At 51.4% G+C, this 286981-nt stretch overlaps 2 protein-coding genes and 1 non-coding gene across 5 annotated transcripts; 1 reads left to right on the top strand and 2 right to left on the bottom strand.

The window, feature by feature from the left end:
* Nucleotides 1-44366: 44366 nt before the first annotated feature.
* LACTBL1 (lactamase beta like 1) lies at nt 44367-62090 on the bottom strand. The gene is given in 7 exon segments (XM_054294501.1): nt 44367-45345; nt 47766-47871; nt 50966-51213; nt 52970-53127; nt 56724-56833; nt 58676-58820; nt 62046-62090. Coding segments are annotated over 7 exon segments (1791 nt in total).
* On the top strand, nt 51657-51730 carry TRNAN-GUU (transfer RNA asparagine (anticodon GUU)). The gene has a single exon. It is a non-coding gene; the product is annotated as a tRNA-Asn (tRNA).
* A 79309-nt stretch (nt 62091-141399) lies between the features above and the next one.
* EPHB2 (EPH receptor B2) lies at nt 141400-275039 on the bottom strand. Of its 3 annotated transcripts, none has more exons than XM_054294496.1 (16): nt 274894-275039; nt 235067-235131; nt 230219-230903; nt 185971-186126; nt 184525-184860; nt 164795-164919; nt 157863-158025; nt 157180-157288; nt 156932-157047; nt 154833-154955; nt 153869-154116; nt 153013-153228; nt 150252-150401; nt 145694-145887; nt 144755-144910; nt 141400-141703 (listed from the first exon to the last, which is right to left on the bottom strand). In XM_054294496.1, the coding sequence occupies exons 1-16, from the start codon at nt 274976-274978 to the stop codon at nt 141595-141597; spliced, it is 3036 nt and encodes a 1011-aa protein (XP_054150471.1). In that variant the 5' UTR covers nt 274979-275039; the 3' UTR covers nt 141400-141594. The 3 variants fall into 3 exon arrangements, with proteins under 3 accessions (XP_054150471.1, XP_054150472.1, XP_054150473.1); XM_054294497.1 differs by having other exon boundaries at nt 156980-157047; XM_054294498.1 differs by having other exon boundaries at nt 156980-157044.
* Between the last annotated feature and the right edge of the window lie 11942 nt (nt 275040-286981).

Raw genomic sequence — 286981 nt, 5'->3', positions numbered from 1 at the left:
CTAGAATATCTGGCTCTAGTCACACACCAACAAGGCCCTGAGATCTGAAAGCTCAGTGTTAAGCTATTGTTTTCACAGGAGTGTTTGCTGTATGCTAACAAGGGGGCACCGTGCCCCTTTTGCAACAATAGCAGCTCTGGAAGCTGTCCCACCTCGGCCTGGCTGGACTTCTCCTGAGTTTCAGGTGGTTTCCCACAGAGACCCTCACCTGTTTTACAACCACCATGACAGACAGACTGGGATGTAAGAAGCCTCTACATCAAGGACTGAGACATGAAACTCCTAAAAGGCCCCTCTGCTCCTTCCAAGGAGTGGGACTGAAACCCCCAGCCCAGGGGAGGTGTGTGGAGAGGCAAGCTGACCAAAGCGAGATGTTTGCCTGCAGATTGTGACCACTGGAGCAAGAAAACAATGGCTCTCATTTACTGCTGAGAACATGGACTACCTGTTACATCTGTTCTCTGTTGTATCTGTTTCCCCCCACCCTCACAATTTTCAGTAATAAAAACCTCTGAGTTAGCTAGAGCCTCTGGGATCTCCCCAGCGCAACAGGCGGACCCTCGACTGGACTGGACCAGTCTCTACCGTCTCTACATTGGTAGCTATATCCCCACCCTCTCTCTCCCTTTCTCTCTCTTTTTCTTTCCCTTAATCCCTCTATCGCATTTCTGCTGTGGTTATTTCAATAAAACTGCATTTGTTTTGATTATCACTGCAAACCCCCTTGTACCGTGTTGGTTTTTGCATTCTGAGATCACTCCTACAAACCATCAGGTCATCTGTTCACTAGGACGGATCCTGACAGTGACACTGGAATGGAAATGCCTTGGGTTTCATTTCCCACTATTTTGCCTGGGTTTGAACACACTGGGTGAAACTCAGTACCTCCTGCAGCCTTTTAGTAGGCAATATTAATACCTAATATTTAATATCTAATAATTAATAGCTAATATTTAATGTCTAACAATTAAGATTTAATATTTAATACCTGTCTGTGACTTGGCCTCCTGTACACACAAAAGCAGCACTGGGTTATCCCCTTTTCCAGCCCTCATTCCCAGTGGGTTGGATCCCTTTCCCCTCCACCTGTCTGCAGGTGGCACCTCTGGTTTGCAGCAGAACTGCAGCAAGTAACTCAAGATGAATTCCTGGTGTTCAGGGACACTTTGACAGCCAGAAACCAGCCTGTTCCTTGTACTGATTAGGGAATGGATGAAGAGGAGCAAAGGAAATCTTCCCTCATTGTGCATTGAGATTCTTTAAACTCCCTTTAGGAGGAAGGAATTCCAAACTGCAGTGCTGGGATCACGTTGAAATGAAAGCATTGCCTGTTTTTTTATTTATTGGTGGCAAGAATGTGAAGAAAGGATCTGCATATGTTTATATACTGTATAGGAAATAAAAGCTAGGAATAATTTGGATTTTTTTTAATGTTATTGCTGGGTTTTGTGGTAGATTTGGTTTTAGGATACTCTTCTTGCTTACTTGCTTTTTGCTCATATAAGGTGTTTCATGTCTGGGGCTTCCCTGAATAAAAGATATCATTTAATAGTGTCCTGAACTAAAACCAGTTTTTGGTCACAGAATCCCAGAATTACTAAGGCTGGAAAAGCCCCCCCAGGAACATTGAGTCCACCCTGTGTCTGATTTCCCACCTTGTCCCCAGCCCAGAGCACTGAGTGCCATGTCCAAGTGTTCCTTGGTCACCTCCAGGGATGGGCACCCCAACCCTCCCTGGGCAGTTCCAAGGCCTGAGCCCCCTTTCCATGCAGAAATTCCTGCTGATGTTCACCCTGAGCTGCCCTGGCCCAGCCTGAGGCCGTTCCCTCTCTCCTGTCCCTGTTCCCTGGGAGCAGACCCTGACTCCTGGCTGTCCCCTCCTGGCAGGAGCTGTGCAGAGCCACAAGGTCCCCCTGAGCCTCCTTTGCTCCAGGCTGAGCCCCTTTCCCAGACCCCTGTAAAGAACTCAAGTCTGTATCAGAGATTTTAAGTTTTTTCCCTCCTACTTGTAACTCTTGAATTATTGTCTCCATCTGAGGCCCTCAACTCAGCAACCAAGTTCTACAAGGCTGCCAATGCTCCAAAGCTGCACCCTTATCCCAGGAATCTGGTGCCTAAATTCAGAACTGATGTTTGAAAAGTAACATTAAATGTGTAAACCCCTATTTCACTTGACAGGACAGCTGTGAGGGTATAGAAGGGGATTCCTTACATCAGTCTGTTGACCGCTCCAGCTGCCCTGACCTTGGTTCTGAATTCTCTTCCAATGTCCTGGAATGCCCAGGTGTGCAGTTCCATAATCAGGTTTTAAGCACATACAGGCTGTGCTGACTCAGGACAGTTTTAGTGTAATTTTGGAGTTTAGGACTTGCCCATGTTCATGCCCATACCTGTTATTCTGTAAATTTCTGCTCCTTTAAGGGACCAACATGGTTTTAATAGGGAAAAACCACAAAGAACACTAACGTATAATTTTCTGTGATGTCTTTTTTGGGAGAATTTGCTGAAATTTATAGGGTACTTCTGGTAGAACAACAGTGCCCCTACTGAGCAGCACAAATTTATCTGTACCCTTTGCTCATGAGAACATGTGCAAACCAGTTCTGTTGATATGAGGTGATAACTCAGGGCTACATGAGAGAGATTGTACAGCTGGCAAGGGAGAAAAAGGAACTTTCTGCTCTCCTGCTGCTGTATACTGAAACTGCCCCATTCCTGGGTACAGCAGTGAGGTATGGAGGGGAATTAAAAGGAGATTTAGGGCTGATTTCTATCAGTTTCTCTGGGTCTGGATTGAAGGCACTTGAGACAGTAGTTCCTGTTCACACTCAGGTGTTTATTATTTCTTACCAGTAAAACAGTCTCACAACCATGAGTTCAGCAGCAAGGCACAAATGGCTAACTATCTATTGTTGCAAGGTCTTTTAAGACTAAGCTGCCAATTAAGAACTGACACCTGGATTATTTTCCCTTTTAACCCAATAACTGATCCCAAAGAGCTGCAATGCAGACTTTTCTGCCCAATTACAAAATGCCACCCAAACCCATGAAGAAGAAGAAGGAAGAAGAAGCGTGAAAAAGAAACCCAGGACAACACCCTGTGCCCTCCCTCTTGCTGCCATCCACAACATACTAAAAATCCCAAAACCTAAATGTCTCACCAAGTGATCCACCTACACTGCTCTCTAGAATCTATTTCACACTTTTGTAGATTCCAGTCTGTCTTGAAGTCTGGGAAACTTTCTCCATGAATGAGGGTCAGAGTCAGTGCTGCCCTGGGGGTCAGGGCACCCCAGAGCAGACACAGAAATATTCTCAGTGCCCTGGGTTTCCACAGACTTCCAAAGAAAACAATGGTTTAGAGATATCAAAGGATTTTTGTGATCATGGTGGCAAATATTCATTTTTGGAACAAAGCCCTTTGCTCTTCTGATGAAGAGCTTGAACTTTTTACAAGAGCAGGTGGTGACAGGGTGAGGGGGGATGACCTTCAGCAATTTAGATTGGATCTTTGGAGGAAATTCTGGACGGGAAGCACTGAGCAGAGGTAGGAGCAAGAGGCTGTCCATGAGGACAGCAGCCACAGCTGGCAGCTCTGCCCAAAGCTGCTCTTCCTTGGGTGATTCTGCCCATGGAATGTGTGTGGGAATTACACAAGTTACTTCAGCCAGGACAAGAGAACTCCCTGACACAGGGGGAAGTATGCCCAGAGGGAAAGCTGATTGATAGGAAGGGGGATTTTATGTCAGGGGTGTAACAAAATGGTGGGTGGGTAGATTCAGAGTTTTAGACACCATTTCCTTTCAGAGTGTGTGATTAAATAATGAGCAGCTTGGAAGGGAGATTGAACATCTGCTAATTAAAGTATTGCCTGAATTATCTTTCTTAACCACAGACTTGACATCCACATCCTTTAACCACACACGAATTCCTCCTTAACACATGCACAGCTTTCTCTAGCACATGGCAAATCCCAGTTCACACTGGGCACATGCAGAGGGTGTTTTTAGGCTTTATAATCTATGGATTCTTTCTGAATCATTCCCTCTTTCCTTCTGACCCATAGGAAGGGCAGTGTGGTCTGTACTGCCCTGACACCCCAGGCCTGAACCTCAGCAGAAATAACACTCCTTTATTGCCAACTCCCAACACTGGAGTTTTTCCTCAGCTGTTGAGCACTGAGATGACAAATTCCATCAGTTCTGTAATTCCAAGACCTTCTTGAAGTGCTGGATAATGCAGAGACTGGCAGCTCTTCCCTCTGTCCAGCACTGGACACTCCCAGCCCCTGATTCCCCTTGTCTCTTTGTGTCATTCTTTGTTTTGATGTCCACAGTCATCAGGAAGGTGGGATTTCCCCTTTTCTCACTTATTTTGGATGCACAGACTTTTGTGCCTGTTCTCCCTTAAATTTGCCTCATCTTTCCCCCCAGATTTCTCTTCCCTGTCTCCTCACTCTGCTAAACTCTTCCTAATTTCTGCCTCATGCAGGCCTTGCCTGATGCATCCTTGTATTCAGTTATTGGCTGCCAGTTCTGGTCCTTCCTACTGCCACCACCCCCAGACTCTTTCCTTTAATTTTTGGAGTTTGGGTTGCTTTTTCTTCCCCTCCTTGATTCTATAATGTGGCTCTTTCCCCAGCTTTCATTATTCTTTCATTCCTGCCCTATGACTCTCTTGGTCCTTTTGGGATTTCCATGCCCATTTCTCCCTCTATTCTGCTGAAGCTCAAAATTCCCTGGACTGATAATTCTTTCTTAGTTTAAAAGTTATAATTTCTACATATTTCTCATATTTTGACTCCCTCCTCTAGTCACCAGTGTTGTCAACCAACCAGCTTTAGATCCTTTTAAAATCCTAATCCCATAATCCCATAGTTTCTTTCCAATTCCCACCCACATTACCCTCTAGTCCCATTCCTGTATCCCTTCTATCCAGAAATTTTGTGTCTATCTGCTTCTATTCCCATTAACCTCTGTGTTCCCACCACCCCTCTGGCCATTATCACTTCATGGTTTGCCCATATCCTTCCTGTATTTCAGAATGTTTGTTTATCTTTTCTTTTTTCTTTTTTCTTTTTTCTTTTTTCTTTTTTTCTTTTTCTTTTTTTCTTTTTTCTTTTTTCTTTTCTTTTTTGTTTTGTTTTTTTTTTTTTTGGTCTTAGTCTTAATTTCCCCCCCCCCCCCCCTTTTTTTTTGTCTTTTTTGTTTTCCCTAAATGGAAAAATCCAGAATTTGAGGCAAGCAGGAGAAGAACTTGTTTTACCATCAAAAACATTTCCCTCCTTTAAAATTCTCAAAAATATGGAGCTCAAACCCATTTCTTCACAGAGTCCTGGAGTGGTTGAGGTTGGAAGGGACACTGGGGGTGATATAGTCCCACCTCTCTGTGACCTGAGTGCCCAGGGCTGTTTCCAGATGACTTTTGGATGTCTCCAGGGATGGAGACTCCACCACCTCTCTGAGCAGCCCATTTCAGTACTCACTCACTCACTCACTCTAATTTTTGTCTTTTTGTTCAATATCAGTAAATTTCTGACTTGCCCCCACCTAGGAGATAGAAGAACAGAAGCTTTTGCTATTTCAAATGAAGCTTTTTTTTTTTTTTAAGGAAATTTCAGTGCTTTTCATGGAAAAAATGCAGCAGGATTAGAGGCATTGTTAATGGGGTTGGTGTCACCCCTGGGTGGGGCTCTGCTCCCACCCCATGCAAATCCAGGGATCCTGGAGTGCTCAGCAAGCACTGAGCACACAAAGATGAGATTGTCCTTGGGGTAACATTTTAACTACAGGGTCAGAGAAGGTGCCAGCGATGACGTGATTTGGTTTAAAAGCAATAAAAAGGCCGTAAAAGCAATGGCAGAGCCAAGGAATATCTGCATTAAATAATTTGCATCTCTGCCATGTTCTGATAAAAACTATCATCACAGGATCGGGATATCTATTATGGGATAGGAATACTCTTAGATCTTTCCAGGATCTTAATTTTTTTGATTTTCCCAGGAGTCTGAGAGACTAATCCCATGTTCTCCTCTGCCTGGGATATTTCATTGTCAGGGATATTCCACTATATTTCACTAATCAGAATTAATGATAAAGGTATTTTATTGCTGTTTTCAGTCCTGTCATGATAAGACACTTTTTGACCAGATCAGTAAATATTCTGCTTTGCTGTCCCGGTGGATGAGGTGACACAGTGAATCCCAATATTCCTGTTAGCATTCATCTGCTTGAAATAGCAAATACCCTACAGCTTGGTGTGTCCCAGCAGGGGCCTGAAGTGTCGCTCAGGTGATTTAGCCCAGGCAGCTTTGAGTTTTGGTAACTCATGATAGAAGTCCAACCCCTCTCCTGGGAGATACCTGGGGAAAAAGCCTGGAAAATCCAGTGCAGAGTGACCGAGGTGGTGAGGGGACTGTGGCACATCAGTGGAGGGAGATTAACTTCTTTAATCTGGGAAAGGGGAGAAGAAAAGGGTGAAGGGGACAACTGTGAGGGACAGGTTAATCATGGGAGGGTCTGTTATTTCCAGATCCTTCAGAAAGGCACATCCAGTGACAATTCTCTGACACCTTCAAGGATCCACGTCTCCGTTTGCTTATGAACTGCTTGGTTATTAATACCTCTGGAAGATTTAAGAAAAAAATAAATTTAAGCTTGTACCAAGTGTGGTGCATATTTGTAGGTGAAAAAGAAATATTTATGATTATTCTGAACCTGCTGCGCAATCATTTTGCTAATTTCCCCCTGTCTGGTGTAATTTGCCTTTGTGTGCTCTAAATCTGCTCCTTCTCTTTGATCTCTTGTTGACTCAGACCTTCACAGAGCTCTTGTGCTGGCTCTGAATGAGGTCAGCAGGAGCAGATGTGGCTGAGTGAGCACACAAAGGCACAGAGAACAACAGGAACTTGCAGAAACAACAAAGGTGCCACTCCAGCAATCCAACAGATTGATTTTGGGGAGGGTGGAAGGTCTGAACCCTCATAAGTCAACAGCAGAGATAACATCACAGAGAGCGGTGAATTCACAGAACATCACACAGAGAATTCTCTTCTTTGTTCCAGGAAGAAAATAGATTGTGCCAAGAGACTGTCCCATGGTAACTCTGGGCATCTTAGGTGTGTTGTGTGGATGATGTGACCAAAACCTGGTTTTGTCACTGCCAGTCAACAAAGGCCTCTGAGGGACATGGGGATGTTCCATGGGCTGGAGCCCCTCATCTCTGGAGCCAGGCTGGGAGAGCTGGGGGTGCTCACCTGGAGAGGAGAAGGCTCCAGGGACAGCTCAGAGCCCCTGGCAGGGCCTGAAGGGGCTCCAGGAGAGCTGGAGAGGGACTGGGGACAGGGGATGGAAGGACGGGACACAGGGAATGGCTCCCACTGCCAGAGGGCAGGGCTGGATGGGATATTGGGCAGGAATTGTTCCCTCTGAGGGTGGGCAGGGCCTGGCACAGGGTGCCCAGAGCAGCTGTGGCTGCCCCTGGATCCCTGGCAGTGCCCAAGGCCGGGTTGGATGTGGCTTGGAGCAGCCTGGGACAGAGGAAGGTGTCCCTGCCGTGGCAGGAGTGGAATGGGATGAGCTTTAAGATCCTTTGGACAACACTCTCAGGCACAGGATGGGATTGCTGGGGGGTCTGTGCAGGACCAGGAGCTGCCCTGGATGGTCCCTGTGGGTCCCTTCCAGCTCAGGATATTCCACTATTCTGTAGTCCAGGTGTGAAATCCATCGCCATGAGTCCAACAGAATTTTCTCTCGTCTCTCTCTCCCTGTGTAGGGATTTAGGAAACATTCTGAAGTTCATGGGAAGGCAAGTTCAGGATCCCATTTGATTTACTGAAGGATGTTCAGGGGAGGAAGCAAAGGTGGGGAAATGGAGGGGTTGATGGAATTTGGAGAGAAACAAACACAGGGAAGAAAAATAAGGCCAAGGGGACAAGAGTGGCCAGTGCTGTGTAAAGAGCTTACTGGGTAGTGTGATCCTGATCAGCCACTGTGACGTGGCTTCTCATTAACCTCCATTCCTAAATCCTTCCCTGGGTCAGGGGCTGTTTATTCCCTCTGCAGGGAGGTGTGAGAGCCCCCTGGAGTGGGGCTGTGGCTGCAGGGTGGCCGTGCCAGGGGCTGGAGCTGTGTGGGTGTGTGGGGATGTGATCCCAGGGAGTGACCAGCTGGGTAAGAGCCCTGGGGGCCAGGAGTCTGCAGGTGTGTGAGGGTGTGAAAACCAGGGGATTTGGCTACCAGAGGCTCAGAGGGCCCTGGCCAAATGCTGGAGAGGTCTTGGAGTCTGGAGGGGTCAGTGGGGAAGATCCAGGAGCAGCTGCTGGGTTCATGTGCAGCTACTGGAGACACACACTCAGTGTTGCTGAGCCTGGTGGGCCTGTGGCAGCCTTGCCTCTGTTGGGGTCCCAGATTTGAAGCTCCCCATGAGAAGCAGCATCAGAAAAGAGCCCTCAGTTAAATTAGTCAGGGACTGTCTCTGAGAGTCACTTGTGGGGTTTGTGAGTACAGGATGGCAGGAGCTGGCTTGGAAAAGAGCCTGGGCAAATGAATGCAAATGAAACAGAAGCCCTATCTCAAGGAGTTTATGGCAGGAATGATGTTTGTTCTCTGTGAAATAGGGGCAATTGCAGATCCTGGTTACTGAGACTGTGTCATTCAAAACCAACATAGGGCCAGGTACAAAACACTCTCCTTTGTGGTGGAGTTTTATGGGTGTACAGTCAGGTGGCATCCAGGTTATTGGGGCCTTCTCTCCCACCAGCCTTTCATCTTCTCCTTTATAAAAATAACACATCCATTCCAGCAACACTCTGGCAGTTGGGCTGGGGATTGTTAATGTTTATTGCCTGATAAAGCTCTGCACAGGACTGTGACATACTCTCTGGGTGTTCCAGAAGCTGTGCTGCTGTCCCCAGGTGGGTCACAGCAGTCCATGGACACCATCCCTCCCTGCTGTGGGAGGGCATGTCCCACACCTGGGTCACAGGGGTCTCTCCAGGACACAAGTCAGGGGAGGATCAGAAGAGCCTCTAGCTAGAAGGAGTCTTGGGAGAGAGAAAATCCCTGGGCTGGTGACAGAGGCACCTAAGGCAGAAGAAAGCCAAGGAAGAGATTTGTACAGTGAGATTAAAGATTGGAGTGTGGAGAGGGGCAGCTCCAATCTCCGCTCTGTGACCAGGGACAGGACCCAGGGAAGGCTGGAACTCTGTCAGGGGGGTTTGGGTTGGATATCAGGGAAAGGCTCTTCCCCCAGGGGGTGCAGGCACTGCCCAGGCTCCCCAGGGAATGGGCACAGCCCCAAGGCTGCCAGAGCTCCAGGAGCATTTGGACAGCACTGTCAGGCACAGGATGGGATTGTTGGGGTGTCTGTGCAGGGCCAGGAGTGGGACTGGATGATCCTGGTGGGTCCCTTCCAGCTCAGGGTGTTCTGTGATTCTTTGTACACTGGACACAGAGACAGAATCGTGGAATAGTTTGGGTTGGAAGAGGCCTTAAAGACCATCTCATTCCTGCCCCTGCTGTGGACTGGGATCCTCTGCTCTGACTCCAGAGCTCACATTTGGAATGTGCAGCGGGTGGGTGGGTTTTGCTTTCTTGGTTCAGTGCGTTAGGAGTGGAAGGGCAGAAACAGAGGGTGCAGGTGCCACCAGGAGCCACAGGAGATGTGTCCCTGTGAAACCAGAGCAGCTCACACTGCTGCTGGGCCAACAGATCTGATCCAGACAGATCCATAGTGAGCTGCAAATCTATTGATCCAAGCAGATTTATAGTGAGATAAAGACCTAATGATTCACATTTGGTGAGCTGCAGATCTATTGATCCAGATTTGTGGTGATCTACAGATCTATCCATGGAGAGGTAGGTCCATCCATTGGTAGGTTTGTGTGCTCTTCTGATCCACACAGATTTACACTGAACTACAGATTTACATTTTCTATAAAAGCAGAAGCAATTCTTTCCAGGTCATTCCTGGGAGGTGCTTGTCTGACTCATTCTTAAGCCTGACAGACCTGGGAAATTCTGCAATTTCCTCATAAATGTCCAAAGCTTCACCTTGTCTGTTATTGAAACCTTTTCTCTTTGAATCAACCCTTTACTGCAGTTCATAGAATCCCAGAATGGGTGGGTAGAAAGGAACACCTTAAAGCCCATCTTGTTCTACCCCATCAATGGGCAGGGACACCGTCCACTGTCCCAGGCTGCTCCAAGCCCCGTCCTAACCTGGCCCTGGACACCCTCAGGGATGGGGCAGCTGTGTTATCTTTTATCAACTCCCTAAAACCCAAGGACTGCTTTCATCCTTACCTCAATCATATCTACTCTCTGCTTATTTTTTTTTTGGTCCTCTCTTATTTGTCTGTCACTCCAGGGACACTTGTCCTCTCTGCAATCACAGCAGCTGTTGCATGTCATCCCTGAGGTGCAGCTCTCTTGATGAATACAAAAGGATAAGATGACGGAAGGGGTAGTGTCTGTGAGAAGGACAGCAGGAACCAGAGTTTGCCAAACTATTTAATTTAATAAATATTTATTTTATTTTATTTTATTTTATTTTATTTTATTTTATTTTATTCCTGCCTTTATTTTTCTTGTAAGCCACACGAGGGCAATCTTATCCTGTCATTTGTGGGAAATGAGCTGAAATTCCCTGACAAAGGTTAAAGATGCTCTCAAGAGCTATTTCCTACCAAAGAGTGCAATCAGAAACATCCCTCTTGGACTTAAGATGCATTTAAGGGCAGAACAGAACTCAAAATTGAAAGGAAAATAATAAAAAACCCCCTTTTTTTACACTTTCCCTTGCATGTTTCCTTAACAAAGCCCTGCTGGCTGCCCCAGTCACCTTCTTTTCCTGTATATGGCTATAAAATCCTTCCATGGGGATCCTTTTCCAGGACTTTCCCAGGGATTGAGGTGAGGCTGACTTGTTCATAGTCCCCAAACTTCTTCTTGAGTTTCTTCTGGAAGATGGGTAAGATGCTGAGGTTCATTTTTCAGGAACTTCCTTTTTCACCGTGGCCTTTCAGAAATGACAGAAAAGATTCTTGCAATGATTCCAGCTGGTTCTCCCTCTGCCTTGGGATGTGTCTGTCCCATCCCACAGAGCTGTGTGTCCATCCCACGGAACTGTGTGTCCATACCATTTCATCCCATGGAGCTGTGTGTCCATACCATTTCATCCCATCCCATCCCATCCCATCCCATCCCATCCCATCCCATCCCACGGAGCTGTGTGTCCAACCCATCTCACCTCATAGAGCTGTGTGTCCATCCAATCTCATCCCACAGAGCTGTGTCCATCCCATTCCATCTCATGGAGCTGTGTGTCCATCCTGCAGAGCTGTGTGTCCATCTCATCTCAACCCATGGAGCTGTGTGTCCATCCTGTCCCATCCCATTGAGCTGTGTGTCCATCCCACTCCATCCCATCCCATCCCATCCCATCCCATCCCATCCCATCCCATCCCACGGAGCTGTGTGTCTATCCTGTCCCACCCCACAGAGCTGTGTGTCCACCCCACAGAGCTGTGTGTCCATCCCATCCCATCCCATCCCATCCCATCCCATCCCATCCCACGGAGCTGTGTGTCCATCCCACAGAGCTGTGTGTCCATCCCATGGAACTGTGTGTCTATCCTGTCCCATCCCATGGAGCTATGTGTCCATCCCATCCCATCCCATCCCATCCCATCCCATTCCATCCCATCCCATCCCATCCCATCCCATCCCATCCCATCCCATCCCATTCCATCCCACAGAGCTGTGTGTCCATCCCACGGAGCTGTGTGTCCATCCTGTCCCATCCCATGGAGCTGTGTGTCCATCCCATGGAGCTGTGTGTGTCCCACAGGCACCAGAGATCCCCAGCTGTGCCTTCCCCCACTGTGGGATGCACTCCCACAGGTCCTGCCAGGAGTGTTCAGGGCAGGCTCAGCAGCAAAGCTGGGCCCAGCACATGGAGCACCTCACCCTTCCCCATGTCCTCTGACACTATGGAATAAGTGGTTTCACACACAGGCTCATTTTATTTCCAGAGGCCGCTGGATGATGCAGCACAATGATTCCATGCTCAGAGGAAGGTGCCAATGGAGCCTAAATCTGCTGGGATCTGAGTATGAAGGAGCCTCACTTATGGTCTGGATTTAGAAAGGAATTTTTCAGTGCCTCCTCCTCTGTCAATTAAGTTCTCTTTTATTAGAGCAGCCTTAGAATCCATTTTTCCTGGAAGTGTCCAAGGCCAGGGTGGAGCATCTTGGTTTAGTGGAAGGTGTCCCCAGGGTGGAACTGGATGAGCTTTAAGGTCCCTCCCAGCCCAAACCATTCCATGATTCCACGGTTTTTCCATGATTCCATGAAGTGCTGCACTTGTGTTGCTCTTCAGCACATCCTTTCCTGGGATCAGATTTGTTCACAGGTGTGAAAGGGGTGAACAATCCTTTAACAAATGAAACTTTCCAGCCTCTGTGACAGCAAATGCAGCCCATAATAGTCCACTGCCAGCAAGAAAATCAGTCAGTGGCTTCCAGCATTCCACAAACCTCACTGAGGAGCAGCTGGACAAACTTTTTCAGGTGTAAGCACCGAATTGGGCAGTGCATCCTTCTCCCCACGTGCAGGGAATGTGGGAAAGCAGCAGAATTCCCCTCATGGAAAAGAATCAGAATCATGGAATATCCTGAGCTGGAAGGGACCCACAAGGATCAGAGCCCAGCTGCTGGCCCTGCACAGACACCCCAACATTCCCACCCTGGGCATCCCTGGGAGCATTGTCTGAGCGCTGCTGGAGCTCTGGCAGCCTTGGGGCTGTGCCCATTCCCTGGGGAGCCTGGGCAGTGCCTGCCCAGCATCCAGTGCCCACAGGAGGAGTTTTCTGGCCAGTTCCAGCCCAGATTGAACATCGCCATATTGAGCTGTGTGACTGAAGTGAGGTCTGCTTGCACTGGTGATTCACAGTCAAGTGCCAGTCCCAGCAACTGCTGAGAAAGCAGCTCAGACAGGCAGAACTGCTGGGATAAAGAAGGAAACTGGGGTATGATAGCAGGGATCTAAAGCAGAAGCTCAGCACAGGCTCCCGAGGCCATCAAAGTGCTCAAGAAACAGCTCAGGGGCTGATGTTGAGCACCTGCAGATGTAAAACCTCCAGGAGCACTTGAGCACCTGGTTCTGAGCGCCCACAGCTCAAACTGCTGTTCAGCAAGCCCTGGGCACTGATATAATTTGAGGGGCTCTAATTAATATCACTGCAAAAATATTGGCACCTTGCTGAATCGTTAGAGCAGCAAGGAGAGCTCAGCTCCCACATGCAGGGGAGGCAGGGCTGGGGTGTTGTTCTTTCTGTAGGAGAAATCCCACAGGCAAAGAAGGAGCTGTGTCCTCAGAATGTAGCTCAAGGCTTTTAAAAAGATGTTCTGCCAGATCTGTGGTCCCAGAGGGAAAATCAGTTCAGTGAGGAACCACCCCTCCTGATACAGAACGTGTGGGAAATTAGTTAAGACCTGGTTTTGGTGGGATAAGAAAAAGAAACACCACTAGAAGAGGGGGAAAAAAGCTACAACTGGTTAGAAAGGATTTTGCTGCTTAGATGCCTGAGCACAAGGTAACTGTGCTGTGCAGGAATAATGGAATCTCTGAGGCTGGAAAGACCTCTCAGATCATCGGGTCCAGCCGTTAACCCAGAAGCACTGAGAGAACAGAGGAACCAGGGATCACAAAACAAGCAGGAGATGAAACACTGACAGCTGAAATGGCATTTTTGTGTGGGGCTTTGGGCAGGCACAAACTCACTGGAACAGAGAAGGCAAGAGGGTCTGGGAAAGAGGCAGAAAAATCAGTTTAGGGAAAGTTGATGGGATGTGATGTCTCAATTCTAACACAAGAATGGGAGAGCACCACACAAACCTGTATGTTCAGAACACACCAAAGAATTTGTCTCTTCCCACAAATGATCTGTCATGTGCAGGGTCAGATGGCAGATATTTATAAGGTTTTAAAAAAGGAATGAAAAAGCTCATGGAAGACCAGTCCTTGAAAGGCCACTGAGAAAAATGCACATTCCATGGTCAGAATGATCTCAGGATCAACTCCATACATTTGTACTGTTCTTTATCTTTTCTTGATGTATCAGATGATTTCCAAATGTCCTGACTAAACCCAGCCTCACCTCAATAATGTTTCCCAACATGCTGAACCTTCACAAACCGTATTTCTACCAGCTGAGACATCAGCCAAACCATTCCAATGGCACTGAATGGGGATTGATACCAGGGAATATGGAAGAGAAAAGCAGTATCAGAAAAACAGCTCATCCTGCAGAGTGCAGGGCCCAAGGATGAGAGTTTCTGCCCATTAGTGCAGTGGTTGAGAGGAAGTTACAAGAGAATAAGTTATTCTATAACTTTATATATATATAAGAACTCTATATATGTGTGTGTGTGGGTATACTCACATGCACACGCACATTTTTTACATATATATGAGTACACAAAAGCAAAAGCTTTAGATCCATAAGTGATTCAGGCACAAAAAAAACTTTTCCACAAAACAAAACCCAGACCCCAAAACAAAAAGAAAAAGCTCCAACCCCCCAAAAAATCCAAAAGGCAAAAAGGACAGAAGCCTCAAACTAAAAGCCCACCCACACAAGCAAAAAACCCCAGGGACTAAACTGGTAACCAAAAATCACCATCTAATGACCTAGAACAGGAGACTTTCCCACTAAATGAAGTTTTGCACAGAATAAACTAAACACACAAGGGCCAAGGATGAACCAACTTCTAAAAAGTGTCTTTTAAAACAGTTCTGCTAAGAGTCCTTGATACTGAAAATTTTAGACTTTATATACTGAAAGGTACAGACTCTCAAAAAACCACTACATTTAACTTGTGGAGAAAACATTTAAAATTAAATAATAAAACTAAATTATAAATATAAATATGTAATTTAATTTAAAATGTGTAATATTACATAATTTAAAAAAACCATAGAATTTAAATTTTTAAAATATAGTAATATATGTAGGACACTTTGAAAATGTTTTAGTCTTAACTGGGCAAAGACTGAAGAACAGAACACCCCCCCATAAATACCTGACAGTTTTCCTGACAAGCCAGGGAAGAAGCCTCAGGAGCAAAGGTACGTGGTGGGTGTGGGGCCTCACAGTGCTCTGTCCATGCTGGAGAACACTTTGTGTCCAAAATGTCTCTTTATATGTCTGAATATCTTAGGAAAAGTTCCTGTTCCAGTTCCAGCCTGGGGGTGGCTGAGTCAGTACAAGCCCAAGGATGCTGCACAATGATGTGGGAACAGGAGCAGAAGCTGCCGTGGGTGGTGGGAAACACGAACCTTATGCTTAAGGTTGTTTTAACTCCACCAGAATTTTCCCTTGTAAGAGCAGGGAATGTTGTAGCTGTAAGCTCAGCTGCTCTGACAGGTATTTGTTTAACGCATTGTCTTTCTCTCATTTGGAGGGAACCTGAATTGATAGGAAAAACCCTTCAGTTGTGTTCTGAAGTTATCAATAGTTCCCAATCCCTTCAGAGGACGCTCCTGGAGTGCCAGGCTGCCTTCCCTGCAGGCAGAGGACAGGTTTCAGCAGGGCAGGGCTGCCCCTGTGCCGTGTCAGGGCCACCTGGGCTGCACCAGCTCCACTGGGATCCGCTCCAGTCGCTGCCTTTCCACCAGGAGCCCCTCAAGAGCTGCCTGAGATCCTTCAGCTGGGACATTTTGCTGTCACAGCAAGGGAGCAGGATGGTCACTACAGCTGAGTTCCAGCTTCTCCTCACACGCAGCCCTGATTTCAGCTGGGGTAGAGTTTAAATCCTCTCCTGAGCAGCTGGTGCAGGGCTCTGGGACTGGGAGCAGTGTCCCTGCGTTTGGCAGCAGCTTGGACCAGGGGATCTCTAAGGTTCCTTCAAGCTCAGTCTGGGACTCTCTAATAGTGTTGGTCACACACAGATGTGTCAGTGAGTACTGGGCTGTGCTCCCTAAATTCAAGGATTTTTCAGGGTTCCATGGTCTGCACAAGAAGCTGGGATGGGGCATGGCCAGGGACAGCTGGCCTGAGCTGCCAAAGGATATTCCAGAGCATAGAATGTCATGTCCAGTACATAAACTGGGAAGAGTGGGCTGGAATCCACTGATCCATTGAGTTCATTGTTGCTTGAGGATTAGCTGGGCAACAGTTAATGAGTGGTGAGCGACTTTATTGGGCTGAAATTACATCTAATTTGGGGCTTATTTATCTGTCTCATTGCTGTTATTGTTGTTATTATTATTTCTGTCAGACATTAAACTGCTCTCATCTCAGCCCGTGAGATTTACCCTTTTTTCCTGATTGTCTCCCCCATCTCCCCAGGGAGAGGAGTGAGTGAATGTGTGTGTTGTGCTTGGTTGTCACCTGAGCTTTTCCATGCCCCTTCAGCTGTCACTCTGCAGCCATCTGTGTGTGAGGGGGTGTTGGGATGGCCTGGCTGGGTTTGGGTACCAGCGGGGTGGCAGAGGTGGCTCCTGTGAGCAGCTGCCAGAAGCCCCCCCTGTGCCTGGCAGAGCCAATTCCAGCTGTGTCCAGGACAGAGCCACCACTGGCCAAGGCTGGGGCCAGCACAAATGGTGGGGACACCCTGGGGATAACTGAGCAGAGAAGAAAAAGCCCCCAGGTTATTGCACAGCTGGAATTGTGGCCAGAGAAGAGCAGGGTGAGACCACGGGAGGGGAACAGCTCTGCAGCCACCAGAGCAGGGCAGGAGCTGCTCCAGGCAGAGATCGCTCGGGGATTCCCTGGGGAAGCCCATGGGGAGCCAGCTGTGCCCCTGCAGCCCATGGAGTGTTGAGAGTTTTTTGCAGATTGAGGAGTGTTTGTGAGACAATGGCCATATTCAGCCGATGCACAATCCAGCCTGCTTGTACTAATGGACAGTGGACACGTACACAGGCAATGGATAATGGACATATTCAGAAATGGGGTCGGTATATCCTTGACAAAGATACAAGAAGAAGAATCATCAGGACTCAGCAAGTTTGTCAGCAAGTTTGGGAAAGTCAGGAAAAAAAAAGTAAATCATGGGTGGGCCTGACGAGCACAGCCAGACGGGTGAAAAATTAGGTGATCCAATCAGCATTATAACTTAGACGTGTGAACAGCCAGGATTAACCAATCGTGTATTAGCTAGAGACGCGTGGACAGTAGAGATTTATTATAAATGTAGTCTTTTTAAGGATAATAAATTTGGCTTCACTGGATCATGTTGGTCATGGCGTGTTGCCCCTGAACCTCCGCGTCCTGCAGTGGAGGGCTTGTGGGGAGCAGAGATACACCTGCAGCCACTGGAGGAGCCCAGGCCCGAGCAGGGGGTGCCTGAGAGGGGCTGTGAGCCCGTGGGAAACCCGTGCTGAGCTGGGTCCTGGCACATGGAGAAGGCAGCCCACGCTGGGGCAGGCTCCTGGTAGTACCTGTGGCCCTGGTACCTGGTACCTGGGTTTCTGTGACCCCACAGGGCACCCAGAGTGGAGCAGCTCCTGAAGGACTGACCCCGTGCCAGAGTGACCCACGTTGCAGCAGTTTGTGGAGAGCTGTTGCCCATGGGGTGGACTCAAGTTGGAGAAGTCCATGGAGAACTGTCTCCCCTGGGAGGGCCCTTGTGATAGAACAGCAGTGGAATAACATGCAATGAACTGAATATAACCTCCATTCCCTGTGCTGATGGAAGGAGGAGGCAGAACTGGGAAGGAGGGAGGGGTGGGAGAAAGGTGTTTTTAAGGTCAGCTTATTCTTGTCATTATCCTGCTCTGATTTTGCTAGCAATACATTCAGTTAATGTCCCTAAATCCAGCCTGTTCTGCCCATGAGGGTGTTGGTTGAGGGATCTCTCCTGGCCCTTATCTCAACCCAGGAATCCTCCATCCTATTTTCTCTGCCCTGTCCAGCTGTGGAGGGCAGTGATGGAGAGGCTTTGGTGGGTGTCTGGAATGCAGCCCCATTACAGCTGGGCACAGAGAGATAATGGATTAATTAAACTCTTTTTGTCCTCCCTGAGGAAGAGGTTCCCATTGCACCCAGCCACTGCTGCCATGGGACCCTGGGGGTGTTGGGGAGCTGGGCAGTGGTGCCTGCTCTGCTTACCCAGTCCACAACTGCCAGTTCTGGAGGCAGGGCTTGTTGTTATTCACATGATAAAATAATTTTCAACATCTCTTGTCAGCTCACTGTTTTTTGACTTCCGTGACATCATTACCATCCCCAGTAGACTCTTCTTATTAAAGAAGAAAAAAAAAAAAGACATCTGTGTACATTTTCAGAAATGCTGAGAACTCAGAATCTGTTCTCACCTTCGGAGACCTTGACAAATGGTTTGTCATAAAATCAGTGGGTTGAATATGCACAACCTGGCGATGGGCTGTTTATGAACCCATTACCAGGGCTTGGAGTAACTCTTAATTTGGGGGGAGCTGCCACTCCAAACTGTCAGGTTACACTTACGTGAAGCAGATGTGCTGCACATTGATTTATTCATGTGCCCAGAGTGGAACATCTTTCTAAATAAAAGTGAAATGTAATTTTAGCCCAAGGTCATTATTAGTATTCCTTATTTTGTGCTTGTTATAAAAAACCCATCAACTGCATCTCAGTGATCCCAAAACCTGCTTTGGGACTGTCTAACCTAGTCCACACCTTAAATTTCTTTGCCTTATTACAATTGTTTAATTTCTAATTTTTTTCCCCTTATGTTTCATGAGATGAAGCATTTTTTTAGGGTTCATAGCACAGTGATCCATGCCATTACAGGAGATTTTAATATTCTGACTGGATAATCCTTTTTTCCCCTGGCTTTTTAGGTTAATGGGCAGCTCGGTGGATTTTTGCTGACGTGTCCCTCAAAGGATTTCTGTGAACATTCAGTGTAACCTGAGGTTTGGACTGAGCAAACTTAAACCCAGGCATCTCCCTCATCCTCTGGGATGACAGGTGAGGGTTAGGAGTAGAGTTAAGGTTATGGTTAGGGGTAGAGCTAGGGTTGGTATTAGGGTTGTGCTTCTGCCAAGGTCTGGGCCAATGTTTGGGTTAGGATTTGTTTCATGGGTTACATTATGTGGTATTTTGTTCTGGTGAGGATCAACATCAGGTTTAAGGTTAATGCTTCTTTTGTGTTAATGTTAGGGTTACAGAAGTATCAGAATGTTCTGATCAGAATGTTGAATGCAGGTGCATTCAAGGTGATCTCCCTGCACCTAGCAAATTTGGCTGAAATCTGTTCAAAGCTCTTCTATTCATCATTGGGGTCAGTTTTCACATTTAGCCAGGATTCCTTAATTTATGGGGGGTTTTTTTAACCTTCAGGTGAGTCTTGCCTCGGTCTTCTCCAGCCTGATCACCCTCAGAAGCTGCTGCATCACGTTCACAGCTTTTTATGTTCCCTTTCAAAATTTGGGATCAACCCCTTTGCATTCCAACAACCACTTGACAGGGGGTTTGAACCTTCTATTTACCCTGTAGAGTTCTGGCAGCCTTGGAATAAGGGGGAGACACTTTCCCTCCCCCTCAGCAGTGGTGGGACCTTTGCTGCAGCCCACCAGGGCACAATTACAGTCACTGCCTCAGCAGGTTTGGGGTCCCTGCTGTGGCACTTCCCTGTCTTCTCTCAGTTTCTGCAGTGGCCAAACATTTCCCCTCCAGCCGTGTCCTGCACGCCCTGGGCAGCTTCTCCAGTGGAGCAGCAGTGGGAAGGGACAGGGTGGCATCCTTCCTACCTGGGGATGGAGGATGGTGGGAAAGGGCAAAGCCATGGCTGAGGCCGGGAGAGAGGAGCGGTGGCACTTTGGGGTGCAGGAGCTGTGCCTGGAGAGGCACTCCCCGGGCTGCTGGGAATGTCCCCAGGCTGCTGGGAATGTGGCAAACCACAGCTGCAGGCTGGGCTGGCACTGCAGGGATGATCCATGTGGCTGCCCTGGGCATGGGGAAGGGGCAGCAGCAGCTCCAGAGCCAGGCAGGGTTTCCATCTCTGGCAGGGAAGGGTGAGGAATTCCCCTGGCATTGTTTGTACCCTCACACCAGGCAGGTTAGTCCACAGAAGTGTGTTTCTCACAGAATCATGGGATCATTTAGGCTGGAAAACCTCTCAGATAATCAAGTCCAGCCACCACCCAGCACCTCTGTCCTGTTCACCCTGACCCCTGTCCCCAGGTGCCACATCCACATGATTTATGAACACTTCTAGGGATGGTGACTCCACCCCTGCCCGGGGCAGCCTCTGCCAGTGCCTGACCAGCTGTTCTGTGATGCAATTTTCCCAATACCCAACCTAAACCTCCCCTGGCACAGCTTGAGGGTGTTTCCTCTCATCCCCCTTGTTCCCTGGAAGCGGAGCCTGTCAGGAAGTTGTGGAGTTATTAGTTAATAAACCATTAAACATCTTCTTATCTGGGCCCAGGGTAAAGATTTCCTATCACAAAGCAAATGAACGCCAAACAACCCCTGAAATGTTATTTTAGCCCATTTTTAACAACATTCCCCAGACAGCCCTGTGGATGTGCCAGAAAAGGGTCCTGGGACATGTTCAGAGCTTCCCAGATGCTGCCTTGAGCTCTGGATTAATCATTTCCCTTTTACCCCCTAATTTGACTCGATTTTCCTGCTCCTGTTCAATGCAACTGCAGCATCCAGGAGTGGAACTCGATCCATGGGGGCCCCTTCAGCTCAGGATATTCCATGAATCCGTGATTCCATAAATGAGTGCTCACACCTGACTCTTCTCCTGCAAGCTCAGTGCCCCAGAATTCCTTCAGAGACCCTCTGGCATTCAATAATATTTAGCAATGGATCATATAGAAGGTGTTTAATGATTAATGGTATTTGGAAAAATATCATATACCCTGAGAAGTTTTACACTTTCTCTATTCCCATGCCAGCAAGTGAAGATTTGCACAGTGAGGTAATTTTATTAAACCGACTGATAAAACTGGAAAAAAGAAGAGAAATGCTTTGAAAATTCACCATCTTCTTTGAGTCTTAACCAGAAACTGCAAATTTCTTGCCAAGTTCTGGCTGAAAATAGCTGTGCTGAGTTTCACTTAATTTTTAAAATCAGTTTGGAATTAAAGGATGGTTGGTGGAAATGTGGAATGTGATAATTATTGTGGAGTAAAAGATATTGCTGGAGCCAGGAGCAAAGAGGGGGAATCCAGAGTTGGTCTCTGAATTAGCAGCAGGTTGACCTTGGGGATCCATTGCCCATCAGCAGCTCAAGCCCACACCTCCTTTCACTTCCATCCCAAGGGAATTGTCCGTGCTCTGAAAGGAGCATCTCTGCTGCATCTGTCTGGGACTCCAGAAGATTTTCTGGAGCTTGGAGAGGCTCTGGGAGTGCTACAGGATGTTCCACTGCCTGTGAACCCATGAACAAACTCCCTTTCCACACATTAATTACAGGCTTTGCTGAAGAAAGTCTATGGAAAGGCAGAAGCAGATGGGAAGAGATATTTAGACATTTTAACGATCTCTTCCTGTGCCTAATGGAAGGGGGTTAAATGTTGAATTCCATAACTCTTCAAACCCTTTGGCTAAGCACTGACCCAGGCAGTTACAAGTTGCTGCATTAGCTGTGAAATTGTCCAGTCCCTGCTGGAAAGCCCTGACTTTGCCAGGGCTGGAAATTCCCAGGGCGATGCTCCTTTGGCTGAAACACCTCTGGACAATGGCACCCCATGACCAGGCAGGTTTCTATCTGCGGGTTCCACCCAGAGCTCAGTCACCCAGATGGATGTGAGGGTACAGACGGGCAGTTAGTCAGATTAATAAAGCAAATACAACTTAAAGCTGTTAAAAAATAACAGTGCTGTGCTCAGGATGTCCCAGACATTCCCTGTGTGTGTCCCTGCTATCTAAGGAATATTTGCACCCCTGTTTGCTTATGGGACTGCCTGAAGTTTGGGGACTGGGTATGATGGAGTTTTCTTTACTGCAGCAGCCCCTGAGCTCATAAACTCCTGGACTGGGATATCTCTGATCAAAGCCCTTTGGCTTAAATAAACTCCACTCCCATCAGCCTTTTTGTTTCCCTTCTGCACTTCATAAACATGGAAACACATCCCAAAATCCTTGGTTTGCAAGTGCTCTGCTGTGATCACCACATTTTTATCCTATGGACCATAGATGCAAGGCCTGTGAGGAACAACTGAGGGAGCTGGGGGTGTTCAGCCTGGAGAAAAGGAGACTCAGGAGTGGCCTTATCACTCTCTATAACTCCCTGAAAGATGCCTGTGCTCAGGTGGGGTTGGGCTCTTTCTCCAGGCAGCACTGACAGAACCAGAGGACACAGTCTCAAGCATCAAGGGAAATGTAGGTTGGATACTAGGAAAAAGTTTCTAATGGAAAGGGTGATAAAGTTCTGGAATGGTCTGCCTGGGAAGGTGGTGGAGTCACCATCCCTGGGTGTGTTTAACAAAGCCTGGATGTAGCACTGGGTGCCAGGGTTTAGTTGAGGTGTTGGAGCTGGGTTGGACTCAATGATCTTGTAGGTCTCTTCCAACCAGGGGATTCTGTGAATTCTGTGATTCTGTGAATGGATATGTATTCCCTGTTCAGAAAAAAATTAAATGGACACTAAGCCAAGGATGTCCTGGGAATGCAGAGTCATCATAGCCTGGCTAAGCAGGACCTGCCTTTAACTTGCTGGATTGGGCACCTTTTCACCTTCAGCCTGAATCAGGAGATGGAAGTGAGGCATCAGATCCTACAGGAAGGTGCTTTTGGGCATCACAGAGCTAAGGAAGGACCAGGAAAAGAGGTGTCAATCAATGACCTTTGCATGGAATCATCAAATTGTTTGGGTTGGAAGGGATCTCAAAGATCAGCAGGTGGGGTTTGCTCACTGCTGCATTGGCCAGAAAGGCAGAGGCAAGAAAGGGTTTGTGCCTGGCAGTGTCCAAAGCCAGGCTGGACAGGGCTTGGAGCACCCTGGGACAGTGGAAGGTGTCCCTGCCATGACAGGGGTGGCACTGGGTGAGCTTTAAGGTCTCTCCCAACCCAAACCACTTTATAATTCTCTGACATGATTCTACAGCACAAGTGTGAAATTTCATCTCAGCCACAAATTTCTCACAGTGCCTGAGCAAGAGCTGGAGGAACTGCCTGGGGACAAACACTTATTTCTGTTTAATAGCTTTGCAAACCTTCCTCCTCATCGGGGCAGGCTGGGAGATGCCAGGCTGGGAACCTGGAGGTGAGAGCCCAAAATCCGCTGTGCTCTCAGTGCAGATTGATTCAAATGTAAGAAATCCACTCATTTGTAAGAAATTCACTCGTTTTCTTAAAGACATCCTGGCAGTCATTATGCCAGTGATGGGCATGCTGTTACCATGGGTTTGGGGTAAAGGAAAAACCACAAAATTCCCAGCATATTTTGCTTTCTTTGTCCTGCTGAGTGGCTCACACGTTTGGACTGGACTTGGTGCACAGCTGAGCATTAGTTTGTGTTCAAAAGTAACAAAACCTAACAAACTCCTTGAGCCCAAGAAGCACAAATAAATTACTTAAGTGTTAGGACCCCTTTGAAGAGAGACTGAGGAGCACTTTGCCTGTTTTTTTGGTGGGGTGGTGGTTTTGTGGGTCTATTTATTTATTTTAAGAAAAGGGCAGAAATGAACATTCAAATTCCCTTCTGTGACTCTGGGTTTACTGATGTAAAAATCCTCCTCTCCCAGGAGATGGCAGAAGAGCCCCAATGATGGCCAGGGACAGGCACTGCTGCATGATGGATGTTTAAACACTGGGAAAAATCTGGGAGCTGTTGAGCTCTGATCCAAATGATCAAAATCTTACAGATTTACAGCCAAGGCCTTTCCTGCTGTCTGTAAATTCTCCTGCTCTGCGCGCAGTGATGTGTCAGGGCTGGGTTTCGTGTCACACGTCCCTTTGGCTGAAGCAAAGGGAAAAATCATCTGGGAGCAGAGGAGGGTGGAAAGGGCTGCAGTAACTGCTGGGGAGATGCTGGGCAGGAGTGATGGGATGGCAGTGTCAGGTTTGAGGTTGGGACTGGGACTGGAGGACGGAATTCCTCAAAATGAGATCACCATAATCACATTTTATAAGTCTGTGGGTGGGAGAGGGTGGAAACTGGGATGGAGGGAGCCACAGAGCTCCTGCACCTGGCTGTGTGTGGGGTGGGGCTGTGGAGCAGAGCAGGGATTTCAGGCAGCAGCACTGGCAGAGTGCTGGACTGGCTGAGAGAGAGCTGGAGCTGCTCCAGCTCGGGTCTGACACCTGGAATGTGCCGTGGAGGGACCTGCAGCCATCAGGCTGCCTGCTCATGGAGTGCCAGAATGGTTTGGGTTGGAAGGAACCTTAAAGCTCATTCAGTGCCCTCCCTGCCATGGCAGGGACACCTTCCATAGCCCAGGCTGCTCCCAGCCCCATCCAGCCTGGCCTTGGGCACTGCCAGGGATCCAGGGGCAGCCACAGCTGCTCTGGGCACCCTGTGCCAGGGCCTGCCCACCCTCACAGGGAGGAATCCATTCTCAAAATCCCATCTAACCCTGCCCTCCCTCATCCACCAAGGAACTGTTGGCAGAGCATCGTGCCCAGCCCTGGAGCTGTGACATGGCCAATAACCCAAAGGTGTTTTATATGGCCAGCACCAAGGGCAGGGACATCCCCCTTTTCTGGGGTGTTTTTCTGCAGCTTTTCTGCTGCAAGAGACTCATCCAACCCCCCCTGTGTCCTCAGCCAGCTGTCCCCCCTCCTGCTCACACACACTCTGCAGCTAAAGGCTGTTTCCCAGCAAGTTGCTCCTGATCTACCAGCCTGAGCAGTCTTTAGCTCCATGAATATTTAACTTCTTCATAGGAAGCTGAATAACTTTAAGAGGCAGGAGAGGAAAAGGCTCATGGTAAGAGGCCTTAGATCTGCTGCTCAAGGGGTTTGTGCAGGGGAGCAAAGACTGAATCTGAGCAACTTAATTGTCTTGTGCAGTTTCCAAAGTGAGCTCAGACCGATATTACAGATCTTACAGATATTTCACACACTCCCAACAAAAATTAGGAGCCCAAACACCAAGGGCATGTTTTAGACCAGTGCAGAGTTCAGCAGGCACCAGTGACCTGAACCCTGCCCTGCCCTGGGGCTGTGATGGAGGAAGAGCCAACCCAACCTCCTTTATCCCGCACTATAAAATCTGCACTCCCAGAAGTTGCTCTGTGGTTTCTTTGTTTAAAAAAGTCAAGGTTTAACCAGGTTACCTTATCTGCTGCATTATTGTTTAAAAAAATGTTTCTTTTGTTTTATCCCTGAGGTCTTTGCATACCTTCCTCTGCTTGGAGCCTGAATTTAACAAATTCAAGGGTTTTCCAGAACATCAGAGGCAAAAGGCACATACTGAATGATACAAAAATATTTCTTTTCTTTCAAGGTATATAAACAGCTGCCCTTTCATTTTAACAAAGACCTTCCATCTCATTTGTCATAGAGAAGTATAACACCACTGCAAATAAAGATCATGTGTGGAAAAAAATCTCACTTGCCAGATCAAGAATCTAAACTATGTAACTGTTTCCAAGATTACCGTGGAAACCAAATTACTACTAAAAGGACATTAATCTGTCTCTGACCCTGAAATGCTGTAGTGAAGGATTTTTGTTGTTACCCATTAGCTCTGCCTAGGAATTTCTTCAAGCATTTAGGAATTCAACATTAATTGCCTGTGAGGGTGAATAAGCCATGAAGTTACCTCCACAAACCCTTTCCCAGATCAAAGCAACACCCAAAACTAAGAGAAGAAAGAGATTTCTGGTATTTTCAAGCTGCAATTTGCGTGATTCAGGTGCAATTGAGTGTGGCTTTTGCATCGGAATATTTCTTCCAGAACATGATTAGCATCCACAGGCACCATGAATTTAACAGAATTTACCAACAACTGGATCAATCTCTGCTAAAAATGTTCTTAAGTGTAAAGAAATTTAAAATACAATTGTGTTCATCTGGCTCAGCATCCCTACTGAGAAACAATCAACCAAAGACCGCAGTGAAGAGAATCTTTGAGTGGGGGAACAAAGACAACTGAAATATAAACTGCTTAATATATAAAAAATAATAGTTTTCTCTTAGAAGTGAAAACCCTCTTTCTGTATGTGCTTATAGACCCTTTTAAAACATGTTTTGATTAATTTTTGCTATTTTTTTCCTGGCTGCTGTCCCTGTTAGGGGAGACTTTCACTGGAAACAGTTCAGCAGGGAGCAGAAAGTGGTGTTCAGAAACCAGAATCGAAGTATTTTGTCAAATCTTTCCCCTGTGAGCCCATCTCTGTCTCTTGCTGTCACCAGTCACTTGGATTCTCTGCTTAGAAAAACAAGTTTCTAGGTTTAATTTGGAGATTTTTTTTTTTTTTAGCTTAAAATTCTTTCAGTTTTCTTGGAGTAAGAGGTCAAAGCTGCGTGCAGGGGGGGATGTGCCACGGGATTCTCTGAGGCTTCATGTAATTGCTGTGGAGTGGAAGAGCATCCTCCCTTCAGAGGAGATAAAATGCACACGGGGAGGAGCCTGAGCTCAGCTGATGGGGTTGTGGAAGGGGAAAATGTGGAACAAAGGGCAGGAAAAAGGTCTGGCAGGACAATTGGCAGGAACTGGTTCTCCCTTCAGCAGGAATCAGCCTCTGCTGGAGCTGGGGTTAATGTCCTTCTCCCCAGCAGGAGCCTGGGGTACAGCGGGTTTGGGATCCGAGGGAAACACCTGGACAGGCAGCTCGTTCATCTCAGTGTGCTAAACCCCCTCCCTCTGTCATAGTGCAGAATCCTTAATTCCAATGTCACTTTTATTATTTTTGTTTGTTTCTGGGAATGACCAAAGATCTGTGTGCTAATTCACTTGGAATCAGTTATTGTGATAAACCCATGGAGTGAAAATGGTTCCAGCGTCTGTGTGCACACCAGGTTAGCCATAGTGGTCCCACTCTGGATATAAACTCTTCTTCAAGTGATCAAAATCTCAGGAAATTTATACTTTTCATCATCACTAACACGAAAGTGATTTCCAGGAATTTCATACTTGATTTGATGGAGTAAATAAATTTATATTTGGGGATTCAAAACATAAATGCACCTGTATAAACACATGCCTTTTGTTTCACTGGATGGTTTTGGTTACCCATTTGGTTACCCATAATATTCATTAGTTATTGAAAGAATTATTATTTTTATTGGGCAACTCTCAAATAAATGAAAAAATGTCATGAAGATTGTGAGCCTGTTTTGTACCATACACAGGAGTACAATTATAGGTGATTGTCACAGGTGGAATGGTTGTGGGTGGATCAGCAGGAAGAAATTGATGTGAAAACTCTCAAACTGTCCAGGACAAAATGAGATCCAACCCCCTGTGCAATGCAGTGCAACTGAAAATGGGGTAAGAAAAAATAATTTCAGCTTCCTGAAACAGCAGAGAGGAGCTCCAGACTCACATCGTGGGCAGACATGTGAAAGCAGAATTATTTGTTCTACCTGTCCCACTAATGTTGACAATTACTTTGTTAAAGGGAAAAATTAATCTATATTTAATTTTCAGTGGGACCACTTAAAATGAAATGGTGTTGAAAACATGACATTTTGTTCTTGCTCTGTCTTTGGGAAAATGAGATTTTTAGCTCCACTGTGGATTTTTCAAAAATCAAAATCGTGCAAAACACAAGCAGTGCCTCTTTATGCCATTATGGAATTATGTGTCTGCTTTTTAGCTGACCTTTGCCAAAAGCACCCTGGCACCTGCTGGAAGCAAAACAAACGAACAGAAACCTCTCTGCACTTTGTGGTCACTCCTCATCAAGGAAGGGAACATCACAAAACCATCTCCAGGCGTGTCCTGCAGGAGCTCGGGAATAATGACCCACCCAACTCAAATCTGGAATAATGACCCACCCAACTCAAATGGCAGATGGGTTGATGGCAATGGCAGATCCCATGATCTGGGTTCTGGAATCCTTTCCTCATGGATCTCACTCATCCTCTTCATCAGCCATGTGCTGCCAAAAAAGACCTTGCCCTTACATGTCCAGCCTAAATAGAATCAAGGAATCTCTGAGGTTGGAAAAGACCTCCAAGATCATCAGGTCCAGTCATTGACTCAGCAGTACCAGGTCCACCCTTAACCCCTGTCCCCAGGTGCACACCCAGATGTTTTTGTGCCCTCTCAGGAATGGTGACACCACCACTGCCCTGGGCAGCCTGTGCCAGCGCCTGCCCAACCCTTTCTGTGGAGAAGCTTTCCCTGGTGCCCACCCTGAGCTGCCCTGGCCCAGCCTGAGGCCGTTCCTCTCCTCCTGTCCCTGTTCCCTGGAGCACAGCCCGACGCCCCCGGCTGTCCCCTCCTGGCAGGAGCTGTACAGAGCCACAAGGGCCCCCTGAGCCTCCTTTGCTCCAGCTGAGCCCCTGCCCAGCTCCCTCAGCCTCTCCTGGGGCTCCAGCCCCTTCCCCAGCTCCATTCCCTTCCCTGGACATTCCCCATGTCTTTCTTGTCCTGAGGATCCTAAAACTGCTCCAGGATTTGGGGTGCAGCTGCATCCCAGCTCTCTGGTGGAAAGCTGCCCAATCCCAGCTGCTGATCCCTCCCAGACCCTGGACAGCACAAACATGGAGTTGCTGCTCCTTTTTAGACCCCTGAGTGCTCTGGGAGCCTCCAGCCAGCCATTCCAGGAGCAGGAGGAGATGGAGAGGTGAGATGCTGGCCCTGCATCCCTGCCCAGAACACCCTGACTCCAGATCTGTGTCTTTGTGGGCAGCAGAAGATCCTCACTTGGGAAATCCAGAGGACACAGCCTTAAAGCTGCAGCAGGGGAGGTTTAGGCTGGGCATTAGGGAGAAATTCTTCACAGAAAGAGTGACTGGGCCCTGGAAGGGGCTGCCCAGGAAGGTGGTGGAGTCACTGTCCCCAGAGGGATGCCTGGATGTGGCACTTGGTGCCATTGTCTGGTTGATATGATGGTGTTGGGTCATTAGTTGGACTGAATGACCTCAGAGGTCTTTTCCATCCCAATTGATCCTGGGATTCTGGGATTGTGGGGTTCTGGGATTGTGGGGTTCTGGGGTGCTCTGCTCACTGGCCCAGCCCTCACACAGAGCAGCTCCCCCTTGGCCTTGCTGTTGGGGGCAGGGGGTGAGCTGAGGAATTCTGGGTCACCTTTTTTTACCTTTTTTGCAAAGGTAACCAGAATATTGGATCCAACTGAGCGCCTTCCAGAAGGCAGAACCTGGCACTCCCTTTGTCCCACGTGTCTGTGGGTCACTCACAACGGGATCAGCAAAACAAATATGTGGAAAATCAACCAGCACTGTCAGCCCCTTTTAGCATGTGTGACTCTTCACTGCAGATGAAGATGATATCTGGTTTGGGGGTTTGTCTTCTCCACCCTCTTCTTTCCCCCTCCTCCAGGTGATGGACGCTGCCAATTCTATTACTCCCAATGGAGATTTATTCCAAAACAGCTCATCAGTGCTCACTGCTGGCCACGCCTTCCATGTGTTTGTCTTGGCAAGACCATCCAGGCTGGGAGGGACAAACCCAGGACCTGCTCGTCAGCAAGGCTGGGGCTTTATTTTTCTGTTAGAATTCCTAACTGAGATTTCACCTGTGCTTCTGTCTACTGAGATAATGAATATCATTATATCTCCTCACCAGGTCCCTGAGATGACCTCCTGAAAGACAAAGACTTTGTATAAAAAAAAATAATTTAACAGGTCAACAAATATTGGAGATGTAGCTGTTTTCATTCTTTTTATTTCACTAAAGGTAGAAAATCGAAGGGAAATTGGGAAGAGCATCCCAGGGAGCCTTGGCTCAGGCCTGTGGTGGGGCTTGTGGAAAATTGTTCCAGGTGAGAATCTTTTTATTTACATCTCTGTGGTGGGGTCATTTAAACTTGGGGCTATGAAAGAGTAGAAAGAGGAGACGAAAAGTGCATTTTTGTTTTGAAGAGGAGTGACATAAAATGGAGATAGGAAAAGGAAGGTGAATTTTTTGTGAAGAAAGGTGACAAAAGATGGAGATGGGAAGGGAAAACAGCCATTCCAGGCTCAGGCTTCAAGCACCTGCTTCCTCAGCTTCTCCCAGGGCCATGAGCCTTTCTGAAAGGGGAATCTTCAATAATTAAAATCTGAAATCTTCTCACTGAGAGAAAGAATGAGCAGCTCTTACAAAAGATTGTATTAAAGCAGAGTTCAGACTGAAGGAAAAGACCAATTGGGCAGGGTTAAAAACCACCACAGGGATATTGTTGTGTGTGATAAAGTCAAGAAATTCCAAGGGAATACTACACATCAAAATAATCCACTCATAGTTAGGGAAGAAAAGATGTTCAAGCTCTTCAGATTGCCCTAAATCCTACCAAAAGTGATGAGAAGTGTTTTTGTGGCTCTGCTGCCAACTCGTGCTATCTTTAAAAACAAACCCACATGTTCTGCAATATTTTGAGCCTAAAAAAGTAACTCAGCTGTGAAAAAAGACAGATCTGGCTGTGTGGATTGCGTACTTCCCACTTATCCATATTTGAATGTCTTTCAAGTGTAACCTTAACTGAATAATTTGAGTTTATTGTGCTTGTTTTGAGAAAATTATCTCATCACAGAGCAATCACAACATCCTTGTAAAGCTGATTGGAGAAAGCCATGCTCAGAGAGGAGTTAGGAATTGTTCCCTGTCAAACCAGGGTGTTGCATCAAGTGTGATTCTTCAGGAATCTGTGTGAGCCAGCAGGATCCAATATTTCCATTTAACACCTTGTATTGAACAGACTTTGCTGACATTTGCAGATGAAACCAGGCTGTGGGAGAGGATTTGTACAGGGGGAGGTTTCAGAGGAAGAGTCCTGGAGCCTGGAGGTGAAGTCCTGTGTTTTTTAAGGAATAAACACCAGCAGGTACATGCCAGGTAATCCAGCAGGAGTTCAGCAGAAGTGGAGCAGCTTTGCAAAAACCTGGGGATTATAATGGATTACATTTTGATGAGGGGTGTAAAATTGAAAAGAGAAATGGGCAGGGACACCTCTCACTGTCCCAGGCTGCTCCCAGCCCCATCCAGCCTGGCCTTGGGCACTGCCAGGGATCCAGGGGCAGCCACAGCTGCTCTGGGCACCCTGTGCCAGGGCCTGCCCACCCTCACAGGAAGGATTTCCTCCCAAAATCCCATCTAACCCCACCCTCTGGCAGATTTATAGCACAAAAGTGATACAGCTCCCCAGACTTCATGGCAACTGCCTGCAGGAATATTTGGAGAATGTACTCAAATAGCTCATAATGAACAGAAAGATTCAGACCTTCATTCAAAGCACAAAAAAGCACCTTGTATTCTGGGGACCACTTCTTGTGTCCTCAAAATTATAAATAATATTGACCTAGCAGCAGATGACATTTGCCACAAACCTGAAAGGAAAGGAGGAAGATTCCTGGATTCTCTTCTCTGTGCTCTTTGCTGTTCCCCACAGATCCACCTGAGTGCCCAGCCCTGCTCCAGGGTGAGCACAGGGCTTGTGCTGGGGTTGTCTGTGAAAATCCCTGGGATTAACGGGGACACAGCTCCAAATCCAGCTCCACCCAGTGATCGGTGTCACCTTCTGTCACCCTGGGCGAAGCTGCTGCTGCTCTGCTAATTCCCAGAGAAATCTGGACCCACGAATGCTCTGATGTAAATACAGTCCTCAGAGAGAGACACTGGGGATAACATCCCCTCCCACAAATCCTAATCCCAGCATCTGAAATTCCTTAACATCGTCTTCAATGCTCCCCTGAGTGACCCTCCAATGTGGAATAGCACTCAGCAGTTTTGGGCTTTGAACTTTGATTTTGTGATTGGTTTTTTCCCCCAAATCCCTGTAAGAGATGGTCACCATGATCTGCTTCAGGTACGGAGTCTGCAAAGCTCTTCCTCTGTGAGGGCTGGGTTGAAATTCTAATATAATCCTTTGTGAGGCTACATAAGTGAGAGGAATAGTGGATTTGTCTTTACAAATGTGTTTTGCTGCTTTGGAATGGGGTTTGGAGAGTGTTCATCCAACAGGTGGTTGTTTCATTGGTTTCATGTGAATTGTTTTGACTTAATGACCAATCCCAGCCAGCTGTGTCGAGGCTCTGGAAAGAGTCACGAGTTTTTCAATATTATCTTTTAGCCTTCTGTCTGTATCCTTTCTCTATTCTTTAGTATAGTTTTAGGATAGCATAATATAATATAATATAATATAATATAATATAATATAATATAATATAATAGCCTTCTAAGAACATGGAGTCAGATTCATCATTTTCTCCCTTCGATGAGGCACCCTGAAAATACCACACAGCCAGAGGAGTATTTGCCATAGTTAGTTCATAAAGATTTCTGAAGTTGTGATTGTGAGACCAGAAATTAAATCACAAGTGGGAAATTGTGAGAATTCTGTCACAACCTGCTGTTGTTTTATCTCTGTGGTGAACCACATAAACAACAGCAAAGAGATGCTTATGCCATATTCATCCAAACCACCCAAACACCTGAAACAGCATTTTCTTTGTCTTCAAGATACTATATTTGCATACATTTACATGAATTTACAGTTTTTATACACATTTATCTCAACAAACAAAAGATTTAAAAAATATATTTACTACAGTATCTCATGGTGTAGGTAAAAAATTGAGTTTGTTCTCAGCTTCCAAATGAAAAATAAGGATCAGAAAATGCTTTCCAGTTGTTCAAATAAAATAAGCATTAGCAAAATACAGCCTAAACAAAGCAAGAGAAATACATCCTTATGCAACACAATTGAAATTTCCTATCTTAGTAAGCATGGCTCTGTTGCCTCAGTACCTTTTCTTTTCTGATATTACAAAAAAAAAAAAAAAGCACAGATGGCTCCTGAATTTCCATTGTAATAAATCAGGAGAAAAGACATCACTGTAAACACATCTGTGGTAGATTTTTCCACGTGCAAAACAGGAAAATCCAGCCTTGCAGGACACACAATCAAAGGACTCCTCACAATTAAGTGATCTCCTGTAATTTGTTTGGGGTTCCACCATCCAAATTGTCCCTCTGAGAATCAGGGGAGCTGTGACTGCCCCATCCCTGGAAGTGTCCTGGACCTTGGAGCAACCTGGGATAGTGGAATGTCTCCCTGCCCATGGACACCTCTGGAACAGATGCAAAAGTGAATTTGTTAAGGTTTGTCAGGTTATAAAAAAATAAAAAGCCAATTGGGAATCCCTTTCCAGGTGCTGAGCTGTTATAAATCTTCTGAAAGATGTGAGTCAAAACTGCAAAACCAAATATCATTATGGAAGACAATGGCAGTGGGAGGTGCTGGGGCTCTGTGACCATGGACACAGCTCCCAAACCACCATGTCCCAAAGTGGGCTGAGAAACCCCAGAGTTGCTTTGCCCATGGGGACAGCACAGTCCCTTGGACAGAAATTGGAGCTGCAGGAATTGCTTTGCCAGTGTTTTGGGTACAGGGAGTGATAACGAATCTCTTTTGTCACTCAAGAATCCTATATTTTTCCTGCTCAGTTTTTAAATTAAGAACTTATGTCCGGTTTGGCTGTTTGCTCAGACACACGTAGGATGGCCTTGGGACAGCCCGCGCTTCAAAGGACGAGTCTGGACTCTTCAGATTTTCAGCCTTCGAATTGTTTATTATTTCTTATCTACAAAATTCTCTTCCAGCCCGACAGAGGTCTGACCAGCAAGGCAGCCAAGGGCACTCTGGCCTCCCACTGGGCGGTCGTCTCTTTTTATACTAAAAACTACGTACATCATATTTACCTTTATTTCCCAATACCTTTCACCCATATTAGCAAGTGCACCTTCACCAAGGACCAATCCCAAAGTGCCAACATCACCACAGGAAATGGATGACAAGAAGAAGAAAGAAGAAGGACAAGACACGCCCTGATCCCTCCCTCTTGTCTCCATAACCCGCCTGTACCAAAATCCCAAAATCTATATTTCACCCTGTAAATACATCATTCTTACACCATTCATTCCCAAGTGACTCTCATGTCCTCAAACAGGTGGCACATCCCTCGAAGGGTCAAATTCACCAGGTGCTTCTGGCAACATTCCAGGATTTCTGAGATCCCCAAGGGTTGTCTTGGTAACTCTGGACATCAGGAGTGATGTGCTGAGTTCCCACAAACTTTTAGGGAAATGCATGCCTTTGCCAGAAATGTCAAAGTTTGTCCTGAATCCATGATGAATAATAGGGGAAATAAATAGAATTGTACAGAATGCCAGAATGATTTTGGTTGGAAGGGACCTTTAAGCCCATCCAGTTCCACCCCTGGAGCACTTGGCCCCTGTGCCTCTCAGTCCTGAGCAGGAGGATGAATCCAGCTCAGATCTTGGGACCTTGATCTCCTCTCCACAAGGGCTCAGCTGCTCTGCACTGGGCACACTCTGGGCGCTGGGTTCCTGACAGAAAGGGATTTGCATTTCTCTGGAACAAAATTTATGGGAGGTTTATGGTCCCTTTCAGAAAATATCTGATATTTTTCAATCAAGGCAAAGCAGCAATTAAAGGGGGTGGACACTTTTATACTGCACTCCTGGATGTTTTGATGCTTTGCAGAGGTCACACTGCTCCCACTAATCTTCCTTTGTGGATGGGAACGGGGCCAGTTCTGGTTCATTTATTGTGCTGTGTATTTTTTAAAGCTGAATTGTTTATTGTGCATCGGATTTTAATTTGCTTAGTGGTTTCCTGGGATTCTGAGTTACATTATTTGTCGGGAAAAGGACTTTGTAAAATTATAACTGCTGGGCCCAGTGGAGTCCCTGATGTAGCACTTCAGTGCTGATATGCAGAGATTACAAAATAATCAATCAATGCTCAAACAGAGCATTGTGAGGTGTGAGGATTTCCTAAAAAGACTGGAATAGGAAGGAATTTCTTAGAGAGAAACTGCAGAGAGCTGTGAAGGTCTGAAATCCCCAGCCCAGCCTTCAACTGCTGCATTGTGTCTGTCTACATGACTCCAATGTCTGCACCAAAGCTGGGCAGAAAAATCCTCTCCACAAGCAGCAGGTCAGGAGTTCCTGTGGTCTCTTACCTCAAAAATACATTCTACAGAGGTAATGTAGTGCTGAAGAATTTTCTAGGACAAGATAGAGATGAGAAAGAGTCTGAGAACAATTCAGTCTTCACTATCTTGTTGGGTGAAGGGAGTCTGTGGGGCTGAGTGGAGATTTGGCCCAGGGACTGTGTTGCACAGGAATTGAGGAACTTCAATGCTTGCTCTTGACTCCTGAGGTCACCACTCCAATTCTGAGTGTGCTGAGGGACCAACAGAAACACTGGCATCTCAAAAGAGCATCTCCTGTGAGCTTCCCCCACGTCTAACCATACTGCTAATTTTGTATTTTTTGGTAACAAAAGCCCCTTGAGCAGAGCACCAGCAGTGTCACAGGTGAGCCCTGGTGTGGCTGTGAGCTCTTTGCACACACTGAGTCTTCCTGTGAGGGTCTCCAGGGTGGTTGCTGCCCTTTGTCAGAACTCAGCACATCCCTCTGGGTGTCCAGAGTTGCCAGGACCCCACTGGGGGGCTCAGAGACCCTGGCACACAGCCCAGAACACCTGGGGTTTTGATTGTGACCCCTGGAGCAGCTTTGTATGAGGACCTGAAAGTTATAGAAGTTTAAATAGTATAATAATAAAATTATCACAGGGTGAAAATGTAGATTTTAGGATCTTTGGTATGGGGGTTATGGGGACAAGATGGAGGAATCTGGGTGTGTCCAGCCTTTCTTCCTCTTCTTCTTGGTCTCCATTTTCTGCAGTGATGTTGGCACTTTGGGATTGGTTTAGAGTAGAAGTGCACTGTCTAACACAGGTGATAGGTATTGGGAATTAAGTGTAAATATGTTCTACGTAGTTTGTAGTATAAAGAGACAACACAGAGTGCCTGTGGCTGCCCTGCTGAGCAGATCTCGGCTGGGCAGAAAGGAAATTTTATAGATAAGAATTAATAAGCAACTTCAAGACCGAAAACTGAAGAGCTCAGACTCGTTCTTCAGCTGCGCGGGCCGAAACAGAGACAGAAACACAGACACCCTGCACATCTGGGGCAGCAATTAACAACCAAATCCCGAGAGCCCTTACAGGCAGCTCTGTGCTCACCACTCAGCCCCTGCTCCTCTCAGGCACTGCCAGCCCCTCTCCCACACCTTGTGCTCAAACATTCCTCTCTTTTTCTATTTCCTCCTCTCTTTCACCTTCCATTGATGGAACCCCCAGTCTTCATTGGGTTAGTGTGTTGTTCCAAGCATTCCTTTATTCTGAGAGGGCTCCAGGGCCATCCTTGCAGATGGTCACGGTGTCACAGGAGCACCTCAGCACACAGTGGCTCAATCCCATCGCAGGAATTGTCTGATGTGCCCTGCCCTTGCGTGAGGGGGAACTGCTGATTGCACCCATGACTGTTTTGAGCATTTGTTTTCTGCACCAGGGAGCCCTGGGTGGCTTCCAGGACATGCAGCGTGGCCTGGCTTGCTTCCATCCTGCTCGTGTTCCAGACTATTGGAGCAGCAGATTAAATCCCAGCTGCACTTGGGCAGGAGCACTCCGTGGTGCCTGTGAATCTCCACTGTGGGCTCGGCTCAGATTCCTTCTCCTCCCAGCTCCTCAGGGGCTTCTGCACTCCCTGAAGCTGCTCCTGCTCTGGGAGCCCTGAGCTCGCCCCCCACACGAGCTCCTGGCCTGTGCCAGCAGCAGCACAGCTCCCAGGGCAGGGCATGAGGACACCCAACCACCTCACAGGAACCTCCCTCACTCTGTTTCAGACATGAGTGGGGTGTCAGGACAGATGGGTGTTGTGTTACCTGAGCTTCCTTCAAGCCCATGCAAGAAAAGGATAAAGACAATAATCCTGATGCTGAAATCACTGACTCCTGGATTAATTAAATCCTCCTCCATGTGTAGGACAAGGGGGAATGGCATCCCACTGCCAGAGGGCAGGGTTAGGTGGGACATTGGGGAGGAATTCCTGGCTGCAAGGGTGGGCAGGCCCCGGCACAGGGTGCCCAGAGCAGCTGTGGGTGCCCCATCTCTGGAAATGTCCAAGGCCAGGCTGGATGAGGCTGGGAGCAACCTGGGACAGTGGGAGCTGTCCCTGCCATGGCAGGGGGTGGCACTGGGTGAGCTCCAAGGTCCTTTCCTGTGGGAACCCAGAACATCCCTCTGGCCGTCCTGAGAAGCCAAGACCCCTGCCAGGGGGCTCAGAGACCCTGGCACAGAGCCCAAGATGCCCCTGTGGGTTTGAATATGACCCATGGAGCAAATTACCAACCTTAGATGAAGACCAGCAAGCCACAACAGTTTAGGTAGAATAATAGTGAAGTTATCACGGGGTGGAAAAGTAGATTTTGGGGTTTTGATATGAGGGTTCAGGGAGCAAGATGGAGGGAACTGGGCATGTCCAGCCTTTCTCCTTCTTCTTCTTCTTGGCCTCCATCTTCTGCTGTGATGTTGGCACTTACAGATTGGTTTAGAGTAGAAGCTCACTGTCTAACATAGGTGATAGGTATTGGAAAGTAATTGTAAACATTGTACAGGTAATTTTTAGTATAAAGACAAAACACCACCCTGGGGGCAGGCAGAGTGCCTGGAACTGCCCTGCTGGATGGACCTCGGCAGGGAGGAGAAAGAATTTTATAGATAAGATATAATAAACAACCTTGAAACCAGAAATGAAGAGCCCTGACTGCTTCTTCAAGCGCCAGGCTGGGAAAAGAGACTTTTTAACACATCTCAGGGTCACTCTGAGCAGCTGGAGATCCCAACACTTTCCCACCAAAACTATTCCATGTGCTGAGATTCTCTAGATCAGCCAGTGTTGGCTGTGAACATCCAGGAAGGTTCCATCCTGGGAGCCATCCCAAAATCTAAATCTGTGCACATCCTTTTTAGGGACATCTCCCATTTTTGAACTTACTGTCATGGCAAACAGTGGCCATTAACACAATGAAGCCCAGCCCCTCCTGACTCCCACAAGTCAGTCGGGACATCTCAGCAGATACAGGACTTCATGTAGCATCACCTGGCACAAGGAAGGCTCAGACTGAGATCTGACATCTTCCAGCTTGGACAAGCAAAAGGGAAGCTGGAGGCTCCTTTTATTTTCTTATCTCTTTAGTTTTTCATCTTTGTTGCTCTCCAAAGCCCCTTGATTGGTGTTTTTCCCATCTCCCCCAGATAAATATTTGTAGACTTGACTTGCGTAATCCTCAAATGCTCTTCCCCTGTGTCCCACAGCGTGTCCCACCCTCCAGCCAGTGACTCCCATCAGTGTGTGAGGTGTTCCAGAGACATTTTGTGTCCCACTTTGTCCCAGATTTCCTGGCAGGCACCAGGGAACCTGCATGGTGTTAAGTGATCAGAGGCTTTTCTGCATCCTCACAGGGAAGGGGCACTGAGGTGCAATGGCAGGAGGGGACCCAGAGGGACACCCCTGAGGGGGTTCGTCTCTTACAATAAACACAGTGTCAGCAGATTTCTGGGCGTGATGGGGCTGAATCCAAACCAACAGCAACTAAACACTCTGGCCAAGAGAATTGACACTGGAATGGTGAATATTTCCCCAGTTTTATCAGCTCCCCAGGAGGAGCTGTGGCAGCTTTCTTCCACAAGTTGTGGGAAACAGCCCATTTGTCACCCTGGAACTGACCTGCTCTTCCCAGCAGAACTTGTTTCCTCCAGTTTGGGGGCTGCAGGGCAAAATGTTTTCCAATTGCTTGTTTGGGAGCATTTTGCTCCCATCTTTCAGATTTTTGATTTAACCAACTGCTTTTCTTACATCTTCATCAGTATATCTGATAATTAGCTGAAAGTGATTGGAAATTGTGGCTGGACATTTTTATATTCGGCTCCCTCTTGTGCTCATTCCATCCTCCTGCTGACTCCTCTCTTCCCATGTTTTTCCACAACCTTTTGCCAGCAGGACGCTCTCACATCTCACCCACGGTGCTCAGGTGGAGCTGAAATTAAACAAAATGTGCCTGCCCATCCCTAGCAGAAATATCACTCCTTGGAGGAATAAATTGGGAACTAAACAGGAGCTCTGCCAGGCAGAGCTGGCACCAACCCACAGTCCTGATAATTGGGTTTGCATGGGGAATGGCTGCCAGGGGAGGCTCAGCACCTGCCCAGAGCAGTTACAGACAGAGCACGAGTGGGAAGGAGGGGGAGAAGATTCCTACCCTGTGTTGTGGCACTGGGCAGCCCCTGGGCTGAAGAGAACAGAGTGGGAATGATGGAGGAGTGTGAGAGACAGACACTCCAAGGATGCCAGAATCCCAGAATCAATTAGGTTGGAAAAGACTTTTGAGGTCATTGAGTCCAACCCATGACCTGACACCACCTTGTCACCCAGAGCATGGCACAAGAAGGACTGTGTGACATCCCTGTGAGAGGGTGGCTCAGATCACTTCAGACTTGCAAACTCCACCCAAATTCCTCCCAAAAAGTTTGGAGGAGAATCAGGACTGTCCTGATGTGTATTTGTGATAATCTTTGTGTCTTGGCGTGGAGGGAATGCCTAGAGCCCTCAAAATGCCGTGAAACCAGGAATCTATGTGTGTCCAATGGGAGACTCCCAAGTGTCCATGGTAAATAATTAGACCCCCCCAAGTGTCCATGGTAAATAATTAGACCCTTAATTACAGGTTGCCCACACCATCTCAGTGATAGCTTGTGACTATACTTCAACTATGCTGTATTCCCTCAATTCCTGTTTGTATCTGCAAAAGGGCCTGGAATCCTGCCCAGGGGAAAAAGATTTTTTTCCTTTCTGTTTTTATGTCTTTGAGTGTTTCTGGGCATGAAACATCAATTTACTTTTATTGTTTTTTCATAATTTTTTGTCAGCTTGGCTAGTGCTGGTGACTGTAATATAACTGCATTTCAGCTCTGCCTGTGCAATAATTCTACCTGGACCATTAAAACCAAGTTTGCTCATTAGCCATGAGGGGCAGGGGTGGGTGTGCCAGAGCACTGCATGTTGAGGAAAAAGCACTTTTCAGGACAATACGTGGATAATGTGGATGATGTGAATTTGGGAGATATAATGTGAATTTCTACTTCAGGCTCTGAGAGGAAATGAATGAAAGGTGAGGGCTCCATGGGCTGGAGGGACAGGGAGCTTGGAGCAGTGAGGGCTGGGGATAAGTGGGACACAACTGCAAAAGAGAATGGGAGCAAAGTCCTTATAAATGAGGTGTAGCTGCAAGACAGAATGGGAGCACAGCCATCCCTTAATGCATATCAGATATCAGAGTGACCCTCACCTGAGCTGAAACTCCTGAAGGCAGAGTCCTTGCAAAGGGGAAGAAGTCATCATAAGGAATGTCAGGTTAGAATGGGAGCACAAGCACCACCTTGTTTTGTTTTGAGCTGTTAATCTGTGACCCTCATGTCTTCAGGGCAAAGGTGGTGAGCAAGTTGAGAACTTGTCCTTACCTGAGAGAGGTTCTGGAAGAGTTTCCCTTCCAAATGAAGAGATGCTCATGACAGATGGGCCTGGGTCCATCCCAGCCAGTTGGGGGCTGGGGATTTGCAGAGTGTGATCGTCAATTTATCCCAATTTTACCCTTTGACATGGAGGAATCCACTCTGCTGACTGGAGCCATTAAAACTCACCGAGAAAGGAGTTTGAAGTTCTGAGATGTAGGTGTTTATATTTTGCCAGAATATTCTCATTCTTAGTGGTCCAGAGTCTTTTAACTTGTAGAGTAACTACAGTTTAAGGGACACTGTTACAATATTATATGGTTTCATTACTGCTCCTTAGGGCAGAATTTGGTCTCTTAAACCAATAAAGTGAATTTTGTTTTTGTCTGGTTTTGATGCTGGGAATGCTAATGAAGCATTTTCTATTTGTTTGGTTCCCTGATGAGTAATTCTGAAAACATTTTTAAGCCCTGTGTTTCTATAGGCTGTTGCAGACACATTGAGTCACTTTTTAAAGCACAGATTCAGTGAAATGTGAGCAGATGGGCAGAGTTTGCATGTTTGTTGTACGGATTGTGGAGCCAGTCTCTGACATGGGTGAAATAACAGTGGGATATTTTTAAATTCAGCAGCAAGCATACACAAAACCTTAAACATTATTCATAATGGTAGCTTGGATTCTGTAAAAGTTCAAGTAAAATAAAGGGCAAATTCACACAGAGCTGTTAGAGCTGGTGTAAAACACCTGCTAATTGAGTCAGGTCACCCCTGTCATCCCCCTCCCTCCTGGTGACAGAGCAGGTTCTGCTCTTCTCAGGATGCTCCTTTGGCACCAAGTTACAAAAAGGAGTTTGGACTGAAGGTTGTGACTCTGGTTGCTCTCCATGACTGAGTGGACTACCCCAGAACTCCACCTTTTCCTGTCTGCCATGCACGGCCTCTCCCAAATCCTCTGTACAGACCTTTCAAGGTCCCTTTTCCCCCTCTGTGCCAGGGAAGGGTTCTCCTGCCCACACTGAGCTCCTGTTCACCTTCCCAGGGTGAGCCAGGCTTTGGTGAGATAAGCTTTACTGCAGCTCAGGAAATGGATTTGACTCAGGAGTGGTAAAGAATATGATTTGCTGTAAATGTGAATGAATTAGAGCCCCCAAAAGTTGGTGAACAGGTGTGAGGGTGACTCACTAGAAAAGATTTCTTGGTGTCTGCAGTTCTGATGGAAAACTAAAACATCTCCAGCTTTCCATCACACAGAGGTTGTCCAGTGTGGTACTTCCTCCTGGCCAGTGAGTGACATGGGATATAAATCCTAATTTTTCTTGGAAGCTTTTGAGGGTAAACAATCACTTCTTTTGTTTCAAAGCAAGAAGGACAGCCCCGCACTGGCTCATAGCCCTCACTCAAAAGAACCAGAATTAGACCACTCCAGGATCTTGCAATCAGACATCCCATCCCACGGGCTTGGCTGTGTCAGAAGTGTCATGGCAGTGATATTGTCCTTAGGAAATCAGCACCAAATGTGCCTGCACTCATCCCTGAGTGACCACACAGGGCAGTGGCATTTCCACAGGATTTATTGCTGTTGCTATAGCCCAGACTAAATATTGGACACACGGCGTTGTACAAGGTATGGGATGTGATCTTCTACAAAGTCCAGAGGAAACCAACACAGCAGCAGCTCTGTAAGGCAAGGTTTGCATGGTTCCAGGTGCTGATCAGGGAACTGAAATTATCTGAGAAAAGGCAGGGAATTTCTGAGCCTTCAGTGATGGTCTCTGTTCAAAACTGAAGCTGAAGAACAGCCTGCAGAGTGAAAGCACTGAGAGAACCAGAGAAAAGGGATTAGAGGGGTTTTTGTCTCATCCTCTCTGGGACATGTCCACGTCCAAGAGTCTGTGTGGACCAGCAGCAGCAGGATATTGCTCTGCAAGAGGATACACCTCATACCAGAACACGCACTTGGAAGGGTCTTTGATTGTGCACATTTCTATAAGACCTTGTGCAGTGCGTGTCACACTTCCCTCTGGATTTCCATACTGTGCAGCCTCTGCCTGCAGAAAATATCCTGTTTGGATATTCACTTTAAGGTCAGAACTATCCTGTCCTGCCCCTCTGCTTGCTTTTATTTCAGCTCCACCCAGGGCTGAAACCACAATATTCCCTAATTTTGGAGAGGCATTGAGGAGCCAGGACTGTGAAGTTGTGATGGTCCTGTCTGCCCGCATGTCTGACATTGTCCTCATCACAGTGAGGTGGTGTTGGCCATTGACAGCACAGAATCATTGATTTACTGAGGTTGGAACAGACCTTCAAGGTCATCGAGTCCAACTGTTCCTCCAGCACTGCCAGGGCCACCACTAAACATGACCCCAGGTGCCACATTCACACATCTTTTGAACACCTCCAGAGGTGGTGGCTCTACCACTGCCCCCTTCCAATTCCAACACTCTTTCTGAGAAAAGCATTTCCAAATATCCAACCTACACTTCTGTTGGTGCAACTTGAGGGTGCTTCCTCTTGTTCTGTCCCTGTTCCCTGGAGCACAGCCCGACCCCCCTGGCTGTTGTGCAGAGACACAAGGCTCCCCTTGAGCCTCTTTTCTCCAGGCTGAGCCCCTTCCCAGCTCCCTCAGCTGCTTCTGGTGTCCCAGACCCTTCCCCAGCTCCATTCCCTTCTCTGGACACGCTCCAGCCCCTCAGGGTCTTTCCTGTCATGAAGAGCCCAGAACTGACCCAGGATTCGAGGTGGGGCCTCACCAGTGCCCAGCACAGGGGACAATCACTGCCCTGGTCCTGTGGTCACACCATGGCTGGGACAGGCCAGGTGCTGTTGGTTTTCTTGGCCACCTGGGCACACCTGTGCTCATGTTCAGCCACTGTCACCATCTCCAGGGCCTTTTCCTCCTGGACAGGGGTCCAGGCACTCTGCCCACACCTGGAGCATGGCCTGGGGTTGGTGTGTCCCATTTCCCTGTCCTACATGCCTTGGCATGGCGTGGGTACAGGAAGGGATAAGGAAATGCACCAGTGACTCTGCAGATGCAGGGGCACCATTGCCAAGGTGGTGCTCCCCAGGCTGCTGCACTTTCCCTCAGACCTTCACTCCCAGCTGCAGAAAACCAGTGGGGACCTTTGCAGCCAGACATCCTGCCCAAAACATAGAGAAAGCTTCCCATGATTCCTGAATTTCCACACCATGCTCACACACTTTCCTGGATACTGAGACCACTACAGAGCTGAGTCCAGCTGTAACATCCCACCTTATGTTCCTGTGCCCCTTCACCCAGCAGTGAGCTTCAGCTTCAACACTGCTCCCACATCCTTTGAAGGACCAGCCAAGGAGCCAAGACAGAACCACATTGCTCTGCACTTTTCAAAGTTTATGATCCAGGAAAGAAACAGACCCTCACTCCCCAGGGTTCCCAAGCAGGGCCTGGTGTCAGTCTGGTGCCATTTTTTAGCACATAATGCTTTTGGCAAACCCACGTAAGGGATCTTGTTTGTGATAGACAGGCTCTTGAAAAGCCCTGGAAAAATCCTTGGACTGATAAAGAGACATTTACTGAGAGAGCCAGGGAATTCTCAGCCCTTTGATGATAGTACTTGATTACCACAGTAGTCATCAAACAGACAATATTAGAGTGGACACTTTAGTGCCTGGCTTTTTTTTATAGCATCCAAACACATCCATCCAGGACATTCCCACTTCTTTTTCCTGCAGGTGTGTCCAGGTGCCAGCTGCCCTGTTGTGCACTGCTGGGGCCAACAACAAGTCATTAAAGTAGTCTTAAAAGTGGGAAGGATTTGTTTGGCAAAAGAGTCATTTGCCTCCATCCTTCCCTTTTGAATGGCATCCACAATGCCACAGAGGCAGGAGAGTCTGGTAAGACACAGATTTGGAGCCAGCTCCCAGGAGTGGAGGGAGTGTTTAGCTGTAGAACACGGGCTTGCGCAGCACACGCACCACGTTGTAGGTGTTCAGCCCCGGGGCGTCAAAGCCAGGGGACAAACCCTTGCGGTCGAAGGGGTAGAAGTTAAAGAGCTGCCCATTCTGTGTCTCCAGTGAGATGGAGGCAGAGCCCAGGTGCAGAACACATGGGAACTCCTTGTCAAAAACGACTTGGAAAACGCGCTCTTCCAGGTGGTGGAGCTTGATTGTCCGATACTTTTCCGGGATCAGCTCTTCTACGTGAGGCCCAAACTGCTGCATGAGGAGCACCCCACCAATTCCAACCTTGATCTCATAGAAAGTCAGGTTGGAATAGGTATAGTAGCCAACATAAGGGATTGGGTTTGGAGGAGGAACCAAGCTTTTGTCCGCCTCTCTGAACGCTGTCTCCATGGCAGGGATGAGATACTCATATGTCTGAGTCACAATGTCCCCACCCTGCGGTCTGGGCCCTGCCATCAGCACAATGAAGCTCAGGCGGAGCTTGGGGATGAGAGAGAAGGTTGCTGAGTAACCATCGAGGTCCCCATCCTTCCTGATGACATCATATCCCAGCTGCTCGTTAATCTCCCAGGGCGTGCCTGTCTTGTTAGCAAAGTATTCCACGGAGCACTTGAGCAGGGGTGTCAGCATCGTCTTCACCGTGTCGGGCTCGAGCAGCCGGCGGTGGTAGGTGCCCAGGAAGACCATGGCCAGCTTGGCCAGGTCGGCAGCCGTGGAGTACATCTGGCCAGAGGGCCGGTACCAGCCCAGGTCGTAGAGCGGGGCTGGCTGCTGGCTGCCGTAGAAGCCCACGGCCATCTGGGAGCGGACGGGCGCCGTGATGTCAAACCCTGTGTCCTCCATGCCCAGGCGCTCCAGGATGTTCTCCGAGATCCAGCGCTGGTACTGCCCTTCGGCCGCGTGCTCAGCCAGCACGTGGGCCATCAGGGAGAAGGCCAGGTTGCTGTAGTGGCATCTGGAAGGAAGGGGAATATATTGGGATCAGCTGTTCATCAGTGATATGCAAAATCAGTGGCTGGGTCTCACTTCTTTAGGGAAAAATTCACATTTTATTGAATGGCAGATGAAGGGGAGACAGAGATATATCGCTGGCCGAGGGCTATGTATAAATCATGAATGGGACAGGACTGCTGGGAATGTGCCTTGAGCTGTTTTATTTTCCAGCATCAGTCTCAATACATCGTTATGACAATGGGAAGATGCCATCAGCTCACATCCCAAGCGACAGACCAAGAACTTAATGTTACAACTTACTTTATAAGTTTTTTGACCAATCACACAAAGCAAAAGCACAATGACAGTAGTTCTATCCAACCACTATAAGCACATGTACCTGTGGTTAAAACAATGCTTGCTTATTTTGAATACGATACCTGCTTGTAAACCTTAAAACACAATGCACAGAGCTCCATTATTGAGCTTAAAACTTCCAAATATCTTGCTAGATATATTTTTCTGCAGTTTAGGCAGTTATTCTAGACAAGTGTTAATACACAGACCATTGTTCTATTTGTCCTTAGTTTTCTACTTTGTACATAATTTTTCTGCTGACCTATCTCATGGCTCTGCTTAGCTCTAATCACAGCTCTGCTGTCTCTGAAGCCTGCCTTTTGCAGCTTTCCCAAAACCCTCTGATTTTATGGATTCCCACAAGAAAAGCTGCATGTTGTTGCCATGATTTGTTGTTAAATCAAGAAAGAGAAATATTTTACAGGAACATCAGCAGGGCTGTTTAACCCTGATGTACAGAGAGAGCTGGAGATGGAAAAGAAACAACTCTATATTTGCATAACCTGACTTGCTGTTTATAATTGTTCACCATCCATTATTTTTAAGAGCAGCGTGGGGAGTTCCAGGTGCTCACCTTAAAGGTCTCAAAATCCTGGGTAAACCTCTTTGGGGATTTGCCATGGGATAATCACTTAGATACCTAAGCTACCTTAAGATGGTAAAAGCACTTAAAGAGCACTTAAAAGCCCACAAAGCAGCATCCAGCAATGTGGAATCATTAAAGAAACTTGAGTACGCCAGTCTTTAATAACCATCAAGTGATTTATGTCTTCAGAATTGAATGAAGTTTAATGGCATGAAAACATGAATGGGCATTATTTTAAAAATACATTTTCAAAAGTCATTAAATTTTCAACCCTGTTGGTTTTTTTAATTGTGTGAAGCCACACATCTCATTGAGACCTATTTAGATCATAAATTTGGTACCACTTCAACCTTTTCCAGCTCATTTAGTTGAATAAAAGCATGGTGAGCATATATATTTTTACCCTAAGAACAATCACATTCTGTATGTAAAACCTTGTATCTGAAATGGAGCTGAATTTCAACATAGAAAAATATGTTAAAAATCTGTATCAATGAATGTGAACTTCCTTTGGGAAGAATGATCTGTTAGCTGGGAAGCATAACCAGGAAAAAGGAGAGAAAGTGAAAACCACCAACATATCAATTAAATATAAGGTATTGAGAGACTGTGAGGGGATGTCCTTATTTATCTTCATGGGGATCATAAAATAAAGATACCAATGGAGATAAGTTACAATAAAGATAAAAATACCAAAGAAGATGATGGTACTAAAATCCTGAAATCCTTTAAGGAATATCTGTTGTAGCCTCCTACATGACGTGGGACAGAACTAGCATAAGTGAGTGGCAGATCCTCAGCCATCCTGGGTAAATTATTTCAGGCTGTAATTAATTACCAAACAATTTTGCAGTCTTAGAAAATTTCTTCCCAGTTAGTTTGAATCTTTTCCCTCATCTGCTGTCTATTGGATCCTATTGAAGGCTGTGGGGAAGTTTCCAAGGCCAGGTTGGACAGGGCTTGAAGCAACCTGGGATAGTGGAAGGTGTACCTGCCCATGGCAGAGGGCTGGAAAAAAATGATCTTTAAGGTCTCTTCCAACCCAAATCAGTCTGGAATTATATGAATCCACGATATTTTTGAGTGTTTGCAACCCATGTAACAGACTTTTAACAAGACACAGGAATTGAAATAAGCATTCAGAGACCTTTTTGATAATTTAGAGACACACAACTCACCACAGATGATTTTAACTGAAACCTGTGATGATTTACACTGTTTAAATTAAAGTACTTTTCCACTTTTGAAAACCTGCATAATTTAAGGCTCATAAAGTGAACTATGGCAGTTTAATTTGGCTCATCTGGGTTTAAAACACCAAACCTAACCCTGACACCTCCAGCAGTATTTTTTCCCAGCCTCTGCCAGGCGTGTGGGGAGATGGCTGAAGCTCCCTTTGGGAACAGCTGCCTTTATCCACCAGCCACGGAGTCTGGGAATGGGGCTGAGGGTGGAGAGCCCTGATCCGGACCAAAAGCTCCCAAAGGAATGTGTCTGACCTGGTTCCTGGGTCGGCCACCAGGACGTCGTCTTTGAGCAGCGCGAGGGCATCCTGAGTGCTGCCCTTCCAGAGCAGGCTGGTGGATCGCAGCCTCCGGGGCAGACCTGGGCCACACAAAGAGAGAAATCATGGAAATGATGCCTCTGGAGAGCACAGAACAAAGGCAAGGTTCAAAGGCAAAATGGAAGCACCAGTGGTGGACACGAGAGCTCTGGAAACACGGCAAGGAGCTGCTCCTGCTGGGCTGCAGGACATGGCATCAAGGACATGGCATCAAGAACATGGCATCAAGGACATGGACTCCTGACTCTGCCTTGCATAGGTCCAGCCCCAACATCAACTCTGGGCTGCTGCATCTCAGTGAAAATGCCTTGAGGAATGATGGAAATTGTCCTGGATCCCCAAGTGTGGTTTGAAAAAGAGGCACAAATGGGGTGTTGGGAAATCCCTGTATTTCCACGTGACTGCATTCCCTGGACTACAAATGTGTGTAACAGCTCCTTTTAACAGGATTTCATTCTTTACACTTCACCACAGAGGGCCTAACATCTCTGCACAACTCCAGACTTGGTCTAAAGTATTTTTATCTTTCTCCTCATCTTTAGCAACATTTATTCAGGGTTTCTGAATATAGAAAAAACCAAGGTAACCACTTTTAATTATTCAGGGTTTCTAAATGCATAAAATATCAAGTTCTTTTTGCTTTTCTCACTGAACATGGCTTCCCTAAAATTTTTGGTCTGTACTTTTTTAATCACCCCTGCTTCTCTGCACAGGATCTATGGCTTGCCTAGGCCAGAACTTGGATCACTTTTGGAATGGAATCCTTGCTGCCATTTGCAACGGGCTTCAATGTGGATGTTTGGGAGGAAATTGGGAAATGTATGTTTTTGACAGAAAAATGACTCACAATTGTGTGCTCAGTGACCATGTCTTAATCATGGATTCACTAAGGTTGGAAAAACCCTCCAGGATCATGGAATCCAACCATTAAGCCAGCACTGTCCTCTCCACCACTAACCCATGTCCCCAAGTGCCACTTCTCACATTTTTTTAATGCCATCCAGAATGGTGACTCCACTACTTCCCTGAGCAATCTTTGCCAATGCTTTACAATCCTTCCTCTGACACTTTGTTTCCTAATATGTGATCTAAGCATCCCTTGGTGCAACTTGAGGCCTTTTCCTCTTGTCCTGCATCCTGGCAAGGCTGAATGAAGCCCCATTCTTTTTTGGCAGCAACACTTATTTTTCTCAGCTGGCCTGAACTTGGCATTTGAGCTGGAGTGAGAGCACTGTTCTTCCCCCTGCTCTGGGGTCATTTGTGCAGCTGCACGACCAGATAAGAGATGCACTGACATCTTCCAGTGGACAATGGGCTCCTTCATTATGTACTTGCCCCAGTGGCAGCAAAGAAAATGTTGGAGCAGTGGGAGAGTTCACCAGCTCTGTGACAGCAGTGCAGTGTCTCCTTGAGGTTCATTGGAAATGATAAACCAGAGCATAATATAATCCAGAGTCATTGATTTCTACCTCATGGGCTGCTAATTGAAGTGACAAGCACGTTGTTAATAATTTACAATCACATCCCATCCTGTCATTCGTGTGGACTGGAAAATCACAGTCTTAACAAGCTGGAGCTTCCCTCCAGCACTGGGCCCATTGAGTGCTGAGGAGAAAAACCTTTGGAGTTACTTCTGTAATATGCAATGGAGAGACCAGATAATGAGGATCTATTACAGATCAGTTTCACTAGAAGAATTTAGATGAAACCCACTTTACAATGTGTCATGCAGTGGCTTTGATCCCAGTGCTAAGCAGAACTTATTCCTTTTTGGGGTTTGACACACAGCAAACGGAAAGTGGAACCGGAACATTCCTTTGATTTGCAGTTGGGATTTTGAAACTGTACACCTCTTTCTGCTGAATTGTCAGGGTCCAAGGGTTGGTGTGTCCTCTGGGGGTGCTCTGGGAAATTTGGGCCACATTCTAAAATCCAAAAATACACAGCAGCATAAAAGGAGCTGAGCAGGGGCACAAATATAACACAGTGATGGAAGCAATGGAAGGGCTGCACAGTACAAGCAATTATGCCACGACCAGGTACTCTCTTGACTAATGCTCCTTACAACATTTCTGGGGTGCACATCACACCTCCCTGGGTAACAGGAGCAGTCAGAGCAGCTTCAGGTGCTCAGGATAGTCAGAGGGGACCAGGCAGAATTGGTGCCCCTGAAGACAACATCAGGCTGGATGGAGCCACACCTTGTCTGCAGGGAGAGGGGCTGGGCAGGGATGTGGCCACTGGCCACTTTGGGTTGTTTATCTGCTTCTTTCCAGGTTTCAGTATCATTCTATTTTGGGGAGCCCTCATTTTCATATTGGCTTTCTTCAGATGATGCTGTACCCCATCCTGAGGTCCTGCAAGTTGCAGCCATGCTATTTTGATTTTGGGTCCTAATTTTAGGGCATTTATTCCAATCAGGAAAAATGCAAGTGTTACAGAGATTGACCAAAATGCCACACGTGATATCAGCAGTCTCTTTGGCCATTACATTTTGTAATCCCTCAGTCAAGCATTAGCAGCTTTGTTTCAGAGAAAGGGTAAAGTTCTTAGTCCTGTAAGCTCCTTCTCCCTTGATGTATGAGTTCCCCAATTCTAAAGGTAGCAGCAGATTAACACTTCTCTGACAGCAAATGCCAAGCTATAAATAGTTCAGGAATCCCAGATCAGGAACCACACTGACAGCTAAATTTAGCTCAGCAATCAAGGTCTTTCTATTCAAAGCAAAGAGATTTGACCCTCAACTCTACATCTCAGAAAAATGGGAGCGCTCAGGTCTGTAGTACAAAATACTGTTGTGCAATTGGAACCTGATTTCAGGTCATGGTAGTGAGGAGAAAGGAATCTGTGTTCACCTGAAAGGAATCCGTGTTCACCTTGCAGAGGAAAAAGCCTGCTCATCTCAACCCTTTCCTGGCAGGTGTCCTGGACAGGAGTTCCCTTGGAGCACTCCATGATGCTGCTGACACCCTGCTTCCCAGAGCCCTGCCTGATCCCTGGGAAATGCACAGTGCAGGGCCCAGACTGAGAAACAGCCTCCCAGCAGCTCCTTTTTATTCCTGGAATATGGTCTGCTCTCTCTGAGGTGTCTTTCCAGGGCAGAGGGTCCCAGGGACACTGAGGGAGCTGCCTCACCTGAGAGCTGGCTGGCCATTCTGCGCAGGGTGACCAGGGATGGCTTCAGGGGCACCGAGCCTTTTTCCAGAAACACCAGGCCATCTGCTGTGTATTTCTGCTCTGAGTCCTTGAGCCTCCCCAGAGGGTTCTTGATAACAAAGTTCTGGGCATAACGCTCCAAGGGGTCATCAAGGGATGTGACTTTTCCTTCCTCCCACATCTTGTACAACATAATGGTGGGGAAGATCTTGGAGACACTGGCAATTCTGTTAGGGAAGAAACATTTGGAGAAATTTAGCATTGAGAAGCCCGTGAATCAAGAGGAAAGAAGAGATCACGGTGATTTTATGTGTTACACCTTTGTTCATTCTAGAGGGAATGGCTAAAACACAGGTAGGAAGTTTGAATTAATATCCTTAAATGTGAATCTTTATAGACTGCAACATAACCTCTGAATGTCTCTAGCAGTGCAGTGGGCTGCTGATCTCTTTCTATTCACTTGGCATTCATAAAATGACATAAATTGTAAATTACTGGTTAGCAAATACCATAAACACTCTCACATAGTTTACTGGAATTTTAAGGTTAAAATCACAGAATCATTTAGGTTGGAAAAGACCTTTCAGATCATTGAATTAGATCACTTACCCACCACTACCAAACTGTCCCTAAATGCCAGATTCCCACAGTTTTTGGGGCCATCCGGGCTGTCCCTGTGGCGCAATCGGTCAGCGCGTTCGGCTGTTAACCGAAAGGTTGGTGGTTCGAGCCCACCCAGGGACGTGGCCCTGGCTCCTGCCCTGAGGCAGGGGGTTGGAACTCAGACCGTGAGTGTCCCTTCCAACCCAAATCATTCATTGGGTCTGGAGGAAAAATAGTGCAAGGTCATTTTTCCATTATAGAGTTGGGGAAGAAACAGATAGTCACAGCTGCTGAAACGGTCCAAAATTGTTCATTCTGAGGACAAAATTTTCTAGTCAGAGTGCAGCCCATGTTTCTTAGATAACACAGTAACAATTCACTGGAAATGGATCTTTAGAGGAAGGAAGCATTTTCTTCAGCTTGGTTTTTGGTTTTTAGCACATATTAAGAGCTTTATTCTGTCTTAACCTCAAAAATAATGGCCAATATGAATTTGACTTCACTGGAACAATAAATAAACTTATGGGTCTACTTTATGTGTTCTGCAGATATTCATCCCAAACATCAGTTTTTCCTTAACCAACATGTATTCTTATTGTTTTGAATCCTGTGGCACTGTCTCCTCTCTGCTCTCCAAATCTGTGCCAGCTCTTGGTCTTCAGGTTTGTGCCCTGGCCATGAAGCCATTCCCATGTAAGGAACCATACATTTTCAGGCTCTTTAGGGTCTTTGCTATTCTATTTTAAAATATTGTCAGAATTACATGGAAAAAATATATAAATAAATCCAAAGTAACTCAGTAAGCCACCAGCATATAACAATCTGGGAATTCACTTTGTCCCACAAAGTTCCAGCATAAGCCAGCAGAGTTTCCTGCATGGACCTGCAGTTTGTGATGGCATCTCTATTGCAGGTACCTGTCACCATCATATTTTCTGGAAAAATCCCCTTGCCCAGGATTCTTCTCCTGGGAAGCTGAAAAGCCTCAGAGAAAAAGGAAAACAATGTTATCTCATTTGCTTCTCCTGTGTTTTGCTGCTATGGAATGTGGTTGGAGATTTTTTATCCAACAGGTGTTTTGTTGGTTTCTGCTGTGAATTATTTTGACTCTTTGGCCAATTACGGTTAAGCTGTGTCAGACTCTGGAGAGAGAGTCACGAGTTTCATAATTATCTTTTAGCCTTCTGTAAGTATCCTTTCTGTATTCTTTAGTATAGTTTAGTTTAGTATTCTTTTATATAATATAATATCATAAAAAAAATAATAAATTAGCCTTCTGAGAACATGGAGTCAGGTGCATCATTCCTCCCTGCCCAGAGGTAGCAGCTCTCCGTGGGTGTGTTCCCTTTCCTGGCTCTCACTCTGTGCCAGGAGCCTCACCTGTAGATGGTGTACTCATTGGGTGCCCCCGAGGCAGGGTCGGAGGCGTTCCTCTTGCCAAAGTTGCCCGTCCAGAGCACGGTGTCATTGTAGATGGCGATGGCCGACATGGCCGGCAGCCCCGAGCTGTGCATCTTCTGCCGCAGCATCTGGTCCACCTGGGGAGAGAGGGAAACCATGAGCTCCCAGAACAAGTCTTACAATGCATCCAGTCAGCACCAAGCAATAGAAGGCTCAGATCACCCACCCTCATCACTCCCAAGCACTCGAGAGTGATCCTATGAATGGTGTTCTGGAAAAAAAAAAGTATTTTAACTGTTTATCTGTTTCTTCTAGAATTGATTCTGTTGAATTATGCTGTGTCCTTTTTCAGTCTGCATATCCACTGTGTAGATGAATGTGGTGCTTATGCTTGTAATATTTATGATAAAAACCAAATATCAACATGTAATAATTGCAATTTCTTCTTTTTATATTTGTATTCTACACATCTGTTTTTTGCACTGGTATTTTAGGGTCAAAGATGTATGAGAAAAAGGTTTTTCAAATATCCCATGACACTTCCCGTGCCATGGAACACTCTGGAGCTTGGGCTCTTATTTTTTCTCTTTCATTCATGAATGGGACAGAACTGCTGGGATACATTCCTTGAGCTTTATTTGCAGCATCAGGCTCATTACATGGCTGAGACAATACAAAGATGGCAACACTCACATACAGCCAGCAAAAACCAAAGATTTCTTTGTTATAGAACATTTCAAAAACTTTCTAGCCAATAGCATATTGCTAAAGCTTACAGACAATTGTTTTAGCCAATTACTAAAAGTACACATACACCTACTTCACAAAAATGCTTGCTTGTCTTCCTTCTATTAACAATACACAATACCCCATTACTAAGCTGAAAACCTTCTTCTGTCTTGCTAAACATATTTTCCTGGAGTCTTGAGGTCTATCTTAACCAAACCTAAGATTTAAGCTATTGTTTAATGTCCTTGCTTGCTATACAATTTTAACTTTTTCTACTTTCAGACTTTATTGCTACAACTTAACTTTAAGTTTTCTGTTCTTTCTATTTCTAAAGCCTACTTTTCCCAATTTTCTAAAAACCTTTTTTCCTTTACTGTTTCCCACAGGCCTCTGTTTAAACCACAACCTGAGAAACAGCTCTGAGCAGCTGAAGGGCTGTGATTGCTTCTGGCTCCCTGTTGTGCCAGGGCTGTGCAGAACTCTTCATTGAGCTGTACAGAACTCCTTATCAGCTCTGCACCCACCTCCTGCAAGCAGAATGCATCAGTCTTGTCCTTTTGGGACTTTTTCAAAGCTATGTCATCATCTTGCACATATCATTTGCATTTTCAGGCACACGTTTTGTTTTGCACACCATGGTTAAGACATAAGAAATGCACTTACAGACCCAAAATTTGAGGTAAGAAAAGCCAAACTGAGTCATGTCCTTGGGATCTCTTCACTGAATGGCCAGGGGAAGTGCACTGAGAGCAGCAAGTGGAAACATCCAGCTTGTGTCCAGCCCTTCTGTCAGGGTCCTTTGCCCTCCCTTCACGTGGACCAGTGGCCTATCTGGTACATCTGTAGATGTGTTCATCTGATGCCTCAGCAACTCCTGAGAAGGTTCTGCTCTCATGGAGACCATGAAAAAGGACTTTGCACAAGGGATGGAGTGCCAGGACAAGGGGGAATGGCTTCCCACAGCCAAAGGGCAGGGTTAGATGGGATACTGGGGAAAAAATTCCTCCCTGTGAGGGTGGGCAGGCCCTGGCACAGGGTGCCCCTGGATCCCTGGAAGTGTCCAAGGCCAGGCTGAATGGGGTTTGGAGCAACCTGGGACAGTGGGAGATGTCCCTGCCCGTGGCAGGGGTGGCAATGGGTGAGCTTTGAGGTCTCTTCCAGCCCATGTCAGTCTAAGATTCATGTCAGCAATCATGGTCCTCTTTTTCTCAGAGTCTGACCTTTAGACCTGCCTGGACCTGCAGACAGGCAGAGACTTCATAAAAGTGGATATGAAGTGATGGGAATTGAAATTCAGTGTGGATAAAGCCATGTGTGTGCAGGGAAACTGCCCAAACCTGGTCCTGAGCTCTCAGCAGCAGGACCTCAGGGCTGTGGTGGATGTTCCTATGGAAACATTTGCTCAGTGCCTTAAGGCAAACAAAAAGGCAAATAAAATAGGAGGGATTATTAGAGAAATAACATAAAATACAACAGAAAACATATTTTTTTCACTCTATAAATCCCTGATTCACTTGCACATTGAATATTGTTTACAGTGCTGATTGCCCTCTGCTTGTGAGAAGGAAACAAGTGAGAGAGCACGTGAGAGGGGCTAAAAATAGGGAATGTCCTGTCAGAGCATGATTATTCTTATGGTCGAGACAATCAGAGCAATGCTGCAGTATTTCCTCAGAGCTCACAGAGCCTGCCAGAAGTTCAGGCAGTGCTAAAAGGTCAGATCCATCTCCTACTGAGAATATCATGACAGTGTATCACACCCTCTTCCAGACAGATGCATGAAGGTCGTGTGTTCGATCCTCACACGGGGCACCATTTGTCGGGGGATGGGTAGATATAAGTCCAATTGTGTCAGGAACCCACGTCTTAAAAAAGGAACCCACTAGGCCGCGGCAAAATATCCAAATATGGATAACATTGTAAACAGACCAGTGAAGAGATTTTTGATTTTATTTCCAGCACATCAGTCTCATAATACAAAAAGGAGACATGACAGCTCACTGATCCACCCCAAAAAATCTTCTCCAGGAGGGCTCATACAGCAATACAAAGAATCATCTAAGTCTACTTTTTCAGCCAATCACACACAGAAAACACATATTGACAAGCATTCTATCCAATCTTATAAAGCATACGTAATGGTAGCTAAAACAAAGACTAGTTCATAAAAGACAAAGAACAGAGTTCCAGTCATGCTAATCTTCTAAAGATATACATTAAATAACCTTGTTGCCATCCTAAAGCCAATTCTACAGAGGCCTATTGTTATTTGTCAGGTCTACAGCTTAGGAAACTTTTCTGCTTGCATGGGAAACTTTTCTGCTTGCATGAGAAACTTTTCTGCAATGCTAACAAAACTCCAACAACTCTAAGGCCTACATATTTTTTTTTTAACCATTTCTTAAAAATCCTCTAACCTTATGGATTCCAACAATGCAGACCTTCTTTCCTTTCCCTTTCCCTTTCCCTTTCCCTTTCCCTTTCCCTTTCCCTTTCCCATTCCCTTTCCCTTTCCCTTCCCCTTCCCCTTCCCCTTCCCCTTCCCCTTCCCCTTCCTCCTTCCCCTTCCCCTTCCCCTCCACTCCCTTCCCTGGAATTATGTATAAGCATCTTTTTAATTTTTAAACAGGGCTGTGGGGAAAGCCAGAAAAGAAAGAAAATGTGGCCCTGGCTGATGAACTGGAAACAGAGAGCACCTGAGCCAGGTACTCTCCAAGACATGAGGGCTGCCTAATAGTGGACCAGATGCAAAGAGACATTATTTTTTGCAGGTTGAAGCTCACCATACCTTCTGATGGACAAGTGATGATCTTTGTCCATCCCAGGTCACCCTCTGGGCAAGAGAACTGCTCCCTGAAGGAGGTCACAGACTCATCTCTAGGTTTGCATGCTCTCCCTTCCTCAATTCCCCCACCTCCTTCTCCAGGATGGCAAAATCCCCCATCTCCCCTGGAGAAGAGCAGCCCAGAGCTGTGTGTCCCTCTGCTCCCTCCTCCCCACAGACCTTCTCCAGTGCTTCCTTCAGGATGGGGAGGGGGTGGTCCAGTGGCACTGGCTCAGGATAGCGGGGACACATCTGCACAGCTTCTGACCTCACCTCCATCACGGATGGATCTGGAAAACAGTTCAGGGTGACACAGGTGACCTCAGCACACACATGGGCAAGCTTGAACCTCACCCAGCAGCCCCCATGAGCTTTCTTGCTTGCATTGTTTAAGGGATATTTCTGCATAGGGAAAGGACATTGCTGAATTATTTCTGTCTGATGTAAACATGGCTGGCAGGGGCACTGTGCCCTGTTATTGCTTATTCCAGCGTGGGATGGACACAGGATGTGCTTCAACCAACTCTGCAACCTGGGACAGTAAAGAACTGGGGCTACAGGAGTGCCTGGCAGTGGGTTTAGCCCCCTGGAAGGGCCTGCCCATGTCTAAAGGGAAGTGTGAGCTGGGGTTTAGGACAGCAGTGACAAAGAGTCATCCCTGTATGATAACCTCAGAAATGGGGCCAGGAGTGACCTGTGAGAGCAACCTGAAATCCAGCACTACAATACTTGGTAGGCCCCACATCCACTTCATGGTCTCCTGAATCAGCTGCATCCTCCATATCCCACAGACAGCTTAAATTGTTGTGGCCAGCAAAGATCTTTAAACTTTGAGAGAGATGGGAACTCCCTTACTTGGAGGCACTATTTCCCCAGCTGATCCCAAGGTGTTCATAAATACAGATACCCTGCTCTGACAGCTGGGACAAAATGCTATCTTCTTGCTTACCAGGTGAACATGAAGCATCAGAAATTGGGATGAGGAGAGAAATGGAAATCTTGGAGATGGACAGGCATGGATACACACAGCCTACAGGCAGTCTGGTACTCTGAGATAATGTGTGGTTTGAAACCTTCTCAACCCTTGGTCTCTGAAATACTTCTAGCACCTTCATCGTGGATTTTATGACACCTTTCACCTACTTAAAACTCTGATCCACTGACACTGTGTATATTTAATCCTTGTGCATGCAGTGCCTTGAGTGGATCAGTTGAGTTTCCTATAATCAACAGAGGAGGCCACAGAGATGCTCCATGGGCTGGAGCCCCTTGGAGCCAGGCTGGGAGAGTTGGGGGTGTTCTCCTGGAGAGAGAAGGCTCCAGGGAGATTTTAGAGTCCCTCCCAGGCCCTAAAGGTGCTCCAGGAGAGGGACCTGGGACAAGGGATGGAGTGACAGGACAAGGGGGAATGGCTTCCCACTGCCAGAGGGCAGGGATGGATGGGATATGGGAAGGGATTCCTGGCTGTGAGGGGGGATGCTGAGGCCCTGGCACAGGGTGCCCAGAGCAGCTGTGGCTGCCCCTGGATCCCTGGATGTGTCCAAGGCCAGGCTGGATGGGGTTTGGAGCAGCCTGGGGCAGTGGAAGGTGTCCCTGCCATGGCAGGGGTGGAACAGAATGGGCTTTAAGGTCCATCCAGAACAAACCTTTCTATGATTCTGTGATTCCATGAATTCTAGTGTGAACCAGGAGGCTTAAGCCAGGGCAAAGATATGGGGAATAGGAAGACAGCAAACCCTGAAGCTGAAGCAGATAGTAAGGTATTAAAAAAACCTGTTTATAAACTGGAGTAACTAACTGGAGTAACAACAGGAAAAATAAAAGATAAAGAATCTAAAATCTAAAATTCTTTATCTAAAAGATAAAGAATCTAAAAAAGAGGCATAAAATGCCTCTTTAGCACTTCAACAGCCCATCTTATCCAAACCTAGGCCAGGAGGGATGGAGCTTCTTTGAACAGCAGCAGAGTGATGTGGTGCCTCCATCGACCCAGCCTTCACCTCCTCTGTGGCCTTGCCTTATTGCCCTCTGGGGAAATCTCTGTTTGGGGAAGTGCTCTTTGGGAAGAAAGCTTTTATTAGTCTTCCACATCTCTGTGGCACACCATGACCAAGGCTAAACCCCCTACTCACTGGGCTCCACCTTGGGGAGGCTGTACTGCCACAGGAAGCAGCCAGTCATGGCCACGGACAGCAGGAGGAGGAACACGACCAAGACATGGATCCACTTCAGCTCCATGGCAGTGAGCTTGAGGAAGCTCCGGCTGCAGGGTGCCTGCTGGAATGGAAAAGGAATGGGCTAGGAGAGAGAAAACACCTGCTGTGTCAGCTGGGAGAGAGGCCCCTGTGCTGGAGAACAAAGCTTCTGCAGGGACAGGACTCACCTGGTCTGGTGGAACCGTCCCTGCCCATGGCAGGTGGTGGAATGGGATGAGCTTTAAGGTGTCTTCAACCCAAACCATTCTGGGATAATTTTGGTAACATTGCTGAGCTAGGGCAGGGCAGACCAGCTCCTGTTGGGGTAACTGGAACCAGAAATTACTTCCTGGTTTTCAGTGAGCTGTGAGCCATTAACTCTCTTCCCCTTGGTGGTTCTTGTGGAATACCAACTACTCCTTCTGCCTTCTCCCCTCCCTGCAGGTGAAGCTCATCATCCCAGCCTGGCAGGAGTCTCAGTTACAGCTCTCACTTCCTCCCTTCTCAATCACCATGACTTATTCCTGGATCCCTTTCCAGCCCCTTTTTTCCAGAGTCCAGCATCTGTTCATGGCAGTCACCAGCCAGACCATCTGAGCAAATCCAGCTTTTCTAGATGAATGATGGAATTTTTCACTCTGTGCTGCCCTTACCCTTCTCTGTTGTGCCTGTAAATCCCATTCTATCACGTACCATCTGTAAGCTTGGCATTTACAGATGCCATGTTTTGGAAAACTGCCTGATATTTGAGTGTGTGCAGCTCTCACAACACTGGAGACCATCCAGGTTGGTGAGAGAACCAGATCAATGTTGAAGAAAAACAAGGAACAGATGACAAATGAGGAGGTGCCTGAGCCTGAGCTGTGCTCCTTCACTGCCTGCAGGAGGTCAGGAGGGTGCTTTTGAAAGTTTGGCAATTAATGTTATAAAACATATGGCCTGCCATTTGCATCCAATATGCTCCACATTCCTATGCTGTTTCAGGTTGTCTGGACTCACTTGTAGGATAGACAGATTGAAATATTCCCTTTAGATTCCCACACAGCCTTTCCCCCCCCTGTTTTGGAGATACAGGATAGCTCATGCAAAAGCTTCTGCAAACCAACTGAGCCTTGTCACTCACAGCCAGGGAATCTGCAGAGCCTCTCCCAGGCTCGCACATGGTTCTGTGGATCCAGCTGGGCTTCCCAGCCTTCACTGGAACTCTGAGTTGCAGTTCCACTTTCTGCATAATAACAGAAATATATCATATTTTTTTCCTGAAAACCTTCAGCCTGGTCAGGCATTCCTATGGGATTTTCTGAAAGCAGCATATGTTAGGTTCTTCCATAACATAATTAAAATTCAAGGATGGCTTAAGACTGTGCAGATGCCTGCAGATCCAGTCGCACCTGAGCCTGCCTGAGCGCTCCACGTCCCTATTCCAGCCTGTGACTTGTTTCTAAATAGGGGAATTCCATCCTGACACCAATCCCATTCTTGTTTGGATGTAACAACCTCCTTCAGAGCCTTAGCAGGCAGGAGATTCCATCACCCAAGGAAAAGCCTGTGCTGAGATCTCTTTAATCCCCTCACACTGTGGCTCAGTGTGTGTTCCAGGATGTCACCCAGAGCTGTTTTCCTGCAGCAAGGAGTGGGACAGAGCCCTCTGCTCATGGGTGACTTCCCTGGATTTAGTTCCATCTTAATAACATTGATTCCTCCACAAATTTTCAGTTCCTCTGACCGTTTTCCTGCCTCTTTCCTTGCTTCACTGAGAAGCCCTGCTTCCTGAGCGCCAAAGAACAAGGTGAGAAGACTATTTTCCGTCTATATTCCTCATCTCATGGACTCCAGACTCCCTGGGCCACTAACTGAGGACACAAATATATCAACTTTGAGCTCATCTTTTAGTCAAACTTATCCTTCTGTCCAAACTCCCCTTTACTTCATGTGGATCATGAGTGCCCTGAAAGGATTTTTTCCTTCTCTGCCCTGTGATCTGGTAGGAATGCAAAAAAACCCAGGCAAAACCATGGATTAGAGATATGGATCTCCCTTATTGATGGGACATCAGATACCCAAACGTGTAAGAAATATTCCTCCACCCGGGGAGATGCTCTACCCTCCAAATTCCTTTCCAGGGAAAATACCACTTATTCCCAGCACCTGGGAGACTGTCAGGCAAGCAGATGGATAGATCCCCATAAACCCTCCTCACAATTCCCACTCCAGGACCTGTCTGGTCTTACCTTCCTCTGGTTTCCCCCTGACTCTGTGTCTCTGTGACTGTCACAGCTCCCAGCACAGACACAGCAAGGCAGGGGGAGGGGGACACCGAGCACTTAAACACATGCAAATGAATGCAAACACTTGCAGGAATGAGCGCACGCAGCTTCCCATGGGGACAGCCTAGCAGCAGGATACATTTTTCTCCCCGGAGCTTTTCAAAATTAGGATGGGGAGAAAAACTGGGGATTCCCATTGGAGCACCCAGGTCACAGTCCTGCCCCACCAGGGTTGCTCGGCCAAGGCGCAGCTCAGCTGGGATTAGGGAGAGCCAGAAACACCCCCAGCCCCTCACGTACCACCTCCAAGAGCTGCCTCAGTCCCAAAGGCTGCTGTCCTTCCTCCAGGCGTGTGGGCACTTGAGCAGCCCCATCCTGGGCAGCCTCAGCCCGGGCAGGGGGCAGCAGGACCCCTGGGCATCTCCCAAAGGCAGCTCTGCCTCAGGGGCAGGCGCTGCTCTGGCACCGGCTGGAGCAGCCCCCTTTCTCTCCCCACGGGTCCCGCTCCGGGTTTATCTTCCCAGGAGTCCTGCTCTGGCTTTCCCCATCCATTTGGCCCATCCAGGCCCTCCAGAGAGTGCTGCTGATCTCCCCCGGGAAAGGAGCTTAAGTGACAGGGACAGCATGGCATTTGCACAGGAAAGTGCCTGAGAGATTGGATGTTAATTCTTCTTAATGCTTCTGTGCCATGTGTGTGAATCACAGCTGAAACCAGGAGGGCTTCACCGTCTATTTATAGCAGCTTCATCTCCTCCTGACATCTGAACAGGAGGCGATTAAGCAGGAGAGGGCCGGTCCCGGAGTGCCTCCAGCCAGCCTGGGGAGCTGCTCACGGGGAGGGGACACGGAGAGCTAAGCCGGGAGCACAGGCACTCTCTGGGCTTAATCCTGAACAGCCTCCTGGAGTACTCCCACAGTGACACACAAGGGAGTCATTCCCAGCTCCCAGGCCCACAGAACAGAGATGGAGCTGAGATTTCTCCCGCCTTCTCTGCCAGGCACTCTGAAGGATAGTGGGAGGTGCATGAGGGCATCCTTACCCGCAGCTGTAACCCCTCCATGGCGGCTCAGGAGGCTCTTCTCATCCCCTGTGCTGCTGGGGCTGCTGGTCCCCACAAATAAAGGGCTTATAAACCCCTGTGATGGAGAGAACACAGTTGGTGCAGGAAAAAAAGCAGTCAGAGCAAAGAGGTAACAAAGCCCAGCTCATGTAAGAAGAGCTGCAGGGACAAGACTGGCTTTGGGGTCATGGGGGACATGGGGGTTGGAATGAGGTGGTCCTAGGTGGTCCTAAGGGTTCCTTCCAACCCAAACCATTCTATGAGATAAAACACAGCAGCCATAAAAGTCCTCAGCAGGATCTTCCCTCTCTCTGCCTCTGGTCTGGCAGCATCTTGTGTTTAGCCCTAAGCTCTGGGAGCTCCCATTTCTCTCAACCATCCTCACCTCCAAACATAAGAAACTGAAGCTTTGAGACCTTCAGGTCTGACACATTTTCACTGTGGCTCCTCCACAGTGCAACCCCCGCTGCAAGGCTCCTTTGCCCTGTTCCCTCTACACAGCCAACAACACCCCCTTACCCTTGGGAATCCCACCCACAGCATGACACGATTGGAAGAGCCAGGAAAATAGCACCACCACCATCTTTCCCAAAAAATCTGCCATAAAATCTCCCTCATCCATCTACCTGGCAGCAGCAATTCAATCCCCAACCCCCCCAAAAGAGCTCTTACCAGCCTTGCTGCTACCTCCGGCTTCCAGCTGAGGAATTGGGGGCTGTCCTGCAGCTGCAGATGTTAAGAGCATCTGAAGCACTAATCCAGCTGCCAGCCTCTCTGAGTACAGATTAATGGGCCAGGCCTCACCCCTCCACAAGCAGCACAGCATCTGTCCAGCCATGCAGCCAGAGGGAGGACTGCTGGTGATTTTCTGGCTCCAGTGGTACTGCAGAGTGGAAAATGGGGAGCTGTGGTATGTGGGTGTGAACTGGAAATGTTGATAATAGACTGCTATTATATTAATATAATATTATATTATTATCATCATAATATATATTAATAATATAATATAATATAATATAATATAATATATCTAACATCTTAAAATATTATATATCATATTACATAATATATATTATATCATGTTGTGTCATATATCATATCATCATATATTATATTATATTATATTATATTATATTATATTATATTATATTATATTAAAGTACATCATAAATGCTCTCTAAGGAGGAGGGCATGGTTGTGCACTCAGTCACATTCCAGATCCAGGGGACTGTGCACCTCAGGAGATACTGCCATCCTGTTCCTTCTTCAGATCTTCACATGTAGGGGCATTCTCCCCAGTACCATCCTTTCCTTCCAGTATCTCCAAGAGCAGCCCAGAATCTGACAGTGCCCAAAATATCCCGTGGAACCTGTGCCTGTTCCCCAGAGCTGTGCCCAGATTTTGGTGATTAGAGTAAATCAGGCTCCTCATGGTTCTGTCATTCCCCATTTCTGGGAACTCTGGTTTTCTTCTGTCCCTGCTACCAACGTTCTTTATGGTGGCCTCATGGCCAGTTATCCCACACCTACCAACAATCCCTTTGTCCTGGGAACCCAGGCAATGCCTCAGAAATGTGAGTCTGGGCTGTCAAAGGTCCCTTGTGGTGGCCACTGCTCTGTGGGGCTCCATCTCTGGTTATAAATGGCCTGTCTCCTCCATATGAAATATCTGTGTGCTTTTCTGATAGAGCTGCTGTGCCAAAGATTCTCTTCACAGTTTTGTAGTACCTCTGTTAAAGGCATTCCTTTCTCAGTGCTGGGTCTACTTTCCCATCATTTTCAGGAATTAAGAGGGATTTAAATTCTTGTATGCTTTGTGCTGATCAGGCTGTGCCTGGGGAAGCAGCAGGAGAGGGGTTCAATCCCCCAGCCCCCAGTATAAAGAAACTCCAGTATTTGCACCAAACCTACTGATGGAACTTTAACACTCATCCTTTGGAGCCTGGGTCCGGGTTCTGACCAGGACAGTGTTAGTTTTTGCAGTAGCTTGGAAGGGGCATGACCAGGACCTGAAGGTTGCTCTGTACCACCTCGTAGAATCACTGGGAGCAGGGAAAGGGACTCTTCTGGGAGCAGGGGGAAAGGGATCCCTTGCAGTTGAGGAAGTGGTTGGGTATTGTCTATTATTGGGTGTTTTTTTCTCCCAGTGAATAGTTTCTTACACCCTTTGTCTTCAGTATTGTTGCTGTTACTGTTCATTTTCTCATCTCATGGCTGTTTCCAGTAAATTGTTCTTATCTCAACCCACCATCTTTATCTTTCATGCCTCCAATTGTCCTCTTCAGCCACAGGTGGAGGGTGAGAGGGAAGCAAGGGGTAGCATGGGAGCACTAAACTGGAGAATTCCATTCCTAAACAGCCTCCCATGCCAAAGGTCCCAGGGGAGCTCACACATTGCTGGTAATGGATCTTTGGAGATGAAAGGATCCCAGATTGTGGTCTTGGGTCCCACCTGAGATGTCAAATGGTTAAAAAAATTTCTTTGCCCTTGGCTCCATGCAGCACAGTCTCAGACATCCTATTCCAGGAAAGAAAAAAAAAAAGAAAATTAAATATTTGAGTACTGCAACAATGGGAGCAGCTTGAGCTGGGTGTCTCTGCAGAGGGACCCTGGAAAAAAGAGATCCCTGGGCTTTTCTACCCTCACAATTTGTGCACATGCTCTTCATGCCTCCAGTGGTGATTTTTGGTCTGGGGTCTTCTAACACCTTACTGGACTCTTGCTGTCCCCCCACACACAGGCCATTGACTTCTCTTATCTCGTGCAGTTGCAGCTTCCACTGGTGGCTGGGGCCTCCTTATCTCCTGCTCTGTGCTTCCTGAGACTTGCTGAGCCAGCAGAGCTCGGGAGCCCAAACCCTTCCTGATTTAGGGAAAGGATTGCCCAGCAACAGCTCAAACAGCAGTGAGTTATCAGCATTATCCTCCTACTGCATTCAAGACGCAGCTCTGTACCAGCTACAAGGAAAATTACTGGGAAAATGAACTCCATTCCACCCAAAAGCACATCTGGGTGAGAGTTCAGAGCTTGTGACTTGAGGCTTCTGCAAATCCAGCTACTCAGACCAAGAAAGGAAAGCTAAGCAAGCAGCTAAACCACACAATGTTATATCTCTAAGTGACCTATTCTGATTTAAAACTTACTTATTAAGCCAAACAACAGATATTTCTCAACCCATCCCTGGGGGACCTGAGAGTGGCCTCCACTAAATGGTTTTCCACTGGGTCCCAGCTCAGAGAAACCTCAGAAAGGGCATAAGATGATGTTGTGGTTTCCAGGGCAGCCTCTCCCTCCTGCTCCCAGGGCATCCCTGTGACCCAGGGAGCCACAGCCAGAAGGGAACATCAGGCAGGCACTGCAGCCAAAGGATTTTGTGTTTCATAACACCAAAGGGCTGCAGAGGTCAATCTGTGGTATAGCTCTGAGCAGGAGTCAGCGGGATGGGGAATGACCAAAACAAGCAGCTGGCTGGGGGCTGTTCAGGCCTCTCCCCCCACTCAGCTGCAGATCAGCACAAAGATCTGCCCAGCTCCTGAGCTCCCCAGTCTGGCTGCATCTGCCTCCACTGCCAGCCAAGGAAAGCTGCATTTTCAGGTGATTTACACAGCTTGTCCTGCAGCAGAGAGCCACAATGCCCATCAGGCTCCCTCCAGCTGAATTATTTTTCCATCCCTGCCCAGAAACAACCTTTGGCACTAAGGTGACTGATGCAGAGACTTTGGAAATCAGCAGTCCCCCACACAGAGCCCCTTCCCTCCTGCAGCACCTGCTGGGCCCCCCACACCTCTCCTGCTTCCAGAAACTCCTCCTTCTCCTTGAGTTCCTCTCCCATCCCATTTCCCTGGCTGAATTTGGGGGTGCAGCCATCCCACACAGGCTTTCACAGGAAGGATCTGGGGGGGGTCCCAGCCAGCAGAGCCCACTCAGGGGGCTGGTCCCAATCAGCTCTGTGGCCAAGGCTGAGCCACCAGTGAAGCTGGTGGTGCCTCTGTGGAAACATTTCAGAAAGGGGAGGAGATGCCAGATGGGAGGAAGGAAAGAGCACAGTGAGAAGTGAAAGAGGAGCAGCAAGGTGGAGCAGGAGGGGCTCCATGGGGCTGTAGATTGTCCCTGCAGCCCAAGGAGGACTCAGAGCAGGGCAGATGTTCCCTGCAGCTGCGGATGGGACCATGCCATGGCAGACACTCACACAGCATCCCCTGGGGAACCACTCCAGGGAAAATGGATATTCCTGATGAAAGCACAGCCCATGAGGCACCACACTGCAGGAGGTTTTTCTGAAGGGCTGCAGCCTGGGGGTTCCTGTGCTGGAGCACAGGAAAGGTGAGGAGGAAGGAGCAAGAGGAAGAAACCACTCTGTGCTGATCTTGACCTGCTGCCCTCAATGTCCCTTGCATGACTTTTTTTGGAGGGGGCTGATTAGGGGAGTTTGGAGTAAAGAAGCAAAACTGAATCTGAGAAAGGACTGGGGAGTGAGGAGGAAACATGATGGTTTGATGTTTCCCACCACCCAAATTTTAAGGCAATAAATTAAATTACATTTCCCCAAATTGTGTCTGTTTAAACCTGTGACAGTAATTGGTGAATTCCCCATCTTATCCCAGCCTGTGAGTTTTCTTGCCCCTCTTTTCCCCCAATTTTTGGGGATGTGAGCAGCTGGGTGGTAGTTCTGCTCACCCAAGGTTGAGTGAGCACCCAACCATGGCAGGGGTTGAAATGAGATGATCTCTAAGGTCCTTTCTACCCCAAACTATCCTGGGATTCTATGATTCCATGATCACATAAGGAAAAGCTCTCCCTTTTGGCTTTCCCCCAGTCCTGTTCTCCAATCTCTCTGCCTTGAAGGGTATTCCTGCCATTTTCTTGCCAGAAGAGGCACCTACAGCTCTTCAGGAAGGCCCCAGCTGCTGCCCAGCCCTGGCTCAGAGCAGGTCCCCACACAGGGAACATGGCAAGGTCTGGTTTTGATGGCTAGAGGGGACTGAGGGGGATATTTTGTGATCAGATTTTTTTATTGGCAGAAAGAAAAAGCACCTCAAATGAAACAGACTGGGCAGAAGAATCAGGTCCAGGTGCTTGAGCAGTTAAAGAAGGAATTGGGAAATGAACAAGGGAGGCTCTCAGGGGTGCAGGCACTGATGGATGCCAGGAGAGCAGTGACATGTCCCAGGGACAGGGCTGGCTGCACTGTCCCCTCCTCCCTGGGCTGTCAGTCTCTCTCAGTGACACGGGGGGTGCTGGGGGAAGGCAATTGCCAGCTCTAATTGCCCTTCTCTCCTCGCTGCCCTTTGAACCAGGAGGGGGGTGAGGGGGGCTCTCCCCCTCCCACGACCCCACATTGCAGAGCCCAGCCAGGACTTTGTTGTCCCACTGGGTGTCCTTTGTGTCCTAGCAGGCACCATTGTCAGCCTTTGTGTCCCGGTACCAGCTGGTTCATTTTATTGATGGTTTTGTGTAGTTGAAGTGAGCTTTCAAAGTCAAAAGATGGAGCTGAGCTGCAGAGGGGCTCCAGCTGCACGTTCCTGTGTCCAGGATTAGTGGCAGTGGGGTGGCTCAGATGGCAGTGGAGGGGTGGCCAGCAGTGCCATGTGCTGTCATTGCCCAGCTCAGAGAGTCAGGAAACAAGAGTCAGAAGCCTGAGAGGAAATATTCCATATTGGAGGCAGCCAGGACAAGTTTTCAAAGGTTTCTTCAAAGTAAGTAACACAGACACAATCGTTTTACTCTTTTTTTTCACATGTCATGACCCCAAGACCTAAGGATTTGGGTTTTTTTTTGAAAACAGATTGCTGATAAAATCAAACTAAACAAGGAACACTGTTCCCTGCTAAGGATTGGATATGCCTCATTTCCAGGGGGATTTGCCAAGGCCCTGGGAGTACCAATGGCCTGGGCGAGCCTCACCTGGATCCTCCCCCACCCCTCCCTGGCTGTTGGCCCAAAGGGCTGAGTTTAACCCCCAACCTGAGCCTTTGGTCCTTACCTGGGATTTGCTGTAACTGCTGGCCCCCAGTGCAGCCGTGCCCATCTCTTGGCTGTGGGTTCCACTGATGCTGACACCCTGGTGTGTGAATTGATGCTAGATCTGCCTCACCATCCCCAGTCCCCCTGATGAAGGAGGCTCTGGGTTTCCCCTCCCCATGGGGCTGGGGCTGCTCTGCTCCCCCTGCTCAGGTGCCATGGGGCTGGGGCAATCCCTGACTCTCTGGCCTCAGCATCATTGTGGTCCCTTATGAAGCATGGAGCTCTCTGGCTCCTTGACAAGAGTACATTTCATTATGTACATTTCATTATATGCATTTTCTTTCTATACATTTCATTTATTTAATGCATTTACACAAACCACATATTTTTTTATCTTTCTCAATTTGCCCACATGTTGAGACAAAAATTCTCCCTGCTCCTGGACCTGCACCCAGAGGGCAAACAGACCTGTCCTGGATACCAGAACCTCCCTAATTATCCACAGGTTGTTACACACAGGAGAAAGTTCAGTCTTTGTGCCACTGGAAAACTCCAGGCTGCCTCAGGGCACTGGGAGAGGACTGCTCTGAGGGCTGGGAGAGCTGTGGGTGCTCACCTGGAGAGGGATCCAGGGAGGCCTCAGAGCCCTTCCAGGGCCTAAAGCGTCTCCAAGAAGCTGGAGAAGGATTTGGGACCAAGGCCTGGAATGCCAGGGCAAGGGGGGATGGCTTCCCACTGCCAGAGGGCAGGAATAGATGAGGTATTGGGAAGGAATTTCTGTCTGTGAGGTGCTGAGCCCCTGGCACAGGGTGCCCAGAGCAGCTGTGGCTGACCCTGGATCCCTGGCAGTGCCCAAGGCCAGGCTGGATGGGCCTTGGAGCAGCCTGGGACAGTGGAAGGTGTCTCTGCCATGTCAGAGGGGGCACTGAATGAGCTTTAAGGTCCCTTCCAACCCAAACCATTCTGTAATTCTATGATTCTATGATCAATCTCTGCAGAAAATCCAGTCTGTGCAGCAGCAGCGAGGCCTCCCCAGCCCAGAATGGGGCTCTCACAGCTGGGCCCAGCCTGAGCTCCCTCTCCTCTTTCATTGCTGCTCTGAAGCCTGCAGGGAGCTGGGTTTGCACTGAGCCATTTCAAAGCTCTCTCATTAACTGCTTGCCAGCAGCCAGCTCTCTGATAATGGGGATCGCCTCTAGAAATTGCAGCCCCATAGCAACAAGGAGTTTAATGGCTATTATTCCTAAACGAAGGACACAGGTCTGGTAATCCACCTTGTGCCTCCAGCAAAGGCCCTTGGAAATTATTATTTCCCATTGCAGATAAGGCAGGAAAACACACACAATCACAAAAGTGTTAAAATGACATGGCCTGGCCCAGCAGAACAGTTTTTAATGTTTCAAAATACTGGAGTTTTAAAATGTTTTAAAATATTTAAATATTTGATAATTTAAATATTAACTATATATATATATTTATATATAAAAATATATTAAATGTGTGAATATTTAATATTTAAATATTTTTTAAATTTAATTTTTTAAACAATTTTTTTTCACGGAGTCACCTGAAACCTTTACAAGAAAACTTTATATGTTTTAAAAATTGAAAGTTATTAATTTTTCTCACAAGAAAAAAAGGGAAACCTCTTTTCAAGGACAGGACTCACTTCACATGGTCTGCAGCAGAGATTTTTGGTACCCTGTGCTTGTGCTTGTCCATTTTCAAGCTAAAGAAATTTTCCTATGTGTCCCATTGTACAGTAATACAGAGTCCCTAAATCCCAGACTGGTTTGGGTTGTAAGGGACTTTAAGTTCATTTTATCTTTCCCGGCTGTGGGCAGGGGCACTTTACGCTGTCCTAGGTTGCTCCAAGCCCTGTCCAACCTGGCCTTGGGCACTGCCAGGGATCCAGGCGCAGCCACAGCTTCTCTGGGCAACCTTTTCCCATTGTCACTGTCCCTTCTCTGCACACCCAAGTCTGGCTCCATCCTGTCCCCAGCCCTTCAGGCAGTGGGTGAAGGTGTGGTCAGTTCTCCCCTCATGGGTACAGTTCTCCAGCTCTGTCCATCCCTGGATCCATCAGGGAGCTCTGGTGCAGCTCCACTCAGCCCTGTCCCCATGATCTTTGTGCCACTGGCTCTCACCCTTTCCTTCTCCATCAGTTTAAGAAAATACACAGCTTGCCACTACAAAGGCCCTTTTATGCATTAAGGAGGGAGGAGCCAGCTGGGGGTTGGGCTCTGCTCTCAGGTAACAAGTGACAGGAATAGAGGACACAGCCTCAAGTTGTGCCATGGGAGCTTTAGGTTGGATGGGAGGTAAAATTCCTCATAGAAAGGATGGTGAGGCTGCCCAGGGCAGTGGTGGAGTCACCATCCCTGCAAGGGTTCCAAACCTTGTCAATGTGGCATTTGGGGATGTGGTTTAGGAGCAGACCTGGCAATGTTGGTTGAGCATGGAGATCTTAGAGAGCTTTCCCAACCTTAATGATTGGAAGTATTAATTATTTAATTGTGTCCATGATTTCTACCCACCCAGCAGCTCCATCAGCCCTGTCATGGCCCGCAGTGGGTTTCTTGGAGCTTTCTACACGATCAGGCTGAGTTGGGTAAGACCCTGACTATCTCCAGCCAGGATGAGTTAACACTGGAAGTGGTCCCAGGTGTCCCTGTGACAGGTGGTGGCATCACCCTGCATGTGCCCAGTGTCACCCACCCCATTATTCCTTTTTCCTGCCTCCCCTGTGCTGCCTGCCCCACCTGTCTCCAGTGACACCAGAAGAGTTTGGAGCCATGGAGCGGCCTGGGGAAGGGGAATATCAGTTTGCTTGGGTGGAGAGAAGATGGTGAGAGAGGCTCCAGGGTGGGGGGGAGATGGGAGCCTGAGGGAAGGTGTGCATGGGTAAGAGAAACCCTGGAGAGGGCTGAGGCAACCAGCAGAAAAGGCGCTGGTGGATTCATGCCTGCCCATGACTGGCTTAGGGCCATGAGGGTTTTAGGAGTGTATCCCCCTGTCGTTGCCTTTTGGAGCCCTTGGGATCACATCCACTGCTTTTTTCTGTGCCAGTGGGGCTGCAAGAGCTTTCTGAATTTTTTCAATGAAAGCAGCACTTTCCCATAGTCACCAAGGGACTCCAAGAGCTGAAAAAGACTGAATATTATAAGAGACGTGATAACCTTATAATATCCTCTATAGGGTGGATGAGAGGCTTGTGCTCTGTGTTTCCCTGAAGTCACCCAGCCCAGCCAGGCAATCCTGGCTGGTGACCCCAGGGAGGGGGCTCAGCACAGCTGTGCTTCTTCTCAACAGAGCTCTGTCCTCTGACACATCCAGGGTGCTGGAGCTGCTGTCTGGGGGCCTCCCAGCCTGACCTCCAAACCAGAGGGACACCAGCGTGCAGGTCACTACTGCAGAGATTTGGTTGTGCAACCAAGAAAGAAGAGTTAATTCAAGTCTCAAAAGCCCAGTTTGGAAAGCTGCAGCTCCAGTGGCAGTGAGTACAGGGAAGGTTCCTCTCCCTCAGCCCCCAGGGGCTGGGGGGATTTGGGCAGTGGCAGAGGAGGGAGGCACAGGGAGCCCTGGGTGCACAGGATGGGCTCTGTGACCCCTGGGCTGGGTTCAGCTGTGTTTGTGCAGCCCCTTCCCTGCCCAGGCACAGAGCCTGCCTGGGGCCACGCCAGCAGCACCACCCTGCCCACACTGACAGGGTGCTGTGGGCGCCCTGTGCCCCACAGAGGTGCCCCCAGGATGTGTCACCAGCAGTGTCACCCGGCTGCCAAGGGCTGAGGCAGCAGCGACCTGCTCTGCCCTGCTCTGGCTACTTTAAATAGGTCAGCAGCAGGTGACTGGATGAAATTACCCCTCATTTTATTGTGAGGGAGCTGCAGACGAGGCCCTTCCCGTGGCTAACAGCAGGGATTGCCAGTGACAATGTAATGATTTTAATCCAGCAGTTTTCATTAACTCCTCACGCGCTGTGGGCCTCACCACGAGGCAGCAACGGCCGGGTTGGGAGGATGGTGCCACTGCTCTAAACGTGCACAGGGACACATCCAAGACACCACTGTGGGCCACAGGGGTGCAAACCCAGCTCTGGGGCTTGGTGCAAAGCCCAAAGCCTCTCCCTGTGCTCCGCTGAGTCAGTGAAGAGCCCAGCAGCTGTGGGGGGAGCTCTGTGACAGCAACGTGCCAGTTAAGCCCAGGGATCTAAATCTCTCAATTTCTGGAGGTAAACACAGCTCTTCATGTGTCACTGTGTGCAGTTGGACTTTTGTCAGAGGGTAAAGACATGACTTGAGCATCAGGGTATGGACATGAGACACAACAGGGCAGCAGGGGAGGCAGGGGTGGGGATTGAGCAGTGGAGAAAACGATGGCAGGTCATGGGTGAACATGAGGGCAGGGCTGTCCCACTGGGCAAAAAAACAGGCTGAGGGCTCAGAACAGGCCCAGAGCTGGAGCTGGCTTGTGGTGCCAGGTGCTCAGTGAGCTGCATGGGGCAGAAGGACAGTGAATCCTCTCAGACTGAAAGAGGCCAACTTGCCTTTATCCCCTGAGTTCTGATGTTCCACCCAGCTGCTCTTTCCCCCAGTCTCCAGCAGACCCTGTGGAGAAGCAGGGCTGGCACAGGAGGCTGCTTTTTCAAGTCTGCTGTTAGGAACAAAAAAGGTCCCCAGTGACTGCAGGGACAGTGCAGGCCAGCCCAGTTTGTACTGGAAGCCGGGCCAGAGGAATGATGGTGTTTGGGGCAGTCCCAGGGCCAGAGGAGTGATGTTTTTTGGGGTGGTCCCAGGGCCAGAGGAGGGATGGTGTTTGGGGTGGTCCCAGGGCCAGAACAGACCAGCAGTGCAGCTAAGGGGATCCACTGTCTCTGGAACTGGCACAATCCAGATCCCAACAGTTAACCCACAAAGCAGAGAGGAAAGAAGATGAAAGAAGGGCAGTTCAGGCAGTGGAGCAGCTCCTGCCACCGACAAGGGGAGGCATCCTCTCCTCTTGTTTGTCTTCCCACTTTCCCCACTCTTCCTTGACCCCAGTCCCAGTTCCCCCAGTATCTCCTGTGCTCATCCACCTTTCTGCAAGGAGTTTCAACTCCCAGACCCACTCTAGGAAATGCCAGCACCTCTGAGGTGTGTGCTGAGCACCTCTGGAGCACAGGAAGGTAAGACAAGACCTCCCCCTTGTGCTGAGCTGTCACAGCAGATTTACAGCTGCAGCTCTGGACAAATGCTGCAAGTGTGAGATTAGTAAAGGAATGGTCTTTTAAGCCCAGAGAAGAAAATTCCTTTTGCTTCAAAAGGTGGGATGAACTTACTCATGTCCTGGAACAGCTTGGCGGAGACATTGCACCTCCATGAGCTGTGCCTGGGCTTTTTAATTTATTTTTTTCCTAGGATGTCCTTCAGAGTGGAAGGACGTCCTGAGGTCAGGAAGTGATTTAGTCCAACCCACAACTCAGACAAGTGTCAGCTCTGAGGTCACACCAGGCTACCTAAGGCTCCTTCCTGTAAGGTCTTGGAAACCCACAAAGCCTTCTGGTCTTCTGCCAGCATGGAGAGATTCCTGGGATTGTCCTGTAGGGCAGGAGTTGGACTCAATGATCCTTGTGGATCCCTTCCAACTCAGGGCAGTCTATGACTCTATGAACTGGTGCTGTATCACTTTGGCTCTTTGGAAGGTTCCTTAAAGAAGATGAATTCCTGAATGAGAGAGCCAATGACCTCTGTGTCCCATTGGTCCGCCCTTCAGGGACATGACTGAAAATCTTATTGTCCTGTCCAGGTGATGGCCTGCATGCAAGCAGAGGCATTCCTGCCCCCCAGCCCTGGAAGAGGGGGAACACCGCTTTTCCATGTCCATCCTGCTGGACGCAGGTGAAACTGAGGCAGGGAGGAGAGGAGGGCTCCTCTTGGAGTTTAGTTGTTAATTGCTGCCCCGAGATGTGCAGGGTGTCTCTGTTTCATCCTGTACGTCTGAAGAACGAGTCAGAGCTCTTCACTTTTCGGTCTTGAAGTTGTTTATTAATTCTTATCTATAAAATTTTCCTTCTGCCCAGCCGAGGTCTGCTCAGCAGGGTAGCCACAGGCACTCTGTGTTGTCCTTTTATACTACAAACTACATATAACATATTTAGACTTAATTCCCAATACCCATCATCTATGTTAGACAGTGCACTTCTATTCTAAACCAATCCCAAAGTGCCAACATCACTGCAGAAAATGGAGACCAAGAAGAAGAAGAAGAAAGGCTGGACACTCCCAAGTTCCTCCATCTTGTCCCCATAACCTCCATACCAAAAATCCTAAAATCTACATTTTCACCCTGTGATAATTTTATTATTACACTATTTAAACTTCTGTGACTTTCAGGTCCTCATACAAAGCTGGTAATTTGCTCCAGGGGTCATAATCAAACCCACAGGTGTTCTGGGCTGTGTGCCAGGGTCTCTGAGCCCCCCAGCGGGGTCCTGGCAACTCTGGACACCCAGAGGGATGTGCTGAGTTCTGACAGGTTCCTGCTCTCCTTTGGCACAGATGGGACACAGTGACACGGACCTGCTTTCATATAGGCTTCCCATGGGCCAGGGCCAGGGCAGGAGCAGGCTGGGTGCCCAGAGATCCCTGTGCTGCTGATGGGGGGGCACAAACACATCAAAAATGGGGAAAACCTCTGAGCAGCAGTTACACTGCAAGCTGGTCAAGCAGCATGAATGAGACCCTGGGATGCTTCCCACAACTCCCAAGATATAGCCAGGAATAGCCAGCACTTATGAGCCAGCCTTGGCTCTGTTTGAGCTGTTCCCTAAGCTTCAGAGCAGCTTTCACTCTTCAGAAGTGTCTGAGGTGAGGTTGGAGAGAGCGTGGAGCAACCTGCCCTAGTGGAAGGGGGTTGGAACAAGAGGAGCTTTAAGATTCCTTCCAACCCAAACCATGCTGGAATTCTATGACTAATGAAATGATCTTGATTTACGGTAAATATGGCCCTTTCCACTTTTTTTTTTTTTTTGTTAATTTCTCTGGCATTTGCTCTCATCTATGGTAAATTTGGTCATACTGATTTCTTTTTATCATTTTCTCTTGAGTTTGCTCTGCTTGTGGCATATGGGAAGGAAACAAGCCATGAACTCAGGGTGGCTGAAGTGCTGAGATGTGAAGATCAACTCCTGAGGTCCTAGAGCAGTGCTGGGCTCCTCTGCAGCCTGTCACAGGGTGCCACTGACCACACTGGGCTGTCCTGGAGCTCACAGCCTCAACAGGGTTATCCCTTCTCTCCTAAGGCAGTAAAGGTGTTGATACCATGTCCAAACCCTCAGAAACAGCATATGGAGTGTTTGTGAGCCTCCTACTGATTCCTTGTGCTTCACCTGTCTAACAGGGGAAGTGTAACTCCAGCCTGTCCACGCCAAGCTGTTTATTGTTTGCACATATTAAAAATACCAGAAATGCAGGAAGCTGAGTGCAGAGTAAAGAGGAGCCCAGTCACAGGCTAAACCTCAGCCATGGAGGACAGACCTTCCCAGCCTTCTGCAGCACTTTGAGCTGGGGCTTCCACAGAGTCTGGCTGGGGGTCATTGAATCACAGCCCGGTAACTCCAAAATTCACCAAATCCTAAAATCAGAGTTGTTTGGGCTGGGAGGGATCCTAAAGGGATCCACAGCCTGCCCAGGGCCAGGACAATTTCCACTAGAGCAGGCTGTGCCAAGCCCCATCCAGCCTGGCCTTGGATGCTTCCAGGGTTTGGAAATAATATCCCAGAAATTACCAGATGGAAGAAGCTGAACAGCAGGTTTAAATGGAAGCTGTGCAGTTCTGAACAAAACCAGAACAGGGAAGGGGAGGTGAAGGAATAGGGCCCTTTAATTTAAAAATTGCTGATATATTTGTGACCCTCCATCATTGTACCTGGATCAAAAATCTGGGCAACCTGATGCGGTGTTGGCATCCCTGCCCATGCAGGGGCGTTGGAAGCAGGGCTCTTTCCAGCCCTGAGCAGTCTGTGATCCCATGACACACAATGCAGGGGGGCTGGATCTGGACTCCCCTTCCAGGCACTTCCAGGCTGTATCAATATAACAGGATGGGGCAGGAATAGGGAGGATTTGGCTCTTGATTTGGGAGCTCAGAGGCATTTCCAAAGATGGAGCAGACTTAAAAATAATTAGGTCCAAGCCACATGTGAGCCACCAGGAGAGCCTGGCTGACACCTTCCCTTGGCATTCATGAGCAGCCTCGAGTGCCAGGGGACACAGGACTGGGGTTCATGTCTGTGCTATGCAAAGAACAAAGTCTCCCTAACAACATTGGGCTGGGATTGGGATTTTTGGGCCCACTGGGATCTTTGAGGGTGATTGTCCATGGGTTTGTGGCAGAGGAACAGTGTTGGATTAAAGCTTTGAGCCATGGGGAATTCACCTTCAGATCACACGTTCCATAAGCTCGAGTACAGCTTGCCTGGGGAAATATTCCTAGTCACAAATGTATGGGGTAATTTGTTGGAGGGACTTGAGGATGTCTCTACTCCAACCTCCAGCTCAAAGCAGGGTTCAGATGTGAGGTCAGAAAGGACTTCTCAGGGGTTTTCCCAGTTCTGCCTCAAAAACCTCCAAGGACAGAGACTCCACAGTCTCTCTGGACAAACATTTCTGACATTTGATTCTACACATAAACCCAGCAGCACGTTATTCCTTTATTTGTGGAGCTCCTAAATGCATGACAGCATATTTATTAAAAATATAGTCCTAAAAATATTAAATACATATACAAAATATATGTATATGGGGCTATATAAAAATATAGCCCTAAAAATGTTCTTATTATTTGATAGAACCACAGAATCATTAAGGTTTGAAAAGATCTCCAAGATTGTCAAGCCCAACATTTGACTGCAACTATAAATCTTGGTTCCTGCCCTGTGCTACTCCCAGTCCCTTTTCCTGTCCTAAAAGACAAAATTCTGCAGGTGAGGAGCACCACAGGTAAGGGTGGGATGGTAGAAAGGATTGGGAAGACGTTCAGATGGTCTTCAAAGCTGGTGGTGGTACTGACAGACACTGCCAAAAAAATGTGTCTTGGTGGATTTGATGTATTGGTAAATGATGAGTAACTAAATACATTTTAATACTTCACTTTCCCAGAACAATTCATACAAAACTGTTTCAACAAAGCAGAAGGAAGAAAAAAAACTCCCTACAAAATACCCCAAAAGCTCACAATAAATTGTTATTTTCCTTTGGAAGAAAGAGAAATAATTTAATCCTACTGTTTGGATGTCAGTAAGGACCACTGGTCTCAGGAGATAAGGATGAAGCCCATAATGAAGAACACTCATAAATGTTTCATTCTGACAGAATATTTTTTAAAAAGTGATCTGGGAACAAAAGCAAAGAATAAACAACTATGAGCATTTCTTTGCGTGGGTGTGAGGAATGATGCTGGCAAACAGAGAGGTGAATCCTTAAATGCAGAGAAATCTAAAGTACAAGGAAACGTGAGTGTGAGAATAAAAACACAGAGACCTCTGAGCAGGGCTTGGAGAAGCCCAAATACAGAAGATTTCTGTTCCCTCAGAGGGTAAAATTAATGGAGGAGGAAGGATGATGGTCAGCAAATTGAACTGCAGGTGTCAGTCCCTGCCTGGTTCCTGTGCTCCAGCTTTCCCCTGTGGCCCTGGACAGAGGGAGGAGATGCTGATAGTGCAGGAGGGAGAAAAGGGCAGCAGGAAAACAGCCCCAGTGCAGCCAGCCCTGTCCCAGGGCTCTGGGTCCTGCTGGGAGGGACCACAACACTTCCACAGCCCCTCATCCTGCTCAGTCCCTCCTCAGTCCCTCCGGCTCCAGCACAGAGACGCTGGGAACATGCCAAGAGACTGATGGTATGTGCTGATTTGCAGATGAATTTGCATGAATTTGCATACATCTCCCTCTCAGTTTGCATTCATTCCCTGAGATGCCTTTAAGAACAAGCAAAACATTGTCTGCTCTGAATGAGTCAAATTTTCTACTTTAGTTTTCTTTTTTGCAGATACACAAATGTGAAAAAATTCAGCTACTGGTTAATTAATTTTCTTCCATTTCTATTGCTTTTCCCACCTCCCTTCCACCCTCAGCTACTATGGTGATCTATTCTTCTTTTTTTTACATTATATGAAAATTGTTATCATAAATTATTCCCTCAGTTGTGCACAAAGCAGGCAATATCCCAAACTGTACCTTTAGCTGTCGAATTTGCACAACACTGATGGTTCACAGACTGATGTTAATATGCTCCACTTTTCATTTCCTTTTCTAGAGGAGCAGGTCTCAATACTGACATCTGCTTGGTGAGAAGTTTTAGGTAAACAGAATTCCACACAATTAAATGTTGAGGGACAATTATCCTGGTAGCTCTTTGCTGTGCAGATGAGGGAGTTGGATGGAAGACCACGGTCAGGGAATGCTCATTCTGCAGGGAGCACTGGGACTCTGGGGAACAGCAGATATTTTGGGAAATGTTTGAGAGGTTCCCCTTGGCCCAGATGTGAAGTTTGTTGAGGTTCTTCTGGGCTAGAACTCTGCCATTCCTGTGCCTGTATCTTGTAATTAGCAATTTACTCTGCTGTTTTCAAAACCCTAGGAGGGCAAACTGGAAATATGATCTCTAGCCAAGAAAAAAAGCCCTACTCACCCCTCAAAACCCATTCCTCCTGCTTCTCTGGAATCAGACTTTTTTGGATTTGGCCTTCTTTTTCTCATTTCACTCTGAGACCTGATGGAGTGAGAGCTAATGCTTTGTTGGCATTTTCCCCTCATATCCCACCTTGTCTCCTTGGTGTCATTCTCTAAGTGCCCTCAACAGTTTGTGGTCTGTGATCTCCAGCACCTCAGCATCAGCATTGTGTGACAGCACAAACCAACCCCTTCCACCTGTGCAGGGCCACGAGTCAGAGCCCTGGCAGCTCAGCCATCCCCTCACACCCCAGCTAGCCCCTGGCAGCTCAACCATCCCCTGGCACCTCAGCCATTCCTGGCACCTCAGCTAGCCCCTGCCACATCTCCTGTGTGCTTCTGTCACACCCTCTTGTTTGGGATGGAGAAGGGGCCTTGGGGGATGGACAAGAACAGGGGATCCCAGCACTGAGGAGAGGAACTGGAACTCCTCCCTGCTGGTCCCAGTCCTCGTGAAGGCCAGTTTGTGGTTTCCCTGGTTTGCCATGAGAGTGCACTGTTGACTCATGTTCCATCTGTCCTCCTGGTCCTTCCCAGCAGGCTGATCCATTCCTTCCCAGGCTGCACTGCTGACCAGGGTTACCCTGCCCTGGCCCGGGGCAGTTTGAGAGGCTCCCCTTGGCCCAGATCTGAAGTTTGTTGAGGTTCTTGTGGGCTAGAGCTCGGCCATTCCTGTGCCAGCTGCTTCATCCCTGGTGTTGCCTACAACTATAATGGGGCTGCACCTGAACTGTCACCCCGAGAGCACATGGAGTTACTGAACTAGCCCTGGGGTGCTCAGATTGTCCCCTGAGGTTAATCAAACTCCAGTCTGACTGTGCCCACTGCCCTTCCTTAGGGATTGTCCATGGCACAGTCTTTAACCCAAGATTTTTAACTCAGTGGTGTCCAGGCTGTGTCAGGGGGGTTTAGGTTGGATATCAGGGAAAGGCTCTTCCCCAGAGGGTGCTGGCACTGCCCAGCCCCCCCAGGGAATGGGCACAGCCCCAAAGCTGCCAGAGCTCCAGGAGCATTGGGACAGAGCTCCCAGGGATGCCCAGGGTGGGATTGTTGGGGTGTCTGTGCAGGGACAGGGGTTGGACTGGATGGTCCTTGTGGGTCCTTTCCAGCTCAGGATATTCCATTATTATATATTCCATGATTCCATGTCTTTCCTGACATTAGTCTTCTGTTCTACCACCTTCAGGTAACTCCAGTTCCTTCCATTCCACTGCTTCCCTTCCACTTAACTGAGTCCCCACCTGCTGGATGCCCTTCCTGGCTGGAGTCTGACTCTTCTCCTCCTGGGAGCACTGAACATGGTCTGTGGCTCTGGGCTCCCTGCCTTTGGGATTGCTTGTCCTGGCAGGAGATGGGTTTGCCAGGCACCCCGAGCCCTTCCCTCCAGAGTGACCCCGGGTCTGGGGCATGGGCTTTGCCCAGCCATGGCTGGCCAGGGTTTGGGAAGCTGGAATGCATTCCCATGTGGATCTGTTCTCTCTGGTGAGGCATTGTCCCAGTTGTTTGCTGTTGGGGAGGATGAAAGTTTGACAAAGAAGTCTCACAGATATGTGTGCTTAGCAGAAAGATTTTTGAATGTGGAGTCTGATGAAGGCATAGAGATGGAAGCAAGTTTTGATATAGAAGAAAAGAATTGCTGAGCCAGTCTTACTGGATAACCAAGGAGGCAAAGGGTGTGTTAGTTAGTAGGGGTTTTTATGACTTAGAGAAAAGGATAAACCCACCTCAAAAAAAAGATGCTTTTACCAAGCAGAAAGAGAGCACAGGCAAACAACTCAGCAAATGTTGCAAGTAGAAAAAATGTCTCAGAATGTTCCACTGAAAGAAAACTGAAAGACAACTTCTGGCTTAAACTGTAATGTACTAACTTTTAGTGATTGGAGAATAGTAACATGAATATGGTAATTATAGCAGTTATGATAGGCTAGAGATAATAGTTAAGGTATAGATTGGTTCTACTGCATTAAGATGCACAGCAAAGAAAAGTATATAATTGATTGTAACCAAAACCAAAGGGTCTCCAGGCCTGCCTGCAGCTGGAGCTGACAGCTGTACCACACCTCTGTAGTCCACCACCCTGGACTGCTGTAACCTCTTGGATACAATAAACTGCATTTTAAGGAGCTGCCTGGAGCCCTGCATCCCTCATTTAGGGTTTTAAAAGTTTGCCATCTCAGTGCAGGGCAGGATGTCCTTACATTGATTGATGGGCAGCAGGGAAAAGGCAGGAGCCTCTCCAAGCACCTGGACACAGCTTGTTCATGACAACCCATGAGAGGGAAAATCTCCTCCAGCAACCAGGAGAGGACTGTTTGGAGTCAGTGGGACAGAGATGGGGATGTTCTCTCATTTCCGCCCTTATAGAACATTGTTGCCATGCCAGGAGATGGTATTTTTTTGGTTTTTTTCAAGTCACAGATGAAATATTTTATTATTTGTAGCTGTGCTCACTATTAACTGTAAACCACCAATCTAATCAAGTACCTGAGTTGTGTAATCAAACTCCTGAGGAAAACCTGAAGATTGCTCCAAACTTGGCACGTAAATAAATGCCAGCACAAAGAGGTGAGGCCCTCTGAGCCAGGATTTTCTTCTGAGCCAGGGGAGTTCTGAGCAAGGGGAGCTCACGCTCTTGGAGAAGCTGAGGATGGACTGGGGATGATCCTGATGGATCAGTTATCTACTGATCCTATTGCTAAATACTCAAGTTTTAGCTACAAACAATAAATAACTGATGTTTAGAGTTGGTTTGTCAAGCTGTATCTTTTAATTAGTTTAATTATCTTTTAAAAACTGTGCTATTTTTAAAACTCTAGGAGGGCAAATTGTAAATAAGATCTCCAGCCAAGAAGAAAAGCCCTACTCACCCCTCAAAAACCATTCCTACTGCTTCTCTGGAATCAGACTTTTTTTGGATTTGGCCTTTTTTTCTCATTTCACCTGCAGATTTGCTCAGGTTTTCAGTAGTTTGCTGCCTTGCCTTGTGCACCTCACAGCAGGCAGTGCAGCAAGAAGGGTTAAACAAGCCTGGGAGTGTGCAGGGGATGTGCTTGACTTTCATTACTGGTTACGGCACATAAGACAGAGAACTCAGCATGTCCTCTTTAAAGGAAAATTGTGTTCCTCTGCCTGCTTTAAGTGTGTCAGCAAAGCAGTTTTGAAGGATGCAATTTACTGAGTCTTTCAAAAGCCTTTGTCAAAGTTCTTTCCAAAAGTCACAGAGAACCAAAAGCTTCTCATGAAACTCTGGTGTATGACACAGTCCAGCCAGGTGGGGGCTGAGCCGGGATTCCCCTGGTGTGGTCTGGGGCTCACAGGTGAGCCAAGAAAATGAGAGGCTGCTCTTCAAATTAAATATTTCCTTCTGGGGTTGTTGAGCTTGGAGTAAAAGAGGCTCAGGGGGGATCTTCTGGGTCTCAACAACTCCCTGGCAGGAGAGAAGAGCTGGGGTGGGGGCTTGGCTGGGCTCTGCTCCCAAGGAACAAGAGGAAATGGTTGGATGCCAAGGAAAAATCCTTCACTGAAAGGGTGCCCAGGCACTGGCACAGGCTGCCCAGGTGGAGTCACAATCCCTGGAAGTGTTCAAAAACCAGTAGACCTTTGTGCTGGGGTTTGGTGGCCATGGGAGTTTGTAGGAGTGTTGGGGGGTAGGATGGTGGGGACAGACAGAGACGAGAGATCTCTGAAGCCAGGTCTGGAGCTTGGGGTTTATTGCAAAGGGCCAAGTGCAGGGACCTGCTGGGAGCTGCCAAACACAGCTGGAGCAGGGCTGGGAGAAGAGAGGGGCAGAGAGGATGAGAGGGTGAGTGAGGTTCCCATTACAATACCATAAATCTTCTGTGTTCAATATTCTATTTCTCACTCACCAATCTAGTACAACATACAAATCCTATAGCATTTCCATACAGCCTATAAGAATCATTACATTACCATACTGTGTTACATTTTAAACCCTAAAAACTCCTCTTTGGATCCCTTCTGCCAAGCTGTAGGGTCTGCTCTGAGCCTTGGGCCTGTCTGCAAGCAGAGGGAATTGTTTCATCAAAAGGGGATTACCTTCAGCCAGCCACACCATTGTTTTCCAGTTGTTCAGTAACTGAGGGATCTCAAAGCTTGCTTTCATTTCAATCTAGCTTATAGTTTCTATACTCTCAAAATCTTTTGCCAGCCAATCATATTTATAAGGCTTTCCTGTTTCACCTTCCCCAACAGGAGTTAAGTGGTGTGAAGGTTGGCCTTGATGATCTTGGAGGTTTTTCCAAGCCCTAATAATTCCCTGACTCTGTGAGATGCACCAGCACCATGGTGTTCATCCTCCCTGGGCTCTCAGAACTGTGGGGGCTGTCTCCAGGTGAGCACAGGCTGACTGAGGGGACGTGAGTGACAGCACAAGAGGAGAGTGTTGCTTGTACAAAGCCCAAGGCCCAGGTGATTTGGCAGCAGAAACCTGTCCCCCAGCAGCTCTGGCAGCCAAACACCACAGCATCTGTGCTATTTCTCATCACGTTATCCCAACAAACACACCACATCCACCAGGGGCCCAAAAAAGGAAACACAGGCAACAGAAATCAATCTCACTTAAGACTTACTGAGGGTGAGGCAAGAAAAAGTCCAAAGCAAAAGATCACACTGCAATAAATGTTGACTTCTGGGTCAAAACTACTGCCCAAAAACCTCTTATCCTTGACAATCACGAGCACCCAGGGAGGGACTGTCAGGACACAGCAGCTGACACCCTTTCTGTGCTGCATCTGGAAAGCTGCTGTGTCCTGACAGTGCCTCCCTGCATGCCTGCATTAGTGTGGAAAATGGATTTTGGATACCAATTTATTGCAGTGTGCCCCACCCAGGCACACAGGTACAATCCTGGTGTTTGTACATGTGCATGTGAGGATGCAGGGGGGCAGGATCAGCTCCCCTGGAAAGTTAAATTAAATCAGACCCTTTTCTGCTTCCTGACAGTTTCTCACTGAGTTTTGGCACACTCACCACAGTCAGTCCAGACTCTTCCCTTGTGGGACAGAACCTTTCTCCTGCATTCCTGCAAAAGCTCCTCAGGGCTGCTTTGCATGGCTGAATGGAGAGATTTCCTGCCTCAAGAGCTCTGTCCCTCTTCCCTGAACCAGGGGGTGCCTGTCCCAGCTTGCATGTGAATCCCAGGGAAGGTGTATTTCTGCAGCTGCGTGAGGGGAGAGCAGCCCCAGAGCTCCCCAGGGCTTGGGGGAAGGCCTGGCTGGCTGGTCTGCAGCTCCCTGGCAGCACAGGGGGAAGGACTCAGCCCCTAGGAGGAAAAAAAAATTAAAAAGAGGAAAAAATTCCCAATTCCAAGCTCCTGTTTGCCTTTCTCTGCAGACAGCAAGTGTCTTATGGGAGAGATGGCAAACAAGGAACTTGGGGAGCAGGGAGAGAGACAGAGGGCTTGTGAAGGAGGGAAACACTGCCAAAAATCTGTGTCTGCAGGCAGCAGGAAGGGACAAGTTGAGACCTGAGGATGACACATCATTTTCTGTGATAAGTTGGTAGCTTGTGAAAGGGCCAAAGGCTGTAAGTCACAGGCCTGGAGGTGTTTAATTGTGCTTCCCAAAGCTCCAGCAGTGCTCAGCTCCCTGGGGTCTGCTCACCCCAGCTCAGCAGGGCTTTATGTGTGCCCTCACCCCCGTGTCCATCACTGGAGAAAACCTATCCTGGGGTTCCAGGATGGCTTGGGGTTCCCTGGTGATGAAGTGGGGCTGTGGGGATCCATACAATCCTCCCTCTGCAACCCTGGGCACATGACCTTGGGCATCTGAGGCTTCCTTCCTGCAAGATCCTGCATGTTCTGCTTTGTTTCACTTGTGCAAAAAGGGCAAGGGAGCTGATGGTGGTGGGAGATTCAGCAGTGCTGTGATTAAATTACAGCCAAATGCAGCTTTGGCTCCTGCTCTGCTGTACCTTCCTTTCTCCCCTCAGGGCCAGAGGGAACCAAGGAGTGAGTGGAGTTCAGCTGCAGGGACAGGCTATGGCACCCACCCAAATACCCTGTCCACAGGCTCCAACCACCCCCTGTCTCCTCCAGAGAGAGAATTCCAGTGCCCCAGATGTGGCACTGGCACAGAGCAGTGCCCAGCCAGCAGCCAAGGCCTGCCCCAGCAGGGCATCACTCACAGACATTCCTGGCTGAGCCCAGTGGCTGTGGCAAGAGGCAGCCCAGCAGGGCCTGATGTGGAAAATGCCTTTACCAGAGCAGCACTGATGGAAGGAACTCACAGAATCCATGGAATGGCAGAATGGTTTGGGTGGGAAGGGATTTAAAACCCTTCTCATCCCACCCCCTGCCATGGCAGGGACACCTTCCATAGCCCAGGGCGCTCCAGGTCCTGGCCAGCCTGGCCTTGGGCACTGCCAGGGATCCAGGGGAGCCACAGCTTCACCCTTTGCCAGGGCCTGCCCACCCTCACAGCCAAGAATTCCTTCCCAGTATCGCACCTAACCCTTCCCTCTGTCCATTTGAAGCCATTCCCTGTGTCCTGTCCCTCCATCCCTTGTCCCCAGTCCCTCTCCTGGAGCCCCTTTAGGCCCTGCCAGGGGCTCTGAGCTCTCCCTGGAGCCTTCTCCTCTCCAGGCTGAACACCCCCAGCTCTCCCAGCCTTTCCTCATAGCAGAGGAGTTCCAGCTCTCACCTCATGTCCCCCTTCCCTCTTTGGACTTACTCCTTACTCGTGGAATAATCCCAGTAGCCAGAACAAGGAGCACAGTGCTCTCTGAAGGAGGAAGAAGCTGTTGTGGGAAGCCCTCAATGGCAGAGCTGAGCCCCAGTTATGTCACTAAATCCTCCCACAGTGGTGCACAGTGGTGAGGGGGCTGGAGGATATAATCACAGAATATCAGTAATGCCAGTCTGGCTGCACCCTGGGAATGCCACCTTGAATGTTCCCCATCCTGGCACAGGGTGCCCAGAGCAGCTGTGGCTGCCCCTGGATCCCTGGCAGTGCCCAAGGCCAGGCTGGACAGGGCTGGGAGCAGTCTGGGACAGTGGGAGGTGTCCCTGCCATGGCAGGGATTGGAATGAGATTCACTTTGAGGTCCCTTCCAAGCAAACCAGTCTGGGATTCTGTGATTTTCTGACTCTGTGATTTTCTGACTCTGTGCTTCAGCCCCAAGTACCATTTTCTCTGTGCTGGATGATTTTGGACACACAATGATGCCTGACCACAGCTGCTCACCAGCTGCTCACCCAGTTCAATGGGAGCCAACTCTGATTTTTGCCTCTGTGCTGAGCTTCCTTCCTGGAGTGGGAAACACTGACCTGTCACAAGGTGCCTTCACCTGGGCTTGAGGCATCTGGGAACTCATTTTCAGGACAGGGCAGAGCACTCTGATAAAGGCCACCTCAGTCTTTCCCACTGACTCAGATGCTCCTTATTGTGAAACACTTCCTTCTTTCCCAACACTGCAGTCCCAGCCAAGAGGATCATGCAAGAGCCAGGGAAAACACTGAGGAAAAAACAGGGTGTAAAAGAGTATGTCTAAACAAGTTCCCATCACAAACCCTGATCCTTAGTTCAGCAGCAGTGAAAAATAAAATAAAATAAAATATACAATTTCCTTCAGGGGTGAGATGGTGGTGAGACATCCTCCTGCTCAGCACCACCGTGAGACCAAGGGAGAACAAATCCATGGAGGGGAGGGGCTGAGGGGGGCAGAACAGTCACCAGATCCAAATTCAGCTGTTACCCAAGAGCAGGAGGCTCAGAACAACGACCTGCAATTGGGAACAGGTGAATATCTCACCCAGCCATCGGTGCTGCCAGCCAGGCTCAGCTCCAGGGAGCAGGGGAGACAGAGAATTCCTGTTTGCAGCAATAGAGAGCTCGGTGCTGAGGAAGGAGCTGCACCCATTCACACCTGGCACTACCCAAGAGCCCCACCAGGGCCAGCTGATTGCTCAGGTCCAGGTGAGGTGTTTCCCAGGCAGCCCAGAAAAGCTGCTCAGAAACATTTTGACATGCTCTCAATTACATTTGGAGTCAGTCAATGAGGGTTTGGGGTCAGCTGGGAATCTGTGGGAATTTTAACAGCGCCACTGATGGCAGCAGAGGGGCTGGAGCCTCCACTGTCTGGGAGTGCTGCTGCTCCTCCTGACCCTTCCTGCTCATTGTCCAGCTGCATTGTGTTTGCATAGAACTTCAAGATCCCCTCCCTCCTGTACAGGCCCTTTAAACACCTGTTTAACCTGAACATTCCCCAGAACCCGCTGTGTTTCTTGCATCGAGCCCCTCCCTTCTTGCACAAGCTCTAATATTCATCACGGAGCTCAGAAGTGCCTTATGGCTTAATAAAATCTGTCTCAGTCAAGGGAAAAGATTTAGACAGGAATCAGCTCACTCAGCAGAGGAAACTGTTCTCCTAACAAACTCATCAAGCCATTTCCCATAGGAAACCAGTTCCAAAGGCACTTTGGCAAGCAGCAGCCTAAGACAAAAGGAGATCAATTTGCTGGATAAATTGCATGCTGCAGACAGGAGGGTGACATAATTGTGGGTTTTCTTCTTGTGACAGGTGAATTTCAGACCCAGGGCACCTTAGATCATACAAAATAATTTGTTAAGGAAATAAAGTTTTATGCTGCCTTACCAAACCCTAGACAATGTGGAAAAGAGGGAGATTTGCTGTCAGATGCCTCAGAGCTGCAAGGAGTTAATTTATTTATAAGCACCCCCTCTGCATGGGACTCAATGAGGATGTGGAAGGTACCTCACAGATAATTCACTGTGCACACAGAGTCTGGAGCTGCCCAGCACATCCCAGTGCTGCCAGGGTCTGGGGTGAGGGCTGGGAAGTGTTGGTCTCGTGGGGAATTGAGGGAGCTGAGATAGCTGAGAGCAGAGATTTTGCCAGTGCTGGGTTTCAGCCCATGCCCTTTGGTCATTTGTAAATTGGTAATCAATATTAATGTTTACTGGAGCTTTCTGTGAGTGCAGAGGCTGCTGAGCATCATCATCAGAGCACCCTGGGGTCCTGCCCATGGCTCAGCTCTGGCTCTGCCTGGCTGCTGCAGAGGCTGGTACTTCCCACAACTGATTGTTCCCAGCTCAGGACTTGGCACTGATGATTTCTTTGGTTTTACTTTTACAAGGAGTTACCCAGAGCAGCTGTGGCTGCCCCATCCCTGAAAGTGTCCAAGGCCAGGCTGGATGGGGCTCTGAGCCACCTGGGGTGTCCCTGCCCAGGAACTGGATGGGCTTTAAGGATCCTTCCAGCCCAAACCATCCTATGTTTCTATGAATGTGTTATTTCCAGCCTTGCTGTCTCTCACATAATCAAACTGTAAGTTAAAGTCACTGCTAGAGGCACCACAGAAATTCTGTGTAAGTACCTGAAAATCAGGCACTTATCTCAACAAATTTCCCCTGTGGCTTCCTGCTCGTGCTCTGCCAGTGAAATCTTCTCTCCCTGTGTTTCCTGACACATTTCCATGCAAAGCCCCTGCTACTCCAGCTCTTCCCCTGGAGACAGACCTGCAGCCTGGGGGACTTTCATCCCCAAAGGACTGAACAGGGGTTTTTAGCGGGGAGCTGTGCCCTGCAGCCCTGGCCCTCAGTGCTCCTGCTCTGTCCCTGCTGCCAGGGCTGCCAGGGCTGCACAGCCCCTGCCTGAGTGGCACTTCAGCAAAGGCAGGGTCACACGTGGTCATTGTAATTAAGGTCTATATTTTCCAACATGTTTCCCTGCCAGCCATGCTCCTGAACTTCTGAACTTCCCTGTCACTGGGCTGGGGCTCCTGGGGATGCCTTGGTGCCACGTTTTTATCCCAGTGTTGTTCCCATTTATCCCCATCACCTTGGCGCTAATGGATACCCAAACCCACAGCTGGTGGCTTTGGGCAGTGAGATGGCAGCTCTGATCCTGGTGTCACACACAGACTCCTGGAGCTGGGCCTGGGATGTTTAATTCCTGGGATCACCCTCAGCCACAGGCAGCTGCATGCCACAGGTCCAGTCCAACCTGCACTGCAGCCATGGGATTGCAGCCCCCAAGGGGTTAAATGCAGCCAGGGCTGCACCTGGGCACTCCTGGGCTCCCACTCTGGATTCCTCCCTGCCAATGGCAAGACTTGGCACTTTGCACTGAACAGCTGGCCAGGGAAGTTGTGGAATCTCCATCCTTGGAGATAACCAAAAGTAATCTGGAAATTGTCCTGGGCAACAAGGACAGGGGACATTGGAATGGCATCCAGAGATCCAAATGATTTCCAGAGATTCCTCCCTGCCCCAGCTAGTCTGACATTCTGTGATGTTCTGCTGTTTCCCTGGGGCTTTGCCAGCCCAGCCCTGTGTGCAGATGTGCTGCTTGGGGCTCACCTCAGCAAGCCTGAGTGGCCCAGAGCCACACGGGACTAACTCAGCTGCAGAATTAACACCATAGGGTGCCTTTGTGCTGCAGGTTTTCTTGGGTTCAAAGCACCATTAGGTGGGCTAATAAAATAAAAATTATTTAATACATTTTAAAAAATATGCATAAACGGCAGATGCTGAGAGGAGGTGTAAAGAATAGTTTTATTCTGTTCTTGCATCCACCCCAAGGCATCCACCCCCAAGGTCTTGGTGGAGTTGTGTGGCCATCTGGAGAGTTCCTGTGGGACAGCAGGGTTGGAAGTTGGACTGAAGGGTGTCTACCCATATCACTCATCTGGAAATTAGACTTCAGGGAGGACTAGGAATAAATCATCTTCTTCCAAGTTAACAGTTCAGCTCCAGCAGAGCGAGCTGAAGCCCCAGGTTCTGTTGAGATTTCCCAGTGCTCCACCCTTTCCCATTTTTTGGGATTTTCTGGACCCTTTGTTCTGTGCCCTGGTCTCTCACCCTGAGCAGTGCTGGAGGAGGATTCTCCCAGTTCATCCCACCTGAGGCTGGGTCTGCTCTGCACCCTCCCTCCAGGATTCCCCCACATTGGGAATATCCCCAGAGCCTTCTCCAGCTGGAGCAGCCCAGCTCTCCCAGCCTTCCTCCACAAGGAGCCTCCAGTCCCTCCAGCATCCTCAGGGCTTTTCGCTTTTGCTTTTTGCTGCCTCCCCAGCGTGTCCGTGTGTCCTTTGGGCTGCCATGAGCAAGGGCTGGGCTCAGAAGGGCCAGGGCTGTGTCCCAGCAGTGCCCTCTGGCATTGCCCTCCCAGCTCCCACACCCAGCCATGGGCACCGTGCCCGGCCAGCGCTGGCCCTGCGGGCTGGCACCACCTCCAGGGTCCCCGTGGCACCCACAGGGGCTCCTGCCTCTCACTCCGGGGCACATCCTGGGAGAAACACCTCATTTGTGCAGAGTAACCTGTGAGTAATGTGCCTCACAGCTCAATGCATCCTGGGAGTAATGCAGCACACTGTATGCAGCACATCCTGGGAGTAATGCATCCTATGAGTAATGCATCCTGGGAGTAATGCACCCCACTGTGTTACTATGAGTAATGTCACCTTCTGCGTGCAATGTAACCTCAGAGTGATGCATCTCACTGCGTGTATCCTGTGAGTAATGCAGCACACTGCATGCAGTGCAGCCTGGGAGTAATGCATCCCCAGAGTAATGCATCCTGTGAGTATTGCAGCCCACTGCATGCAGTGCAGCCTGGGAGTAATGCGTCCTGGGAGTAATGCATCCCCAGAGTAATACATCCTGGGAGTAATACATAATGGGAGTGATGCATCCTGTGAGTAATGCAGCACACTGCATGCAGTACATCCTGCGAGTAATGCTTCCTGGGAGTAATGCAGCCCTCTGCATGCAGTGCATCCTATGAGTAATGTACCTCGCTGCACGCAGTGTATCTTCTAAGTAATGCACCTCACTGTGTGCTGTGCATTGCGAGTAATGCAACTCACTCTGTACAGTGAGAGGTATGCACCTCCCTGTGTGCATCCGGTGAGTACCACACCTCCTGGGAGCATCATCTGAGTACCACAAATCCCTGTGTGCATCCTGTGAGTACCAGACCTCCTGTGTGCATTGTATCCTGTGAGTAACCACCCCTCCTGTGTGTATCCTGTGAGTACCACACCTCGCTGTGTACATCCTGTGAGTACCACCCCTCCTGTGTGTATCCTGCGAGTACCACCCCACGCTGTGTGTATCCTATGAGTACCCCCCTCGCTGTGTGTATCCTGTGAGTACCACCCCTTGCTGTGTGTATCCTGTGAGTACCCCCTCGCTGCGGGCAGCCGTGCCTCCCGCGGGGCCGTTCCGCAGCCCGGCGCTCCCCGCGGTCCCTGCGCCTCCCGGGCGCCCCTGCCATCCCTCTCTGCTCCCTGCGGAGCGGACCCGGCAGCTCTGGGCCCCCAGCCCATCCTCCAGCCCGGGACGGAGCCGGGGCTGCCCGGCCGAGCCGTGCTCGGGGCTGGCACCGCCCGCAGACCGAGCCCCGGCCCGGTGTGCCCAGCCCTGCTCGCCCCTTTCATCGCCTGGGTCAGGGCTGCTTCTCCCTGCTCAGCGTCTCAAAGGCTCCACATCAAAGTCAGCCCGTGGGTTCCTCAGTTTCTTTCATATATCCCACAATGGCCTTGTTAAATCACAGAAACCTTTGCTGCTTTTCTCCTTTCTTTCCTTTCTTTCTCCGCTATTTTTTTAAAAAGAATCTTTTCATTTAGGGGGGAATTGATAAGGGACAGTGATTGTTGGGGGAAGGAAATTTCTTCCGTAACATTTCTTTAGGAGTCTTGCTTATCAAAGCACTGGAAAGGAAGCACCAAGGAAAATGCAAGCAGATGGATGAAATGCTTTCCTTTTATATATATATATTTATTTATGTAGCTTTGGAGATGTGCCTTTCATTTTCTCATTCTTCTCCTATTTGCCCCCAATATGAATCTACAAATTTCAGCTGGGGAACTGGCCACAATCACCCCAGTGACCCGTGGAATATCCCTTTCATTTTTCTTGCCTGTAACTCCCATGTTACAGGATCAGAGAAAACTGTTAAACTCCAAATTCCCATATTTGTGCTGGATCCCTGGAGCCCACAGGAATGGGCTGCAGCTCCAAGAAGACCAAGTAATCCAGGGGCTCACACTTGTGTGTGAAAGGTGTGAGCAGCTTGGGCCAAATGGGGCACACTGGGTTCTGTTAAGCCATCTGGGTGTCTGTCAGGAAATCCTGCCAGCTCCCACTCACCCATGACAACCCTGCCCAAATTCTCATGGGTACACTCTGCTTCCAGGCAGATCTCTTTGGAATTTGCCATCCTTTTTTTTAACCTTCTCAGATTTTTCCTCCCTCCTGACATGAAAGTGGAGGTTTTCTCTAGGCTGTTACTACCACTGCACCTTCCACTGCCTCAAGTTTTCAGTCTAAACTTACTCTGTGAATCCATCTCTATCTTTCCTTGCACCACTACCATCCAATTGATTAAAACATCTGCTCTCCAGGCTGTTGGAGTCACCAAAAATATTTAGAGTGATCTGATCTCCTTCAGATCACTATTAAATATTTACAGAGAGTGATCTGGTCTCCTTCAGATCCCTGTTTTGCTTCTGGGCCATGTCCTGCAGTCTGTCCCTGGGTGTCAGCCCAGCTCTGGTGACAGGGAAGTCTCCTGGCTGGGAGATGCACTGGGAATGCTGGGCTGGACAGGTATCCTCACCTGCACCAATGCAGATCCCAAAACCAGATTTATGTGCAACAGAGGCCCCCAAAGGGCAGCGCAGCCCCAGCTGTGTCAGCAAGAGCACAGCTGGAAGGGATGGGGTTGTTCCCTCCTGCTCAGCAATCCTGGGGCTGCATCTGGAGAGCTGTGGGCAGTTTGAGGACACTCTAAGGAGGCCAGAAAAGCCTGAAAAGTCCAGTGGAGGGTCACTGAAACACCCCAAAGTACTGAGTGTGTGGTGTGGGAGGGAACTGGGGCTCCTTGGCCTGGTTGGGAAGGTTTGTGGATCAAAAATCTCTGGTCCTGGGAATTTTCAAAATTTGACTGGACAAGGTAATGAAAAGTGACAGAATCAGAGAAAGGCTTAAACTGGAAGGGACCTTAAAGATTATGCACTTCCAACCCACTTGCCATGATACCCCCTACATGAAGGGTGCTCCAAGTTCCATTCAACCTGGCCATGGACACTTCCAGGGATGGGACAACCACAGCTTCTCTGACAATCTGCTTTGGCTTTGGAGTTAGCTCTGGGGACCGATCAGGATGCTGAAGGTCCCCAAAGGGTTTTTCCACCTTTCTGTGACTCCAAGAAAGTCAAAGCTAAGGTTTAGGACACACTGTACTCCTCAGCCCCTGCAAACTCACCTTCCCAGATCTTGCTCCCAGCTGCTTCACCACCGTGTGTCACCCTGAGTGTGCCTGGCTGGAGGTGTGACACTGCTCCAGAGCTCCTGTTTCCTTACAGGTGTCTGGCCCTGGGCAGGCAGGAGTGGGAGGATTGCACCAGCCCTGGTCATTTCTCATACAAGTTCAGCCAAAGGAAGGCAGCAGGTGATCACCCTCTGGGAACAAGATTCCCTGTTCCTACAAGATGTGCTGCTTGCATTCCTCTCCTGAACTCTCCCAGGGGTTCCTGCCAAGGTTCCTGTGCCAGCAGCAATTGCCACATCATGCAGGGACCATCCCTAGCTCTGCCTGCACACCACATCTTTGCCTGACCCTGTTTTCCCTCCTAACAGAAGAGTCCATGCTGGAAAGAACATCCATGTCTTCCTGTGGTTCCAACAGTCATGCCAAAAGAGGGAGCAGATGGACTGAAAGCAAAGCTTGGAAGGGCAGATGACAAGAATATTCTGTCTTTCTGTGCCATCTTGGGTCAGTTCTCATGTCTCCACACATCAAGCAGCTGCTGGGGGCTCAGGGGTGGGGAACCTCAGAGTCTGTCTGAAGGGTCTGGGTGTAAAATCAGGTATCTCCAGGCTTGTGAGGCATTGCGGGATGTGGTGTGAGAGCAGAACAGTGTCTGCAAGCTTTCAGGAGTTGGGGGGGTGCTATCACCTCCTTTGCTCATCACAAGCTGCCTGCAGCATCCTGGTGTTCCCACCTGCAGGAACGCGGCCTCTGGGTCTCCAAGTAGAGCCCCAGAGACTGCTCTGCATCCAGACTGGCTCTGTTTGCTCAGATATGCCCTCGAGCAATTGCTCTAAACTTGTCTTGGCCCTGCATCAAGCCCTGTGACAGCACATCCCAATCTCACAGCTCACCCCAGCCCAAACCAGTCCTGGCAGCAGAGACACCCCAGTGCTCCCAGCACCACCCCAGTGCCCCCAGCCTGCCTCCCTCCCTATCCAATACCCACCCCAGGGTCCCAGCACCCACCCCAGTGCTCCCAGCACCACCCCAGTGCCCCCAGCCTGCCTCCCTCCCTATCCAATACCCACCCCAGGGTCCCAGCACCCACCCCAGTGCTCCCAGCACCACCCCAGTGCTCCCAGCCTGCCTCCCTCCCTGCCCAGCACAGACACCCCAGTGCTCCCAGCACAGACACCCCAGTGCTCCCAGCACCCACCCAGTGCTCCCAGCACCCACCCCAGTGCTCCCAGCCCACCTCCCTCCCTGCCCAGCACCCACCCTGCCCCTCAGTGTCTCCTGATATAACCTGCTCTATGAGAGATCAAATGTTCTCACAGGTACACCAAGTATTTCAGAAGTAACAACCACCAGAGAAGGGTTTGGCAGGAATTTCCCAGCCCACCCAGACCTTCCTTCTCCAGGGCGGAAGCCAAGCACTGATTTCCCCATCCTGCCTGTTGTCATTGTCATATTTTCTGGAAAAATCCCTTCACCAGGATTTCTTCTCCTGGGAAGCTGAGAAGCCTCAGAGAAAAATGAAAATAACAATGATCTGATTGCTCCTCCGGTGTTTTGCTGCTTTGGAGTGTGGTTGGAGATTGTTTTATCCAACTGGTGCTTGTTTGATTGGTTTCATGTGAATTGTTTTGACTTAATGACCAATCACCATCACCTGTGTCAGGACTGGAGAGTCACGAGTTTTTCATTGGTATCTTGTTAAGCCTTTTGTATGTATTCTTTCTCTATTCTTTAGTATAGTTTTAGTATAGCATAATGTAATGTAATGTAACAATAATATAATATAATATAATATAATATAATATAATATAATATAATATAATATAATATAATATAATATAATATAATACAATATAATATAATATAATATCAGCCTTCTAAGAACATGGAGTCAGATTCTCAATTCCTCCTTCACCCTGGGGACCCAGCAAACACCACAGCCTGTGGCTGTTGTGCTCCCACTGCTGCTGCCATTCCCAGGCTCTCACCCTGTGGCTGCAGTTTGCAGAGCCCATGGAACCATCACCAAAGGGTTTCCTCAGGCTGATCCCTGCAGGGGCTCCACACTGGGCTCCATCCTCAGGCTGCCATGGACAGCCTGGAGCAAGGACAGGCACCTCACTGTCGTCAGGGTCTGTGAAGGAACAAGAGAGCTGGAGAGGGACTTGGGACAAGGGCATGTATTGATAGGGCAAGGGGGAATGGCTTCCACTGCCAGAGGGAAGGGATGGATGGGATATTGGGAAAAAATTCCTCCCTGGCAGGGTGGGCAGGCCCTGGCACAGGGTGCCCAGAGCAGCTGTGGCTGCCCCTGGATCCCTGGCAGTGCCCAAGGCCAGGCTGGGCAGGGCTGGAAGCAGCCTGGGACAGTGGGAGGTGTCCCTGCCATGGCAGGGGTGGAACAAAAAGAGCTTTAAGGTCCCTTCCAACCCAAACCATTCTGTGATTCAGTGTGTCTGTGATCCAGGAAAGTGAGCTGTGTGGGATGGAGTCACATGGGGAGTGTGGGGGTGGCACAACCTGCCAGCTGTGAGCACAAAGATGGCTCAGATTCTTGTCTGCCTGCATTTGAGACATTCCCCTGAAGCTGGAGCTCTCCAGTCCCAGGGTTTGGCTCTGTGCCTCACTGAAGTTGAGCTGAGGTGGGGACAACACCCAGTGCCTTGTAGAAAAGCCCAGTGGGGAGAATACGTGAAAGAACACCAAAAGCTGTGTGTGATCCCCAAATCCAGAGCTGCCCTTCCCCAGGACAGTGCCCCACTACAAGGAGGGTGCAGTGATGGGGCTGATGCAGAGCTCCCCTGGGAGCTGGGAATTCACAGTGCCCGTGCAGGAGGACACAGAACACAGCCCTGGGATGGTAAATATGAGTACAATGCAGCTGGAAACCTTCCAGAGGCAGAAAGCAGAGGGAACAGCAGTGGGCTGGCAGCAGCATGGGAGGGTGAGGGGTGCTCTGAGGGAATCTCATGCATATTCCCTTCTCCAGAGCTGGAAAAGAGGCTCCAGCCTGGCCACCCTGCTGCTGCAGCAGCCACAGCCACAGAGCAGAGGAGGCTCTCCTGCCCTCAGCCACCTTCCTGGGGAGAGCACCATCAAAAGCACGGGATTCTTGTGCTCAAATGCTCAAATAGCATTTCCTATCATAAAGGTTCCCTTGATTATTTCCCAGCAAAGTGCAAACGCTTGCAGTAGCCCAAACATCACAGGAGGAGACTGAGGGACTGGCTGTGAGGCCAGCTCAGGGCAGCCCCATCTCCTCAGGGTTGAGCTTAAATTGTTCCTCTCCCAGCACCGGCCCAGAGCACGAGGGAATCATCAAACACCCCCTGCCCTCCATCCATGGTCCCCCACCTGATCCAGCCCCTCCACAGCGGTGTGGACAACACAGTGCTGCTTTGTGCTATTCATGTGTCGTGTGCCTCAGTTTCCCAATTCCAGCATGCTGAGGAGCAAGTGGGATAACATCCTCCTGCTCCAGGAGATAACAAGGAGTGGCTGCTGGGCACACAGGGCTCCAGATCCCCAAACAAGGCACAATCAAAAACCTTCTTTGGCATCAATGTGTGCTCCAAACCTGGGAACAGAAACTCCTCTGCCTTTCACAGAGCCATGGAATCACTGAAGCTGGAAAAGCCCTTTAAGATCGTGGAGTCCAACCCTTCCCCCAGCATAGCCAAGGCCATCACCAGATGATGTCCCCAGGTGCCATACCCATGTGTTTGAACACTTCCCCACTGCCCTGGGCAGCCTGTGCCAATGCCTGACCACCCTTCCTGTGCTGAAATTTTCTCTACTATCCAGCCTAATCTTCCCTTCTGCAGCTTCCTGACACCTGTTGTAGATTCCATGTGGTTTAGAGCTTTTTTATGGAGATCTCATGTCACTGTCATATTTTCTGGGAAAATTCCTTCACCAGGATTTCTTCTCCTAGGAAGCTGAGAAGCCTCAGAGAAAAATGGAAACAATAATGAACTGATTTGCTTCTCCTGTGTTTTGCTGCTTTAGAATGTGGTTTGGAGATTGTTTATCCAGCATGTGAATTGTTTTTACTCAATGACCAACTACAATCCAGCTCTGTCAGGACTCTGGCAAAGGTCACAAGTTTTTCATTATTCTCTTGTTAAGCCTTTTGTATATATTCTTTCTCTATTCTTTAGTATAGTTTAGTGTAGTATTCTTTAATATAATAATATAATAATAATATAGTAACATAAAATAATAATAATATAATATAGTAACATAAAATAATAAAGTAGCCTTCTAAGAACATGGAGTCAGATTCATCATTTCCTTCCTGCCACAGGGGACTGTAAAAATACAACAATTTCACATCCAAATGAAGAGGAAACAGGAAATAGGATAAGATCTTTCACAGAATCACACAATCATTTAGGTGGAAAAAGCTCTCTAAGACCATTTAATCCAACCATTATCCCAGCACTGCCAGGGCCACCACTAGGAAAAAAGACATTCCTAGCAGCACGAAGTCTTCCTCCTTCCAGAGTATCTCTGCCTTACAGCAAAGCTCTGGCTCTCACTCACTCTGGGACTGGTTTTTGAATCAGATCTCTGGAAATGTCCAGTGGGGGCATAGCATTAGGGAAACCCAAATTATCCACAGGCAGGAGTGTTGGAGAGACGTGGCAGGATGAGACAGAGCACAAGGACACAGGTGCCATCAGTAACAGCAGGTGGGAAAGGCTGGGGAATGGCTACAGACAAATCCATTCCTCATTCCCACTGACCATGTCTCCTGAAAGTTTAGAATCATCAAATTGGAATATCCTGAGCTGGAAAGGAACTCACAAGGATCATCAAATCCAGCTTCTGGCCCTGCACAGGACAGCCACAATTTGCCCGACTGAGCATCTTGCCTGTTATTAAAGCTCTTTTTTTTATGGTTGCCTGTGATCCTTCTGTGATGGGTGTAAGGAGCCATACCCAGAAGCAAAGGTATGGAATTGCCAGTTCCATGAGCTGTCAGGAGTCAGGGAACTGGGACAGTGTGGGCAGTGGATCAACCAGTGGAGAGACACACACAGGGGCGGAGTGAAGGATTGTGTAAGGAAAAGTTACCAGAAAAACTCCCTGGGAAGGACAGAGAATCAGAAAACTGAATGCCTAGCCCAGAAAATGAGGAGAAAAGAACAACTGAACAAGAAAGAAGGAATGCTCAAAGTAAGGAGAGCCAGTCACATGCAGGGCTCAGAACACAGGGAAATCTGTTGGCTGGGGTCAATATTCCAGCAGGAGCCTGGGCAGAGCTCTGAGAATTCAGCATTTCTGATCAGAGAGGAGACCAGGCTCTTCCCAGGTTTGGCTTTGCAGCTCATCAGCCATGGAGGGAGAGAGGGAAGGGGGGATGGATGGGAGTCAGGGGTGGGAGCCCCTCTCCTGCACTGGGACCAAGGCCTGGCTGGCAGGAATCACCTTGGCCCAGGAATATGAGGGGTTCTCACATTAATGTGCTTCCCCAAGGTCTCTGTGAAGGTGTCAAGGTGAATATCAAACAGTCCTGAGGAGCCCTAGGAATTGGGCTAAGGATGCAGTCGCCATGGCAACAGAGTGGCTTTTGGTCGAGGATATTGAGTGATGTGTCACATTCATAAAGGCACAGAGCTGAGGCAGAGCCTCCCTGGAGCCTTCAGAGCAGCCCAGGAGGGAGCAGAGAGAGCCAGGGCTGGGAATGGGGCTGGGAATGGGAATGGGGCTGGGAATGGGGCTGGGAATGGGGCTGGGAATGGGACTGCTGGGACTGGGAGTGGGAATGGGAGTGGGGCTGGGGCTGGAAATGAGACTACTGGGGCTGGGAATGGGAATGGGACTGGGACTACTGGGAATGGGACTGGGACTACCAGGACTGGGACTGGGACTGGGGCAGGGACTGTGACTGGAGCTGAGGATGGAGCTGGATCTGGAATTGGGAGTGGGACTGGAAGCTGGACTGGGACAGGAGCTGGAGCTGGAGCTGGGGTTGGAGCTGGGGCTGCTTTACCTCCTTCCACATGAAAGTGGCAACTTCCATTGTTATTCCATACCCTGTGGCATGTGAAGAGGTAGGGAAGTTGAAAAGCCAACAGATGGATCCAAACCACAATTCCCTGTTTCACATTCACGCCATGACCTCGCTCAAGATCAACCTTTAGGATAAACCTTCCTGAAAACAGCTGAGGAGGGGCATTTTCTTGTGTTAACAGGAGGTGATAGAAGTGTGGAATGTGCTGAAATGGAAGGGACCCACTGGGGTCATTGAGTCTAACTTCTGACCCTGCACAGACACCCCAACAATCCCACCCAGAGCCTTGTCCAAACTCTCCTGGAGCAGCCTCAGGGCTGTGCCCATCCCTGGGCAGCCTGGGCAGTGCCTGCACCCTCTGGGGGAGGAACCTTTCCCTGAGCCGCAGCCTAACCCTGCCCTGACAGAGCTCCAGCCGTTCCCTGGCCCTGTCACTGTCACCAGAGCAGAGATCAGTGTCTGTCTCCTGTTCCCCTCAGAGGAAGCTGTAACTGGGATGAGTTTCCCCTCAGTCTCCTCCAGTATCCTCAGCCCCTCCTTACAAGGCTTCTCCTACACCTTCTTTGGACACTCTCTAAGAGCTGAAATGATACTTTAATGTACTTACCATGTTTCTGTTTCTCCTCACCTCCTGGAGGGTTCAGCTGTTGGTTCCCTGAAGCCCTGGTTTCATTCACGACATGAGTCCAGGGCCTCTCTGAGCTGCAGCAGAGCCTGGCCCTGGACAAGTGAGCAGCCACACACAGAGATCCCATGGCACATCCTCTGCTCTCAGCTTCCCCGGACCCAAACTGGGGAGCTGGTGCTGCTGGGCACAGATCTGAAATGCAGAATGTCTTGCTCTCAGCCTACAGCACAGAACTGAGCTGAGTGCATCCCAGAGATCTGCCATTGAGTCTCTGCCCTTTGGATGTTGTGGTTTTTTCCTTACCCAGTAAATGTCAGATGTAAAACACCTAACAAAACAGAACCTCAAGGCATAGTTTTTTTCCAGCAGGTCCCACAGAAGAGATTTCCCACCTGCTTGTTCCAGAACATGTAGATTTTATGCTCAGTTTCAAAACACACACACACAATGTATTGATGCTCCTTTTCCTACTTTAAATGCTCACAGACAGTGAGGGTGGTGGGGGGAGGTACTGCTGTTCTCCCTTTCCCAAATGCTTGCAGTGATCCCCAGGCCCCAGCAGGGATGGAGGATTTGCCCTCTGTCCCTCGAGCAGGTGCTCTCACTGCAGGGTACAACACAGCCGTACGTGTTTTATGAGAAGACAGAGGTCTAAGTGTCTAAACATAGGAATAAGTTTCATGCTCCAAATCCCAATTTCACAAGTTGCCTAAGTGCTGCTCTTGGATAGACACGTGAACTCATGTGGAAGAAGCTCCACACAACCTGTGTCATTGTCATCTCCAGGGCCAGGGACATCCCTGTGCTCAGCATCATCCCTGTTCTCTGTCCCCCCAACTCAGCATTGCAAATTCCATCCCTGGAACTGGGCTGCTGCTCCTCGGTTTGGGGAGAGCTGCCCACCACAGAGCAGGAGTCCATAATGAATTCAGCCAGAAGAGTGTTGTCATGATGAGGGATGAGAGGGGAGGAAGAAGGAGTTGAACATTAATAACAGTGGACAAGACTTGTCTGCATTGATGGATGGTTCTAGTACCAGGAAATCAAAACAGATTTAGACTGGACTTAGGATAATTTGCAAACTGGGCCAAAGCAAATGAACCCGCGAGAACCTTTTTGTTTCTCTGTGCCCTCAAAACAGCCCTGCAGAAACAGAGACCTCTTTTCCCCACTTGGATCCCAGATTGCTGTTTCAAAAGACAAACCCCCTTTGAACAGGTGTCTGTGGGGTGTTTGCGACAAGGATTTGATGGGGAGAACTCCATGGGAGACCAGGGGTTCCCTGCTGTCCGTGCAGGACCTGCCCTGGAGCAGATGGAGGCTCCTGGCAGGAAGCACAGCCTGTGGAGGAGCCAGGCCAGAGCAGAGGGAGAGAATGAGAGGGAAAGGAGCCTGCACATCCCAGCTGCAGCCCCGTGCTGCACTGCCTGTTCTGCAGTGAAGGGCTTGGGTGAGACCTTTGGGGCAGAACAGGACTTGGAATGAGGTCAGCCAAGGAAAGGAGGAGGAAAGGTTGTTTCCCTTTGTGGGTTAATAATTGTCTTTCTGATTCTCACTACCTGAATCAAAAATTAAAACTGTTTAAATTATATATATATTTATGTTTTTATATATAATTTGGCACTAAAATAATTTCCCCAACATGAGTCTGTTTAGTCCACACCAACAGGACCCTGAGTAACCAGATCTAGTGGGGGCCATCCCTCCTTGATTGTCTTTGAGGTCCCTTCCAACCGAAACCATTCCATGATTTCTAGGATAATTTCCATTATATTTGGTAAGAGGTTTTCCATCTTTATTTCAACCTATGAGTTTTCTCATTCCTGATCTTCCAAACCCTCTCCCTTTCAGTTGCAGGGAGCAGTGAGTGAGCAGCTGGGCAGGAGTTTGGCCTTTTACTGGGACCAGCACGCCAGTGCCCACTGCTTCTTACCAGAGGTGTAAGTCTGCCTGCATAAAAAACATTTTCACTAGACTTTGTCAAATGTTATTTGCTCCTTTCTGCCTGTATCTGCTCATCAGTGTGTAATTAATTAATTAATTACCACTCCAGCCAGTGGCTCACCCTCCACAGGTCTGAGCTGTAACACCCAACTTGGCTTCAATTCTCTGAAGAACTGACCACAAGGATGTACAGCAGAAAATCCTACACAGCTTTTATTGGAGAATTAAACTTTGAAATGCCCACTTGGTTTAAATTGTAGAATCCTAGACTGGTTGGGGTTGGAAGAAGCATCAAACCTCATCCTCTTCCACCCCTGCCATGGGCAGGGACACCTTCCCCTGTCCCAGGTGGCTTCAAGCCCCAGCCCACCTGGCCAAAATGAAAAGTTATGAAGATTCCAGTAATATCACATGCAGGAAGTTTCTCTACCACCAAGGCTATTCATTCAAAACCAGTTCTCTAAGAACTCCCTATTAGAGACAAACAATCCTCTTTGCCAACAATAAAGTAATCTCATCAATGACATAGTGTTCTTTAATCTGCTTTTTCCCAAAATACAGCACAAAACATCTGCACACACACACACACACACACCCCCACACCCTTTTTTTCCATCCTTATTGAGCAATTCTCACCTCACACTGCATCTGTGTCATTACCAGAATTTTGGTTGCTAATATACTCGAAAAACTCCTTTGCTCTATTGATTGCAGCTGTGGATTTTTCACTGAGGACCTTAAAGCCCTTTATCAATTTTCTGTCCTGTTAAGTGTCTCCTTTGCAGAGATTGTCAGGTATATCACCCCCTCCCCCTGTTATTTAGAGCTTTTCTTTCTCAGCAGTTCAGCCCAAGTCCCTGAGAGGTGGGGACTCAAGCAGCAGGAGCTGCTGTTGCTGGAAAGAAAAGATGGGCCCCGAGGAAAGCAGAATGTGGGACAGACAGATGGGGCAGGGCGGAGGGGGGGTTTGACTCAGATACCTTGAGGGTCTGGGAAGAGAGGAAATGGATGGGTGCCTGAGAGATGAGATTGCTCTTGGCAGCATCACGGGCTGGGGAGTGAGGAGCTGCGACAAGCAGTTTACAAATGTGAGCCATGGGTAGCTCCCTTTGCTGTGCAGCTGTGCTCCAGAGCTGCTCTGGCCTCTCAGGAGCTCAGCAGCTTGTGGGGCTGGGGACACGTTGTCACTTCACTGATCGAGGCAAAGCTGGCTGGCCACAGGGAGGGGAGGCAAAACACGGGGAATGGAGAAAGATGCTCAAGGAGCAATAAAATCAGTGTTGGACACAAAGAGAGAAGACAGGAAAACACAAAACACTCATTAAGTGGAGAAATATCCAGAGGCTAAAGAAGGTAAAGTGAAGCATGAGCAGCATGAGGTGTGAGAGGGTCTGGGAGAAAACACAATTCCAGCAATGGTGTCCTTCCCATCCCCCAAACATTCTTCAAATTGAGAATAATGAATGCCCCATCTAATGAGAGAATGAGGTGGGGAACTCCTGCACAATCCCCCTGCCCTCGCTGGGTTTCTGGAGCACATTCCCTTTCCCTGCCCCACAAAGGAATTGGCTTTGCAGCCTATTGTATATGGCGAAAAGCCTCAGCCCAATCCAGAGAAGGCATTGCAGCACTTTGTGCAATATGTGGAACACATCCCTGTGGATCCCAGAGCTCCAATCCCCCTATTCCTGTACTGAATGATGGAATTTGTGCTCTAAGGCCAGTGCCTGTCCTGTTCCCAAATGTCTCCCCCTCCTTAGAGCCACAGAATCCCAGACTGGTTTGGGTTGGAAGGGACAGCAAAGCTCATCTCATTCCATGCCCTGCCATGGCCAGGGACACCTTCCAGTACCCCAGGCTGCTCCAAAGTTGGTTGATCCAACCTGGCCTTGGACAATTCCAGGGATGCAACAGCTTCTCTAACATTCTTGTGGTGCTCTGCTGTCCTGCACAGAGCCCCTTCCTTGGTCAATTTATGTTCCTCACCCTTTTCCCCCACTACCAAACATCCCCCTGCAATTTTCCTTACAAGAGATTATGAGAGGAACACCAGCATCTGAGCCTGTCAGAGAGAGGTGGTGAGCCTCTGATCCAGTAAAGCAACCTGTCACAGCCAGACACCTCTGGCCAGGAAATCCTGCTTGGAATGTGGCACACCTGGAACTGAGCCAGAAATTGGAACTTGCAACCAAAACCTGTGGGTCCAGAGTTGTTCCAGCTGCACCTGCTGCCCGTTGTGCCTGGTTCTGCACGGCTCCACACACAGCGAGTTATGCAAATTATACCTTCAGCTATTTCTTTTCTATGTTTTCAGCCTGTTTATCCACAGCTTTAAGTATAAAATTGTGGAAATGGGAAATGGAAAAGTTTCAGTTGGTTCATGGAACATCTGGATTCTGCACATGTTGCTCCTGTCTCATTTCTTGGGATGAGGACACACCGCAGATAACAAGGGGCAGGACAAGAGGAAGTGATCCCAAGTTGTGCCAGAGGAGGTTCAAATTAGATAATAGGAAAATTTTTTTCATGGAAAGAGTGGTCAGGCACTGGCACAGACTGCCCAGGGCAGTGGTGGAGTCACCATCCAAAATGCAAAAAAATTTGCAAAAAACTTTGTAACTGTGGCACTTGAGGACATTTAAAAGTGACTATGGCAATGCTGGGGCAATGGACTCGATCTTAGAGGTCTTTTCCTACCTCAATGATTCCACAATTCTGCAAATTCCAGAAGACAGCAAATGCACAGGATAGCAAACATTCCATGTGGGAAAACACACACACAGAAAGCTGTATCCCGTCCCCTGACTGGTAGTGTGTACAGGGGGTTTGGTCTCCTTTTTTGGCTATTTAGTCCCAAAACCCCTGTGCATTTTGAAAAGTAGGACAAGGAAGAGAATTCTGCAAACAAAAGGTGCATCTGGAGAGAGGGATGGGAAGAGGAACATGGAAAACAGTCACCCAGTCCATAGGGGAAATAATAAAAAATGCAATTGTCCTTTGCAAGTAGAACTTTATGGGGTTTTTGAGATCTGTGTTCATGGTTTTAGGTCTTTTTGTGCGGGCTTTTGGTTGGTTAGTTTGGGGGTTTTTGTTGCTCTTGTCCTGGTTTGTTTTAATTTTGTGGTTTTGTTCCAAAAAGATGAATCTGACCTTGAAAGAACTTTCACCCATTAAAACCAAAGCTATGGAGCTGTGAAAGGAGCTGCCAACCAGGAGCAAAAGATATTTCCAGATGGGTTTTCAAGTAGTTCCTGAGGCTGCTTTACCAGTGGACTTTGCATCAGTCCTTGTATCCGAACCTGCAGCAATTACCAAGAAGATTAGTAAGTTGCCCATTGGTGTCAGGAACAGCAGTCCCAGAGAAACAGTCTAATTAAGAATCAAATAATCCAGCATTTAGATAAACCCAGAGTAGCTTGATTGGGTCAAACCATCAGAGCTCCTGAAGGGAGAAGCGTGTCTTGTTAACCTGGAAAAGTTAATAAAATCCGAGAGCAAGGTGACCCAAGTGCGTGTCACTTCCTTGGAGTTTGATAACACTTTTTATAAAGTTCCTCATAAAAGACATAGGGAAAATAAATAAGTATAGGAGAGAGGGAAATGAGTCATAATAACTGATTTCATTAAAAGATACAAATCAAAGAACTGCAGTGGAAGTTTGCTCCCCAGAGGAGCAGAGGTTTTCTCAACGTTGTTTTTAATGGTCTTTAATTAAATATTTAAACCAATGTTAATTATATTGTCAATGGAAAAGATGAGTTTAAGCATAGGAAATACCAAACATCCAACTGTGTTTTGTAAAAAGACTCTGAATTGTCCATAACTTCCAAATTGGTTTCCTTGGTCCTTTTCCACAGATACCCAAAGAAACTTCTCTTAAAAGCAAAACCAACAACAAACCACAGAAATTTTATCTGAAAAAGGATAAGAACAAGGAGGATTTTTTTTTCCATTCTACCTGCCAGATCCAACAACCTGATGCTATTCTGGGCTGGAATATGCCTGCTCAGGAAAAGTCATGCCAGTCACTAAGTTTGATGTCCCCTTCTGGCTTCTGGAGCTCTGGGGAATGAGGACTGTCCATGAATTCACACATTAAAAAAGTTGAAAGACACACACACACAAATGTCCCAGGTAGTGCAGTTTCTCATAAGTTCACCTAAGCAAACAGAATATTCTGAATATTGGGAAAAGAGGAAAGAAGATGTGTGGTTATCTTCACTCTGGTCACTCATGGAGAAAAGCAGGATTCAGAGAGGGGCTGATACGTGAGTGTTCCCTTTTGCCTTCACTGAAGATGGTGAGATGTTGAAGCACAGCATCTTTTATTGCAAATAACAAAAGCTCAATGGGTCTGAATTATTTCAGCTGTCCCATCCAGGTGGGTGTTGTGCAACTTTTGGAATTCCTGGGGGAAAAAATGCAACAAAACCAAAACAACAAAAAATGAACCCCATAATGGTTTGGGTTGGAGGGAAACTTAAAGCTCATCCCATTCCACCCCCTGCCATGGCAGGGACACCTTCCATAGCCCAGGCTGCTCCCAGCCCTGTCCAACCTGGCCTTGGGCACTGCCAGGGATCCAGGGGCAGCCACAGCTGCTCTGGGCACCCTGTGCCGGGGCCTCAGCGCCTCATAGGGAAGAACTAGGAAATGACAGACACATCTCAGAAATATTTCAGTAGAAATAGTGTAAATATGAGGCCCCTGCCTTCTCCATGAAGCTTGTCAACCCTGTAATAACCATTCCCAGGTGTCAAATGTTTCCTGAGACAGGAATAATGACAAATGGACAATCTATTTTCATTTCATGTAATGATAGACAAATCCAGGTTTGGATTTGTGGAGATCTCGTGGTCACCCCAAAGTCTGAGCAGGTCTTTAAAGACCCATCCTGCTGCTTGAGTCCTGTCCAGTCATGTTTTGACACCCTCAGTGACAGAGATTCCACAGCCTTGCTGAACCCCTGTACTGGTGTCTGGCCAGAGTTTGCCCCACTGGCCCTGGCAGGCTGCAATGATAGGGATTTAGAGGAACCAGAGTTTTATGTGATTTCAGGAAGTACCTGCTGTTCCTGCCCCTTTGCAGTGATGTTTTTAGAGCAAGTTTCATGTCTGAATTCATCTGCAGTGTGACTGATACCAGCATGATCCCAATATTAGATGATAAAGAGGATAAATAGGATAAAGAGACTGGTAACTTCCTCAAGTGCTCTCAGGAGATGTAACACAATTGCAGAACCAAACCCAACCAAACTAAGCTTCAGCTGAGAGGGAACCAAGAGAATGGAGCAGCCTGGGAGCCAAGAATGGGGGGACAAAGCCTTCTGCAGGTGGCAGATTTTCAGGCATCCTTCTCTTGAGGGATGGACCACAGGAGACCTGGTGAGACACTGCCCTGCTGCCCTAGCACCAGGAGTCACAGGGCCTGCCACGGTGTTTCTAATCAAGCAGCATGAAGGAGTTTGTCAGATCTCCAGTGACAGTGAGGGAAGGCACAGCTGATACATCAGACTGATTAAAAGGTTCTTTTTCTCAGGGCACAGCTAATGATGCAGGGCTGCAGCAGTTTGACTGTAGGAATTACACTCATCATCACTGTTCATTCTCTGTGGGGTGGGGATGCCTTGGAGGGGCCTGGGACCACATTGTGATGGTGCTGCAGGACATGTCCAAACCACTTTGAGAAACAGGGATGTAGAGACAGGGAGACAGGGAGAGTGGGAGGAGAAACCGAGGCACAGGGGGAAGAAGAGCTTCCTGTTGGTCCTTCAGGCTTTCAGCTGTGAGCTGGAGCCATCCAGGTCTCCTGTGCTCTGCCCACCCTGCTGGGGGTGATGCCTCAGTTTTTAGCCTTTATATTTTTCAGGTTCTGTGCTGCTTTAGTGTGTGGGTCTGGGTTTCATATAAAGAGATGATGAGCTCTCTTCACAGAGTAGGGAGACAAAACAATTCCTTTCCTAGCTTGGGACCAAGGGCAACCAACCCAAATTTCAGACCAAGAGCATAAACAATGTGAACTGAAGAGAGAAAAACAAGAAGGATGGGACTTCATGGGGTAAAGCTGTAATTGGACAATTAACTCCAATATGAAAATGGAACAGAACTTACAAAAGTGAGAGACCCTGTGACTGGTCGTGCATTTTGGGACCATTTTGGCTCATCTTGGGTGCAGCCGTGGCTGGGCTCTTGTGCTGCCCAAGGTGGATCTATTTGAGGCCTCCTAATAAATCCCTACTTGATTCTTTAGCTCCATCTAGTCTCTGTTCTAGCTCAGCCTTCACAAGGCATCAGGGGAATGGACAATATCCCAGCTTTGAAAAAATTGCCAGTTCTCCTAATTCTTTGGCCATGATTCTGGCATTTTAGGGCTTAGAATGGTTTGGGGGTTTTTGCTAGTTTTGACTGGAAAAGATGAACAATTTTTATATCCATTCTACATCAAAATACCATTTTCACGGTCATGTTTCTGGTTCTTTGACACTATTCATGGTAGCTCCTGCACTGGAAATAAGAATATAACAGACCATGAAATTGCTAAAGATCACACAGAATTTCAGAGCTTTGCTAGAAAGCTGAGGAAAATCCTTCCCCGTTCCAAGCGAGAAGACTATGAAAAAAGTTCTTTAATTTTGTATGATGTTCTAAAGCCAAGGGCAATTTAAGGCATGGAAGTTGTGTTTCAGAGAGGATGGGTGATTGGAGAGACGGAAGAGATGGAACACCCCTCTTGTGTGGAAAGGCTGGGAATGCTGGGGGTGTCCCGCATGGAGAAGTGAAGGGATACTGTCCTGGATTGCCAAGCAAATTGTATTCTATTTGCCATCTGTATAGCTGTTGTCTTCTGTTCAGTGGGCAGTTTTCCTTATCTCTTCCACAACCACTCCTCTCTCAGGGGAGACATCTGCTGATAACAGCTATTGAATGTCACTGCATGACTGATAAGAACTACAGCATCCCATTGGGTGCTCCAACCAGAAGGAGGAGCCAAGCATTCCTACCCAGATATAATCTTGAGGTTCTGGAACACCAACAGGGCTTTCTCCAGTGGATTTCCCAGAGGAACAGCTGCCTCTTCTTCCACTGGATTTTCAGAAGAAGACTACACCTTTCTCCAGGATCCCTGCTCCAGCAGAACCACCCCTGACACCACAGGAGGGCTGCAGCCACAATTCCAATGGGACTGCCGCCGCCACCCTGACCCACAGGGTGTCAGGTTGTGTACTGACTCTGTCAGTGTTGTTTTGGTTTACTGCATTGTTTATTTTATCTTTTTATTTTCTTCCCTAATAAAGAACTGTTATTCCTGCTCCCATATTTTTGCCTGAGAGCCCCTTAATTTAAAATTTATAACAATTCAGAGGAGGGGGGGGTTACATTTTTCCATTTCAGGGGAGGTTCCTGCCTTCCTTAGCAGACACCTGTCTTTCCGAACCAAGACAGATAATTTAGAGCCCCTTCCAGAGCTTAAAGGGGCTCCAACAGAGCAGGAGAAGGACTTGGGACAAGGGCCTGGAGTTCCAGAACAAGGGGGAGTGGCTTCCCACTGCCAGAGGGCAGAGTTAGACGGGATTTTGGGCAGAAATCCTTTCCTGTGAGGGTGGGGAGGCCCTGGCACTCATGAGATAAGAACACATGAGAGCCTTGCTTTCATGAGGTTCCAATACCTCAGTAGAGTCTCCTGAGCTCCACAAGGCCCCACTGCACCACCATGGAGCGTTGGTTCCATGAGGTTCCATGCCCTCACTATGATATCCTTGGTTCAGTGAGGCTTTTCTGAGTCACATTAGAGCCCTGGTTCCATAACCTCACAGTGCTCTCCTGGGTTCCAGGAGGCCTTGCTGTGTCACATTAGAGCCTTTGTTCCAAGAGACTGCATGTCCTCACCATTCTCCTTGGTTCCATAAGGCCCTGTGACACAGAGGAACCTTGGCTCCCTGGATGAGCAGAACCTCACAGCATCTCCTGGGCTCCCTGAGCGCTCGCTGCGTCCATTTAGAGCCCTGGTTCCTTGCGATTCCATACCCTCACTCTGGCTTTGGGTTCCATAAGGGCTCCTGACGTGTCACTTTAGCATTTTGGTTCCTTGAGACTCCATAGTGTCAGTGCAGTCTCCTGGGTTCCATGAGGCCCCACTGTGTCACACTGGAGCCCTGGATCCATGAGGTTCCAACACCTCACCATGGGCTCTTGGTTCCCTGAAGCTCCTCTGTGTCACATTTGACACACAGGGTGTCACATTTGTCACATTTCCATAACCTCACAGTAGTCTCCTGCATTCCATGGGTTTCAAATTTCAGCCCCAGTTTCATGAGGTTCCATAACCTTCTTGAAGTTGCCTGGGCCCCATGAAGCCCCATGAGGGCCCACTGTGTCACATCAGAGCCTGGGCCCCGTGAGGCCCTGCGGTGTCACATCAGAGTCTGGGCCCAAGAGATTCCCTGGCCTCAGAATGGTCTCCTGGGCGCCATGAGGCCCTGCTGTTGCCCAGAGCAGCTGTGGTTGCCCCTGGATCCCTGGAAATGTCCAAAGCCACGTTGGACAGGGCTTGGAGTGACCTGGGATAGTGGAAGGTGTCCCTGTCCATGGCAGGGGTGGCACTGGATGGGCTTTAAGGCCCCTCCAACCCAAACCATTTAATGACTTGTTGGATTCTCTGATTCCTGGGAGGTAAATGGGCAGAACGAGGCCTCAGGCAATGGCCAAGGTGTGGACTGAGGAGAGGATGGACCCCCAGCACAAAAGCCAATGTCAAGAAAAGAACCTAACACCCCATGACTGTATAAGCGACACTTGGTGACAATGTAAGAAAGATCCAGCTCTGAGGGACACTTTGAGAGGCTCCTATACAGGACTTGGCAGGAGTCTGAACCCCAGAGATGGTCATTTTGGAAGGGACCACAGTGAGGTCCTCTGGGCCAACCTCCCTCTAAGCAGGATCATTCTACACCATGACCTGTCCCAGCCGTGGTGTGACCACAGCACCAGGGCAGTGATTGTCCCCTGTGCTGGGCACTCAAATCCTGGGTCAGTTCTGGGCTCCTCATGACAAGAAAGACCCTGAGGGGCTGGAGCGTGTCTAGAGAAGGGAATGGAGCTGGGGAAGGGTCTGGGACACCAGGAGCAGCTGAGGGAGCTCCTGGAGCAAAGGAGGCTCAGGAGGGACCTTGTGGCTCTGCACAGCTCCTGACAGGAGGGGACAGCCGGGGGGGTCGGGCTCTGCTCCAGGGAACAGGGACAGGAGGAGAGGGAACGGCCTCAGGCTGGGCCAGGGGAGGTACACATGGAATATCAGGGAGAATTTTTTCATTGGAAGTGGCTGTCAGGCCCTGGCACAGGCTGCCCAGGGCCATTCTGGAGTCACCATCCCTGGAAGTGTTCAAAGGGGCTGTGGCACTTGGGGACATGGTTTTGTGGTGGTGCTGGCAGTGCTCGAGGCTCTTTGAGGTCTTTTCCAGCCTTAATGACTCTTTGATCCTGTGAGCTCCTCCTTGAGGGAAGCTGGCAGTAACCCTGCAATCCCTGTGCCTTGTGGGACAGAGATGGTTTGGTGTCCCTTCCCTCTGCATCTCTCCATCCTTCTGCCCCACCTGCCTCATGTGGAACAATTGGTGTCTTTTTATTGGGAACCTCAGGGATGCTGGAAACCAGAGGATGGGGGGAGCTGGTGCCTTGTGTAGCAAGAAGAGTCTGGGGAAATGAAATGTTGAGCTATGGCAGGGGCACAGCAGGGCCAAGGGAGAAGGCTGGACAGGACAGGAAGGTCTCAACAGCCTCCTCTGCACCCTGAGCTCCAATCTAATCTTGATTAGTCCCCTACAGTTATCAAATGCATGGGCATTGATGGGAATTATGGGATCCTTTAGCATTTCAAAAATGGATTGAAAGGTAATTACTGCTTATATTGGCTCAGATATTTTAGGTGATGGATTTCTTTGCAAAAGTCAAGTATAACACTGCTTTAAACCTGGTTCCTGTGTGGTTATAAAAGTAGTAAAATTTGAATAAAGTGCAATCTTGAGATGCCTTTTCTCACTTTAACTTTCAAAATGGGCAAAAGTAGGTCTAGAATAGGATTGGAAGCTTAGAAAGGCAAACTTTGAAATCTAAGGAAATGAATTATTGAGTCTGACTAAGCAGCTCTGGGATCTGTGAGTAGAGAAGGCATAGGTACTTAAAATTCAAAATTCAAAAGGGAGAGAGAGCAGTGAGAGGAGGAACATTTGAGAGGTTAGAAACTGAAAAAGAAAGTTAGAATGACCAAAAAACCACCTCACATAGGAAATTAAAATTAATAATAGTAAATGGCACTCAAACCATTGAAACCAAGAGAAGCCAAGAGAAAATTAGGACAGGTGCACACTTGAGACAAAAATAGATCAGAAGTTACCTGTTGGCGAGTCCAAAAATCTTATTTACCACAACTAACAGCAACACCAAGGTGGTATCAAGAATTACATTAACAGAAATCCCAGGGTAAATTAGGGTGGTAATGAGGCCTGATGTCAGCTGAGGAGAAGCCACCATTTGGTCTGATTCAAGTGAAAAATAAACCACTGATTTCCACCTGGACCAGTAACAGCACTGTCTGAGCAACAGATCGAGCAAGGACCATGGATAATGACGATGGAAATCAGGGATAGTGCCATAGTGGGGTAACAGATAAAACACCTCTGTCAAGAACAGGGTGAAGCATGGCTCACACAAGTACAGGCTCTTAGCTGGAAGTCAAAGTTATGGAAGAAGAACAGATAAAGCCAGGGGAGCAGGGAGAAATACATAAAGTACAAGATAATTTAACAAAGCTAAATTGTTTCTGGATAATTTAGCAGCATTTCCTGGTAGGATCAGTGCTGCCATGCATAGGACATACATGAACTAAATCCCTCTTACTTTCTGTGATGTCCTAATAAATTAGCCATGGATTTGGGCTCTGGAGCTGAAAGTGAATAAAAGGAGTCTGCAAATGTTCCCACTGAAGAGGCAATTACCACAGAAGGGAATGGGGGTGCTCAGAGACAGTTCTGAATCCAACAGGGCGTGGACTCACAGGGAAAAAGTCTCCAGGGAGAGATCTCTGGAGAGAAAACTCCTCTTAAGGCATAGCTGACTGCAAAGGGAAATCCCTTTAGTACACGATGGTGAGCAAAGACTAAAAATTAGGTCCAAGCTTCATGACTGGAATGTGACACAAACTGGGAACTGCTACCAAGACTGGCAGAAGAGCTAGATCTCACTCTTTGAATGAGGAGACATTCAGGAACACAGAGCAGACTCGTGTCCTTAGAGTGGCTCAACCAAGGCTGTCTTTTTTTGATACCTGCTGAAAAATAGGGGGCCAAGAGTTAAGAAATAAAAATTTATGAACTACAGGCATAAAGAAGGTGGAAAAGTTTTAAGCATTCATAGGTTGCATATGGCTTTTTATTTTTAACACTGGACCAACCAGCTCTGACACTCATTCGAGACTTCTTGCACAGTTAAAGAATCCCAGAATGGTTTGGGCTGGAAGGACCTTAAAGCCCATCTCATTCCACTCCCTTCCACAGCAAGGGACACCTTCCACCAGGTTGCTCTGTCCCTTGTGTTCATAATTCCTCCAGGGGGAAATGCTGGTGTGACAGACAGAACATAAATCCCATGTATGCATCAGTAAGAACTGAGACGTGGGTCTGCAGGTGGATCAGAGCCAGTTTGGACTGAAATTAGGAGAACCTTCCCATTTCAGGAATAAAGTGCACCATGGGTGTCAAGTCAGCATTCACCTAAAATCCAGCGGCAGTTCATCATAGCCCAGTGGAAAACACTGGGATCAGAGTCACAGAGAATTTCCCAACTCCCTCAGCAGTTGCAGAGGTCTGAGAGCAGCCCCTGAAGCACCTGGGTGCTCTTGCAGCATGGTCTTTGTTACATGGCTAAAATATTACAACAGCATTGGCCAGGAAGGTCAAGGGCACCTGGATGGTCCCAGCCATGGGGTGGCAGCAGGACCAGGGCAGTGATTGTCCCCTGTGCTGGGCACTCAAATCCTGGGTCAGTTCTGGGCTCCTCATGACAGGAAAGACCCTGAGGGGCTGGAGCGTGTCCAGAGAAGGGAATGGAGCTGGGGAAGGGTCTGGGACACCAGGAGCAGCTGAGGGAGCTCCTGGAGCCAAGGAGGCTCAGGAGGGACCTTGTGTCTCTGCACAGCTCCTGACAGGAGGGGACAGCCGAGGGGGTCGGGCTCTGCTCCCAAGGAACAGGGACAGGAGGAGAGGGAACGGCCTCAGGCTGGGCCAGGTGAGGTACATATGGAATATTAGAGAGAATTTTTTCATTGGAAGTGGCTGTCAGGCCCTGGCACAGGCTGCCCAGGGCCATTCTGGAGTCACCATTCCTGGAAGTGTTCAAAGGGGCTGTGGCACTTGGGGACATGGTTTTGTGGTGGTGCTGGCAGTGCTCGAGGCTCTTTGAGGTCTTTTCCAGCCTTAATGACTCTTTGATCCTGTGAGCTCCTCCTTGAGGGAAGCTGGCAGTAACCCTGCAATCCCTATGCCTTGTGGGACAGAGATGGTTTGGTGTCCCTTCCCTCTGCATCTCTCCATCCTTCTGCCCCACCTGCCTCATGTGGAACAATTGGTGCCTTTTTAAATGAATCATAGTCCTGTGGCTCAGTCATCCTCTGTGCCACACATGGTACCAGCAAAGCAGAGCTCCTGGTGGAGCTGCTGGTAAAGATGGAATAAAAACCTTTCATTTTGATACTGGAGCATTTTCTGAAGCTTTTATAATTCAGCATCACTGTGAAATTGCTACAGGAGCTGCTCTGCTCAACCCATCAACCTGGAGAAAATGCTTTTCCCTCTTGAGTCACTTTTAGTGTCACGAAGCAGGAGCAAATGTTTGAGTGAAAATGCTCACAATAATAGAAAGGCATTTTATCTACTAGAAAGAGGTACAAGGTGGTTAGGCCATTATCAAGTTCTTAATGTAAAAAATGCTTTAGATAGAGGAAAACTGGCAAAAATGGGAAAATTACTCTTTATCAAGATTATGAAATGCTTTCCATTAACTGGATCCAACATATGCTCCTTGTTCTACACAATCTATCAGATTTAAAGGAAGATTTCTTCCAAAGCTAATAAAACCATTTTTGAAATATTCACTCTTTGCTCATTTGCATTTGCTTACAGAAAATTGTGTCTACTCTAAAGACAGCAAAGCAGTAATTATTTAAATTAGTTTGATAGATGTTTAGTAATGCTTTGATTAAAATATCAATTTTAGATACCAGTAAGTTTGTGAAAAGCAGAGCGTTTAAATGATAATGAACTTTTCTTCAAGAAATAGTTTCATTCTGCACAAATGATTTGAAATGAAAAGCCCTTTTCATATAAAAATTTCAGGCACTCAAACAATGGAACCAGAGCAGAACTGAGGTCAGTCTGGTGACCCAGCTGGATCATTATGAGACAGAAAAGGGGCCCATCTCTGTCAGATGAAATATGGGTGGATCCCCCTCCACAAGAGAAGAGTTTTATTATGTGGGTGATGCCCAAGTAACACAAACTTGCCTGGAAAATTGCCCTGTAGGACTGAGAGGCTTTGCTCAGGGATGAAGCTGAAGGTCACTGGCGAAAGGCAAAGACAAACCAAGACAGCCCTGGGAGCGTTTCCTTTCCCAGGGCACCCCAGGGCTCCTGTTCCAGCCTACAAGGGGTTGGTGAGCCCTGGAACCAGAGAGAAGGAATTTGCAGGGATCTGCAGCCTGTTGCTCCAGCTCTGCACGTTCATCTCCCCGGATAAATATTCATCTAATCTCTACATCATAATTTTCCACAATCTCCCTGCTGACTCTGACCTAAATCCTGTTATGCAAATGAAACTGAGTCGTTTCTGTCCTATCCATAATGGGTTTGGAACCAAGGCTATTTGTGTAAATCAGCTCTTCTCTGGATAAACATCTCAAATCCTTTTTCCCCCCTTGTAGTTCTCTATCCCACTGCTCTGCCTCCCCCCAGCTCTCTAAACTGGCTGTATCATTTCCTGTGTGATCCTGCCCTTTCTGAGCACAGCACCATGAGCACTGCACAGGCTGAAAGAAAGGCAGAGATATTTTCACCCAGAGCAGCTGTGGCTGCCCCTGGATCCCTGGAATTGTCCAAGGCCAGGCTGGACAGGGCTTGGAGCAAGCTGGGGCAGTGGAAGGTGGCCCTGCCCATAGCTGGGAGTGGGATGAGATGGATTTTAAGTTCTTTCCCAACCCAAATCACTGTGAGATTCTATGGGTCCACGATTCTAAGATATATTAATGGTTTTTTCCCCTGTGTTCTCTTCCAGCAGCAAGGTGTTCATGCAGCTCAGGATGCATTACTGCTTCCCTTGTCTCTTCTACGGTGTTGGTCTGTATCAAACCACACCTATATTTTTCAGGGCCTTTTCTCATCTTCTCAGCGTTTTGCTGAATTTTATGCTTTTTTCCCCACCTTCAAAAGGAGTGGGCAGAAGAAGAAGATATGGTGACACTGGGAAAATTCTCATTTGGAAAATGTAAGGCTTTGGTGGGAGATTTGAACTGCAAATGGGCAGCCAGGGGCAGATTTGGTCTCTGGATTAAAACAATTATGATTTGAAGTTCAGAAATGTTGTGAATGACAAACCAGGAGTGACCCCCTCCTCCCACCTGGCAATGACTTTAATGTAGAGGGACAAGCCCTGTTACCTATTGCAGCCTGAGGAGTCAGCCTGGGAGCAGTAAAATAGATGTGGAGCTGGCCAGGAAAACAGGATTTCTATCTTTTCTCAATAAAACTGTGCTTCTGAGACAATAAATTTCTGAGCAAGCAGGAGCAGTAAAGGTGATGTAGGTGTCTGCTGCACTAATGAGCAACATGCCAGGCTCTGTGCCATGATCATGAACCCAGGCAGGGGTGCCCCACATCCTCACCAGAGATTTAGCGCAGCAAGCCTCAGATCTTCCTAAGCAAAACCCAAAATGGAAATATTTAGAGCTTAGTAGAGGATTTTTTGCTAACGAGACTTCATTTAATTAGCAAATCTGTGAGCAGGGCTGATCAGCTATGAGAAAATCCTGTTTGGCTCTCACTGTGCTGATGTTTGCTGTCGGGTATGAACACCAGGGAAGTGAAGCAAGCCCACAGACAAGCAGCAGTAATCACTGAAAACTGTCTGAAAAACTGTCTTTGCCTGAGAAAAAGATGGGGAAATGAAATTCAGCTGTCTCCCACGCCAGTTTTCAAGTGAGGGCTGAGCAACATTTCACTGTTTGATCCTCCACAAACCAGCACCTTCAATATTTCTTTCACTGCACAGCTGAAGGCGACCTTGCTGCATCAGATTGCACCAAACAGTTGTGGAACAGAGAGGGGCAGACAGATGCTAAAATGGAAATAACTCAGCAACGGCAAAGCCATTCCCATTGCCATGAGCTCGTTGTGAACCACTGGGAGTTTGTGCCAGCAGCTCATGTCTGCACTGTCCCAACCACAGCAGAGTGAGAATCTAAAGGCATTCAAAGGGAAATACCTTTATGCTGATAGAGGGCAGATTTAGCTGGGATATTGGGAAGGAATTCCTGGCTGTGAGGGTGTCAGGCCCTGGCACAGGTGCCCAGAGCAGCTGTGGCTGCCCCTGGATCCCTGGCAGTGCCCAAGGCCAGGCTGGGCAGGGCTGGGAGCAGCCTGGGCTATGGAAGGTGTCCCTGCCATGGCAGGGGGTTGGAATGGGATGGGCTTTAAGGTCGCTTCCAACCCATTCTGTGATTCTAATAGATGTCAGTGCTACACCATCCCCACAAATGGCATCACCATGGAACATGGTAAGGGATTAATCACTGCTCTGTCTCAGAGATCAACTCCCACTGATTTGTCCTGGTTTGTTATTTTTTTTTTCCTAGTGAGCTTTGCATTCTCCAGAAAAATCCATGCAGATATTTTATGACCAAATCCACCATCTCTTGTTTCAGCTGTTGTTTGAAAGAGGCAAATTGGCTTTAACAGGCTCATTATCACAGCTGAGGAGAGGAAAGAAAGTCCAGCTTGTGATGGTGGACCGAGACAACATATCTCCTCTTGACCTTCAGCCCCCTTCACCCTTCCACCCTCTGTCCCTGGAAAAATCCCCACCCATCGTGCCATGGTGTGAATCAGCACCTTTCTCTGGAGCTCTCCAATTAACATTCAGCAACGCTTGGAGAGCAGCAGTCGGCCCACACTGGACTAATTAATTTTTCCTGCCTGAGTAATTACAGTCCAGAGGTGACCATGAAAGCCAAGCAAATCAATTTGTGTTTTACTGAGATCCTCATCAGTCACGGAGCACTAACCAAGAAGAAAAAAAATGACCAGGGACGGAGCTGGCCCCTGAACAGCAACCAAAAAAGGTTGCTCTGAAACTGCTAAACTTCAGTGCTGGCAAATGCAGTCTTCAAAATATTTTTGTTTTTTGTTTTGTTTTGTTTTGGTTTTGGTTTGATTTGGTTTGGTTTTTTTGGCCCAATCACTCTGCTGCTCAAAAATTTAAACTCCATCTCCCTCACTGGCGCTCACATTCCCTGCAACTGGCTCATTCCAGCCAAAAATCCTTCAAAGCTCAGTTTATGAAGATGAGCACAATCGTTTTGCAAATGTCTCAGCAAGTGTTGGGAGTGAGTTTCCCACTTTCCAAACAGAGGCAATCTGCTGCTCTGCTGAGCCAGTGCAGTACCAGTGGCAGCTGAACCTATCTCCCAGGAAAAGCTTTCCCAAATGTGCCAGGGATGCAAACAGACAGCTGTCTCCACACACCACTTGTTGATACCCTTGTGAAGTGTCTTTGTCAGCCACAACAGAGAACATCCCAGAGAAATCTTGTCTCCTGAAGCCAAAGATTCACATCTGAATGTTTCCACAGGGTTCATGCAATTCTAAATGAGTGGTTTGGCTGGTGGTATGATGGAGAACATGAAGTTTTTCCTACACTGCAAAGAACTGGGACCCAGGGTTCTCCCAGGGGTATGAGGGTTTGTGGATAGGAGCTGTCTCACCTGGAATGGTGCAGGTGGAGTGGAAGTGCCAGCTAGGAATGACCTTTAAGGTCTCTTCCAACTCAAACCATTCCATGATTCTGTGATTGTGGGATTCTTCTGCCCAAGCCAAAGCAGGTGGAGGAGTCCAATGGGGTGCACATGTCCCAGAGCCACTCCTGAGCATCCACTCAGTCTGTGTTTTCATGGCCAGCTGTGGCAAGGACAGTGCTGCTGACGTGGTCTGTTTGGGCTGTCCTGAAGGCTGCCCAGGAAGGAGTGAAGGCAGCTGACGCAGGGAGAGTCACTGTGGAAGGCAAATGTTGCAGCTCTTCTCCAAGAGAAGCAGCACCAGCAAATGCAGAAGCGGCATCCAACCAGTGTCCTTTTTCCTGAAACCCTTGGGTACCAGCAGATACCTGCAGACCCTCCAATGAACATGGTTGCAAAAAGATTCCTCTCAAGGGAGGTGTGAAGGTCCCTGAGGAGCCACACGATGCCGTGCTGGAGCCTACGACCTGTGCCAGGTCCAAGCTCAGAAGGGGCTGTGAGGGCTCTCTGAGACACAGCACAAAGAGAGCAAACTCAGAGAAGGGAGCAGGAGCCACCCTTTGTCCTGGGGAAGATTTGGGTCTTCCTGGCTGCAGAGATGTTCTTGCTGATCTGACAGGAGCTGAGGTAGCCCAAACAACATCCCTGTTACTGTTGGTGTCCCTGTTGCTGTCACTGAAGGAGGGTTTGTTTGCAGGTATTGTGACCTGGAAGTAGAAATTTAGGAATGTGCTATCCCTAAGGAGCAGCACAGTCTCTTCCTGTGCAGTCAGGAGCACTCACAGAGGGAGAATGATTTAGATGAACACAAGGAGCTGCGGAGCTCCAGTCAGGACTCTGTGACATGAGGATGGCACTGCAAAGAGCCCAGCAGAAATCCCTGTTTCCAATACAATGGTCAAGGCACATTCACCTGGGTCCAGAGGATACTGCAGGTGTGTTAAAGAAGATCTGATTGAAGAATAGGCCACAGACTGCAGAGATAGCCATGTTAGAGGTACAAGGCCTGGGTAATTGCATGGGGTTGCATTGGGGAAGTTAAAAAGAGAAGTGCAAAACAGAAGATGGGATGAAATGGTAAATTTGGCACAAATGTGGCATTCTGGACTTTTCAGGGAGAAAGAGGGGATTGGAATGTCAGTCAAAGGGTTGGAAGGGAGTGGCAGGACAAAGCTTTGTCACACCAGATCTATGGGAAGGCAAAGGAAGATTTTGATGATCAAAGTTTTCACCTGTCATGGGGTTGAGGTCCCACCCACCTGCAGTGCAGTGGAGTGGGAGGCTATTGCTGTCCAAATGAGCCACCTCAGCAGCAATGTTTGGCCCCTGCCCTTTGCTGTGTTGTTTAGCACCACTGAGAACTGGGCTCCATTCTCTTTGTAATGGCCTTGGGGTTGCTGCAGCTGCTCCTGGTTCACCCAACCCAACTCTGTGCCTGCCTGTGGGCCTGGAACCTGGGTCTGACCCTTTTCATCACCCTCTGACCTCTCTTTTTTCTCCATATCCCTCTGGAAGCTTGGGACAGTTCCTAAAACTGGCCACAGTAAGTGCAATTTGTCTTCCCCAGCGGTGGTCAGAGAGGAAGTTACCTTCCCTTATTTGGCTGGGCACAACCCTCTGATGTTGCCCAGGCCATGGTTTGCCTCATCTGCAGTGGGATCAGGCTCCTGGCAGACATCCCACACGAAGAGCACAGCTCCCTCAGCAGGACCTGGGACCTCCCAGCAAGACTGAGAGAGTCCAGCACTGTCAGAACAGGGAGCTGGCCTGGTTCACCTCTGCCATGGACAGACCTGAGCAGGTGAGCAAGGCTGCTCAAGGGCATCTGGCTTTACCTTCTCCTTTAAAATAAAAGTGTGTGCCTGCAAACACGTCTGTGTGGTGTGGGATGAGCCTCACTCCCAGCCCCTCATGCAGGGGCAGATGGCCGTCTCTGCCAGTTACTTCAAGGTTTTGAGGGTGCTCAGATGTGGCACCAGCTGCATGTTTTATTTGGGCTGGAAGCAGAGAGCCTTTGAGCTGTTATGCACGCAGGACAATTGCTGCCAAGGCTTTCCAGGATGCTCCTGTCTTGAGCAATCTAGTTTCAGCCATTTCCATCAGGACTCATCAAAGGTCAGTGGCAGGGCTCTCAAAGCCAGGGTCAGTCAGGAGGAGAACAGGATGGACTGGGAAGAACACTTCTGCCCCAATACTGATCTCCACATCCCCTTGTCCAACAGATATTGGGCAGTGGGGCAGCATTGGCCTGACAGATATCACTGGACCAAACCACCCTGCTGCACCTTGAACATGGACTGGCTCATGGAGAAAATGCCTCAGGTTTGTTGCTGAGATGCCATAATGGGGCTGGATGATGATCAAAGTGACTATCAGGGGTTCTCTGCCCAGATTTGCACAGCGTGATGGGGATTGCTTCATCACTGGAAGTTTCCAAGGCCAGGCTGGATGGAGCTTGGAGCAACCTGGGATAGTGACAGGTATCCCTGCCCATGGCAAGGTGTGGAACAAGGTGGGCTTTAAAGTCCCTTTCTAACTCAAACTGGTCTGGGGTTCTATGATTCTTTTTAAGTCCATGGCCCATCATCCAGAGAAGCCACCTTCTATAAAAAGCTCATCCTATTAACTACACTGCAGTTGGCATTTGGGTTTTTGTTGGTTTTTTTTTTTTTTCTCCCCATGCATGGAAGCTGCTTGGGCTTTTATTTGGCCACCCAAAATGATGGCTTTTTTCCAGAATGGGCTTTTCCTGCCAACACATTTATTTTTAGACATAATTGCTCTTCAGTTCCTCCCGATGAGCGTGCTTTGAGGAAACGCTGTCTTCAGAGAGGCCCAAGCCCCGAGTTCAGCGAGAATTTGCAGAGAGGGACGGAATTGTTGGGGTTTTTCGCTATTCTCTTTCTCCATGCTTCCTTCCCATCATGCCCGCTGCTGTCAAGGCAAAGACCTTGTTGTTTTGACTGTCCCAACCTCAGCAAAGCGCAGACTGAGGGACCCTGAGGCGCTCTTACCGCGATGAATGGCGCACCAAGAGCTCTTTGTCCTTCAACGCAAGCCACTCTGAGCATGGCAGACCCAGCCCGTGGGTCATGGAGGGTGATAAAAACACGACAAATAATTCATCAACATAGTCATGTGAAAGCCAATTGGTGGTGACAATTACCAAACTTGCACCCCACAATAATTATCTCTTACTGTAAGACAAAAATCTCCCCAAAATTCGCCCGCCCCTCACGCAATGGCGCCAAGAAGATGATTTCTCTTGACGCGCTGAACTTTTGAACCCGACGAAAAAAATCTTTTTTTTTTACAAGAGAGTCATCGAAAGTTCATTGCCCTTTCTCACATTTGCACCACCAAAGGGACATAAGGAAAAACATCAAGTGTAATATCCGTCAATGTTAGTGAGGCATTCAGAATATATCACCGATGCATAAATAACCCCCATGAAACTCCAGTGGCAGGGGGAGGTTCTGGAAGAACGGAGATACACAACAATATTTAATTATAAATTGCATCAAAATTATTGTCTTTACTCATCAAAGGGTGTCTCACAAGCATTCCTTTGGTTCAGATGTGAGCCTGAAATCCTGGATGCCCCCATCTAAAAGCTCGGGATTTTTCTTGGTTGACTGGCTACTTTTTCCTGCCAAAGCTCATAAAAATCCAGACACCAATTTACTTAACACGAGGGGTGTGAAATCCCCACTTAGGGAAGGTGAATTTAATTGGAAAAGAAAAAAAATCATAAATCCAGGCCACTGAGCAGTTTGAATTGGCAAACTCTCTTGTGACCTCAATTTGTTGTGGTTTTATTTTCCTGAAATGTTTTTCCCAACACATGTTGGGTTTGGGAAAAATCCACTGGACTCACCAAACATTGGGTTTTCCTACCTTTTGTACAGAGCAGCGGGTGCGTACTCTTTGTCCAAGGCAAAGGCTGATGGAAAAAGATTCCTGGTAGGAGCAGCAGGAGGAAGTGGGTGGGAGGAACCCCAACCCTCTCTAGGGATTAAGGAGTTGGAAGCCTTTTGTTCTCTTCAAAGTAACATCTCCTACTGTCTTTTCTTGACTTGAGGCTGTCAGGGACATCTGATCCTTAGTGCAAGACCAGTCCATGGTCACCATCCTCCCGTGCTGTGTCTGGAATTGCTGCCCCACTGGGGTCTCTGGGGTGTGGAATCAGAGAGTGGTCTGAGGGCACCTTAGAGATCATCATTCCCATTCCATCCATGGCTCCGTGGGCCACATCCCCACAGCAGTTTTGTCTGAGAGTCTCCAGAGTCTCCCACCACAGACAACGTTGGCACCCAGGGTGTCACCCAGCTGCTGCTGCCAACTCCTGTGCAAAGAAAATCCTCTGGAGCACTTCCACGGCTGTCCCAGGGGCTCTGTCAGGGATGACCCACAACACGGGCAGGGAAGAAGCTCAGGCTGGCAGGCCCAGTGCTGTCTGTGGTGGGAGCCTCTAGAGACCCTCAGACAAAACTGCTGTCCACAAGGCTGTGCATGGGATGGGAATGATGATCTCTAAGGTCCCTTCCAGCTCAAACCCTTCTGTGATCCCACACCACAGGCACCCAGCAGAGCAGAGACTCCAGTCACAGACAGCTCTGGGAAGGCTGAGGAAAGCCCAGGAGGATGCTGACTGTGGTCTTGCACTAAGGATGAGCTCACTCTGACAGCCTCAAGTCTAAAACAGACTGGGAGATGTTAATTTGGAGAAAGCAAAATGCTTCCTGGTCTTCAATCCCTAGAGAGACTCTACTATTCCTTCTATTCCTTTCAAACACACACACATGTTAAACCATGTGGGTAAAGCACCATCACATGGAATTTGGAGGAAGCTGAAATTACTGCAGCCCCCATTTCTGTACCACTGCTTGGACTGTTTGGGGAGGGACCCTTTCACTGCTTCCATGTCCTCACTGCCAGCACAGCTCCTGCTCTTGCTGCTGAGAGCGCACATTTGCTCTTTGAGCAACAACTTCCCTCCCATGAACCTGTGAAAGGGAAAGGAGGAAAGAAACTGTCCCAGCTGGAGAGAGCCCCACGTTGCTGCCTTGTTGACAGACCCAGCTCCCAAGTCATGTCAAAATATACCTGGATGGGGAAGATAAAAGTCAACATGGAAATCTTACCCACAAGGTGTGAATATTCCACTCTCTGGGGATCAGGCACCACCTCCACGGCTTTCAGAGGGAGAGAGTCTGGAAAAGGGGCAGGAGCAGCTGCAGGCAATGTTTCCTGTGGGAGTATCCGTGTGCTGGCCTGAGGCTGTGATCAGAAATCCTGTGGGGTCGTTAAACCCCCCTCATCCCCAGCTTGGTGTCAGTGTGGGCCAGGCAGCTCTGACCAGGATCTGCTGTGGGAGAGGGGCCACCAGCACACTCACAGAGCCAGCCCGGGATACCCAGCCGACATCCACAGCTCCACAATGGAGATAGGCAGCGCAAAAAAGGGAAATAGAAAAGCACACAAATGCAGCAGAAAGAAAGCTGAGGCTCAGTGTGGAACACTGAATTATTAGAGAATTATCTGGCAGCTGTGCAACAAGCAAAGTACTGAAATGGAGATGCTGTGCTTGGATAGGGATGTACAGCAGAAGGCACAGGAAAGGTAACACAGAGTTTAAATAAAGTTAATATTTTGATATAAAGAACAAGACACCTTAAATCATTACATCTGATTGAAAGAGGCAAAACAAGTGAGAAGTAGATTTCCAAGCAAGAAAACCAGCTTCTTTCTAAGTGATACAAAATGTAACACCTTTTTTGTGTTTTGAAAAGTTGCAGAATTTAAGATAGGGAGGAAATAAAGTCAGAGCAGCATCTCCAGAGACCAAGGCAGCAGAAAAAACCAGAAATGTACACAAATAATTATTTCCTATCTCCAGGTATTTTTGACATCTTTTGTTTACTGAAAATCAAGTGCAAACTCAAACTTTCTTTCCATCTACCAGTGAAAAAATGAATTAGGTTTACATCTTTCCAGTGAAAGAAATTAATTACTGTTTAATCTCCCTCCTCTTTTCCCCATCCCCAATAAAAAGCTATAAAAAGGACATTTTGATGTGAACAAAAGGGTTTCCCATATTTAGTCCCTCCTGCCATTTTCACTCCAGCAGGCTGTGCTGTCCATGTGGATTTATTGTCACGCCACAGCTCACTGAGACTCGCTGGCTGTTACCAGGCTTTGGAGCATGTTTTCTTTGTAATAATCCACTGCCATTTTCCACACCATCCCTGGATTTACGACATTATTTATTCTCTATAAATTCCCATTGCTTTTTTTTCTAATGGCAATTTCACCCTTTGTTTCCCCCAGCAGCCTCCCAGAACTGGGGGCTTGTTGCATTCAGTAAATGCAATTATTGACACACCCCCAGCACATCCATATGTGTCCAGATTTGCTGCTGAAAATGCATTTGCAAAGGAAAAAGGAAGAGCTCAGGAAGGATTGAAATTAGTAAAAAAATTGCATTGTGTGGCAAATCTTTTCAACCAGAAAAAACAGAATTTTTTTTGAAGTCCAACCAATCCTCCTTCAACCATTGCACAGAGAATCATCTGCCTGACCAGCCAGACCAGTGACTTGTGACATTTTCACATGAAATGATCTTACCTTTGACTCAGAATAACGTCTGTAAGATATTTACATTTGGAAAACAAGAAGAAGAAATTAGACTTGGAATTTTTTATTTTATTCTACTCTTACTCGTGGGATACATGGATTTCTGGAACCAAAAAGGGTCCTTTTCAGCCTTGTTAAATTCCTCAGGAATGGTTGCATGGTTTTATTTTTTTATTTTATTTAACAAAATAAGTTTAGCAATATTTTTAAATTTTATTTAACAAAACCAACAAAACCCAGCCAAAAAAAAAAAAGGATTTCATTTTGATTTGAGCATCCTGCCCTCTCCCCTTGGTTTGGAAAATGAACAATTGATTATTCCCTTTCTGCTGCACGACCACTGACACTGCATTTATTTCCCTCTCTGCAAATCTTCCCATTGAGAGCATTCCCAGCTCCATAAATTCTCATGAATAATGTACTAACCAGCATAAAGGTGACACTTTCATATATGTGGCCTGATCTGATTAATTGAGAACCACAACATCCTATTATCTATGTTATCTCATCCTGACAGTTTATATATATTAGATTGACCTGAAATACACTTTTAATTGATTTTTATCAACAGATCCGAAGAGCTGTGGTTTGATTTTACTGTGCTTGTACTCAGCCTGGATCTTCACTCAAGTTGAGCTGCATTTCATACTTTGATGGATTTTCCATTGAGATTGCAAGAAAGAACCTTATTTAGATATTAAAATGTAAAATAAAACATGGTATAAAGGACTAAGAGAGGAGGAGGTTAGGATTGGGGTTAGAGTTAGGGTTAGGCTTAGGGTTATGGTTAGGGTTAGAGTTAGGGTTAGGGTTAGGGTTAGGGTTAGAGTTAGGGTTAGGGTTACATTTAGGGTTAGGGTTAGGGTTTGGTTAGGGTTAGGTTTAGGGTTAGGGTTAAAATTCTTACTAAAATAAATATATATTGACTAAAAGCAGTTTGATGCATCAGAAAGTAAAATTAATAATCGTCAGAACTGTGAAACAGCTTGTCTAGGAATTAAATAAAGGCAAGAAAAAAGTCCAAATTCTGTGCTAATATTCAATGAAATTGTGGAAGGAAGAGGTTTGATAGAACTCTACAATTCTTCGAGTCCCTCTATAGAAAAAATATTAATTTATGTGAAGGCTGGTGGCCAAGGAGTGAAGCCTCAGATTCTGGGCTTGGAGCTGTGAAAGGGCCATTCCTGAGGGGTGCTGCAGCCCCAGGTAATGGGGTGTCCCCATTTGGGCTCCAGCCTGACCTGCACAAAGCCACGACTGCCCTGGGGTGCCTGGGACGTGTGGGAATTCATCCTCACCACAAGGAAATTGCAGATCCCTCTGCAGATGTGCCTGGGAAGACCTGAGGAGTCAAAGTTTCCTCGTGTTTGGCCACCAAAAGTGCATTGGAGAGGAGTCACAGTTCCTAAGGCTGCTGTAGGAAATCCATGTGCACTTGGTCTGTCTCTGAGCAAAAACATCATGGAAAGGGTGAGCTCGTGGTGGAATTGGCCAAACAACGAGCCAAGATGCTCCTGGTGTTTGGTTTGGCTGCTGAGTGCCCTGAAAGCAAAGAATAAAGGACTAAAAACCTTGTTGAGAGCAACCAAGGCCTTGATGAGAAGAACTGAGGCTCTCAGTGGCTTCTCTTGGTGGCAGGGGAGTGATGGAGGGCACAAGATAATAGGGGGACAGACCCAGAGTGAGCTGAGAAAACATGAAAATATGGGATGTCAGGAAGGAATTCCTGCTCCTGTGAGGGTGGGCAGGACCTGGCACAGGATGTCCAGAGCATCCTGGATCCCTGGCAGTGCCCAAGGCCAGGCTGGGCAGGGCTGGGAGCACCTGGCACAGGTGGCACAGGGGAAGGTGTCCCTGCCATGGCAGGGGTGGCACTGGATGGGCTTCAAGGTCCCTTCCCACCCAAACCATAATGGGATTCTATGCAGCAAAAAAAAGTGTCAAAACTCTGAAAAGCAAATAAGCAAATATACAAGAGAGGAGATAAATATGCAGAGTAGGAACACTGCAGACAATGGTAAACTGCCTTAAGAAAAATGCCTTGTATCTAATAATAATTGGAAAATCAACTATTATACAGGAGGCTGCAGAGCAGAAAAAGCCAAGGAAAGAAAGCACAATAGAAGCAGTGCCTCAAAATATCAGATTTTATACATTTATGACACCAGCACATTCCAAAAAGGCAGGCATATTTTTTTTACAGCTCTGACTAGCACCAGATAAGGAAAGAAACAGGCAGAGGAACACAAACAAGCAGGAAATTGCATGGGAAGTCAACATCAATGCTCTGTGAACGAGCAGAGTTACAAAGGCTTCACTGCATTGTGCTGAGGGAGAAAGCAAACCCAGAGCTAAGCAAAGAGAAATTAAAATTTTATGCAGAGTCTAAGGCAGTGTAAGACACAAACACAGCAGAAAGGATATTTATCGGCCAAACAACGCAAGAATCGTTACTTTCAGCAGTAAATTAGGGATTGCTGACATGAAATCAGAGAGAAATATTCCATACAAACCCACAGGAGTGAAATGGGTAAGCAAACATAAAATATTCAGTCAGGATGATGCATCTACAGCAAGGGAGAAATTGTTTGTGCTACCCAGAACTGCAGCTATTGGTGTAACTTCAGAGCCAAGGGCTCCAAAAGGGAACTGATCTCCCACACTTCCCTTTGCACTGAGAGGACCCTGAATGAGGCTGTGAAAATCTTGAATTGATGTCACAGAGCATCAACCACAGCAGCTGGAACACAGGGGGCCTGGGAAACCCACCAGGAGCATTGCTGGGATCTTTCCAGGGAGCTGTGGGGCTGGGAAAGCCCTGAGAGAGGTGCCCAGGCTGCCCCAGTGCCCAAGGCCAGGCTGGACAGGGCTTGGACCAGCCTGGGATGCTGGAAGGCGTCCTGCCCATGGCGGGGCTGGAACAAGATGGGCTTTAGGGTCTCTTCCAGCCCAACCCAGTCTGGCACTCTGTGGTTCCATGGTTATTGGTGATTCCATGTCTCAGCACACGTGCCAGGACTGGAGGGTTCACTGCTGGCCTGGCAGGTGAGAGCAAACTCATCCCCTGATCCCAGGGAAGGGAATAGGAACTCTGCCAGGAGCACAGGAAAACCCCCCCAAGCTGCAGGCTGACCCTCAGGGTGGGCTTGGCTGTGAGAGGTAAAAGTGGCCCCAGCAGTGGCTTTGTGCTGGCTGGAGCTCTGGCAAAGCAAGGCTCTCCTGGGGCAGAAATCTGGGGGCTTGAGCTGCAGTTTTGGGGCTCATGACTCAGCCCTCGGGGCCTGAGCTCACACGTGGGCCTCAAGCAGGGATTGCCGAGACCTAGAGCTGGATCCCCTTCAAATTCACTCTTTGGGTCTCTGTGACTTCTGGAAATTGCAGCCCCACACTCCCAGGATAGATTCTGATTACACAGCAGTTTCCTCTCAGTGTTTTTCCACCCATTCCCACTGAGTTCTGCCTGACTTGCATCAGTGTGATGGGAGGGAATTCTCAACTGCTCAGCACTCACTGCTGTGCCTTCCTGGGGTGTAGCAGAGAAGCTTGGGGGGGATTTGGAGCTGCTATTGGCACTCTTTTAAAAGCAGATCAGTGACTGGGGGAATGGATGGCAGGGGCCAGAACAGCACTGGGCTGTCACCTTCCCTTCCTGGAGCAGGAAAGTAAAAGCTTACAGCCTGGAAGTTTAAGATTTTACACCAGACCCATCCAGCTGAGATTCCTTTTTCAATGGTTTGCTCTGAGAGCAGGGAAGCAGTCTGGAAACAGCCCAGGCAAGAGCAGTTTCACATTTGGACAGCAGCAAATCCCCTCCCCAGTGTCCCAGAACCACAGAATCATGGAACCTTCAGAGCTGGGAGGGACCCACAAGGATCACAGAGCCCAGCTTCTGATCCTGCACAGGACAACCCAGTGATGCCCAAGAGCTTTGTCCAAACACTCCTTGATCTCTGTGCCAGATATGAAAGATCCATTGCTCTGTTTTCATTACCAGCTTTGAGTACAAGTGTTCCCCTCCCAGAATACCCTGCCAAGTGTCACCTCTGCCAGGTTTGCCAAAGGGTTCTGGGCTCAGGAGCCTCCCTGAACTGTTTGCAGGTTCTTTCCCCACTCAGTGCAGATGGAGGAAGGGGTGCAGGGCCTCACAGCACTGGACATGACAGAGGCACCTGGCAGAGGGAGTGGCCCGGGCTCAGGTAGGGCTGGGAGGAGAATCAGGGAGCTGGGAGGGCTCCAGGTCCACCAGGAGAGCCAGGAGGAGCTGCCTGCCCCAATGGCACCACCATTGCTGGATGTGTGGCTCCCTTGGGAAGCATTTCAGGTGTGCCCAGAGCTGATCCTGACCCCATCATCTGCTCAGTAGGTTTCCAGCAGACATCAGGTCTTACCCCAGATGAAGACAACACTGTTCCCTCATAAACTGAAGAAGCCAGAAGGGTGGGAGGTGAGGCAATGAATGCCTTTGGTTCCTTCCTAGGCCCTCCTCTGTGCTGGTTCTGCTTGCAGGCTCAGGGTCAGAGTCAGGGGAGCAAACAGCAGCTGCAGCCACTTCCCACAGCTCAGAACCACCTGGTCCCTCTCAGGGATCCCGTGTCCCCAGCTCCTGCTGCTTGTGTCCCTTGCTGCTCACCAGGGCTCCTGTCCCTGCAGGAAATGAGGCTCCCTCCCTGCCCAGACACCTTCAGGCCTTTCCAGGACCCCAGAGAAAGGAAAATCCTCTGCCCTGCCCAGCTGCACCAGTTGTGAGGTGCCAGGAGTGGGGCTGTGCACAACCAAAGGAAACCCTTGCTGGGCTCACTGGTTTCACTCCAGGGCTGCCCATCCTTCTCTCTGCTGCCATTTCGGGGCTGTGTGGGCTGGTCCTGAGCAGAGATCAGAGCTGGCACGTTCAGGACCTGGCCTGAGATCCAGGAGGAGCCCCAGCTCCAGTTGTGCAGAAATATTTGCCTCAATTGCAAAATCCAACCCAAGCTTCTCCTGACAGATCCATGCAGAAATTCCTTTTTCCTTTGGAAAAGAAGTAGGAGGGTGACAGAACCAGACACACGGATCTGTGACTATAAACTAAATTATTGATGTTCTCTTCTTATGAGTCAAACTCTTTATTGCAGCTGAATGTTGGATTATGACAGCCAATGGTCTGTGCAGACTGTTCACTGCATTATTTATATCAATCATCTGAGCTACACCTTGTTCTCTTGATGGGGGCTCTTTCAGGGTTGAAAGATCACTGCAGAGAAGAATTTGCAGATAGTAATTAAAATAAAAATTCAATAATGAATAAAGTAATAAGTAAAATATAAAAATAATAAATATAAAATATGTAAAATAATTAATAAAATAGAACTAATTTCCATAGGACTTGATGGTTTCAAGGATCCTGATTTACAATAATCCCTTCTGTAAGAGATTTTCCTTTTTTTGTTTGTTTGGTTTGGTTTGGTCTTGTTTTTGTTTTAGTTTTTGGTTTTGGGTTTTTTTACCCACAGAATTGTCAAGGGATCTAGATTCCCATGAAAACAGCTGTGATTTACTCCCCACATGGAGTTCAAGCTGGGGGTTGGTTGCTTAGACACTGAAATGCCTTGAATTTCCTTCTCATCTTTACAATTGCTTGTCAATCCATTGGGCATTGATACCTCCATAAATAATGAAGAAAAGGAAGATCATCACTGAATTTCTAAGCTAAAATACTCAAACATGTACACATATAAATTTGCAGTGCATTTTAACTAAAGAACAAGTCAGTGACAAAGAGAGTGGGTAATTTATTGCTACACTTGAGGGTTAATTATTCAGATTAAATGGTTAAGTGGGGTAACAATGGTATCTGTTTATCTTGCAGTCATTTACCAGGCACTAGACAAGCTCTGGGCATATTTTCTCCTTTTTAAGTAATCAACATCTCTCTTGTTTCTTTACCTTCATATTCACACCCAAGCAGGATTATTGAGAAGGGGAAAAATTGGATAAAGCACCTAGAAAGGAAAGCCACAAGCAAATGCTTCAAACTTTACAATTCACATTTATTTTGAAAAAATGTCTTGTTAAAAATACTCCTACAAAGGCATTGGAGCAGCAGGTTTCTGTTTCCTTTATAAATACATCTGATTTATTTATTTATTTATTTCTTCTCAGTAACATCGAAAGACATCTGACAAAGCCAGGGAAGCCCTGGGCTGAATGGAAGACACATCCCTGTGTAACAAGGACCTGCACATGATCTCCCCATTCACAATTAAAAAAAATACAAATACTGTCATGAAAAGAGTTCTGTTGTCCTCAGGGTCACGGCCAACACACGGAGAGAGCAGGAGGCCGGGGCTGGGGACAGCCAGCTGATGGATGCTGGCCCTGGTGGCAGGGGAGGACAGGACACAGTGCTGGCACCCTGCGCTTGGGTGGCTGCAGGACTCACCCATTTCCCACTCTGCAACTCCTTCCAGAGCCTGGCAAAGGCTCCTCTCCCTGCAAACCCTCCCTGTGCCATCAGCAGCTCCCCAGAACCTCCCAGGGAGGGACATTTCCAGCAGATGCTGCCACATCGTGTTCTGTGGGAGGACGCCATGGGCAGGTCACAGGAGCCAATGCCCTGATGGACAAGAGAATTCCCTGCCCCATCTCCCCCAGCACCTCCCTGCCACCTCACTGCCACCCCTCCCTTCCCTCTGGGACCTTCCTGGGATTTGGTATCTGAGCCAGGAAAAGATCTCTGCAAGGAGTCCTTTGGAATGGGAGCACAGACAGCTGCCTTGGCTCTTCAGCTCCTCAGAAGCCCGTGGGTAGATGTGGCACAGGAAGGAGGTTTGGATACCTGTGCCCAGCTCATCCTGAGAGGAGATCTCTGAGCTCCCAAACTCCTGTTTCCTGCTCCCCAACGCTCTCAGACCATGGCTTGGGGAAGTGAGAAGGGTCATGCCTTTATTTGGGACATGCTTGGAAGCACCAGGCTCATTTATCCAGCAAGAACTGTGACTCCTCAGCTCTGGCTTCAGGGGCTGGAACACCCCCAGGCTCCCCAGACTTAAACCAGGCCTCAAAGCACTCCCTGGGTACGCTGAGCTCCCATCAATGCAAAGAGCATGGCAGGGAGTGACACAAGGTCAGCAAAGCCCTTCCAAAGCAATCCTGGAAGTACAAATTGTGCTCTAACACTGAGGGTTGTGCTCCTTCTCCCGTGGCAGGGCTGGAGCCTTTCCCCTGGATGTCCCAGGGATCCTGACACACCAAACCTGCTCTCACACAGCTTTCTGCTGCTTTACCCAGGAAGATCTGTGGTGTGAGGTGGATGTTTCCAGAAAGAAAGGGAGGCAAAGGGGGATTTTTAATGGGGAGAGATGTAGCTAAGCAGAGGTTCCCTGCAGAGATGTGCTGGGCCAGCTCCAAGGAAGAGAATCCCTGGCCTTGGCCAAACCTGAACAAACCATGGAGCCCTTCCATACTGGGGAGGGGACAGAGGGCAGAGAAGCAGCAGAGAGAGAGAGAGAGCTGAAGGTGGAGGACAAGCAGTGACAAAGAAAAGGGTGCAAGAGTCACAGGCTGAAAAGTGAATGGAGAATTCACTGGAGGAGGGCACCCAACAGAAACCTCCAGTGCAGGGGCTGCAGATCCACTAAAGAAGCAGCAGATGCAAGCCCCCATCTCTGATCCTTGATTTGTCCCCCTCCAGCTCCAGCAGGATGGCAGGGATGTGCTGTGATGTGGGGTCTCTGAGGATCATCTGAAGAGGGGAGGAGCAAAGCCAGGACCCAGGCAGGAGAACCTGGGTGATCCAGGGTGGCACCCACAGGGACTGCTCTCCTTGGCAGGGCATCCACAGCAGCTCCTGCTCAGTGTCTCCAACTCTCTCACCCTCCAAGGAGGCTTTCCTTCCTCCCCTGCTCAAACCAGGCTTTTCCCTGCTCAGATCCCACTGTTGGATGGGACAGGAATGACCACAGGTGCCTGTCCCTCTGGGCAGGGGGAGCTGGGCTATTTCACTTGCCTCCACTGTGGAACAGCTTGAAAGAAAACTCTGGAGCTTGGGGATGGATGGTCAGTGCTCCTACAGACCCGAGGGGCCCAGCCTCACCCTGAGCAAGTCCTCACTCCAGAACCCTGGAGGATTTTGGGAACTCCTGCAATCTGAACTTTATTTCTCTCTACTTCAGAGAATGGCCAACATGAAACCCACAGCCCTGAACCTCGGCCACCTCACATGAGAGCTGGACTGTATTTCACTAAAAGTTGGGATTTTCCTATGATCCCAATGCTCCTGGGATCCTAGACACAGAAGCTGGGACTTTGGAGGAAAAAAGAACCATCAGAGAGCTCACAAACCCATCCCTTCCTCCTGGAGACCAGAGCCCGGGTGGGGCCAAGCAGGAAGCACTGATGCACCAACCCGTCCCTTCCCTGGCTCCCTACAGCTCACAAGGGTCTGCAAGGGCCAGGAATGCAGCCAGGGACCCTCCAGCTCCAGCCTGGCCCTTCTCCCACATTCCTGGGCTGCTCTGCAGAGGGACAGAAATCCCTGCCCGTGCCAAAGACCTTTTCACTCATGGCAGACCAAGCAACGAAGGGTTTGAATGTCTGCATCTAAACTGTCCCCAGGACATAAAGAACCAATTCATCTTCAGAGTTGGACCAGCACTCCAAACCAAACCTTGCACTTATCCCTGCCTGGATCTTGTCCTGGAGCCCTCAACACTCAGTGTCTGCTCTGGGGCCCCTCTGGGATTTCCCTGCACTCCTCCAGCCCAGTCCTGAGTTCCTCCATTGCACCAAGAGCATTTTTCCCATTTTAGAAGCTTGTCCCAGTCTCCTTTCCTGCATTTTAACCCTTGAGGAAGCTCTGACACATCCATTTGGACTCGTGGGCAGATTCCCAACCAGCCAGCAGGTCACAAGGCTGAGCCAGTGATGCAGAGGGACAAATCTCAGAAACCTCTCTGAAGCAGAGGAAGGGAAGGACAGGCATCTCATACCCAGCACTCCTAAGGTTCTCCGGGTCAGGAAAGAAGGTTTGAGGTAAGAATACTTCCACAGAGAGCTTCCACAACCAACACATGATGGGTCACTCAGTCAATCTCTCTTTTTTGTGCTTTTCCAGTTGTTTGAGGCACTGATGTCCCACTGCACCCCTGAGCCCCAGGGATGCCCTGGGATACACAAGAAATTGGGAGGAGGAAGAAGTGGTTTCCTCTGACATGGGAAGCCCTCTGGCTCCACACAGAAATCCTTCCCCAGAAAGAGTGAAAATGGAAAATCAATGATGCTTGATGGAGTGTTTGGGCTTTTAAGAGATGTAGAATGTGTTAGTCGCAAGGATACGATCAAATAAAAGAATTTCTGTAGGAATCCTGTTATACACCCTGTGCCCCCAGGCATCCACAACCCAGAGAAACTGCAAGAGGTATTTTTGTGTCAAGATCAGTCTTTTAAAAGTTTGTCAAGTCACCTTTTGGATCCCAGAATGTTTTGGGTTGGAAAGGACCTCAAAGCCCACCCATTCCCATCCCCTGCCATGGCAGGGACACCTTCCACTGTCCCAGGCTGCTCCCAGCCCCATCCAGCCTGGCCCTGGGCACTGCCAGGGATCCAGGGGCAGCCACAGCTGCTCTGGGCACCCTGTGCTGGGGTCTCCCCTCTCTCACAGGGAAGAATTTCTTCCTAAAATCCAATCTAAAGTTATCCTCCTTTAGCTTAAAGTCACCTCTCCTTTTCCTATCAATCCATCCATGTTCCAGCCATGAGTTCCACCCTCCAACCACTGTGCTCTGTGCCAAGGAATATTCTGCTTCCCCTGCCTTCGAGCTGTTACTGTCAGAAACAGTGACTGCTGCTTTCTCACCTTTCTCACATCTTTCCTGATTTAAGGGCATGACATTTTTATCATTGGGGTTTACCTCAGCCAGAACCAATAATCAAAATCTATTTATCTTTTATACCTCCCACAGACTTCTGGCTGTTACAGAAGCCCTGATCTGGCTGCACCTATCTGTATATTTATTGCACCTATCTGTATATTTATTGCACCTATCTGTATGTTTATTTCTTCATTTCTGTGTATCCCTTTTGAGTGGAGGAGAACAAAAGCATCTCCAGCATTTGCAGAGCCAGCACATCAAAAATTCACTGGCTCGTGACCTTGTGTGAAGGCTCCTGAATGCCAATATTTGATGGCAATCAGAGATTTCACATTTATTCTCCACCAGCAAAGGCCAAGCCAGGCTGTGGGTTTGCCACACCATCTGTCCCAGACTGGTGATTTTATCAACCTCCATCTCCCAACCCAGCCCACCCAGCCTGCAGTCAGTGAGCTGGAAGTGCAGACCAAAGGCAATTTGGGGAAAAGGGGATCTGAGTGCCAGCTTCATCCTCAGGTGGAGAAACACACTTCCCCCAGTCCTCCTGGAATCCTGGGGTGGTTTGGGTTGGAAAGGACCTTAAAGATCATCTTGTTCCAACTCCCTGCCATGGGCACGACTCCTCCTTGAACCCCTTCCATTGGTTTTTCTCAACACAGCTGTTGGGCTCTTAAAGACAAAATTTACTCCTTTCCCCCCGGACTTAGTTGGAATAACCAAAGGATATGGTAGGACATCTGTGTAAGAGCTCCAGGCTGACCCCAGAGGTAGAAGTTGAAGCTACAGTTGAGGCAAGTGAAGAATTCCTGAAGTTTACTGGAACAAAAGAGCTGGAAATGGATCAACCAAGTGTTTGTTCTTTTTTTCATGAAGGCAAAACGGAGTTCCTGATAAAAAATGGGGCACACAAGGCTGAGTGTGGTTTGTTTGCAGGGCTGGCAATGGGGGCACTGGGATGGCCCAAGGAATCAGACAGGGAGACTCAGTGGCACTGCTGCTGCACTCCTGCAGAGCTCACACAGGAATTTCTTGCAGAATTTTAAATGGAGAAAAAAAGGCAGAGATACTGCTGAAGAGGTTTTAAGACAGCAGGAATGCAGATTCAGGAAAAGATTTGTGGGGAGAGAGGACTTCTTGCTTCCAGTCCCAAATTTCTGCAAATAACATTTGTCAGTGGAGTTGGCAGGAGTTTATACAGGGACAGCAAGGAGGTAAATTCCAGGAAATATTTGGAGAGTGCAGGGAGTTTTCTAGGAGAGCAGTGGAAGATTGGAACACATATGGAAGCAAACACAGGCCAAGGTTGTGTCCTGGGAAGGGCAAAGAATTACAAGAAGCAAAGACATCCCGAACAAGTTTCAATAAAAAAAAGCCAAAACGTGACTGTAGATAAAAAAAGTCGAATCCTGTATGTGAAGAACTTGCAAATATGTAACATTTTTGAGGATGGAAAAAGACCTACATTAAATCAGCCTCGAGTTAGACATGCAGGAAAGAAGATGATTTACATTAAAACAATAAACTCCACTAAACCAAACCAGACAGCAGTGACACTTCCAGGACTCTGTTGTACATCCAAGGCAGTCCCAGATTTATTGCATCATCAGAGGATACAACTGTTAACGATGCAGCAGAGTTCAAGCCCTGACTCCAGGGTTTATATAAATCAGCCTGGCAAATATAACAAGAAGTTTCCTCAGCTGCTCAAACCCTCCAAGAGGTTCTCTCTACAGGCCACTGCTAATCCACAGCCTGGGTGAGGATTCCTGGGAAAGAACCTTTCCTTCAACCCAAATTCCAAGGACAGCTCCAGGGAGTGTGGGAAAAGCCCTGCAGTGCAGCCAGAGGCTGGTGCTGATGAAGGTCCCTCAGCTCAGCTCAGGCCAGGAGGGAGCTGCTCTGGGTAGGGCTCACCAGCCAGGGCACAGAGCAGGATCCTGGGTTGGGGAAGGCTGACAGGAGCCAGCAGTCCCTGTGGGCTGATCTGGCAAGGCAGAGCTCACAGGGATGGAGCTCTGCTGTGTCCCTGCCCTGCCCATGAGCTGACCCTGCTGTCCAACTGCAGTGGGGCCATGGGATGGGTCCCAGCCCGCCCTGGGATCAGAACACTACAGGAAGCCTGCAGCAGTGGGGAACCCTGGGACAGCCACGTTTATCTGGGGCAATGGAAGCCCCAACACGGGTTGCTGCCTTTGGGAGCTGCTGCTCAGCAGTGAGGATGCTATGGAGAGGAGCAGCTGCTCAGCTGCTGAAAAGCACAAATCCCCACTAATTCATGAAAGGCAGTTCTGAGGGTTTGCTGGGGAGGACAGCAGGTCCTTTAGGGAGGGAATATACAGCTCACAGTGCCCTGCTTTGTGTCCCTACAGCCATCAGGACAAGTGACTCCTCATGGCACTGCTGTGTCTTACAGGGCTGTTTTTCCTCTCTCCTTCACAGCCCTCGGCTGTAACTCCAGCAAATGGGCTGGTGGCAACAGCTGGAAATGACCCACAAAAGATATTTTAACTTTTTACTGTCCACAGATGCTTTGCTTCCTCTGCTCTGCCCTGTGATGCTCTGCAAGATTTGAACTTATCACTGTCCAACCAACTGAGAACTTCCAAGCTGCTCAGCATTCCCACTGAATGCCATCCACAGGCTGATCCTCAGCAGGAAATGGGAAGGGGAGAAGGGAAGGGCTGGGAGGTAGCTTGAAAGGTACAGGGGAAATGTGAAAATTGCAACAAGCTGCCTGAAAATCTCCATGTGATGATTTTTGTTACGTACCCACACATGCACACATGCACATGCACAACAGCATTTCACAGTGTCAATGTTAGCAAGTGCCTTTTCCCCTTTTCCCCTTGGAACACGCCCAGTTTTCCATCAGACTCCCATTTGGTAGCAGTACATTGGAGACCCATGAAATAAAAATGTCATTGTCACTCCAGTGCTCTGCCCTCACTCTGCAGCATGTGCCAGAGGCGTTTACAACCACAGCACTTGACAGGAACTCGGTTCCTTGTGCTCCCAGGAGAGCTGAAGGATGCAGAAAACTGCAGTGTTTTCTGGACCATGCCTGTTTTAGCCCAGCTCTCCATTAGTCCTACACAGCCAAACACAGATGTCACAGCTGTGTCTGGTACACACAGATGGGAAGGTGTTACTTTTAGTACCACCACCACCGTGGGATTTTTGGTCAGAAGAAGAGACAAGGATGTGCTTTGTCCTGCAGATGGCTGCCACAGCTCTGGGGCTGTGGCACTGGGACCTGTCCTTCACAGTGGGCTGGGTCTGGCAGGTAGATGTGTCTGAAGCAGCCAGCGAGGAGATTCAGTGCATTGAGACAAAATGTCTCCAAGTGAAGAAGACCTGAAGTGCCCTTCCAAGGCCTGGGTGGCTCTGCAGGGATGATGCCTGGGCATTGCTCCTCCTTGGTGTCTGCAGGAGTGGAGGGGGTGGCAGAGAACAGTCAGGAATTGTCTGGGGAGGACAAGCGAGGGGCACCACGTGCTCCTTGCTCACGGCTGCCCCACAGGAATCTGCTATTGGGTTTTGTGGGCAGAGCTCTCCTGGCAGAGCTCTGGGGCACGAGGTCACTCCTGGCTGTGCTGGACACTGGCACAGCACCATCCTGCCCTCACCCTGCACTGCCATCAGAGAGCTTCGCATGCCTTTGGGGCAGGGACAACTGCTCCTTGTCAAAGCACAGCAGCCACAGAGTGGGACAGACACCAGGGGAGGCTCCCACACCACACTGGGACTGGGCACTCCTAGGAGCTCCTGGTTGCCCTGTGTGCCCTCTGCAAACACTTCCTGTGGTTTAGCCAACTCCAGTAATTTTTTATGTCCCTTCAAAGCTGAGCCCTGACCAGGAGCAGGTGCATTCCTTTGGACACACAGGCTAAACCAGGCTGGATTTGGGGCAGAGCTGCCCCTCCAGGTACCCCCTGCACAGCCCATGCCTACAGCCCACTGCCCCTCTCTCCACACCACTCTGTGCCACTTGCCAGCCATGCAGGGAGATGCTGGGGCTGTGCCAGGGGCTGCCCTGTGGGCACTGAGCTCAGGACAGGATCCTGGCACCCAGCACACACCTCCTGCCAGGTTCCCATCACTACAGCCAAGCCCAGAGCTGCAAAGCCAGGGCTGGGCTGGGTGCAAACATCAACACAACACTGCACTAGAGATTTTGGATTAACAGGGGCTGGAGGGACAATTGCAAAGGCCCTGGGCTGGAGTGCCTAACCCTGGGGCAGGGCAAGAGCTCAGGAGAGAAGTCTCACTTGCAGGGACTGCTCTGATGCCACCCACAAGGGCTCTGTTGTTGGATCTGCTCTGGCAGCAGAAAATGCTAGAAGTATTTCATAAAGGGCCTCATATTTTACAAGCAGTCTGGGGAGATGATGTCTGGCCACAGAGGTCTAGACAGCTTGGGATTTTCATCCACAGCAGACACACTTCCTCTTGGATACAGCTCCTGGAAAACACAGCCAGGCAGCTCCCAGTGAACGTGCCTTCAACACTCACTGCTGCCAAAAACAAGAGGAGGAGCCCAGGAACCACATGGCCATGGCAGATAAGGGCTGTGCACACCAGTCCTGAGGCCATGCCCAGGAGATGGGTGGGAAAATGCCACTTGTGGAATGCTTCAAAGGATGCACGGTGGTGTTGGGCACAGAGAACAACCCGATTCTCATCTGCACCTCCCTGCGCTCAGCTGGTGGCATGCACACACCCCAGAGACCTGGTCAGTAACTAAGGAATTTTTTCTCAGTTATTTACAAACCCCATCGATTGATCATTCAGCTTCACCCACAGCATTTTGCCTCTGGAGAGCAGGGATTGGAGTTTTTGCTGTCCCAGGCTCTCTGTGATGTGAGGGGCTGAGCCTGAAGCTGCATCACCCAAGGAAGAGACAGGGTGCCAAGGCACAGAGCCCACCTGCACAGCCGGGCACCTGCAGGGACCCATCCCCACCTGCAGATAACACAATCCCCTCTCCAAAATGCTGAGCCACGAGCTCCTTTGAGAGGGCTGGGCTTGCCCTGCCTTTCCCATGCACCAATCCAACACCTTCCTCAGCAGCCAGACACTTCCAAAGGGCTCTGAAGCCACCTATGGAGTCATCATTCCCTCACAAAACCCCTCCACCCTCCCACACTTCCCTCCCAACCCCCCTGTGATGCTGCTCACCCCCGAGTTGAGCTGGTGGCCATTTCACTTTGGCAAACACCTGGAACCCCAAGAGCCACAAACATCTGTCGTGCCACGACCAGTTGGAAAGAACAAATAAGCAAACGGGAGGAAATGTGCATATAAAAAACCTTTTTCTCCTGGCATATGGTCAATAAGCTGCAATTTTTCCTTCCACAGGGAAGGAATTTAAGTTCTTGGATGATATGATGCTTGGAGATGTCATTTCTTTTTCATTAAAAAAAACCAAACCCCCAACCAACCGAAAATTTCCAACCCCAAACTCACAAACTGATGTTAACAAAACAATGTAAAAGGACAAATCTCCCAACAGTGACAACCGAAAAATAAAGGTACACGTCAGCATTTGTAATCAAAAACTACTACATACTGTACTTGGGAAGTCTTCTGGGAAAAGATCATTGGCATCTAGAAAGGATATCACTAAAGTCTTGAGCAATGATATGTATGAGACACGATGCCATTGGAGGGTGGATGGACGGACCCTTAGGAAACTGTCACTCACAAAACTGTTCCATGACAAGAGAAAATAAGAGATGTAAAAAGGATTGGTTTTCCCCATCCCCACCCCCTCAGGCGTTACAGATTCCTTCTCATTTGTCGGAAACAGCCTCCTCTAGTCTTAGTTTATTTGTTGTGGTTTTGTTTTGTTTTGTTTTTTTAAAAAAAAAAGTCTTCAGCTTTTGAAGGAGTCCATCAGTTTCTGAGATGCACTTGGTTTCACAGCACCAAAGAGCTTCAGCTCTCCCCCTCTGATCTGCTCACAGGGGCTCTGGGGAAGGGCCTGGCTCACAGCATTCCCAGAGCCACGGGAGGAAGAGATGTGCTTCTCGTGGCCTTTCCTTGCATTCCTCTTCCTGGAGAAGTCCCACTGCTCCCGAGGTGCCTGGGTCCAGCTGCATCAGCCTTGTGCAAGAGGAAACATGAAGCTGCTCTTTTCTCTTCCTTTGGAGACTCCCATTGGTCTTGGAGCCCTTTTCAAGAATGCAATTGCTTTATTGTTATTTAAAAATATCTTGTAGTTTGTTTGTTTTTTGTTTTTTTTTTCAAAATAATTGTATTTTTTTTTTTTGTTCCCTTTTTCCATTGCTTAAATTCTAGAAGCTCTTGGCAACTTCTCATTGTTGAGGACAGGGTGTTCCCTCCTGCTGCCGTGATCCTCAGAGCAGCTGCCTGTCTCTGGTCCATGCAGAACACTCAGGAACTGGAGCTTGGACATACAGGGGCAAAGGGGAGCAGGGCCTCGAGGAGGAGGAGTGGGAGGACAGGCAGCCATCAAACCTCCACAGACTGGATTTGGTTCATCTGTGCTCTCATCACCTGGATACTGTTCAGAATTTTCTTCTGGTGTCCTGCTAAAGTGACCCCGACTCGCAGAATGTCCCTTTGGGAGGAAAGGAAACAAAAACAAATATCAGGAGATATTTTCTCAAAGCAGAACAAGAGCATAGAAGGTATTTAAAATTATTTTTAAGGTCCCTTTCAACCTAAACCATTCTGGAAATCCGCGATTCTATGATTCCCTGACTCTATGAGTCCATGAGAATGGTATTTAGAGAGCTGAAGTATTCACAGATTTCATTCATGAATGCAACAAACAGATGCAAACCTTGTGAAATCTCTACTCTTTCACTTTTTCCTGCTTATTGTCCCATCTTTGCACTTTCTACCTACCTGCAGCACCCTCAGAGTCCTGAACCTCAACAGAGAGTGTGAAACAAAATGCCACAGGCTCTGCTCTCTGCTTATGAGTCAATTTGTCTTAAATTTTTTACCCATCTACTGTTTTGCATTTTGGATTTTCTTTCATTTTGTGACACACTAGCCTGTTTTTTTCTACCCCTGGAGACACAGGACAGGGATGTGCTGCCCCTCCTCAGTGGAGATCTGACCCCCATATGCAGATGATGCTGTTCTTGATGCTTTTCCTTTGAGCTGATAAGACCATGAAGTGATCAATTTTTGCACTTATCCTTTTGTTAAATCATGGTGATCTCATTTTTGGACAGCTTCTATTTTTTATAGATTTAGAGATCTGAGAGAAATCAAAGTCATGCCGAGAGCATGAGTGTGGCACTAAATTGGTCCTGTCTGTGTCTCCAGCTGAGTTTGCTCTCATCTCCCCCTTGGCAAATAAACCTCAGTCATGAAATCTTCAGATCTTCTTCTTCCCATCAGGGGATGGGAGGCTACATGACCCAAACCTGACTGGAAGGAATTTCAGGTGCCTTTTGTCCTTGAGTGTTAGGAACAGAGGTTTAAGGGGAAGAGTGGCAAAATCTTTGTCATGTTTAGAGTGGAGGTTATAGGGCAAAGAAGGGTAAAGGAGAGCTCCAAAGGGTGGAAAAAAATCTTCACTCATGTCTGTAAACCAGAATAAGACTGCAGCTCTGCACAGCCCAGTGATTCCAAGCCTTCTGCCCTGGACACTAAATATTTGATTGGATATTGGGAAGGAATTCTTTGCTCAGAGGGTGATGAGGCCCTGGCTCAGGCTGCCCAGAGAAGCTGTGGCTGGCCCTTCCCTGGAAGTGTCCAAGGCCAGGCTGGATGGGGTCTGGAGCAAGCTGGGATAGTGGAAAGTGTCTTAAAGCCCACGGCTCTAAGAGGAGCTTTAAGGTCCCTTCCAACTCAAATGGTTCTGTGACTCTTGAAAGGTAATTGGGTGTCCCAGGTGTCCCAGCCTGCAGACAAACCAGTGAGAACCCTTTCCAGCAGGTCAGTGCTGAGACCATGTGGATTTGGGGAACTGAGTTAGTTTTTCAGGAAACATTCACACTTTGCTGGCTCTCCAAATCTGGATAAACCAGCAGCTCCACTGACATTCCTATCAGTTTCTGCAAAGGCCAGTGAGCATCAGGGAGGGGTGTCAAGTCCTGTTACACCACAATTTTACAAGGAAAAAGGACTGTCCTCTCTATTGTACATTCAGCCAAGCAGGTGAGGAATGTGGAATGGAAGTTTGCCAAAACCAGTGGGACATGAGCTGAGGATGCCCTTGGAATTGTGGTGAAGGCTCTTGGAGAGGACTTGAGGGACATGGTGAGGGACTGGGAGAATTGGCATTTAAGGGACACTGAGGATGTCTGTGAAAGAACAGCCAGCATTAGCTGGATTGTCTGCATCCTGCCTGCTGTCAGATATTGCAAAGAGCAGGACCCAGGCAGGGGTGGGTTGTGGTCTCATATCTCTCTTTGATCAAAGTTCTTCCCTACCCTTCAGATTTTGTGGACTCTCTCTCTTTCTGTTGTATAAACCCAGCCAATACTGTGACAAAATCATCCCCAGGGCCTGGGGATTGCACCACCGATGTCCCCAAACAGTCAGAGCTGCCATGGGAACTTCCCAGCAGCAAACAAGAACAAAAAGCCAGAGAAAGTCACAGTGGCTGTTTGAGTGAATGGATTCTGACTCACTGGTGGATTTAAGCATTTGGATTTAAGCACAAATCCAAAAACCTCCCTGGTCACCAGGCTCAGAGAAACTTCAGCCCTTACAGATGGCTCTAATGACTGGCCCTTTCTGAGGGCTTCTAGAGATACCTGCAGCCAGCCACAAATCTTTCAGCAGAGGCATCCAAGTCATAGCCAGCCCCAAGGGATTTCAAAACCCTCCAGAAGTGGGATTTCAGCTGCCTGATTTCTCTGAAGAACTTGCTAAGGATCAGGTGCTGATTGTCACTTGTCAATTGTCACTGCAGGATAACTTCTGTAGATGCAGGACATTTTTAGTGGATGCAGCACAGAATGAAACCACTCCCCACAAGGGGATCTTATCGAGGTGTGTGAGGAGATGTGGTGGAGGCTGGAGCCAGGCTCTGCTCCATGTGGCAGAGCAACAGGAGGAGAGGCAATGGGAAGAAATGAATGCCCAGGAAGATCCACCAGAACATGAGGAAGAACTTCTTTACTGTGGGGGTGGAACAGACTTCCCAGAGAGGGTGTGAAATCTCTTTCCACAGAAGTAATCCTGAGTGAGGAGCTCTAGAAGCTGAGCAGGAAGGCTGGACTGGATGACATCCAGTGGTCCCTTTCAACTGTAACCACTCTGTGATTCTGCCTTTCTTAGGCAGAACTTTGCACCATGCTTGTCTCCATCAATACATCAGCCATCCAAGAGGAGTGCAGAGTTCAGAGGTGCTCTGGAGAATTGTCTGATGCCAGCCTGAAATCTCAGTTTGTCCCATGAAGGGGTTTGGACACCCTTGGCAGGGGTGTTCATTTTCACAGAGTGGTAGTGGGGAGAGGAATTCTGCAGGTGCAGAGTGACAGACACATGGTCTGGAGACTGAATAGATTAGAAGTGGTTCCACAAAACAACAATTCTATAAAAGTATAACTACATCATATGAAAATAAAATCTAATTCAATACCAATTGTTGCAAAACTGCTGGGACTTTGGCTTGTGCTTTGGGACTCAAAGCCTGGGCACTTACTCTACAGTCATCTGAGATACTACATCAAAGGTGGTGAAACCAGCACTGGCAAAGCTCTCCTTGTACTGGCTCATCTTGATGGCATCCAGCCATTCATCCACAGTGTTGAAGCTGGTGTAATCCGGGATTGTGCGGTCAAGGAGGGGGAGGTTCATCCTGAAACACAGAAATGGGCAATGACAGCCAAGCACAACTGTTCCTGACCCTCCGGCAGCTGAGGCACAGCATCAGCATCACTCACAGTGCAGACACGGCCCTGTAGTGTGGAATTCCACCCAGAAATCACTGTTCTGCCAGGGAAGGACTGTGCAGAGCATCAGGGAAGCCCTTCTGGACCAGCTCCTGCAGGAGAGGCAGGAGCCATCAGAGATGATGGGATGCAGCTTTAAATCCTGGCTGCTCACCGGGAGAAAGCTCATTCTTGTACAGGGGCAGTGCTTCCCACAAGCTGGTGCAATCCCCCCAGCCCAGGGAAACTCCACATTGCCTCAGGGGCTTTATCTGCTCCCAGTGCAGTGGGACTGGGATACCAGAACAATCTCAGCATCCCATCATCCCCATGTACATGAAAGCAAGGTGCTTCTCTGTGTGCAGAGTGCACTGTCCAAGAGCCCACCAGAGCTGCCCAAGGAGAGGAACCTTGACATCTGTATCCCTGTTCATGCCCCAAGCCTGGAAGTGTCCAAGGCCAGCTTGGATGGGCTTGCAGCAACCTGAGATAGTGGAAGCTGAGCCTGCCCATGGCAGGGGTTGAATGAGGTGGGCTTTAAGTTCTCTTCCACCCAAAATCGTGATTCTATGATCTTTTAATGCTCTCCCTATAAAGGATCAAACACAGGCCAAGCTCTAAAGTAGCTCCTGAGAGGTGCAGGGATGGTGCCACCAGGACCCAGAGGACACCAGCCCTGTTCAGAGGAGCCAAAGGACAGAGACACATACCCAGAGGAGAGAGGTGCCATGGCTTTCAGGCTGTTTGGATTTCGGATCATTTTATCCAAGGTGTTGACAATTTGCCCAAATTTGGGCCTGTGGTTCCGATCCTTCTGCCAGCAGTCCAGCATCAGCTGGTGAAGGGCATTTGGGCAGTCCATGGGTGGGGGCAGCCGATAGTCCTGCTCAATGGCATTTATCACCTGCAGGAAGAGACAGAGGCATCAGTACAGCTGTGATAAGACCTATTTAATTCATAATGTGCCTTTTCTTGGACCCTGAGGGTGACTGACATGACTGATCCTGCAGCCTGTGCTCACTGCTGCCTTCCCATCTCGTCCCCACCTCACACTCTAACTTCCAGCCCTCAGCAGGTCAGGAGAGGTGTGAGGTGTGCTGGGAGGTGCCACCAGCTTTGCTCAGTCCTCCAGCCTGGGTGGCTGATTGTCAGGAGCAGTCTCCTGATCTGGGGAAAGGAGCACCCCTGCTGCCCTGACAGGATGTGTGATCCCACAGCTGCAGGCAGGGGAGTCGGAGATGGGATCATGCTTTCCTTGGACTCAGCACAACAGCTTGCTGGGAAAACATCTCCATCCAAAGAAGGGGGGTGAGTTACAGACAGGGAGCCTGTCCCTGGGTTTTCCATCCCCCAGTGGTGTTTTGTGCTCCTGACACAAACCAGCTTGTCCAGGTGACAGGGCTGTGCCAGGCGTGGGTGGCTCAGTCAGCAGAAACTGCTGGATCTTTTTGCAGGCCTGTGCAAGTGCAAAATAGCACGGGGAGGACTCAGACCCCAGCCAGCACAGCCAGCCCAGGAGAACTCGTTGCAGTGTGCACAGAAGAGCTGCAGCACACCTTGACAAAGCCACATTGCACCTCCAGGAACATCCAAAAAGGCTTTGGTCAATCCTTACTGCTCCACACAGTCTGGGAAAATGTCTGGTCTTGCAATGTCCATAAGGGCTGGAGCAAGGGCTGGAGGATCTTCTGGAATGGAGCAAGGGCTGGAGAATCTTCTTCAAGGGGAACTCCACCTCCCTGCCACTCTGCATCTGCAGCCCTCAGTCCTCTCCTGGGTGACAAACGAGGATGAAGCTGCTCCACTTCTTCCAGGAACATCTGTTCCTCTCACAGAGGCATGCACAGGCAGGATTCTCCTGCCTCCTTGGCCATGCACAGCACAGGCACTGCAGGATGATCTGAAGGAGCCTTGAACACCAGAGATGGGCTCGTGCATGGCAACAAAACCCAGAAGTAAGGACAAAAACCAGAACTGAGGATACTGCAGAAATCAGGAGCAGATCTCAAAATGACAAAGTCTCCACGGGAATGATGAACAAGGGAAGGAAGAGTGCCAGAACCTCCCTCAGGGATCCTGAGGAAGAACCTCCATGTCTCTGGCTATTCTCACCATGGGATCAAGGCTGCCATGGCTTTATCCAGCCATGTCTTGAACAATTCCAAAGACAGAGATCTTCCTGGTGGGATTCCCTAGGGCTGTGCCCCCATCCTGGGGAAGTCTAGACATACTTGTGGTGGTGGACACATTGTTGAGTAGGGAGACTACACAGAGAAAATTAAGGATAATGGGAATGGGAGAGAGGCAGGGAAGAGCTGGTGGCTGACCCATGCCAAACAATCCAGAGTGTGAGATGGGCATCTGGCAGGGCTTGAGGTGGTCTGTGGCTCCAGGCAGAGAATGGACTGGGAGATGCTGCAGGCACTGTTGTGTGTGGCCAAGGTGCTGGGCAGGCTGACCTGAGACACAGGGCTGGCACTGCTGCTGCCAAAATTTGCCAGATGGAAGAGCCCTCCCCCAGTTCTGCTGCCCTGGCTGGACATGGCCCCATGGGGCCTGTGAAGGTCTGACCAGAAGTAACTCCTTTACAAATCACTGACAGGAGGGTGGAGCTGGGGAGTGCTGGTCTCGTCTCCCAGAAAACAAATAGCAGGACTAGAGTAAATGGCCTAAAGTTGTACCAGGGAAAGTTTGGATTCGACAGGAGGGAAAGGCTTGTCAAGCACTGAAACAGGCTGTGCAGGGAAATGGAGTCACCATCCCTGGAAGACTTCAAAAGGTGTGTGGATGTGGCACTTGGGGACATGTTTAGGGTGAATGTGGCAGTGCTACATTGATGGTTGGACCCAGTAATCTCAGGGCCTTTTCCAGCCTCCAGGATTTCATGGCTACTGATGTGCTTTGTGCAGCTCAGGGAACCTCCCAAGGGCTGCTGAGCCCCAGCCCAGCTCTGTGGGTTCAGGTCTGCCCTGGCCAATGGCAGGGGAGGCACAGGGTGGGCACCAGCACCATGCAAACACCAAGCACTCCTCTCTGTTCCCAGCGAGTCCTGCTGCCATCAGCCTCATCCAGAGGCAGCCCCAGCTCTCTCCATGTCAGCTCATCCAGAGGCAGCCCCAGCTCTCTCCATGTCAGCCTCATCCAGAGGCAGCCCCAGCTCTCTCCATGTCAGCTCATCCAGAGGCAGCCCCAGCTCTCTCCATGTCAGCTCATCCAGAGGCAGCCCCAGCTCTCTCCATGTCAGCTCATCCAGAGGCAGCCCCAGCTCTCTCCATGTCAGCCTCATCCAGAGGCAGCCCCAGCTCTCTCCATGTCAGCCTCATCCAGAGGCAGCCCCAGCTCTCTCCATGTCAGCTCATCCAGAGGCAGCCCCAGCTCTCTCCATGTCAGCCTCATCCAGAGGCAGCCCCAGCTCTCTCCATGTCCTCCCCAGCCGCCGCCCCAGGCGCTCACACCCCAGGGTCAGGAGGGTAATCTGCCCTCAATATCTGCCACGCTCCTCCACAGCAGGACCAGCTGTGCTTAAGTGGTGACAGCTTTGGGGCACCGTGTCCTGCGGCACGGAAAGGGAGCAGGGGCTGGGGACAGCGACGCGCAGCGGGAGGTGCCCGGGATGGCACAGCTCTGCCACACAGCACAGTGAGCACTGCCAGGGACAGGCACAGCTCTGCCATCCACAGCACAGTGAGCAGTGCCAGGGACAGGCACAGCTCTGCCATCCCCAGGGGGGCAGGAGGTGCCAGGGACAGGCACAGCTCTGCCTGGCACAGCGAGCGGTGCTGCCGCAGCAGCGCAGCCATAGCAGGAGAAACAAGCAAGGGAAGAGCTCCCAGAGAAGGACAAGGGACAGGGAAGGTACAGAACATCTGGTGCAGGACATGCTTGAAACTGAGGTGACAACAATGGCTTAGCAGGAAGGGAATTGTCCTTGCTGAGAAAGGCAGACCCTTAAGTCCCATTCCCTCTGCCTCCAAGAACTGATGGAAACATTTTCCTGGTGTAGCAGAGGCTGTGAACAGCCAGAAGTTCTAAAGCATCATCCCCCTGCTCCAGGCTTAGGAATTCATATTAATAAATTTCCCACCAGGCATTAGGGAGGAAATATCCCCACTCTGGAGAAACCTGATGTGGCACAGATGGAGATCTATTGAGATGGAAAAGGTCTGACAGGAGCAGGGACAGGAGTCAGGGAGGAGACAGGAGGGACAGGGAGCTCTCGCTCTCTCCCTGTAAGGCAAGGCCTTAGGAGCCCACAGCATGGTGGAGATGAAGTGCATGTCTGAAGGCTTCCAAGGGACTCCCCAGAGCTGCTCTGAGACACACTGGAAGCCAGGCAGATACTGCAAGAGCCAGGACAAGCTTTCTGCATCCCCTAGGTCCACCCAGGACCTTGGTGTTACATCCTGAGTATTCATGATGTGAGGAAGGGCAGCTGTTCTGAGAGACAGAGTTAAAAGTGGCCTTCTGACACACACATGCAGGTGCAGCATCCTCACAGCACTCACTGCCACTGGCCAGATGGGCTTTGAGCCCCAGGTACCACACCAAGAGGACCAGGGAGCATGGAAATGGCATTGCTGTGCTGAGGGCAGGGATTGCAGCCAGGGGCCATCCTTGCAGGAAAAACATCCCTGGAGCAAGGAGTGCATGTAACTGTTTGACCTGAATTAGAGCAGAGGAATGAAATATTTAAAATTGAGCATGTTATGAAGTACCTTGTGCTTTTGGTTTCTAGCTGTGTCTAAGTTACTTGTGGTTCTTACAGACCATATTGCAAGCTTCCCATGGGAGATTTCATGACCATCTAGCAGATGTCCTTAACCATGGCAGAGGGTTGGAAGGAGATGATCTTTAAAGGTCTCTTCCAATCCAAAGCCATTGTGTGGCTTTGTAACACATTTTCATGGAGTGTCTGTGATCCCAGCAGATGAAGCTCTGCTCCAGAGGCTCTCAGCTCGGGAACATCTCCTTTTTCACCCACCTGCTCCTTCCCTTCCTCAGCACCTGCCAACACCCCTGGGGTGCTCCCCTTAACCCTGTGCACTGCGTGCTGTGCCATCCTCAGTCTCTGCCACAGCAGCACCACGGGGCCAGAATAAATCCCAAAATTATTCCCATTACTGCTTCCAAAGGTGTTGACCTTGGACACATCTGCCACAACAGAGAAGGCTCTGGACACACCACAGGCTGGGACAGGCTGTGGACATGCTCTGGCCTTGCAATGCTCCACACTGCAGTGTTCCTGCCCCTGGTTTCCCAAGAACTCACATCCTGGTTGGTCATGTCCCAGTAGGGCCGCTCTCCATAGGACATCACCTCCCACATGACAATTCCATAGCTCCACACGTCACTGGCTGAGGTGAACTTTCGGTACTGGATGGCCTCAGGTGCCGTCCATCGGATCGGGATCTTCCCACCCTGCAGGGCAAAAACAGCATGGTAACAGAGAGAGCAGGAGCAACTGAAAAACAGCAGTGTCCACAATATTTGCCTGGGATATTCTAGTAAAATCCCAGAAGGAAGGAAGCACAGGACTGTCTGTCCCTCAGGGTGGATGTGGATTGGCCAGCCATGCTGGAAGCCTTCAAGATGATGATGATTCTTCCCATTTGGTGACCTGTCCCACCACTCTCCTGAGGAAGGAGCTTTTCCTGTTGCACACCTTGAACCTCCCCAGACATGTTTTTGTCTATGACCCCTTAATTGCATCATCTGGTGCCACTGCAAAGAGTTTGGCTCTGTCTCTTCATTACTGCCCTGAAGGTCACTCAGCGGTGTCCCATCAGTCTCCCTGTCACCACCTTAACCAAGGCCAGCTCCTTCCCTGCCTTCTGCTTCTGCATGGCAAAATGCCCACGTGCTAAGAGGGTCTTTGGCAGGAAGTGAATGGCTAGGAATGTAAAAAACCCAAACTGATTTCCCTCTATCCTTTTGCTGTCACCTGGCTACCTGCAGAACAGAATAAAGGGAATTAGAGCACCTTCCTCTTCAGCCATCTACAGCTTCCACTCTTTGAAGTCAGCAAGAGACCATTTCTGGCCTGAGTCCTGGTGTCCCAGTCTGTCTGTGGATCTACACCTGATCTAGCAGGTTCTGATCCTTCAGTATGGGCAGGGGGTCACTGGTGGAAAATGGGTAAGATTGGGTGGGCACTGGGGTCTCTATCATCCAGCTTGGAGCAATCAGGATTCTCCACTCCCTCTGAGGAGTTAAGAACAGGAGTGGCACACACAAATGGGGACACAGGGATTGAAGGCTCTGCTTAAGCCCTTCCTGCCTCCTGATTTTCTACCAGGGGCTTTGGACTTGAGCCATTCACTCAAGGGACCTTCTGAAGGGAAAATCTTCCCCTGTGCTGAAAAAATAAGCAGAAGTGTCTGTGTTTTGTGGCTGTGAGAAGATTAAAAAACATTATATTTTGTCAATGAACAACTGCCATGTCTTATTAAGGGTCTCTCAGGACTTCGTAAGACTCAGCCCCAGTTCATGCCAGAATAATGAAAAAAGATAATGTTTCTTAATCTTTTCACAGCCACAAACCTCAGACAAAATATTGTTTTCCACAAAAGGAGAAGACGAAGCAATCCATACCAAACAGGATGTCCTCTCCATCACGCAGACTCCTGGCAAAACTCCTGGCAATCAGTGGTTTTTAAAAATGGCTAAAAAGAAGTCCTAAAGTAGAAACTTGAATTTGGAGGATTCTTGTGGGAACTCACTTCAGCAAGACCTCCCATCTCTGTGGGGTCTGACCTGGAGATTCACCACACCAAAGACTTCCCTAAGGTTCAGCACAAACCTCCCAGGCCAGAACTTGTGACTTCTGCTCACCCATGGACACAAGGTCACTGGGAGAATGATGACATAAACCATTTTGCAGAGGAAGATACTTCTGATACAGTAGGTGCACATAATCTGTCATTAGGGATAATAAATATCCTGCTACAGTGCCCACAGTTTAAGGAGAATAAATTAGGGATGACGAATTTATTATTAGAGAGAAAAGCTACAGGCATAACATAACAGGGATAGAGAACAGCAGTAAACATCATGTATTTAGTTAACAAAGGGAAATTTAATTGGCTGTAAGGGATATATGAAAAATAAATGTTATTAGTGTTTGCAAAAACCATTGATGGCTGAGTTGATGTCTGAAGCTACACAGATGAGAATAAACCCACACATTTTCAGGTGTTTGTTAGGTATTTAGCTACTGATAAAATTTGCTAAGAGCTATGCCAGACATCTCATCAATGCCAGCTTGAAAAGACCCAGGAGAGGTGATTTCCTACAGGTCATGCCCCAGCTCTATCAAGACTGATTTCCAAGGATTCCTGATGTGGGCATTGTTCCTGATGCACTGTGCAGAGCATTTCTGTGTGGTGTTTATGAGAACTCCTGGCTGAGCTCTCATTGAGCAAAACCAAATAATCCTCTGGTCCTGGGGCACCTTCTGCAGCCTGACATGAGCCACAAGTTCTTGGTGGCACTTGTGTCTGTGGCACCAAAGTGTTCCTGGGAAGCTGTTACATGAACATGAAGTCATTTTTAGGAGTGTTTTTCTGTTTAAATTGGATACTCTCTGGAAGATCAGTATCTAGTATCTGGCATCCACCCACACTTCCTACACTTTCAGTCTATCCTTCTTGGGGCTGAGCCAGTGAGATGACATGAGGAAGGATAGCAGGGCAGCATGACTGGACAATGATGGTAAGAAACTCAGACTTGCTGCCCTGGCAACAAATCTGTCAGGGCAGGTCACATCTCAAAGGATCCCAGGTGAATCATACGGGGAGGTGCAGAGCATGATCCCAGCCGAGGGCTCTTCAGGGACATGTGTGGAGGAAGGCTCAACAGGACCTTGCAAGGGAAAATCTTCTTCAGTTTATTTTGTTGCTCTTTCTCATCTGGGACCTTTCCACTGCTGACACCCTGAAAAAGTGCTCCCTGCTGTCAAGGGGGAGTCCCTCCTTCCCTCTCCCCCTCCTTCCTGCACCCCTGGCCCTCCCTGGCTGAGGAGCAGCATTACCAGAGCGCTGGTGTAGGTGGGGTCGGAGGTGTCGTCCTCCAGGAAGCGGGAGAGGCCAAAGTCGGACACCTTGCACACCAGGTTGCTGTTGACCAGGATGTTGCGGGCAGCCAGGTCCCGGTGCACGTAGTTCATGTCTGCCAGGTACTTCATGCCCGCGGCGATGCCCCGCAGCATGCCCACCAGCTGGATCACCGTGAACTGCCCATCGTTTTGCTGAGGGACACACGGACACCGGTCACAGGAGCGGATTCACAGCCCAGGGAAAGGCCAGGAGCCTCTTTCCACACCCATGGCAGGATAAGCCATGAGTACATTCCCTCCCAGGGAGGGTGGGGAGTGCAGAGCTCACAGGGGTTGGGAGTCACCTCACACATCCCAAGGGCACCACTAGGGCAGCTGCTGTCACCTCAAAATGCACCCACCCTGCACAGCAGAGCTCAGAAGGGACAATCTATTCCCATTGACCAGGTTACTTCCCTTCAACAGAGTCAATTACCCACTTCAAACCCAGAACTAGAAATATTTAGACAGAGCAGCTGGAGGTGGGGTCCTGCTGGGTTAAAGCTGTGTTAGACTGTCCCTCCATGGGTGTCCATGGGTCAGTCTGGACGTACACCTGTGGGCAGGCAGGTGCAGCCTCTCGCTGGGATGAGTGGACAGACACACAAGAAATGACAGCCCTGGTGCTGTCACCCCCAGCTCTGTTCCCAGAACACAGACCTCTGCACAATGCAGCAGCTGCCCCAGTGACAGGGAAGGGCAGGCTGGGAAGGCCACTGGAAAAGGAACCTTCCCCCCAAATCCTCTCTGTGCTAGCACAGCCTCTAAAGCTGCACACTGCCAGATCTCATACCCGCAGGAAGGAGTCCAGTGAGCCATTCTCCATGAACTCAGTGATGATCATGACTGGAGAGCTCTTGGTGACCACCCCCTCCAGGTGGATGACGTTGGGGTGGTCAAACTGCCCCATGATGCTGGCCTCACTCAGGAAGTCCCGTCTCTGCTTCTCCGTGTAGCCAGACTTGAGGGTCTTGATGGCCACAAAGATCTCCCTTTTGCCTGGAAGCTTGAGATGCCCACTGCACACCTCACCAAACTCCCCTGTGAACACAAGGTAGGACCTATGAGCCTTCTCCACCTCTGCTGTGCCCCTGAGAGACCCGTGGTCCCAGCTGTGTCTGCCCTGCCCTGAGCTGAGCTGAGCACCCACTCCTGCCCCTGAGCTGAGCACCCACTCCTGTCCCTGAGCTGAACACCCATCCCTGTCCCTGAGCTGAGCACCCACTCCTGTCCCTGAGCTGAACACCCACCCCTGTCCCTGAGCTGAGCACCCACCCCCTGTCCCTGAGCTGAACACCCACCCCTGTCCCTGAGCTGAGCACCCACCCCCTGTCCCTGAGCTGAACACCCACCCCTGTCCCTGAGCTGAGCACCCACCCCCTGTCCCTGAGCTGAACACCCACCCCTGTCCCTGAGCTGAGCACCCATCCCTGTCCCTGAGATGAGCACCCACTCCTGTCCCTGAGATGAGCACCCATCCCTGCCCCTGAGCTGAGCACCCATTCCCTGACCCACATTCCCTCCCTCTCCACCCCTCCAGCTGCACTCATCCATGAGGAGCACTGCCTGTGGGCTCATATGCACATGGGAATTGATGGTCTTGATTCTCCTGCACTGGACTCCCTTGCTCTTTTAGTGCAGCCTGGGGGTAAGTAAGGTCTTAGTGGCATCAGTCCTAGTGGCATCAGGCTAAACCCTCCCAAATCCATGTGCTGCTGTGCTGCTGAGGGCCAGCCAGCCATTCCCAGGTCACCTACCTGCCCCAATCACCTGCTCGATTTTGACACAAGAGATATCGATTTCTTTTGCAAATTCCCTGACAGCCTCATTGGGATCTTCATAGGTGAAAGGATCAATATAAATCTTCATTCCTGGAGTCACTGCAGAAAGGTGAGGGAGAGAGTCACACAGATGGATGCAACTGGAATGGTTGGCATCAAGGCAAAGAGAAAACAGTTTGAGTGACAGTCTTTTACCTCAGCAAGTTGCATAAACAAGGCACGAAGCAGACAGAGAGAAACAGTTTGAGAAGGAACATGCAGAGCCATGTTTCACAAGACTGCTAAAACTGATTTTCATGAACACTGGCCCACGGGTCATTGTTGGAGCAGTAAGGAGCTATATCATGAGGCTGGACTACAAACTCCAGACTCCTCCATGGGGATCTGTGACCCTTCCAGGAGCTGTGCAAGCAGGAGGGACAGTCCAGTCTACCCTGTTCTCCTGACTGGCACCCCAGCCCAAGGCTGGGTTCCCTCCTGGGAGCCCCAAGAGACGAAGTGGGACACCCTAGGAAAATCACAAAAGACAGGTTCCTCTTGCTAGGCCCAGCAGGGGACACAGTGACACGCCATGGGACCTGGTGAGGCTGGACTGCTGCTGCCACATCCCAGCCACCTGCACTGTGGGACAGCCCTCACCTGTGCTTCTCCTCTTTGTGTACTCATCTTCTGGCCCCTGGCTCACTCCAACATGGGCTATTTGGAGAGCAGAGCTCACAGCTCCCTAAATAAGGAGCCCCACAGAGCACAGAGCCCCCAGACTGACTCCAGCTCCAGGATGCTGGTTGTATTCAGGGGATTCTGCAGGGCTCACAGGCTCCCTGGGCCTTGGCAATTCGCTGCAGTGTCTGCACAGATATCACTGCTGGGGACTGAGCAGGGACTGAGCCCTGGCCAGGTGTGCTGGGTGAGGAAGGGGCTAAAAGGCAGCCAGGCTGTATCAGCTCTGCTGCATCCCGTGGCACCAGGCCTGTTCCAACTGGTGCAGGCACAGTGATTAAACCCATCCCAGCCTGGAGCTGTCACATCCCACACCAGGCCCCGGGAGAACGTGTGAATGTGTGTTTGCAGCCCAGACTGACAAACAACTGAGAGCTGCATTTACATAATGTCTCCTGAAAAGTGTCGTTTTTCCTGGTAAGTGATAGTGAGGCAGCCAGCACAGGCTGCTGGGGCACAGGGCTGCAGCTCTGCCTTTTGGGACATGTTTCCCAGGTAAAAGCAGGAGCAACAGCGAGTCCTGAGTGGAAACACTGCTGGTGCTTTCCATGCTCCGAGCAAGGCCTGGATTTGTACAGGAATAAGGTATTAAAAGGGTAGAAATCCTGAAGCTGCAAGTAGAACACGAGGAAAATCACAACTGAGATTGGAATAAAGCAAGATTAGAACAACAGGTCTTCAGTGAGGGGGGAGAAAGGAATTTCAGGGACATGAAGGGAGGGGTTAATCATAGAATCATGCAATGGTTTGGGTTAAAAGGAATCTTAAATGACCTTATCTCATTCCACCCCCTGCCATGGGCAGGGACACCTGCCACTATCCCAGGTTGCTCCAAGCCCTGTCCAACCTGACCCTGGACACTTCCAGGGATGGGGGAAGAAGGATGCACTGGGGTGAGGCAGGGTGTGCAATGAGGCTGAGCAGGAATGCTGGATGTGAGGGAGTGCCTTGCACAGGGATATTGGAAGAGGGAGGCTACAAGACAGGGCATGTTAGATATTGTATTATATACCTAAACATAGATATATCTCATATCTACTGGGAATCTGGGAGCACTGGGATGGGCTCTGGCAAAGGGGGACAGGGACAGGTCAGGGAGGGGTGTCACTGCTGCCCAGGAGATGGGCAAAGCTCAGGAGCTGGAGGAGCAAGACATGCTGTGGTGGCAGACACTGCAGCACAGAAGACAGTGATGCTTCAGGGGGTGTTGGTTGTCACCGAGGTACGGAGGACACGCTCAGGCACCTGACAGGGCTGAGAGCAGGGCAGGGGGAATCTGGAGCTGCCCTGCCCACACACACATGCCCACCCTGCCCAGAGCCCTCCCCAAGCCCCGAGTGAACAGGAGCACGAACCGAGCAGCGAGCGGCCCCCCAGGGCCGGGGGGGGCCCCCGGTACGTACTGTGGCCACTGGTGTAGTGCTGCAGCTTGTCCGTGTACTCCGAGTCAGCCCGCTCGAAGCCCCGTCTTCTGGAAGGGAAGGGAGACCTGAGCACAGCATGGGCCCCTCGGGGCTGGGGCTGCGCTGTGGGGACACCTGTGTCCCCTCCCTGCCGTCCCCTGTCCCCAGTGCCCCGCCCCGGGTGCCTCAGGCTGCCCTACCTGCTGCACACGATGCCGATGACCACCACGGCGATGAGGAACACCAGCCCCGCCGCCGAGGAGCCGATGATGAGTGGCAGCTTCTCCTGCACGCTGGTCTGGTACTCGGCTGGCACAGGGGAAAGGGAACAGGTTACTGTGGCATGGGATGTGCCATCCCCCACAAGGTCATTGAGGTCAGAGACCTGAGCACGGGCCATGTTTGATTCCTGGTATGGCTTTGGTCTTGGACAGCCAGGACTCCCCTCTGGCTGGGGGATGTGTCCCAGAAGGAAGGGTGGATGGAGCTATTCCTTTTGGGAGGAAGGTTTAGTGCTGTGGATGTGTGCTGTGCCTTGTCCTTGGCCCCAGGGCCTGAAAACTGGCTTGGTCTGTTTTATTTAGTAGCACAAATTTAGAAAAGTAAGACATGGCCCTACGTTTGTCATCAGCAGCTGTGCAGGTAGAAAACATAAATTTTGCTTTGTCTACATCCAGCTGAGCAGACACATCCCCACAACAGAAAGGCTGGGCAGAAATTGGGGCCTTCACTGCATGGAACAAGCACCAGGCCTCTCTCTGGGTCTTGAATGTGGTTTCTCAACACACCCTTGAAGGGACTGACAGCAAGGGGACTGGCTGCTTGTCTATCTCCACATCTCTCTAGACCCTGAGTCACCTTTACAGAGCAGCTGCAGACTCACCTTCAGTCATGGTTTGGAAATACATCTTCCCACTGTAGCGGCCGTAGCCGGCCACGGTGCGCGCCCGCACCTGGAACACGTAGATGGTGCCAGCCTTGAGGTTCTGCACTGCCACAGTGTTGGTGGGGCTCTTCACTGTGGTCGAGTTCAACTCACTCAGATCCTGCCAAGAAAAAACAAATCCATCATCAGAAAAATCAGTCCAGAATCAGGCATTGTGCTTCGGGAAGGAGGAAGGGCAGGAGACCAGGGTGGAGAGACCACCAAGGTCTGAACAAAGAGGTCCTTCCTCCTGGCAGGGAGACACAGACTCAGGGATGTGAGTATGGATATCCCTGAGCTATTCACCACTCCCAGGAAAGGCTCTAGAGAAGACAGTAGCTACAAAACTCACGTTGCTTCTCTAAGCCTTGAGGTCAATGGAGATGGGAAGGTGGGAACTTCTTCCCGCTTCTGTGCTTTTCTCTTAGCACTTTCCTCCTCCCCCCACCCTGTCCTGCTGTGCCTTATCCAGCCTCAGCACAGTCCACCTGCTCTTCCCCAACTCCCACTTCCCTTTGCCAGGAGGTAAAGCCCACCTGAACTCTGGGTTTTGGACCTCAAGAGAAGTTCTGCTGGCACCCCACTGCCCAGAGCCTGCTTCTCCAGGGGCCATGGTGAAGTTTCCAAGGCTGGGGACCCCAAGAGCACATTTCAAAGTGATAATGAGACTATATCCAAACTTTTGTTCTGCCCCTTGTCCCCAGTTTTCTAGATGAGGACTGGATGGACAGGATTTCCACATACAAGAGAACAGGTAGTCTCTGTCCCCCAAGGACATGGAGTCAACAGAGGATGATGACAGAGGGTCCTGAACATGGCCAGAGACAGTGGCTGGGAGCCTGGCTGCCATGAAGTCCCAAAAGTCAGAGCAAAACAGCAATGCCAACAGCACAATGCTTCTGGAAAACAAAGAGCTCTTAGGAAAGCCCAGCTGCGAGCAAGCACTGAGAAAAGGAGGTGCAGGCACAGATTTTGGAATCCAGTGGCTGTAGTGACACTGAAGGTGCTCACCCATCCTGGCTGCCCTGGCAGATCACCAGATGCAATACAGGACTGGCAGCTCAAAATCTGAGCTGGCAAGTTCCCAGAGAGTCCCTGACTTCAAGTCACTGCACAGGACACCCCTGTACCCTCAGTGAGGAGGGGTCACCTTGTGAGACTCTGACAGGGACTGGCAGAAAGTGAGACTGACATGAGGTTTGGGGAACTCTGTAAGTGTGACTGAGGGTGTGACCAAGGGACTGACCTCTGTCCCAGCTCTGAAATGACATGGAGATGGATGCATGGAGACAGTTCTGCTTTTCCCATGGGAACAAGAGATCAGTGTGAAACTCGCAGAAAAGAGAAAGCACCTCTAACCAACCTCTGCAATAAAGTGCTGATGGACAGAGGGTAATGAAGGGGCAATCAGGCAGAAGGAAGATCCCACAGAATCATTAAGGTCAGAAAATTCCTTCAAAATCATCAAGTCCAACCCTGACTGATGCTCACCTGTCACCAGCCCAGAGCACTGAGTGCCATGTCCAGTATTTCCTGAACACTTCTGGGGTGGGGGCTCCACAACCTCCTTGGGCAGCCCCTTCTAATGTCTGAGCACCCTTTCCATGAAGAAATTCTTCCTGCTGTCCAACCTGAACCTCCCCTGGCACACCTTGAGACTATGTCCTCTTGTCCTGTTGCTTTTTCCCCAGAGGAAGAGACTGACAACCCCCTGGCTGTACCTTCCTGTCAGGGATCTTGTGGTCATAGAATCATGGAACAGCTTCAGTTGGAAGGGGACCTTAAAGCTCATCCAGTTCCACCCCCTGCCACAGACAGGGACACCTCCCACTAGACAAAGTGTCCCACCTGGTCTCGGACACTTCCAGGGATCCAGGGGCAACCACAGCTTCTCTGGGCAGCCTGTGCCAGGGCCTCCCCACACCATCCAAGCTGGCCTTGAATGGAGTGAATTTTGTGTCTCAAGCTGTTGGTTGGGCAGCGCTCTGGTGTGGTTGGTGGTAAGAGAGGGGCCTGTCAGGAATGTGTTTCTTCAAGTGTGTGGCCAAACCCAAGGAGTGGAGATGCTGATGGCAAATCCCTCTGCAGGGAGTGCAGGGGAGCTCTGTGTTACATGTAGGGGCATGGAGGAATATGACAAGGGGGAATGGCTTTAGGCTGAAAGAGAGCAGGGCTAGATGAGATATTGGGGAGAAATTTCTCTCTGTGATGAGGCTCTGGCACAGGGTGCCCAGAGCAGCTGTGGCTGCCCCTGATTCCCTGGCAGTGTCCAAGGCCAGGCTGGATGGGGTTGGGAGCACCCTGGGCTATGGAAGGTGTCCCTGCCATGGCAGGGGTGGAATGAGATGGGCTTTGAGTCCCTTCCAGCCCAACCATCCTATGATTCTGTGAAACACCTGGGAGATCTCCACTATTAACACTGTTCAGGAACGCTTTTCCCTTCTAAAAACTACAGTATCTGTTTTATACATCTGGACTTGGTGCTGAAGGTTCCTGATTGTCACTGGGGTCTCTGGTAATTGGACTGATGGCAGTGAAAAGCTCAAGTACAGATACACACACCCCAAGGAAAGATGAGCACACAGAAAACCCATGGCCTCGTTTGTCTGATCAGGCTCAGCACTCCCTTGGACCTTTCCCAGGCAGTTGAGGAGAGAAATAGGTCAGGAAATGTTTACAGTTTTAGAGCTCAAGGGCTTGGATGAATCCTCCCAGGCCCTTGGAGGGCACTAACAACATAGTTGTTTAAAAATCATTTGTCCAACTCTTTTGGAGAACCTTATCCCTGCTCCTGGAGGACTTTAAATGGAATGTAATGGCCAAGCCTACAAGGTGGTTGATAGCCTGGGAAATTGATGTCTGCCTGGCTGAGGAAGGTGTGCTTGTGATGTGCTCTCCTCTAAACCCAGACCACAAGGAAATACCATTTACACCTCTCCACCCTCCCTTATCAAACCTGTTCGTCCTCCTTGGCATCACCTCTCCAGAACCTGCACATTCACCTCAAACACTTCTCCCCTTTCACCTCTCTGGGCTCCTCTAGACAACTGCATCCCAGGTGATTCAAAGCCCAAGTCCAAGCAGAGCTTTGTGGTGTTTGGGGGCTTTTCCCCTGCTGATTTTCTTTTGAGTTTGGACATTCTAATTCAAAATAACACACTGGTTTGATTTTGAGTCTTTATCTGATTCTCCCTCCCACGAGTCAAACTGAAGCTAAAACCAAAGTCTGATCAACAAAGAAAGAGTCTCTTGAAACATGGGTAGGCTGAGAGACACCCAAAGGATTTACAAAAACTGCTTCTAAAAAGTTGCATTTAAAAAAAAAATTGAAAGTGAAAAAGCCAAGAAAAAAATGTCAACTGACAGAATTTGGCAGAGTTTCTATGAGCCTGCACAGTGACATCTGCCATGGCCCTGGGGGCAAACACAGCAGGACACCAGGGTCTGGTGCCAAACCATCACACAGCTGCATTTTGGGATGCCCACGTGTGGGAGCAGGGCCCTGCAGCCACCCTGGCATCCCCAGCACCTGGACTCTCATAAGGATCCACCCCTTGTGGGGGCAGCCCAAGAAGATTTGTGCCCCCAGCCAGGTATCCCATCAAGTGGGACAAGAAGAAATGGCCTCAAGTTGTGCCAAGGGAAGTGCAAGCTAGATATGAGGAAACATTTCTTCATTAAAAGGGTTTTCAGGCATTGGCACAGGCTGCCCAGGGCAGTGGTGGAGTCCCCATGCCTGGAAGTGCTCAAAAAATGAGATGCTGCACTCGGCAATGTAGCTTGGTGAAGGTTGGGCTGACTGATCTTGGAGGGCTTTTCCAACTTTAATTTTCCTCTGGGTGTTTGAATGCCTGTCCCAACCCAGTCCTGGACAGTGCCCAGTCCCAGTGTGGCCCTGGGCAGGGACTGGGACTGCAGGCAGGCTATGCCAGGGCTCCCTGGCAGGGTTTCCTCTCTATGTCCTTGAACTCCCAGTTTTCCTGGGACAGACGCCCCTCCAAGGGTTTGGGCAGCACTGGCTGAAGGGGCAGCCCCACTTCAGGAGAGATGAGAAACACCAGGCAGCAGCTTTGGCTCCAGGCTCGGGGATTGTGGTGTCCTGCACTGCAGGACAGACTCTGAAGTCAGACAATCACAGAAGCCCAGGATTGGGTTGGAAGGGACCTTACAGACCATCCTTTTCCAACCCCCTGACATGGGCAGGGATGTGCCCTGAGTCAGCCTGGCAGCAGCACCTCCAGCATCCGTGGGCCAAGCCCTGGGGACATCCTGTCCTGCGCTGCTGGGCTCTGGCCAGGAGAGCTCTGCTTCTACCTCCACTTCCACATCCACCTTCACAGGTCCTCTCCCCCACCCTTCATGTCCCAGCCAGCCCATGCCCCTACTCCAGCCCTGGCTGGAGACATCAAAGGGCTCCTTTGCCTCTAAAGTCTTGCACTGGTGACCAAATTGGGCTGAATGTCTTCAAACAATTAGAGAATGGATGACTTTGAGCATCATCAAACCCAATCATTTTGTGTAATGAGGAGGGCTAATTGCTCTTTGCTGTGTCTGACACTGCAGTGGGTCTCCAGTTCCCACACTCCAGGATGAGTTTGGCAACTTTGGATAAAAACTGCTACACCTTTTCTAAATGAAGACAACACAGACTTTTTAAGTAAGACAAACACTGGCAGGTACCTCTTGGAAGTGAAAAAACAACACATTAAAGTGAGGGCTACAGAGAGCAGCCACATCAGGCAGTGTTTGTGCAACAATCTGCACAGATTTGCTCCAACTCCACGTGAAAGAAACTCATAATGTTGCCTTTGTACAGGCATTTTTAATGGCATCTAAGAATAGCAGTGTCATAAATAATCTGTGGAAGGGAAACAAAAATACACCTTTGTTTCAGGTATTGTGAACAGCGCTTTTCTGTCAGCACTAAATAAATTCTTCTATTTTTTTAATTTAAAGTCTGTATATAGAAGAGAATCCATTAAAAATGAAGAGTCAAGGTGCTTTTTATACACAATGTGTATGGTGCTATTCCTCATTTGAGATGTTTGCATGAAAATAAAATATAATTTTCTACTCGGGGAAAAAAAATTCAACCAGAAAAAACTTAACCAGCTCCAGAGATCTTTGCTGAGCATTCAGAAGCACATGGGACAGTTTGGAATGAAATATTTGTAAGGAAATCACCTCTGCACAGACTGGCAGTGCAGTGAGAACACACCTGAAATGTGTCACACACCACATCCAACTGCTGGATTGATGGGAAACAGGAGAGGAGCACAGCAGGGCCAAAGCCCTGGCACAGGGTGCCCAGAGAAGCTGTGGCTGCCCCTGGATCCCTAGCAGTGCCCAAGGCCAGGATGGGTGGAAGGTGTCCCTGCCCATGGCAGGGGGAGGCACTGGATGAGCTGTAAGGTCCCTCCCAACCCAAACCATTCTGGGATGCTTCCATGGTTCTCTGAAACCAGGACAGGGAGAACCTGAGCCCAGCTGTGCCCTCTGTGCCAGGCTTAGTGCTCCATGAACAGCCCTGCCTGAGAGTGGGGCCACTTGTCCCCATCATCAGGGACAGGCTGTGCCCTGACTCTGACAATGGGACAGGCAGATGTGGCTGCCTGCAAAGATTGGCCACCAGCATCACTGTTTTTTAGACAAAAATTCCCTTTATTTACAGCCTCCCTCAGAAAACAGAGGAGAGGGAAGAAAGAAAGAGAGTGAGAGATTAAGATAAAGTAAGAGGAGGAGAAGGTACTCCCTGAGATCTTCTGCCTCTACATTGAAGGTCCCCAGGGAAAGGACCCCTCTTGCTTCCCAGATCTGTCTTGTTATCTACTCATCCATCCTGCCACGTATTCTGGGATAATTTCCAAGGGTCAAAATAAATGGCTGTGATTTATGCAATATAGGTCAGGACCTATTTAACAGCTTACAAAGGAGCCCCCCCTCCTCCCCATTCTCCCTCTGGCTCTTGGTGATGAGAAAATAGGTCACAGGCAGGCAGTGGGGGGGATTAATCATTTCTTCCGGCAACTGCTGGGAAAAATATTTTCAGTTCCATTTAATCATAAAGCTTTTTAATTAGTTAGTTTGCAATTTATAATGTATAGTTTATAAGCTCTTGTGCAAGGGGGCAGATTCCTGGAAGGAGAAGTCTCTTGCTCCCCATCTCCCCTGGGCTGCACAGATGAAGTTCAGCCTGGCAGGTCCTGGGACCAACCTCCACATGGTCCTCAGGTGTCTGAGTAGCCACTGGTGGGATGGACACCCTGGCACAGTCCAGAAGAAATTCCTCTGTCTGCCTGGACAGGGAGCTTATGGAAGGAGCAGGTTCCTCAGGGATGACAGGGCCAGAGCTGCCTGAGCCCTTCACACTGACTCCATAGTGCAGCACGAGCCCTCCATGGGAGCATGGGACACCTTCTCCCTGTACAACATCTGGGCTCAGGATGCTGAAGGGATGCCGAACTCACCTTTGGGGTAGGTGCACCCATGGACAGCGCTCCAGAAAATCTCCAGGACCGGACACCCACTGAGTGTGCTCCAGCCTGGGACTGGATCTTCCCTGTCATTCCCATTTCCTTCTGATGCCACAGTACACAAAAAGGAAAAAATAGACCCTGGACCCTGGCTACCCTGCTCTCCCTGCAATGGGTCCACTTGCCACCAGTTCTGTGGAGGTGACAGGAGAAGCTCCTGAATGACCAGTGGATTTTCTACAATTGGGCCACCAGAACCATCACTGGACCCCAAGGATTGATGGCCACTGTCACCCATGTGACCAAATGCAGCAAGAGAAGTTTCCTACTTAACAACCACTGTACGCCCTTAAATAAAGTCTGCACCCCTCCTCTCCCCAAAAGCTGTGGGTGACCCCCATGCAGGTCCCTCAGTACCTTCTCGTAGTACTGCAGCTCATAGTCCAGGATGACTCCGTTGGGCTGGTCGGGCTGGGACCAGGACAGGGTGATGCTGTCCACGGTGCGGCTCACCTGGTGCATGATGGACACGGCAGAAGGGGCTGCAAGAGAGAGACGAGGGACAGTCAGACACCTGCACAGGTAGGACCCTCACCCTGCAGGAGGTGGGCAGGACAGTTATTGTTGTTTGGAGCTTTGGAATTCATCTCCTGCACTGGGAGAGCTGTGCAGAGGTCAGGGGATCCTGGATTTTGCTGTTTGTAGAGAGGAGTGAGGGGAGGAAAAAAATGGTTCTGCTGAACTGGTAGTTAGAAAACATGTAGGACAGTGCCTCAAGCAGGAAAGTGGCAAAAGGAGCCCAGGTTGGAGCAGGCACAACACTGTTCTACCGCAAAGAGCCCCACCAGCCCCACAGCATGCACTCCTCGCTGCCTGCCATGGGGATATGGGTGGTTTTTACGTTTCCATTCGCTCAGAGCAGCTTCCCAAGGCTCGGGCCGGCTGGGGCTGCACGCTGCACATGCCAATCACGGGAGGCGCATCCAGCGCTGAGCAGGCAGCACAAAGCTGACCTGACACGCTGACAATGGAGAGCAGCCCGGCCCGGCCCCGCTCCTCGCAGCGAGCACGAAGGGCCCCGCCGGCCCTCACACACCCGGGCCGCTCTCCCCGCCGGCCCTCACACACCCGGGCCGCTCTCCCCGCCGGCCCTCACACACCCGGGCCGCTCCCGCTGCCGGCCCTCACACACCCGGGCCGCTCTCCCCGCCGGCCCTCACACACCCGGGCCGCTCTCCCCGCCGGCCCTCACACACCCGGGCCGCTCTCCCTGCCGGCCCTCACACACCCGGGCCGCTCCCGCTACCGGGACCTTCGGCCGGGAAAGCCGCCCGGGGAGCTGGGCTGGGCAGCCCCATAGGCAGGGACCGGAGCTGGGCTGGCAGCCCCACGGGCAGGGACCGGAGCGGGGAGCTGGGCTGGCAGCCCCACGGGCAGGGACTGGAGCGGGGAGCTAGGCTGGCAGCCCCACAGAAAAGGGACCGGAGCTGGTCTGGCAGCCCCACAGGGAAGGGACCGGAGCGGAGAGCTGGGCTGGCAGGCCCACGGGCAGGGACCGGAGCTGGGCTGGCAGCCCCATGGGCAGGGACCGGAGCGGGGAGCTGGGCTGGCAGCCCACAGGGAAGGGACCGGAGCGGGGAGCTGGGCTGGTAGCCCCACGGGCAGGGACCGGAGCGGGGCTGGCAGACCCACAGGGAAGGGACCGGAGCAGGGAGCTGCGGCCGCCCTGGGAAAGCCTGATCGGCCCTGGCCCGGCGGGCTGGGGAGCAGGGTGAGCCAACAGCCCGGGCTGCCTCAGTCCTGAGGGGCAGGAAACTCCTCGGAGCCTGCAGCTTCTCCTGAGGGCAGCTCCCATCTCTGCTTTGTGAGCAGGGACAGCTCCCAGGGAACGGCTGGAGCTCTGCCAGGGGGGTTTAGGCTGGAGATCAGGGCAAGGTTCTTCCGCCAAGAGGGTGCAGGCACTGCCCAGGCTCCCCAGGGCATGGGCACGGCCCTGAGGCTGCCAGAGCTCCAGTAGTGCTCAGACAACACTCTCAGGGATGCACAAGTGGGATTGTTGGGGTGTCTGTGCAGGGCCAGGAGCGGGACTCGATGACCCCTGTGGGGATATTCTCTGATTCCAGGTGCTGACAGCAGAGCAGCCAACACCCCCACCCCTGCTGCAGGGCTGACACCCACAGCTGCCTGTGCTGGCTCCTCTCCCCCATCCCAGAGCGGTGAGAGGAGCCCTCCCCGTGCCCTGCCTGCTGCTGGCACTGCCAGCACATCCTCCTCAGTGCAGGGCTACCCCAGACCTGCCCTAGTGCCAGCCCAGCCCTGGAGAGAGGCTCGAGTGCAGTCAGCGTTAGCCCTGGCACAGCTGCCAGCACAGGCTCACCACTGCAGCAGCTGCAGGGCACAGGAGAAGCCTCAGGGCTAGGAGAGGATTGGAGAGTGGTAGCATGAAAGTTTTCCCATCACTTGCATGCCAGGCCAAATGGATGCAGAGTGGTTTGCACTCAGATGGGCTTTTCCCAAGTCCAACCCTTACAATATTTCACAGAAGAACAACTCATTTGGCAGCTCTGAGAAACAGCCTGGAGGAGCAGCACCCAGAGGAAGGCACCTCTCACCCATCTCTAGGCTGGCTCCCGTTGGCATCAGGGGCAGTGACAGGAGCTGTGCCAGCTGGGGTTGCAGTGGCAGGACCACGGGGCTTGGACAAGCATGGCCCCAGCATGTTCCTGCACATCACAATAAATTACCACTGAGCAACTCCTCTAAAACACACCAACAAAAGCCATTTTTCTGGTCCACCGTCTGCCTCTTCCCTGCTGCTTTTCTGACTCAGCACCACAGTTCCCAGGATGCTCAATGTCTGGGTGCCAAGGGGCTGGGTTTGGCAAACACAAGACCTGCGCCACACTGCTGCACCACTTTCCTTCACCTGCCTAGGCTACCCCACTCCTGAAGGAAGGTGTGATGTGGATTAGCCTCAGCAGTGTTGTTGAGCTCCAGTTTTGTCCAGGAGAACAAAACTAGAAGGACAGCAGAGAACTTCATCCCTGGAAGTGTCCCAGGCCAGGCTGGATGGGCCTTGGAGCAACCTGGTCTGGTGGAAGGTGTCCCTGCCCATGGCAGGGGATGAGATAATCTTTAAAGGCCCTTCCAACCCAAACCACACCATGATTCCAACAGATCCTGAGGCCACTCCTTCCATCCATTTCTGCTTGAGCAAAGCCCCATTACCCAACAGTCTGAAACCCTCTGTGTCACCTCAGCCCTCCCCTCACTCCGTGGCACTGCTCCCCTCCCACCTTGACACCCCCATCCCACTGCTTCAGGCCACATCTTTCCAAACTCCTGGGAAGAGTTTCTCACGCTGTGTGAAGATAAAACACAGGTAATGTTTCTGGAGCCTGTCAGCTCTTGCCAGAGCTCACTGCTTCCTTGTTCAAACAGATTCTGTAGGACATCTGCAATTTTCAAGACAAACATCTCTGTCTCTGGAGACCAGGCTCAGGAGGAAGATGTGACTGTGCTGCGGATGCCCTGTGGCAGGGATGGCACTGGACTGAGGGAAGCACACAGCCCACAGTGTCTGTGCCAGCTGCTCTGGGAGCTGATCCCATATTTACACACTGGGCTTTTCCAGGACAGGGGCCATGTACAGCCAGGGCTGTCCCACCACAACACCAGGATGTGGCAACATCCCATGATTCAGGCACAGGTTCAGTGGCCTTGCAGCTGGAGAAGCTCCTCAGCTCCAGGTTCCTCCTGGTAGGAGTGAGGTCTCTGGGATGTTCTTCTTCCAGTTCCATGCACTGCACCCCAGCCTGTGAGTACAGGACCTCTCCAGGGCATCTCCTGCCTCTCCTGAGGGAGATGTACCAGACAACAGCTACAGCACAGTGTGTGACTCATGTGCTGCTGGTACCTGGTGAACCTGCTCTCCTTTGGCTCAGCAAAAGACCCAAATGGATGAGGTGGGGCTCATGGAAGGAGCTTAATGAGGAAAATGTGCTGCATGGTGGGAGGAGGCAGGGGAGATGAATGACTACAGCAACCTCAGAGCCTTTCCTGCACCTGGGGCAAGGGAGGGCTCTGGAAGAGCAGGAACCTCCCCAGTGCATGTCCTCAGTAACTGCTGCTCTTATCAGGACACCAGGGGAGTGCACAGCAATGAAACCACAGCAAGACCCAGCTCGGAAGTGACCTCTGAAGGTTTCTGGTGCCACGGGCTGGCAGACTAATTTCAAAATCAGATCATTTTGCTCAGGACTGTGTCCAGATGAGACCTAGTGAGTCTGATCCCCATGGATGGGGCTCCCACAGGCTCTGAGCAGCAGCCCCCAGCTGCCTTGCTCTTAGGGGCAGAAACTTTCCCTCACATTGCACTGGGATTTTGCTGGTTGTGCCTTGTGGATGTTGCCACTGTTCTCCCCCTCGATGCCCCTCAGCCTCCTCCTCTCCAGGCTGATCAGACCCAGCCCTCAGCTGCCCTCACCTTGGATGCTCCAGCCCCAGCCTCAGGGTAACCTCCTTGTCCTGCTGGACCTGCTCCAGTTTGTCCAGGAGTGTGATACTGGGAGCCCCAGAAGATGAAGGAGCCCAGGTGTGGCCCTGAGACTGCCAAACAATCAATCCCTCTCCTGGACTTTTTGCTAACTCTGCAGTGCCACAAAACATGGTCCTTTGTCACACCCTTTATGCCAGGTGAGGGCCTGGGGTGCACAGAGAGGCTCCCAGGCCCATGAATCAGGGATGGGCTGGCACTGGACATGTGAGCTTGAAACCAGTTTAGAGGAGCCAGCCAGACTCAGAGTGACTTTCCCAGGTCCAGTCAGCAGGAACAGCTTCAGCTGGATTCTGACACGATGCCCAGGCAGCTGACTGTGCCCTGTGACACACAGAGGAGATCAGATATGGAGAGTCCCCACTCTCAGAGCCTTGATCTCCCTGTGCTGTCACCATGAAGGTGTGAACAGAGGTGGATTTATCCCGATGGGGTATCCAGGGGTAGGTGTGTCCCAAAAGTGCAAAAAACAAACAGACCTGCCTTCATTCCACAGCTGATGGAAACACTGCTCCTGACTGAATCCCTTAACCTCAATGTTACTTGATTGCACAGATTTCACAGAATATTTTGAGTTGGAAAGGATCCACAAAGATCACTGAGTCCATCTCTGAAGTGAATGGTCCATATGGGGATCAAACCCACACCCTTGGCATTATCAGCACGGGGCACTGAGGCAAACCCAACCACTGCAGTCCTTGAAAGGCACTTTCTGCATCCTCTTGATCAGGGATGGCCTCAGATTCCTCACAGTGCAGCGCTGTGGCTTCCTTGAATTGCTGGAGAAATAAACCACACTGAAGCCACCAGTGGAGTGTAAAACAAGCTTAATGAAAATCCACTAATGTACAAAGCCAACGTGCCCCACATGGTGACCCCATGGGAGGGATGCCAGTGACACTTCATGGTCACCACCCCGAGCCCTGCATGGCCACACAACGCTGCTCCCAGCCAGACCCCTGCCCAGGCCGGGCATTTGGCAGTTTATCTCAACCCAGGGAGCAGAGCAGAGTTGTGTGGCTGAGGCAGCTCTGCAGGATCAGTGTGGGGGTGCTGGCAGCTCTGCAGCACACACAGAGCACTGCCTGGGCTCAGGAACTGCAAACACTTGGGAAGGATGGGGGTCAGGAGGTCCCCCCATGCTCAGGTGTTGCCAGCAGAGCTGCATGGCCATCACCTCCCTGAAGGGATCACCCCTGAGCTTTGCCAGGGCTGGGCTGGCAGAACACCATCTGTGTCCTGGGCTGACCCCACAGCGTGGGCAGCAGCTCCAGGGAGGGGATTCTGCTCCTCTGCTTGGTTGTGGAGAGACCCCCCTGCAATTCTGCCTCCAGCCCTGGGGTCCCAGCACAGAAAGGATGTGGTGGAGTTGGAGCAAGTCCAGAGGAGGCTATGGAGATGCTCCAAGGCCTGGAGCCCCTCTGCCCTGGAGCCAGGCTGGGAGAGCTGGGGAGGTTCAGCCAGGAGAAGAAAAGGCTCCAGGGAGAGCTCAGAGCCCCTTCCAGGGCCTGAAGGGGCTCCAGGAGAGCTGGAGAAGGCCTGGGGACAAGGGATGGAGGGACAGGACACAGGGAATGGCTTCTACTGCCAGAGGGCAGGGCTGGATGGGATATTGGGCAGGAATTGTTCCCTGTGAGGGTGGGCAGGCCCTGGCACAGGGTGCCCAGAGCAGCTGTGGCTGCCCCTGGATCCCTGGCAGTGCCCAAGGCCAGGCTGGACAGGGCTTGGAGCAGCCTGGGACAGTGGAAGGTGTCCCTGCCATGGCAGGGAATGGAATAGGATGGGCTTTAAGATCCCTTCCAACCCAAATCATTCTGGGATTTGAAGACACCTCAAGACATTGTCCTTTCAAACCAGGCTGGCTCAATGTCACAAGGTGGACATAGTCAGGCAGGTCTCAAATCCCACTGCACACCACATTTTCCATGAAGGCATCCTTAAGGAACAACTGGGATCTCAAGTCCTGCTTGACTGACTGTCTCCCAGGAAAGCTCAAATACCCCCTGGGGAGGAAATGTGTGGTCCCAGTGGGTTTGGCAAGGGCCAAAGCAAAGCCATTAGGCTGGTTCTGACCTCCCCAGAATCAGTGTAGCAGCTTCAGCCTCACAGAGGCCAATGCCTCTGGTACCACGAGGTGGGTCTGGCCCGTGTCAGGGTGGGGCTGACATGTCCTGATGCTCTCATCTAACAAAAGGGTAACAGCCAGGGGAATGCACCCTGTGCTCTTGGCTTGGTCCCAGAGCCATGGTGTGCAGTCAGTACCAGCAGGATACACACAGCCCAGCCTGGGCTGCTCTGGCCTCTCCCAGTCATTATCCATGTCTAGGTGAAGCAGCTGGACCAGATGATCGCTGTAGGCGTTTCCATTTGAAATATTTTATGTTCCATTTCATTCCACAGACTGTGCTGAGGAAAGGGATGAGCCAAGAGGCCCAGGTGCCTCCACATGGAGCAGAGAAGAGCTGTGAAGGCTGACAGGACTGAGCCCTCCTCTTCCACTGCCCCTTTCTGTTCCCTAGAGCACCAAATCCCAGGAATGCTGCTGGGATGGGACTCCCAGAGCTTCTGGTCCATGACCACACCAAGGAAGGAAAGCTGTATTAGGTGAATCTTTAAACCTCCAAGAATGGGGCTCCCCTCAGTAGCCCCTCTGTATCAACACCCCTTAGTCTTTCTGATTAGCTCTAGATAAAATCCCAATTTTTGGTCATTAAACACATTCCTTCTCTGCCACATCCCTGTAAACGAGCCCCGCATGTCCTGTCTCCCAGGCACTGTGTCTGAGGCACAGACAGAATTTAAAATATGTCTTCTAAAGGAGAAAAAAAAAAAAAAAAAAAAAAAAGAAAAAAAAAATTAGAGATCACAAGTGATGGTCTGGGCCCTGATTATGAAGCTGAAGCCACTTTTATGAAATAGCTTCTTTTTTTTTTTTTGAAAGAGCTTTTGCTAAAGATCCCATCCAGGCACATCTCTCTTTACAGCTTTACATCTTTGACTGAAAGCATGTCCAGGCTCCTCTGTGGCAGAGCTGCTCTCTGAGGATGCTGTGACATGCGGATAACACCTCCATGGCTCCAGAGCAGCACCTCAAGGCTCCCTCAGGGAAACCAAAGGAAGGCTCCAAGGCTCCAAGGGAAACCAAACCCCAGGTGGCACAGATCCATCACACAAAGGCAGCTTAACCTGCACTGATCCTCCACAAGAGGCTTTGGGTTCTGTAAGTAAGGATTTGCCTGATCTGCTGCAGGGACAAAGGGGGGTGTTGGTTACACCATGAAGCCTCAGGCTTGGCACAGCCAGAATCTGACTTTCATACAAATATTTGCTTCTTTGGGACTTGCTGGAAATGGTGAAAAGTTTTAAGGGAAAGAAGGAAATGGAAGCAAACAGAAAGGAACAAAATGTGAGTTTTCCAGGAGAAACAATCACTTTTTAATCACAGGAAAAGCTGAAGAAGGTCACACCAAACCCAGGGCAGCACGATGAGACAGCACAAGAGCAGAGCAATTTAGCAGAGAATTGGGAAAGCTCCATAACACCCAGGTCTGAACATCTGCACAAACCCAGGCAGAGCTAAAAATAGCTGAAACACTTGTGTTTGACCCCCTGAGTATGCTACAGACACACCCCCTGCTTCCTTTGAGGACTTCAGATGATGCTGAACCCACCAGGCCCCTGGGGAGGTTTCCCTCAGGCTCTCTTTTAAAATGCACCTTTTATTTTCAGGTTAAAATTTATGGACTTCAGTTTCCAACTGCAGGAACTTTTCTGGGTTTTGTAACTAAATGGAGGAGGAGTCTAGAAAAAGAATATTGTCATCATGGACAAGTTGAAAGATAGTGAAAATATTTCCTTTTTGCCCATGGAGTGTTGGAACTGGAAGATCTTTAAGGTCCTTTGCAGCACAAATCAGAAAATGATTCTGTGATTCCTTTCTGTTTTCCAAGTAGTTTCCTGAGCACTTCACACATTTATCAGCCTGATAACTTCCTCCTCTATCTTTTCTAATTTTTTGTTTATCTCCTTTTCAAACATAAACCTCAAAACTGAGTTCAGTACCCAGGATCCATCTCCTTGCTGAGGTTTGATATTCCTGAGTGTGTCCAAGGTGACACTTCCCTGCCTCAGCTCAGCCCTGCAGAGCTGCTCTTCCCTCTCTCCTGGGCACTTCCACTGGGTATTTTTGGCTGTGCCCCCCAGCTCAGGGAGGGGAGGAGGCTGTTCCTGCATTTCCTATCATCCCAGTTCTGCTGGGAGTGGGGTGAGAGATCCTCGATGCATCCAAAGTTCATGTAATTGGTAAAACTCTCTCTAAAGCCCAGGGAAATTCATTAGGAGAAAGCTGACAAAAAGCAGCAGGAGGGCATCACACAATGAAGAATTGTTTTGGGGCAATGAGAAAGAAATAGGCCCATTTTTCTCTTTGCTTCTATGTCTCTGAGTTGATTTGAGGGTTCTTAGGCAGCTCATGTGTTTGTCTCTCTAACCCATCCCCACAACACCACAACTCTGAGCAGTTCCAGGAGCCCCAAGACATCTCCTAGGACATCTTCCTTTTTTATTCAACAAGAGCTTCCATCTGGGAGCTGTTCCTTTCTCCCAGCCCTGCTTTTTCAACATCCTGAGCTCACCTCCCTCCTAATCCCACCTCTATCTGCCTGACCCCTGGAGGAGTCTAAGGCCAGGCTGGATGGGCTTGGAGCAGCCTGGGATAGTGGAAGGTGTCCCTGCCCATGGGAGGGGGTGGAATAAAATGATCTTCAGGGTCCCTTTCAACCCAAGCCAGTCTGGGATTCTGTGATTTTATGATTCAGTGTATTCTGGCTCATCCCCTCCCAAAGGACCCATCAGGGCATCCTTGTCTAATAGACTTTGATAGCAGAGACCAGTTTTCTGTGTCAGGTCCTGACTCTTGGGCCACCATCACTGCCAGTGTTTTTTAGGAAGTCTGGCTCCAATAAACCAAGCCCACATCCAGCTACACAAATGTCCATGGCACTCCAGGGCCACTTTGCAGCCTTGGTGCTGCTGTGACCTGGAAGGTCACAGTGTGCAGGCTGGGAAGCTGAAGCACTGCTGTAAAGGGAATAAAATGGGAAGAGACCCTGCCAGCAGGCAGGGCAGCACTGCAGGGAGCAGCCCAGGGGCTCAGACTCTGCTGGCAGCATCTCCTGGGAGTGTCTGGTGGGACTGTGTGGCTCCAGACTGCGGGGGGGACATGAGGATCTCTCCACAGCTTCTCTTTCATCATCTTTAGACCCATTTAGACCCATGCAATCTTCCCCCCAGTCTGCAGCCAGCCCCCCCTCACCTGCCAGTCCCAAGGCTGAGCCCCTACTCCTGCCTAGTGGGGCAGCGCTGTCGAGGTCCCGGTAAAATCAAAGCATCCATTCCTCTGCTGGCTTAGCTGGGAGAATCAGGTTACAGGCAGCAAACCCCCTATCTCTGATCACTTTAATTCCACTAACCCATGTCATGTCAGACAGAGTCAACATTTGCTCTGGAAAACACTCACGACTCAGAGAGAGCAAAGCCAGCCCAGCCCGTGGCCTCTCCCTGGCAACACTTTGAAATCACCCAGGGGAAAAGGCGAGGTGAACAGCTGGGAGCTTTCCAGCATCTCCTCGGAGCCCTCCTGACAGATCTCGGTCCCTGGAGTGTCAGGTTACTGGATGGGGGGAACTGCTTTTATTATAGGAAGGTCAGCAGGGAATTCTGGCATTTTCAATTACCCCGTGCAGCAGCGGCTGTGATCGGGGTCAGGATTAACTGCCTGACCCCCGGCTGAAGACAGAGTGGCAGGGAAATGCACCATGATGCTGCAAGGCACCAGCCAGTCCAGAGGCCACGGGACAGGGCAGGGAGTGGGAAGATGTGGGGGAGAAGGCTCTGTCAGGGCAGAATTTCTGTCAGAGCATCTGGCAGGGAAATGCCTGTGACTGTCCTGCCACTGTGAGAAGGGGGAGACTTGGAAAGCCTTGGGGGAAGAGGGCAAGCTTCCCCCTCACTGCCTTCACCCAGGGACTCAGTCTGAGTGGGGGGACTCAGGCAGCTCCAACATGTGGGGAGCAGGATACCCTGTGGGTCCAGAGCATCCCCTGTGGGTCCAGAGCATTCCCTGAGGGTCCAGAGCATTCCCTGAGGGTCCAGAGCATCCCTTGTGGGTCCAGAGCATCCCCTGAGGGTCTAGAGCATCCCCTGAGGGTCCACAGCAAGGCATTCCCCAGGACAGCATTCCCACACCCTGTGCAGTGAGGCTGGAGGTGATGCTGTGCAGCAGCCAGGACAGTGCTGTGATCAGTCACAGAGCAAGGGCTGTCCTGACCTTCAATCCTCAGGGCTTGGGGATGCAGGCTCCAGCAGCCTGGAGAACTGTTTGCAGTGGCAGGAGCACACAGGGCCTCTGTGCAAGGCACAGGGGTGGGAGTGAGCACTGTTTGTCCACCATGGGCAGAGGGGACAGACAGGACAACTGAGCCCACATTCATTCCCAGAGACCTGGATGTCTCTCACCGCTGTCTCACCTGCAGCTCTCCCTCCTTGCCCCACAGCACTCCAGGCCCACACAGTCCCCAGGTGGGACACTACAGACTGTCACTGTACAATGGTCCAACTGTCCCCACTCCAGGTGCCACCACTGACCCCAAGGACCCTGGTTTTTGTGCTGCTGTTCAGCTCAGAGTCCAAACATATCCAGGTATTGAACTGAAAATCGGTTTCTCTGGTTAAAACCTCCCTCATTTTTTGCTTTTCTGGGTAAAACTCCCCCTGGCCATTTAAGCATCACAGGCTTTCAGACCATGGGCCCTCCTGGAGAATGCATTTGAACTCAGATGCCTTCCTCCAGCACGAGCACTGAATGCACCACAGTGAGGAATACCTGGGTGAGGAAGGGAAGAAGGGAGGATTCTCCACCTGCCCTCCATGGTGACCCTGCTGTGCATGGGAGGTTAGGCTGGAGACCTCCAGAGGCCCCTCCACCAGCACTTGTGTGTCTGTGACCCTCCTGCTGAAAGGGTTCATTATTCCTGGACCATTACAACCTTTGTCCCCCCAGTTCCTTTCCCAGTTCTGCCCCTGTGATGCCATGTTCAGGAGCCACACACTTTTGGAGCCAAAGCTGAGGAAAGCAAGGAATGGCAGCACTGGGGACTCTTTATTAAGCAACATTTGCCCTTAAAGGAGTAAAAATTCTCAGGTGTGGGATATTCCTGGACTCGCTGCAGCTCTGGAAAATTGGTGTTTCACAGTGTGTGAGGTTTTTGTTCCGAGGTTCTTGGCAAGGTGGCCCCATCAGAGAGGTACCCACGCTGTGTCAAGTGTCTGGAAAACTTCCCAGTGGGCCCAGCCTGCAGCTCCTTGAGTCTGGAACTACAAATGCTGGAAAATCTTAAAAACATGGCAAAGCAGCCCAAAGCTGGTCCTGGCTGCAGCCCCACTCAAATCAAGGCAGGCTTTGGTGTAGATTACAGCCTTTAGAGCAGTTGCTAATGCCACAAGCCCAGGACTTGGCCCAGGCAGCCGAGGCTTTGGCTGTGTTTGAGCTCTTTGTTCTTTTGGTTTGCAGTCCCATTTGCATGTGTCACCCGGCCTGCAGGGCTTTGTTCCACACAGAGGAGCTGCTCCAGAGGCTCCTGGCACCCCCCACACAGCTGCCAGAGCAGCTTTGGGGTCACAAGGTGCCAAGGGTGTCCCCACCTCCTGGACCCCTCTGCACGTGGAAAACTCATCTGCTTCAGATCATGGCATGTCCCCAGCAAAAGCTGCAGGCAAGCAGGAACACAGAGGGAGCCAGACCACCCCCTCCTCCAACCTGCCCCCCAGATTTTCCATAAAAATATACTTTCCCAAAAAGTGGCAATTAATTGCTGTCATTAATTGCTGTCATTAATAGATGTCATTAATTGCATTAATTGCAATGATAACTGCCCTTAGGAACAACCTGACTTCAAAATTTCAAACACAGAAAGCTTAGAGCTGTAGTCCTTTAAAAACATGTCTGCTGCAGAGCATCCATGGAATCACAGAATGGTTCAGGTTGGAAGGGACCTTTCCACCCCTGTCAGGGCAGGGACACCTTCCATAGCCCAGGGTACTCCAAGCCCTGCCCAGCCTGGCCTTGGGCACTGCCAGGGATCCAGGGGCAGCCACAGCTGCTCTGGGCACCCTGTGCCAGGGCCTGCCCACCCTCACAGGGAACAACTCCTCCCCAATATCCCATCCAGCCCTGCCCTCTGGCAGTGGGAGCCATTCCCTGTGTCCTGTCCCTCCATCCCCTGTCCCCAGTCCCTCTCCAGCTCTCCTGGAGCCTCTTTAGGCCCTGGCAGGGGCTCTGAGCTCTCCCTGGAGCCTTCTCCTCTCCAGATGAGCACCCCCAGATCTCGCTGGCTCTGGAGGGGCTCCAGCCCTGGCAGCATCACTAAGTCTTGTTAATTTGTGACTGAACCTTTTCCCTTGCTCTCTTGCATGGTGAACTCCAACGGGTTCCCTGTGTAGGGGAAAGTTCTGGAAATCCCATTTTCTCTTGGGAAGAGCATTCCCTGCCCAGCCCCAGAGGTGCAGCTGCCTCCTGCACCCTGCCAGGGCAGGGATGGCCATGGAGCAGCCTGTGGAGGGCCAGGCACTGTGAGCATCTCCCTGCTTGCACAGGGGCACACACAGACTCAGCCCTTCCCACAGGGACCCCAAAAAGGACTGGAGGACACCCCGCCAGGAAGCTGCAGTAACCCCTTTGGAACAACTGCCAGCTTCCCCAGCTGCCCCAGGGCACTGCCCCAGGGCTGTGTTTGCCAAGGGCAGCAGGAGACATTAATCAGCCATCTGGAACACAGGAGGAAAGGAGAGCCCTGGAGCCTTCCCAGCAGCTCCCAGCACAGCACAGAGCAGGGATGGTGGCACACTGAGGGAGCCTCTGGTTTAGCAGAAGGGACTTTCCACCACATCCATCATGAACAGACTGTTGTTTCTGACCAAAGTCAGATCTAGATGCACTGGAATAGGTTTCTGAAGCCCCAAGCAGGTGTGGGAAAAACGATCCTCAAACTCGTGGTGTAATTTATGCAACAGGGAAGGCTGGGAGTCAGCAGGAGGAGGAGCCCACAGAGATGGAGGCGGGCAGGGAAGGGCATCTGCTCGGGAAGCTCCAGCAGTGCAGCCCATCCCCTGCTCTGCCAACATCCCCCAACTGCCCACCACAGGAGAGGGAAGAGGCTCCTGAAGAGCCAGCAGCTGACAGAGCTCCTGCCATCTGCTGCAGATGGTCTCCAGTGGCACAGGAGAAGGGATTTGGGCACGGCAAGGTCCCTCCTGGGCACTCGCTGCCAGCTGCTGCAGGCTGGGGGATGCAGTGAAGCAACAGGCTGGGGCAACAAGAGAGGGGAGGAGGGCAGCAAAAGCAAAGCCACATCACGTTTTAGTGGCCATCAGGGTGAAGATGGGAGCTGTGGGTGAATGGAAGAGGGAGAGAAGATAGATGATGGAACCAGGATGGTGACACGGGTCCATGGAAGGCAAGGTGTGGATCTTAACTGGAGTAAGAGAAGCAGCCATGAGGATGTCAAGGTTTCAGGAGGTTTGGAGCTTGGGAACAGGCTGAATTTTCACAGAAACACATCCAGGGAAGTCTCCAAAAGATGAAACCTGAGGTTTAAGTGACCTCAGGACAGCAGCCCAGCAGATCCTACAGCTTGCTCTGTCACACAGAGAAACAGGCTTTGTCCTGGCTCCTCCATGTATGAGATGGCTCCAAAGCTCAGAAATTTCTGCTTTTCTTCCTTTTGTGTCAGTTTTCTGCACAAGAAGTACCCTACCAGGTCTTGAAACATCAAGAAGTATGAAGGTGCTTCTCATGGACCTCCGTCACCTCAGCTCAGCTGAGACTTCCCCACTCGGGTCATTGTGGTCTCCCATTTCTGCAGTTCCTGGACAGACTGCACAGAACCACTTCCAGCTTGCAGCTCCCCAAATCAAATGTTTTACTGGTGTCCTGACAGACACAGAAATACAGACTGGTGTCCTGTATTTCCTTAGAAAATCAATGATTTCATTGGGAAAAAAGGCAGCGATCTACACAGGCTCATGTACAAGAGGCTGATGGGCTGCCTGTCCTTGATGGCTCAAGACTAATTCTCTTCCTGAAAGGTGTTTTAGCTAAAGCCAGGACTGAATTAGAGGAAAATTCCCATCCCTAGAAGTGTCCCAGGCCAGGCTGGACAGGGCTTGGAGCAGCCTGGTCTAGTGGAAGATGTCCCGGCCCATGAGAGGGGGTAGAATGAGCTGAGCTTTAAGGTCCCTCCAGCACAAACCAGATTCTGGGATTCTGGGATTTGAACTGGTATTCAGGCTGATCTGAAACATCTCTGGGATAGAACCTTGGAAACTTAGTCAAATGAAGAGCAATGGCCATAAAGCATAGCTTGGGAGGGTCAGGTTGGCCATTGGAAGAAGTTCCCTCCCCAGGAGGGCGGTGCAGATGTGGGACAAGTCAGTGGGGCATGGGGAGAGCTCTGCCTTTGGAGACCACCAACAACTGTCTACCCTGTTTGCTTATGTACTGCTGGCAGCAGCCCTGCTGTAAGTGGGAAGTTGGATGAGGAATCTGAGATACTCAAATGTTACAACTTCCTGCCTTTCATTCTGGAAGAAACAGGAAAGTGGAGTGTCAAAATCTTGTTGAAGTTCAAGGCCAGCTTAGATGGGGCTTGGAGCAACCTGTGCTAGTGGAAGGTGTCCCTGCCCATGGCAGGGGGTGGGACTGGGTGATCTTTAAAGTCCCTTCCAACCCAAACCATTCTGGGATTCTATGATAAACAAATACTCAGAGCTTTGAAGCTCTGGAAAGCTCATTCCAGCCCTTTGAGGTAATTTCTGCACTTTCCCAGGTTTCGTTTCACAGACACGAACTCCTGGCTGCAGCAGGGCCCAGCTGAGCAGCACGAGAGAGAACAGGAGGAGCCATTGCTCCTGCTCGTGTCCAGAGCAGCACGGGCTCTCCTGTGCCTCCCTCCCAAGCAGGGAGCCCGACACATCCTCTGACACACACTGAAAGTGAGAAGATAAAAGCAAGGCTCCCTGTGCCCCAGGCAGAACAAGCCTCCTGTCCCTGTCTAGCCAGCAGCATCACTGATGTGACAAGCAAACAGCAGGCTGGGATGGCTGCTGAGAAAGTCTGGTCCTGCCCACCCCACCCCTTCACCTCACCTGATCCCCAACCTCTCTGTGGCCCTGCTGCCTCTGCCAGCAGAGTTCCAGGGCTGTGGCTGCAAGGGAATTGTTTTGATTGAAGGTGAGGGGGAAACCCCTCCTTTCTGCACAGCCTGGGGTGTGTCTCACCCGTGCTCCATCACCATGGATGAACTCCTCAAGGTTTGTAGCAGGATCAGGCTGGGCTCAGTCCAGTGCTAGGAGACCCCAGCAGAGCAGGGCCATGGCCCATGTCCTCACTTTGGACCGTGGCCACCTGTCCTTGAGCTCAGGGGCTCCCCCAAGGCCTGTGGGGACAGCCCTCCCCAAAAGACCCTGCGGGGCTGGACCCCACCTGGGCTGTGCCAGCCACTGAAATTCAAACCCTTCTGATGCCTGGCATGCACCTGGGACAGAGCTGTGAGCTGCACATCTTCCTGGCCAAGAGACCTGGAGAATCATGGAAGGTTGGGAAAAACCTCCAAGATCATCAAGCCCAACCTTTGACTGAATGCCACTTTGTCCACTAACCCGCATCACCATGTTATGACATACTGCTGGAAAATGCCACCCAGAATAATAATGCAAATAATCATAACAACTTTTCTGGATCTGTAGAGGGGGAGAAATCATCCTGATGGGTTTATCAGGACAGTGGATTGATTTCCTTCACCACACATTCCTTGTATTCCCTCTGTAAGGGCCCTTTATGGCTCCTGTGGCTCTGTTTGCAGCCAAGAGCCTCTGACATCAACACTAATCCTCCCTCCTTATCCCCTGTGACAAGAGTTGCTCACAAAAGGGACACATTCCCAAGAGCCTGGATGCTCTCTTACCCCCACCACTGGGAGATCTTGAATTTCTCTCTGGATACTCCAGAGCCCAAGGCTTCTTCCTCCCTCCTCAGCTCACAGCAGCCAGTTACCAACAAGTGCCCTTCCCACTGCTATTAACTCATTCCTGACCATGGAGCCCTTTCCTTCAGCTTTCCCAGGGCACTCAGCCTGTCCATGGTGTGGACAGAGCCTGACAACCCTCACAGCACCAAGACTCTCCCCATCCCCAGCAGTCCCCAAAGAAAGGCCACAAATTTGTAGCCAGGGGCTGCCAGCAAGAGCTGGTGCCTGGCAAGGCTCTCAATTAGTCAAGTGTTGTTATCCAGAGCCCTGGGCTCAGCTCCTTGACCCCTTGGGATGCTGGCACGGCTCTCAGCCACCCTCTTGGCACAGATCATTTATGAGGAATGGCTGGGAACGGACTTTTGGTGGCACCCAGGCTCTGTCATGGTCCCTGCAGACCGGACTGAGCACATGGGCAGTCCTGGATTTCCCTCCTGAAGGGATGCTGGGCTTTGGGGATGAGGCACTGCTCAGCTGCAGGGTGTGAGGAGCAGCAGTGCAGGTGAGCTGCAGATGCACAGGTGGAGCTGGAGGTCGAGGAGAGCCTGCTGAGAAGAGCAGAGAGAAAACCCAGCCTGGGCTCAGAGGTGCCAGAAGGCATTGCCCAGGAAGGCAGGAGGATCCTGTTCATGGGGATTTGCTGGAAGGGGTCATGGCCATGGGATGATGGCCACCCAACCATCACCCAGCATGTGCCACCCACCTGGGCACACTCAGGACCTTCCTTCCCTCTGGCTGCTCTAGAGGGGTTGTTTCCTTACTCTCACAGGAGATTTCTCTTGGGATCCCAGAATGGTTTGGACTGCAAGGGATATAAAAGCTCATCACTTCTTGCCATGGGCTGGGACAGCTTCTACTGTCCCAAGGTGCTCCAAGCCACACCCCAGCTGGTTTTGGGCAATTCCAGGGTTGGGACAGCTACAGCTTCTCTGGGCAACCTGTGCCAGGGCCTCCTCACCCTCCCAGGGAAGAATTCCTTCCCAATATTCCATCTAATCCTGTCCTCTGGCAGTGGGGAGCCATCGTCCCTTGTCCTGGCACTCCATGCCCTTATAAAATGTGGGTGCTGAAGAACTGGTGACACCTGAAGGTTCTGGATGCTGCTGCTGATGGGGCATCTCTCCTCAGTCCTGCATCACAGAGAGTCCTCAGCACTCACCCTGTGTCCCTTGGGGAACCAGGGGGATTTTCCTTGCTTCCTGCAGGGCTGCAGGACCCTGAGGGGTGGTGGGCACTTTGCTTTGTCCAGCTGTGGCAGGAGCACAACCCCATCACACATCCAACAATGCAGCCCCAGCTGGCTCCTCCATCCAGAGCCAAGGCAGAGGGAGGCTCATCCTCCCTCTGCTCCCTCTCCTCTCCCCCAGCACCCCCCATTCTCCTGTCCCAGCTCTGCCTTTGTGTCTGCAGCTTCTGTTACCAACTGCTAATGATCTACATCAAGGCTGCCAGGCAGTGCCGGTGCGAGTGTAAGCAGAAGAATCCAGAGCCTCTAATTACAGAGGAATTAGCAAGCAGACAGTTAGTGTTTAGTGCTAATGAATAGATACATTAAGAGAGACATCACACAGGCTGAGAAGTGTGAGCCCTGATAATAAAGGAGTGTCAAACCAGGGAAACACAAGGAGGAGGATGCAGGGGACTGAAAAGGATTTGCCTTCGACTCAGCTCGCTGGTTCTGCTCAGGTGGGAGCAGCCACGGGTGATCCATGAAGGTTCAAGCACAGCAGAGAAATGCAAGTATGAAATATGAGCATCAAATGATTAATCCATAGTACAGGACCACGGTGGGAGGTGCAGAGCCCCTTCCCAGCTCCAGGCAGCATTACAGCCACCCCATCTCCATCAGCTAAAGGAAGATGGTCATCCAGACCCATTCCTCTCTCCTCCTTCGGGCAGCCCTGTCTCTGCTTGGAGCCAAACCATGGCCCAGCCTGTGTCAGACCTGCCTCCAGGGCTTCAAAAACACCCTGGCCCCACTCCCGAGCTAACTCCAGATCAGAGGGCACCATAATAATTCCCCCAGGCATTTCTGCAGGTTCCCTCTGTCCTCACACTCTGGAGGTGATGCCCAAGTGATGCCCACCTGCCCTACTGCTGTTTTACCCCACCCACCACCCCTGGCAGCCAGGACACACCATGGCCTCCAGGTGATTCACCCACGGCTGCCAAATTCAGCCCTGGGGGTCAGGAAGTGTCCAGGGCACTTCAGAGGGACCAGAATCTCTCCTGCTCCCCAGCAGGGCTGTGCCTCACTGGCATCCTTCCACCTCAGTCCCATTCAGCCAAGCCCCAGCCCCGGCTGTGCCCAGCTCCAGATGGCTCCAGGTGGGCTGGGAAGGCAGCCCTGGCCAGCAGCTCCGTGGGGCTCCTGCCACCAGCACAGCCGCCAGGGGCACCCTCCTGGGAGCAGCACTACCAGCCACTCTGACCATCCCTCCCCCAGCAAACCCACCCTGCACAGAGCTGGGGACCCCACTGAAACCCTCCCAGCTCTGCGCTTCAGCTGCTTCACCAGGTGACTCTGCAGTGGCACAGGAACTGGAGCAGATTCCCAGACTGTTATCCCAAATATTCTTCTCCCAGCCCCTCTCCTGTGCAGCTCTCCTTTGCTTTCTCAGTCTGTCCTGGCTCTCTCTACAGTCCAAGCAGGGAGTGCAGCTCCCAGCAAAATGCTGGAGCCACCTCACCTTCCCTTTCCCTCCCCAGGAACCAGGACTGTGTCTGCAACACTCTGATGGTGCCTGCAATGGTGCTTGGAGGCAACAGCCTCAGGCCCAGCCACACCCAGTGCTGGAGAGTGATGCTGTGACACCAGGGGACAGTGCCACCAGCTGTTCTGCTGCCACGATGGGGAGGCAGCTCTGCCTTGGGGCACGCTGCAGCTTTTCACTGAAATAAGGGGTATTTTGACACCCAGGGCTTGGGATTCACTCAGGAATTGCGAGGCACTCATCACCACCAACATTATGGAATAAGCAACACTTCACCCCACTCTTGTCCCCTTCCAGCCCACAGGGGCTCAGCCAGACCAGGGACACTTCCCACCCCTGATGCCTCAGGTTTTAGCTTTTACATTTTTCAGATTCTATTCTGCTTTAATGTGTAAGTTTGGGCTTCATATTAGGGGATGGTGAGCTCTCTTCACAGAATAGGTATTCCTGCTCTAGCTGGGGACCCAAGGACAGCTGATTCAGATCTCAGGCACAAGAGCATAAATTATGTGGGCTGAAGAGAGAAAACAAGAAGGATGGACTTCATGGGCTAAAGCTGACAATTAGCTCCAAGATGCAAATGGACCAAAACATATAAAAGTGTGAGATTCTGTGACCAGCCAACCATTTTGTGGCCATTTTGGGTTGTGCTGCCCAAGGTGGATCTATTTGAGACCTCTTAATAAATCCCTCCTCTATTCTTTAGCTCTGTGTTCTAGCTCAGCCTTCACAGGGCATCCCCCATCCCACCCCACCCCGGAGTGGGAGCTCTGAGGGAGGGGCACAGGGCCTTACCGGCCTGGTTGGTGGTGATGTTCACGGAGGCGAACTGCGGGGAGAAGGGGCTCTGGTCGGTGACGCCGTTGACGGCCTGGATCTCGAAGGTGTACTGGGTGTGGGCCAGCAGGTCGCTGATGTAGATGCGGGGCTCGGTGAGGCCCAGCTGGCGCGGGGTGAACTGCACGTTGTCCCCGCAGCGCGTGCAGGCCCCGCGGCCGGCCCCGCAGCTCTTGCAGATGATGTTGTACACCAGGTCCTCGCGGCCCCCCGAGTCCCGCGGGGGGCTCCACTCCAGCATCAGCGACGTCTCGTTCACGCTGGAGATCACGGCTTGCGGGGCGGACGGGATGGCTGCAAAGGGAGCACACAGGAAGGTGTGAGCAGCTGCACCCCTCCTCCTCCCCATCCCTGGGCAGGCTCTGTGAGCCGAGCCCACAGGGGCTCCCAGCCCACAGGGGCTCAGTCCACAGGGGCTCCCAGCCCACAGGGGCTCCCAGCCCACAGGGGTTCAGCCCACAGGGGCTCAGCCCACAGGGGCTCAGCCCACAGGGGCTCCCAGCCCACAGGGGCTCCCAGCCCACAGGGGCTCCCAGCCCACAGGGGTTCAGCCCACAGGGGCTCAGCCCACAGGGACTCCCAGCCCATAGGGACTCCCAGCCCACAGGGGCTCCCAGCCCACAGGGGCTCCCAGCCCACAGGGACTCCCAGCCCATAGGGACTCCCAGCCCACAGGGACTCCCAGCCCATAGGGACTCCCAGTCCACAGGGGCTCCCAGCTCACAGGGGCTTCCAGCTCACAGGTGTTCAGCCCACAGGGCCTCAGCCAACACTGCCCAGGGACCCTGCCCACTCCTGGTGCCTCAGGTTTTCGCTTTTACATTTTTCAGATTCTATTCTGCTTCAGTGTGTAAGTAGGGGATGGTGAGCTCTCTTCACAGAGTAGGTAGATAAAACAATTCCTGCTCTAGCTGGGGACCAAGGACAGCTGATCCAGATCTCAGGCCCAAGAGCATAAACAACATGGGCTGAAGAGAGAAAACAAGAAGGATGGGACTTCACAGGCTAAAGCTGTGATTGGACAATTAGCTCCAAGATGCAAATGGACCAAACCATATAAAAGTGTGAAACCCCGTGACCTGTCATCCATTTTTGTTGCCATTTTGGGTTGTGCTGCCCAAGGTGGATCTATCTAAGGCCTCTTAATAAATCCCTACTTCTCTTGGTGTTGGGGATGTGTGCAGCAAGCTGGACATCAAAGCAAAGAGAGGGAATGAAACCAGTCCTCTTACCCCAGGCTAATTTGATTGCGTGAAAGTCCGGGCAAAATTTACCAGTTAGTTTGTGTAGTGCCCCCAAAACCCCACTGGGACAGACACCTTGTCAAGCATCCCTCAGTGCTCTGACTGAGTGCCATGTCCTTTCCCCACCACGTGTCCCTCCCAGCTGCCCAGCCCCACATACTGGTGCACGGCATGTCCACGGGGTCGGCGTCTGCCCGGTAATATCCATTCCGGCACACGCAGTTTGTGGCCCCTTCCGAGGTTGTCCGGCTGTTGATGGGGCAGTGGACGCACCCTTCATCCCCCTGGCTGGCCTTGAATGTTCCTGAGGGACAGCCTGGAAGAGAAGAGAGCAGTGGTGAGCAGTGAGAAGGGGGCTGGGGGGATGCCTGGAGCCCAGCACTGCTGCCCAAACCATCCCTGGGGCTCTGCAGAGTGCAAAGGAAATCCTGACAACTGCAGGTAGGCACCACAGAGAAGGAGCAGCTGTTGGGAAGGCCCTGAGGAGGCACCTGCAGAGATGGGTCCCCACACAGACACCTCTGTCCCTGTTCCCCAAGCACAGAACAGATTCTATTCTGCAGAACAGGGACTGTAGGAGTGCAGAGGGAATTTTCAGCCACTGCCACATAAGATGTCAGTGGCTGTACCAGGTCAGACCATGGACACCAGAATCCTCCCCCAACAGCAACTGTCAGGGGGGTTTAGGCTGGATATGAGGAAAGGCTCTTCCCCAGAGGGTGCAGGCACTGCCCAGGCTCCCCAGGGAATGGGCACAGCCCTGAGGCTGCCAGAGCTCCAGGAGCATCGGGACACTGCTCCAGGGACACACAGGGTGGGATTGTTGGGGTGTCTGTGCAGGGTCAAGGGTTGGATTTGACCCCTGTGGGTCTCATCCAAGTCAGGATATTCCATGATTCCAGGACCACCCAAGGAGCAGGGCATGAACCACCATGTTGTGTTGCCCACAACACTTCCCCACTCTCTTCTGAGATGCAGCTCCTTGCACTCAATACCCCACGTGGATGTTTTTCCACGTTACCCACTCAGTTTTTTATTCCCTGCAGAAGTCCTGCACCTGTTTTACCCTTTAAGAGCCCTGTGCTGTAACCACACACTGCAGGAAGAAACTGCTGCTCTCTGCTTCCAAACCAAGCTGCCATTCTTGATGCCATCCTGCATTTCCATTGCTGATGGACACTCAATCACCATCTGCCTTATCCACAACCTCTAGCGTTGTCCAAATCCCTGTCATGCCCCACACTGCATAACACCATTCACTGTGTTATTCTCTTTATTCAGCAATGCCCACATTATTTTTTAACCAGTGACTGTGAAAGCCCCAGGATCTGAGTTGTGAGGGACATTGGGCCAGCTCCCAGCTCATCTCTGCAGGTGTGTGTGAATTGATCTACCAAAGATGCACCATGGCAGATGGTCTTTAAGGCACCTCCAAACCCAAACCGTTCTGTGATTGCACCATCCCATGAACCTGGGGTTGTTTTCTCCCATTTGTATCACCTCAATTCTTTTGAATTCCAATTGCTTTCTCACTCCCTGGTCACACTGTCTCACAGGGTCCTTTTGCAACTCCCCACAGAGTTTTGTTTTCATGACATTGTAGATGTGTCACCTGGGGACATGGCAGTGCTGGGCTGATGATCCTAGGGGACATTCCCAACCTTAATGATTTTATGACTCAATATTACAAATAAATTATTGGTTCTGCTGAGCAGTAGCAGCGGGCTGGGCTCTCCCTCCAGGCTCTGAGCCCCTCACAGGTGAGGAAGATGCTCCACAAGCAGCAGCCACTCAACCCCACGTGTGTCCAGCCCCACAGGGCGGGTGAGGGGGACACAGAGGTGTGTGGTGCCCACAGCAGACAGTGGTGAAGGCTGGACCACACTGTGACCCAGCACTAACAGATTCAGCACTCATGGAAAAAAGCTTTCAACACCACAAGGTCCCGTCCAAGCCCAGGATCAGCAGTGCCCAAGGAAAGGCTCAGCTCAGACTGTTCCTCTGTGGTTCCTCCTGTTGTGACTTCCTGTTCCTGTTAATTCTTACACAGCCTGAAGAGCCTGGGGGTAGGCAGGTGGTTCCTGTGCTGAAACAAGTTTAACAAACTTCTCCTTCAGTCACCTGCCAAGGCTCTCAGGAATGAGGCAGACCAGAAAACAGCCTGGGACAAACATTCACTGGGGTTGCTGTCAGCAAGAGCCATTGCTAAGAAGTAGCTATTTCTTATTGGGGAAAAAAAAGGAAAAAAAGAAGGTTGGATTTTTTCTTCAGTTGACATCTCCTTTCCTCCAGAATCAGCCTGAGTTTCCAATGAGAAAAGCTCTACAGAGAAATTCCATCAGCCCTCCTGCTGGCACTGTCCCTCCTTCCTCTCATGGTCAAAGGAGCTGTTGAGAACCAGGATCCTCCTCACGTTCCTGGATCTTCCCATCGATCCCTCACCTGCTCCATTCCATTCCTGACCCCCTTCCCTCGGGACCAGCCCATCTCAGAGGGTGTTAAGCTGTTGGGAGAGGTGATGGCTGGGCAGCTCTGCATTCCCCAGAAGCAATGGGGACATGATAACAGGCTTCCTGCACTAATACCAATATTTGAGACACACAAAAGACCAAGAGATAAAATTGCTCTCATCTGAGAGCCCAGGTGAAATGCAGGGTCATTCCAGCAAGGGTAGTTTCAGACAGGGGCCTCTTTCACCTTTCTGAGGTTTATTTTAAAAATAGATACTTTCCTATAATGCTTCTTCTGCATCAAGACAGAGAGACATCCAAAAAGTGCCCAGGCTGTGGAGTGTAGTGACTGCTCCAAGGGATAAAAACATTCCCCACACTGGCCCTGGCACAGGTCAATGGCTGGACAGGGATAAAAACTGAGGCTCAGTGGTTGTTCCTCAAAAATGCCGAGCTGGGACACTGAAACTCTTTGCATGAGCCACCAAAACACAGCCAGGAGTTTGGGCAAGTCCCTTCCTCCCCAGCAGGTCCCACATGGGTAAAATAATCCTGAAAAAATCAGAACTTCTCCGAAGTTAAATGTTCTGAAATCATATGTAAAGATAGGAAAATCACTGAAATTTGATGCAAAGTCCTTTTTTCTATTGATTTATTTTTCTCCAGTAATGACAACCTCCAGAAGTAAAATAAATGAACATTGTCTTCAAAACTGTTCTGCTCCCTCCAGGTGTTCCCCTGGGTGAGAAAACAGATTTTCTTTAGGAATTTCTTGTTTCCAGAATAAACACCAAAAATCAAATCAAAAGTGAAATCTTCACACAGGGGCTAAAACCCATCCTGCCTGAACAATGGGAATGTTCTCACCACGTGCTGGAAGTATCACAGGATCATGGAATATCCTGAGCTGGGAGGGACCCACAGGGATCCTCCAGCCCAGCTGCTGGCCCTGCACAGACACCCCAACAATCCCATCCTGTGCCTCCCTCAGAGCCTTGAGCAAATGCTGCTGTGGCAGCCTGGGGGCTGTGCCCATCCCTGGGGAGCCTGGGCAGTGCCAGCACCCTCTGGGGGAGGAACCCTTTCCTCATGCCCAGCCTGACACAGACATGAGGACACCCCAGCTTTCTGCCCTGGGAGGTGACAGCAGCTTTGGGACATTGCTGCTTTTCCTGAGGCTTGAAGCAAGGACATCCATAGGAATTCCTGCTTGCAAAGAGGGAAATGAAACAGTGAAAGCACAGAAATTTCTACTTTATCCAAGCAGCCTTCATCCCTGGAGGGTGATTTCGGTGCCAGTGGCTCTGGCCCCATCACTGCAGCAGCTTCCTCACCTCCAGCAGTGATGGGATGCTAACAGGGCTCACAGGCACCTTTCACAGCCCCATGGCAGCTGGGGTACAGCCCTGGAGGCAGCCTGGAGCACTGGCTGGGGTGCTGAGCAGCACTGGGGCTCCTTGTTTCTCACTCACTCCCTCCCAGGGCATGGAAAGCTGCTTGTGCCTGGGAAGCCATGTGCTTTGGGAATCACAGAATACACTGAGCTGGAGGAGACCCACAAGGATTATTGTGTCCAGCTCCTGAAGGGAAGAGAATGCCATGGGAAGGACCCACAGAGGATCCTGCCCTGGGAAGGCACAAGGGGACCCACAAGGATCACTGTGTCCAGCTCCTGAAGGGAGGGGATTGCCATGGGAAGGCCCCACAGAGGATCCTACCCTCCTGCAGAGGACCACACCAGGATGTGGGAGGCAAGGCCACCTCTGCTGCTGACACCAAGCTTCCAGCCCTCCTGTCCTGGGGCAGCTCAGCAGGGAAAGGCATCCCATGGCTCAGGGAAAGCCTTTGGCCAAATGTGCAGGAGGGGCCACACAGGGGTTCCCTGCTCCTTGGTGCCTCACTGCCTCTCTCTAACCAAGTGTTTAATTAATCCAGTGTGAGCCGGGCAGGCTCCAGCCAGGCTCTCCTGCATCCCAAACTGCCCTGGCCTTCAGAGTCCACCCCAGGCCCCTCCTGGAAACAGCTCTGAGCAAGCAGCTCCCTCTTGCAATAAAAGTTCCTAAAATGGCACCTTCAGCCGTGCTGAGGGCTCTGAGGGAGGAATGATTCTTCTCAGCCCCTCTGCCTGGCCCTGTTTCTGCTGGCAGCAAGGATCCCTGAACTCCAGAGAGGCATTTTTAAAGGCTGATGGAAGCCAGGCAGCCCTGGCTGTCAGGATCTGCCAGGAGCCTTAAATCCCCAGCCTTATCTCCCCCTGGCTCCTCTCTCCCTGGGGGCCAGGGCTGGGGGCTGGCTCTGCACTTCCCTGCTGCTGCAGGGCCCAGGGCTGCTCCCCTGGCCACCTCCTGCCTCCTCTGGGGCTGTGGGGTCCCTCTCCATGCTTTTGGGATTCCTACTCCATGCTCTTGGGGTCCCAGCCCCACAGCCCTCCCTGCTGCCACTGGCACCCTCATCACCCCACAAACCCTACATGGGTGCCACACAGCACAGTGCTGCTCCCACTCTGACCCCACAAAAAATGAGTCCCACAGAGAGGCTCTTATGGAGAATGAGGAAAACAATGCCCTGGGCCAAGCCAGGAGGAGCATGGCCAGGACACTGGGGGAGGTTTTCCCTTCCCTTGCCAGGCACTGGGGATGCTGCCATGGTTAGGCTAGGATTGCCCAGTGCAGGGGTGATATGGAGGAGCAGGAGAGTCCAGTGAAGAGTCACCAAGAGGGTCATCCCTGGGGCACAGGGCATGGGAGAGGTGGGAGGAGCTGGATGGGGTAACTGGGGATACTGGGGTAAGGGAGGAGCTAACTGCACCTGCTGAAGACAGGCTCAGACGCTGCTCAGAGTGCCAGACTCTGCCACACAGGACAAGGACCACAGGTTCAGACAGGACATTGTGAAAAGCTACATCTCCAAAAGATGGTGCTGACCTGGGAGAGGGGTGGTAGAGTTCCCTCTTTGGGGTAGATTGAGCCCAATTGCATGGCTGCCTTGAGCTCATGCTGGTGGCACCCCCAGTGCAAATGGACATTGGACATGAGACCCCAGACCCTCCGTGACAGCACTTCTGGCTCTCTGCTCTCCATGGTGTGTGGGGTATTCCATGGAATCATGGAAAGGCAGGAGGGTTTGGGTTGGAAGGGACCTTAAAGCTCATCTCAGGTTCAATCACCTTCCACTGTCCCAGGGTACTCCAAGCCCTGTCCAACCCGGCCTTGAACACTGACAAGGATGGGGCAGCCACAGCTCCTATGGGCACCCTGTGCCAGGGCCTGCCCACCCTCACAGGGAACAATTCCTTCCCAACATCCCACCTAAATCTACTCTGTTCCAGTTTAAAGCCATTTATGATGTTCTGTGCAGAACTATTATGTCTAACCAGCTCTGAATTTCCCTCTTTTCCTTTCATCAGCCATACCCTGCTTGGAAGATGAGGTGGCTGCTGCAATGACATTGTCACTTTTCCCATATTCTGCTCCATTCTGTCCCTTGCACCTTGACCCTTGTTTTCAATCCTGCATGCAAACAGGAATCACTTTGTCTCACTTGTAAATTTTCCCCTCCTCTGCTTGTTCCTGACCCTCAGCTGATGAGGTTTGTGCTCTCAGTGAGAGGGAGCCTTTGGACAAGCCAAAGCAGCCACAGAGCCTTTGGATCCACTGCCACCCCCCTGTGTCCCCAGGCTGCACAGGGCTGCAGGGAAGGGGACTCAGCTGGGCCTTGGGGAGGCAGTGGTGACACCCTGGATCCTGCAGCTGGGAAGGAACGAGGAGCTGGGACCTGCAGGTGCCAGGGGCCACACGGGTCCTCCTGCTTCCTGAGGGATAAATTCAATTAGCAGCCTGCTCTGTTACCTCATCCTCAGATAAGCAATTAATGCCACTGCCAGGTGCTGTCACTGCCAACAGCTCTGACAGCATTTGGAGAGCAGGGGAGGGAAATACAGGAGGGAAAACAGGGTTAAATGAGATTAACTGGAGGGGAACCTCCAGGATGTGGATTACAGAACTGTCAATAAAGGGAATGGTCCCAATGCAAATGTTCCTGTTTAACCTCATCATTCTCCATGGGATGGGAATGGAAGCAAGACAGCACAGGCTGTGTAGCATCCTCCTGGCCCACAGACACTGGGCCAACTGACTGGGCCAACACCCTGCACCTCACCAGCAGCCCCAGGAGATCCCCTGTCCCATCACCTGCCCACAGGTGCTCTGGCCTCACAGCTGGAGGTGCCAGCACTCCAAACCCCACATTCCCTGCAGCAATGCTCCCCACCAGCCACCCCAGCTGCCCCCAGCTCCATCCCAGGCTCCCTCAGACACAACTCCCTCAAAGTGCCCTGCCAAGACTCCCACATGTGCCCTGCCTGTGCACAGCTCGTGGCACTTTAGGAGCTCACACCTTGCTCTCAGCACCATCTCGTGTGTGCCTCAGTCCCCAGGCAGAGGGGCAGTGCTGGGACAGTCTGGGGCTGGGACAGAACCTCAGTGCTGTCCTCAGGGGTGTCACAGAGCTTTGGAGAGGACAGGGCAGGGAAAAGTGATGCCCTGCTCTGGGAGCTCCCCAAAACAGACCACATTGGAAGGTCTTGCAAATTCAGAACTCAGCACATCCCTCTGGGTGTCCAGAGTTACTGAGGATCCCCCCGGGGGGCTCAGAGACCCTGGCACACCGCCCAGAGCACCTGGGGATTTGATTATGACCCCTGGAGAAAGTTACCAGCTTTGTATGAGGACCTGAAAGTCACAGAAGTTTAAATAGTATAATAATAAAATTATCACAGGGTGAAAATGTGGATTTTAGGATTTTTGGTATGGGGGTTATGGGGACAAGATGGAGGAACTTGGGCGTGTCTAGTCTTTCTTCTTCTTCTCTACCTCCATCTTCTGCAGTGATGTTGGCACTTTGGGATTGGTTTAGAGTAGAAGTGCACTGTCTAACACAGGTGATAGGTATTGGGAATTAAGTGTAAATATGTTATATGTAGTTTGTAGTATAAAAGGACAACACAGAGTGCCTGTGGCTGCCCTGATGAGCAGACCTCGGGTGGGCAGGAGGAAAATTTTATAGATAAGATTTAATAAACAACTTCAAGACCAAAAACTGAAGAGTCCAGCCTCGCTCTTTGGACACACAGGCTGAAGCAGAGACACCCTGCACATCTGGGGGCAGCAATTAACAGCAAAACTCCCGAGATTGCAAGGGGCAAACACCCCCTGACCTCTGGGCAGACTGTCCTCGGCCCAAAGCTCCACAGACCCAGGCCAAGGGGCAAGGACCAAGGATGCAGCCTTTGGACACCATGGGACAAACCAACAGTGCTCATGGCACACCAAATCCAGGCAGGTGCAGCTCCCTGCTCTCCTGAGAGCATCCCCAGCCCTGGGCAGGAGGAGCCGGATCCCAGCCCTGGCAGCTCTGTCCCAGTGCTGTGCTGAGCTCTCACCTGGGACAGGCTTTGTACCAGGGGCTTCCCAGCAAATTCCCCCTGCAGTTCCCAGGGTTCACAAGGTCACTCCCTTCCAGCACTGCTCCCGAGTTCAGGCATCTGGTGAGCCCAGCACACCTGTGGGCAGCACACCTGGAGGCCCCAGTCCTGCTGGGGGAGGGCACATCCATCAGGGCTCATGGGATTCCCTGTCACAGAGAAATGCCTGGAATTTCTTACCTGCCCCTCAGCCTGCTTCAGCCTCCCCAGCCTGTCACAGTTCTTAAAGAGAAATGTAAAGTTTTCTGTCCCTGCCTGAGCATGTGGGACTGGGATGTTGCCAATACCCTCAGAGTACAGATGGAGAAGACCATAACCCAGCATTTATCCTGTCAGGGCCATCCACACACAAGGGGAGAGGACTTCCCTGTGCCTGTTTGGGGTCAGTCTCCTCTCCCAGGAATAAAGCAAAAGAACAAGGAGAAACAGCTTCAAATTGTACCAGAGGAGGTTTAGATTGAATATTAAGGAAAATTTTGTCATGGAAAATATGGTCAGGTATTGGCACAGGCTGCCCAATGCAGTGGTGGAGTCACCATCCTTGGAAGTGCTCTAAAAACACATGAGTGTGCAGCTGGGGACAGGGTTAGTGCTGGGTTAATGGCTGGATTCAGTCCTAGAGAGCTTTTCCAACCTTAATGATTTCCTGATTCTCTGGTTCTGCCCCAGGGAGAATGGATCTGCGTGTCCCTCACGCTGCTGCAGCCCAGGGGTGGCTGCAGCCCAGCAGCTCAGCTCTCTGCACACCTCCAGAGGCCTCCAGGGAGGCTGAAAGCAGGCAGTGAGTGCAGAGCCCAGGACACAGTGCTGGGGCAGCAGGTGCCTGCAGGCTCCTGCCTCGTGCACACACCTGAAGAGCAGCTCAGGATGCAGCTGCCCCAAGGCCAAGCTCAGCAGCTCGTGCTCTCCTGAAGCAGGACATTCCCAGCCCAGGAATGCCAGGTGAGGCTGCCCAGGAGCAGCCCCAGTGCCAGGCATGGGGGCAGCAGGAGCCTGCACAGTGCCAGCCTCCAAACCTTGTCTGGGTGCCTTGGCACACACAGAAGGAAGCAGAGCTCCAGGGGCTGGACAGCAGCATTGCTGGGAGCCCTGGGGTGGCCTGCATGGAGCAGGGGAGCACTGGGGCACTGCTTTCATCACAGGAAGGACTTGCAGCTGCTGGGGTGAGTCCAGAGAATGACTAAGAGAAGCTCTGAGAGCTGGAGCCCCTCCAGAGCCAGGCTGGGAGAGCTGGGGGGATTCACCTGGAGAGGAGAAGGCTCCAGGGAGAGCTCAGAGCCCCTTCTGGGGCCTGAAGGGGCTCCAGGAGAGCTGGAGAGGGACTGGGGACAGGGGATGGAGGGACAGGACACAGGGAATGACTTCAGAGAGCTGTCAGAGAGCAGGGCTGGATGGGATATTGGGTAGGAATTGTTCCCTGTGAGGATGGGCAGGCCCTGGCACAGGGTGCTCAGAGCAGCTGTGGCTGCCCCTGGATCCCTGGCAGTGCCCAAGGCCAGGCTGGACAGGGCTGGGAGCAGCCTGGGACAGTGGAAGGTGTCCCTGCCATGGCAGAGGTGGAATGGGATGAGCTTTAAGGTCCCTTCCAACCCACACCGTTCTGGGAGTCTACAATTTTATATTTTTATTTTAAACATGCTGCTCAGGCCAGCAGCACATCCTTTCTCTTGATGTAAACACTGAAGCACTGCAGACTCCCACAGTGACTATTCTGAGCCAGCTTTCTCCAAGAGGTCCCCTGAAGAATTTAGGACCTTCATATTTTGTTACTTTGTTTGGTCTTGTTTAATTGTTTCCCAAAGCTTCTGCCTGGGAGAGCTGTGCCTGGGGAGGGAGGCCACGTTCACCATCCCAGGAACACTTCCCAGGGATTTAACCAGGGAAAGGAACAAACCAAGCAGGCAAGTGGTGACATCAAAGTCGCACTGATGGAAACCCCCTAATCCTATAAACCCTTCCTGCTTTAATTGGTGTTAAAACAAAGATAATCTTATCTCAGCCCTATAAAAGAAGGGATAGGATGTTCTTTCTAAAAGCCTCTCTAAAAGCCCTTGTAAACTTGACAAACATTCCCTGGTTCCAGCCCAAGGAGAGTGACTTTAATCCTGAAGGAAACAGGAAAGCAAAAAGGGAGCTTTTCCTGGACAAGAGCCCCTTGAGTGTGCCCAGCCCTGCTGGTGCTGGGCCAGTGTGGAGTGACACCCCCAGCACTGTGGGGCTGCTGGGGACAGCACAGAGCCCCAGGAGCAGAGCCAGGCTGGCACGGACCAGGCACAGTGCCAGGAGTGAGCAGAGCCAGGAGCAGAGCCAGGACACATCTGTGCCTCCCCCCCAGGTACCCCAGTGCCTCTGGGGCTGCTCACTGCTCGTAGCTGCTCACTGCTCGTAGCTGGGGCTGCTGACTGCTTGTAGCTGCTCACTGCTTGTAGCTGGGGCTGCTCACTGCTCGTAGCTGCTCACTGCTTGTGGCTGGGGCTGCTCACTGCTTGTAGCTGCTCACTGCTTGTGGCTGGGGCTGCTCACTGCTTACACCTGGGGCTGCTCACTGCTTGTAGCTGCTCACTGCTTGTAGCTGGGGCTGCTCACTGCTCGTAGCTGCTCACTGCTTGTGGCTGGGGCTGCTCACTGCTTGTAGCTGCTCACTGCTTGTAGCTGGGGCTGCTCACTGCTTGTAGCAGCTCACTGCTTGTGGCTGGGGCTGCTCACTGCTTACACCTGGGGCTGCTCACTGCTTGTAGCTGCTCACTGCTTGTAGCTGGGGCTGCTCACTGCTTGTAGCTGCTCACTGCTTGTGGCTGCTCACTGCTTGTGGCTGGGGCTGCTCACTGCTTGTAGCTGGGGCTGCTCACTGCTTGTAGCTGCTCACTGCTTGTATCTGGGGCTGCTAACTGCTTGTAGCTGCTCACTGCTTGTAGCAGCTCACTGCTTGTACCTGGGGCTGCTCACTGCTTGTGGCTGGGGCTGTTCACTGCTTGTAGCTGCTCACTGCTTGTATCTGGGGCTGCTCACTGCTTGTGGCTGTCTCGCCTGCCCTCCCCTGCCTCAGATGTTGGAGGAGCAGTTCCAGAGCCTGAGATGGGGTCTCTGAAAGAATCCTCAGCTGTCCCAGCAGCCCCAATCCAGGGTGCAGCCATTGGCACTATTCCCAAGCTGCTCTGCCTTGGCTTCCCCCAGCACTGTCAGGTTTTGGTTGTTAATTGCTGCCCCCAGATGTGCAGGGTGTCTCTGTTTCTGTCTCTGTTTTGGCCCACGGGGCTGAAGAATGAGTCTGAGCTCTTCAGCTTTTGGTCTTGAGGTTGTTTATTAATTCTTATCTATAAAATTCTCTTTCTGCCCAGCCGAGGTCCGCTCAGCAGGGCAGCCACAGGCGCTCTGTGTTGTCCTTTTATACTACAAACTACCTATAACATATTTACACTGAATTCCCAATACCTATCACCTGTGTTAGACAGTGAGCTTCTACTCTAAACCAATCCCAAAGTGCCAACATCACTGCAGAAAATGGGGAACAAGAAGAAGAAAAAGAAAGGCTAGACATGCCCAAGTTCCTCCATCTTGTCCCCATAACCCCCATACCAAAAATCCTAAAATCTGCATTTTCACCCTGTGATAATTTTATTATTATACTATTCGAACCTGTGTGACTTTCAGGTCCTCATACAAAGCTGGTAACTTTCTCCAGGGGTCACAATCAAATCCCCAGGTGTTCTGGGCAGCGTGCCAGGGTCTCTGAGCCCCCCGGCAGGGTCCTGGCAAATCTGGACACCCAGAGGGATGTGCTGAGTTCTGACTCAGCACCAGCAGCCCTCACACCCCACACTCCCTTCCCCATCTCCAGCACTGCCCTGCACACCCCTCCAGCTGCCCTTCCCAGGGCACCAGCAGCTTTCCAGGTGGAGCTGGGGATGGCCAGGAACCCTTGGAATGGAAGTGGGCACGTTCAATCAGCACATTTTAATGCTCCTTAGCACCCAGTTGGGACAAGTTCAAAGTGCCAGTTGGTTTGGTGCCAGCAGCCACTTTCCAGATGACAGCACTGCTCTGTGTCAGCCCTTGGTGCTGAGTGGAACCGGCAGAAAAGTGATTAAAAATGGGCATTATGGTGAGTGAAGTCACTGGGGGAGCTCACAGAACCTTTCCTTGCTGGCCTGCAGTGGGCAGAGAAGCTGTGGGGAGGCAGCTGGGGAGGGCACACACTGCCCACCTGTGCTTCCCAAAACGCCCTGAGGGAGACCTTTGAAAGGCAAAACCCAAGGAGAGCCAACCTTCCTCAAACAAAAGCTCCCAAGTGCATGGCAATGAAGAGCTGCTCCAGTCTGGGCTCCCCAGCACAAGGAAGGATCCAGGGAAGGCTCCAGGCTGCTGGAGCACATGGTGGGCAAGGAGGGGCTGAGGATGGATGTGAGCCCGGAAAAGAGAAGGCAAGGAGAGACCTTGCTGCTGCCTGCAGGGTGAAAGGAAGGTGGAGTCAGACCTCAGAAGGAGGGCAAGACTCCAGCTGGCACATGGAAAATTCCAGCTTGACACAGGAACATTTTTCACCATGAGGGAGGAGGGACCAGCACACAGGGATCCACATCCTCAGAGGTGGTCACAGCCCCTCCCTGGGAACTGAGCTGCTTTTCTGGCACTCCAGCTGCCTTCAACCAACTGAGCTGCCACTTCTCAAGGTCCAGGAATTGTCTGTAGGAGCAGAATGGGAATAAATTCCCTTTTCCCTTTGCTAAAGCAATCCCAGTTGAAGAGAGGTCCCTTCCCCAGAGCGGAGCCCTTGGAGCTGTCACCACGAGGGCTCAGGGACTGCAGTGCCAGCCTGAGACTGCAGCTCTGCTCCACAGCTCCATCTGGGCCTGCCACCTCGATTCCCTCACGTCCCAACAGCCTCACTTGTGCTGCTCAGACGTTTGCAGGGCTTCCCCAGCAACCTGAGCTGCAGCAGCTCCATCGGCACTGAGCTCCAACTGGAACACTCTGCTTGTTCCTGCAAAGAGAACTGCAAGGGTTACCCAAAATCTCTGTGTCTGCAGGCACCTGGTCTGCCCAAAAAGCTGGGGCTGCACTGAAACAGGCCCCTCATGGCTGGGATCAGTTAGGCTGGAAAAGCTTTCTGAGATCCTCGAGTCCAAGTGTCAACCCAGCACTGCCAGGGCCACCACCAAGGGCCACATCCACAGATCCCCTGAACAATTCCAGGGATTGGTGATTCCACCACTACCCTGGGCAGCCTGTGCCACTGTCTGATCACCCTTTCTGTGAAGAAATTTTCCCTAATATCCAATGTCAACCTCCCTTAGCACAACTTGAGGCCATTTCCCCTTGTCCTGTCCCTGTTCCCTGGGAGCACAGCCCGACCCCCCTGGCTGTCCCCTCCTGGCAGGAGCTGTGCAGAGCCACAGGGTCCCTCCTGAGCCTCCTTTGCTCCAGGCTCAGCCCCTGCCCAGCTCCCTCAGCCCCTCCTCATGAGACTTGTGCTCCAAGCCCTTGACCAAGAAGTCCATGGAAGGAAGACAAATCCCTGTAAACAGCACATGAATTTTTGACAGAAAACAGGAAATAAGAGGGGGGGCTGTACAATGAAGTCTGAGGAAACCACTGTCACCTGCAACTCCTCCCAAAGAGCAGCTTGAACCATCCTGCTCCTGAGAAGCACCAGCATGGCCGTGCCAGGCTCACCCTGTGCCAGGGACGTGCACTAAGGAAAGCCAAAGCAGGGATTTTAGACATTATTTCCTAGGAAATCTTTTATAAAGCCTCCCTGTGTTGCATGAGTGTAATGAGTGCCACAATTCATGGCTGAACAAACACCCAGGAGCAATTCCCACTGTCTGCATTCCCTGTGCACTCCATGTGTCACTGGGCTGTAGAGCTCGTGCAGCACTGAGGGCTGTGAGGGATCAACATCAGAGGGAGGAGGCTGAGCCCTCGGTCCCCAGGCCCCCATTCCACTGATAACTTTCTCTAAAAGGATGCTCTGATGAGGGAAAAACATCAGCAAATAATTATCTCTCCAAATCCATCAGGAGCAGTGCTTAATGGAGGGATCTGAGAGCCAAGCATGCCAGAAAACAGATGGGAAGAGGCAATTTTCAACAGCTCATAATTCCCATTATTTGGGTGGGTTTTGCCTGCATCCATCAAAATGCACCTTCCACATCTGAAAGCTTTCTTCCACCAGATTTCATACTTCCAAACTCCCAGACTTTCCTACTCCCACTGGAAGGCAGTGCAAGGAACTTGAGCTGCCAAAGATGTGAGGTTGCTCAGAGAAGGTTGGGAGATGCTGGCTGGTGCCAGCTGTGGGAAAGCTGAACCCACCCTGCCTCTGTGCATTCACAACTCTGTAAATCAGAGTAGCTCTGTAAATCAGGCTCTTCCCTGCTCCCCAGATTTCCAGGGCTCTCCCTGCTGCCAGCCCCAGCACAGAACAGGTTCCCAGAGATGCCAGCAAGGCCATCAAGGACAGACAGTACAAATGAACCACTGTGAATAATAACTAAAATAGCCTCAAATAAAGTTGCTGCTGCCCCCAGGAAAAAGGCAATTCATATTTTTACAATAAAAATTAATTCTGAAGCAAAAATGACAGTGAAGGAGTAAAAATGCATCTTAAAAAGTCATGAACTGGTAGCAGTGGCTTTAAATTAGTCAGCAGAAAATACAGCAGTTGGTAAAAGCAGTGGAAAGAACTGGGCCCTTAAGATTAACAGCAACAAGATGGAAATCAAGAACACAAGAAAAATGAAGCCAAAGTCAAGAGATGGGCCTATCCCCAAAATATGGGAAAATCATCCACTGTGCCACAGAAGGAAAGGGATAGTTAATCACATGGTGTGTGCATGGAGAGGGATTCTTTCACAACCAACACTTGCCTAAAATTTTCCACTCCTCCTGAAGTAGGAGGAATATCAGCTCTGGGCTCCCAGAGCAGGATTAGATAACTGGGACCCAAGAGCTTTAAGGCTCAGCCAAGGAAATTCTGTGGTGTGGCTGCTGGTGCTGATGCAGCCCAGCCTTGTGAGGCCACCCTGGGGAAGGAGACACAGGGATCACACCATGATCAAGGATCTCCAAGGGCACGGGAAGCAAACACAGGGATGACACCATGCCCAGGGGAAGCAGACACAGGGATCACTCCATGCCCAGGGATCTCCAAGGGGAAGCAGACACAGGGACCACACCATGCTCCAGAATCTCCAAGGGCAGGGGAAGCACACACAAAAACCACACCATGCCCAGGAATCTACAAGGGCAGGGGAAGCAGACACAGGGATCACTCCATGCCCACGGGAAGCAGACACAGAGATCACACCATGCCCAGGGATGTCCAAGGGCAGGGGAAGCACACACAGAGATCACACCATGCCCAGGGATGTCCAAGGGCAGGGGAAGCAGACACAGGGATCACACCATGCCCAGGGGAAGCAGACACAGGGATCACTCCATGCCCACGGGAAGCAGACACAGAGATCACACCATGCCCAAGGATCTCCAAGGGCAGGAGGTGCTCAGCTCTCCTGGCCAAGGTGATGGCACCACTGCCAGGGGTGAAAAGTAGAACATGTGAGTTGAAGTGAAGTCCCCTGATACATTTTCTTGGTGTTGTTTGGCTCTGCAGGGTGGACTCAGACGCTCAGAGCATCCTCCCAGCCGTGTTTTACACAGTGTGGTGTTGGCATTGTGTGCCACAGAGAAAGCAGGATGGGAAACACAGAGAGGGCTGCAGAGCCCAGGCTGAGTGTGAGAGCCCAGCATGGAGCTGCAGCAATGGATCTCAGATGGAGAGGATCCTCTGCTCTGCTCTGCTGAGATCCCCACTAAATGCTGCCTCTGGAGTCCTCAGCATTAGAAGGATGTGGAGCTTCTGGAGTGATGCTGCAAGGGCTGGAGCCCCTCTGCCCTGGAGCCAGGCTGGGAGAGCTGGGGGTGCTCACCTGGAGAGGAGAAGCTCCAGGGAGAGCTCAGAGCCCCTTCTGGGGCCTAAAGAGGCTCCAGGAGAGCTGGAGAGGGACTGGGGACAGGGGATGGAGGGATAGGACACAGGGAATGGCTCCCACTGTCAGAGGGCAGGGCTGGATGGGATATTGGGAATTGGGAATTGTTCCCTGTGAGGGTGGGCAGGCCCTGGCACAGGGTGCCCAGAGCAGCTGTGGCTGCCCCTGGATCCCTGGCAGTGCCCAAGGCCAGCCTGGATGGGGCTGGGAGCAGCCTGGGCTATGGAAGGTGTCCCTGCCATGGCAAGGGTTAATGGGATGAGCTTTAAGGTCCTTTCCTACCCAAACCATTTTGGGATCCTTTGAAGGCAGAGAGTGCCCACCATCCTGGGTCAGGCCTGGATGTGATGTGAGAACTTGCACAGGCACAACCAACAACTTCCCTCTGCAGCCGTGTGAGAGCACAGAGAGGTTTGGGCTTCTGAACCCTCACACTGCCCAAGCACCAAGCTCACTCAGCTCAGAGGGGTCCCAGCAGTTCTCCAGGACCTTCAGTGCCTTTGCCCCAGGTCAGCCACTCCCAGAGCCCATGGCATGTCTCGGTCTCACACTGAATTTGCTTTGTCTGCAGAGGAAAGGGGAAAGCAGCAGAGCAGGGGAGGCAGAGAGGAGCAGGGAAGGAGGCAGAGGAGCAGGGAAGGCAGAGAGGAGCAGGGATGGCAGAGAGGAGCAGGGAAGGCAGCAGAGGAGCAGGGAAGGCAGAGAGGAGCAGGGAAGGCAGCAGAGGAGCAGGGAAGGCAGCAGAGGAGCAGGGAAGGCAGAGAGGAGCAGGGATGGCAGAGAGGAGCAGGGATGGCAGAGAGGAGCAGGGATGGCAGACAAGAGCAGGGGCTGGCAGCCAGTCTGCCTCACTGCAGCAGCTGGGATATTTGGAAGAGGGGCTGTGGTTGGAGAAGGGTTTTCTTCAAAGCACGAGGCTCCTGGAGCAGTTCCAGGCAGGGCTGGGAGCAGGACAGATGGCAGAGCCCCCCTAATCCAGCTGGGCCAGCCCAGCCCAGCCCTGCACAGCTCCCTGGGACGCTGCCAAGTGCCAGCTCCATTGCAAGGCCCCACTTGCTGACACAGATTAACCCAGGCCCGAGAAGGGCCCGTGGGGAGGCGCTGCTGTTTGGGAAGGTTGGAGCTGTGATTGATGAAGGATGTGGGACTGGAGCAGGGGATGCACATCCCAGCCCTCTCCTGCTGGAATCCTCCCCAGCAGAGTGCAAACCCCTGGAACTGCCAAGCTGACACATCCTCATCCTTCATCCCAGCAGGAACGTGCTGCAGTGCAGGGATGTTAACAAGGAATTGCCTTATTAGTAGGGGAGGACCTCACTGCTCCCTACAACTGCTTGTAAGGAGTGGTTGTAAGGCAGGGGCTGGACTCTTCTCCCAGTAACAAGTGATGGGACAAGGGGAAATGGCATCAGGTCATGCCAAGGAAGGTTTAGATTGGAGACTGGGAAAAATTTCTTCATGGAAAGGGTACTGGGCCAGGCTGCCCTGGGCAGTGGTGGATTCACCTTCCCTAGAGCTGTTCAAACAAGGTTTAGATCAGGAAGGTGTCCCTGCCCATGGCAGGGGATGGAATGGGATGGGCTTTAGGGTCCTTCCCGACCCAAACCACTCTGGGATTCTCTGACTGGTCCCTCCAGGCAATGAGAAGCAAAGCCAAGCAGGCACAGCTGTCCCTGCCCCTCGCTGTGCCCAGAGCAGGGATCACCCCCTCAGAGCAGGCTGCATGCACAGAGCAGCACAGCACAGGGCTGCAGGCAGCTCCTGGTGTCCCCAGCCCCACGCAGCCCCCAGAGCCTGGCTGTGCCCTGGGCACTGCCCATCCCTGGGGGGCAGCAGGGCCCTGTGCTGGCCACCACTGCCCCCCAGCCCATCCCGGCACGAGCAGGGCCATGGTACTGCAACCCAGATGCTCCCAGGACTGCTCTCGCTGGTCTAGAGCTGAAAATTAAATTAAAACCACGACAGGGACAGTTAATTAAAGCAGATTAGTGCGAGACTAATTAGGGACGCTGACACTGCAACCATCAAGCCCTGTGATGTTAATTAGCTGTTCATTAATGTCAGCTCCCTGTTCAGTACAGAAATATGAACTGCTGATCTCCTGGGCTTCACGTGCAGCAGAGCACACGGGATCACTCGGTCACCTCCTCCAGGGGCACGTCCTGCCTTGTCACCACCCTGCAGGGACACTGGCAGTGGCACCCCACACCAGCGAGACCCCACCACCATCAACAGAGACCCTCACCACCATCAACAGAGAGACCCCACCACCACCAACAACAGAGACCCCACCACCATCAACAGTGTCACCCCACATCACTGAGACCCCCACCACCACCAACAGTGTCACCCCACCACCAGCCAGCACAGAGACACAGCCAGCCATGTGCTGTCCCCAGGCTGTGCCCCATGGCCAGGGGTGCCCCCCACACCCCCAGGCACAGCAGGACACCCCTGTGGGCACTGGCCATGGCCCTCATGGACACCATCCCCGTGCCATTGTCAGGGAACACAGTGGTGCCCAGCACCCACCCACAGCAGTCCCTAAAACTGGCACCCACTGACCTCCACAAGCTGGACAGACCTTGTTTCTCCTCATCCTACACCCTGCAAAGGAGGCAGAACTGTGGAACTGTTCAGGTTGGAAAAGCCCTCTAACGTCATTGAGCCCAGCTGTCAGCCTGGATCTGCCATGTTCACACCAACCCCTGTCCCCCTGTCCCCAGGTGCCACATCCACGTACTTTTGAGCACTTCCAGGGGTGGTGACTCCACCACTGCCCTGGGCAGCCTGTGCCAATGCATGATCACCCTTACCAAGAAGGAATTTTTCCAATATCCATCCTGAATTTCCCCCAGAGCAGTCTGAGGCCATCTCCTCTCCTCCTGGGAAGAGGAATTGTTCCCTGGGAGCAGAGCCTGGCCTCCTGGCTGTCCCCTCCTGTCAGGGAGGTCCCTCCTGAGCCTCCTTTTCTCCAGGCTGAGCCTCCTTTCCCAGCTCCCTCAGCTGCTCCTGTGCTCCAGCCCGTTCCCCACTCCATTCCCTTCCCTGGATATGATCCCATCCCATCGTGGCCAGAGCTGAGACACAAAGAGAAAGCTGAAGGAAACTGGAAAACCGCAGAGATCCTTGGTGGGGAGCACACTGAGGAGTGCACGGAGCTCAGCTGGAGCTCCAGGGAGGGCCACAGGAACAACAGGAGAGAACACAGGGCATGTGTGGGGCACAGCAGGGCTGCAGGAGCCACAGCACCGGGGCTGAGCAGGCACAGGGCTCCAGGGACACACAGGGCACAGGGAGGAGAGAGCACACGCTGCAGGAACTGCCCACGTGCTTGTAGGAGCCACACACAGCTGTGAGAACCCTACACACGGTTGTAGGAACCACACACAGCTCTGAGAACTCTACACACGATTGTAGGAACTCTACACACCTGTAAGAACTCTACACATGGTTGTAGGAACTCCACACACAGCTGTGAGAACCCTACACATGGTTGTAGGAACTCTACACACCTGTAAGAACTCTACACATGGTTGTAGGAACTCCACACAGGGTTGAAGAGACTCCACTCACAGTTGTAAGAGCAATACACATGGTTGTAGGAACTCTACACATGGTTGTAGGAGCTCCATATATGGTGGTAAGAACTCTACACATGGTTGTAGGAGCTTCACACACAGATGTAAGGACTCTATACATGGTTGTAGGAACTCCACTCACAGTTGTAAGAACAATACACATGGTTGTAGGAACTCCACTCACAGCTGAAGGAACTCTACACATGGTTGTAGGAACTCTACACACGATTGTAAGAACTCTACACACGGTTGTAGGAACTCCACACACCTGTAAGAATTCTACACATGGCTGTAGGAGCTCCACACATGGTTGTGAGGACTCTACACATGGCTATAGGAACTCCACTCACAGCTGTAAGAACAATACACATGGTTGTAGGAACTCTACACATGTTTGTAGGAACTCCACTCACAGTTGTAAGAACTCTACACGTGGTCATAGGAGCTTCACACACAGTTGTAAGAACTCTACACATGGCTGTAGGAACTCCACACACCATTGTAAGAACACTACACATGGTTATAGGAACTCCACTCACAGTTGTAGGAACTCTACAAGTGGTTGTAGGAGCTCCATACATGGTTGTAGAGAGCCCACATGGTGACTGTATGGGGCACAGCAGGGCTGTTTGGGCACAGCAGGGCTCTATGGGGCACAGCAGGGCTCTATGGGCACAGCAGGGCTCTATGGGGCACAGCAGGGCTGTATGGGCACAGCAGGGCTGTTTGGGCACAGCAGGGCTCTATGGGCACTGCAGGGCTCTATGGGCACAGCAGGGCTCTATGGGGCACTGCAGGGCTGTATGGGGCACAGCAGGGCTCTATGGGCACAGCAGGGCTGTTTGGGCACAGCAGGGCTGTATGGGCACAGCAGGGCTGCATGGGGCACAGCAGGGCTGTTTGGGCACAGCAGGGCTCTATGGGCACTGCAGGGCTCTATGGGCACAGCAGGGCTCTATGGGGCACAGCAGGGCTGTTTGGGCACAGCAGGGCTCTATGGGGCACAGCAGGGCTCTATGGGCACAGCAGGGCTGTATGGGGCACAGTAGGGCTGTTTGGGCACAGCAGGGCTCTATGGGGCACAGCAGGGCTCTATGGGCACAGCAGGGCTCTATGGGCACTGCAGGGCTCTATGGGCACAGCAGGGCTGTATGGGGCACAGCAGGGCTGTTTGGGCACAGCAGGGCTCTATGGGCACAGCAGGGCTGTATGGGGCACAGCAGGGCTGTATGGGGCACAGCAGGGCTCTATGGGCACAGCAGGGCTGTATGGGGCAGAGCAGGGGTAGCAGGAAGCACAGACAGGTTATGGGAAACATACACAGACTGTAGGGATAACAGACACAGGGGTACAGAGAGCACACACGGTGTAGGGAGCAGAGGTTGTAGGGATAACACACACAGGTTGTAGGGATAACACATACAGGGGTGTAGGGATAACACACACAGGTGTAGGGATAACACACACAGGGTGTAGGGATAACACACACAGGGATGTAGGGATAACACACAGGCTGTAGGGATACACACAGAGGTTGTAGGGGTAGCATACACAAGTTATAGGGGTATCACAAATAGGGTGATACCCCTGTTTGTGTATCACACAGGTTGTGTGGATACACACAGGTTTTATAGGGATAACACACACAGGGTGTAGGGATACGCACAGGGTGTAGGGATACACACACAGGATGTAGGGGCTACACACACAGGTTGTATGGATACACACAGGTTGTATAGATACACACACAGGTTGCAGGGGTTACACACACAGGTTATATGGATACACACAGGTTGTAGGGGTAACACACACAGGTTGTATGGATACACACAGGTTATATGGATACACACAGGTTGTAGGGGTAACACACACAGGTTGTATGGATACACACAGGTTGTATGGATACACACAGGTTGTAGGGGTAACACACACAGGTTGTATGGATACACACAGGTTATATGGATACACACAGGTTGTAGGGGTAACACACACAGGTTGTATGGATACACACAGGTTGTATGGATACACACAGGTTATATGGATACACACAGGTTGTAGGGGTTACACACACAGGTTGTATGGATACACACAGGTTATATGGATACACACAGGTTGTAGGGGTAACACACACAGGTTGTATGGATACACACAGGTTGTATGGATACACACAGGTTATATGGATACACACAGGTTGTAGGGGTTACACACACAGGTTGTATGGATACACACAGGTTGTATGGATACACACAGGTTGTATGGATACACACAGGTTGTAGGGGTTACACACACAGGTTGTAGGATACCAGAGGCTGATGGGAGCTCACACAGGGCTGCAGGAGCACAGAGGGGGCCCAGGGAGCTCACCAGAAGCTCTCAGCCTGCTCCCACTCACAGCGCAGCATGGACCGTGGGTACCATGCATCCCACTGCACCCCACTGCTGACTTCAGCCCCTGTGAGCTCCCTGGCTGCCTGGTGTCACCCCAGCCCCAGGGCCTGGCTGCCCCACAGCCCCAGCAGGGTCATGGGACACAAGAGTGCTCCTGTGCCCGGTGACAGCCACAGTGCTGAGTGCTGAGCTGTCACCCAGAGGAAATACAGCTGCAATGGGGCATCTCCCAAAGATATTCCAGCTGCTGGGCTGCACCAGCCCCCAAACCTTGCACATCCCTCCAATACAGCCACACTCCCCAGCACACACCCAGAACCAAGCTACACCTTCCCATCTCACCGTGGAAAACACAGGAGGGTGCTCACACCTGCTCTAACCTGTACCCTACTGCAGCACCACCAGAAACTCTTTGGATGATGCCCCCAACATCAGCACCCCTGGCTGCTGGAGGGTGTCCCTGCCATGGCAGTGAGGGGAACAAGATGAGATTTAAGGTCTTTCCAACCCAAAGCACGCTGTGGTTCTGCCTTTCAGCCAGCTCTGGAGCGAAAGGAGTCTCCTGTGGCTGTGCAAACTGTGGTGGGTGGGAGCCAAGAGGGGATGTCCTAAGGGGAAGCAATCAGACTCCACTGCTCCTCCTCCCCCAGAGCGTATTTAGAGCTTTCAGAAAGAAACAAAACTTGTTTATCTTAACGCTAATCAATTTATAGCAATCAAAATAAAACCCATTAGGAGCCATTCTCCATTTGAATTTCAAAGAAGCTTCTGACCCCAGGAGGCTCCCAGCTGATTGATTAGAAATTTCTGACACTAATGTGTGTCTTCGAAGGGTCCAGTGTGGCTTTAATTCCTCTCTCCTGAGACACTGATCGTGTGTTAACATCTGTCAGCCCCTCCTGCACTTAGGGAGGGGAAATTCATGAGCACATGGAGTTGCCTGGCACAGCTGGGGAGAAGGCAGCATTTGCTGGCTTAAACAGCTTCCAGGAATCCCTTGGGGCAAATCATTTGCATGATCCTTTTCTCCTTGGGCAAAAAAAGAGCTGGAGTGCACCAAGAAATGAAAAGTAGTGATGCAGAGAGGGGGCAGAGAGTGGAGGGTTAGAGCTCAGGGCTGGGATTTGGCTTTTGCATCCCAGCTTTGCCCCTGATTCCTTGTGTCCCTTAAAGCCACAGCAAACACAGGATTGGTTGGGTTGGAAGGAATCTTAAAGATCATCTCATCCCAACTCCCCTGCCATGGGCAGGAACACCTTCCATTCATCCCTGTCTTCCTCCAGAAAAACCACAGATGGCACAAGGGAAAAAAAATCTCAACCCCTAGAAATATTCACATTGTTCCAGGCTTTTCTTTTTAACTATATTCCCACTTTGGAAACTGCAGCCGTCACTTTTGGTGGGCAGAAATTCATATCCTTCAAGGGTATTCCATGACCCAAAGTGGACTGGGGGCAATCCTGCTCCACCTCTCTGGAAGGGAAACAGGGGAACAGCAATGAAACATACAGGAGAGGTGATTTTTATCTGGAGAGGTGATTTCTGTCTAGAGATAGAAGTAGAGAGCAGCCTTCATGCTCCAGGATGGAGCACACTTGGTGCACCAGCGGTTTGTGAAGTGGTGATGAACACAGTGTCCCCACTTGGGGACAGACCTAAAGCTCAGAGCTCCTGCTCCTGGCATGGGGTTCTGCCCAGCTGGGGAACATTTCCTGTGTGTGCAGCACCTGTGCTGCCCTGCCAGACCTCCTGCCTTGAGGGCACCACCCTGCTGACCACACACCTGCCTGGGCAAGAAAGGGGGGGAGATTGAAATAATTGACCCAACAAGGGAGGGATTTGACCCATTACCCCACAGCTCTTTGTCTGATGCAGAAAAGCTGAGGGTGGTCAAACAGTCGGGCTTGGAATCTATCCATGGAGGGAATTCATGGGGGGACAGCACTGGAACAGCATAATCGCTCCAATGATTTTCATCTGCACAAAGGAAAGGTTGGAGAAAGGGTGAGAGGAGAAGGGGTAAATCTGTCCCTGCAAGGGGAAGCAGCGAGAGCAGCAGGCAGCGGCTCCTGCTGCCTCCACCCTGCTCCCACTGACATCCATCCATCCATCCATCCATCCCTCCATCCATCCATCCATCCATCCATCCATCCATCATCCATCCACCATCCGCCATCCATCCATCCATCCATCCATCCATCCATCATCCATCCACCATCCGCCATCCATCCATCCATCCATCCATCCATCCATCCATCCATCCCTCCATCCATCCATCCATCCATCATCCATCCATCCATCCATCCATCCATCCATCATCCATCCATCCATCCATCCATCCATCCATCCATCCATGCCCTGCTCGGCGCTCCCAGGGACTGAGCAGCTCTCCCTTTCAGCAGATTAAAGCAGCTGATCTGGTTACTGAAGGCCAATCAGCCCGGATTTTCCCTGCAGCAGGGCGGCTCAGGGAGCAGAGTGCACCCTGCCAGGCTGGGCTGTCACCGCCCCGGAGGGCAGGGCCAGCACGGGTGACAGCAGTGACAGGAGGCACCTGGGGCTCTGTCCCATCCCACCCTGCCAGGTGTCCCATCCTGCACAGGGGAATTGTGCTGGGGCTGGTGGAGCGAGGGCAGGGAGGCAGCAGCAGGGCTGGGGGAAGCAAGGGCTGTCCTGCGCTGCTGCTCTGGGTGTGGATTGCAGATGGCACCAGAGCAAGGAACGAGATGAGCTTTAAGGTCCCTTGCAAGCCAAAGCAGTCCATGATCCAAAGGATGCTGTGCTGGGGCCCCTCTGCAGTCCAGCAGGCAGTGGAGGGGGCAGTCTCCACCCTGGCACCACTGCTCCAAGGCTGGCACACCTGCCCATGCACACCTCCCTCCTCCTGCAGCAGTACCAGCAGCAGGGCAGCCCAGTGCCTGTGATGTTGGTGGGATGGGGAGGCATGGGAAGGGCTGTGGCTGCACAGAGGTCCCTCAGTGGGTGCTGCCAGCAGGACCAGGGCTGGCACAGAGGACACTGCTCTCACAGGCACTGCTGGGTCTTCTCAGCACCTCTGGGGCTGGGCCCTCCCCAGCCTGGCACAGATTTGGGGTTCAGGGTCCTGCCCCTCATCCAGGTGCTCTTTGATACCCCCACGGCTGCTCCCCAGCTAAAGCCCAGCTCCCAGCAATGAACCATCTTGTCTGACATGCTCCAGAACGTGGAGAGCTCCCTCATCTCATTAGCTTGCTCTAGTGGTTAATCACTTAGAAACACATGCCTAATTTTTTAATTTGTTTAGCTTCAGTTTAACCCTAGCAGCTCTTGTTATCCCTTCCTTTGGCAGATCAAAAGCCCTTTAGAGGCTGGGCTTTCCTCTTGGTAATCATCTCACCTAATCTTCATTATGGGAAGTCACTGAGCTACTGAGCTTTTCAGTCCCCAATGGAAGAGCATTTTCCATGGCTCTTGGAACCACGTTTGTCTTTCCCTGCAGCGTCCTCCAAGTTTATTTTTCATATCCCACTTGAACCTTGCAGAGCAGGGTGCTCTGCTCACCTGAAGGCATTTCTGCTCACCCGAAGGCATTTCTGCTCACCTGGAGGCATTTCTGCTCACCTCGAGGCATTTTTCTGACCTCAGGCTACAGGACAAGCAAATTTTGCATTTAAATTCTTCATCTGAAATGCAGCTTGGCATGACCTCCCCAATTTCCTCCCTTTCTGCTCACTGTTTTATAAGCAGGGATTTTCCACTCTCTACAGTTACAGCAGGTCTGGGTGCTGCTGACCCATGCTGGGCTATTCTGTCCCCTCATGCACCTAAAGATCATATTGAGAATCACAAAATAGTTCAGGTTGGAGAAGTCCTCTGAGATCACTGAGTCCAACACAGCACTGCCATGTCCACCACTTAAACCATGTCCCCAGGTGCCACACCAGCAGTGACTGCCCTGGGAAGCCTCTCCTTGTTTGACAACCCTTTCAGTGATGAACTCTTTCCTAATATCCAATGTGAACCTCCCCTGGCACAATCTGGGTTTTTTTCCCCTCATTTCTCCACTATTTACTTGAGGAGCAATCCCAAGAGCTCAGCCTGGCCCCAGCACCCCACCAGGGCTCACTCTACCTCCAGGGCAGAGGTGATGCTCGGGTCAGGTTGGCATCATGGTCCTGGCACAGAAGCATCCACGGCAGCCCAGCAGGGATGGTGGGAAGGCCCATCTGAGGTCTCCAGGCCACTCTCCAGCTCACAGAAAGGCCCAGTCCTAAGGGCTCAGGGCAGCTGTCTGCAGCCAAGCCATGGTAATCCCTGAGGATGGTTTTGTTCAACACCTCTGGGAACCTCTCTGCTTTTCCAAAGCCCATCCTGAGCCTCTCAAGGTGCATCTTGTGGCTGCTATTTCTTCCTACGGGACCTGGCACCACCAGTGAGGGCCTGGCTCCTTCCTTTTTTCACAGCCCCACACAGAGTTGTGGCTGTGCTGAGATCCCTTCTTGGGCTTCCTTCCCCAGGTTCCCTCCCCTGCACTGAAATCAGCTTGGGCCCAGCTCCAGCCAAAGCAGCAGCAGTTCAAGCCACATCCCTCCACCATCCCACACAGCACATGATCCAACCCTGCTGCTCAGCAGTTGGGAAAGAGCTCCTGAGACACGAGATAAAGGCCTCTGGCAGCCCAAGAGCACTGAGATCTGGAACAGAGGCCAAACCATCCAAAAATCCACATCCAGCCTGAAAATCACAGAATATCCTGAGCTGGAATGGACTCACAAGGACCATCCAGTCCCACTCCTGGCCTTGCACAGACACCCCAGCAATCCCATCCTGTGCCTGAGAGCACTGTCCAAACACTCCTGGAGCTCTGGCAGTGCTGTGCCCATCCCTGGGGAGCCTGGGCAGTGCCTGCACCCCCTGGGGGAAGAGCCCTTCCCTGATCTCCAGCCTAACCCTGACACAGCTCCAGCCATTCCCTCAGGTCCTGTCAGTGCCTGCCTCCCCTCTGCCCTTGAGAGGAAGCTGTAACTGTGCTGAGTGTCCCCTCAGTCCCCTCCTGTCCCATGGCACCCACCAGCCCCACCAAGGGTGACCCCACCGCACACAGCATGGGTGGCACCCCAAGGATGCCGAGGATGTCAGTGCTGGTGGTGCTGAACAAGGGGCTGCCCTGAGCACCCCAGGGTGACAAGTGACACAGGACAGCCCCTGGTGTCCCCACATCAGCCAGGCCTGCCTGCCTGCACTCACTGGCACTGACAGGGAGATCTCCAGGTGAAGAACACGGCAAATGAAATTCAGCAGTGACAAAAGGAAACTAATGCACTTGGGGGAAAAGAGCCCTAATTATACAAACACAATGATGGGCACTAAATTAGCTATTAACATGCAGGGAGGGGATCTCAGCAGCACTAGAGATAATGCTCTGAAAACATCAGTTCAAAGCTCATCCATCATCAAAAAAAATGAGAAAATGTAAGGAATGATGAAGAAAGGAGCCCAGTGCAGAGCAGGAATGTCATTCAGCCAGGCGTGGAGCCACGGCTCGGACGTGTGGCAGTGGCAGCACCCCGAGACAAGGGCAGGAGGGAGCTGATAAAAGTGATCAGGGACACAGAGCAGCCTCCATATGGAGAGTCAATCAACTCAGAGCTTCCACGTGAAAAGAGGCCACTCAGGGAGGGATATAAAGCCATCAGGAATATGGGGGACATGAATGGGAATAGATTGCTTGCAATTTCATCCAGTGTGCAAGGACATATTTTTTAACATGGTGCATAATTAAATTGCATAACTTACTGCCACAGGCACCCTGGGCACTGGAAATATGAACAGCACAGCAGGGGACAGGAGGAATCATCACTCATCCACCCCTTATTTCTCTACTGCCTGGCCAGTACAGAGCTCTGCAGAGCAACCAACACCACGGTGCTCCTGGAAAGGGCAAGTTTATCCCTCACACATTGTCCTGCCCAACACATGGGGACCTCTCCCTTGGACACCTCCTGGATGTTTCTGGCTCTGCCCAGACCAACTGCTTGGCACCCCTGGGACCTCCAGCTGCCAAGAGCTGCAGCCAGCAGCTTCCCAGGAGACACAAGCTGGTGGATGTCCACACTCCACCCCACACACAGCTCCTGGTGAGCCACATCAACAGTGCCAACACCTGGAACTGAAAGTGAAGGGGCTGCCAAGCAGAGACTGCAGAGCAAGGGAGAGATGCCATCTCCCAGGAGAGCAGCAGGACCCTCAGCACTGTGGAAACTGCACTGAGGAACCTGGGCTCTGTCCCTGGAACCCCAGCATCCCATGATGTCACACTATGGAGTGCAGCCTGTATCCCCAGACCCCCAGCATTCCCTGATGAACCATGGACTGTGCTCCTGAGACCCCAGCATCCCATGATATCCCACTATGAGCCATGAACTCTGTCCCTGAACCCCAGTTTCCCCTAATGTCACACTGAGGAGCAGACTGTGGCCCTCAGCATCCTGTGGTGTCACACTATGGACCATGGACCGTGTCCCTGTCACCTCAGCATCTCAGACATGACCACAGCAGCAGATCTCTGGAGCCCAGGTCCTCAGCCCTGCACTGTGTGCCTGACCCTGCCCACACACCCCCTGTGCTAAACACATTTAAACCTGCACAAACACTTAACCTGTCCTAGGAGGCTCCAGTCCTCTGCTGGCCTGCCAGAGCCTTCTGTGGAATAAGAAACCACCCCAAAACAGATCAAAGATGTCCACAGAGAGGCTGTTTAAGGGGAAAGAGCTTCTGGGCTTCCCATTTGAGGGGTATGTTTCCCTTCATGCTCAGCCCAGTGATTAGTGCTCTCCAGGGACTCGGAGCTGCAGAATGAATTTGAGAAGACAGAGCAGTGTCAGGCTGTTAGAGGCTCAAAAAGGATCTTGGCTCCCCTGAGCCCCAAGGCTGAGCACTTACCATTCACATTTAACAACCAAACGCTTCCAAGGCAGGCAGAGGCCTCCCCGCTCCCTGTCCCTCCCCGAGGACACCATTAGCACCTGGAAAGGGAGAAGGCACGGCCTTGGCAGCTCGGGGCTCCAGACAGCCCCGCACGCCGCGCTCGTATTTTTGGAAACAGCATCCCAGAGGGCTGCAGTGATGCTGCTTGTTCTCCTGCCAGCCCTGACTGCTTTGGAAACTTTGCTCGAGCTCCCTTTGGCTGCCTCTGAGTTATTCAAGCCCAGAAAGGGGGTTACTGCTTACAGGGGGTTCAGATTGTTTTTACTCAAGTGTGTTTGGGGTGAGGAAGCCCAGATTTGGGTTGGCCATGCAGCTCCTGCAGGAAGGCTGTGCAGTCATGGCTAACCCAGTCATGGCTAACCCGGTCATGGCTAACCCGGTCATGCTAACCCAGTCATGGCTAACCCAGTCACAGCTAACCCAGCCATGGCTAACCCAGTCATGAATAACCCAGTCATGAATAACCCAGTCATGGCTAACCCAGCCATGGCTAACCCAGTCATGCTAACCTGGTCATGGCTAACCCAGTCATGCTAACCCAGTCATGGCTAACTTAGTCATGGCTAACCCAGTCATGGCTAACCCAGCCATGGCTAACCCAGTCATGAATAACCCAGTCATGGCTAACCCAGTCACAGCTAACCCAGCCATGGCTAACCCAGTCATGGCTAACCCAGTCATGGCTAACCCAGTCATGCTAACCCAGTCATGAATAACCCAGTCATGCTAACCCAGCAGAGCTGTTAAAAGCCCGCATTGAGAGCTGTGGCTCTCAGGCAAGAGGCTCCTCCTCGGCAGCCCAGCCACGTCCATTCCACTCCCCCCAGTCCCTCCACGCCTCCGGCAGAGCCGCCGTCCAGCAGACGAAGGTTTGGCACAAAAAGCTGGACAGGAGCGGGCAGGGCTGCTCCAGGCTGCACCACGAGCCGCCCCAGGAGGCCGGGACGCCCCCTCCTCTCCTCGCTGCTCGCCAGCCTCAGGCTGATCATAAAGAAACCTCTGTGCGTCTCCAGGGAAGCGGGGCTGGGAGAGGGGCACAAAGCCTCCCGCAGCTGTGTGTTTGCAAACAACCCAGCTGAGCTGTGAAGAGGGGCTGAAAGCAGTAATTGTCTTTAATTAAAGGAGGTTGGAGGCATCTCAAGCTTTGACAAAAGACATTTCCAGTCTGCTAGCAGCTCCAGCACTCAGTGCCGCTGCAGCCGCAACCCGGCCGGGGTTCAAAGGCAGCGGTGACAGTGGGGACAGGGGCACCTCACCCTGGGCTGCACTGCAGCAGTGCCAGGGCAGTGCCACACACCTGCAGGGCACGAGAGGAGGGCACACCCGCACCCAAGGAGGATGCAGGCAGCCATCAGTGTTTAATACCTGGGACCCCTGCAAACCCTGTGCCTGGCACCAGATGTGGGCCAGATGTGCCCGTGTGGGGACCCAGCAGCTGCCTGAGGCATCCCACCCTCCTGGGGCACCTGGCTGCACGTGTCTGAGTCCAGGGATGCCACCTCAGCCCTGCTGGGCTCTCAGCCCTATCCTGGTTCCCCCCAGTGCACACAGCCAGGCCGCAGACCAGACACCAAGAGCGCTGCTGCTGCTGCTGCTCCTGGGCTAATTAATGAATCCTGCTTATTAGTGAGCTCCCTGGGCTGCCATGGAGCTCTGTCACGGTGCTGCATCCTTGCAAGCTCAGGTTGGGCTCCACAGCCTGAGCTGACACCCACCAGACCCCCACCAACAGGGATGCTGCCCCCACAGAGCCCTTGCAGGGCCAGCCCTCGCTCCCAGCCACGCTTTGAGCACCAGGGGGTCACAACATCTCCCTGAAGCTCAGGGTAGCAAAATGTCCTCCTTGCCTCCTCTCCTCCATCCCCAGGGAGGGCTTGCTGCCCACCATCCTCTGCTTCCTCCCTCCCACCTTTGCTTTTGGCCTTCCAGCACATCGGCATGCAGGAAATCACTACTCTGGTTTCCATGGAAACCCCATCATGGGGGAGGCACCCCCAAAATGCATGAAACAGTCGCTCTGGTGCAGCTTTGGTGGTCCCATGTGTCTTGCTCCCCCACCCCTGGCTTGGCAGCCCCTCCTGAGCTCCCCCACAGCCCCACTGAGCCCTGGGGTCAGGAAAGCTGGGATGGAGGGAGGGAATCTGCTGCCAGAGAAACAGCACTGCCTCTCTTCTTGTCTGCCCAGACAAGCTGCAGGGCCCCATCCCTGCAAGTGTCCAAGGCCAGGCTGGGTGGAGCTTGGAGCAACCTGGGACAGGGAAGGTGTGTTAGAGATTACCTGGGACAGGGAAGGTGTGTTAGAGATTACCTGGGACAGGGAAGGGCATGTTGGAGATTACCTGGGACAGAGAAAGTGTGCTGGAGATTACCTGGGACAGGGAAGGTGTGTTAGGGATTACCTGGGACAGGGAAGGTGTGCTGGAGATTACCAAGGCAAGGAGCCCCTTCCCATGGCAGGGGGAGCACTGGATGAGGTTGTTTAAGGCCCCTTCAACCCAAACCACCCCAGGACTCTTTAGGCAGGACTGAGCAGCAAACCTCCACCTGGGTTTGAAGCAGAGGTCGGAACCCTCAGCCCAGCTCTGCACACTCTGCTCCAAGTGTTTTCCCACGTGTCCCCTTCATGCTGTGCCCTCACCCACTCCATGTCTGCCCTGCACCTGGAAGTGCTGGAAACCAGCCCTTGGACAAGGATAAATCCCTACCACGGCCTCTGCAAAGGTGCAGAGAGCCAAATACCCCCAAAATCACGTCCCAGAGGATCCCCCCTGCCTGCTGGGCAGGTCCCCATGTGAATATTTTTGCCTGGGAAATCCTGGAAAGAGCAGCCATGCTCTAATTCAAGAGACACAAAAACAAACTGGGATCACTTCCATCTGTGCCAGACAGCAAAACTTTCAAGAAGAAGGAAAAAAAAAAAAAAAAAAAAAAAGACCAGTTCTAATTATAGGGTATCATGAAGATCCACACGCTCAGATTTGTCACTCTGTTTCCAGATTAGCCCTCCACATGGTGACAACGTGAGTGAGCACCAGGCAGAGTGACATTCCTCTCCCGCTTCATAATCCCCTTTGGAAAGCAGGAACACCAAGCACTGGCTGAGGGTGAAGCAGAGCCTCCTGCCATTTCCTTTTATAGAATCCCTGTGGCTGGAAAAGCCCTCCAAGATCCTGGAGCCCAGTCATTAACCCAGCTCGGTCAGATCCCCACCAAACATGTCCCCAAGTGCCACATCCAGCTGCTGTTTAAACACCCCTAGGGATGGGAGCTCCACAACTGCCCTGGGCAGCCTGTGCCAATGCCTGACCACCCTTTCCATAAAGAAATTTCCCAAAACCCAACTAAATCTGCCCTGGCACAGCCTGAGGCTGGTTCCTCTTGTCCTGTCCTTCATTCCCTGGGAGCACAGCCTGACCTTCCCTGGCTGTCCCCTCCTGTCAGGGTTGTGCAGAGCCACAAGGGCCCTCCTGAGCCTCCTTTGCTCCAGGCTGACCCCCTTCCCAGCTCCCTCAGCCTCTCCTAATCAGACTCATGCTCCAGACCTTTCCCAGCTCTATTCCTTTCTCTGGACATGCTCCAGGAAGGTCCTGAGGCTGGGATTTGCCTGGATGGAAAAGCAAACTGGAGAAAATCTGGAGATTACTTTTCCTACAACACCTCCCTCGTCTCTTATTCCTCAGTTGGTGCCCCAGGTTCACTCCCAGGGTGTAAACTGAGAGTAAAACACCACCTGAGGCAGATGATGGTACCTGGGCAGTGCTCACTGTCCCCACCCCAGGACAAACAGCCCTGCAAGGGCAAAGGAAGGCAGGCTTTAATCCATCACTGGGGTGCACTGCAGGGAAAGGGGAATGAGAAGGTTCTCTGGGAATGAGTCATTCCCCAAATTCTTCCAATCCTGTTTTCTCCCTTTTCCTCATTCTGTTTTATTAATGAGGCTGCACAGATGCACTGAAAGGCTCAGAATTCCTTTTGCTCACCGTGCTGCAAGGAAAGGCCTGCAGCAGAGGGTTCGCCCACTGGGACAAACCCTCCTGAGCCATCACCCAGCTCTGGGAACCCTCTGGGTGATGGCTGGAATGAGGGAGCTCCAGCATCCACTGCCTGGGCAGCCTGAGGAATCACCTCCTCCTCCTCCTTCCTTGAGATCTCTGAGAGCCAAAGGTGGTTCTGTAGGATCCCAAACCATCCAGGTGGGAGTGAACAGGGAATCTGCCAAAATAATCCTCTGGGATCCTCTGTGGTGACAGCAATACGGACAGACACTGCAGAGCTGTCACCAGTACATGACATGAGGGATAAGGTGAAAGGAAGGGGAGGGAAAGGGGCAGAGAAAGGCTCAGGAAAAACAGTTGGTTTCCATTGAAATGTCTCAGGAGGGAGACCAACCCCTCAGAAATTCCAGGTTAGGGGTCTGATGGCCAGCAATGTCCTGCATCCTGCCTGTTCCACAGACATGGGCACTTGGGGCTAATGCCTGCAGCCCCTGCCCCATCCATCCATCCATCCATCCATCCATCCATCCATCATCCATCCATCCCCCATCCATCCATCCATCATCCCTCCATCCATCCATCCATCCATCCATCCATCCATCCATCCATCTCCCATCCATCCATCCATCCATCATCCATCCATCCATCCATCCATCATCCCTCCATCCATCCATCCATCCATCCATCCATCCATCTCCCATCCATCCATCTCCCATCCATCCATCCATCCATCCATCCATCCATCCATCCATCATCCATCCATCCATCATCCATCCATCATCCATCCATCCATCCATCCATCCATCCATCATCCATCCATCCATCATCCATCCATCCCTCCATCCATCCATCTATCCATCCATCCATCCATCCATCCATCATCCATCCATCCATCCATCCATCCATCCATCCATCCATCCATCATCCATCCATCCCCCATCCATCCATCCATCCATCCATCCATCATCCATCCATCCCTCCATCCATCCATCCATCCATCCATCCATCCATCCATCATCCATCCATCCATCCATCCATCCATCCATCCATCCATCCATCCATCCATCATCCATCCTGCATGTCCCAGGGGATGCAGACCCCCTGCCCAGTAAGGGCTGTCCTGAGGGCACAAAGAGGAGCAGTGGGATGGAAACCCCTCCCTGCTGCCCAGCATGGCCCTGATGCTGCACAGCCCCTTCCTGCCTCCCCCTGGAGCCTCCTGGAGAGCCTGGGCCACAGAAAGGCAGATGTGGGGCATCCCATGGAGTGTGCTCCCTGCTGCTCCTGCAGCCACTTCAGAAGCCACCACAATCTTTTCCAAAGCCATCCAGGCTGGGAGAAATGCCATGGGGAGCAAAGCAAGAGTGCTGGCCTGCTCCATGGGCCCCACCTCAGGCTGCACTGGAACTCTGACAAACCTGGAGGGTTTGGGCATTTTGGCATTTGAATGATGAGCCCTTTCTCACAAGAGCATTTATTGTTCACTCTGCTCCTGCTCCTGCCCAGCTGCGGGTGTAACAACCACAGGACTCTGGGGATCACAATGTTTTGGAAGGAAATTGCTGGCTGTGGTTTCAGCCTTAACAATGGTTTGAACACAGGGGCTCTGTGAGCTCCAGAAGTGCCAACAGCCTGAAAGTGCCAACAGACTCTAAAAGTAGGAGGCTGTCATTGATGAAAACTGCCCAAATCCTGAAGATATTCCCTCCAAATGCAGTTGGAATTTGGTCATGGGAGTTATTCCCAGCCTGTGGATGTCCAAGGGGCCCTCACCTCAGGGTGCAGGGATGCCCATCCCTGGCTGCTGCTGCAGCATCACTGTGGTACCCACAGCCCCTCACGGAGCTGGGGGCCAGTCCAAGTGCCTGGGGGGCAGAACCACACACTCAAGCACCAAAACTCCCCCTGGCCAAGTGAAAACATCAGTTTCTGCTAAGGTCTCTCTGGTTTCTGACACAAGGAGCAGAGCCAAAATCTCTGGGTTACCTCTAAGGACTCGTGAGGATGCCAACTCCTTGGCAGGTGTCATTTCAACATGCTGAGGAGAAGAAATCTCAGATTTTAAAGATCTTGCTGCAGAAACCTGGAAAGGCTTCACAGGTTGTCACAATGTGTTCACACAGGTCCCCTTTTGGGTGCCAGACCACAACCTTTTCCTGCCTCCCCCTCCCAGGCTGCTTTCCAGACTCAATGACTTCCACCCTCCTGTTCATGCAGGAAAGTTCCCCATTTTCCATCTAGGACCTGCCATCCTACAAACTACAGCTTCCCTGGCCCTTCAGGCACTTTCCCACCACCTGGACTCCAGCAGAAGCATTCAAGCCAGGTGGGCAGGGGCTGCTGCCCTGTGGGAGGAAAACTCCTGCACAGGATGTGGGTCAGAGCCTCTTGTGTTTAAGCTCTTGGGGAGCATCCACAGGTCCTCAAGGATGGGGAAGGGTCTGGAGGGGAGGGCAGGAGGTGTTTAAGTTCCAACCACCCACACAAGGACTGGGCATCCCAGAGCAGCATCACCAAACTTAAGGTCTCCTTCAGATCATGACAGTAAAAGTGTATTTTCCTTGGCCAAACCTAATTAAACCTTGCTTGAAGTTTGGTCTGTGTTAGCAGAGCCATTGTATGAGCTATGAACACTTTGATTCAATTTCCCAACCTTTATGGGGACTTTTCTGTGCACTTCCCAGTGACAGATTATGTTTCTAAGGCATAAGGGGAACAATAACAAGTTTCCTTGGAGCTAATTAAGCTAATCATGGTTTATAGATTAAATTCTCTGTAAGGTTTTCACCTAGTGTGGCTAAAATCAAAGAGCTGTGCTCTAACTGAGCACATCTGACTCATCTGACATCAGAAAAACTTTAAATCAGTGCAGAGAACGTCAGAGGGTATTTCCCAAAATTAAATGTACAACACAATCTCTTGGCTTTGGCCCAGCTTGCTGAAAAAATTCAAATGAAAAAGGAAAAAATCCTCAAAAGCAGTATTTTCTCCAATCTTCCTCAAGTTACATATGATGAAGAATATTCTCCTCTTGCCCCATAAAAATCCAGCACTGTGAGGAGTTCAAGGAAAAATCCTCCTTCCCCCCCAAGATGTCTGAGAGCTTTCAATCAATCAAAGGAAAAAAAACTAATGGCAAAAAACTACATTCCCTTCATTTTATGGCAATAATGAGTTAAAATCCTGGAATCCTGGGCCTGAATCCCAGCTATTCATTCCAGCTCCTATTAATGTTTACCACTTTTCTCAGGAAAAAAAAAAGAAAAAAACCAAAAAAGGGGGGAGGGGGGAAAGGGAGGCCAAGGAAGGAGAGAGGAATAAATGAATAAATGCTGCTCTCCCACAGCACCAGCACACGATGCTGCCAGAGCTGCTATTCCCTGCTCACATGGGTGTAGCAGCACCAGGAATGTGGTGTTTGATCCAAAATGCTGTTTCATCTGTAAAAATAAATCAGGGGGAGATTTTCTCCCGGGTACACATCAGCTCCACGTGTCACTGGGTGTCCCTGTGCCCCAGAGGGACAGAGGGGACAGCAGCCCCAGCTCTGCTCTCACTGCCCTCCCCACATCCCTCGCTGATCCCAGCACAGGGGGATGGAGGGAGGAGCCCATCCCAGGAGGGGAAGGGGGGCAGAGCCCATCCCACAGCTCTGTGGGATCTCCAAGGTCCCTTCCAACCCAAACCACTGTGACACCTTGAGCAGAGCATGGAGGGGCTGGGGCAAAGGCTCCGGGCAGCAGCAGCTGAGGCAGACAGTAGCAATGCAAAGCTCCACCATTTCTCTGAGCAATGGCCATCATTTCCCTCAGGGCTTTGCTGGACCTGAGATCTTCATCCTTCCCTCCAGCCCGAGGGATTTCTGACCTGCCCACAGTGATAAATGAGAAGAGGCTGGTCCCCTCTGGTCTCCCATGGGCTCCTCCCAGATCACCTCATGCATCCTGCTGAGGTCTTTCCTGCACCATCACAGCAGGGCTGGGAGAGCTCTGCAACCTCCTGCTGCTCAAAATCCACTCTCATGTCCTCAAAAACCTCATCTGCTCCATTTCTCTGCAGAGAAAATACTTCTGTGGAAGATCTCAGTCCATTCCTTGTCTTGAAAGCAAAATGAGAAAGGAACTCTCATTTCCTTTGTTTCCCTGGTATGTGCAGTTCCTCAGAAGCTGCATTTCCTATGCCAGGTGAGTGGTCCATCTCCCTCCTCTGGGAGCACACCTTTTGCCTCACTCCTGGACCATGTGTGACCCTCCCTGTGAGATCAGCATTTCTTGGGGCTTCACACCACCAGCAAATCAATGCCTCAACCCCCCTGACACCCCCTTGCTCTGCCAAGCTCCCCCGGGTCCTGTTCCAACCTGCCAAAGCCCAAACTCCAACAGGAATGTGCACAGGACAAGCAGCAGGCAGGTGTGGAGTGGCTCCCAGTGAGCAGCTGCAGCCTCCACCACAGCCCTAATTGGACTCACAACATGGAGAGGTCAGCAAGAAGAATCAAAGCCATGGAAAGAAAGCCCCTGTATTCTTGCTTCCCAGACAGAGAGGGAGGAGAGGGAGAAGCCCCAAAAGCAGAATCCAACAATGCCACCGAGCCCCGGCCGGCTGGGAGCATTCAAATTGTCAACAAGCCTGCAGAAAAGGCAGACAAATTCCTGTTTTGTACTTGGGAAGGAGCCAGGTGATGTAATCATCTTTGAGGATGATGGTGGAATACTTTCCATTCCAGCAGTAACTCAAGATGTTAAATAGCAGCCACTAAAGTTAAACATTGCTAAATCAGCCTGTCAGGGCAGCACCCACCTAAGGGGGTGCAGGTGATGGGCTGGGGCACACTCATGCTCACTTTCCACACGCCGTGAGGCAGCAGGATGTTTCTGAGATGGAGGAAAAAGCTATTTGCTAAATGAGGCGGTTGTGGCTATTTTAGGGTTGCAACATCAGTACCAGTCAAATAAGGCTGTGACAGCTCCAGGACTGGGTCAGTGAGGGATTAAAGGAAGGCAGGGATAGTAGTGCCAACCTGTGTGCACTCAGGGAAAACAGATTAAGGCAAATTAGCCTTGTAGGGGTTTTTGATGCAATTACAAGATTGACTGGGGGGTAATGGCATTAATGTCACCCACCCAAACCTCTGCAGAGCCTTTCCCTGGCTAACACAGGGATATTTTGATTCTGAAATCAGTGGCTCCACCGACACCATGGGACATCCTCGATGAATTAAAACTTGGCAGGCAGACCCGGCACGGCCGGAGATCTGAGCGGGGCTGCTCCTGCTGCAGCCAACAAATGTGGTTCGTGCCTCTGGGCTGTTTAACATTTTTATCAATGACCCAGGAGAAAGCCCAAAGTGTTCCCAATAAAGTTAGCTGTTGACATGGAAGCTGTGCAGTGGTAAATACTGAGAATGATGGGTTCCTGATACAGCAGTCCCTGGGGAAATGGGCACAGGCAAGGAATGTGCATTTCAGTGCAAACGTGTCAAATCACACCTGCAGGGACAAGGATGCAGCCCCAGTTCCTCCAGTCCCACAAGAAAGGACAAGGATCCTCCAAAAGCACCCAGAGAAATGCCATTGCCAAAGTGGTTAAACAAAGGGGGATGCAGGCAGAGGGAATCTCAGCATCCCCTCTGGCACGCAGCTGACTGCCACGAGCAGTCTGTATGTGGGGAACTGCATCTGCCAAGGGAAAGGCTAAAGCAGTGCCAAGAGCTGGGGAGAGCCAAAAAAGTTGGCTGAAAACCTTACCAGAGGAGCAGGGGCCAAAGATTACCCTCAAACAGGCACAGAGAGCACAGAGGTGTGGCCATGGTTGGAGCTCTCTGAGTGCCAGGCCCAGCAGAGTAAGAAAGCAGGCACAGCCTCTGGAAGCATTTAACGGGCAGTTCTCTGCCTCTGGAAACATTTCCAGAACAATTGGCTGTATCTGCTCCAGATCAACCAGGAATGCTTCCTGGAAGAACTCGATTACCCCACGAGCCTCACAATTTACTGGCTGGGCCCAGCACTATCAGAGGAGGCCCAGACCCGAAACAGGCCCAGAGCCATAAATAGCCTTTATCAGGAAAACATCACGTCCTCATGGGCTGTGGCTGTGACACAGCTCGGACAGGCCGTGCTCCAGCACATCAGGAAGCTGCTCTCAGCCCTCAGCACATACTTGGCCCTCTCCAAATCCCAAGTACAGCTTGGCTGCTTCCCACCCTCTGTGCCAGAGGGATGGCTCGGGGTCCTTGTCACACGTGCTGGTCACACCTGGGCCCATGTCACACACACAGTGTGTGGCAGATCTGCTGCCCTGGGCATCAAACCCATGGCAGAGAAGGGGGCCCTGCTGAGCCCTGGGGCTCCCCTCAGGAGAGGGCCAGCTCCACCTTAAGCTGCAAAATCAGAGAATCCCAGAATGGTTTCAGTTGAAGGGACCTTAAAGCCCATCCAGTCCCACCCCTGCCACTGTCCCAGGCTGCTCCAAGCCCCATCCAGCCTGGCCTTGGGCACTGCCAGGGATCCAGGGGCAGCCACAGCTGCTCTGGGCACCTGTGCCAGGGCCTCACTAGCCTCACAGCCAGAAATGCCTCCCAAATATACCATCTGTTCCTGCCCTCTGGCACTGGGAGCCATTCCCTGTGTCCTGTCCCTCCATCCCCTGTCCCCTGTCCCTTTCCAGCTCTCCTGAAGCCCCTTCAGGCCCTGCAAGGGGCTTTGAGCTCTCCCTCGAGCCTTCTCCAGGTGAACACCCCCAGCTCTCCCAGCCCTGGCTGCAGAGCAGAGGAGCTCCAGCCCTCATGACATCTCTGTGGCCTCCTCTGGACTCACTCCAGCAGCTCCACATCCTGCTAAAAAAATGTTGGGGACCCCAAAGCTGGAGGCAGCATTGCAGGAGGGTCTCACAAAAGCAGAGTAGAGGGGCAGAGAACAGAGAAGAGTCCAAGGAGAAGACAGCTGCCAGCCTGAATCTCACTTGGTTTCTCCTCTTCCCATCAGCTCAGCAGCTCCTCTCCTCCTCAGAAAGGCCTGTGACCCCAAGGGATGACACCAGATGTCTCTGACAGCCAGAGAGTGTCACCACCAGCAGGGCAAAACCATCCCTTGCCACCCCAGCAAGACCAGGACTCCCGGTGCTCAGTGCTGCAGGAGCGCAACAAAGAGAAGGCAGGGACCAGAGATGCCCTGCTGTGATGGAGAGGAGCTGCAGAGGGGATGAAGGGCTGGGAGCAGCAGCCATCAGCTGCTGTACCTGAGCAGCACAGCCGTGCAGGCAGTGTCCATGCCCTGTCCCTGAGCCCACAGCCGTGCAGGCAGTGTCCATGCCCTGTCCCTGAGCCATGCAGGCAGTGTCCATGCCCTGTCCCTGAGCCCACAGCCGTGCAGGCAGTGTCCATGCCCTGTCCCTGAGCCCACAGCCATGCAGGCAGTGTCCATGCTCTGTCCCTGAGCCATGCAGGCAGTGTCCATGCTCTGTCCCTGAGCAGCACAGCCGTGCAGGCAGTGTCCATGCTCTGTCCCTGATCCCCACAGCCGTGCAGGCAGTGTCCATGCCCTGTCCCTGAGCCCACAGCCGTGCAGGCAGTGTCCATGCTCTGTCCCTGAGCAGCACAGCCGTGCAGGCAGTGTCCATGCTCTGTCCCTGAGCAGCACAGCCGTGCAGGCAGTGTCCATGCTCTGTCCCTGATCCCCACAGCCGTGCAGGCAGTGTCCATGCCCTGTCCCTGAGCCCACAGCTGTGCAGGCAGTGTCCATGCCCTGTCCCTGAGCCATGCAGGCAGTGTCCATGCCCTGTCCCTGAGCAGCACAGCCGTGCAGGCAGTGTCCATGCTCTGTCCCTGAGCCCACAGCCGTGCAGGCAGTGTCCATGCTCTGTCCCTGATCCCCACAGCCATGCAGGCAGTGTCCATGCTCTGTCCCTGAGCCCACAGCCGTGCAGGCAGTGTCCATGCTCTGTCCCTGAGCAGCACAGCCGTGCAGGCAGTGTCCATGCTCTGTCCCTGATCCCCACAGCCGTGCAGGCAGTGTCCATGCTCTGTCCCTGAGCCCACAGCCGTGCAGGCAGTGTCCATGCCCTGTCCCTGAGCAGCACAGCCGTGCAGGCAGTGTCCATGCCCTGTCCCTGAGCAGCAGGACCGTGCAGGCAGTGTCCATGCTCTGTCCAGCCAGCCCAAGGGCACACAATGGCTCTGCCCCTGCCGTGCCTGAGCGGAGCCAATGGGCACGGGAGGCAGAGGGAGAAACGCTCGATGTGCTGCATGGGAGGGAGGGGAGGGGAGAGGAGGGGGAGGCGCAGACAAAGAACAGGGAGATGGAGAGAGAAAAGCAGGCAGGGAGCAGAAGGTGAAGCGGGGAGGACGGGGCTGGGCTGTGTGCAGCCCCTCGCAGCGAGGAGCGGCAGCCAGCCCCTTGCAGGGCCTGCAGGAGCGGCAAGCCAGCCCAGCCAAATGAAAATCTCTTAACCACACTGAATTGTTAACTGCCCCCAAATCCTTTTGTGCTGGGGCTGCGAGCTTAGAAGAGCTTAAGCTGTTAGATGCATGAACTTCCTCCATAAATATCCCTTGTGCACACTGCCGCGAGCAGGCTGCCGTGCTATTAGCCAGATGAAAAACCCAGCGGAGAAAATGAGCAACTCCTTCCAGCTACACACAGGGGTTGTCCATTCCTTGGGATGCCCTTCTGCACCTGGACCCTTTGGTGGAGCAGGCCCTGGCCCCCCACGCTCCCTGCCACGTCCTGTTTGGGCGCCTGAGTGTGTGAGAGAACCTCACCCCCAAAGCCAGCTCAGATTTGCTATTGTTTTGCTTCTGGAAAGGGGCCCAGATTCCCTCCCACCCCTGGAAACACGAGCAAACCTGCCAGCCACATGTAGGAGTGAGTCCCCCAAGCCAGGCGGCTCCACCGCTGCCTCCGCAGGGAGCGGGGCAGGGACCCGGCGGGAGGACGGCGGGGATGCAGGGACATGTCCCAAAAGGGACACAGCCCACAGGGACACATCCCGCAGGTCCTTCCCGAGCAGAGCGGGGATGCAGGGACACATCCCGCAGGGACACATCCCACAGGGACACATCCCGCCGGGTGACATCCCAAAAGGACACATCCCGCAGGGACACATCCCACAGGGACACATCCCACAGCGACACATCCCGCAGGGACACACCCCACAGGGACACAGCCCACAGGGACACAGACCTCAGGGACACAGACCACAGGTCCTTCCCGAGCAGAGCGGGGATGCAGGGACACATCCCGCAGGGACACATCCCACAGGGACACATCCCACAGGGACACATCCCATAAGGACACATCCCGCAGGGACACATCCCACAGGGACACATCCCATAAGGACACATCCTGCAGGGACACATCCCGCAGGTCCTTCCCGAGCAGAGCTGTGCGAGCAGCCCCTCCCCAGCCCTTTGTGCGGCTCACTGGGAGGGCTGGGAGGGGAGAGCACGGGGATTCCATGGCTGTCCTGCCAACTCTGTGTCTGGCTCTCCTCCCAGTCCCCCCTCCTCTTCTGGGGGCTGCCAGGGAAAAATGGAGGGGCACAATCCTGGGGTGCCATCCAGCCCTGACTGCACCCCACGTGAGAAGGGCAAGGGAAAGAAGGAACGGAGAAGGCAAAGGCAAAGACTGAAGGGAAAGGGAAAGAAAAGAAGAGGGGGAGAAAGGAATAGGAAGGGGAAGGGGAAGGGGAAGGGGAAGGGGAAGGGGAAGGGGAAGGGGAGGCAGCCCCGAGCCAGCTGCCCCATGGAGACGATGGGCTGGCGGCCACCGCGTGATTAATGAGGGCGGGGAGCGCGGGGCCGGCGCTCGCCAGCACCGGCTGCAGGAACAGCTGCCGAGGTACCGGACCTCCCAAAATCCTGCTGCTGCTGCTGCTGCTGCTGCTGCAGCCCAGACAAAGGAGGACCGGCCTCTCCCTCCTTGCCCCGCCTCGGCCCCCGCTCCTGCCGGCTCTGCTCCCCCAGCCCTGCGGCACAGGCTCTGCAGGAGCGGTCCCTGAGGGGGGACTGTCCCTCGGCTGGGCCCGCAGCGGCACCGGGAGCTCCCCGAGAGAGAAACCCCGGCTGCACCAGAGCAAAGCACTGTGCAGGGCTGGGTCTGCTCCGGGAACGAACAGGCTGAGACGGAAAAGCTGCCATGAATCACTGGGGCTCTCTGGTGTTGCTACGGATGCTTCACTTGGGAGTTGTAAAAGCCCCGTCTGCCCTTCGAGGCAGGGATTAGCCGGGCTCAGTTTCCAGCAGCGCTTCCTTGCTGCCCCCATCCCCATCCCTGCTAAGGCTGTAAGACACCTGATCTGCCCGAGCTCGGTGGGAAGAGGCGTTCAGTGGCTAAGCATGGAGTAGCTGAAATGATGGATATTAAATGATCCCCACAGCACACCAGGACCTGAATTTTGGTGCATGAGCAGCCCAGCCACCAGCAGCAGACATGCAGCCCTCTCCAAGGGGACCATACAGCCTGCAGTCCCTACCGAGCACAATCAGATTGTCCATTCCCCTCTCCAGTGTGTCTGTCTCCCACTACCAGCGCCCTCCCAATGCTTTGGTTCTACCTGGCCAACCCTTCACAGCCAGAAGAGAGGAGACACAGCTCCTCCCTTGGCTCTACAGTGGCCACCAACGTGTCTGTAATGGATCTCAGAAGCCCTGGCTCTGCTTGGAGTGCGCCAATGCTATCGGAACAACAGAGGGATTTGGAGGTTCAGCCAGGACAGGGGAAAAAGATCCTGTTTTCAAACTCTGTGGTTTGCTCCGTGCATGGCACAGCTGCAGGTGCCCATCACACAGCTCTGGGGTTCCCACCTCCCTCCCAGCAACCCCAGGAGCTCCTTCCTGAACTTTCCCAAGCCCTTGTTTGACTGGACAGGGCACAGACATCAGCTCAGGGAGCGGGTGCTGAGCCTCTTGCTGGCCTGGGACCAGGCTGGCTCCAAGGTGCTCAGCTGAGCTCAGCAGGCACTCACGGAGTCTGCTCTGAATATCTATGGAGGAGGAGAACATCTACAGAGGCAGAACATTTATAGGGCAGGAAACCGCTGGCTGTTGAGGGCGCAGGGGCCAGGCAGATCTGAACAGGCCATGACCATGTCCTGCCCTGGGCCATTTGCACCTCCCCAGGAAAACACTGTAGACACACCAGGAGAACACTGTAGACAACTGGCTCCCTCCCACTGCACCCTTTTGGGACCCTGCATTCCCACTCCCCTCTTCCAAGAAGAGATTCAGCCCATGCCAAAGCACACAGCAAAACCAACACGTAACAGCCCCAGTATTTTGGGATGCAATTGCAGATTGGTGACACACACCACACGTGTGAGCCTCCAAAACCTGGAGAGGCACCAGCAACAGGTGCCAGCCCTGAACCCAGAGGCTCTGGGGACCCGGAGGTCATGGACAACCTCTGCAATGGACAGATGAGCCTGGGGTAGGAAATGAGCAGCTGGGGAAGGAGTCAGCCTCCACACTGCCCCTCTGCCACCCCTGCCCAAGGAGCTCCCTCCCTCTGGTCCATGCAGATCCCAGATGCAAACCCCAGCAGAGCAGAGCCCGTGGTTACCTCTGCAGACGGTCCCGTTCTCCACGGACTCGTAGCCGGCGCGGCACATGCAGCGGCCGATGGGCACCAGCCACTCGCCGTCACCGTTGCAGTACAGCTTGATGGGCACGTCCACCTCCTCCGCATTGGCAATGCACGTGCCCCTGGCTGCCACCAGCGAGGTGCTCTCCGCTCCCGACAGGGTTTCCTGGAAGACAGCCCCGTTCTGGATCACACGGGGACATTTGCGGTAGAAGACACGGACGGCAATCAGGGACATGCAGCCCCCATAGTCCTGGAAGGCCAGGTAGAAACCGTTCTTGGAGACGGGCCCAAAGCTGCGCACCTCGGTGTTGATCTTCATCACCCGTCCACCTAAGTCCACCTGTGAGAAGCTCTCGTCAGCAGCGATCGTGTCCACCTTCATCCAAGGATTCTCCATCCAGTTAGGAAAAGTCTTGGTGGCCGAGTCCAAGTCCGACTCGAAATAGTAGAGGTTAAAAGTCTCCTTACAGGAGCCTGGGACATTTGGGATGCTGCTGCAGTCCCGGACAGAGAATTTCATCTCCACGTGGATGCGGTGTGCTCCTCGCCTGCGGATGTACTTGGTGCGGAGCCAGTTGTTCTGGCTGGACTCAAAGACGTTGCACACCTGGTAGGTGCGGATGGTGTTCATGTTCTCATCGTACCCACTCACCTCTTCCCACTGCGGGCAGGACACACACACACACAGTCAGGGGCTGCTCTGAAGGGGCGCTCCCCACCCTGCTCGCCTCCTCCCATCCCCACGATGTGCCACGCAGGCTCTGCCAGCCCCAGCTGCCCCTCTCTGTGCCCACCCCATCCCACAGGCGGTCCCAGAGTGCCCAGCACCTCCTCCCAGCACCCGCTGCAGGTGCCCTGTACCTGCCTGGGCAGGGTTTGACCCACCCCGTGCCCCAGGCAGGCTCCACGCTGTGCAGACAAAGGGGCCCCTCAGGCCACCTTGCTGTCCCTAGCACCATGCTCCATGCCTGCATTCAGGATCAAGCCTCTCTGCTCCTGGAGGGACAGCAAGGCCACTGCTCTGCAGAAATGGCTTTAATAGGGACTGTGCCCATGGCTGCACTGTACTGCTGTGCCTCTGGCAAAGGAACACAGGGATTGCCACCAGTGCCACTATGGTTACAGACACGGCAACAGGACCTGCTTCCTCATAAGCCATAAAACCTCCTGCCTGGCTGCAGCCAGGGCCTCCTCCCAGGGGCAGGATGGGACCATGGCAAATCCTGCCGTGTTCCCAAAAAGGGAGGTGCTGGGTAAGTCCCACTGGAGCCCTCATCCCTGCCCCTTTGACAATCAAATGCTTTGGAGCTCCTCCAGCAGGTGTGCTCAGGTCCCAACCCCAGCTGTCCTGAACTGGACCTCTGGGATGCAGACATGCCTATGAGCTGTGCCATGACAGCAATATCCTTCTCAGCAAGACGGCTCAGAGCTGACAGATTTCCCCATGGGAAGCTCTGCCCAGCTCTCCCCAGCTGACTGACTCTGCCAGCTCTGCAGGAAGCTCTGTAGAGTTACAGAGAACATCCAGAGCTGGAATGGACCCACAAGGATCATCAAGTCAACCTCATGGCCCTGTACAATCACCCCAACAATCCCACCCTGTGCTTGAGAGTGGTGTCCAAACACTCCTGGAGCTCTGGCAGCCTTGGGGCTGTGCCCACTCCCTGGGGAGCTTGGGCAGTGCCTGCACCCTCTGGGGCAAGAACCTTTCCTAACATCCAGTCTAAACCCCCTTGACAGAGCTCCAGCTGTCCCCTTGGGTCCCCTCAGAGCTCAGGGCTGCTGTGACATCACCTGGCCTTCTCCAGCTCTCTGCCCTTTTCCCGGGCTGTTTTTTCCCAAATCCTCCAGTTCTTGTTGTCTCCATTCTATGTAAGGTGGGGACATCTCAGAGGGAGATGCAGGGCATGAGCTGCAGCCTGTAACTGGCCACTGCTCCTCTGCGGGGAGCACCAACAGGGAAGGGTCTTTGTGGGAGGAGAACCCTCAGCTCACAGAGCATCTCCTCCTGCCCAGCCCCTGCCAGAGAGCAGAGCATCTCCCTGCAGTCCCATCCCCACCCAGGGCACCTGTGTGATGCTGGCAACAGGGACCAGAATCCTGCTGGCGTGTGGCACAGTCCCAGCCAGCTGGAACTGCTCCTTCTGAATTTGTTCAGAAACCTGCTCAAGTGGAAGCCGAGCTGTTTCCCATGGATGTTACTCCCCAAGCACAACCCTGCCCTGGATGCAGGATCACAACACCCAGGGCAGGGCAGGGCAGCAGCACAGCCCAGATCCAGCACCAGGGCCAGGACCAAATCCAGGGAAAATCCTGCAGGAGCAGAGCATCCCCAGCCCCTCAGGTTGTAAACGGCCTCACAAGGGCACCCAGGACTGGGGAAAGAGGCTCAGGAGATGGGAGACAGATTGCTCCTAGCACATCAAGGCTCACAGCCCAACAGAAGGCTGTCAGGGAAGATCCCCAACAGCTCCAACCACTTCAGATTGGCAGTAGCTGTAAATCTGCTGCCAGGGCTGGGGGACAAGAGTAGCATCCTCGCAAAACACAGCCAGATTTGCTTTGTTTTCCAGAAATAAATTTGGTGTGTTAGTGGAAAATTGCAGGATCTCCCTGCTTTTCAGGGCACTGGCTGGGAGGGGAGTGAGGGAATCAAGGACAAGGCATGTGGAAGCAATTCCTTCCCTTGCCCTGCCTCTGATGTGGCTCTCCCTCACCTGGACCACTCCAGACTCCCACCCTGGCAGCTACTGAGACCAAGGGACCCCCACCCACACCTGCCCAGCCCCCAGGGAGGGTAAGGACACGAGCCCAGAGAGCTCAGCCTCGGTCAGGCAGGAGCAGCACATGGTGGAATGAGGGTCTCCAGGCCTTGGGATCCACAGCAGATGGAGGCAGGGCTTGGGGACCTATACGAATGGCACAAGAGTTTCAGAGCCAGACAAAAAGCAACTGTTTGGGCTTTGGGGTCTGTAATAATCCCCAAAAAGGAGCACACAGCAGCTTCTGTCTTCCAGGTGATGCTGGCTGCATCCAACCTGACCAGCCACCTCTGAGTGGGATGCACTGCCTTGTCCTGCCCGTGGACATGAGGCCATGAAGGCACCGCAGAACTGTCACCCACGATGAACCCAGAGCAGGACATGATGTGCCCATATCCCCCCTCAGGACCCTGCTCACAGGTGGAGACAGGAGGCGATCCCACCAACCCCTGGGACTGCATGGCACCGTCCAGAGGGGCATCTCCACCCTGATGGGGGACCTGGGAGCACCCTGGGGGCCAGGCTCGGCACCCCCAGCATCCTCCCACATCCCTGCCACAGCGAGTGGCTGCCTCCAGACTTCCCTTTTCCCAGATGGGAGAGAAAGTCACCCCCGTGCACCAGCCCCTGCGCTTCCTCGACGCTTAATTAGAAGCCTCTCCCTTTCTCTTGGCTCTCTAATTAACATGCCGGGAGCTCAAAGGAAGGCAGCAGCACAATAACCGGGGAGAGGCTTCCAGCAGGCCCCGGCCTCATTACGGCCGCGCTGGGGAGCGGGAGCAGGGCGTGCTTCACATATGGAAACACCGCAAACAAGAAAGGCTGGGCCACGAGAGAAAGAGACTTGACCTCTTCTCCCCTGCATTGTGTGCCCGTCATCCCCCTCGGCGGGCACTGGCGGGGCCAGGCAGCTCTGCCCTTTCTCATGGTGACGGGCAGCGCCCGTGCCTGGCGCGGCACCGCGGCCACGCCGCACGGCTCGGTTTAATCTCCCAGACAAGGCCGCTCGGGGCTCGCTCTTTTCTCCTGCCAAGTCGGCTCAGACCGGGGCCATGCTGTCAGCCTGGGGGTGAGGGCCACAGAAACGTCTTCATCCAGCCCCTGCAGGGTGGGTGGAAGGCAGGATGGAGCCCGAGCCACCACTGCCATGCACGGGCATGGAAGCATCTCCAGGCTTTGGCCAGGCTGGGTTGGGCCACCCAAGTGCAAGGGGGCAAGTCTGGAGGGTTGGACACTGTGGCTGCTGCTGGTTACCACAGCCAGAGGTGGGCAGGATGCTCTGAAGCACCTTGATGCCCCACGTGGGACACAGAGGTGGCTCCAACTCTGGTTTTCCCTCATGAGCAGAAGGGTGCAGAAATCACAGAGTCACAGAATGTTCTGAGGTGGAACTGACCCACAGGAATCATTGAGTCCCACTCCTGGCCCTGCCCAGACACCCCAGCAATCCCACCCTGTGCATCCCTGGGAGCGTTGCCCAAATGCTCCTGGGGCTGTGCCCATTCCCTGGGAGCCTGGGCAGTGCCTGCACCCTCTGGGGGATGAACCTGATGCACTGCCCTGCCCAAGCTCTCCTCTAAAGGAGTTTCTTCAGGGTGGTCTTTGAACGTGTTTCAGGGTACACCTGGCCCTGGTAAGGAAGACAGGTAGTTCTGCTGAGCCAGCAAACATCTCCCTGTGGGATGCCAGTCCTCTCAGGACCTGAGCCTAATGCCCTCATCCTGCTACAAGTGACAGGCAATGGAATAACAACTGAGGGCACTGGGGACAAATGATGGTGGCTTTGGCATATTGTTTCTTCCTCTCCTCAGTTTTAGGTATCTGCATGCTCTATGGAGACTGTGATTCCTCTAGCACCACGGGTGGGAACTACATCCCACCAACACTGGGGTATTTTTTGGAGTATCATCTCCTAGAAAACTACTGGAAACCTCAACTGTGCTCTTTCCACATGGCCAAGGCACTTTGCATCAATGCCTGACATTTCCTGGGCCAAGCCTGCCACATTCACATGCAGAAGAGACCCAGAGCAGCTGCAGGTGCCCGCCAGGTGATGCCTTACCCCTGAGGGAGGATGCACTGTCCAGCCCAGCTCTGCTGTCGCCGTGGTGGAGTCCATCAGTGTCTCTGTGGAAGGAAGAGGAAACAAGGAGTCACTGGCTGCTGATGAAGATGGAAGACAGGGAAAAAGGTGGAGAGGGGCTAGCCCAGGGCTGCAGGGCTGCAGCCCACCCCACACTGAGCCCTTTGGCCACATCTCAGCCAGGGGACCCAAGCACTGGTCCCTCCACCCAACTGCTCCCCACCCACTGCCCACTGCTCCCTGGCCCCCATGCAGAATCTTGGAATCAAAAAATGTTAAGGTTGGAACTGACCTCCGAGATCATCACGTGCAACCATCATCCCAGCACCAAACAATGTTCATCATTAAATCATGTGTTCATCATTAAACCATCATTAAACCACTTGTGAACTACTTGTTCACAAGTGCCACATCTACACATTTTTTACCATCTCCAGGGATGGTGATTTCACCACTGCCCTGGGCCAATGCCTGACCATCCTTCCCATGAAGGAACTTTCCCTGATATCCAATCTAAACCTCCCCTGGCACAGCCTGAGGCTGTTTCCTCTTGTTCTGTCTCTTGCTCCTTGGGAGCAGATCCCAAATCCCCCCCGGCTGTCCCCTCCTGGCAGGAGCTGTGCAGAGCCACAAGGGCCCCCTGAGCCTCCTTTGCTCCAGGCTGAGCCCCTGCCCAGCTCTCTCAGCTGCTCCTGGTGCTCCAGACCCTTTCCCAGCTCCACTCCCTTCCCTGGACACGCTCCAGCCCCTCCATGTCTTAATTTTCATTAGGGGCCCAAAACTGACCCCAGGATTTGAGGTGGGACCTCAAGGTGCCCAGCCCAGGCAATGTCTCCTGCTATGAATGGGGACTCTTCCATCCATCAGCCAAGCTGGGTTTTCCTCCTCTCAATCCCAAATCCAGGTACCCTCAGCCCAGTTCTACTGCTGCAGATGAGGAGCAGCCTGAGCTGGGATCCTCCATCACCTTCTAGTTTCCTTTGCCAAAAGCAGGACATTTTTTTTCTCAGCACTTTGCACAGTAGGGAGAATCCTCTGAGATGCAGTAGGATGTGGGGAGGAACAGCACTTTTAGGACTTAAAAGTACTAAAAAATTAAACCACTGTTAAAGCTGGTTTTCCAGATGATTTGGGTTGAAATAGGTCAGGTGATGCTACCACCAACCAGCACAGACAAGTCCTGCTAAGCCAGGCAACAGCAAAGCCTCCTCACCCTTCCTGCAGCTCATGATGCTCCAGCACTGGAGTTCTTCTCATCCCCAATAGCTGTACGTTGGTTTAACTCCACTGATGGCACTGGGGGCTGCTCAGGCTATGGCACCCCAATATCTGGGCCAACATGAGCAGGGGAAGGTGCCAGCCAGCCCCATCAGAAATCAATGGGACAGACACTTGGAATCATGGTTCAAAAAGCCAGCTAACATCATTGAGTGCAACCATTACTGCAGCACTGCCATGCTCTGCACCAAACCATGTCTCTAATAACCACATCTACTCCTTTAACACTTCCCAGGGAGTGCTCAAAAGTCTTTTTTGGACACTTCCATGAGTGGCTTCCAGAGTCTGGGCAACTCTCTGTTCCTCCAGGTCTGCAGCCACATGCTCATGGCAATACAGGGATTTTTCTGCACCACACCCAAGGCTGACAGTTTAAGAAAACAGGACAATATTCCTGAGTTTAGGAAATGCAGTTTAGAAATTCTGCCCAAAGGCCTCAAAACACCGAGGCTGGACATGAGGGGAGTGTGGTGGGACACACTGCACAGGGCAGCACATGGCCAGTGATTCTGAGCTGAGACCACGGTCATGCCCAGAGGGGACATTCTGTCCCTCTGCCCTGCAGGGACAATGGGAATCTGCCCCTGATTTCAGCACTTGCCCTGGGGATGCCAAGTGCGCTTGCAGGGAAGCTGGGAAGTGGCATCCCATACACACCAGGGGCCCCAGAATGGTTGGGGTTGGGAGAGACCTTCAAGACCATCCAGTCCCACCCACCCATGGGCAGGGACACCTCCCACTACCTCAGGTTGCTACAAGCCCCATCCAACGTGGCTCTGGACACTGCCAAGGGTGGTCCCAGAATGGGAATGGAGAGCTATGGGTGTAACCATGTCCTTCTGCTGTGCCTCTCCCCACCAGAAAATCAAGCACACTGCCACAAACCCCCCAGGAGCATCTCCACCTTCTCCACTTTCACTCCATTGAACAAAGACAAAGGAAGAAAAGCTCAGCCTTGAGCACATCCATCACTGAAGAGCCAGGCCTGGATGCAGAGGTGAAACTGCTCCATGCCTGTGACCTCCTGTTCCCACTGGCACCCCAAAAAGTGCCAGGGCAGCACTGTGCTCCCTGCACCTACTCCTGGCAGTAAATCCTCCTCAGACTGTGGCTTGTTCATTACTCCTGGTTCCAGCCAGCGGTTTCCAGTTCACAGGAAACCAGGATTTCGAAATTTGGTTTTATTCCAAGAGTAAAAAGCAAAAAGTAGTTCTTTTCAATTTTTTCCCACTAAGAAGAGTTCTGGAAAACAGCTAATCCCGAAATGTTGTGGGTCAGATTTACAAAATTTCTTTTTAAACTGAGTATTTGTTTACATAGGCCAATAATAGTGTTTACTTTATCAGAGGATCTTGCTTTTTCATTAAAACACCAGTGGCGTTTGATCTGAAATGAAACCAACATTTTTCACACAGTGCTAGCAAGAAGCTTTAAAAACCCCCTGAATTTGTTACTTTATCTTAACTATCAATGACAGTGGTGCATAGTAAGTACATTAATAGCAGTGACTAAAATGGAAAACAAGATATATTCTAAGTCATTACAAATAATTCCCCAAACAAAGTTCATATTTTGAAGCATTTTGCATTTTTAAAAGCCTTTTATTTAATGAAAACTCGGTGCAGTGGAAATGTCGTGCTCAGTACACCACTGGTCCCACCCCCTCAGCCTCAGCTGAAGGATCCCCTTGGAGCTCTGCATCCACTCTGGCTGGCCCAGAGAGAAGGAGGAGAAGAAATCTGCAGGTTTTAAGCAAGTTTTTCCAATGGCAAATTATCTTCCCATAAAAAACACCAGATATTCCATTAATTTTAGTCTGGATTTACACCATTTAGCTGCCAGCTATTGGATTTCCTTTTCCTTTTACAAAGACTCTGCAGTCCAAAACCCTTCTCTCTTGTGGTGCTCACGGGTGGCAAATGATCCATCTCCAAGACAGCTAAATTAGCTCAGCTTCCTTCTTCTTTCTTCCTCCCTAAACCTGGTTCCTGTTTGAGGCTCCTGTCTATCACCCTTCCCAGTGCAGGGGGTCCCAGGGCTGTGCCCCCCATCACACACAGCTCCAACACCCCAATGTGCCCCTTCTGGGGCAGTTTTTGCACCAAGCTGCTGCCCAGGCTGAAATCCTTTTGGAGATGGGGTTACACTGAGCAGAGAGCACCTGAATTATTGAAAATTGGGAATAACTGGTCCCCATGAAGCACAGTGACCCTGCAGGGTCAGCACAAGGGGATGTGAATCAGAACCATGCAAGCACAGAATGGTTTGGGAGGGACCTTAAAACTCATCCAGCTGCATGGGCAGGGGCAGCTTCCACTGTCCCAGGCTGCTCCAGGCCCTGTCCAACCTAGAATTACAGAATCATAGAATAGGCTGAGCTGGAAGGGACCCACAAGGATCATGGAATCCAACTCCTGGCCTTGCACAGGGAACCCAACACCCCCAGCCTGTGTCTCAGGGTGCTGTCAGAACACTCCCTGAACTCAGACAGGCTTGTGACCACTGTCCTGGGCAGCCTGTTCAGTGCCCAACCAACCTCTGGCTGAAAAACCTTCCTCTCATATACAGCCTAAACCTCCTCTGACTCAGCTCCAGACATTTCCTCAAGTCCTATCACTGCTCACCAGAGGGAAGAGATTGGTACCTGCTTCTCTGCTGCCCTTCAGGAGGATGTTGAAGAGCACAATGAGGTCTCTTCCAGTCTCCTCCAGGCTGAACAGACAAAGTGCCCTCAGCAGCTCCTCATATGGCTTTCCCTCCAGACTCCTTCTCCATCCTCATGGCCTCCTTTGGATTGCATGCTCCCTAACTGCTTCATGTCTTTTTAACATTGTGGTGCCCAAATCTGCTCCAGCACTCGAGGTGAGGCTGCCCCAGTGCAGGGCACAGCAGCACAGTCCCCTCCCTTGCCGGGCTGGCCATGCTCTCCCTGATGTCCCCCAGGACACGGGTGGCCCTCCTGGCTGCCAGGGCACTGCTGACTCAGATCCACTGACCAGGACCCCAGGTCCCTTCCTGCAGCTGCTCTGCAGCCTCTTGTTGCCTGCTCCACCCACAGGAGCAGGGCTGCCCCATCCCCAGTAAAGAATCTGGCTGGCACTTTCTCTTGTTGAACTTCACACGGTTGGTGATGGCCCAGTCCTCTGTTTTGCTGAGGTCTCTCTGCAGGGCCTCCCTGCCTCTGAGGGAGGCAACAGCTCTTCCCGGTTTCGTATCCTCTGTGAACTTGCCTCATATTCCTTCCAGTCCTGTGTCCAAGTCATTGGATGCTGAAGAGCCCAGGGCAATGACAAAGCCCTGCAGTGACAGGTCACCAGTCTGATGTCACCCCAGTCACTGTCCCCATTGTGCCTGACCCCCAGTTTCTCACCCATTACATGATGTGTTTATCTGGCTGGGGGCTGGGCAGGTTGTCCAGAAGGATCCTGTGAAAGAGAGTATCAAAAGCTTTGCTGAAATCAGTAAAGATTCCATCACCTGGCTTCCCTTGATCAACCAGGCGGATTTACCCAGTCAGAGAAGGAAATCAGGTTTGATAAGCAGGACTTCCCCTCATGAAGCCATGCTGGCTGTGACCAATGCCTACACTGTCCTCCAGATGTTTTTCAATACTTCTCAGAATAATGCTCTCCCTTGGTTTGACCAGGCAATGAAGTGAAACCGACAGGCCTGTAGTTTCTAGGGTCCTCCTTCTTGCCCTTCTTGAAAATTAGGACAACGTTGGTTGACTTCCAGTCAGCTGGGACCTCTTTGAAATCCCAAGACTGCTCAAAAATCACCAAGAGAGGCTTTGCAATGACATCAGCAGCTCTGTGAGGATCTTGGATGAATCACAGAATCCCAGAGGAGTATGGTTTGAATGGGACCTTAAAGCTCAGCTCATTCCACCCCCTGCCACAGGCAGGGACACCTGCCACTATCCCAGCTTGCTCCAAGCCTTGTCCAACCTGGCCTTGGACACTGCCAGGGATGGGGAGTCTGGGCAACCTCTCTGGGCAACCTGTTCCAGATGCTCATGGACACTTCTGAGCGACAGGTGACTCCAGGCCCAGGGACATCATTTGGACAAAGCTCTGCCACAGGTGTGAGCTCCACACAAAGTGTGATAAGCCCCAAGGGTGGGACCCACCATCCACTGAGGCAGCTCCTCCACCTGCAGATCCACCGGGCTGCCCTGGCCCTGCCACTTCTGTGCCCAGGGTGACCATGGTGTCACAGCCACACCGCCCCCAGCAGCTTCCCTGCTCCTGCCTGGGGCTGCCCCATGCTCATACAAGCACAGGGGCAAATAACAGGACCAGCTCCTGTGCTGGAGACAAAAAACACACACCAATTCCACCATGGGCAACCCCAAGCCAGCTGTTAATGCCTTGACCACCACCTGGCAACTTCACTCACTGTCACAGCCCCTTTCACGGTGCCATCCTGCTGGTTGGGCAGCACCAGGTAACAGGGTGAGAGGCTGATGCCTTGGCAACCTCATGAAGGTCCCCGTGGCACCCAGGACATGGAGCAAAGCCATGTGGGAGTGGCGGGGGGGGAGCCTGGCCCCTGGCCCACCGCTGGTGGCTGCGATAGCTGCAGCTCAGCGCAGCCCTCCCTGCACAGCAGCGTCTCCTCAGTGTTGGTGCTTCTGTTCTCCCCTCCCGTGTGTTTATCTGCAGCTCCACATGCTGCCCACAGCATTCTAAATAAATCTGCAGCTGCTCCACACCAGCAGACACAGCTCCGGCCCACTTCCCACAGGGCACGGCACTGCTCCCCACGGGACACCCGGGGACCAGTGCCCGTGCTTCCCACTTTGGAGATGTTTGCTGTGAGCAGCTTCCCCCAGCACTGGGGGCTGTCCCCAGCACTGCTGCCTGCTCTGAGGGCTCTGGAGGGACACTCAGCATCTCCAGCCACACCATCACCCCCACCCCACCACTGTCAGATGCTCCAAGCCACGCTAAGACAGTGTCATGCAGAGGATCTGCTGGGACAATGCTGGGTGGGGGCTCCTGTGCTTCCACATGGTTTTCCTGCTGCTCAGCCACAAGTGAGATGAGTGAGGGGTTCTGAGCTGCAGCAGCTTTTCCCACCTGGACAGATCAGGAATGAGACTGGCGGACAGAACTGGGAGGGGAGGACAAGTCTGGGATCATGCTGGGTCCTGGTGGCAGCAGGACGGGCTGGCCAGGAGTGGGGATGGAGGGTGGCAGGACCAAGGGACAGGGGCAGAGGCTGGAGGTGGAAGGATTAACAGAGGAGCTGTGCATGTTGCAGACACACTTCTCTCCATCCGGAAAAATAACTTGCATGGAGTTTTGCCAATTCAGACCAATTTGGAGTATCCGGACCTGAGCTTCTCAGAAGTCCTGGCAAACGCTTCACATTCACAGGCTCCAAGCACATCCAGATAAAGAAACAGCTGGGCAAATAAATAGCCCCACAGATAGCTGGAGCCTCCACCCTCATTTTTCCACCCACAACTTTTTCCCTTCCCCTTTCACTCCTCACGAAAGCTCCTCTCTCAGGGTAGGACACTTGCCAGGATTGTAATCCTGGTCCAACATTATCAACACAGGGAGCAAGCTTCTCATGAACCCATGACCACATCAGCTGTGGCCAGTGCTGGATGTGCAAAGCAGGCAAGAAGCTTCCAGCTCACTTGGATGGGCTGGGAGCAAAGTCATCCTAAGGCAGAGACAGTGGGAGGTCATTCCTTGTCACCATGTCCCTTAGGTGACCTGGAACCCACCTAAAACACTTATCAGCTCCAGGCTGGAGGAACACACAGGGTTAGAGCCCAGGCAACGGGAGCAAGTCCAGGATCTGCACTGGAGACACCACAGGTCAGGATGAGCTCCTCCATGCAGGAACACGTGCATCAGGAACCACGTACCCACCCTGGCCTCAGGCACAGCCCCCACATCCCCGGGCAGGGGGTGCCTAATGAGAAACCCGTCTGTCCCTGCCCCAGGAGCCCTCAGCACAGATCTCTGCCCTTCCCCACGTTGAAAGGCCCCTCTCTGCCTCCTGTGCTTTACTGGAGCCTGATCACGATATTTTTGCCAGCGTGAGCTGAGAGGGGCCGAGCAAAGCCAGTGGCCCTTCCCTGCAGCCCCAGCTTTGCTTTGCCTGGCCGGGGGCCAGCGGAACGAGCTGAAACCCAACACCCCCCCGGCCGGGCCCTGGCGCGGGAACAGCTCCCTGCATTGTGAGTAGGGCACAGGATCCTTGGGATGCTGCACTCAGGGATCCACTCACACCCCAAGGGGGACAGAGATTGATGGGGAGAGAGAAGAGGAGGCTGACTGAGCTGGGATGGGGACCCCAACACGCCCCACTCCCCCCAAAGGGCACCCCGAGGTCAGGCACAGCCGGTCATGCTGGTGCTCCTGGTGCTGGGAAACCAGCACTGAGTACCGGGTCATTCAGTGCCCTTCCCTGGAAAAGGTAGGAAAAATAATCCACTTGGAGTATTTTTCTCTGACCAGCCAATTTTAAGCTCCTCCAGGACACAGCTGTAAAAAAAAAGTAGGTCCAGCCAGCTCAGGGACCTAAGGATTAGGATGATGTCCATCATCTCCATCTCTGACCTGCCAAGCAGGATCCAGGCTGATAGTCCCTGGAGCAGGGAGAGCTGACCCCAGAGATACCACACAGCACTGACAGGGGGAAGATGTCCTCAGCCTGGGGGAGTCATGGAGCCTTCCTGGCTCCTCAGCTCCCTAGGACATCAGTCACAGCTCCTGCAAGCCCTGTGAGGCAGGAGCCAGCCCCAGAGGCAGCAGGGGATGGAGGCTGGTGGGGCCCAGCAGAACCTGCAGGGTCACTCTCACCCAGTTACTGGGTGACACTAGGGCTCAGGACTGGTGTCAAACAAGGGGATGGCCCCAATGCCCTGCCCTTGGCACAGCATTGCAGCAACCCCAGGAGGAACTCCCCCTGCATTTCCATGAGGGAAATGCCATGAGCTGGGCTATGCTTTCCCATTCCCACCAAAATCCCTCCCTTACTCTGATTGCCCACACCTTGTCTGGACCATTCTCAGAGGACCAAACCCAGGGCTGACATTGCTGTGCAGAAAGAAACCACTGGTCTTTAGCTCCCAGCCTTGCTAGACCAGAAAATACAGAAAGCTGGGCTTGGGGCAGAGCTGCACCTGGCCATGGGGGCCATGGCAATGCCACAGGGTGAGCCAGGAGCCAGGGCTGAGCACGGCCACAGCCCCAGTCCAGCAGCTTCCAGACCCTCTTCCCATCTCCTTCTCTCCCTGTGAAGGCCTGGCTGAGCAAGCACTGCCCTGCAGGGTGCTGCACTGCTGGAAAGCTCAAAGCAAGGAGAAGCCAAACTCAACAGCCCATGGGGTGCTGCAGGTCACCCCAGCACGTGTCCTGCTTTCCAAGCACTCAGTGACCCACCCAGCATTGTCCCTCTCACCTGCCTGCCTGCCAGGAGAATGAGAGCTCCAGGTCTCAGAAGGGAATTCTGATTTTGTGACCTCTGAGCCCCTGCTGAAGAAGCAGGAGAGGCTGGATGTGAGCTGCCACATTATCCACTCACAGCTGCAGATTCATCCTGTCTGTCCCAGTTTCCCCACACCAGCTGCTCCACAGGTCAGCAGAAGCAGGAGAAGCCCACCAGAGCTCTCTGGGAAGCTGCTCCAGCAGCACCAGGGACCTACTGGCAGCATCTGCCCCGAAAGGAGCTGGGACTTGGAGGTGGTCTGAGTTCAGGCAAGGGCAGGCTGCTGGGAGGAGACAATGCAGATGCCAAATGGCAGCAGGCAGAGGCCCTCCTGCTGCTGCTGGGAATGCAGGAGCCACACAGAGGAGACACAGCTGAAGGCGTTTAACAGCCACTGCTACTGTCACTGCTGCTGGCTCTCCGCGGTGGCACTGAGCCCATGGGCTGGGAGATACCCTGAGGGAGGGAGTCCTGTGGCATCCAGTCTCATCCAGGCCCAGCAGAGACTGAATTCCCCAGTAAGCCTTTTTCCAAGAGGATGGAACAGGGCCATGATCCTTCTGAGAGCCTCCAGGCCTCTCTTCCTCCCTTGGGGATGGACACAGGAGAGCTCTGGGAGGTTGGAGTCCCATGCCCAGAAGTTCCTTCTAAAGGTGCCCCAGCCCCAAAGAAACCATCAGCCTCCACCACTCAGTGCTCTGGTCAGGCTGAGTGTGGCACAGCCACCCCATGGGGGATGGACACTGGTGTCACCACTATGCCCAAACACAGCCACTGCCACTGGTGTGCAGGAGCAGGTGCCATGTGCAGCTCCTGGCTGCAGCATCCTGGCAAAGAGCTGCTGTCTAACACAATAACCTGCTCCCACCACTGTGCCCTGCAGCCACCGGGACAGGGTGCAATGCCCAGGGTGCAGGGCAGCACTGCCCAGCCCCCTTTGACACCCACAGCCACTCTCCTGTATCCTGGACACAGCATCCTGTGTTCCCAGAGCCACTGCCCTGTGCTCTCTCAGGAGAGCTGGGATGCAGCCTGGAGGCTGCAGAGCATCCCTGGGTTAGGAGCACATGCTTGGCTCTTGGACAACATCATCCCTTTCCTCACCAAGCCCTGCCCATCATCTGAAGTGAAGAGCACAGAGGGGACCAGAGGGGTGACACAAAGCCAGGGCACGGCTTTGTGGCCAGCTCTGTCCCTCTTTTCCTCGGGGCCACCCCCCCCACAGTGGGGACAGTGAGCACAGCCAGTGCCACCTCCCAGCACTGCTGATACTAAATGAGGTTTTGTCACCCTGCTTGGTGGCACAGGCTGCAAGCAACTCGCTCCCAGCAGGCTCCAGAGTCCTGCTCAGAATCCCAACTGAGCTACCCTTAATGGGCTTCAATTTTCATTTGCTTTTATTGGAAAACACAGATGGTGACCCTCCTCTCTCCCTGGCCCAAACATATACAGGATAATAACATTTACAGGGAAAGATGTTATCTCCAAGCAGCCAGAGCTGCAGCCACAGCCCCACCGCCCTGCAGTGACACACAGCTGTGCCCCACAGCCCTGCCCGGGCCACCCAGAGCCACCAGAGGGGGGAAGCAGCACCAGGGGCCAGAGAAGAAGAATTAAAGAGCAGGATGAGTCCCTGGTGCAGCCAAGCTTCTCTGATTAACCTGGGCAATTCCCTCTATGGCCGGGTCTCTGCAGAGCAGCAGCAGAGGGATGCCCACAGCTGCTGCCAGCACTGCTGTCCCACAGCTGGAGCCAGCCCCTGCCTGCAGCCCAGCCAGCTGCTCAAACACCCCTGAGCCCAGGCACCCTGCAAGGAGAGCGTGTCAGAGCCCAGCATGGCTGTGGGGAGGGGATGGCACTGCAGGGACAGGCAGGGACAGGCAGTGCCACAGGCACCAGGGACCCAGCATCAGGGTTCCCAGCAAACAGCAAGCAGCAAACACCTCTGGGCTTGTGCCACATTAAGCCAGGCACCCAAACACCAGAGCCTGTGCATGCTCCTGCCCCTCTGGCACTGCTGGTGCCACACAGAGCCAAGCCCCCTTGTGCAACCCCCCAAACCCGAGCATGGGGTGAGTAAGGATGCCCTCTGTCACACACACTGGCGCTCTGGATCCACCTGACACTCCTACTTCTGCCTGTTGTCACTGGCAAGTTGGAAATGTGCTTCTAGTTGGCAGTTCCCAGCAGGAATGGCTTGGGAGGAGCTGCTGCCTTTTGTCAGGCATGGAAGGGATCCCCTGGGCAGAGGGGGCTTCAGCTCAGGCTCCTGGCTGGAGTGAGCTTCTCTCCAGGAGAGATGCAGGAAAGCCCAAAACTCCTTCAAGGAGCTGGGCTTCCCTCCAGTCCCTCCCAAGCCAAAGCATCTCCCCACTGCCATGCTTTTCTATCTCCAGGGGTTTGCTAGGAATGCAAACTCGGCATCCCCTCCATCACCACCATGGCAGATAAAGCACCAGAGGAGCCAGCAGATGCAGCTGGTGGGAATTTTTAGTCAGAGGCAAATGTTTCCTTCCTTGGGAAAACCCCATCTTCAACACCTCACCATGGACAGGGCTTCCCTCCTCTCCTCTTACACACTCAAAAGCAGTGGGTTGAACTGAGGGATGCTCTACTGGTGGGTGCCACTGTGCTGGTGGTCCTGCTTGGGCAAGAGATGTGCTGCACCCATCCCTCCCATCCATCCCCCATCCATCCATCCATCCATCTATCCATCCATCCATCCATCCATCCATCCATCCATCCATCCATCATCCATCCATCCATCCATCCATGCATCCATCCATCCATCCTTCCATCCAACCATCCATCCATCCATCCATCCATCCATCCATCCAACCATCCATCATCCATCTGCCATCCATCCATCCATCCATCCCTCCATCCATCCATCCATCCATCCATCCATCCATCCATCCATCCATCATCCATCCATGCCCCATCCATCCATCCATCCATCATCCATCCATCCATCCATCCATCCATCCATCCATCCAACCATCCATCATCCATCCATGCCCCATCCATCCATCCATCCACCATCCATCCATCCATCCATCCATCCATCCATCCATCCATCCATCATCCATCCATCATCCATCCATCATCCATCCATCCATCCATCCATCCATCTATCCATCCATGCATCCATCCATCCTTCCATCCATCATCCATCCATCATCCATCCATCCATCCATCCATCCATCCATCCATCCATCATCCATCCATCCATCCATCCATCCATCCATCCATCCATCATCCATCCATCAGCAGCTCTGGAGCAGGCAGGAGATGGGCTGTGGGACCACAAGGAGAGAGAAGCCCCTCTGCCACCACCGCCAGGGGCTGCAGCAAGGAGCTGGGGGACCAGGGGTGCACGGGAGTGGGGAATGTCCCCAGGAGTGGGGAATGTCCCCTCTGGGATGCAGCTGCAGCTCTGCAGGCCAGCCTGGCCAAGGTGGCAGCAGCTTGTGGAGCAGCTGTGCAGCTCTGGGAGCTGCAGGAGGGCTCCAGGCTATGCTGGGATGCAGTCCTGGAGAGCCCAGGGCCTGTGGAGCCTCGTTCCCTTGGGAGAACAATGGATGTCAGCAAGGCTCAGAGGAGGAGCTCTCGTGCAGGTACAGACAGCCCTGAGCCGGTTCCACGGCTCTGGGAAGGGATTTCTGCATGCGTCAAAAGAAACACACCCGGAGGTGGAAAAAGGGCAATTTCCACAAGTTGAAAGGGATTATTAGCAAAAATTGATCAGGGGGGAAATGTAAACAAAAACAATGAAGAGTAATTACAGCTTATGGCGGCTTTGCCAAAATCTCATAAATCTGCGATCATAAAAGAAGGCGTCTTGAGTTCAAAATTATCTTGGCTTGGAATAAAAGGAAAAAATTGCAGTAAAAATAAACATATTGTATAAATTAAACCCAGGGGAAGTTGGCAGCAGTGAATTAGCAGCTCTAAGATGCAGACAGTTGCAAAAGGATGTATCAATGAAAAAACTGACTGCCAGGAGACAGAAAGGAGGGAAAAAACTGCAATTTTAAATACACCAAAATCAAACACAACCAGAGCGGTGGGAAGACAAGTCATGGGGATGCTCGAGGGTGAAGGCAGCAAACACAGACACCCCAACCAGAACAAGGGCACAGCCAGGAAGGACGAGCAGCCGTGGCAGCTCCGAGGACCTGCAGCACCCAGGAGATGCCCAGAGACAGACACACCTGAGACCCCTGGCTGGCAGCACCCCCCTGCTGCTGCCCACCCTGCCCCAGCCAGGAGCGAGGGCTGTGAGGTGGTGGGGTCAGGACAGCCATTCTGGAGCTGTTTCCTGATCACATCAGCCCCAGAACAACCATTTGCTCTCCAGCAGCATTGTGGGGTGGTCAGCAGAGCCCTGCAGACCTGCGGGGCAAGGACAGCCCAGGACCAAGAGCTGCCCTCTGCCCCCTTCCAACAGCTGATGCCAGGCACCGAGCAGGGACAGGGCACTCCCAGGATGGGGAATGGCTTTGTAGCAGCCCATAGGGCTGGTGGGAAGGAGCTCGGGGCTCTGGGTTCAGCCCCATCCCCAGCACAAACCTGGGGCAGCTGGGGCTCTGGGAGAGCTCGGGGATGGAGTCCCAGGGCCTCAAGGACTTGCTGCCAAGGGATGTGGACACATCCAGCTGCTCAGCAAACCCTTCCTGGTGCAGGAGGGTCCTAAAACACCAAGTGCTGCCTGCAGAGAGGCCATGGTGGCTCTACAAGCACTGCTGCAGAATCCATCCTGGTCCCCCAGGAATGATCACCAAATCCTGGCAGGAGAAACAGCCCAACAGCTCTGTGAAAGCCACAGCAGTGACCCAGACAGCTCAGCCAACACACTGGCAGGTAAAACCAGAGAGATGACCAGGGCACTAGCCAGGATACAGGAGCATCAGGGAGGGCAGATCCAGGGCTGAGAGCTCGGCAGGCCAAAATCCAGGTGGTTCAGGCTGCACTGGAACCTCCCTGCTCTGCATCTCCAGTGCTCTGTGGAGGTGCAGCAATGGACCCCTCACCCTGAACAAGCTCTGAGGATAAGGCAGCAGAGGTATCAGATGTGGCTCCTCTGCATGGCTGGGGCCACCCCCAATAGCACAGACACAGGACAGCAAGGCCAGGCCATCAGGAGTGTTCTATGGCAGGAGCTGAGGTGGGGAAGGACAGAGCAGGGCCACTGTCTGTCCCTCGTTCATTCCTCAGTGCAGAAGGTCCCTCTGTCACTGCCTTTCTCACTGTGGGTAAATGCTACCCCTGTGCCAGGAGCAGAGACTGCTCCTCTGCAGAGGCTGCCAGTGGAGCTGGGGCACAGAGCCCCTGGCAGTGCCCCTGGATCAGGCTGTGGATCACTGAGCCTGGAGCACCCTGTGCCCTTGGCACCACCACACCACTGGGCACGGCCAGCACAGGACACTGAAATACCAGCACAGTGCTGACACTGCCTGTGCCCAGAGACACACCCAGCACCTGCAGCTCCTGCTGTGACGTGCCCTTGAGCCAGGTTGTGTCTGCAGCCTCCCCCTGGCACCCCAAACCCCCAGGACTCTCTGCATGGATGCATCCTGGGGACCCTGGAAGGATCCTGCAGTTGCATTGCTGCTCCCTCCCCACTCTGCCAAGACAGAGCATCCCTGCATCTTCTGAGGATGCACAGGGTTCCCAGACAACCTCTAACAGATTTACAGAATTTAGTGTTTGCTGCCTGAGCCTCATAAAAGCACCACACTTCCAAAATTTACTTTACAGGGTGACCAAGACATTACCTGACATCAGCCTTGACATGGGAAATCAGGTGAAAAGTGCTGTGCAGTGAATGCCCCATCCCCCAAATTCCCTACTCAGCATGAAACAGCCTTTATAAATCAATGTCTGCAGGAGGAAAACACGTGAGGGAGCAGCAAGTTTATCCTCCCCTTGCTGCTGCACTCCCAGTGATCCCTGAACCCCACAAGTGTGATGGAAGGGATCTCTGCAGGGCTGATGCCCCATCCCCTGCTCAGGGAGAGGCTGTGACCTGGGGGATGTGCTTGAGTACCCAGGGATGCACCCAAATCTCAGGGAGCAATAAAAGCAATCTCAGGGAGCAATAAAACTGCTCTTCTCCCATCTCCCAGCACCACACTCACTCCTCTGGCACCTCAGCACCCCCATCCTCTCCCCTGCTCCTAGGACATGGAGCCCCTGGGAGCATCCCCAGGTGCTGCTGCTGCTGAGCCAGCGCTGGTGGCCAGGCCATGGGAACCCCCAGCACCCTGCACTGCTGCCAGGGATGCTGGAGCACAGGGATGCACAGGGCATTTGGGGCAGCGATAATGTGCAGCCTGGGCTGAGTGGCCACACTGATGTACTCAAGGCCAGGCAGAGCAGGAGGCTGCACTCAGCTCCCTGTGTGGGCATCACTGGCACCCCAGCACGTCCCAAAAACACTGATGAGCCCCCAGCGCCAAGGAGAAGCCAGAAGCTGCAGTGTCACCACAGCCCAGATGTGACCCTCTGCTCACCTGTGCCAGGGCAGGGCGCTGACAGGGTGAGCCCAGCCTGGGGCTGCCAGTGCTGCCAGGCCTGCAGGAGGTGCCTCCTGCCATAACACAGCCCCAGATGCACAGGGCAAGGCCCCCCAAAGCCCATGTGCTCGGCAGACAGAGAAGGGGGTGCCAGCCAGTCCCAGCCCTGCCAGAAGGATTGAGTTAATTAGAGATTGAGAAGGAATTGTTCCCTGTGAGGGTGGGCAGGCCCTGGCATAGGGTGCCCAGAGAAGCTGTGGCTGCCCCTGGATCCCTGGCAGTGCCCAAGGCCACTGGAGGACAGGGGTGGACAGGGCTTGGAGCACCCTGGGACAGTGGAAGGGGTCCCTGCCCATGGCAGGGGTGGGACTGGATGAGCTTTAAGGTCCCTCCCAATCCAAACCATTCTGGGACTCTGTGTCTGCAGCCCATGGCACTGCAGCAGCCTGGGCAGTGGAAAACATGTCCATGGGTGCAAAACAGCTCCTTGATCCATGAGCAGCACCCTCCCTCCTGCAAGGGATGATGCAGCACTTCTCCCTGCTCCTGATTTACCCTGCCTGGAGAGCAGAGGCGCCAGGGCCAGTGGGATGCTCGGGGCTCTGGCCCCCTCCACCCTCTCACACTGCCCAGGATTTATAGATGGAGAAAAATCCCTTGGCTGAGCCTGTGTTTACTTTGCTCAGAGAAAATAATTAACTCTTAATGTAGTTCTGGTGTCCCTTCCCATGGCAAGGGAACGGAATGAGATGAGCTTTAATATTCCATCCAGTCCAAATCATTGTGGGATTCTCTGATTCAAGGAACTTGGTGAAGCCTTTAAGCTGTCCCACTCCCAGCAGAGCACACACTTTAACACTCTCTGTATCACAACAGGGCAGTGCCAAGCTCAGCTCCACACTGTCCCCAGGGCATGGTGTCCCCAGGGATGGTGTGCAGGGAGCAAAGCCCTGCACCTAAGCCTGGAAAGAGCCTTGGAGTGATGGGAGAGGTGGGGCTGGGGCAAAGCCCTGCACCTGAGCCTGGAAAGAGCCTTGGAGTGATGGGAGAGGAGGGGCTGGGGCAAAGCCCTGCAGGAGCCAGCTGGGATGCTCTGCACAGCCAGCTGGACTCCAGCACAGAGCAGCTGGGAAGGTGTCAAACCAGACCATCAGACCTCTGGTGCCTTCCATCCCTGCTGACCTTTTTGCCTGCAGATACCATGGATTTGCTCAAGGTCACTCTTGTGACAAAGCTCCCAAAGCAAAACGTTGCACTACAGAAACACAGGTGACAGGAGGGGACACCCAAGGAGCTCTGCCACCACCAGCCAGGTGGGCACTGTGAGGGAGCCCTGGGATGGAGCTGAGCAGGTGCTGCCTGCAAGCAGAGCCCCCCCAGCATTCCCTACAGGGATGGCACAAGGCTGGCAAATCCCCACTCAGTGCTGAGGGAAGCACTTGCTTTAGCCAGCCCCCCAAAACCAAGGTGCTCCTGCTCCCTGCAGAGCAGAGAGACATCAGAGCCTGAAAAACAGCACCCTGAGCACCCCCAGACACACACGAACTAAAGAGCTTTAAACAGCACCCTGAGCACCCCCAGACACACACGAACTAAAGAGCTTTAAACAGCACCCTGAGCACCCCCAGACACACACGAACTAAAGAGCTTTAAACAGCACCCTGGGCACCCCCAGACACACACGAACTAAAGAGCTTTAAACAGCACCCTGAGCACCCCCAGACACACACGAACTAAAGAGCTTTAAACAGCACCCTGAGCACCCCCAGACACACACGAACTAAAGAGCTTTGTGCCCCAGGCAGGGAAGCAGCAGGCACTGACCCAGCCAGGCAGGGCAGCAGCTCCAGGGGTCTGGCAGCACGTCTGTCTGTCCTGGCCAGCAGCAGCCACAGGGACAGGGGGACAAAGGCCAGGTCCCAGCTCCATGGATCCCAGGGTCACACGGGTGAGGGGGAACAGCTGCTCCAGCCCTGCCAAGGATTTCCCCATGGTTATTCAGGCCAGGGGGAATTTTCAGACGGAAGCAGCCAATCCTGCTGTTAAAATTCCCAGCATGGAAAGCCCCAGCCCCAGTTTGTGCCCATGGGGAGGGACCAGGAGCAGCACAGGGCAAGTGCCAGTGACCCCACAGTGGCCAGGATCCATGTGGTTGGAAGATGACAGAAGGATAACCCAGATCAGCAGCTGGTGTCCAGGTATCTCCAGCCTTCCACTTGAAGTGTTCAAGGCCAGGTTGGACAGGGCTTGGGGCACCCTGGTGTGGTAGAAATGTCCCTGCCCATGGCAGAGAACGTGCCTGGGATGGCTGGAGATGGAGGAGCATTAGCCAGAGGGAAGAGCCCCGGGGGTCAAAACCAGTTTATGAGAAATCAGGAACCTTTGATCTACAGATTTGAGCAATAGTGAATCAACTCCACCCCTGGGTGATCTGCTGTACAGTTAATTAGACACGTTATTAAAAATAAGCTCCTCTACCAGGCTGAATTAGTCCAGCTTCCAAGCCACAGAGTCCTGCCCTGTCAAATTAAACAGAGCTTCCCCATTAATAGTCCTTCCTCCAGGCTGCTACCAGCAGACACTCCTCAGCCTCCTGAACAAGGCCAACAATGGGCAGGATTCCACACCTTGAATCACGACCATTAAACTGGTTTATTTTTATTTTCATTCTCCTTTGGCTGTGGACACCAGAAGCAGATCCAGAGGCCCCCAGGGCTGGCCTCAGTGTCACAAGGACAGAGGATGCAGGGATGTCCTGGCTCAGCAGTCAAGGACCTGATCAGCTCTTTCACTCCAGGAGAATCCCATTCCCAAGGTGTTTTCAGAGCCAGAGATCTCCTGGTTGCCGTGGTTATGCCCCATAGTTGAGGACCACACTGTGCTCCCAGAGACAGTGTGGCCATCCTCAGACCCACTTCTGTTCCCTGAGGGCCAAATTCCCTCAGGTGTAACCAAGCCATCCCTGAGCCTTTACTGCTCTCCCCACACTGGTACTTGCTGCAGATGGGAATCTCCCACTTGCAGTATTTTCCTCTGACCAGCCAATTTTAAGCCCCTCCAGGACACACCTGTAAATCCATCTCCTGCTGGAGCACGGTGGGAACCCCTCCTAACTCCTAATGCTGTGGAACTGCACATTAAAGGTGTGAATCCCCTGCTTACCTCTGCAACAGCTCTTGGGCTGGTGACTCATCTGTTCCCTGGTTTGAAAGCACCAGGTGCTGCCCACGTGCTTTTCTCCAGGCTGAAGCCCTGTGCATCCCACAGGATCTCCATGGAATCCCCTTCCTAGAGCCGGCCTGAGCTGCAGCTGTATCCTCAGGGCAGCTGGGTGTCCCACGATGATGCAGAACATGTCCTGTGCTGCCTGCTCCCCCAAACCCCACATCTGAACCCGAGGGAATGCCTGAGGTGTGTCAGGGAGGTGTAGGTTGGGTAGCAGGGAAAGATTCTTCCCCCAGAGCGTTTTGGGGCACTGACCAGGCTCTCCAGGGAATGGGCACGGCCCCAAGGCTGCCAGAGCTCCAGGCACAGGCTGGGAATTGCTGGGGTGTCCTAAGCAGGGCCAGGAGTTGTACTCAATGTTCTTGTGGGTCCCTTCCAGCTCAGAAAATTCCATGATGCTGTGAACCCCACATCTCCACTGGCAGCACAAAGCACAGCCCCCCTAGGAGAGCATTTCTGGGAATTTATTTTTGCCCTTGGTTCACAACCCTGTGGGTTTCCAGAGCTCCACCTCACAGGGGACAGCCCAGGTGCCCAAGAGCCTGGTGGGGACCAGGCAGGCTGGCCCAGCCTCCCCAGCACCCTGACCCTGCCAGCTGGGAGCCCCCCCTCACTCCAGAGGCTTTTATTGGAAACACACAGTCACAAAGGCTGCAAGCGGAATCCATTACACAGCCTTTAGTAGGAATCATTTGTATTTCACAGCCTGCAATCCCTCTGATTTCACAAGGAAACGGCTGCTAGAGCCCCTGCTGCAGCCAGAGGGGAGGGAGCAGGTGGGAGCAAGGATGGGGAGCATTCCCAGATCCAGGATGGACCTGCTCCCACACCTGGGCATCATCCACAGCTGCATCCTCCATGTGGGAGATGCTTTGGAATGTGGGAGGAGGCAGCTCTGCTACCTGCAAATAATCACCCTCATCTGAGTCAGGAGATTTTGGAAGCTGGATAGGATTTCCTTGCACTGCTCCAAGGAAAAAGAATCACAGAATCCCAAAATCATTTGGGTTAGGAGGAACTTTAAAGCTTGTCCTGTTTCACCCCCCTGCCATGGCAGGGACACCTTCCACTGTCCCAGGCTGCTCCCAGCCACATCCAGCCCGGCCTTGGGCACTGCCAGGGATCCAGGGGCAGCCCCAGCTGCTCTGGGCACCCTGTGCCAGGGCTGCCCACATTCACACTGAAGAATTTCTTCCCAATATCCAACCTAATCCTTCCTTCTGGCAGTGGGAAGCCATCCCCCTTGTCCTGTCACCCCAAGCCCTTGTGAACAGAACCTCTGATGCTTCCAGTGTTCAGAGCAGCGTTCTGGGTGTGTGCAGACATTTCCAGTTCGTGCACACAGAAGGGCTGTGAGCCATGCCTTACAGACAAATAAACCTATGGATTAGCTCCTTTCCCACCTCCTCCCAGGTGCTTCTTCCCCCAGGCTTTGGGGACAGCATCCCTGGGGCAATGGGGATCCATGGTCAAAGGGGATTGGCACCATCAGGCAAAATTATTTGTGTACCATCAGCACCTGGGCTAGAATGAAAACCAAAATCATGGTTTAAACCCTGAACGTGGCCATTCCCAGAGAGATGCAATTTCATAAAGGAAAAAGCTGGAAGTAATGAAGGGAAAACACAGCCCTCACCCACACTCAGCTACGTAGAAGGGATCTCATCCCATAAAACAAGAACAGTGACTCATCCCATGAAATGAGAACAGCAAGTCACTCCAGGGTGGACATCCTGACCCATGAGAGACCGTTTTAAAATAAAAATCGTGACTTGGGATGTCCAAGTTGGATGCTAACTGATCATTTAGGACATTGCTTCCCCAGGAAGGCTGTCCAGCCCTGAGTCTGGCCACCAGGGACCTGGGGGATCTCCAGCACTGGGGGTATCCAGGAACTGGTTTCCCAAATCCACATCACCTTGATCACTGCTACAGCTGGGGCAGGGGGACCTTGGGGACAGGGGGACCTTGGGGACAGGGAAGCACAGCTGGACATCTGCTCTGATCACAGATGGAGCTGATAAATCTTGCTCTTCTAGAAGGTGAGACACAGCAGGACCCCAAATCACTGCTACATAATGATCCCTGCCACAATCTCATTCAAACACCCAGTGCTCCTTTTTTCTGGCAATGGAACTACAACTGCAGCTCTACATTCTGCCCCCAGGAAGGCCTGGGAACATCATTCCTACACATCTCCACACGAGACCCCTGAGGATGCAGGAGCTCCCAGAGCCCACTAACAACACCTCAGGATGTTCATCTGCTGAGTATCAGAACTTTGGTGGGGAAAAACAGCATTTCTTCCTCTTTATTGTGTTTTGGAGCAAAAACCCAGCAGATGCTTTAAGCCAGCAAGGCAGGAGGGAGGCAGGGGCTCCCTGGACTGACACCAGGCACAGGGATACAATCCAGTCTGTGCCTTGGCATTCCATCCCCAAATTCCAGAAGCTCAGCCACCCTCCAGTGGTGCCAAAAGTACTCTCCCTCCTTAAACAGCAGCAATGCATTGAGACAGCAGGGCTTGCACAGCCCAAAACCAAGAGACACCTGCAAATATCTGGCAGGTGCCACCTTCACAGGTGAAGGCTGGTTTTGCCAGGGCAGTGGGTCCTTCTCCAGCAGGACACGACTCCTGCTGACAAAGGTCATTGCATGTCCTCTCAATTCCACCATCAGTGATCTTTCCTCAGTCCTGAAACATCCTGTTAGCTCACCTGATACTGCGCCTCACCCTCTGCATTTCAGCAGGAAATCTGGGCAGGGCTTCTGAGGAGGAGGATGGTGAGAGCCAGGAGAGCTGAGTGCAGGGTGACCAGCATGCCTGACCCAAGGTGCCACAGGCTGCACTGCCCCCTCCCCACACCATGTGTCCTGCAAAGGATGGGATCCACCCACGCCATCACTGGCACATCAATCCATCAGCTGGGACTGCTCTGCACTGCAGGCCTGGAGCAGCTGAGGGAGCTGGGCAGGGGCTCAGCCTGGAGCAAAGGAGGCTCAGGAGGGACCTTGTGGCTCTGCACAGCTCCTGACAGGAGGGGACAGCCAGGGGGGTCGGGCTGTGCTCCAGGGAACAGGGACAGGATGGAAGGGAATGGCCTCAGGCTGGGCCAGGGGATCAGGTTGGGTATTGGGAAAATTTCTTTATGGAAAGGTTGATTACACATTGGCACAGGCTGCCCAGGGCAGTGGTGGAGTCACCACCCCAGAAGTGTTCAAAAACCACGTGGACATGGCACTAGGGCATGTGGGTTAGGGGTGAACATGGCAGAGCTGTGTCAGTGACTGAGTCTGGTGATCTGGAGGGTTTTCCCACCTCAGTGATTCTGTGATTCCATGAATTGGGAAGTTCAGCAGGAGAGGATGCTGGAGCAGACCCCTCAATCCACAGAGGCTCAGCTGAGCCCCCACTGCACCAATATAAATCACAGACGTGCTCAGGACACGCCTATCACGACGTGCAGTGACACATGTGCTGGAAAGCCAACACGTGATGCCACAGCGCCCGTGACCCAGCTCTCAGCACCACTTTTGTGCCTCTGCCCTGCCTGGAGACCCTGGTACCTGTCAATATCTGTCACTGCTCCACTGGGTCACACCCTGCCAGCGGTGAGGACAGGCTCGTTACATAATTTTAATGCACAGAGTGCATCAAAGACCCCGAGGTCTCCAATTCTGGACCTCCTAATGACACAGAATGGGGGCTGAATCACTGGACTGGAAGCAGGAGCTGCCTCAGCACTGATGACCTCAGTGTGTGTGGGCCAAAGGGAGAACAGGCCAAACCTGAAACGGCTTTGCCTGTTCATCCAAATGTATCAGTTTCCAAAAGCTCATCAAATTTACAATCAGAGTCAACCAGGAAACAGGAGCAAAAGTACAAATGGAAACCAGAGGGGTTTGGGACTAGATCTTTAAGGTCCCTTCCAAGCCAAACCATTCTATGATTCTGCAACAAAAGTTTAAACTATTTTTTTTATATATATATAAAGGCGATCTAGGAAAACAGCAACTTCAACCAAAACCAGCCTCAGAGGAACAAAGTGTTTGTGGCAACCACACACAAAAGGCAATGCATGAGAAATGGAAGGAGAATAAGCACAATCCATATTTCATTGTGACTGGCAGGAAGTGAATAAAAGAAACCTCTGGAAAACCCACGTCTGAAGACAAGAAAAAGTTATGATGATGTTCTTTTCAGCATATAGAAAAAACCCTAAGTAAAAATGTTAAAATTGATAGAAACATGGAGAAAAGCATCGAGACAGCTCCGGGCTGGAGGTGCTGTCACTGACTCGAGCCCTGCTCCACTCCCAGTGTGATTAACAGGTTTTTTTTTTACTCCAGGCACAGCCAGAGCTTCCCCCACTGCAGCTCCTGGTGTGTGAAGGGTGGCCATGGTCAGCCAGTTTGTGTCTTTATTAGGAAAGTGGGATGTTATTCCACAGCCCTCCAGAGGACAGGGCTGCTTCCTCCCCAGTGTACCCAGGATTCCTGAGCTCATACATAACCAACGAGCCAGGGAACGTCTGGCTGCAATTCCTTACAAATCACACACGTTTGCAAGCATTTAGCAAATAACTGGGGCTTTGGAACAGATGCAACGGGGCCACATGGTGCCCAAACAACTCAGCTGTTTTCTCCACAGACAGTGGCCTTGTGGAGGTGGGAGAAGCCCCAGCCATCGTTTATCTTCATTTCTGGCCATTTCAGTGATGACACTTCCATAAACAAGCCCAAGAAACCACGACCACATCAAATTCCTGTGTGACACTTCCACAACAGACATGAAAAATCAAATTCTGGGACAAGCCACTATCAAACTGGGAGAAAACCACAGGAAAACATCACAGCCTGGTTTCTGTACTGGTCAAAGTTTGCAGGAGTGACTGGGCAGTGGAATAAACCTGGGTAGCTCTTTCCAGCACTGTTTCCAGAGAGTACCAGCATTGCCTCTGGCACCTCTCCTGTCTGAGTGACCATCACAACAGACAGAGCACAAAGTCACAGACCTCACAAACTCAGTGGACATTTTGTGGACAATTTGTGGACATTTTATGGACACTTTACAGGGATGGCCCATAGACTAAGGGATCAGAAAATTGCCAGGGTTGGAAAAGCCCTCCAAGATCACTGACTCTAACCACTAATCCAACACTGCCAGGTTCCCCACTAAGCCATGTCCCCAAGTGCCACATGCACAGGCCTTTGAGCACTTCCAGGCATGGTGACTACGCCACTGCCCTGGGCAGCCAGGGAATGCTATCTGTGTACTGTATCTGTGTGGGGATGTGCTGCCAGCTGGGGTTAAAGCACGACAAAACAGAGAACTGAGAAAATCCAACACATTTCACAGTGACAGACCCAAGAGACTCCAAAGATTAAGAAGCAAGAGCCCATGGGGGGATGCCTGGAGAAGAAGAAAGCTGGGAAGTCCTTGAAGACACTAATGCAGGGCATCTCAGAGCAGAGGGATCATGTCTGCTGGATGCACCAGGATTACAACGTGAGGGAATGGCAGGCACTCAAGGTCTCGCTCGGTTTGAAATCACTTCTGGGGAAATAATGAAAAAGCTGATGTAATTCCAATCATAAAGAATTAAAGAACAGGAGTATAATTAGCACCAGTCAACATACTTCTACAAGAAACAGGTCTTGTCAAACAAATCTGATTTCATTCTTCACTGAGATTACAAGTCTGATTGGTGAGAGGAGCTATGTACGAGGCAGGGGAGTGTCTGAGTGCTGGAATCAGGAGATGGGAGGGCAGCCTGGGGAACAGAGCCACTGTGCCAGCCACTGCCTGCACTCCAGATCAAAAAAACATGCTACAAAAGGTGGTAAGAACTGATTAGGTGGCCAGCTCCAAGCAAGAGTTCCCAGTGCTGGACCTCAGTGGGCTCCACAGGAACCAGCCCTGGATTCATTTCTGCCTCAGTCAGCAAGCTGGAGAGGGATGAAGGAACCCACTGCTCAGGTGGGTAATGCCCTTGCAGCCTTGCAGAGCAATCTCAAGTGAACGATATGGGATTCACCTTCTTTGGCATTCACCATATGAAAAAATAATGCTCCCACTTTAATGCAGCTGTTAATTTTCTCCAGACAGCAACAGAGAGAAAAGGGCCTCTGAGGACAGGCTGATGATCAAGACCAGCCAGGCAGGTGAGCTGAACTGCCCTCAGCAAGATTCTGAGCGGGGGTTGCTTCCAGCTTACATGAGAAATCCCATTTTTGTGATAATGATTAAATTGTTCAAATCATCCTCAAAGAAAATTTAGGGGCGTAAAAACCTTAAAATAAATTAAACTCAGCAGTGAAAAGCACTGGAAAGCCTGATCTCCTCCAGCAACTGCCCTGGAGCTGGTGTGGCTCAACAGATGTAAGCACCAGGCAGGCAGGAGAAGCTCCAGATGGTGCCAGTGACATGGTGGCAGTGATCAGGGACAGCCCCTCGTGCCCAGCTCTGGCACCGCAGCACGGATGCCGTGCCCACCCCACAGACGCTCGCTGTGCACCAGCACCCGCGTGGCTTCAGTCCCTTTCCAGGCAGGCAGGTGTCACCCACAGCACTGCCACCACAGCTGGCACCTGCTGGCAGCCAGCAGGGTCAGGGCTCTTCCTTCCCACACTGCTGGGAGAGCAGGAGCGTAACTCTGGCTTTAAGGTTTCCAGGAGAGACATGACTGTCCCAGGCAGGAGCATCTATCCACACTAACCCACACACCACCAGCCCCAAGGAATGACCAAGGTGTGCACACCTGCCTCAACAGTGCAGCAACCAGGATAAGGAACACCCTCAGCACCACCCAAGTCTCCCATCTGGGTATCCATCCATTCCCTGCCCCTTTGGCTCCCCAAAGGATGAACAAAACTCAAAAGCACATCAAGAAAGTCCCGTGGATGGTGTTAAACTAGGAGCCCTTCCATGGCTGGCATCACACATGAAGGGCATGGTGAGGAAGGTGAAGGTGGGAGCACACTTGAAGCTACAAAGAGACCACCTGGTCCCCAGACTGAGCTTTAGGTTTTTCAGGACTGGGGAGCTTTAACTCTGGAGCATTACTCAGCTACAGCAGAGACAAGACAGGTCTGAGGTGTGCTGGGAGATGGGAGAGGGAGCCCCAGGTCCTTGCTCGCCCCAAGATAAGGGAAAATTCTCAGACACCCCAGCAAAGAGCAAATCCCCGCAGAGAAAGCCCTCAGTGATGGGGAGGGAGGAGCTGCTGCTGCCACTGCCTCAGGGCAGCCTCCCCAGCCACATCCTCTGACATCCAACACAGCACTGCCAAGCCAGCCCAGTTGGGTTCCCCCACTAAAGCAAGCAAAACCCCATTCTTTGGGGGCTGCTTTATATCACTGCCTCCCCCCAAAAAAGGTTCAGTCAAAGCAAATGTCAGAGCCATTAAGTGTGAAGGACCTCACAGCCAACACAGGAATGCTGGGGCTTGATGGACTGTTTATAGAGTCTTTTATAGGAAGGATGGGTAACCTAATCCCAACTACAACATTTTTTATGCTGCTCTGTGAGGGTTCAGCTGTGTGCTGGCACAGTCCCCATGCCACATAAAACCATGGAGACCAGCCATGTCTCACCCCCAGCAGGGCCCTGCAAGCAGGCAGCACAAGTACTCCAAGTATTAAAGGCTGGCAAGCCCCGCTTTGGGGATCCCCGCTCGCACCTCCACTGGCCTCGTGAGCCTGAGACACCAAAACAAAACATCTCCAGTGAATATTTACTCTGGCTGCAGCCCAGAGCAGGCCAAAGGGTAACCACCCCTGCAGGACTTGGTCTGGGTGCAGGAGATGCAACAAAACCACGCTCTCAGCAGTAAGCTTCAATGTCTTCCTCTCCCAGAAGCAGCCCCAGGATGAGCACAGAGCCCTCCACCAGCCTCCTAAAACACTGGAGAAATTCCACAGCAACATTTCCTGCTTTGTTAAAACACTTGATTTTGAGCCAGCCTCACTAAACTGAGATGTTCCAAGTTGTGGATCACCCACTGTCTCTACCAGCTCCATGGCTGTAGCTGAGATTGCAGTCCCCAGCATGGGCAAAGTCCTCCCTGGGAGAGGACATCCAAACGTTCCAGCAGACATTGACCCAGGAAACCAAGCCCACCAGGCCAAACCACAGGAAGGGTGTGCAAATTTAACTGTCTGAGAGGGAAACAAAGAGTGGCAGGTGGGGAGATTGGAAGGGTGGGAAATCCCTGCCCAGGCTTGGCACAGGATCACACCAACTGTGCTGCAGGACAGGCAGGTGTGGCAAAGCCAGGCCCTGCTCCAGACCCTCTTCTCAGCTGAAAGGGGAAGAGCCTGGGGCTCTGGAGCAAGGGCAGAGCTGTAACACATTGATGAGGACAGCACAGGGGATGTGCATCATCAGAGTGTGATCGCTTGATGCTGGACCAGCAGGGTCTCCCCAACGCTGCTGGTGGGTGGGATTTCTTCAGACAATGTGAGCATGAAGTTTGTTTCATTTCATTTTTATAGAATTGGAAGAGAAGCCAGGTTTGCCTTTTTTTAATTCTATTTTTTGGGTCTGTTGACTCATCCATCAGTTTGTCTGCTCACCCCCATGCATAGTCTCCCTCATGGCCACCACACTCCCACCCTAGGTGGGCTCTCACCACCCACGTCAGCCACAGCCCTCTCAGGAGTGACAGCCCTGGAGCAGGCCAAGCACAACCAGTGACTTCTGCACTGAACAAAAACCTCCAGCACCTCAGAAGGCCTCACTGAGCATCCCCACCACAGCAGCCGGGCGAGGAATGTGTTCTCCCCGGGCTTTTTCTCTCAGATGGAACTTGGGCAGCAGTTTTATTTTAGTCCTGGGCAAATGTACAGCACATTCCTGCCACCAAAGGGAAGGAGATTTCAGAGCATGTTCAGGTGCATCACCTGAGCCTGTGCACTCACAGGGCTCCTCTCCCAGCACAGACCCCAACATGCCACCAGGGACATGGGCACCTTGATGATCACACATGGGGTGGGCATGGCACCACAGCTCCACGACCTGCTGGCATCCCCAGGAGACCTGTGGAGGGCTGAGCCCTTCTCCACCCCTCTGGCCACTGGTGGATGACACACCCAGGGCTGACCTCACAAATCCCTTTTTTTCCCTTTTCTCTACGTAGCCCACACACTGAGGACCTCCCAAACACAGTAAACCACCAGGTCAGCTTTCCAAGGGCCCAGCACCCACAAGCAGGAGCTCAGGTCATATTTAGGCCACCCAAATTACAGGGCAAGGTTTCTGCTGGAGGGTGACCTGCTCGGTCTCCCCCAGCACAAAACCCGATGGGCAGCCCCTGCCATCCCATCCAAGACACCACAGGGACGTCTGGGCTCCACTGGTCCCTCCTGCTGGTCCCAAATGTGCTACTCCCAAACCCACCACAGCCCCTGGCAGCATCCCCTGACACATCCCTCACCTCCCAGTCCAAAACTCAGCTCCCCTCCCTGCAGCCCCACCTTTTATTATGCAGGAACCAACAGAAACTGGGAGAAGCAAAGCAGCACTGTGGGACCCAGCTTGGAAAGATTGAACTTCACCCCCAACCCCCCAGATAAGGAAGGATGGGCTCCCGGAACAGCCGGGATGAAAGGGAACGCCGCAACGGTCGAGCTGGCCGGCTCAGCTTTGGGCTTGTGCCCGTTTTCCTGCCATGGGCACACCCAGGAGCCATGTCCTGCCACATGGGGACAGCCACCTGCCCAGCAGCCCGGAGGGACCAGCCTGGCAACACCTCATCTGCATGTGCCTGCACTTCTGCCTGTCCCACAAACCATACAGCAGACCTACCCAGCCACTGCTCAGAGCACCACCAAGCTCCTGAGTGATGCCAGGTTTATGCAAAGCTGGGAACAGGGAGCAGGCAAGACATGGGAGCAGCTGACAGTAAACTCAGCATTTCCAGAGGATTTGTTTGAATCAAAAGCTGCTGCTCTGAAGCCAGAACAGGTGTCAGTCACAGCAAAATCTCATGGCAGCTATTCAATGTGATGGCATAAGTTTGACATCAGATTTAAAAAAACTCCAAAAGCAATGTGAGCAGCTCCTCTACTCTCTATTTCACTTACAGCCATGGAAAAAGAAAGGTGAGGAGCCAAAAGGAGGTTAAAAGCAGGTGTATCAGGGCTGTCTCTGCAGCAGCAGCAGAGCCACATGAAGGAAGCAGCTCCCCATCACTGGGGATGCTCCCAGCAGCCCCAGGACAAAGCCACATCAGACTCTCACCCAGCTGCCCTATGAGAGCTCCAAGCAGCACCCACCTACCCCTGGATGGCTCCATCAGCCCTGAGCTGGCCTTGTCCCCCTGCAGGCTTGTGAGCAGCCTGCTGCCCTGAGCTTTGTACGAGCGTGACACGGAGCAGAGCCCACGCTGCCTCCTCAACACCTCCCACCAGCCAGACACCGACCCCTGCTAATGCTGCCAACATCCTAATTAGCACCTTCCTTGCGCCTGCCCTGCTCCCCACCGCTCTGCAGCTGGCCAGGCTCTCAGAGGTTCACCAAAGGTGACAGGGGATGGGGACGAGTCCTGGAGGTGCTGGGCACTCTGTCCCCTCCAGCCCAGGGCAGCCCCACTGCCCTCCTGTGAGTCTGACACGGGATTCCCACACAGCAGCACAGCCAGCCTGACTTTACCCTTCCAGAGCCTGTGGGACTCTCCATTCCCTGCAGGGCAGGCAGGAGTGGGGCTTCCTCCAAGCTTCATCAAATCACACCATGGTCTGGGCTGGAAAGGACTTTAAAAACCATCTCCATTTGACCCCTGCCATGGGCAGGGACACCTTTCACCAGGCCAGACTGCTCCAAGTCCTGTCCAGCTTGGCCTTAAGCACTTCCAGGGAGTGCACAAGGCATGGACAGGGCAGCTCCAGGCTCTGCCTGGGGAATGCATTTTCCCATCCATGCATTTGCCCATCCATGCATTTGCCCGTGCATGCATTTGCAGCTATTTCCAAGGCTGGAAACCATCCCTGGTGGGGCTGCTCTGCTCTGCCTGATCCAACCCCTCAGTGCCAGCAGCCAGCTTGGGGGAGCTGGCACCTCCATCCCACCTCTCAGCACTGGCTGATCAATACCCTGCCATCAGCCATTCCCCACATCCAGGCAATGAAAATATTGGAATAGCTCCCCAGGCAATGAAAATATAACATCCCCAGCTCGCTCTCCCTCTCAGAGCAATGCCCAGAGAGCCACAGGCCTGCTCCCATTTACCACAAAGGTGTCACAAGGTGCATACAAAGGCTGGAGGCAGAGAACCAGTGCTCAGACACCTGCAGAGGCACTCTGCAAGCAGCCTTGGAGGTACTGGGATCCTGCAGGAGAGATCCCTCAGCAGAGATCCACAGGAAATGCTTTCCCAAGTGAAGTCCCTGCCCTGCAGCCTGGCCAGCCCCCATCCCTGCAGGCTCTATCAAGCCTGGACATCTTGTTTCACTCCATCCACGCTGCCCCCAGGTCATGCATTTCTCCTGCTGGCTTTATCCTCTGATACCAGACAGGCTTAAAAGTAAAACAAGGCCAAGATTTATGAAGTGAGGCTCCCCATAAAGGTTTCTGAGCCGCAGTGCTGGAGCCTGGAAACGGGATTAGAGCAAAGCAAATCAGGGAGCGCCATCGTAACCTCGGCACGGGGAGAGGTGACCCTCACGTGCCCCAGCCCAGCTGTGCACTGCCTGGGGCTGCCTGGCCAGCACAAACCTCCTGGGGACGGCCCAGGGCTTCTCTGGCCTCCCCTCCACAGCACCCAGCTCCTTTGGGTGGCCCAGCTCTGATCCTCAGCAGACTTTCTGCCACACCTCACCCCAAACCAGCTGCACGGGCATTTGTCAGAGCAGAGCACTCCCAGCTCCTCAACACCACAAACAGGTGCTTTGGACACATCTCATCATTCCATGGTGATTTCACTGCAGCCTTCCAGTGCCTGAAGGGGCTCCAAGAGAGCTGGAGAGGACTTTGGTCAAGGAATAGAGGGATAGAACAATGAGGAATGGCTTCCCACTGACACAGGGCAGGGACAGACTGAATATCAGAACACATTCCTCTCTGAGAGGATGCTGGGGCCCTGGCACAGGGTGCCCAGAGCAGCTGTGGCTGCCCTGGATCCCTGGCAGTGCCCAAGACCAGGTTGGAGAGGGCTTGGAGCAACCTGGTCTAGAGGAAGGTGTCCCTGCCATGGCAGGAGTGGAACTGGATGAGCTCCAAGGTCCCTTCCAACCCAAACCAGCCAATGATTCTGATTCCAGGACCAAGGCCCCCTCCCGGGACATCATTCCCACCCAGAAGTCTACTGCCAAGGCAAAGCTTTCACGAAAGATGGATCTCATGAGAAAGGCTTGAAGCCAAACTCACAGAGGCATCACCTGGGGATGATGACCAGCAAGTGATGGCAGCCAGCAGCAGGGAATGATGATGCCAGCTCCATCCAGGAGTCCCTGCCATGGCCACACACCTGGAGGCACCTCAACAGCCCATTCCTGCCTGGTTTCTCCTCAGACACATCCTGTCCCACCCTCCAGCCCTTGGTTCAGTGGCCACTTTGAGGAACTAGTGGCATCCAGGGAGGCTCAAAGAGCAGCATCTCCTCTAGAGAGCAAGGAGCACCCAGACACTCCCTGTCCCCTGCTCCAAGGCAGAGTGCTCCAATCAGTCCTCCCTGCCCTGAGAGACTCTGGGATAGGCAGAACCTGCACTGTCTCATCACAGTGCTTCTCACCCACATCCTGTGCATGAGGACTACACAGGATGGAGATGCCTTCTCTCTCTCTCGTGTCCCTCTTCTGAGGTTGTTCAGGCTCACAGAGGGCCCTGGCAGGAGATGTGGAGAATCCAGCCTCCTCTCTGACCCTCCCCACCCTCCCTGGTTCTCCCCTCCTCTGCTGCTCAGCAGAGCAGCGCTGCAGAAGCCTCCCAACACAGGTCCCTGCAAGCCAGGCCAGGGACATGCAAGCAGAGCTCACCAGGCTCCAGCAGGGCTCCACACACTTTGGGGACATATTTGGGGAGCTGGGATGACACCTCCCATGGAGCAGCGCTCAGCTCAGCCTGCTGCTGGACAGACAGAGCCCAGCTGGGCATGGCTGGGGAGCTGCATCACCAGCTGTGCATCACCAGGGGCAAAGCCTGTCCTTCAGCCTGCTGCAGCTGGGTGTCCCCGTGTCCCCAAGGCCTGGCTGGGAGCACAGGGGATCCCAGACCTTCTGCCTGCCCCTCCTCTCCTGGGCTGGGGGCTTGGAGCAGCCACAGGCTACCCAGGAGCCCAGCAGCCGAGCCCATTGTTCCCTTTGTCTGGCCCTGGGAGCACCAGCCCATGGCAGCGTGAGGTGTCCCCTGTGCCCAGGGACACTCACACAGCTGGAGGTGCCCCCTGCCCAGGGACACTCACAGAGCTCGAGGTGTCCCCAGGGACACTCACAGAGCTCGAGGTGTCCCCTGCCCCAGGGACACTCACACAGCTCGAGGTGTCCCCCCTTCCCAGGGACACTCACACAGCTCGAGGTGTCCCCCCTTCACAGGGACACTCACACAGCTCGAGGTGTCCCCAGGGACACTCACACAGCTCGAGGTGTCCCCCCTGCCCAGGGACACTCACACAGCTCGAGGTGTCCCCCCTGCCCAGGGACACTCACAGAGCTCGAGGTGTCCCCCCTGCCCAGGGACACTCACAGAGCTCGAGGTGTCCCCAGGGACACTCACACAGCTCGAGGTGTCCCCCCTGCCCAGGGACACTCACAGAGCTCGAGGTGTCCCCAGGGACACTCACACAGCTCGAGGTGTCCCCAGGGACACTCACACAGCTCGAGGTGTCCCCCCTGCCCAGGGACACTCACACAGCTCGAGGTGTCCCCTGGGACACTCACACAGCTGGAGGTGTCCCCTCTGACCAGGAAGTTCACATCTCAGCCACATTTGTCCCCCCCAACCCTCACAGCTGCTGGCTAAGGGCCCAAGCACCTCCCCTAAGCCAGCCAATGGCCCCCAAGGTGAAGCCAGGGCTCAGGGAAGCTCCTCTCCTCCCCAGCTCCAACCAGATGCTCTTGGCCTCTGAAACTCCCACGAGGGCAAAGGCAAGCACCAACAGGCATTTTCCAAAGGACCTTTCTTGGCCATCTGGCCAAAATCAAGAGCCTGTGGAAGGTTAAAGGGCTCGAGGCCATGAGCACCCAGAGCAATGTGGACCTCCCAGCACTTTGCCTTGGAAGCTGCAGATGATCCTGGAAGCCAGACTGGGAGCAGGGGCCAGTGGGACCCCACCAAGCCTGGACATTCAGTGTGGGAGCCCAGAGAAGGCACCTTTCCCTGTTTCCTTTCCAACACCACACCTGCCATGGAGGCTGAGGGATTGCTGGTTTCCATCCCACCTCCTGCAGCGCACCAGGATCTCAGGGAGCACCCCAGCATCCAGGGCACCCAGCACGGGGGAGGGCTGGACTCCCCCCTGCCCTGCCTCCACCCCCCAACGCTCCTGCTGTGAAACCCTCTGCTTGAGAACTCCAGAGAGAGGGGAAAAATATAAAATAAAGGATCACCACCCTTTCATCACCCTCTTCTCTACACCTCCCACAGAGCAGTGCACCTCTGTGCCCCCTCCCTCCCTCCCCAAGCTGCATCCTTCCCCCAGCCCCTCTCCCCTGCACTCATCCTGCACAAGCATCTTCACTCCCTTTCCCAGTCTTTCCCAGGTCGGAGCTGATGCTTTCAAAGAGCCATCCACAATGACTTTAAGATCTCTTTCTCAAAATGCTAATAAGTAATTTAAAGACTGCCACTGTGCATGCATGGGTTTAGGGTAATTTTTTCCATGTGAATCCCTTTTCATTCATCCCTGACTACATTTAATCTGCCACTTTATAGCCCGCCTATCCAGTGTCATGAGAGCCTTTTGCAATATTTTCAAGACAACTGTTGTTTTTATCATCCTGAATAATTTTGTATAATCTGCAAACACTCTTTGCCTTCCCATTCCCACCCCTCTCTACTTTATGAATACATCACCAGCGCAAGCCTCACGCTGACCCCGTCCAGTGGGAAAACTGACTCTTTGTTTCCCCTTCTTAAAGCACATTTTAATCCATAAGAGAGCCCTTCCTATAAAATTACTGCTCTGGAGTCTCCTGGATCACCCAGGGAGATCTTCTTAAAGGATGCTCGTCCCATTTACTCTGGCTCAAATATTCATTTTATTGACTTATTGAAAAATACGAGTTCTGCCATCACCTCAGAACAGTCTCCCAGCCCTGCCCTGGGAAGCAAAGCCCCTTGGCAGGAGTCCCTTTGGCCACTTGGGGTGACACTGAAGTATTCCCCCTCCACGCCAAGGGCTCCGTCCTGCACATTTAACTTCCCAATACCCATTTGTTGAGGGGAAACTTTGGGGATAAACAATTTCTGCTCTCAAGTTATTTTTCAAACTCCTTTCAGCCTGCCTTATATGGCTTCACATTCACCCGACCACAATTTCTGATTTTTTTATTTTCTCCTTTTAGATACCACTTCCACTTTATGAAGAACATTTTTTTACCTCCAATGACCTCCTCCAATTTGCCATTTAATCAGGTTTGGTTGGTTTTTGGTTATTTTTAGGAAACTCATGTTAAGTGGCTGCATGAGGTTTAATTTAATTTCCTACATCATGGGCAAGTATTTTCCTATTTTAGCTTCTCCCTTCAGTCAGCTCCTTCACTTTGCTTTACTCAGAGACCATTACTCTGTGGTGTTTTTAAGTGCTGGCTGCTTTATGGATGCCATGGTCTGACTCTGAGAGAGGTAATGTGGATGGAAGATAATTTATTGGATCAACTGAGAAAGCTTCACCAACTTGAGGAGCTCCCAGCCCCTCCTCATGCCCATTGGGAGATCTGATGTCGTGTGTGGTTGCTCGGGTTTAAATCCAGAGTTCATCCTCCTGTGAGCTCTCCAAAGAACCACAACTGTTCTCAGCCACTAAAACCATCATTTCTGAATGCGACATGTAGGGAGGCACAGACCAGCCCCAATTACAGTTGTGTTTTCTGCCCTCATGGCCTGCTCCATCTTTCTTTAATGCTTGGCAGTCGGTGCCACACTTCCTGTCAGACCTGATAGTGCTCTCTTCATCCCAAGCAAGGAAATTCAGGGAGGGGCAACCAGCATGATCCTCACTTACTCCTTTCCCTCATCCTGATTATCTCAGGGGGCTGGCACGCCCTGCACAGCCATCCGTGTCTGCACCCTGGCACAACCTGCCATCCATCCAGCAGGTTCCTGGAACATCTGACATTGATATAAAGGCATTACCAATACATGCCTGCACAACATCTCCAGGCACCTCTCCTTCCTCACAGCCTCCCTCCTGCTGTCACCTGGCCTCCAAGGGGTCCCTGCCCACCTTCAGCATTCCCAGAGCTCCCCCATCCCTGGCTAAGGCGGGCAGAGCCCTCAGAACTCGCCCTGCCCTCCCTCCCTCCGCCCAGCCCATGCTGCACTCAGCCCCTTATCACAGGAGGCCCCATCCTTTCCCTTATCTAACGGCTGAACTTTTGCCTCTGAGGATCTCCCTGCACCCTCATCCCAACGAGATCCAACTGGCAGCTGTGCTTCGCCCTGGTCTCTCTATAAACCAGACCCAGGTATGGGAGGGATTACAAACCAGGGTGGGAGCTGACGGGACTCTTCCTCGGTAAAAATGGAATTGTGGCAGGATGGAGCCCCACTCCCAGGCAGAGCCACCCTCACTCCTATCCCAGCAGGGCTGGTGTGCAGGGAGCAGGCACATTTAGGGGCAGGGGTGGAGGGTCAGGCTCTCGTTCATCCCTCGCCCCAAAGCACACAGGAGCTGTCACAGCCCCCACTATTTACCCAGCTCCTCGGGCAGTTTCCTGAGTGCCCACCCCTCTTTGCAGCAGCTCAGGTATGTGCACACAAAGGGCCCTGACTAGTGCAGGCAGGTCCTTAGCCCGTCTCCAAGGGGATGGCTGCTCCCATCCCTGGGGACAGCCCCAAACCCCTCACAGCATCCCCAGGGCACAGCTGTGTCCCCTTCACACCGTCTGTGAGGTGACAGAGGAGCGGGGGCACACCAGTGGCCACACAACCCCGAGCCCTTGTCCCCTACAGCATCTCCTCCCTTTGCTTTTGTCACCCAGAGAAGCTGGAAGTCAGCAAGTATTGAGAGGACTGCTGCTCCCGCCTGGAAAAGCCACAGAACAGAGTAGTAAGGGCAGCAACATGGATGTTTAAATGAGGCACTGATTTATTTGGTCTCCAAAAGGAGCTTTCCCTTTTGCTGCCCCTATAATGCAAAGGGCAGGTGGGTGCAAGGAATGTGCCTTGTCAAAAATTAACCCAGGAAATGGAGGGGAGGGGAAAGCAGCAGGAGGGAGACGGATGGCACAGGGCCAGGCCAAAACCACAGGCTCTGCTCTGCTCCTCAGCCCCACTGGTCCCAAAACATTTGCTCCCCTCCTGCTCTTAGGAGAGTGTTTGCAGATTTGGAGCTCAAGCTCGCAGGAAGGATCAGCTCTTGACAGATTCTGTGTTTCTCCCTGGACCTGCTGCTCTGCTGCATCTCTCCAGAGCATGCTAGGCTTGCTGGGAGGCTCCTGCAGCTCCCATGCTTCTGGCACACCTGGACATCCACCTCCACGGAGCACCAAGGTCACAGCAATGCTCTGTAACCCTGAAGGGGTGGCGCAAGTCTTCCTCTACAGAAACCCAAAAAGATGGACACACAAAGGCCCAAAGCAGCCCTGTGTCCCTGGCATCTCCCCGCACCCCTTGTGGAGGTGCTCACCATAGGTACAGGAGCAGAGACTGTTTTAACACTGCAATACGTTACAGCATAAGTGAAATTAAATATACTGTATACTACAGAATCAGAGAATATCCCAAATTGGAAGGGACCCACAAAGACCATCCAGTCCAAATCCTGCATAGGACCCCCCAACAGTCCCACCATGTGTCTGAGAGTGCTGTAAATGTTACAAATACTATAATTCACTATTGAATATGCAGAAGCGCTGAAGTCCTGTCTCCAGCTTGCTTGGACGACGGGCAGGGATGTCCATGTCCAGCACCTCAGCCACAGCATGCCCTGGGAATGCCCACCCCAGGAGTGGATACAGCCCTCCTGCCCCAGCATCCCTCTCCAAACCCAAGACTGGGCTCAGGACTAGGATTGCTCGGCACAGTTGTTGCTCAAAATTGAGCCCCTCACCCGTGATCTGTTTCCCAGCAAAACTCGTGCCGGGCAATTCTCCATCGCCCATTGGAGCCTGCCGCTGCCTCCGTGCTGCTGGCTCCGTGCTGCCCACACCCTCACTGATAGCAGGGCCATCTCGTGTCTCCTTTTGCATTTTTGGCACAGGGCTGGCTCTCCTCCAGTCCTCGGGAAGCTTGCCAGCACCACAAGGTTTGTGAAAAGTTAACTCCACTGGGGTGAGGAGCACCATCGGGTTGGTTTTCCCTCCTCGCACGTGAGTTCGCCAGGCTGTTGATTTTAAAATACCTCCGTGTCCTCCCCGGCTCCCCCCAAAATACCTCGGGAGCGTCAGCCCCGCGATCGGCGCGCAGCCTACGCAGCAGGAATACAAAGCGGGGCCGTCAGCGATAGCGGCGTTACCAACTGGGGTGGGATCCAGACCCTTCCAGGACTCCTTTGTTCTTGACTTTCTGGTTTGGGTTTTGTTTTTTTTTTTTTTTTTTTTGAAAAACACACAAAAAACTTTCCTTTGAGAAGCCTGAACTTTCTCAGCTGCAGACACGTTACCTTCCAACCGCCTTCACAACTATAGGCAATTCCTAACCTCTGCTTTATGTATGTTGTCATCCACCTCCCTGTTTTCCATACTGATTTATGTTTCACGTTCTTTTTACATTTCCTTTTAACAGAGCCGGTTTTAACCAAACAGCCTTCCCTCCCGAGCCTGAACCATGCGTTCTGCTGGCCAGTGAGCAATCAACTTCCAATTTCCATGCACACTCCTGTTTATATTTCCTTCCCTATCGGCTTTGTTTCTAATTAAGGTTTGTTAAATGCAAGTGAATATATAGCGCACAGAGAAATATAAAGCATGTAGATAAATAAACACCCCACACACAGCCGCACTGACTAAGGCTGCGCTTTCAACCACGGATCCCAAAGCACTTTGTCATGTTCATTAACAAAACCTCGCGGCTCCCTTGGGAAAGATGCTTGGATTATTTTACGCCTTGTAATTAGGAAAACTGAGGCACAGAGGAGACAAGTGAAATTACCAGCAGTACCGAAACGCTCTGTGACAAAGCCGAAAACAGGACTCAAGAGGTAGGATCCTCCAGAATTGTAGTTTTCCCCTGAACAAGCTTTTCCACCCCCATTTTGGCCTTGGAATATGCTGGGGCTGGTGATGGAGGACATTGCCACTGTGGAGGTTCCCTGCAGCCGCAGGAACATGGTGGGTCCAGCCACCACCTCCATGGCCAGCAGCTACTGTTGGCTCCATCTGTGCACACCGAAGGCATCCAGAGCATTCAGAGGTGCAGGTGGACACCACAGCCAGGCACTTCGGAAGCGGTGAGAAGAGGCAGTTCCATAAAGGAAGGAGCAGAGGCACGCCCAAGGAGCTGCATCCCGCATGTTTTCACCTTGCCAGTTCTCCAGAAGCCTTTTCCTGGAAGGCTAGATTAGGGATCTGGCTGCCCACACCAACCCTGAGAGTGACCATCACAGCCCCGTGATGCACACAGGGCAAGAGGCAACATCAGGGGCATAGGGGGACCATGCCAAAGCCAAACCAACACAGTCAGCCCCGGCTGGGAATGGCCGCTGGAAGCGCACCGACCATCTCCCTGAGAGCGTCCCCATTCATGGAGGAGCGCACCTTAGAGCGATCATCTCGAGCGGGTGAAACACTCCACCTGCACTGGCCAGCCCCTCATCCCTAGGTATTCTCCCCATCCCTCGGCACTCATACATCCAGCACCTGCCGCTCCTGCCATGATGGTGGGACAGTCACTCACGTTCCACAAACCCGCGCGGGAGCCCCGGGAGCCAGCCCCTGACCCACAGCACCTCCTGGGCAGCAGCAGGAGCAGGCTGGGGTGGAGGTGTCACCCCATCCCTGCCCAAGGCACCCGGCATGCCACAGTTGGCAGCATCAGCTTGTCATGGTCAAGTGTGCATGGGCCCCGCTGGCCAAGCCCAGAGCCCGTTGGAAGTGTCAAGGCCACCAGCGGATGGGGCCAGACGTCCTGCATGGACACGTATGCTCTCACAAACACGCTCCTCACCCCAACCCTCCCCCCCATAATTAAAACCATGCTGGGCTCATTTGAATAGCAGAGCTGGCGAGCGCTCTCCGCTGCAACGTAAATAGTCCTATTTATGCCAAGCTCCCATATTGTAAATATCACGATGTATAGCTGGCCAACCCATGAGTCATCTCCCAAAACTCCAACTTAATAAATGGTGCCTCATCCATGTTCCAGACAAACACCGTCCGAGCGGCTCCCACCGCCCGGCACACACAGGGCCAGCATGGCCACCCAGCCTGCCCACCAGCCCAACGGAGCCGGAGGGACAGCGGAGACACCCAGCTCCTCCAACACGACCCTTCCACAATGGACGGGCATCCCTGGACCACGCCGCTCCAGGACCAGCCGGTTTTTGGCCTGACACTTGGCCCTCGCCCCTGCCCAACCCAGTTCTCTGGCACTTGCCAGGGTGTCCATGCAGCGGGCGGGTGGGAGCAGGCAGGAATGGCTGGGATGGCTGGGGACAGGAGAACGAGTCTCCCCCTGCACAGACCCCACCGTGGGGCTCCCACCCAGCGCCGTCCCCGCACACCCAGCCCCGGAGCTCCCCACCTGCCGCCTCACTCTGCTTTGTCTGAGCACCGGGGACCTCGGCGGGGAGCTCGGCTCCTCCTGGGGACGCCGGGAACGCCACGGCGCCAACGGGGAGCCGGCCACCAGCTCCAGAACGCCGGTAAGGCCTGGCGGAGGGGCACCCCAAAGACTCTGCCGAGAGCAGCAGCGGGCACGGGGCGGCGAATGCCGGGCATCCCCGGGGGACCCGCCGCGGTACCCAGGGATGCCCACTCCGGCGGAGGGATGGCGGGGAGAAGGGCGGCCAGCGATCGGGAGGGTCTGGGGGCGCGGGGGGGGCACACACGACACACCGGGCTCCGGCGGCGACACCTCCAGCCGGGGTAGCACTTCCCCAAACTTCGCCTCCCCTCCGAAGGGCGTGCGGCGGGGAGGGGGGCAGGGGGCAAAGTGCCACCCCCCAAAAAACGAGGAAAACCCGGAGGGGGCTCGCCCTACCCGCAGGGCCCCCGCCCCCCGTGCGCCCCCCTTACCTTCCACGGCGGCGAGCAGGGGCAGGAGGGCGAGGGGCAGGCAGCAGAGCCACAGCGGCCCCATGGTGCGCGCCGGGCCGGGCATCAGAGGCGGCGCGGCCGGCGCTCCATGGAGGCGGCGGAGCGCAGAGCGCAGAGCCCAGAGCCCCTCGCTGGGGCCGCCGCCGGCGCGGGCACGGCCGCGGGCACGGAGCGCTCCGCCGGCCCCGCCGCCGCGGCCGGGCCGAGCCACCGCCGCCGCCGCGCGGGGGACGCCCCGCGCCGCCCGCCCCGCCCCGCCCGGGCCGCGCTGCCGGCGGGGGCGGCCTGAGGGGGCCGTGAGGGGGGGCCGTGCGGGGGGGGCGCGGCGGGGCCGGCGGCGGGCGGGGGGCGGCGGGCGGCGAGCGGGCGGCGGCTCCCCCCGGCCCGCCGATGGTTTCTCCCGGAGCTGTCGATCATCCAGAGAAAGCCGTGATTTCAGCCCAAATCCGCCTCGCCGGGGCTCGCTGCGCCGCCGGCACCGGCGAGGGGGCGGAGGGGCGGGGGGTCCCGGGGGATGCCCCCGCCGCCGCGCCCTGCGCGCCGCCCGCGGCCTCGGGCCGGGCATCTCCCCCCGGGGCTGAGCCCCCGCAGCTGCCCAGCGGAGCCGGGGCTGGGGCCGTGACGAGGTTCCCGTCTGGAGAAGGAGACGCGTACAGCAGGATATAAAGAAAGAAACAAAAATCCAAGGAGTTGGTAAATCCGAGGCTGAGCAGCCCTGAGCCCCCGCACCCTTCTCCTCCACCATCCCCCTGCAGCCAGCCAGGAGAGAACAGGAATCCCCCACTTCCCACGTGGAGCAGCTGTGACTTGGTCACAAGCCCCATTGACACTGCTGGGGCCAAGCAGGACCTTCCTAGAAGGTGCCAGGTGAGACCCAGCTCCAGTTCTGCATCGCAGTGCTCCACAGGCCCCAGCTTCCCCGATGCCTGGGAAGCACATCTGCCCTGTGGGCACCTCACTATCCACACCCTCTCCAGGGCATACCAGGGAGGTTGGGACCACACGGTCTTTAAGGTCCCTTCCAACCCAAACCATTCTGTAAATCTGTGATACGTGGCTGCTGCCAGGACTCTTTATCCCAGGAGGTTCCCCCACCACCTGACATCTTCTCCTCGCCTCTCTAGTGTCCACCTTGTACCCAGCAGAACCTGCCATAGCTGTGTCCCAGTGTCTGCTGGTTGGGCTGAAGGTTCAGGTGCATCCTGCAGGAAGCACTTGTGTCCTGGAAGATCTTCCTAGGGAGGTCACACCCTGCACATGGATCTCTGCACAAGCTGTGCCAGGTTCATAGGAGCTGAAGACCCACTGCACTTCGAGGATGGATTCCTGTCCCTCAACTCCCCATGGAAGGACATGGAAAAAACAGTCTAGGCTCCACTGTACTCTTCCGTATCCCATTGATGCATCAGCAGCTTGAGCACCTTGGGTCCTCTGCCTTGACCCACCACAGGAAATGATTCCACAGGAGTGGTTAGTGGAGGTCACAGCTCCATGATGATGTTGGCCACATGCATGAGCCAAATGGTCTTCCCCAGCTCAGGCTCTGGTCTGCTTTGGGAGTTCCTGTCACTGCAGATGTTGCTGCTCATCCACATTGGCCCCATGTCCAACACGAGAACCCTGTGGCCCAGCTCCATCATGTGTGGAGAAGCTTTCATCTTTAGAAGCTCTTTCAGGGTCACTCTTGCAGTGAGGAAGGAGGCTGATGGCCAGGACAGCCAGTGGTCTTGCTTCTTCTTCCTTCAGATGTGTTTTTCTCCAGGACAAGAATCCCGAGGATCCCCAGCAGTTGCCCACCATTCCTGCCCTGCACCAGGCTCCCCCACTCCCTGCTGCTCTGGAGCAGCCAGCATTTCCCATCACCATTTCCAATCTCACCATATCCTCATTTCAGTCCTCCCGGATCCCAGGGCTGTTGTGTCCTGCACGTTCCCGAGGATCCATCAGTTCTCCAAAATGGAAGCCTGGAGTCCAAGAGCAGCAGCCCTGTGTGTTTGCCAGTGCCCACCCAGACCCTCAGGATTTTCTTGAAGTTCTCCAGGACTGCACTGCCAGACACAATGAGAATTTTGTCCCAAGGGAACAGTCACTGGAGACCTTCTCTCTTCTCTTCTGAGCTCCCCCTTAGGCTGTTGCTGATGGAGATGGACCTTGGGCTACGCAGGCTTGTTTGGCTGCTGCGATGACTTTGAAGCTCTTTCATGCTCCCTGGAGTCTGGTTTGAGCCCTGGAGATGCTCTTCACGGCCAGTCGTGAACTGTGAGCACTGGTGCCACCTCACACCTTCACTCTGCTCCCAGGAAGGGCTTTCTATCACCGTTGCATTTTTTGGCATCCATGGGAAGGCTTGCTGAGGTTCCACTGCCACCCTCACACAGTTGCTGTTCCCAGTCTCCACCTTCTGACCCGAATCCCACAAGCTCCACCACGCCTCAGTATCTGAGCAGAACAGCAAAGTGTCATGCAAAGCACCATGCCATGACAAGGGACTCCAGGCCTCCTCCAGTGTCCTTCTCTGCACCTTCCGCTCACTCTGCACCAGATTTAGTGGCTTCAGTGGAGGCTGGCTGTGGACCAGAGAGCACTGTGCATCCTCACTGCTGTCCTCAGCCACACTGCCAGCTGATGCTCTCCTTGCTGCCATCTGGTGACAAGTGGCCTTGGAACTGTGTCACATGGACGTGGCCACCATCAGGCAGCTTGGATGTGGCCATTTGGAAGCCAAGTTACACTGGTTTCGCTGGTCCTTGCTGCCCACAAGTAACCCTGGGGCAGCACTGCCACAGGACACTCAAGCCCTGCTGCAGAGAGCATCAGGTACAGCCTGGATGGGGTCACAAAAATGGGACAACCACCCCTCCAGCTGCACCCACATTTTGGTTTACATCAAAAGATGGTTCCCAGGCTGACAGAGCCAGGAGAGATGACATCTAGGGGGACATTAAAACAGGTTTGATGTTGACACATTTAATGCTGCATTTTCGGTTCCTGATGCAGGAAGAAAAAGGTCATTTGCATACGAAACCCTTGGCTCATCACACCTGGAGGAGGTGGCTCCCTCTCACCCTCTGTGAGGTTAAAGAGGTGCAGCAGGTGACAGCTGGGAGTCAAGGGAGGCACAAAGGAAAGCAGCAGGTGGTGACACAGAGCTGTCAGGCACAGTCTCAAGGCTCAGTGCAGTCATCTTTGGTGATTCCAAGGAGCCTCAGCTACCAGAAAGATTCAGGAGATGCTTCTTTGGTCCAAGGAAGCTACTTGGTCATTCTCAGTGCTCCAGCTGAGGGAGAGGGAGGTTTATGTGGGATGGGAGAGATGGAGAGTGAGTCCCATGCTGGCACCTAAAGTCCCACCAAAAGCAGACAGGAGCTGGTCCGGGGCCACTGAGAGATGATGTCCTGCAGAGAATCAGCACCCTTGGTCCTGAATCAACACCCTTGGTCACACCTCTGCATGCAAGAGGAAAGCTTTCCATGCCCTGGCTGAATCCCTTGGGCTCCAAGGAACCTCAAGCTTACAGGGGCAGGTTGGGAGGAGGAAAACACGAGCATATTTTTACAGAAATTGGAGTCTCCTTGCAGCAGAAAATCCGGTAAAAGCAAAACCCAAGTGAAAAGCAGCTTCAGCTGTTCTGGCTGTGGCTGTGACGGGCTTGGCCCCAGGCCAGTGAGTTAATTCTGCCTATTAACTAATAGTATAGTATTGTCGGTAAAGATTCATTGCTAAACTTATGTTTTTAAGATATCACTTATCATTTAAACACTTAACTCCTGATCCCCAAACATGTACAGGCACCATGTAGCCCTGCAGCCATGCTGCAGATAACCAAAGCCACCACTGGCTGGGGAAGCCGGGCAGCGTTTAACCCTTTTTCCCCTCTTTGTTTGAATGATAAATTGTCTGGAGTAGCACTTTCCAGAGGAGAGCAGGCCCTCCCACTCAGGGACCACTTATTATCACCTACTTAATGTTCCCCAGCTCAGCAGGGATGGAGGAACTGTTCCCAACAGAGGATTTTCCTAACCTCTGTGAAGGGTGTGTGAACAGCCAGAAACCCCACGGATATCTGTGATTGCAGCCTGTCACCACCAAGGGCCTCCCTCTGTCCTTCCTTGCCTTTCCCAGTCACCCCAGGTGCTCTGCAGGCTGGGGACAGGCAGGTCTGGTCCTTCAGGAGGAAGGGTGGGAGCAACAGGGGCTCCTCACTGTTGTGAGGATTTATTCAGAATAGTTTATTTAGAATAGTTTATTTGGTTTTACACCCCAGCTTTAGGCTGAGCCCTCGGTGCTGCCCAGCACCTTTCAGCTCAGCATCCCCACTGATCTGTGCCATAACTGGGCAGTTTCCAGGATCTCAGAGCTCTCCTGCAGCATCCCAGAGCAAAGCAGCACCTTTTCCAGTTACACCAGTCACCAGCACTGGCTGCACACCGGGGACGCTGTGGGGAGGTTTGGGAGGTTTTTTCTGCACACAGTTAAATAAAGATTAACCTTTTACATCCCTGCACGCTTGCCGAGGGCACCTGGCCCTGGATGGCTCGTGCTGAAAGGTGACACGGGACAGCCCCACCTCACCCAACCTGTTTGTCCTGCTGCAGGCACCTGAGGAGGGGGGACCAGCGGCTCCCTCTCCCCTTCAGCTCCCTGCTCCGGCGTTTCTGAGCCCTGCACCTGAGGGATTCTGTGTGCGGGAACCCCGGGCACCAGGTGAAACAGCGAGGAGGAAGGCAGAGGGTGGCACTGGGCAGCCAAGCATCCTCCTGCACTCCAAGAACAAGCAGAGGCACAGAACAATTCCAGGATTTCAGCATCCAGCACCAAGGGCTGCAAGGTAACCCTGTTTCGTGGCTGCTGCAATTCCTATAGTCTGAGGGTTTAGAGCCTTCTGCTAGATTAAGAAGGAAAAGTCAACTGGTAGATTGCAGTAACGATTTGGAGAGTTCTCCGCTCAGAAAATGAATGAAACTTTTGAATGGTAGCCATGGGAACAAATTAAAGAGAAGAGGCACTTTTGAAGCATTTAAAATAGATTTAGAACTGTAGAATCGAGCAGAAAATTTGGGATATTGTGTTCAACAGCTAATTTGAACCCAGGTTCAGAATTAAAAGTAATGTTTGGGAAAATGAAGTTCATGAAAGTGTTTTCTCGGGGACTGCAACGATGTCAGGTCTTCTTGAAAAAGTTGTTTTGGTAAACAAGCAGGATCATAGAGAGGCAGGAAGGAAAAAAATTAAAATAAGGCAAATTTAAAGAAAACAATATATGATATATTTATTTTTAAATAAAAACAAGGATTTCCTGATTTATAGATTTATATGATCCTTAAGGTTGGAAAAGACCTCCAAGATCACTAAGTCCTACCTTTGGCTGAGTACGACTACTTTGTAAAGAAATGTGTCAATCAAGTGTATAAACTATTATGTTTCAAAAAAAAAATTTCTTTTTGAAAGGCTATTTAGATATACAGCAAATAAAAGGTGGAACCATCAGCAGAATATCATGTTATATATAGAAACGTAATCCAAAATACTTTACAGCCATGAGGCATGACTGGCAGAAGATGGGGTCTGTATTCTGGAAAATATTTTCATTTTAGTGCTTGGTTATAGCCAGAAATAACAATGTTAGAGAATGAATCTGCCCAGCAGATAACCTGTGATGAAAAACTGCCAGGCATTACCTACTGACAGGGGTAACGACATAAAAGGATGCTCGAGTTAATTGCTGTCATTTGTAAAGGTTTGTAAAAGAAAAGGATGTAACCCAAGCTATTTTGTGGCAGGGAACCCAAGGTCCAGAAGTCTTCCAGAAAACAGTTTTAAAGTTGTTCAAAGGAAGGTGGAAAAGCTGAAAAGTCAAACTCAGGTCTGTGTTTAATACTATAAAATTACAGGGTGGCATCCTTGAAATTGAGAATGCTGAAATGGCATTTAATAGGAAACTGGGGAAACCGGGGAGAAAACTACCTGGGTTTTGTCAGTGCTGGTGTTAAATACAGGAGCTTTGCAAATGCTTGTGGACACTGAAAAAATGCAACATTATGTGTTACAGTGAAGGCACTCGTGGGCAAAATCCCCAGTGCTCTGAGGTAGCAGGGCTTTAGGAGCAGGCAAATACAGGATCAGAGACAATGGTCTGGTGTGAAACTGCTCTTTCCTCCTCTGAGGTGCTACAGAAAGACAGACCTGAAGGAAGAAACCACATCTCCTTCCACAGCAGAGGGTAGAAAGCACACAGGTGTCACAGCCAGGTTGAGTGAGGGAGCCCTGAGTTGAAGATGTCCCTATCCATGGCAGGGGGTGCAACTGGGTCTCTGGGATTCCTTCCAGCCCAAACAATCTGTGAGTCCATGCCTCTCTCCAGGTATTTCCAAAGGGAGATGTGGTGGCACAGAGAAAGCAGAGCTGTGTGCAGGCAACCCAACCCCCCCTGGCAGGGTCTGGAGATGAAAGGTCAGGAGTCAGCAGGAACGGGGCTTGTGCTCTGTGATTTGCATTTCCCATTCTCCCTTTGGGTCTAGGAATATCCATATCATTAAGGTCTGGGCTGAAATGGGACTGAACTGCAGCAAGTCCTGCAGTGATAGCAAATGCATGCACAGGCTCCTGACTCTGATATTACTGACTTACCTTTTATTTTATTGAAGACTCGTGAGAATAATAATCTCTAGCAGCAAGGTATCATAGAATCATGGAATTACAGAATGAGTTGGATTGGATGAGTCCTTAAACCACATCCCATTCCACCCCCTGCCATGGGCTGGGACACCTTCCACTGTCCCAAGTTGCTCCAAGCCCCATCAACCTGGCTTTGGGCATTTGCAGGGATGGGGCAGCCACAGCTTCTCTGGGCACCCTGTGCCAGGTCCTTACCACCCTCACAGGGAAGAATTTCTCCCCAATATCCCATCTAACCATTTCATGTGAAGGCATCCCTCCTTGTCCTGGATGTGCCTTGTCCAAAGTCCCTCTCCAGGTTTCCCCCAGTCCCCTTTTAGGTCCTGTGTGGCTGTGTGGTCTCCCTGGAGCCTTCTCTTCTCCTGGCTGAACACCCCCAGCTCTCTTGCCCAGGGACATCTGAGGGATGGAGATGGGGTGTGGTGCAGAAGCTCAGGGATGCAGGGGCAGGAGCGTGGTGGGAAGGGACAGGCAGCACTAATGATGCCTCAGCACTGTGGAGGTGGTGGGCACATCTTCAAGGAGGGAGAGGCAGGGGCTTGTACTCAAAATGTGAGGAGGCTTGGGGGCTCATTCTGGGGCTGGGCAGAGGCAGGGGACACACATCCCTTCAGGGCTTGAGGAGTGCTGGCCATGGCACAGGAGCAGGACCTGCTCTGTGTCTGTCCGTGGCTCTGGCAGGGAGTGGGAGGAAGCACTGCCCAGTAAAGCAGCGTGGATGGAGCACAGCTGGCCCTGGAGCAGCCTGTCCTGCTGCCCTTGGGGCTGCTGACCTGGCAGCAGAGGGACCTGCCAGCCAAAGCGGGCTCAGGTGCCTGCTGGCACCCTGGCATGGCCAGGATGGGGCAGGGATGGTGGCACTGCTCCCTGCCAGGAACACCGGGCACAGGGGGTATTTTCAGGGTCCCCCATAGTTGGGAGGAAAGATGAATCTGACTCCATGTTCTTAGAAGGCTGATATTATATTATGTTATGTTATGTTATGTTAATTATATTTATTATATTATATGTAATATATTTTATTATATTTATTATATTATATGTATTTTATTATATTATACTTATTTTATTATATGTATTTTATTATATTAAAGAATGCTATACTAAAACTATACTAAAGAATACAGAAAGAATACATACAAAAGGCTTAACAAGATACCAATGAAAAACTCGTGACTCTCGCCAGAGTCCTGACACAGCTGGCTGGGATTGGTCATTAAGTCAAAACAATTCACATGAAACCTGTCAAACAACCACCTGTTGGATAAACAATCTCCAAACCACATTCCAAAGCAGCAAAACACAGGAGAAGCAAATGAGATAACATGGTTCTCCTTTTTCTCTGAGGCTTCTCAGCTTCCCAGGAGAAGAATCCTGGGCAAAGAGGATTTTTCAGAAAGTATGTTGGTGACACACAGGGGACAGTGATGGTCACAAAGGCCATCCTTTCATCCAGCCCTGCAGTGTGGCCCATTGAGGAGGCTCTTTGCAGATTTGCCCCCAAGACTTGGCCCTGGAACCAGCACCCTGCTTGATCCCCGTGGAATTTCTCCTGGAGTGCTCCTTTGGGGATTCTCATAAGCACCTGGGACTGCTGGTTCCTGAAGGGACCAGGGGCACAGCACCAGGGCTGAGCCCTCACCATGCTGTCCTGGCACAGGAGGGGATGGGGTGCCTTGGGCAGTGCTGTGGAGGCCATATGAAAAGTTCCTGGGAGACATAAACTCCATGCATCAGAGGGCAGCTGAAGACCCCTGGGTAAGTGCTGTCTGCCAGAGGAAAGTCCATGGGGCTTCTCCAAAGGGGAATCCTGCTTCAGAACCCTTCAGAGCCCTCCAGAGTGGCCAGGCACACACAGTCAGTGCCACCTGCTCCTGGCATTTGCTGGGGGTTCCAAAAGCTTTCCTTTAAGTTCCTTGCCGAAAGTTTTTTTAAGGAAAGCAGGAAGCCTGGGAGAGTCAAAGGAGTTCCTTGTCATTTTAATTGCATAAGAGATGGTTGCAGAGAGAAGTCAGCAGAGGGAGGTCACCAGCCTGTCCTGCAGGAACAGGGGTGAGCAAGGAGGTGGCAAAGGATAAGTGATGCCATAGGGAAAACAGCCATAACTTCACTTGCACAGTGGCAAGGTTGCTGCCTTCTCTGTCTTCTCCCAGGAATAAACCAAAGCCATCAAATGACACTTGTGTGAGGTCCAGGCCCAGGGTTAAAAGACTGGGGTTTGGGATCAAAGGAGGTGATTCTTCACATGGATGGAAGGTGGACTGTTGACCTCCTCAGCAGAGCTGGGGACACAGAATTCACAGGGATTCGAGTGCAGCCTGGAAAAGTCCTTGGAATGGAGATACAGGAATTTAGAACACACAGGGAAATCCATGGAAATTAAAATAGCTGGAAAGTCATCAGTACAGATTTTCCTGGACTCCTGCAGCCCCCCAGCCTGTCCTCTTTCTTCTGTTAAAATCCTTCCTGGCCCCTTGGGAGATGTTGTGGGTGCTAGAGACTTGTCCCATGGGCTACAGGGGCTCCCTGCCATCAAATGGCACCAGTGCAGGATGGGGACGCCCACCACAGCCCTGCCAGTTGCATTCATGCACCCAAGAGGTCTTGAATTTGGCTTTGCTTTGCTTTTTTCTTTCTCAAGGTGTGTTTTGCTCTGTCTGGAGAGCTGGGAATGTCAAGAGCTGGGGTTGCTATGCCAGTGCTGGGGTGGGGACTCCAGGAGGAGCTGAGGGAGCTGGCACAGGGCCCTGTGAGAGGGAGCAGGGCCAGCTCCGAGGGGAGCTGAGGGGCGCCCATGGGTGCTCCAGCCTTGGGAGCACAGCAGGCAGAGCCTTCCAGCCTTGGGTTATGGAGGCAGGGATGTGTTGGGCTGGAGCTGTGCTGAATGCATTGCTCAGCAGCAATACTGGGGAGGAAATAAATCAGCCCCTGATTTACCTGGGAGGACAGATACTTCTTCTCAACTGGTTTTTAATTTGGACTCAATTTCCAAACCCGGCTGTTCAGATGTCTCTGAGATAAGTGATCTGTGTAACGTCTGAGTCAAACAGGATTTTCCTTCTTTTCAGACAGCAAAGCTGTGCTCTGTAAGTGGATGTTCCAGCTAATGAGGTGTTAAGTGTAGAGAGAATCACAAGTACTTGAGGGCAGGATCCAGCTGGTAGTAAAACCAACAACCAGCACCAAGATTGTCCTCAACTTCCAGGAACAACTTCAGACAATAAAACTGTGCTGAGGGCAGGAGCGAGGGAAAACCTGGGAAACAGAACCACAAAAATCCAGCCATGTGTCATGCTACAGCTGCATCACACGTTCCCTATCCTTGGGCCAATGGAGGAGGACAGGGAGAGACAGCAACAGTGGCTTTTAGCTGGCAACCAGGGGCCAAGTGGGAGCATTCCTGAGAGTCCTGAAATCCCAACATTTGCTGAAGAAATGTGCACAGAAGATGCAGTGAACCCTGCCGTGGGGGTTCAGCACAGGTCTCTGCTCCCAGGGAGAAGGGATGCTCTCTGGGCCTGAGCTACTGTGCCTTGCAGTGTCTGCAGTGCTGAGAGGAACAGGGTGAATCCTGAAGCCAAACTCATCATCTGCCCATTTTGTTCGGCTTTGGAGCAGCCAAAAGCCCAGCTGCATGCACACTCTGGCCCTGGTGTCCGTCCCTCCACAGCAAAGCCACCTCCATGTGTCCTTCTGTGGAGAACAGGCAGCCCAGGAGCAGCAGGACCACCTGGCACAAGGACAGAGAGGATGCACACGCTCCACAGTGACCTGGTCTACAGGACACTTCCACACCCCAGAACCAAAAAATCACAGTGATATGCTCTGAAAGGGATTTTCTTTGTGTTCTGCTGTGGACACAGGCTCAGCTGGCACATCAGATGGACATCAGGGTTAGGGAGCAAGCCCATGAGGAGGCTGGAGGAGACCAGGTGGAGCAGAGAAGCAGGAATGTCCTACAAATGCAGTGTCAAGACACATAGATGTCTTAGCAAGGGACTGAGCAGCGAGGATCAGAAATGGGTAGGAGAAACACAGCAGGTTCCCTAGAACAGCAACCCATGGCAGGTGTCCTGCTTTGGACATTCCAGGTGGTGCTGAGACATCCACAGGAGCTCGTGGCAGATGGTAGAACACTGTCAGCTCCAACACTCACTCAATGTGAGAAACCTGGGGTTGCAGGAAATCCCCTAGAGGGTTTCCAGGGCCTGCCACATCCACCCTGACCTAGTGCTGATGGCACTGCAGGAGGCTGGAGCAGAGACCCCACATATGTTCCCACCACCACCTCCAGGATTTGTGGGGATCTCCTGAACTGACCTTCTCTGGGACACAGGCTGTGCAGCAGCAAAAGGAACAACCTGCAGCCCCTGGAGCAATATGGATATGGATATGGGTATGGATATGGATATGGATTTGGATATGGATGTGGATGTGGATATGGGTATGGGTATGGATATGGATATGGATATGGGTATGGATGTGGATATGGATATGGATATGGATATGGGTATGGATATGGATATGGGTATGGATGTGGATATGGATATGGATGTGGATATGGGTATGGGTATGGGTGTGGATGTGCATATGGGTATGGATGTGGATATGGATGTGGATATGGATGTGGGTATGGATATGGATATGGATATGGATGTGGATGTGGATGTGGATATGGGTATGGATGTGGATATGGATGTGGATGTGGATGTGGGTATGGGTATGGACATGGATATGGATGTGGATATGGATATGGTTTGGTGGGAATGGTATTCAGTCAGAAGTTGGACTTGATCTTGGAAGTCTTTTCCAATCTTAATGATTTTGTGATTCTACGATTCCATTGCTGTCCCACTGCAGCAGGTGGATAAAGATGTAGCTCTGGAGCAGGACAGATCTCAGGAGCAGGGATGGGAGAGCTGAGAGAAAGGTTCCAGCAGCAGGACCCTCCCTGCCATCCAGCATGCGACAGCACTTGGTGCTGGCTGAGCAAGGTCACCAGGGGATGGAATAACACGGGACTGGCAGCAAGCCAGCATCCCTCACAGCACTGGAATTTATCTTTAACAACAACAACGGCAGCAGCCCCACTTTGCTGGAAAATACCTGCCCAGTGCTGGGATCCTGCATCCTCAGGCAGAGCCAGGCATCCTGCGGGAGCTGAGCCGTGTTATCTGCCCGAGGGGGATTACGCTGTGAAAACGGCTCGTTGGGGATTGTATATTAACAGGATATGCTCGGCTGGTTGACAGGAAGCAATAAAGTAATTTGAAAGAGACTGGGAGAGAGTGTGTGAGTTCCTGCGTCTGTGTTAAATCATGGCTCTAGATAAGCAAACAGCGGCCCCGGAGCGGGAGGAGCGCTGCCAACAGGGACACGGCCGCTGCCAGAA

This window comes from Melozone crissalis, unplaced genomic scaffold (genome assembly GCF_028551555.1).
Source record: "Melozone crissalis strain CALT ecotype California unplaced genomic scaffold, PUWL_Pcris_2 ptg000251l_1, whole genome shotgun sequence".
Lineage (NCBI taxonomy): Eukaryota > Metazoa > Chordata > Aves > Passeriformes > Passerellidae > Melozone > Melozone crissalis.
Note: the sequence above shows the minus strand (reverse complement) of the source record. Positions and strands in the feature narration are given on the sequence as shown.

Coding starts and splice junctions, on each gene's coding strand:
- EPHB2 (XM_054294496.1), bottom strand. CDS start 274,978: ATGCCCGGCCCGGCGCGCACCATGGGGCCGCTGTGGCTCTGCTGCCTG. Junction 157,289..157,862: donor TTTCCAAACCATGACTGAAG/GTGAGTCTGCAG, acceptor CCCCTGTGCCAG/CCGAGTACCAGACCAGCGTG. Junction 153,229..153,868: donor CACTGGACTCCTTCCTGCGG/GTATGAGATCTG, acceptor TGTGTCCCTCAG/CAAAACGATGGGCAGTTCAC.